Source organism: Athene noctua, chromosome 15 (assembly GCF_965140245.1).
Source record: "Athene noctua chromosome 15, bAthNoc1.hap1.1, whole genome shotgun sequence".
In the NCBI taxonomy this organism is placed as follows: domain Eukaryota; kingdom Metazoa; phylum Chordata; class Aves; order Strigiformes; family Strigidae; genus Athene; species Athene noctua.
Genome location: NC_134051.1, coordinates 11035920 through 11261142, shown reverse-complemented (window position 1 = coordinate 11261142; position 225223 = coordinate 11035920). Strand labels below are relative to the sequence as shown.

The 225223-nt window shown below is 38.5% G+C and overlaps 10 protein-coding genes across 36 annotated transcripts; 5 read left to right on the top strand and 5 right to left on the bottom strand.

Moving 5' to 3' along the window:
• Positions 1-5704: 5704 nt before the first annotated feature.
• On the top strand, positions 5705-14234 carry SMIM10L3 (small integral membrane protein 10 like 3). Its single transcript, XM_074919319.1, has 2 exons — positions 5705-5941; positions 7506-14234. Exons 1-2 carry the CDS (start codon positions 5756-5758, stop codon positions 7524-7526), a joined length of 207 nt encoding a protein of 68 aa, XP_074775420.1. The 5' UTR covers positions 5705-5755; the 3' UTR covers positions 7527-14234.
• A 15937-nt stretch (positions 14235-30171) lies between these two features.
• On the top strand, positions 30172-83754 carry CYTH3 (cytohesin 3). 2 transcript variants are annotated; one of them, XM_074918920.1, is made up of 14 exons: positions 30172-30375; positions 58616-58698; positions 59248-59312; positions 59732-59798; positions 63958-64076; positions 67225-67305; positions 69386-69498; positions 70944-71092; positions 71869-71980; positions 72573-72575; positions 79165-79241; positions 79323-79394; positions 79519-79673; positions 80290-83754. In XM_074918920.1, the coding sequence occupies exons 1-14, from the start codon at positions 30345-30347 to the stop codon at positions 80360-80362; spliced, it is 1200 nt and encodes a 399-aa protein (XP_074775021.1). In that variant the 5' UTR covers positions 30172-30344; the 3' UTR covers positions 80363-83754. The 2 variants fall into 2 exon arrangements, with proteins under 2 accessions (XP_074775021.1, XP_074775020.1); XM_074918919.1 differs by lacking the exon at positions 72573-72575.
• A 3648-nt stretch (positions 83755-87402) lies between these two features.
• USP42 (ubiquitin specific peptidase 42) lies at positions 87403-105495 on the bottom strand. 2 transcript variants are annotated; one of them, XM_074919009.1, is made up of 17 exons: positions 105408-105495; positions 101468-101705; positions 100514-100714; positions 99196-99303; positions 98930-99032; positions 98696-98763; positions 98482-98552; positions 97871-97953; positions 96863-96974; positions 96325-96465; positions 96023-96123; positions 95424-95562; positions 94019-94750; positions 93523-93611; positions 91398-92873; positions 90658-90947; positions 87403-87973 (listed from the first exon to the last, which is right to left on the bottom strand). In XM_074919009.1, exons 2-17 carry the CDS (start codon positions 101694-101696, stop codon positions 87816-87818), a joined length of 4101 nt encoding a protein of 1366 aa, XP_074775110.1. In that variant the 5' UTR covers positions 101697-101705; positions 105408-105495; the 3' UTR covers positions 87403-87815. The 2 variants fall into 2 exon arrangements, with proteins under 2 accessions (XP_074775110.1, XP_074775111.1); XM_074919010.1 differs by having other exon boundaries at positions 90658-90929.
• A 162-nt stretch (positions 105496-105657) lies between these two features.
• On the top strand, positions 105658-124754 carry EIF2AK1 (eukaryotic translation initiation factor 2 alpha kinase 1). Of its 2 annotated transcripts, XM_074919656.1 has the most exons (15): positions 105660-106176; positions 106638-106796; positions 108666-108802; positions 109550-109581; positions 110052-110151; positions 111002-111082; positions 111487-111586; positions 113198-113249; positions 113926-114295; positions 115320-115431; positions 117703-117809; positions 123151-123271; positions 123401-123480; positions 123836-124069; positions 124547-124754. In XM_074919656.1, the coding sequence occupies exons 1-15, from the start codon at positions 106080-106082 to the stop codon at positions 124667-124669; spliced, it is 1905 nt and encodes a 634-aa protein (XP_074775757.1). In that variant the 5' UTR covers positions 105660-106079; the 3' UTR covers positions 124670-124754. The 2 variants fall into 2 exon arrangements, with proteins under 2 accessions (XP_074775759.1, XP_074775757.1); XM_074919658.1 differs by lacking the exon at positions 123401-123480 and having other exon boundaries at positions 105658-106176; positions 123870-124069.
• A 254-nt stretch (positions 124755-125008) lies between these two features.
• Positions 125009-128756, bottom strand: AIMP2 (aminoacyl tRNA synthetase complex interacting multifunctional protein 2). Of its 8 annotated transcripts, XM_074918896.1 has the most exons (5): positions 128609-128751; positions 128467-128492; positions 126735-126946; positions 125995-126226; positions 125009-125518 (listed from the first exon to the last, which is right to left on the bottom strand). In XM_074918896.1, the coding sequence occupies exons 1-5, from the start codon at positions 128713-128715 to the stop codon at positions 125133-125135; spliced, it is 963 nt and encodes a 320-aa protein (XP_074774997.1). In that variant the 5' UTR covers positions 128716-128751; the 3' UTR covers positions 125009-125132. The 8 variants fall into 8 exon arrangements, with proteins under 8 accessions (XP_074774997.1, XP_074774994.1, XP_074774996.1 ...); XM_074918893.1 differs by lacking the exon at positions 128467-128492 and having other exon boundaries at positions 128583-128756; XM_074918895.1 differs by lacking the exon at positions 128467-128492 and having other exon boundaries at positions 126735-126941; positions 128587-128756.
• A 268-nt stretch (positions 128757-129024) lies between these two features.
• PMS2 (PMS1 homolog 2, mismatch repair system component) lies at positions 129025-141799 on the top strand. The gene is made up of 15 exons (XM_074918891.1): positions 129025-129096; positions 129448-129587; positions 130163-130249; positions 131371-131473; positions 132202-132385; positions 132898-133065; positions 134406-134503; positions 135262-135361; positions 135635-135719; positions 136197-136349; positions 137402-138305; positions 139151-139318; positions 139817-139917; positions 140858-141027; positions 141412-141799. The coding sequence occupies exons 1-15, from the start codon at positions 129074-129076 to the stop codon at positions 141553-141555; spliced, it is 2628 nt and encodes an 875-aa protein (XP_074774992.1). The 5' UTR covers positions 129025-129073; the 3' UTR covers positions 141556-141799.
• A 1038-nt stretch (positions 141800-142837) lies between these two features.
• LOC141966290 (radial spoke head 10 homolog B2-like) lies at positions 142838-166236 on the top strand. Of its 10 annotated transcripts, none has more exons than XM_074918760.1 (22): positions 142838-143017; positions 143619-143922; positions 144602-144677; positions 144944-145012; positions 145221-145394; positions 146463-146548; positions 147183-147303; positions 148107-148283; positions 148980-149121; positions 149611-149705; positions 150181-150370; positions 151083-151194; positions 151289-151368; positions 151479-151627; positions 152435-152542; positions 153597-153773; positions 154574-154699; positions 155705-155756; positions 156295-156405; positions 157453-157648; positions 158089-158323; positions 165854-166236. In XM_074918760.1, exons 2-21 carry the CDS (start codon positions 143672-143674, stop codon positions 158291-158293), a joined length of 2697 nt encoding a protein of 898 aa, XP_074774861.1. In that variant the 5' UTR covers positions 142838-143017; positions 143619-143671; the 3' UTR covers positions 158294-158323; positions 165854-166236. The 10 variants fall into 10 exon arrangements, with proteins under 10 accessions (XP_074774861.1, XP_074774860.1, XP_074774859.1 ...); XM_074918759.1 differs by having other exon boundaries at positions 142838-143273; XM_074918758.1 differs by having other exon boundaries at positions 142838-143380.
• Positions 158794-174085, bottom strand: CCZ1 (CCZ1 homolog, vacuolar protein trafficking and biogenesis associated). 4 transcript variants are annotated; one of them, XM_074918769.1, is made up of 15 exons: positions 173880-174085; positions 172003-172100; positions 171787-171880; positions 171615-171689; positions 170588-170635; positions 169877-169960; positions 167407-167582; positions 166717-166798; positions 165996-166057; positions 164971-165082; positions 164357-164390; positions 163882-163999; positions 161490-161648; positions 160283-160410; positions 158794-159135 (listed from the first exon to the last, which is right to left on the bottom strand). In XM_074918769.1, the coding sequence occupies exons 1-15, from the start codon at positions 173982-173984 to the stop codon at positions 159080-159082; spliced, it is 1431 nt and encodes a 476-aa protein (XP_074774870.1). In that variant the 5' UTR covers positions 173985-174085; the 3' UTR covers positions 158794-159079. The 4 variants fall into 4 exon arrangements, with proteins under 4 accessions (XP_074774870.1, XP_074774873.1, XP_074774871.1 ...); XM_074918772.1 differs by having other exon boundaries at positions 167407-167483; XM_074918770.1 differs by having other exon boundaries at positions 170588-170629.
• An 8368-nt stretch (positions 174086-182453) lies between these two features.
• Positions 182454-186013, bottom strand: LOC141966486 (parvalbumin, thymic CPV3). 3 transcript variants are annotated; one of them, XM_074919274.1, is made up of 5 exons: positions 185938-186013; positions 185279-185346; positions 184783-184915; positions 184248-184357; positions 182454-182701 (listed from the first exon to the last, which is right to left on the bottom strand). In XM_074919274.1, exons 2-5 carry the CDS (start codon positions 185337-185339, stop codon positions 182676-182678), a joined length of 330 nt encoding a protein of 109 aa, XP_074775375.1. In that variant the 5' UTR covers positions 185340-185346; positions 185938-186013; the 3' UTR covers positions 182454-182675. The 3 variants fall into 3 exon arrangements, with proteins under 3 accessions (XP_074775375.1, XP_074775376.1, XP_074775377.1); XM_074919275.1 differs by having other exon boundaries at positions 185881-185990; XM_074919276.1 differs by having other exon boundaries at positions 184783-184880; positions 185938-185965.
• A 12070-nt stretch (positions 186014-198083) lies between these two features.
• Positions 198084-207179, bottom strand: LOC141966581 (parvalbumin, thymic). 3 transcript variants are annotated; one of them, XM_074919474.1, is made up of 5 exons: positions 207133-207179; positions 205367-205434; positions 204428-204560; positions 204056-204165; positions 198084-202756 (listed from the first exon to the last, which is right to left on the bottom strand). In XM_074919474.1, the coding sequence occupies exons 2-5, from the start codon at positions 205425-205427 to the stop codon at positions 202731-202733; spliced, it is 330 nt and encodes a 109-aa protein (XP_074775575.1). In that variant the 5' UTR covers positions 205428-205434; positions 207133-207179; the 3' UTR covers positions 198084-202730. The 3 variants fall into 3 exon arrangements, with proteins under 3 accessions (XP_074775575.1, XP_074775574.1, XP_074775573.1); XM_074919473.1 differs by lacking the exon at positions 207133-207179 and adding an exon at positions 206634-206763; XM_074919472.1 differs by lacking the exon at positions 207133-207179 and adding an exon at positions 206459-206554.
• Between the last annotated feature and the right edge of the window lie 18044 nt (positions 207180-225223).

Here is a 225223-nt window from a genome sequence, read left to right as displayed (position 1 = left end):
ATTTCTAGATATTCCAGGCAGATTTTTGGCATGATTAGTTTCCCGAGTGTTGAAAAAAAAACCTGTACTAGCATGTGATATGTATGCTGTACAAATATAGTACTCAGTCTGCTCCAGAGGAACCAAAGCCAGCAATAAAAAAGGAACCACAACTTTTAAATGTCAGCATTTGCTGCATCAGAGAGAACAGATTAAAGGAGCATAAAAATAAAATGCTAGTATATAAATCTCTACATTAATAATAAAGCTCTGTAAAATAAATACATCACAGTCATATGATATTAGCATAGATGATTTAGCTGGTACACGTATACAACAGAAACAAGTCCTGTATTTTCTTTAGGTAGCTTCTGATAAGTATCTCTTCTGTCAATAATTTCAGTTATAAAAACCACATAAGGCTTTGCATTCACTTATGTCTACCCTCAGGTTTAGCAAGCAGTAACAGACAGTGCTTACTACAGTGAGAACTGTTGTTGAAGGCAGCGGGACTATATACAGTAATCCCTGTATATGGCTGGAAGCCTTTTAGAACAGAGACATCATTATGTATTTATAAACAAGGACCTGAGACTTCTCTGTGTCACTTCAGTATTTTATTGGTGTAACTCTCTCAGCAAAAATACAGGAATGAACCTTTTTATAACGGTAAGCATCACATCATGCCAAGATGAGGCATTGCTGAAGTACACAGATGTGTAAGCTGCAAGTTCCCCTCAAGTTCTGCCTCTCTTGATATCAAGCATTTCACAGAAATGAGCCTTAAAATATTAAGAGAAAGGATCAAGGTTTAACCATTACTAAGTCCATTCAGTATTACTAGTTTTACTGCCTTCTACTGCCCATTTTTCACATGAATAAAGACCGAAGGCTACAAACTTTAACCTGGCCACCTGATTTGCTTAGAAAGATTTAGTGTTTCTTTTGCTCCAGGCTTGCAGACATGCTTATGGACTTCACTAGAGCTAGGGCCTAAAAGGGCCAAGTCTTCTGTGGTCAGTTTCCCTGAGGACAAATGGAGTGGTAAGAAGCCTACTTCCCTCAGTCATACTCCACAGCTGTGACTCACATCCCGACTAACAACTTCTCTTGGAGTGGAAAGCAAGACAATAACCAGACAGCTTCAAAAACCACAGTAGATCAAAGCCAGAAGTGAAAATCAGTGGTTCCTCATGTAGCACAGTCAGCATCCAGAACAGAAATGTACATTTATTACAGAAATTAGACAATTGTCAAAAAGTGATATATTGTGGAATCTATTCCTCACTGGAATCATTTGTAGAAATTCTGAAGAACTTTTAGAGGAATAAATATCATAAATAAGTACAAAATAGCTTATTTTAGCATAACTAGAATATAGAAATTGTATGAAAAACTTACAATTTTTTCCCACAATGACTGTATACTGATAAGCTGCTAAGTAACAATTTCTTGAAGAGGAAGACTTCCCAAAATAAGGTGTTTGACTGATTCTCCATTTCCTAAATCTAAACATTACAAAGTTGTCCTGATTGCCAAACAGTCTAGGTTCGTGGTTACGTAGGTCAGTCGCCTTTTTTGGTTTTACCAAGATGTGCAGTTGGGTGACTGGTATTTCTGCTTTCTTTTGGCAGCTAGGTATTTTGATTTAATGTTAGATCCTGCCTTTATTAAACTGATGAAAAATACCTGTTCCAAGGAGGTCTTGTGCCTTTTTAATACTGCCTGTGTTAGAGCACCGATGGTCCTCAGCGCAAGCTATGTTATAACACAACAGCTTCTGCAAGAGTTGTTCATATTGTCAGCAGCCTTCCATGGATCTAACTGTAACTTGCCAAACCGTGTTGTTAGAATCCACTGTGTGTTGTACACTTAATTTTCTGAAAGGTTTTGGAGAGGGGTGTCTTTAAGCTCGACATCATCACAAACCAAAAGAGTAAACTGAACACTTTTGTCACCAGGGACAATAAACTCTCTGAGGGGTGCCTGGGATTCCAGGCAGCCAAGGCAGATCGCTGCTGGGGAAGGAAGGCATGGCGTCAGCAGACAGGCTACCATAGCTGATGACAAGTTTCCTTACAGTCCTAAAAAACCCACTCACAAGAAGGGGTTTGTTAGGAACCATCTGGCTTTTTTTAAACTGAACTTTCAGTCCAAAAAAGTACAGAAGATCATAGGAACTGAAGAGAAAAAAATGTTTTATTGTTTAAAATATTTGACTTTTCCCCCTTTTCAAGTTTCTGTTATGAGCTCAGTCTCTTGCAATCATTTTATCAATAATTTTATCAATAATTTTATCAATCATTTTATGCAATTTTTGCGTACATAGCAATGGATATAAAAAGGCACCAGAAAGAAAGAACTGCAAGCACAAATAAGCCTAAACTCTCTCTCATTTAAATACTAAGTGTTCATAGTTTGTCTATGTTGTTACTGGTTCTGCCAGAGAGCCCTGGAGACCTGATCACAAGCTGAAGGACTGTTCTCCATCACACTCCAGAGCGAAGAGAGGACCCTTCCCAGAAGAGATCTATCCCAAGCAGAGGGCAGACACATACAGTTAAACAGGGAAAGGTGATTAGATAATTGGTCTATGTGGTAGGTACATCAAGGGCCTAATTTTTCATTCTTTTGGAAATACGGTAACTTAGGAGCCCTGAAGGAGAATAGAGGAATCTTGGCATAAACCTACAAGGAACTACTAAATATAATGGATATATGTTAAGAAAGCTTAAGAAGACATTTTGAAACTGTAACAAGTAATGTGGACTAACAACATTTTTTCTTTGAATAGAGGAATATTTGAATACCTGAGAAGAAATTTTAAGTAAAATGAAATAAAACATGCAAAGACTTGAAAAGATAAGGATGTGGTTGTCTGATGCAACAGAGAAAGAGGAGTCAGGGTTAGGAAGCAAAAATGGGATGATGGCATTAAAGTGACAGAAAATGATCTCTGTGGCCATTAGCCACAAACTGCATGTCAATAGTTTTGAACTTCTGCATATTAAAGTAATCAGTGTTCTAGCTAAATTGAAAATTATTTTACCACCATGACAGAGATGAAATCAAAGGAGGAAGTGTGGGATGGTTTTGAGGTTTAGTTTCACTGTCAAACTAATTAGCTAATTTCCAAATCTTCATGTGACGAAATCTGGTGAATCTCTTCAATTGGTATTCGGTTGCATTATCCGCTCCTTTCTTTGTTGGAAAGCTAAAGAGTGTTTTATCAATCTCAGTATTTAAATAATTAGATCCAAATCAATAGCGATGCTAACTTGTTATTATGGACTAATTTATTAATTATATTGTCTATTTTAGTGTGAAAAGTAATTTACAGTTAATCAAGATTTTTAAACTGATACTGTGTCACATCTATTTCAATGTGCGACATGAGCCCAAACTAACGGGAATTTGGCAGATATCTACCAATGAATATAAAAGTAAACCAGCTCCCTGAGTTAACCTTTGTGTATCATATTGCATTCCAATTTAATCATGGAAAGCTGCTAAATGTCCCGTGGCAGCTAAATCATGTTTGTGCTTAGCTGTTGAGAAGATGGTCTCACTACACATCACAGAGAAGGGAACGGAGACAATGGGGAGCTAGAATTACCTCGAAATTCCAGTGTAGGCCTGGACACATCTCAGTTCTTGTGCCTCCAGTACTAACAGGATTATTACAAACTTCAGATGAGGAGGAAAAAAGAGATGCCACGGTCTTCACAAACCAGACATGCTGAGTTGACACAGAAAGAAGGCTGGGGACACCAGCCAGTGGTAAAACCACTGTGTACATTACTTCCCTGCTTGCAGAAGCACTATACCTGTCTTTGGAAAACTGACAGAAGTTAAGACACTGCGAAATCGGAAGCTGTTGCATGAACTTTATGGATAATATACATAACTTCTGGCTGCTGCTTTTGTTTTGTTTTGTTTTGTTTTTTGCATAACTTGCTGTAATAATAATCTGAAGGACACTTTCTGAATGAACTCATGAAGTTATTTCAAGTTTTCCAAAATTAAAACAGTACAAATGACAAGTCCTTTGAAATTTTTCCTCTTTGGATTAGTACGGGCAGGGTCAAGACAACCAGGCACACGGAAGATATGAAATTATAAAGAGATCAATCCTGGCCTCAGAGGGAATCAGTCATCTTTGATGAAAGAACTGACAGAAGTCTGTGACTAAAGAGGGATCTGAAGAGTTTTGAATCTGCTAGGATACCCTGTGGAAGATGAACAAATTCGTGAGAAAGTAGGCTTTAAGAGACATTTTCTTTGAGACCTCTTTAATCTGAGTGAGTGGTGCTTTGCTTTGTAAGAGTCAATAGGATAATCTCAACTCTGAGCCATTTAACTCCACAGCAATGACCTGCGGCTGTCTGAAGTTGGAGAACTGCGACTGAAGGAAGTAGATCAGGGATTTTCACGCTAAGAAGGAGCTATCTAGAGGCCTGAGATCCAAATGGGCTCCTTCGAGTCTGGTCAGAGGCTGGATGGAGTTAAGAATTGTGAGAAGGACTGCTCTGCTCCCTGGTTCTGCCATTTATAACTTGCTCCACTTCTGACCCCAGGGCAACACAGGTCAGGCCAGAGGGGCTTCCTCACCCTAACACCACAAGCTCTGGAAACACTCTATCTGTAAAATGGTCCCATTCCTAAGAGCGCAAGATCGTGCCTGTAGTTTCCTTAATTGAACTATTTACAGTTTCCAGCTGCACAGTGTTTGTTTTCCACTCTGTTATGTAACTAATGGATTACAGACAAAGGGATTGGAGATAAACTTGGAAAAGTGTCCAGTTTTGTTCTGGAATTCTTTCTTTGTGCAACAGTATAATTCTGTGGCAATAAAATAGTGTATTACAAGGAGTTCAGATGAAGACATTGATTTTTCTGTTTCGTTTTAGAGTTATTAAAGTTGATTGAATGGAAATTGTATAGAACAGTTCTGGGGGGGAAAAAAAAAAAAAAAAGGGCATCTTCACAAATGGTATTGGTCATCTATTAATCTTTTGGGGCATTTTCCCCTACCTGCAAAGCAAGTGTCACGATAATTTATGTCAAAGAGCTTCCTAGGAAGCGCTTGCAAAATGTTTTGGAAATCTTAGGTGCAACCTGTACTTGAACGCTCTATTTAAAATTCGGAGTAACTTAAGTGTTGGCTTAAAAAGCATAGAAAGTATATCCTTGAGGAAGTAGCTGGCTCGCAGAATTTTTTAAAATGTCGTTCTGCATGAACAACAAAACGACAAGCCCTCCCGCCCAAACTCCGAGAGCACGATCAATACCGAAGCCCCGTGAGCTGTTTATTGAGAAGGTTAGAGCGCACACCTGGGCCAAGCCCTCAGGCTTCCCCGCCTCAGCCGAGCAGAACGAGCTCCCCAGGAGACGGGTTTTCGGCAGCAGGCCTCTCCGCGGGCTCCCGCCGCGGTTTCAACTCCCGAGCGCCGAGCCCGCGGCTCCGGGGGCTGCCGGCGCCCGCCCCGCCCCGCGCCCCGCCCCGCGCCCCGCCCCGCGCCCCGCCCCGCGCCCCGCCCCGCGCCCCGCCCTCCGGCCGGCCCTGCCGCGCGCCCCAGCGCGCATGCGCGGCGGGAAGAGGCGGGCGGGGCGGTCCCGCGCCTCAGCACCGCCCCCGGCGCACGGCGCGAGGGTTACGCACGTCCGCACGTCGGCGGCGCAGGGCCCCGCCCCGCTGGCGACACCCACCGCCGGGCGCGGGGAGGGGGCGGCCGCGGGGCCCGGGCGGCGCGGCGGGGGCCGCGGGCGGGGGTATATGGCGGCGGTTCTGTCCGCCCTGGCTGCCAGGCTCTCCCAGTCGGCCGCGGCCAGGTCCTACGGGGTGTTCTGCAAGGGGCTGACTCGGACCCTCCTCATCTTCTTCGACCTGGCCTGGAAGCTCCGCATCAACTTCCCCTACCTCTACATCGTCGCCTCCATGATGCTGAACGTGCGGCTGCAGGTGGGCGGCGGCAGGGGGCGGGGAGGACTCGCGTCCCGGCTCTCCGCCCGGCGGTGCCGCCGCTGGGCGCGGGGGAGCGGCGGCCGCCCGTTCCCGGGGGTGGCGGCTCGGCAGCCCCTGTCGCCTCCCTCCGAGTAGCGGTAAAGCGCCGCCGGACGCGTCCCCTGGGCTGGGCTGGGGCGGGGGGAGGCCGCGGCGCTCCCCCGTGTCGCTGGGATGCGGCTCTGGAGACTCGCCTTTGCCTGCCTCCAGGGGTAAGGACCCCGGTACGCTGCTCGCTCCGGGCGTCAGCAGCACACGTGCCGCCGCCTCACCTCGAGTTCCTCCGTGTTACTGAGCCATCGTTAACTTAAAGACAGGCGATACATTGTGAATATGTCCACCTTGGTAGCACACCCCTGACACCCTCTAAGGAGCTAAGAAAATAATTTCTTTCATAAGGTGTTGTGTTTGTTTTTTTTTTTTAAGTCAAGAACGATTGTAGGAGGGAAAACAGTGGAGATAGTTTTAAATAGTGTCACTGCATGAAAATGACAGTTCAAATTTAATTTCCATATCTCCTGTCTTAAGCCTGTTTCTTGAAAACATGGAACTCCCTAAAACAGCTTTGACCTAAAGACATGTGAGGCTCTCACTCTTTGTCAGGTTGAAGTTTCATTGGGTTTGTGATGAAATAAAAGCTTTACTTTTAACTTAACTGGCAACAGAAGCAGGCCATGGACTATCACAACAAACATCTTTTCTGGCCACAGATTGGACGCTTTCTTTGTGCTCATAAACGTAACTGTAATGAAAGCTTTGGCAGCTGGCTAGTGTCCAGGTGCTGAAAGACAAGTCTGGCTGCAGTTTGTGACTTGTTAAAGGTAAGTTGAAATGGGAGGAGATCGTGTCTCATATTTTTATTTTTGGGACTCATCCTACAGTTCTGAAGCTTGAAATTGAGCCACGCTGCCAGGAGTTGTACACGTAGCTTAGTAGCCATGGTGGCTGAAAATGCTTTGCCTTTTGCTTGTTATCTGTGCTGGTACATAATAGTTCTCTTGTATCAACATCAGCTTGTCATTTGATTACAATACAGCCAATACCCTGTAACTGTGCCAGTGCAGCCAGTCTGACCAGTTCCCTTTGGGAAGCTGTGCATGGCACACTGCTGGTTTCCAGCACTGTGTATCTGATTTCAGAATATTATTTTAATATTTGTTTTTAATGTTAAGCCTCTAATCAGTTACGGTCTGCATTTCTACTGGTTGAGGAAAACAGTACTGTTACCCAGCAAATCTCTAGCTTCTCATTTGCTGACTCACATTGATGCCTGTTACCAAAAGAGAGTTTGTAGCAGATTAAACTGAAACTACAGGAGAAGGTTTAAATGTGGGTATACTTCCTACCTCCTTGGATGTGCTCAAGCAACCTATAGGGAGACTTGTGTGTTTGGACTACTCTTACTTTCTGCAGTTGGGTTGTTCTTTATGTTAAAGATTTTTAAATTTTTTTTTTTTTATATGCCAGACACCAAGAAACTGGGATATTAGTGTAATACATTTCTGCTTTTTTTTCTGTTTAGGTCCATATTGAGATCCACTGACTTGGGACTTCCTGTGCTGCTTGCACTGTATGCTGCAACTAGAGTCAATCACAGACGTCTTCAAATTCAGCCTGTTGTGAAACAGCAAAGTTATGCTCGTCTTCTCTAGGACTATGAAGAAAGATTTAAACAAGAAACAAGTATGTGATGGTGGCCCATATCATCACAAGGCAACAGCTCACCTGACGCATGTGCATTCCATGTTGAACATTTCTCAAAATCATAGAAGTTTACAAGAATTATTTTATTTTAAGACCAGGAATTGTTCTCTCATTAATACTATACCTCTGCCTTCTGCTGGCAAGGAAATGACTCTGAGTTTGAGTGAATCAGCAGGGAGGAACTCAAGTGCAGCTGCTCCTTGGAAGGATTCATTTCATTTGCATTTTTCTTCTGGGAAAGACAGTCTTGACAGGGTTTCTCACTGCATTAACAGAATTTCAGTAATGGGCTGGCTGGAGAAAGCTTGCAGTTTTGCTGAAGACTTTAGCTCATGCAGTCCAGGAGACAACTTTGTATGTTTTGCACACTTCTGGCTGGGAAATTTGCAGTGTAATAAAACCCTACAGTTTCTGGAGTTAGAAATGAGCAGTAGCAAAGAGAATGAATCGCAGCTTGCATTTTGTAAAGAGATGGAGCTTGGTGGGCTTCCTGATCTCTGTTCTATTCCAGTTGCCTCACTGAACGAGTATGCTATGGAACTCTTGAACAATCAGAAACCCTGTTTTTTGATTTGTTACTTAAACCTTGTATCTTCAGAGCCAGCACTTGGATACAATCAAATGCTTTCAAATATAGATTATGTGATTAATAATTTTCACATCATACAGCTAGTAACTTCTGTGCTAGCTTTTGCACTTAGCAGGTGTCTCATATGCAGTAGTGAAGGTAAAAAAGTACTAAGATTTTAATAATTATTTTTAACATTAATAGACACTTAACTAAATAGCAGAGACAAGGTTACAGTTCAGGTTTTAGTGAGAAGTAGACAGCTAAAGTAAAAATTATACTTCTGTAATTGCCAGTAAAACTGGCTGCTGGAAGCATAGGGACTTTTTTTGGAAGGAATACCTGCATCTGCGTGGAAAGAACTTCTTAATCTCAAAAATCTTTGGGACTTCTGGAGGTCTGCTGTTAACACTAGACTAGAACCCAGTGTGATTGTTTAGCACATATCCTTTGTTTACTTAAGGGTTTGTATAAGCAGAGTGTACTGGCTATTATTTACAACCACTTCCAATGAAACTGTTTCTTGTAGAACCGAATTCCTGCTCTGAATCCAACAGTAACTAATGTATCAGTCCTTAAACACTTTGAACTGGAAAGGTGTTGGGAGGGTGATCTTCAATACAGCATAATTCTCAGCAGTGTTCCTTTTCACAGTACTGCTCTAATTTAAACAATATCTCATGAGCTTTATTGTGCTACAATAGATGCTATAAACAATTCTCTAAAAGAATGTTTTCTTTCCTTGAAAAAGTGATCGTTATCACTGAAGCATAGTAATTATTTCTTGGCCTGTTGACTTTGGCTTTGGGACAGACTTCTGACAACAGGGTTTGGCAAAAACTGGAGCAGTAATGTTGGAATCAGTAGAGCTGCTTGTGAATAAGAATTTGCAGGAATAGGCTCCCATGGGCATTTAGATGAAGAAATTAATTGTGCAGTAGGTCAAAATTTGAACAGTGTCCAAAATTCTCTACAAGGGACTTGGTATAGGTGGGCTTAGTGTGCTCCAGGGGCTTGCCTGAAGAGGGAAGTATTGATAAGTGAGTTAGGATGCATCATCAGCTCACCCTGAGTTAGAAGTGAGGACTTAATGCAGAGTAAAGTCATGCCAGTGATTCACACACCCAAGTATCCTTTTTGCTAGCTAGCTGCATTTTGGAAAGAGAGTGAGTGATGTTGCATTTAGTTTGAACTGAATTCACCTGGAAAGCCAGTAGAGTTTCTAATGTGGTGGTTGGTTGGGTGTTGGCACACTTCTGTAGAAAACACCTTGATCATGAAGGTGAGATGCTGGTTATCAGTTTTATGAGGAAATATGTTGGATTTTTTTACTGCTATTTGAGTCCTGAAACTAAGATATACTACTTGTTATGTTAAATGATATGTTGTGGTTTTATTATCCCTATTGGTTGGCTATTTCTTCTGGATGTTAGAAGAGAGAAAAAGCCATTTACTTTAATTTAGAAAATAACTTTTTACCTGGTGTGTACTTTTATTAATTATTTAACTTTTAGACTTTTGATGACATGATTACCTGTCACAAAATTACCAAATCCTGCAAAATAATAGGTTATTATATACTGTAAGTAATTGTTTTGACAGCAACAATTTCCTCTTAGTCAAGCCATTCATGCTATTCACTCCCACCTCCACTGCTGCAATTTATCACCATTGCAGTGGTATTAACACGAGATTAACAACAGATTGCTGAAGCAATGTGGATCTGAAACCCCAAAACATCAGAAACAAATATACTTCTCCAAAAGTCTGTGGCTTATTTGAGTTATGGTGTTAAGCTGTTGTGTGCATACAGCTTGACCCAAAACAGGCACTTGGCAGAACTGAGGATAGAGGAATGAAGGTGGGGAGGTGTTGGAGCCTGTTTAAGATGGCTTGACTGCTAAAGAAAACATTGTGCAACTGCATCTTAATCTCTATAACTATATAGGTAAAGAAATGTGCTCTTCTGTACAGTGAGCTTTTTTTTTAAGTTGCACATAAACACAGTCCTGCATCTACAGCTGCATTTACTTCCTATATGAAGACTCAGTTGGCACAGTTGTACCTGTAGCTGGTACTTGAGACCTTGTCAGTTCAGCTGAACGGTTTGGCCTGGAAGATTTTTCTACTCTGCTGTTCCCAAATTATGTAATTTGGGAACCACATATTTAGGGAACCATAGTCATATACAACAACTTGTAGGTGATATTGTCAGGTTAATAGGCAAGAGGAGTAGCTAAAGGCATAAAAGTATTAATCCAGTTTTTAACAGAGCTATTTTACAGGGGAGGGGGAAAAAAAGGGAGGGGAAATGAAGCATGAGAGAAACCACCTGTAAATTAGAATTTAAATGTGGGTACACTGGGGTACTAAGGGTTGTCTATCTACAAGTCTGTGCAGAAAGGGATCTTGGAACTTTGAATCACATTATGTATCACAGTCCTGTTTTAAGCAAAATTTTCTTTGAGTAGCCTTTAATCACTTATTACAGGATCACTTTAAATACAGATACAATGCAGCAAAGCAAAATGATGGATTTTTTTGTGTATATGTATATTGAACATAAGATATAAAGAATATGTCTTAAGTGAGTGGATTTAATCCATTTTAAGATAGTGTATGTACTTTGCCTTGGATTTTATTACTTAAAACGTAAAAGGTAGCTTTCTAACTTGAACATTCCTTCTGAAATTCAAATAAAGGATAGTTTGGTATGTTAAAATGTCATGTAATATACTGCACTTTAAGCTTGGGGAGGCCATTAATTGAAAGCACTGTTCTTGCACTAATAGAACTGTTTGACTGGCAGTGACAATGCTCAAATGGCTTTTACTGTCTGGGGGGAGAATAGTGAACCAGAAGGATGGCAATCCTTTGATAAGGTACGTAAATCAAACACTATATGGTTTAGACTACTGTTCTCTTCCTACAAACGTTTTGATATCTAAAAAGATGGAAGGTGTCTCAGCTAAGAAACAGTTTTCACAGCGTTTTGTGGCTTCAGTAAGTTAGCTGTGGAAAGGTTTTCTGAGTAAATATGCCATTAGGGCTGAGACTGGCTTGGATGATTATTATAGTACAGAAGAATAACATTTTTAGTAGGGGTAAAGGACCTTTATACTGAACCAGAAGTTGCCTTCTTATTTCCAGTTCCTCTCATCTTGCTCTTCTCTTGGTGTTGGAAAGAGGTATTTCTAAGCAAAATGTCAGGGTTCTACTAAACAACTCATGCTTTCTGAAGTTTCATTGATTAGTGTCCAGATTCGTCCTGCACTACATAGCACAGAGTTCTATTTCTGCCATTAGAAAACAAATTAAGTAAGAAAATATTCAGTATTTAGAGAATTGCCTAGTAGTTTCCCATAAATGTACATCTGAGTGGAAATTTACTATATGGTGTATTGCTTTGAAAAAAAAAAACCAACAAATGTATGCACACAGAGCTCTGCATGTAGATAAAGTGTTTTATCACTGATGTTGGAATGCTTATGCAAATGCTTATTTACTTTCTGACACTACAACGCAAAATGCAGTAGAGATGGTGTTGTACTTCTCAGTGTGATATTAGCTAGTGCAATCTTTAAACTGTCTCATGGTGTATGACAATGCACACATAATTTCTATCCATAGACCTTATTTAGCCTTTTGCTTTTTCAGTGTTGGGTTGTTTGTTTTTTTTGTTTGGGGCTTGGTGTTTTGTTGTTTTGGGGTTTTTTTGGTGGTGGTGTTTTTTAGGACTGTGAAGACTGCACTTTCTTACACTTTGCCAAAGTTTGCTTGCTTTCTGCTTTTCTCCTCCCTTGCCCCTCCTTATAGGTATACACACTTGTAATTTTTGGAAGAAGGTCTGTATGTACTCTCCTAATTTATCATCTTATTGTCTACCTGTTCCTTTTGGTTTTGTGGCTTGGTCTTACCTGTATTTGCCTTCTCTTCTCTCCCTGTCACTTCTCAGCATAAGCATATGTTGATATTCTGTTTCAGAAACACTCCCCTGTAATTAATTATGCATAAAAACCTGACAGAAACCATGTAGAGATGTGAGTGAGCATCCATAGTCTGTCACTAGGGTGTGTGACAAGTGGTATATCTGACAGAGCAATAGGTATTCAATGTGACATATTTCTGCTTTTTCTCTTCAAAACAGCTGTTTTGCTTAAAATATAATATTTAATTTAAATTTGTAGTACCTCTGTCAGCTGAGAATTGCAGCTAGAATTTGTATCAAATACACCGAGGTAAGAACTTAAACACACTAGCTTCAATATTCTTCAGGTTTTTAGGTTAATAGTGTAACTTTCTGAAAAAATCACATTAATGTACTCTTAAGGTTTTGAAACTTTTTTTTTTCCAGGAGTGCATAGAATAAAACATGTTCTGACACTTGTTTCTGTGGTACAGTCAATAACTGGGGGGAAAAAAACCCCCAAAACTTTTTAGGATTTTTAAAAAATATTTGTGATGAATCCACTTTCAATATCTCGGACTACAAAGCCTGTAATCCTCAAGGAAGAGTTGCATTTGGTAGAACTTTCAAATAAACAACTTTGCCTATGAAAATACTAGTATTTATGATCAGCTCAATTAAATACAAGGACGTAGATATCGATCTGCTGATGGTGTGAAAAGAATAATATAGAAGTGCTAGAATAATGCTATCCTTTACCACTCTGCATTAAGTAAATCCTGTTGGTGTGCACTTGAAATTAATCCTGTGTTGCACTCCAAAATCTCAATTATCCTAGTCTTTTTGGAATTGGTGATAAAAGAGTCAGACCAAGTAGATGGTTCATTTGTTGTTAATGATGAAATAAATTTAAAAGCTAAAACATTTTAGAAAATGGCCTGAGAGACTTCCAGAAAGAATATTTGCCTTGAAGAGGTCCAGTTTATTTCTGTGATCTCAATATATTTATAGCCTGTTTTGCAACTCTCTTTTCTTCCTTCTTTGTGGAAGATTGTATAAACCTGATGGCAAAAACTGTTAAAACCCAAATTTGTAAAATTAAAGCACACTGATACTTTTCTGTTTTGTAGTCAGTTTTATCTAGTATCAAAAATAAAAATAACTAGATGTAATTTAAGCTTTCTTAAAAGTAAGTAAATCTAATGCTTAGTGCCTGATGTATTACTTGAAGTTGAGTGTTCCATGAACTTCCTTGAAAATGGGGCCTGCTACCTGCTGGTGACTAACACTAACTTTAAATGCTGACACTTAATACTTCCTGTGAACTGTGATGTTATCCCTGCAGAACAATTTTACTTTATGGCCTTGGTCTTTGGCCCTAATTATTTTTTTTTTTTTTATTGCAATGTGGGAGATGGAGAAGGCTGCCACAAACCATTTTTGTTTGTTCCAGAGAAAGATGTTTACAAATTTGTATGTATTTTTAGAAATTTATTGTAACACTTTTTAACTTGAGAGGAGTTTCCACAGTAAACTTGAAACCTGTTGTCCTAATGAGGTGAATACAGACTTTTGAATAATATGGAGTGCTATCTAAGCTTCCAGAAGCTGTTGATTGTGATGCTGCTCACTTATACCACAGGAGGGAGTTAAACATCAGTCTTTTAAGTATTTTCAGTTAGGGCATCGTTTTTTTCTTAGTACAGTGCATTTCAGGTTATAAGTATGCCGACTTTGTCTTATGGATTGTCACTGCAAATAGGTTAATGTACAAAATCAATACACGGCAGTAATGTATTGTAACTGTTTACAATTGAATTCTGAGTACCAATTGGTGGGTTTTATCAAGCTATTTAAAAACAGAAATAAAAATCTTTTTCAAAATTATGTTTTGTCTGTGCTCTACAAAAGAGCTAGTTTTGGTGCTTCTCATTGCAATTTTTCACTGTATAAATTGTACAGATGTAGTTAAAGAGATCTTTCTGACTATATTCAGATAGTGAGTGGTTTTTTTCAGACATAGTTTGAGAGCTGTCTGTTTACTGAAAGAAATTCAAAACCTGTCTGAGAATAAAAAGGCTAAATACCTTATGCTTGCCTTTGGAAACTTGGTATTTGAGCTCTAGGCTAGCTTAATCATGTTAGCCACCAATATTCATTCATAGGCATTTTCTTTACATGCTTTTTTTTGTGCCACGCCTTAACAAACCAGTTACCTTGGAATTGCATTGAATGTATTTCCTAACCAACTAGCTCTAATCTTGCATCAGAGTTTCATTTTACAAGGGAAAAGGAAACCATGCTAAATATGTAGAAAGGCCACAGGAACTCTCTTGCATATGTCAGGATAACATTAATGGAGGTTTCTCTTCAGAGTTAGAATCACTACAGTATTAACAGATGTGTCAGACCTCTTGTTTTTGCTGAACAAAGTATTTACATTAAAGGAGTGGAATAAACCTGTATCTTCTGCTTAATGTTGAGCATTAAAAAACATTAAAAAACCCCCAGAAAACCCTCACTTTTTAGATCTCTCTTCTGAAAGCTGCTATCGTGACTTTTTGATTTTTGACTCAAAAGACATAATTCATTTACAGTTTCTGTTTGATCTCAGGATCCCTTGATGCCGCAAGTGATACACTTTGAGAAAGTATGTTATTGTTATGTGCTGTGTTTATTCTGAAAAGAAATAGTATTGACAACCCTGAAGAAAAGGCTGATACCTTCGGTACAAAATTAGTGTGTACTGTTTTTCTTAATGATGAATGCTGAGTATCTTTCCCCTCAAAACATGGGGTTTTTTTTTTTTTTTCTGTTACCAAAAAAAAAAGTGAATGTGAAGGAGAATGAATGTAATCATTTAATAAGTTCTGTGAAGTTTTGGCATGAGGTTAGGCATCCACAGTTAAAGTGCTATCAAGATGCTCTCTGCACTTCACTGAAGATTGCTCATTGCTTCTGCAATTCACATGGTACATACTGAAGTAATAGTTTCTAACCTGTTTGGATGCCATTGATTTTCCAGCCACCCCACTGTGACACTAGTGTGACCTAGCCTTAATTACTCAAGCTGTCATCACTTTCAGATGGTTTATCAATAATTTTTAATATATTTATATAAAAGGGTATGATACCCGCAGTACATGAGGATCTTCAAGGAACTTCGAATAGTTTTGCAAATAAACTCAGGAATAGACATGTTACCACATGCATATCCAAATCTCTTCCTATTGGGATTTGAATTCAGATTCAAGTTGGGGACATACGACTTTGTCTTTGTCCATCTTGTACTATAGAGTTTTATGAGAGCAGCTAATAGGTACAGGAACAAAAGTTCCTCTATGCAAATCTGAGACTGCCAGAGGGCCTTTTAGCAATTTAGACCAACCACAACATGTAGCTCTTCAGTACATTTCTCAGCTCTTGCCTTTCTGGCAGATATGATAGAAACTTAAAATTAATAAAAACCACCCTTGAACCAAACACAGATAACAAAGATTCTGCTGAAGATACATTTCTTAAGGAGATAATTTTTTAAAAGTGGATGGAGTGCTTTACCTTTCATTAAAAAAATATTGGATGGGGGTCTTGTAATCAAGAACTATGGTGTGTTTGTAAAAATCACGTTACAAGATGCAAGTATTAGGAAGTGCTATATCTATTTGTTACCACAAATATTTTCTGGACATGTCAAAATACTCCTTTACTTATCTTTAACCTCATAGTTCAAAGAAAAGAAAAAAAAAAAAAAACAAACACATTTTGGAATTCTTTCAAGTATTATGCATTGTTAAAAGTATCCCTAAGGGCAAAGGACCAAAATCAACACAGAAGTTAAATGCTCACCTCTTGCTCATTGAACAAAAATGACAAGCAGGATGTTTTTGATGCTCCTTTCTTGGGGGGCTAGCGGCTGGAGCTCTTAATCACTTCAGATGGAAGTTATTCACAAATGACCCTTCTCAGCTCAGTAATCCTGTCTTGCCTTGTATAATAAAAAAAAAAAAAAAATCTTTTCTACAGCAGAAATTCCTAAATTGCCTTTCAGATCATCGCTTTGCATTCCAAGTACTGCACACAGAATGCAAGCATGTATGACCTGCTCCACAGTTAGAATAGTTACATTTCCCATTTCTGGTCTTTGCTCCCCTCCTTAGATATAAAAACATTTAAGATTAGAAAACCAAAAATATTTTTAGGATACTGTATAGCACCTTTCTAAGTGCTTGCTTGTACAACTTTAGGTGTCTGTCACTTTAGGTCAGGTTTGTAGATGTTGAATTTTCTATCAGGCTGAAAATCAGGGACTACAAAAACTAGATTCACTTGTCAAGACAGAATGAAAATTCAAACCATTTTCAGAGTTGGACAGCCTTCTTTTATCTTCTGTTCCCTCTGGCTGCTTTCTGAGTGAGAACATCTGTACAGACTATAGCAGGTTTCAAGTCCTTCACTTTGATATACAGTGTGTGTTCCCAACAATCTGTTGTTAAAATAAAAGCTGTCTAGTGTTGTTACTGTCAAACATCATTTTCAGAGCTCTTCCTCACAGTTTCTTTCTGGTTTATAATCATTCATTCGTAGTTGATAACAGTATCTTCTGATTTCTTTCTATTCAGCTAAACTACTTACTTGCCAATGCCAGCAAGCTAGAAGTCTGTGGAGATTTTCATCACTGGATGTTTTGTTATGGTCAGTTTGTCAAGCTTCTTCACTACTTGCTCAGTTTACACTGAATGCTAATATATTTTCATAAAGTATCCATAAGGCATTGTAGCTATTCCTGAATGGATTATTTAGCAGTTTCTCTTTCCTCACATCGGAAGTGTTTTTTCTGAAGGCCTCTATTGAAACAGCATTGTCCAAAGGTTTGATTCTATTTTGTATATTGCTATTTTTACTATAAAAGAATGCTTTTAACAGTGAAGTACCTCTGGTAAATCTTCCTTACTCACATGTGGTTGTTAAATCCATCAGCTGATCTGCCTGGGAGGGAACTGCACTTCTGCCTTGTAGCAGATGACATACACAAGATGACCCTTCTCAACCTCACATATAAAACCTGAGAGGTAAGGAATGAACTCAGGGGGGGAAATAAAAGACCAAGGAAAAAAAGTGTTTTGAACATATTCTTGGTTTAATTTTGATAGGTCATTTTGCCAGAAATGTGGAGTGAGAAGAAGTAAATTACAACTTGAGACAAGAGGCAACATAGATACGATCTGATTTTTCCCTCTAACAGGAACTCTTGTCAAATAGTTCAGATTCCATGTAGGGGGCGGGGTTAAATAAGGACTGGAAATGCGCTCAGAGGAAATAAAAAAGCACAAGTATTTTACATCCGTTTTATGGAAAAGGAAAATGACACTTCTACTGTTTTCCCCTGAGTTATTTCTGTTGTCCTTCCAGTCCTACATATACCTTATAATAATGCAGAACTAGAAGGTGAAGCAGCCAATTAAAAATGTGAGGAAAGCAAGCAAGGTTTGGGGTTTTTTTTTGCATTTCAGAAAGTGTAATCAATAAGAAGAGAAATCTGATAGTAGGATTTATCTGTTTAAGTAACTTAGAGTGGTTTTAGTAAGACAAATCACAGCTTCAATCCTGTAATCCAATCACAGAAGATCAGTACTGATGTCTAGCCTTGTTGACTTAATCAGAGCTCTGTAGGCATGAGAGGTCCCTACGTGAACCAAACTACAAGGTCTGGACTTGTGTGTTTTATGGGATTATCCTTAAATTTAGGACAGGTTAAAAGTCCAGGCCTACTGACAGTATAGTCAATGTGAATCTTCCCACCAATTCAAATGGAGACAATACCATGTTCCTGAAGTGCTTTGAAATTTATTGCATACTTTCCAAATACTGTACTCCTCATAGAAAAACAATCTTAAAATAGAAGTGTATTTATTCTGAAACAAAGAATCAGCATTTAGTAACTGAGAACTATCAAAATAAAATACACAATGTCCAAAGTTACAGCATACTGGATGGTCTTCTAAAACAGAGAAAACTCCCAGGAATTCCATTTGTAAAGTGGTATAATATTCTACTTCATTTGAATGAATACATTTATAACAGCTTTTGCTATGAATTTTTACATAGCTTTAGTCACTCTTGTTTTCTAATTTTAGACATTCTCACATGAACTGCACAAAGTCATTGTTAACAAGGTTATTCCAGCTTTTTATGCAAAGTAAGTGTAACTTCGTTGTTTTCCTGGAGTATTAAATTTTAATTTTTTTTGTTTCTCAACTACACATTGTTTACTTGTGATATGCTGGGTTTTTCATTACTTTGTTTAAATTCAGCTGCTTGATGGTGGTGCTGCAATAAACGAAATAGAAGTTTCATATTTTTATCTACTACTAATGATCAAGAAAATATATTGGACTATCTTCTTGAAATGGTGAGTTAATGAAGTCACACCAAATTCCATTAATTAGAAAGTCCTTACAAGAAATTAAGGCTGTTAGAAGAAATGTGTATGAAAAAATATTTTCAGAGCAATTTTTCTTTTCACAGTTTAAATCACAACAAATCCTGCTTTCAAATTACTTTGACAAACATTGTTATGTTGTAATAATTTCTTGTTATTGTACAGAAGAATCCGCAGTCAGTTTCTCTCAGTTATTCTAAGGGGTGTTGTGACTGACACACACATCAGCAGAGTAGTGATAGAGTGTCCCCTTGTAATTTCTGCTTAGCATAGCATAAGGCACCCCAACTAATAGTACCTTCAATAATTCAGGGAGAATTTTACATGACATTTTTAAAAGGTGCTGTTATTACTGTTGGCTTTATTAAAGAAGTACTACAGAAGTGTTAAATAATTGCTGACTGTTAGCAGAAGGAGAGGATAAATTGTTTTAATCGGGCAGATTCCAAACTCACAGGTGGAGTCTCCATCTAAACTTTTGCTAATGAGCTTTTTAAGGAAATCAAAAAAGAATTCCCGTTATTCAACTGATTATTGAACACGAGTGGACATGCCTCTGTTCCAAACTGGACTGAAACCAATGCAGTATATCCACAGCAGCTTTGCAGCAGCCTTCAGAGTCTTTTGCTCATCGTACTCCCAGCATACCTCTAATCTTGTGATCTAGAGATAAAAGACCATTTCAATAACATATGTAGTTTTTCTGACTGCATATATATAACCATATATAAATATTTACATATAAACATACACATGCATGAATATCTTTGCTTGTTTACCTCACGAATAAATTTCTGCTTATGTGCTTTCCATAAATGGTAAAAGGTCCAGCAGCAAAGAATGGAAACACATCCCTAAGTGCTACATTAAGCATAGTAAAAGCATACAATTTTCTGTTGAATTATTCTGGAATTAATATAGATAATCCAAAATTCCAGTGTGATAAAGATACTGCTTTACTTATTGCCTATGGTCAGCATTCTGGAATAACTTCATTTGGTTAGCAGTTCAGATTTCTGAGAAGACTCCTTTATCTGCATTTATCTGTCATTACTTGCAGTTTCATAATTAATAAATTATCTCCTTTCTAATAGTTTCAAGACAGCTTTTTATGATTTTAGCTGAAGAATATGAAGATTTTATCTCTTTTTAACTCATAACTTATATCTCAGCTATACTAAACTAGAATGAAATACAAAAAGGGGACCTTAGTACAAATCATGCAGAAAGTCCAGACCATTTCAGGAAAAAGCAGCAGCTAGAAAAAGCACTGTCAGGCTACTGTTCTTCATAAAGAGTAAATCTGGAAATTCTGTAGAAGCAATCAGGACACCAAAGATTCAAATATATGACATGCCTAAAAGTACTTCATGGAAACATTTAACTTATGGAGGAGATAACCATTCTTGTCAACAAGTTAAAAAAGGTTTTCACTGTGAGAGAACGAGACATTATTAAGAATATAAATAGTACTCAGATAACAGTCTATTTATTTTGCAAATCTGATGAGGATGTTGAAAAAATGATGTTTGTTTTAATTGTAGTTATCTGCTATCTTGTTTTTCAGGTTTGGAGTCTTCCATACATTTCGAGTTCCAGAAAAGCCTTATAGATGGGAATAAAGAACAAGGGCTTGATTTTCTTAGTCATGAGAATTCAGCTCTGCTCATTATCCATCTTCTACTGAAATGGTTTCTCTTCTAGCAGGAATACCGGAATGCAGGCCTTACACAGGCCAGAGAGGAGAAAATATCCTTGCAGAAAATAATTCATTTGTTCTTAGCTGGTACAATAACTAAACTGAACATCCTAGATTCTCCTGCTTTTGAAGTGTTCTCAGTCAACAGTAGATTTCAAAAACTTTTGTGTGAAAAGTCTTTGTACTGTTACTTTGTATTGTTATTTCCTAAAGATTCCAGTTTTTCCTCACAAACATAGAAGAAAATGGAGAAGATACTCTGTTTAAAAAAAAATTTCTTTACCCAGTGTGAAAATGTTGAGAAATACACATTTACTTGAGTAAATTATCAATTAAAATTGTGCAGTAAATATTTTAAATATGTAAATTATTTTTCTATAAAATATGCTTTAATAGTTCTGCTGTTTTGAAAGCAAAAGATTTGCTTTCAAAATAGGTCTCCACCATCTTTGTTTAATTTTAGATATCTGGAAATTTTCTGCATCCTGCTGAATGGCACACCTGATGCAGGCATCCTTAGAAGAGAGCTTGCATCTGTACAACTGAGATTTCTGGTATTTGAAAATATAATGAAGCTTTTAAAGATACCCATAAAAAAAAAAAAAGGAAACAAAAAAATGTTTAATTGAATTACTTTGTAGGACATTAGTTTTTCAAATGTACCTACTGTATTTTGTACACTAAGTCAATTTTTTTTTTTTTACATTACATTGCCTGTTTTATCTGAAGCATGGCAATTTGCCAATCTTAGCTTTCAGTGATAAATTGTGCTATACAAAGCAAAAGTTTTTATATCTGAGGCCACTTCCTTCTGCTATTTTATCATCTTCCTGGTTTTGTCTGTTTTCAATAAATGCCTTTGTATTTTCACATCTTTTATATGCATGTATACACAGAACCTTTCCTCTGTATTAAAACTGATAGTTCCAAGTTGGTAAGGATAAAAAAGACAGTCTGTTCACTTCAATTTCATTGCACTAATATACTATATGGATGCTTTTATAGTACAGTGTTAAAAGATCTTAACATATATTAAAAATATTTCCTGAATCTGGGAGTGGGGTGGGGAAGCAGGGGTTGATGTTTCATAACAAGGTTTTAAAATGGAAATAATCTCTGGGTACAGCTATATTTGAGTACTACAGATTGACACATGAAGGCTGGGTTCTCACAGTGAAAATGCGTTATTTTAATGCATCTCAAATTTAAGCATACTGAAATATAAAATCTCAAAAGAAATTACAGTGGAGGCCAAACATCTCTCCTTCATCTGTCCCAAGAGGTTGAATATTTCTGCCCGAGGAGAAAAATCTAGAAAAGTCAGCAGTATGGAGAAGCCACAGATATCCCTGCACACACAGTGGAACCCAGAGAAATTTGAGTGAAGAGAGAACTGAATTAGGGATAGTCTGGGGAGAAGAACGAGATCAGAGGAAAAAAGTTGAAGTTGCAATGCAGCAAACTGGAGAAAAGCTTTTGGAACTTAGAAGAAAGAGAAGCTGTCCCTGACGTCACTGCCCATTGTAGCAGTCTGTCATTAATTCCTCTTTCCCACAAAAAACTGTTACTAAGGATGTAAGCTGCAAATCATCATGTACTAATCTTTTTATAAAGTCATTTTTTTGTTGTTCTGTAGACCTATTGTTCTTTTATAATTGTATTAATGGACTAAAAATAACAAGGGCAATTCCATCATACATAATTTACAATTTTGTTTCTTGAGAATAATTATTTTATACTGTTCTGATTGAGATCACAGAAATCCTTTTCTGACCACAGAGGTATAAGGTACCAAATTCATCCTTCATGTAACTGCACTGAGGTAAATGGAGTTACATAAGGAATTAATTTGACCTGTCTCCTCCATTTCCTTGGAAAAATTCTTTGTTTTAGTGCCTGCCAAGTTTTAACTTTGACTCTCCCTTGCTTCACATCTTCTTGTACTCAGAGACAGTTTTTCCTTCTTTAAGACTATGAAGAGAAATACAGCAGGAGAAAGACAATTAGGGTGAAGACCTGCTTTTTAAATTGAAAGTACGCTTTGATTATGGTAAGAAAATACCAAAGCATTTTTGCTTTGGTATAGAAGTGTAGGGATTATTCTTACATCCATGAGGATATGAAAGGAATAGAATAGTATGTATAGCCATGAGAGGGAAAGGATTTAAGTGACGTTTTTCTGCCCCAGACCCCGTGTGCTTCTTTTTAACTGCAGCAGCTGGAATAAAGACAGACATTTCTTGGTTAGAGACAGTAAGAATTTAAAATATTATATTATACATCACCTTTTAACAAAGAATCACCTCCCCTTTTCACCTGGACTCAACAGGAGATATGTATTAAAAAATAGCCTGTAAGAAAAGCTGAAGGCATACTCTCATGGGTATAAAACTGCAATTTCATGATACAATAAAATGTATCATGGATGTATTTTGGATGGCAACATGGCACAAAATTTTTTGTACAAATCCAACACAGCAATACAGAGTTATTTAGAAAACAAAACCCTCACAAAACAAGGAGTGAAGAGTGGTTTTACTCGTGATGATTTTACGTTAGAGTTGGTATCATCTGTCTTCCTGCTGCCTGTATAAAGCCAGGCTAAAGCTTGGTCTAAACAATGTAACTCATAGCTGGTAAATCTTGACAGCAATGCAATTATGCGGTCATATTTGATCTTGATCAATTTATTACCATCAGATGATCTAGTACTGCACAGATCAGATATTAACAAGCACGTAAGTCTGACTACAAGCACAGTCTGAGAAGGGCTGAGCATGAGGGATCAGGAAGTGAAATTGATGGAGAGTCTGTGGTTCGGAATAATGTTAGAATTATGCAGGGATATTGTCCCTACTGACAAAATAACTATCCAGCAGCCTGCCTGCTTGCTTTCCACACCATCTGTGTGTCAGTCTACCAATGCTGCAATTGTGCCAGTGCAACTGTTTGTGGGAGCTGAGTATGAACTTAATTGATGGAGTAATTCTGGATAAGAATTATTAGTTTAGACAGAACTTTTAAAATCTGGATTGATTGATCCGATTTACAGCATGGCTTCACAAACAGTTGCATGAACAGCTGAGAGGGCTCTAAAAGTCACAGTCATTAGCTGCCAGTTCCTGCTCCTGTCTAAATTTATGGTTCCATATTTATTAAATCCAGATTTGTGCACTGCTGACTAGCCAGCAGCAAGATTTGAGCCAGCTCATGTAGAGATATGCAATTGCATTTCAGAAGCTCACTGGTGAATCAACAAGAGCACCTGGTACTAACCCTTCTAACACGCTATGTCATGAGCGAGTCCAGCTTGTCACTTGGCTGCCATACGTACCATGGGATGCCAGCCCTGTGACACCGTGGAGGTGTTTAAGAAGGTTTCTCCAGGCAGGGAGGAGGAAGGAACTGCAGGGCCTTCCCTGTTATCAGCACTATTACAATAAATCCCTCCACTTCTGCCGTATGCATGCAGCTAGAGCACGACTCACGTACGGTCTGCAGCCCAGTGTAGGATGGATCAGGAATTTCAAATTCCCAGGCCTTGGTGAGACTCCAGAGTGGTATGTGATAATACATTTAACCATCCCAAGCTGGAGCTAGCTAGCAGAGGTGAATTCACAGACTGCTGCTACTGCTCAGGGTGTGAACAGAGTCTGGCCTTAATCAGTGCACTCTCCTTTTGAGATTTACTTTACATCAAGCTCTTCCATTTTCCTGATAGAAAAACCCTCTCAAGCTTCATGCAAAATTCCACTCATGATCTGTTTCAGCCCATGTCCTTTGAACCTCTTTCTGTTATTTTAGGCAGAGTTTTCATGCTAGAAAGCATCCTGTTTGTGTCTAGTACTATGCATAATTAATACAGGTAGAACAAGTTCTAATGCAAAGTATATTTCAGATAATAAGCATTACAGAGTTGGTGGATCTCCACAATTTTTACTGTGTTTGGTTTTCCTCACTGGGACATTCTGGTGTCCTTTACTCCATGAGTCACCAGTGGGCCTATCAGTGTTATACAATGGAAACAAACACTGACTTCCAAAGACAGTAATATTTGATGCTAGGAGTAGATTAAGCTCATTTAAAAGTCTTAAAAAACCCCAACAACCTCAAAATATGTCAAGAATTGGAATTTTAAATAAGCTGCAAATAAAATTCAAGATATGATTTAAAAGTTCATCTGGAGAAAAACCCATGCAAAATTCTTAGGAGAGAGGCATCTTTAAATTTGGGGATTTTTTACTATTTTAAGGGAAGGAGCTCCCTATCCGTTCAAAAAAAAAGAACCATCATAAAAGGTGTTTGACTTGCTAAACTTCAGCTTTGATGTTCTGCAAAGCAATAGAAAATACTTGCATGTAAAATTTTTTGCACTAAATGAAAGGTGCAAGCACTTCTGAGACCGTTAAGAAAACCAGCAAACAGGATTTTCTATAAATGTGTTTTTCCAGCTGAGACAAATATGATATGTGTGACAGCCTAAACATTTTAAGAAACAATAGATGGCTAAAACCCCTTAGTGGAAGTCAAAGAGTTTGCCTTAGGGGTTTAAGAATACTAGATTATTCAAGTACTGATAAATAAAACATAGGAGAAAAAAGAGACATGATGATGGACTAAGACCTTCCTGTCTGGAAACTGTTAGGCAATGCTTCTTAAAAAATAAAAATTGTTTGATCGTCTTGATTTGAAACAGAAGTATTCTTTAATACAATAGCTGACTATCAATGACAGTGATTCTGACTATCAACAAGATATTGTCCTGGGAAATTTAATGCTTGCACCATTTTTCTAGAATTGTCAGCGTTTAAGTGAGCAAGTAGTAAAATCAAAGAATTCTGGTTTACAAAATGTCACACAACATCTGTATTCTTTAAGATGTATCTATGTTCTTTAAGATATATCTATATTCTTTGAGAATGTACATTATTATTCTTAAGACTGTACAGATGTTTATGTCTTTAAGATTAACTGTTCTCCTCAAGGGTAACTATAAAATCCTTCTTACCAAATCTAATAGAAGTCACAACAAGCCAGACTTACAAATTAGCAATGTCTTGACTGAATGCATGAAATGAGAATACCTGCATGCCGGATGACTACCTCATTAAATAAGCTTTCAAAGATTCTTTCTTCTTTCCAGCAGTAAGGTACATTATTCCATCTCCCCATGTCTGACACTGATGTTTAGTCTGATGGCACAATGGCAGCTACTTTATTTCTTTCTGCATTGAGAAAAATCAGAATTCTTCTCTTTGAATATAATGTTACTATCTACTTTCCAATTACTATCCATGTAATAAACATCATCATAGCTCATGCTTTTTAGAAATAAGTATACGAAATCTATCATCATAAAATCTTTACATCACTGAAACATTTCCAGTACTGAAAGAAGAATCTTACCAAAGTAAGATTAAGCCTGTTTCTTTCTACAAGTAAACGGAAGATGAATGATGATCTTTTTTAAGAATTTCCATTAACCAGTAAAGAGCAATCCAGAAAAAGGGAATCCACTCTTGCTGAGGAAAGAATGTGGTAACCAACAGGGCTTTCCTACTCTTGAATTCTTTGATTATTAAAAAAAAAGAAAAAAAAGAAGAAGGGGTAAAGAGTCATTTTCATTCACTGCTGCTTGGAATCTGGTTCAAATTGAAATCCACAGAAATGGCTTAATATTTAATGAGCCTCTTAGACCACAAAAATGTGATGTAAGGGATTCAGTTGTCTTCACTGACTCTCTGTGTAGGGACGAATGTCATAACAGATGTGCTCCTGACCCCTTAAAATGAAAAATGACATGATAAATGACTACTTAGTAGAAACTGAATCAGAACAGGTACTAAACTATCCAACGAGAAAAAAAGGATAAAGTGTATTACCTGAAAACTCAGCAACCAACCACATTTATCATTAAGGAATCAACCCTGCCAACAGCAGTTTTGGAGAAAGCCCAATTTTCCCCTAAAAATAATTTCAACAGAGCAGCTATTAGACTATTATTTACATGAATGACAGACTATGAAGTTCTTTCAACACAGAAGGTTAGACTTGTGGATATAAAACTGGCAAAACATACTTGTGGTAAAAATAGAGCTACAACTACAGAAGGGACTGCAAGAAAGAAAAAAAAAAAGATCAAGCAATCTTTAGAAAACTGTTGATTGAAACCCTTATTAATATGGAGAGAAAAATAAAATTCATACGTATTTCAAAACAGATGATCAAAGTTCCAGAAGACAAAGTAGATGTGAGAGAATTATTCACATGAGTAGGAAATAGTTTATTGGAGTGTATCCTAAAACTTGCTGAGATTTAACCTCTCTTGCTACTCGACATCTTTGCTGGTAAGGAACTACCCAGTATTTAATGATAATGGCATTGTTACTGTCAAATTACCAAAAACTACAGAGTATTTCTGCTACATTAGAACTACTATAGCTACAACGTAGAACTAGGACTGTAATTCTTTAGTTGATTTTGTACATTTTCAGAAAATCTATTCCTGACCTAGTTAGGTTTGTACCCAGACATGAGACTGACTTTATACACAGGAAAATGAGACAACGTAAAAGGTTTGATCTTAAGAGTTTCTTTCACACATCTCACCTGAAGACTAAACAGCTTTGTCGAGTAAGCACCTTGTATGCAGAACCAGTTTTATGCCTACACCACTTGTAGGATCAGGCCCATGCAACACTAAGTCTATTTATAATAGTGCTGTTTGTGTGGTGGGGTTTTTGGTAGTGGCAGAGGGGGCTACAGTGGTGGCCCTCTGTGAGAAGCCTCTCAAAGCTTCCCCTGCTCGGAGTCAGACCTACCTCTGGCCAAGGCCAAGCCAATTAGCAATGGTGGCCACACCTCTCTGATAACATATTTAAGAAAGGAAACCTGAGAGGTGATGGGGCACTCTGAGGAGGAGTTATGAGGACAGCTATGTGAACACTGAGGTCAGTGGAAAGAAGGGCAGGAGGTGTGCCAGAGCAGAGAGCCCCCCTCTATCCCATGATGAGATGTCAGGCCCCCCTGACACGCCTGGGGTCACCGGAGGAGCAGAGACCCACCTGTGGAGGATCCCTGGGAAGAAGCAGCCCTCGTGTTTGTAGTTTGGTGCTGAGACAACTGCAGCACGTGGGGGTGACCCGTGCCAGAGCATCTCAAGAAGAATGCATCCTGTGGGGAGGACTCACACGGACAGTGTGGGGAGGACTGTCTCCCATGAGAGGGACACCCCGCGGAGCAGGGGGAAGAATGCAGAGGAGTGCTTCCCCCACCCTGGAGGAGGCACTGGCAGACTGACTGCACCCCCACCCCTGACCCTGCACGGGAACAGAACTGGGCCTGGGAAGAAGGGAGGGGTGGAGGGAGGTGTTTTAAGATACGGTCATGCTTCTCCCTGCCTCATTCTCTCTGATAAATGGTGGTGTTAGTGTGTGAATTAAAGTGATGTTCTTGTTTTTCTTCCCCTAACAAGTCTGTCTTTAGCCTGTGACCATTTAATGGGTGAGCCACCCCTCCCTGTCCTTATCACCATTCCTGAGCCTTTTGATTAATTTTCTCCTTCCCAGCACTGGGGGGGTGGGGGAAAGGAGCGAGTGAATGGCTGCATGGTGCTCAGTTGCCCTCTGGGCCTAAACCACAATAATATACACAGTATGTATGAAAATTTCAAGTTTTAAGGAATATCTGCCATTATTTCAGAGACAGCCTTGAAGAAGACATCATTTCAATATTTTTTTGTACTATGTATCATGAATAAGTTATTCTACTAAAATAGGACTGGAAAGAGATTTTCCTTGGGACATTATTGAATGACATATATTTCAAAGTTACGACAGAGTAAGCTATGTATTCAATAACGCAAAATACTGAAAATTTAACTGTTTGCTCAAGTTAATAATGAAGTTATAATAAAGAACATTTTGCTTATCTCACAAGTGTGACATTGTCTGATTTAATCATAAAGTTTATATAAAATATCTCAACTGGTCACATAACTAGGACAGTCTTTTTTCATATCTCACTTGCATCACAAAATAATTCTTATTTTTGCTATTAATTTGAAGAATTTAGAAACCCAGTATTGTTTCCATGAATTCAGCAGGAATTTTGCACTGAATGGGTGGGAGGAGGACTGTTCTCCGTGGCTCACTCTTCTCTGCTATTAGAATTAGTGATTGGGCTATCTTTTATTTTGCACTAGAATTTTCCTTATAACTAAAGTATATTAAGCTGGACTGAAACATAGGAAGGAAGGAACCAAATCATACTGACAAAAACAACAAAGGAATATATTTTATATAAAGATGTAAAACACAAATTAAATGAAAGCAAACAATCTGTGATAAATTATAAAATTAGAATTTTTCTTATGAGCCAGATTCCCCTCTAATGTAAGTTAACAGTTTGCTCAGTGTGCAAAAATATTCAAAGCCCACTGTCAGTATCTGCATTCAGACTTATTTTAAAATCATCCTGCAATTGCACTTTATAGACACACATTTCAAAATTTATCTCTTCCCAAGGTAATGCTTCTGTTTTATGTAACCAAACCCTTTTTACACACTAACTTACTAAAATTATGACAATGTTTAATCTAAAATATGAAATACACAGGAGTATTTTAAAGGTTTGTATTGTTCATGATTTCTAGATGAGGTAAAAGGCTTTATCACCGTCGCAGCTGCCAGAGCCAAACCTCAGCTCTCAGCAAAACGGGCTGTAATAAGCACCTATTAGCAGCGGTGTCAAGAGGTGAGCGCTCCCGACACAGCTTCCTAGACGGTGCTCTGTCCCGTGCCAGCCTACAAGAGGAAAATGAAACCCCCAATATCTTCCTGTTGGCTGACCCTTTCCTCCCACAGCTTCCTTTCTGAGTAAAATTTTGACACCAAAGGTTTTAAAAAAATAAAGAGGGGTGGTGCCTGAGAAGAAAGGAAGGAAGGAAGAGTGGTCTGTGCCAGCACACACTCCTGCTTACCTTTACAGACTCGGGAGGCTGCCGATACCCGGACTCCCGTGGTATCTCACTGAAGATCTTTACTGAGGACTTAAGAAATCCCACAGATACTCTGACTCCTAGGGCAGTGAGCAGCTAAATCCTTTCTGTTACCAGCACAGACAATAGGCGCAAACCCTGCTCTGCGTAGGGAAACCGTCCCACTTACACACAAGGCTCCTGATGACTCCGGTGCCAGGGGAAGCAGCCAGCACCGGACTCAAGAACAAGGAGCAAGCAAGAATCAGCTGAAAACATGCAGACACGTCGTATGCCTCGGGCTCCTTTTCGGAGACTGCAACCCACCTCGTTCCCCTTCTCGACGACGCGGCTTCAAGCTAGATTGGCCCTTGCCTCCCTGTCACCTCCTGCTCGCTCTTCCCCCCTTTAGACCTCTCCAGGAGTGGGCGGCCCTGCGGACGTTCTCTGGCTACCGCAGACCCCCAGAGAGAGTCCCTGCCGACATGAAACCCGAGTGACTCGACGGCTCCCCTCCGCCCTTCCCGCCGTGGCCGGCAAGCTGCTCGCCAGCGGGCGCCCCGCAGACCCGGCTCCTCCCGCTCCCCGCCGCGGCCGCCCCTCGCCCCACGGCGAAGCCCTTTTGGGGGCCTCAGCGCTGCCCAGGCCGCGCCGCGCGAAGCCCGCCGGGGAGCGAACACGGACGAGGAGAGGCGGGAGGGACGCTCCCCGCCCCGGGCCCGCTCCGCCGCAGGGCACGGCCCGGGCGCCGCCGCCCCCGAGGGGAGGAGGCAGCACGGCGCTGGCCGGCGACCCTGTGGCGGCGGGGGTGGCGGCGCGGGGCCGGCCGGGCCTGCCTTCCCCCCTCCGCCCCTCGCGGGTCACATGAGAGGGGCGGGCGGCTGGGCCGAGGCGGCGGCTGCCGCCGGGGCAGGGCTGGGCGGAGAGGGACGGGGCAGAGGAGCGCGGCGGCGGCAGAGCGCCGAGGCGGAGGCGGTGAAGGGGCCGCGAGGCGCCGAGCGAGTGGAGCGAGCCCCGGGCCTCCCTCAGCCGCGGCCGCCGCGGAGCGCCCTGCCTGCGGCCCCAACATGGACGAAGAGGGCGGCGGAGGTGGCGGCGGTGAGTGGCGGCGCTGCTGCGGGCGCGGCGCGGGGGGGACGCGGCCCCGGGGGGACGCGGCCCCTCACCTGGCCGCCGCGGGCCTGAGGAAAGCGCGTTCCCGGCCGGGGAGTCCCGCTCCCGGGGGGGCGGCCCGCGGCTCGTCCGCCTCCCAGTCCGTGACAGTTGCTGCCGCCGCCGCGGCCCCTCCGCGCCCTTCCCCTCCGCGCGGAGCTGCCCGCCGGTGCTGTGCCCCCGTCCCGCCCGGAGCTCCCCCCGGGCGCTGAGGGGCCGACTCGAGCGGAGCGACCGAGCAGGTCCCGGGAGCGGGGGAGAGTGGCGGCGGGGGGCGGCCCTTCCGCCGGCGGCCACAATGGGGGCTCTGTGCCCCGCGGCGGGCGCCCCCGCGCCCGGGAGGAGCCGGCTGGGGGGGTGAGGCGGGGTCGGGCCGGCTCGGCGGGGCTCGGGCACAATAGGGGCGGCGGGGCGGGGCGGGCGGGTCCCGGCCCCCCGCCGCGGTGACAGCCCGGCGACATCGCTGCGCTCCCTGCGTGCAGCTGCTCGTCTGCTGGGAGAGGGGGGAAAGAAGAAAAAAAAAAAAGTGTGTGTCTGGCAGTGTACGAGCGAGCGAAAAGAATAATTAAGCTCTGCGAGGGCTCTGTTTGTGTGTGTCATCTTAATGGAGGCTCGGTGATAATCACGGAGTGGTTCATCCAGTTTAAACAGGGTGAACTGTTTCCAAAGGCAGCGGCGTTAACGTTGCCAGATACTACTTTTAGAAAATCCGCACTCGCATCTTGGGGGAGCTTTTATTCTTAATTTTTATCTTTCGGAGACCGGCTTGCGCACCGTCCCAGTTGAAGGCTCTGCAGACTTGCAACACGCTTCCCTCCTTGAATTTATAATGCGTTTTGTGAGTGCGTGTGTAAAGCTGCTGCCTGAAATAACCAGTTCTTGTGTATCATCAGCGATAATGGTGGTTGCGGTGGCTGAGGAGTAGCTGATCCTGCCTTGGGGCAGAGGGGTTGACTGAATGGACGCCCTATATTCTCCGTGTCTGTCAGCGTCTGTGTCGGTGGTGGTGGTACAGAATGATGAGGATATATCTTAAAATAAAATGCTAAACAGGCTGCATTTGAATGAATGCATTGGCTGCTTTCTAAATAGGTAAAGTAAGGGCTAAACCTTGTATGATTAATAGTTGTGCGGTGCTTGCTAATTCCAAGTATAATTACCCAGAACTCGGAAATCAAGTGGGTGTGGTGTTTGTTTTGACAACTTGAAAAAAAAAAAATGCTGTGATGATTCAGAAAAATAACTCTTAAAGCAGTTGTCTGGAAATGTGGCCGTTTCTCAGCAGGCATTTTCTGCTCATTTTGTCAGTGATAGACTTAAAAAAATCTGAAAAAAAGAAAACAAAAGGCAAAACAAGCCAGTCTGAAAAGTTATTATTCAAAACAGTTGAACACTAATTGAAAAGAGCAGAAAACTCATTCAGCTCAAAATATGTTATTTTCACAGTATTATGGACTTGCATCTGTACTTAAGGGAACTGAACATGCTCGTTACTGGCATTAACCTTGTGTATTATAGTACTTAATCGCATGCAAGATGTAAACTAGAAAGTGATGTATTGCTGAATCAATCTTTCATAAGGTGTTAAGCATTTCAGAGTTTGATTTTCATGGGAGGAAGAATACTCAGGACCTCGGGAGGAGAGAGTCTGTATTTAGCTAAAGGCTGGCTTGTAGGTGAAGTCAGATTTTCACCTAGCATGCAAGTGAAACTATTATTTATAACTTCATATGACATTAATAAACATGTTGCCTTTTTTTGGTCAAATTACAGTATAGTTTATGTTCCTCCTTACTTGGCTTCATTGTAAACCAGTTGCAGGCTAACAAGACTGGAAATATTTTGCCTTCAGTGTATTTGACATTTTACACTGTCTTCTTGTGAGTACTGCACTTTTTTCTTGAAGAGAGATCCAGCCTGGCTCTTTCTTATGGACCACTGTCAGATTGGAACACCAGGATTAGTTAGGTCATTTCCAGCAAATCAATAGGTGTTTTGAAATGAAAGCAATTTAAAAAATTTTTCTTTTTAAACAATAGAAAGCACATGGAAGGTGTGGATTTCACAGCCAATTTAAAAATCCTTTATTGACTCTGATTAGTGAGACGCGTGGAGTACCAAGGGAGTCTGACCAGGGCAGTCCAGTGTTTTGAGCCTCAGCAGGACATTTGCAATCCTCAAAAAATGGACATTATTGAGTGGGAAACTCATAGAGATAAGCATATCTCTGTGCACAGGTACTTCAGGAAGCATGCAAATTTTTTTGAGGACTGCACAGAATCACCCTAATTAGAGACTTGAACTAGATAAGCATCTAAATATCTAGGACATTAAACTGTGATTCAGAAGGTAAACTGCTATTCCCAGTTTAGTTCTGCCTGCTGCCTTGCTCTTCGGTGTAATTTGCATCCTATGCTTCAGTTCCCTTATTTGTCAAATGGGGGTCACTTGTTTTACCACCTCTGATCAAAACTGTGAATGAAAACAGAGCTGTGTAAAGTTAGGATTTGTTATTTTAGAAGCACTTGATGGAAGAGAAGTGTTAATTAAGGGAATTGTTCTTAGTACCGTTTTCTCTTTTGTATGTGGAGCCCTAAATAGGGGCATGCGTTTATATTATACAATCCACTTAGACACAAGCCTCCCATTGATTTCAGCGGAGGCTCTGTTCATGGATTATTGATGCGATATGATCCGAGTCAGTTGGTGTTTGTCTCAACCTTCTTTTGTGTTCTGATTAAAATATCTCTGTGGTTCACTTAATCCAGGAAATTTCTCCTCCTCCCTGTTCTTGCTTGATTTCAAACCACATCTTTTGTGATTTGACTGAGGCTTTTTCTTACATGCTTACTGTTACATGGTGCTGGTGGTACCAGTGAACTGAGATCCTCATGTTGAATAATGCTGTTGGCAGCAGATGATATGGTTGTGTACTGCTAAACACTGAGTAATCTTCTGTATAATGTTGAAATATATAAACAGTCAGTGCTGGAGGTGCAGAGTAGTACTTCTCTTTGTTTTTCTGAATTTGAGTCTAGTCATGCAGCGGCTTTGTAGACCCCAGAGTCAACTCTGTGCCATTCCTCTTGGAAAAGGCCATAAGATTGACTACTTACCAACTTCTGTATGTATGTTTGTTTTAAGCTGTCTCTACAAAGGGCTCTAAACAGACATGCCAAAAGGTTAAAATCCTGCTTCTTGACAAATAGGCAAAATTATAGTGCTAACTATGGCATTAAGGTTTCCCTACTGTTCCCCTGAACTCTGTACTTTATTTCTGAATTTTGAAGCTTTTTTGAGGGAGAGAGCCGTTCAGTTGCCAAGCTCTGTTAGTTGCTGGCTGTATTTGCCAGTGATGGTGCCAGGTAGCATGTTGATTCTGTTATGTAGACAGCCGTTCATGAGGAACTAGACCGAGAGACCAGATCGTCTCGCAGAGGACTCAGAAGAATGGATTTGCTGCCAAACCAGATTTATCAAGATGACTTCTGTTCTTCTGCAGGGCAAAGCAGTTACCCATTTATAGGTAAAGGCTGCTAAATATAGCAAAACCCCCTGATTTTTCTTAAAAAAAAAAAAAAAAAAAAAAAGGTTTTAAAATTGATTAAATATATCTATCTACCTATCTGTCTTGTGCTTTTAGACGTGAGCAGCCTGATCTCTTCTGTTCTTTTCACGTTGTAGTATCTTTCACAGGTGTTGAAGAGGAGCCCGTGTGGCCTCGTGGTTATAGACATACTCTGAAATTTAGACTAAATCTGAATGTTTTGTTTATAATAAACTCATAAGAAATGTATTTTAACACAATGTTAAATATGGTTCACTCCCTACTCATCAAAGTGGACAACTTGTACTGGTAGTTTTAAAAAGTTGTCCCAAAAGATGTTTAGAGGAGAGCTTGTAGTTTTAAATAGCACTCTAGGGAAATGCCAAGACTATAAAAATGCACCTGAGTGTTAGACTAACCACAGCAATTGACTCTAGGAAGAGAAAAGAACAGCTAGAGAGATAGAACACGAAAACCTAAATGACATAAATATGACTTTTATCAGCCAGCAGACCTTTGTGATGTCTCTTTTTGCTAAACAAATACTAATGCTAATCTCATATTTGTACAGATTACCTGTCAGATCAGTAGTATCTTAATTTTTAGCCCAAAAAACATTTAATCTGTTATCATTCCAAAAAAAGCCATTGTAAAATATTAATAATTATGTTGTAAATATTAGTTATTTCTGGTGGTATCCAAAAATGGGCTTGTTAATTGCAGTAACACATGAATAAGTTTTTTCTTAGCCTGATGTTCAGTATTTTTAGCTGTGATTTGGAAGAAAACATGAAATTTTTGCTGATACAATTTCCAGAGGATAGTTGGTTGCCAAAATTTATGTATTGTTATATAATGGTATTTGATGACTTGTGCTCAGCAATGTAAGGATGCCATGGATTTAGGGGAACAGTATGCCTATCACATAACATCTGTGTGTGCTGAAACATCTAGGAGAGAAAGCTGTAGGATTTACTTACAGGAACAGAGTGTACTCTGCAGAACAATGTCTGGGAATCATAGTAATAGCCACCTGAAAGTGGGCTCCTGATGTCTACTGTTACTGAATGGATGTTGCGATCTCTTAATATCACTGGAGTTATGAGAATTTTTATCAGTTGAGGGACTGCAGATCTTGAGGCAACACACTGTTTTCCAAGATATATTTTGTGGTTCACATCAAATTTCTCAATCCCATCATATTTATTGTCTCCCCTTCTTTCTTCATAGGATTTTGAACACTTTTTCAAGGGAAAAATGAATTAAATACACTGTGCCTTTCCTCCGGGTTTCTTCTGCTTGCCATCTTTTTGTCTTAGAAGTCTCTCCTTTCCTACTACAACAGAAAAGTTTTAAAAGCTTTGAACTGTTTTGCTTATACTGTAGCTCCATCTTATCTGCTGCTATCTCTTGCTCCCTTCCTTTCCCTCCCAATGCAAACATACTTTAGTCTTTTTTCTTTTTACATCCCATCTTTGGCCCCATTTACTTTTTGAACTACCACCCCATCTCCTTTTCATGTTGAAAGTCATTGAATGAGCTGTTTGCAGTCACTGTCCAAAGAGTATCCCCTCCAGGTTCATCCTAGGGTATTTCCACACTTGTCCTGACCCCTTGTACTCGGTACATTCCCTTCCTCCTCTTTGTCCTGCCAGCTGCTTCTAGTACTGTTTACTATACTTCTCTTTTTGAAATCATGCTTTTTTTTGGCTTGACTGTTTTCTCCTTGTTTCCCTCCTGTTTTGTTAATCGCTTTTTCATTTGGAAGATAGTCTTTCTGCTTCCAACTTTTTTGTGAAGATTTACAGGACCCTGCACTTGGTTTAATGTTCTCTTCCTCTCTATATCTTGTTTCTGGATAATCAATTTTGCAAATAAAAATGGAACGATCATATTTAAACTGATGACTCACAGCGTATACTGTGTGTTCTGGATCTAGTACCATCTGTTGGCTTGTTTGACATCTGAAGAACACGTAATTGTCATCTTAAGCTTAATGAGTCTCAAAACAGAGCTCTTAATGTTGTTTCCACCCACTTCCTTTTTTTGATGTCTGTGGATGCATGCTGACATCCCGCATGGTTATTGACAAGTAAATAACAAGTGAGTTGTTATAATGTATTAGTTCTTAAAAAATAGTCTGTAGAAAAGATGTAATAAAAATGGCTGTAAAAGGGCAATGCATAAGTATTGGAACACTTCTTCAATCTCAGGGTTAGGAAGGAAGTTACATTCTCCTATGCAGTATTAATTTTCGTGTTTGAACACACAAATAAACTTAATCTGGTTATAAGTCACATGTGACATTTTCTGTAGACTTCTGCATGGGACTAGCCACCATGTGGGATAGTGTTTTGTGATGATTGAAGGAATCCATACAAATTTTTTCCTTCGTCTTAAAGTGAAAGTTAATGTCCGCTTCACTTTTGTCTCATTGTAGTTCATGAATACTTAAGCACGTACAGAAGGATTGCACTTATTTTAGTGAAGAGTTTGGACACGTTGACCATGTGCTTCATTCAAGAGGATTAAAAGTACTTAGCAGTTGGTTTATTAGAAAAACCTGACAATTTACAGAACTGTAAGGCAGGAATCCCATGAAAGTGAAGACCACATGATATCTAAAATTTACAGAAGCAAAGGAAAAATCATGTGAAGACCAGTAATGTTGGTGTTTTTGACTTCTTCGCTGTGCATTCTTTTAAAGCAGTAAGTTGTATAGGAAAGGTATGTGATTTAGGTAGTAAAAGTGTATTTAATTATGCCATTTGTATAACTTTTAACATCTAGTAAATTGTTTTTAATTGCATATGACTTCCTTCTTTTAATTCCAACAATTTCATGGGAAAACTTAGTATTGCAAATTTTTTGGATAGCAGTGTTTCCTCTTAGTGGGATAGACACACAGAATCCACTAGAAAACCATGTGTTTTGTGGTCCTCAGAGATTTGCCTGAAGACGGAAATGGCTTGACCTATTTGGTTGCTATGAAGTAAAAACATTCTTGTTCTTTTTTTTTTTTTTTTTTGTGAACATCTGTGTCACATTTATTTCATTAGTTTCTGAGGTTCTTTAAACCCATTACTTGGTAATATGAAGTTTTATTTAAGGAAAATAAAGTGATGCCTAGCTGCTTCTACAATCTGATACCTATTTATACATAGGTATGATATAAGCAGGTAGGTTTTCCAATAAAAGTTGACATGTTAAAAGGCAAACACAAACATTATCTAATATTTCCTTGGAAAAAAATATTTGACAAGTTCAATAGGATCTTATGGTGTTAAGAGGAAATGTTACATGCTAGAAGCTTGTGAAATCTAAATCAGAATCTCATCTAGGATATGGAGTACTGAAGGTCTTTGATCTAATTTTTCAACAGATCAGGCTTTTTGGCTTGGTTTTACTAATTAGCCTCGTTTTCAGATGTTCTGTTTATTATAAAAAGAAATGGTTACCTTATGCCAGGTATATGCAAGAACTGTGAGGCTGATACTGTTATTTAGCAATGCAATGGAAATTGTGCCAACAAGCATTAGGTTTTACTGCAAGGCGATTATCTAATAAGTCTTCTGAATTCCATAAGAAAATTCTTCAACAATAATTGAGGATCAGTTCATTTGTGAAAGTTGAATCTGAATTCAGGTCTGGCTTTCACTATCATGTCCAAGGGCTCAGATGGATTTTGAGGAGCTGCTGCTGTTCTTTGCAGATGTGGGTCCTTGATACAAAAGGAGAAACCGAGGTTGATTTTTGGGTGAAATACCTTGAGTTTCTTAACAAAGCAAAAAAATTGTGGGAAGACGATGAAACACAAGTCTGCTGACTTGCAGGGTATGGAAGAGGCTGAATAACAACTGTGGGAATTAATTGTAGTGGCTTTTCTCCCTAGCTACCGGCTCGCATACAGCTTGTAGGAATATCTACTCCTCAGTCAAATTAGATTGAAATTGAGTTCTGTGCTAGGCATGCTTTGGCAGGAGTTGATGGGTAGGAAAACAAATGTGTCCAATCTCTCTTGTGCTCACTCTCATTCTCACACACATGTGCATGCAAAAAAAAAAAGGCATGCGCAGTAAAGAACTGCCTCTTAATGTTTACTCTAAGAGGAACTGAGAGATGTAATCATTTCATGAGTCACCTCTACGTTTTTATACAACTGCCCCATTAATAGTCAGTGTAACTTAATTCTAGCATAGAGATGTGGTGGGTTTTTTTTCCACTATCTGATTCATATTGCAAAATACCGTGCAGGTTGTTTCCATGTTTAATTCCAAGTATTCAAGAGTCTTTATTTGCTGTTATGTTTTTGCTTTCATGTACTGTAGATACCATGTTCTTTAATAAGATCCTTGTTTAGCTCATAAGCAGTGTTGTCTGTAGGGTCAAATTGTGACATAAAATGATCCTGTTGCCTTAATGGAAGAAATTGTCAGAAGGAGCATTTGTAATTGCATTGGATATTACAGAATACGGAGTTATGGTTGCTTGAAGCAGTATTTCTTATATTCAGTAGTCAAATTCCAAGTAAGTGTTTTTTCTTTCTTGCTCATGTAAGTTTGGACTAATGAACTTCCTGCCTAGTCATTCTAATACACCAAGGAGGAATTTTCCCACCAGACTGAGTACTCTGTCTGAGTACAACTGTGACCACTTGCAAATGCAATTTTTGAAATTGTAAAGTTGCTGCATGTTTTGTTTCAGTATCTCATAGCTGGCCAGCTAGGGGATGTTGAGGAAAGTTTTCCCAAGAAGTTGAGGTTAAACCAAGTGGCTATAAGAAGAGATGGTGGCTTTGATATGGAGAAACTGTTCCTTGGGAAGAACCTTCCGAGTTAAATGCATTCTCTGATCACGTATACAGGACAGGGGCTTGGCCCTGCATAGGATCATTTTGAGTCCTTCTTGAGAAGACCAAATGAACCTGACCCCTTGTATGTATAAAGTGCTCAGCTGTTACTGATTGCCCACACAGGAGCTACTGTGTACAGATTGTGCAGACCGATGATCCACTGTAACTGATCTGTGGACTTCATTGCGTGGCGTAGGTGTATGTGCATTTATATGCTGTTTTGTGGTTTCCCTTTTTTTCCTTATTGTTGGTTCCAATTTTTTACATTTGTTTTTTCTTTGGACTGAAAGAGATCTGCTTGGGACCCACCCAAGACAAACACTTAATATTTCAGGAGTATACCTGCAAGAGCTTCTATCAGGCTGAAGTAATCCTTGGTTTAGTCATGCATTTTGTAACCCCAGGACATACTAAATGGGGAAAACTCATTTTTCATGTGGTATCCACCATGTAAATGCCTAAATGGGTAGTCTGTATTATGGAAGTATACGTTTATTGTCTCAAAAGTAACATTTTTATTTTATAGAACTTTATTATTTAACTTGCTCTTCTGCAAGTCAGGTTTGACCTACAGTACCACCCTTTTAGTTACTAAAATTATCATATCACGTACTTTCAACGTTTTAAAGCGGCATCCAACATTCATCTGGGGACAAGGAGAATATCTGTGCTTTTTTTCCCACCATCTCTTACCATTTGTGCTGCTATTCCTGAATTGCCATTTGTACACAAACTATCCTAAGTGAAAGTTGAAACTGGTAGCTGAGGTTAGTCAGAGGCAAAGTTTAGAGAAATGGCTGTTGTGTCTATGAAAACTTTTGCAGTCACAGAATGGAGAGACTAAAAGGTTTCAGGTCCTTGTAGGTGTTGGTGATTAATACGGAATTTTCGACTGTGCCTTAAGCCTATCTTCTATGTATTATGTGAGGTGAACTTCTTTAGGCAGCGTGTGGCATTTCATTTTGTTGTAGATGTTTTAGCAAGGACAGATAAATGGACCATATGGAGTTGATTATTTATTTGGCTATAGGAAGTGGATTTTTGTGCATTAAATATAGTAACTTTCTTTTTTTAAATATCTGAGAGGAAACTTCCCCCCAGTGATTTATTTTTTTAAAAAAAATCAGAATACATGTAATTTCACTCTCATTTTGTGCAATGTAAGTTGCAAAGACTGCAATGTTTAGTCTTGGTCTTGTACCAGTAAATGACATACTATCACATGAATGTTTTAAAAGATTAGGTGATACTTTATAAGAGCAAACATAAAAAGATGACTGGTTTAAGTCTTTCCGCTGTGAGTTCACTGATATCCAAAGTAAAGAGAGTCTACATTATGTTACTGTTCTTATTTTGCTGAAAAATTATTTTCCTTTTTTATCTAATACCTGTGTTGTAAGCCTGAAAATGTAACATGTGTTATGAAGGGGAAAGGTTGGGTGAAATTGGTAATCCAAATTAAATACAAATAATACTCTAAAGTTTATGGAGCCTGTGGGTGGGTGGACTTGGCAGATATATCCATTGTGGTATGTTAGACTTGAAAGACCATATGGAGATGATTATTTTCTGGCATTTTGTAGTAAAGGTTTTTGAAGAAGGAATTGTTTTTTATTTTTGTAGAAGAGGGGTGAAAAATGAGAAGAATAACTTCAGTTTGCATTGAGTAGTAAAATAGCTTGTTGTAGTAGCATATGGAAAAACAATTTATTCAAAGGTAAGCTGCTAAAAGTTCTCCTACTGTTTTCCTATTGGCTCTCTTGTCTTCTGAAGGCAGCCAAAGATCCTGTGCAGCTGGGAATAATACAGGATCCAGCTGTAACTTTTTTTATTGTTGTTCAGATGTCCGGTGATGGTCAAATCTAAGTTATTGTGTGGAAATTCAGTAAAGGAAAAGGGTAGGGTGGGAAAAAAGTGACTCTCTATAAAAATATTCCAGTAAAAGCAACAGGAACTAGGAGTATCCATTTCAGAACTCTGCCATAAATCCCATCCTGAAATACTTAAACGCCTTCAGATTTTGCTGTGGACTTTAAGTCATCTAAGAGTTCTTGGTTTATTTTTTAAACAGAAATGAAGTTAGCTGATTGGAGTGGGAAAGTGGCTGTTCTTCTAGATTACTTATGGAAGAAGGTACCATTTTCTCATTCATACTAAAAGGTTTTAGTTACTTTACTGTCTTTAAAGTATTGGTACAATATGTAATGTTACAACATGGAGTATATCAGACAGTTTTTGATTTACTAATTTCAGTTATGCCATGTTTTGCTAGTCTCTGTTTTACAGAGTCAAAGTATGTAAGGAGGGGAGAAGCCTAATATTTTTCTGTAGAGTTTGGTTTACCTTTGGTATATTTGGTGCTTCCAACTCTGTAGATGATGCCTTGGATTGAATTTAGACAAAATAAGTGAGCAATGCAGCAGGTAAATGGAATGGTGAGAACACTTGATGATGATAAAAATAACGCATCCTTTTTTCTTTCAAAACAGTTTGGGTTTTTTTCCTGTTAAAAAGGTCGTATTTCTCAAGTTTCTTCATAACTATAGCCAGTGATACTTTTCCTTAGTTACTTGAGACTAGTGATGCCAGTGTAGAAATGCACTGTCCTTTAGGTATCTTCTTCCTTTCCAAATCTTCCTTCCAAACTTGAACTTGCCAATGGAGTCCATCAGATGGTACCTACATTTCAGAATTCTTTTACTGTTCCACTGAGTCTTTAGTTTTGAATGTCGTTACTTAGTTTGTAATTATGCTAGTCTAATTTAGTAAGTTTAATAACACTAGTATACAAATTGTAAGTCCTAATTAACTGGAAGAGCTATCTTGAAATTAAGTTATTTACATTACTAGTGACAGTGAAAGGAATTTTAAAACATTAACTACTGTCTCAAGCATGATCCTGGACAGTGTTAGTGCATTCCTTTCCATGAGCCTTAATTGGTTGTTGATATTAATTCTTTTATCGAGGAGGGGGGAAAAAAAAGGAGAAACATTTGTGGTCGGTTTGTTGGCTGTCAGGCAGCCTGGCATTTAGCCCCACAGTGCTAGAACATAACAGCAACAACAATTTATTTTCCTTCCTGAGCTAGTAGGAGCTGATCTGTGACTTCAAAGTGGAAGTGAAATGTGGACAAAACACTGTGCTGGGAAGGCAAAACACTTCTAACACAAATCAATTGCAATGCAAAAATCTCTATGATGTCCATATAGTGATGTAAAATGTAATAATTTTTGGAGTTCTTGAATGTGGTTACCAATACCGGTTTGTACAAATGGGGAAGTTTTGTCTCGGTGGTAGGAGTGCTGCAGTCTATGGGTAAGTGACAATAAGAGTAGATATTCTTTGCGTGGCGACTGAATTAATTCACTGTCAGTGTGTTTCGAAAACCTGTAATCAAATTTTTTTTTTTTTTTTTCATTGGCATGTGTTTCTTCTTTTTAGTTAAGCAAATGATGACACTTACTTTGCTCTCTTACTGCACTGGGTGATGTATGTTTTGTATTTATGTTTGGGCTTTGGTCAGATTGTTTCCTCTCCCAAACTCTCTTGTATTTTATCTTTATATTTTATCTTCTTCTTTAATACAGTATTATAAATTAATACAAGGCAAATAATTTGCTTTTCCTCTTTTTCTTTTTTGACATTGTAGTGATTAAATAAGCAATACTACTACATTTTATCTTTGTTTTACAAGAATGGTAGTCAAAGTTATTTTCTCCCCATTTTTAAGGGTTATGATCTTTATTTGAATTGTGAGGAGCCTAAAGGAATCTCTTTCAGTTTAATTGTTTTCTTGAAGTGCAGGTCAACTCTCAGTGCTTTTTGCAAAATTGATTGCACGTAAGGTCTGCCAGTGTCAATTAAAATGCAACTAGAATGAGAAACTTTGCTTATAGATTTGCTATGAGATGCTTTGGCTGTATTAGTGATGTATTATAAGGAAAATTCAGAAAATATTCATGGCTTGAGAATAAAATTTGCCAGTTAAATTGAAGAATGTAGTATGGTAACACGTTGCATCTTTGAGAGGGCAAATACTGTATTTCACCTGTCACTTCATTGTATTTTTCTCTGGAGCTTATATGGATTTAGGAGATGATTTTCTAATGTGATGGGAGAACATCAAAAGGTCCTTTTCACATTTGAGAAATAATAGTATGACAATTCTAGTAAAGTTTTTGGCTTTTCACTAGCTCATTTTACATTTTGAAGAAAGGATTTCCTGCTGAACAAACACGTGTTAGCCTGATAGCACTTTCCTGTATTTGAATTGTGAACGGTTAAATGACTCAAAAAAAAATTTGTTATAGTAGATACAGGATTTTAACATAGAGTATGTGCATACAATAAATCTATTCAACTAATCAGTCTGCTTCCTTTCCCTCCCACCCCCTTGCAGCTGGAAGTTCATCAGCTTCTGCTACTATATCTAGCTTCCTCTTGAGACTTTCTGGAATAGAGTTAACAGTGGTGGCAGGCATTAATGAACAATGTCATGATTATATTCTCTGTGTCTGTATAAGTTGTCATTTTCCATTGCTAATAATTCTTATGGAAACTATGTCATCTATTTAGTATGAGCACATTATGTGTGCCATGCAAAGTTGCATGCTACGGTATTTAGTGAAAGCATGTACATCATCATCAAATCAGTAGAAAATATTTTAAAATTTCATTAGTGCCCAATCTGGCTTTGAAAATGGAAAATTTATGATAAGATTTAATTTTCATAAGTTCTTAGCTAGTGCAGTGCAGGATGGCTAGACTTCCTTTGATAGTTTGTAATCAATTATGTTTTGAGGTTCGTTGGTGTATAGTTAAGCTTTTTTAAGGTACAACTGTACAAGAATTCAGGAAAAAGAAAAATTAGATGTTTCCATTTGTCTTAGCAGTTGTAAACTTTCATGATAAAATACTTGCAGTCAGATCTAATGGAATCTAACAGCCTGGTTAAAAAGTTGTAGAACAGTGATTTTTGCTTACCTTTTTTCTTTAAAGACTTAAATGTGATCTTTCAGAACTAGCTTCTGGACATTTAGAGGTACTGGCTAAACATCTGCAGCTTCGATTGGGTGTGGCACTCAGGTGTTCTGATTGAGCTTCAAATACTTCAACAAAGTTTTAAGGTCTAATTTATTAAGACATTGAAAAGATGGTAGGACAGATGACGTACTTGAAGAATCTTTTAGAACTAGTTTTGTACATTTTTGAAGTGGACTGTAGACAGCTGCCTGTCTAGATGTATGCTGTCAGGATTAGATGATGGTTGGTGGCAAAAATCAGCACTTGATAGTGCCACCACTTTTATTACCAACCAGTTTTCTCAGTGGTTGAGAAATACTTTAAAACAATGAAAAGCTTGTATGTGAATGGTATTCTCCAGGTGTTTGGTATTCACTGCTGTATTGTCTGTGAAATATGGAAGAATCTCTAAACTGCATTAACAAGTTTTCTCACTACCTATAGCATGAGCTGTGTCGGCAGAGTTGCAGACACTCTTGCTGCAGACTGCTTAACAGAAGTTACAAGTTGGTATTTCTGGTTGCCCTAAGGCAAATTTGGGATGATTGCAAGTATGTTAATAAGAGTCAGATTTTTTCAGCCTTATACAAAGTTTGTATAGTGAAAGCTCATGCCAGGTAGAGCACTGCTCTGAAGAAGAGACTACCTCTTTGGAAATGTGCTTACCAAAGCTACATATAACTGCATTGTCAATGAAGCTGGTATCTGCAGGTAAAAAAAATAATGATTTGCTGTAGGTTTTAATCATTTAAGAAGTGATATCTTTTATTGTTACCTTTTGTCTCATGTTGAGGGGTAGCAGAACTAAAGCATTTGGTCCCACTCCATTGTTTCCTAGTCACCAAAAATGTTTCCTATTTGAGCATGGCAGGATGAAGTGGAAATCTGAGAAAGAATGTTTATTAATAGGAGCAGCGGGAGCTGGTGGATTTAAAAAGAGGTTGAGGGTTGAATGCCAGTTAGTTGCTTAAAGTTTTTAAATCTCTATGCGTTTTCAGGGAAAATGCTGAATTTTATATGCTGTAAGTTGGAGACATTGAGAGTAATAAAACTAAATTGCTTAGATCTTTGAAGTTGTAGGGATATTTTTTCTTAAGTACTTAGCTGAGAAAAAATGATTGAATTATTTGAAAATAAAGCACAAAAGATTATATGTTCAGATTATTTTTCACTGATCTCTGGAAGGAATGCAGTGATTTTTGCCAGCTTCAGTCAGAAAAAACAGCTTAGAAAGGGCAATCTAATATTTTAGCAGATTTGGCTGAGACTGTTAGGGAAAGTTTAAATAGGAAGAATGTATTTATTCAAATGAGTTTTTGATCAGAATGCCAGAAGGTCTGCTTGGAGTATGAAAAATCTTTCTTTTTGTAACATGGAACTTATGTCTGCATTTACAAGGATTCAAGCATATGCTGAATGTGCTATATTTTGGAAGTATGGCGAGCCAGATTTGGTATGAACTGCTGATGGTCTTTTGCCAAGCAAAGAAAGAGATACCAGGGGTTTGACCTCACGGTAAGTGGATCCATCCAGCAAATTTCTTATCACTAGACCAGATAAAAAGCTCTGTTATATCTGGATTAGTGACCTGTCAAGCTAATTGTTTCATGGTGTGATGGCAGCCAATAATTCACAAAAGCTAAATATACTCTTTTCTGAGGAATCTGAAAATACTTTACAGTCCTAAACTAAGCCTTACTATTCCTTCACTAACAAATCTATGAATAAATTCCTGACCTCTCTTAGTGCCTCCTTTAGGCTACAGGACACTTGACAGTGGGCCTATTGGTGTAATAGCAAGAAGCTGGAGCAATTGAAGTCTAAGGTGATCAAGAAACATAATACTGTATTACCTGTAGTTTGTTTCATTCCAAGTACTGCAGCTCAGTGGGTTCCATAGCAGGTATCAGGGTGTCTTTTTTGGAAGAGACTGCAGGAATGTTGAAGCAACATCAGGCATCACCTTGTGCATCCATGAATTTGTCTTGTTTTGGGGGAAGGTAAATGTTATCAAATAACTGCTCGAGTAAGTGAGCAGTCCTGTATGGGACTCTGTAGCTGCCTTTTGGAGACATTCTTCAGAGGATGAAGATTGGTTTCAAATCCAGCAGTTGCTCTACCTCCTCCAACGTGCAACTGATCTAGGAAAATGAATGGATAGAAAGCTTCTGTAATAAATACTGCTTCTGAAATCTAACTCCAGAGCTGTGGCAGGCAGGGAGGGGGGAAGGGGAGAGATGAACTTTGCCTTGCTTTTTCTGCAAATTGGATTTGTGTGCTTTAGAAGCAGCCAGGAATCCTAAGTAACTCACTAATGCTCTCCACTAATGAGTGAAGTATAGTGAGCAGCTCCCTTATTGCCAAGAGCAAATATTACTGGAAATTTGTGACAGAAAGACTGTCTGAGCCCCAAATGTTTTGCTGGGACCATGGTAGGTCTGATGAGCTGTTCCTGAATCTCTAGCAGGATTCGAGGGTGGCTGCTGATGGGTGGTTGCAGGGGCTGGGCTTTGGGACCCCCCTGCAGCTGCTCATAGACATTCCTGTCAATTTTCCATGCTGCTACTTGAAATGGATCTGACAGGAATGTCTGCTACTACCCTGGTGTGTTTGCTTTTCAAGTCTTCTTTTTCCAGGGTCTATCCTAGGAAAAAATGTAGGTGCATGCCAGCCAACCATTTCCTCTTCACAGTAACTGGGGGTGCTGTGGGAAACACAGCCGTTCTGTGAGCGCAAAGCTGAAACATACTGCTACAATTTTTATTTTTTTTCTCATAACATTTCAAATGCTGAAGGGATCAGTATGTTCTTGTTTGGCTCTTCCTCGCCCAGGAGATTATAGAATCATAGAAAGGTTTGAGTTGGAAGGGACCTTAAAGACCATCTAATTTCAACCCCCCCTGCCATGGGCAGGGACACCTTCCACTAGCCCAGGCTGCTCACAGCCCCGTCCAACCTGGCCTTGAACACTGCCAGGGAGGGTCAGGCACAGCCTCTCTGGGCAACCTGTGCCAGTGTCTCACCAACCTCACAGGGAAGAATTTCTTCCTTATGTCTAATCTGAATCTACTCTCTTTCAGTTAAAAAACATTGCCCCTTGTTCTATCACTACATGCCCTTGTAAAAAGTTCCTCTCCAGCTTTCTTGTAAGCCCCCTTTAAGTACTGGAAGACCATGATAAAGTGTCTCCAGAGCCTTCTTCAGGCTGAACACCCCCAACTCTCTCAGCCTGTCCTCACAGGGAGGTGCTCCAGCCTCTGATCATCTTTGTGGCCTCCCCTGGACCCGCTCAAGCAGGTCGATGTCCTTAGGTTTGTGCCCCCAGAGCTGGACACAGGGGGTCTCACGAGAGTGGAGTGGACGATCCCCTCCCTCGACCTGCTGGTCACGCTTCTTTTGATGCAGCCCAGGATACGGTTGGCTTTTTCGGCTGCAAATGCATATTGCTGGATCATGTTGAGCTTCTCTTCAACCAGCATCCCCAAGTCCTTCTCCTTGGGGCTGCTCTCAATCCACTCCTCGCCCAGCCTGTGTCTGTGCTTGGGATTGCCCTGACCCATGGGCAGGACCTTGCCCTTGGCCTTGTTGAACTCCCCGAGGTTTGCTCAGGCCACCTCTGCAGCCTGTCCAGTCCCTCTGGATGGCACATCCCTTCCCTCCAGCATGTCCCCGCACCACACAGCTCGGTGTGTTGGTGAACTTGCTGAGGGTGCCTCCATCCCACTGTCCATGTCATTAACAAAGATGTTAAACAGCGCCGGTCCCAACCCCGACCCCTGAGGACGCCCCTTGTCGCTGCTCTGCACTTGGACATGGAGCCATTGGCCACAACTCTTTGAGTGCGACCACCCAGCCAATTCCTTACCCACCGAGTGGTCCATCCATCAAATCCCTGTCTCTCCAGTTTAGAGATAAGGATGTTGTGTGGGACAGTGTCAGATGCTTTGCACAAGTCCAGGTAGATGATGTCAGTTCCTCTTCCCTTATCCACCAGTGCTTAACCTCATTGTAGAAGGCCACCAAATTTGATTTACCCTTAGTGAAGACATATTGGCTGTCACCAATCACCTCCTTACTTTCCATAGCATATGTTTATTTTTCTAGCATACTTTCCAGAGATTCTGCTCCATGATCTTTCCAGGCACAGAGGTGAAACTGACTGGCCTGTAGTTTCCCAGGTCGTCTTTATTTCCTTTTTAAAAAATGGGTGTTATGTTTTCCCTTTTCCAGCTAGCAGGAACTTCACTGGACTGCCAGGACTTCTCAAATATGATGGCTAGTGGCTTAGTCACTTCATCTGCCAGTTCCCTCAGGACCCATGGTCTTGTGCACCCTCGGGTTCCTTAGATGGTCTTGGATCTGATCTTCTACAGTGGGCAGTTCTTCGTTCTCCCTGTCCCTGCCTTCACCTTCTGTGACTTAGGTGGTGTGGCTGGAGCCCTTGCTGGCAAAGACTGAGGCAAAAAAGTCATTGAGTACCTCGGCCATCTCCATGTCCTGGGTAACCAAGTCTCCTTTTTCCTTCCTCGGAGGACACACGTTTTCCCTAGTCTTCCTTTTTTTCACCAATGTACCTGTCGAAGCTTTTACTGTTGCTCTTGATGTCCCTGGCCAGATCTAATTCTATCAGGACTTCGGCCTTTCTCACCTGTGCCCTGACTGCTCAGACAGTTTCTGTGTATTCCTCCCAGGCTACCTGTCCTTGCTTCTACTCTCTGTAGGCTTCCTTTTTGATGATGACATGATCTCTGTTTTCAGAAGGAGTTGTCCTGTCCTTGGTCCGTGGTGCTTGGATCCTGGAGCTGGAAGCAGTCTAGATTGGCTGCAGGACATCTGTGGTTAGTCCAGTTGTTTGCAGGGACTAGTGGGAGTTGTGTGCCAGCAGGAGATGGACTATCCCTGATTTCTTTTTCATCCACATGTACTCTTTGAGATTGTTGGGAGAGAGAGAGTCCAGTTCTGGTTGACAAGGAAAAGGAGTTGACAGAGGGGGATTTGCTCTTCTGTCAGTAATTTAAACTTTGCCTCACACTCCGCAGAGTTGCTAGGAATCATCCCAAACCCTCCGAAATGAACACGGAGCCAAATTCTGGTCAGTGGCAGCAGTATTAAGCAATCCTGTTTCCCAATCTGTACTGGATTCCACTTGTTCACCTGTTTTCCATCAGCAGTCTGTGCTGATCACTCTCCCATGCTGGCGAGTTGAAGATTATGTACAGGACCACCTTTGTTCTGTTAGAGGAGAGTGACTTTGGTGGTTGGAATGGAGGTAGTCCAGTGCTAACCACTTCCCGTTTTACATGAAAAGGGAACGTAGTGCAACTCACAAAAGTGGATATTCTTTGCCAATTTTCTGATCTGGATTTGAACTAGGAAACATCTTCATATTATATAGCGTAATGTCAGTCTGCTGAAAACTTAGTGGAAATCTGTTAAAGCTTATCTGAAGTTTTGTCATCTCGCAGTTGTTTAATGCGATATTAATTAATGTCAGTATGGCTTGTATGCTTGGCTCAATCAGAAGTCAAGTGTGCTGTTGTAGAAATTAGTCGTGGGACCATCCAGTCCCTTTCCATCCCATTCTTCATATAATTCTGTTTAGTAATACACTACACTTTTATTGGGCAAAATCATAAATGCCGAAGGTTAAAACGTACATGCTGTTTCTGTTCTGTGGCTTGAAAGATATTACTCTGGGAAAGCTATTGCATCTACACTTTTTAATTTCAGAATTTTCTTATCCTTCTTGCAGGCAGTCCAAATCCACTGCTCTTTTGCTGCCCATTCTTTGCACTGTAATGAATGAAGGGTTTCAATTAAATATGGAGTATCTTTAATGAATCACTTAACTATGCTGTGCATATTTGGCATGGTGATCTGTTTCTGTCACCTCCTAGGTAATGCTGAGGGGGATCCTGCATTTCCTTTCCCAAGACTCCCACTTAAAACGTGGCTGTTCTGCATTGCAAGTGGATACATTATGTGCTATCAGCTCTTACCCCTGGTCTCTCCTGACATTGCTGAATCATTCTCTTACTCTGGGGTGCTAAAATTTCTTGTGACCTGCATCTTGCTATGAAAGTGAACAAAAGGAATTCAGAATTTGCAGACTTTTACTCTATAAAGACTAAATCTTGTGTTAATACTTACTGTAATGTAATATACTGTAAGCAAAGGCTTTCAGATGCAAATATTGGAGAGAATTTATTTGATTTCAGCTGTAGCACTATGTAACCTACCTATTTGTTCTCTGTTTTTTCACATGTGGGTGCTCCGTAGGAGGAAAATTATTACTGAGTTCTTCCAAAATTATTTATCTGTGAGACTCTGCCTTGCAGCACACGTATTGCAGGGGGAGGGGGGGGGGAATTGATTCTGTTTGACAGTGTTTTGTCGATCTGATGTGGTGTAAAGAAAAGGCTTGAGACATCTTATGTTTGGATGGGTAATTTCTGTATTTGTACTGGTGGTTTTGCTCACAAAGCTGATTCTGATCACCCCTCCCCATTATTTGCTGTGGGGGAAAGAAATCAGATGCAGTCATTTGGTAAAAAAGCGTAAGCCAACTAAGAAAATTTTAAGGCAGTATAAATGCACCACTGTCCCTAAAACAACAAAACAATGCAGGACTGTGCATTTTTATTTGGGATGCTTGGCACTGCAGAGTATTACATTTGTCCTATATTACTTCGATGTTACTGTTTTCCCTGTTGAAAGAGGACTGTAATATTAAGATGATAGTATGAGTGCCAGTGTATAGCTGTAACACTGTTATCAGAATGGTGATTCACCAGATTTCTTGAACAGTAATTGGTAACTGATGCTAATGAAGGCACATGTTATCTTGGATAATTTCCTGTATCTGTGCTAATCTGTTCGTAACCCTCTCCAAAATACGTGCCACTACAGTATGGCCAACATGTCCTTTTATAATTTGCACATTAGCTAGCATAAAATTTTTCTTCAGTTCTTAAATATGCATGGTCATGCATATTTTAACACTTTCTATTATTAATGTGAGTATTAATGTGTTTAGGTAAGGGACTTAGAATGTTAAGTTAAACTCAATTTTCATATTCAGTAATTTGTATTTACATATTTTAGAAAGAAAAGTTGGCCTAGAAGCATCTTCTGATCTTGAAGCAAGAGTGGAATGACTTCAAAAGAAAAATGCTTCTAAAAGGAAATCCACACTTATCTATTTTTAATATCAGATTGAACTACTTTTAGGATTTATAGAATACAACGTTGTAAGGGTGGGGTTTCAGGTCTGAGCTGAGCTGATCTTAGGGCTGGCTGATATCGAGCGAGTTGCTGTCCCCTGTTCCTCCCTGTTACCAGGGGTTTCTATTGCGTCTGTTGCATTGGCTTGGGCAATTCCACGGTCCCTCCGTGAAACCATTTGGCCTGCTAACCTGGCAAAAAACAAACCCAGAAAAAAACAGGATCCAGACGGGATCATATATGCAGGAGCACAAGTGGCAAAGCGATGCAGGAACATACAAGAGCTGGTACCACCTCGCTCCCTGGGAAATCTCGCTCAGAGCTGGTCCCTATGTGGTTTTTCTTCTTTCTCCCCAGGTGATGCTCCTTTATTTGCTTGAACGTGGTTCTTTTATTTTGTTGTTGCAAAACCACTTGGCTTCCTAACGGAAATACATCAAAATTAGGAAATAAGATACCTTATTGAATATAAGATGCAAAGGAAGTAAATATAATGTGATCGTGGCCTTCACTGCTGCCTGTTCATAAAAGTACCAGATCATGAACAGAAAAAAAGAAATACTTATTAACTTAATACTGCTTTCAAAAGGCAAATATGTGTGTCAATGGCATAATTAGGAACTAAAAAGCAAGGTAGATGTCTCCAGTTCTTTCTGTGGGGAGTGTGTGTGTATATATAGTGCAAGGTGAAGATCTGAAAGCTGTTATAAAGCACCTATTTGTGCTTCAGTGCCTTTAAAAAGGGCAACTAATAGCTAGCAGCAACGGTTAGCAGCTCATGCGAGAGCTATGAAAAGCCTTTATGCTCTTCCACTTCACAGCTGTTGTTTCTCATGTTATCTACATACACAGTTTGTGAAGATATATATGCTGCAGCTGCAAACTCCTGTCAGGTTCAAGAAATGCATTTACTGTGTATTATGCTTTATAGACAGAAGCATATTTGCAGGCACCATGGCAAGGCAGCACTCTTCTGTGTGTGACAGCTGAAACCAAAGGCTTTTTGGAAGGCAGGTAAAATGGGTGGATTGGATCCCCCCCGCCCCGCTCCAAATCAGTGTTATCTGGACTCTTGATTTTGAGCAATTTTGGAACTGCCTACTTTCTGCTTGACTAGAGATGCTAATTAAATTATATAGGGCTATTTCTGACCAGGACAAAAACATAATCTTGCCTTATTTGAAGTAATTCTTATGGATAATAATAAATACTGTTTGTTTTTCAAAAGAAATTATTTCATAATTGGCAGTGCAGTTACCCTGCTGTCTCTTTTCTCTGTAGAGGAAAAATGTATTTCATGTTTCCAATTTTTTATCCTTTTGTTTGGCCTTTCAAAAAAAAAAAAATTGAATCACAGGTATAGTAATGGTATGGAAGTAAGAAAAAATCTTACAGATTTAGTGGGTCATGTCAGAGGGAAACCATGTCCTCTAAATTTCTCAAAACATATTTTCATGTGGTAATAGGATTAATATTGTTTTTCTACCATGTATTATTAGAAGCCCAAAAGGACAGTATCTTAACTATAACTTGCCTGTAAAGTATCTCCTTATCCTAGAGTGAAAAATATTTTCAGGAACATCTTGTAATGGTATAATTTTCAGCAGCTAAACAGTGAGAACGATGGATGTGAGTTTGAGGTTCTTTTCTGGGTTTGGCCACTGATGTACTTTCTGGCCACAGTGTCCCTCGTGACTGAAAACTCTCAAAATAACTTTGCAAGCCATGGACTTGGTCCTAAATTCCTCATACCACCAACGGGTAACTTTTGTATGTGAAAGGATACTGTATACAGGATTAGTTCCCCTCTTAATGGAAGTGTGATCGCCTCTATGCTAGAACATGTTCAGCAGGGACTAAATAGAAAAGGTTGATGCAGTAAGGTAGTTAAAAGAAGGAAACAACCAAATCCAGCTAGTTTTACTGATTGAATTTAATGTAGATATAGTTTGGTTTTGCACTGTGAAATGAATCTATTCAGAAGGATGTCCTCCTACAAAAACTTCTATGGAATTTTTAATAGCCACAAGTGGTCACAGCTTTGTTTATACATCTTGTCTGAAAGCTGGAAAATGTTCCTATAATTAAGTTGAAAAAAAAAAAAAGAGCGTGTAGGGGGAAAGTAAGAGAGAATAGCCTGAGAATATCCGTTGAGACAAATGTCCTGAAACAATCAGATTTGTTCTCAGGGATGAATGTGTATTATTTTAAAGGCCAGAAGAAGCATGTCTACATTCTGTGTATGGGTGAGGATAGGTTTGTTTAGTTTTAAGCCTTGCATTGTGTAAATATCTTTACACTCACAAGATGTTTCAATTGCAGCAAAATTAAATTCCCTCTAATTGTTCTTTGCTTGGAATGGAAATACTTTAAGACCACCAATTTGAGGCTGACATGGAAGAAGGAAAATATTTATCTTTATGAAACCAAGTTAGTTGAGCAATGAGAGTCAGGGAGTTGTATTGCTTCATAAGTGGGGTTATAGAATTAGTGTTTTATCTGTTGTTAGATATTGTTAGATGTTTGCTTTCTGCTGGCTATGGATTATTTTACTGTGTCCTCTTGAGAGATTGAACTCTGAAGCCAGCTGAAGTGGTGGAGTGAGGTTGCTTTACACCTTGGCCAGCGACTGCTGATCAAAAAGCTAGTAAGTATAAAAAATTTAAACACATGAGTTGTGGTTCATACGATACCACTGGAGAACGGGAGAGGGCTTGCTTTTTGCTACTGAGAAAGATTAAGGTATCAGGGGTATGAACTTGGGAAGTACTAGATTGTTATCTCATATTATGTGATTTGCTTCTACTTTCCAGTAACCTGTGGGACTTTCTTTGCAAGTTGATTTGTTGTAGTTCTTTCTCAATCTGGAAAAGACTTGATTGTTTGTTTGTTTGTTTGTTTTTGTGCCTGCTTGCTCAAAAATGCTTCTTATGTCTTCATAAATTTTCAAGTTCTGGGCTAATGCCCTTGTTTGGATACTGTAGTGGAAAATAATGTAACAAAGTGATACAACTGCTGGACTATACACTGATTTCTGTGGCAGAAACAGTTGGGGTTTTGTTTGGTTTATTTTCCTGACACTATCCTGACACATAGTAAAGAAACCTATATTAAAAGTGTGTATTCCAGTGTTTGTTTACAGGAAATTCATTTAAGTGCATTTAAATCAGTTACAGTAATTGAACAGAGATAGACCAATTTGGAATATATTAAATTTTTCTTTTTTCTTTTTTTTTCCTGTTGATAGTCAGAGGAGTAGTTATAGTAGCAGCAGCAGCATATATGGTGTTGTGTTATGTTTTCTTCTCTTGCTACTTTGCCAAGAATATAATTTGTACTTTCAACAACTTTGTTCCTCTTAAATAAAATACCAGTAAGTATAATGACTTCCTACTTAGTAGTAGCTGAAACTCTGAAGCTTTAGAAAAAGGAAACGCTCTCCCTGTAAGCTGAAAGGTTTTCATACAAATGTCTTACATTCAAACATTGACTTTATATAAAGAATAGAAGATAGCATGAAAGCATGCTGCAGCTGCAGTTTGTTCACTATGCTGAAATACTTCATTTTTAGTATTTAAATGTTCATGCTAACTCCTCCCATCCTGTCTACTTTGTGTTTAGATTGGTGAGAGACAAAAAACTTGGAAATGACTCAGAAAGGAGAGCTAGAAAATTTGTCTTACAGAACAAATATGTAATACGTGCTCTATGAGCTCTTCTGTGTGGAGTATTATGTGAACACAAGGTTAGAAAAACCAGAAGTGTTCTAGCTGCTGAAGTCAAAAAGGAGGCTTACGGAAGGGGTGTTGCCAGGGCAGATCATCACTGGTCAAGTATCTGCAATATTTGCTTAGGACTGTAAGGTGTGTTAATGCACCACTGTTACTTGGCCATTTATGACCTCCTGTTTGCTTGACATGAGTCAACACCAGCCTTGACACCCAACATCTCAAGTGTGGTTTTCAAATTTTTTTGAATAAATAAAAGTAATGTTTTTCTTTTCAAATGGGAAATATTTAAAGTGCTTATTCCATTTACTAAGAACACCTGTGCACCACAGCTCTACAGGTTTGCTTTCCCAAGAAAATTATTTTCAGTTTCTCACAGTGGTTCCTGCATTGTGGGTTGCATAAGGCAGTTTGTTCTCAAGTTAGAAGGACTGATTGCCATCTGAGCCTACCACTGAGGAAACATTTTACCTCTTTAGAAGTAGGATGTAGAGTTTTGAATGTTTTCTAGGTGGTTTTGAATCATTAGGGATCAAGGAAAAGCATAGAATAATTGATGTAGAAAACACAGATTTTTACTTTTCCTTACTTGTAAGGAAGAGTAAAGTTTAACTAATGGTGGGTGCACTTTTGTATTAGTGTGTTTTTTTTGTTTCGTTTTTGTTTGGTTTTATTTATTTCTTTTATAAATTACATTTATTTATATCTTCCATTCTTTCCTTTCCGGTAAGGTAGGCACATCTTCCAAGGTTAATATTTCAAAAAGCTTCATTGAAATACAGAAATACGGTTAGATTTTGTTTTAAGACAGAGAATTGAAACAACAGGGACAATAGACATGAAGTCATGTAGCCTCCTGGAGTTGCAGGCTGTAATGCCACATATAGTCTCTTAAGAACCTTTTTTTGATGAGTTCATTTTCCTATCGATAAGTTTTCTCTTTGATGTGAACAGCAGCACTGGAGAAGGGAGGCAGTGATGATAGACTACTTGGAGAAGGATGAGAATAAGGCAAACATTTTCAGTATCTCACACACATGTTACTTTATGGCAACGATAGGACAGTGCACTTAGGAGGCATCCTGACAAGTCAGTCATCCCTTCTCTGTGCTGGTAGTGTGAGTGGAAGTAGAATACTGACTATACCAATAGTTTCTGGAAGCTGGCAGTACTGTAACCCCTGCTCAGTTGTATCCTGGTTCTTTATTCTCAAAAGATACTGGAATCTTTTAGCTCTGATATTAATACTGTTATTTAAAGATGTTGCATTAACGTGCAGTTTTCTTTAAGTGCTGTCTTCTAAGTGCTCTCCAAGTGCAGAATCTTCTTTTCCAGCAGACTTTTCTTGTCTTGCATCTGGCAGATAGATACTTGATGTTATTTCCTAATGCAAAAGGCAGTCTGACTCCATTTAGTTTATTTCCTTTTTGTCTAACAGCACCATTAATTATACTGTGAGGATTGTCTCTCTGCTGTGGCTGTGATCAGAGGAAAGGAAAAAACAGCAGTAAGTCTTTGGGTGCTGTAGGAATTGAGGTGTTAGATTTCTTTTCTTCAGTGGGTTGCTTGAGTGTAGAAAACTGTTGCAATTTTTGTTGATTCCAAATGTCACTTGTTCTAGATATTCCAGACCTGTCCCAAGGAGCTTTCACTGTGTGGTAATGTAAGGGAGAACCTGCAGTACCACTCACTGATGTTCTGCTTTGGGAAGAGTGTGTGATAGCAGCTAATCCAGAGATTTTGTAACTCAGCTTGAAGAAAAATCAAGCACCATCTATGAATTCTAAATATTTAATGCTTTAAGTATTATTTTCTGTTTGGGTTCTGATTAGTATTTCCAGTTGCCAACCAAGGTTAGAGTTAACAGTATTTGCTGTGGCAGAGTTAGAAAATTAAGAACTCTTACTAATACTGGTACTGTAAAATTTTAATCTCATTTCATCTACCAATTTAATATGTCAAAAATGCTTTAAGGATACTTCAGCATACTTTCTACCTAAGAGAGTGATTGATTATACACAGTTTGGCTTTTTAATAATCAACATTGGGTAACAGTCTTAATTTTTTTTAATTGTCAGTACTCAGTTAACTGATTGGAATATTTATGGTATGGGTATGTATATAGGGTTTGTATAGTCATAAAGTCTCTTTGAGTTTTGATGGTTTAAGATCTCTGAGCACACATGTAAGACAAAGATGTGATGTAGGCACATGTGTTTATAAGGTTTGATGTGAAAAGAATCTTACCGGTATTTGCATGTAAGGAATTTTTAGGAGTGAGTGAGTTTCTGATGAGATGAAGGGAAAAAAACAGGTAAACATTTTGAAGTCTGATATTAGTTCAACAGAAGACTGTCATTTCCTAAACTGGAAGTAATTGAATTATGTGTGTATCTGGAGTAGTTAAATGAGATCATTTGCCATAATTACTTTATATCTAACAAGGTCTGTTGCCATTTGGATTTTATGTTATGATTTGAATCTTAAAAAGAAAGGAGCTTAACCACTGGATGTTGAAAATAACCAATATATTATTAAGATTGGAACAGAGGCTGTGTTTCAAGTGTGTCTTTAAAAATCTGCTGTCAAGGTGAACCTTCGCTTGTGATCTGTTTGCCACAGTCTGTTAACATGTGTATGTGACATGAAGAAACAGCTTTGGCCACCCCAAATGACAGCATTTGTTGTTTGTTGCTCTTGGGACTGAACCATTTAAATATCTTAATTATTTTTCTTATTCCATTTTACTGAGCTAGAAGGAGAAGCTGTTCTATAAATAAGGAGCTATTTCCAAGAAAGTGTGTAGCATTAAAACTGTTTTTTATAGGATCATTGCAGAGGAGGTGAATATTTGTGGTTGATGTCTAGTGCTGTAAAGTGAGTGAGAGTAATCTCTGTCCGAAGAAGTTTCTTGCTAGGGAAAAATCTAATTGCTCAAGAAAAGCAGAGGTTTTGTGTGAATAACTTTTAATGTTTCCTGGTTGTCAGAGATTACAGGGTAAGGTGCTGCTGCTAGAGTGATGGACAGCCATGTTTACATCTTCGGTAGCAAGTAATTCTTATCAACAGGGTAATGTATTTGTTTTAGCGTGGCCAAGGAGAGACCTAAAATTGACTTAAAACTTAAATTGACTTAAATGCTTCAGACTCACTTAAATGATTTTATACAAAAACATAGGTTTGTGATACACTGCATTAAATAACTGATTTTGACTGTGTATTTATTTGTATATCCTACTGATGGAAAGTATTTGCTGTTAAGGATGTTAGTATTGTACTTAACCTGCATCTCTGCTCTACAAAGCAACCAGATCAAGGGATGTTATCTGAAATTAGCACCAGGATATGCATCTTGGTAACAAGTTGTATATAGCTTTGGCTTTTTTTTTGGCTTTTTTCCCTGAAAGATAGTCATGTCTTTTGAATCATAATTAATTAAATGAAAAATTTTGGTCTGTTACTGAAATAATTGGAATGATATCAGACTTGAATTTGGCAAATAAGCTGTAGAGCAAATCTTACCACATACTATATGATAATAAGTTCCCTTTGATCGTCTAGCTTTCTTTTGAAAGATAGTTTTTATCCATAGTCATTCATTCAATTAACTTACTATTTTATAAAGTAGAATTCCAGTAAATTCAGTTGGTGGTTTTTGGTTGTATGTTTGGGTTTGAGGTTTTTTTTTCTGAAAACGATTCCAGCTGAAACAAAACGCCCTGATGTTTCATGTAAGCTTATTTTTCTTAATCCGGTTTTTGTGATGAGGGATGCTTGGAAATGCTAAGACTGTATATTTTGCTCTATTCCAGTGCCTGATGACCTCTCCATAGAAGAAAGAGAAGAGCTTCTAAATATTCGTCGCAGGAAAAAAGAACTGATTGATGATATTGAGGTAATTGATTTATCTGTAAAGGTCCTTAGAAGACCTATTCAGTAAATTAAGTAACAGTAAACTGCATACCTAGGTATGTATTCCAGGCAATGTTTTTAAAAGCATATAAATGGCTTAAACTAAATCTTACTAATATTGAATAGGATTTATGCATCATTTGTGTGCTTTTAAAAATGCTAACTTCTGTATTTACATAATGCAATATGTGCATATGTACACATTTGTCGAATCAATTCATTAAACAGCAGATTTGCATACAGGATAGGTGTGAGTGAGAAATCTGGGTAAAGAAATTCTATGCTGCAGTTGGTAATGGCAATTTGGTCTTGATACTCTGACATGGGAGTTTAGATCCCATGTGTGTTTAACATTCAGTTGTGGTAAAATATTTAAGCTAAATATCTAAGGAAGCCATAAGATTCATCATTTTTCTTCAGGTGACAGCAAATATTAGAAAATAAAACCTAATGGATCATATTAATATATGATAGATAATTTCAAAAAGTATTATAATATGGTTTAACATATTGTCCTTCCTTTTTTTGGCAGAGATTAAAATTTGAAATTGCTGAGGTTATGACAGAAATTGATAATCTGACTAGTGTAGAGGAAAGGTAAGTAATTCTAACATACGGACTTGATTCAGTAAGACCTTGAACAGGTCTTGCAGAATAGCAAATTAAAACAGCTTTAGCATGCTAAACAAATACTGGATCACCTTTATTCAGTCTGTTATAAAGTCTCTAAAGCCTGACTTTATCCTGTTCAGGTGTGTCATTTGTTTGGATAGAGAATATGCTGGATAGAATGTAGTATTTTAGACTGTCCAATTGGTAATGATATAGTTCTCTGAAACTGTAATCACTTGAAAGAATTGAAAATAGTAACATAATTTCCCCCCTTATAAAATGAATGTCTTGTTTTTGTAATAGAAAATACGAAGTAGCCAAAATACAAATTAAAAGAAGCTCATCAGAAGTTGTTGTTTTTGTAAAAGATAACTGCTTGTTTTTATTTTTTTCTCCATGTGTAGCAAAACCACACAAAGAAATAAGCAAATAGCCATGGGAAGGAAGAAGTTCAACATGGACCCTAAGAAGGTAGAGGATTTTTTTTTCCCCACTTCTCAGTAATCACGTTCCTGCTTGTAATATGATCTATGACAAATACAGTCGTGTTTTCTTAAGAAAACATTTCTGATAAGTTCACATGCCTTATCTGTATATCCTGTAACACACTGAGCAGAGAGTTAAATCAGAAGCAGTCACCTAGATATTTGCTAGTCATGTGTGCTTTTTTCACCTAAGCGAACCCTTTTTGATAATGGAGGCTATTTATCAACAATCAAATATGACAGGTATTGATTGAGTTGGCTTGCAGAAAGATTATATGGACCTGATAGAGGTGTTCTATGTTGATATATCAGACATAATTTTAAAAATATTTTGATGTTTGGTTATTAGTGAGGCCATATGGGGTTTTTTTTATGCCCTGTTGTTTTTTGTTTCTTCTAGAATACTTTTAACATGTTTTTTTAATTTGTTCTATAGACTTTTATATTTGCATATCTAAATTCTGTTTGTGAAAAAGGCATGTGTGAACATTTGTGTGTTTGTATGCATATATACCTATATATGTGTACCTATATGGCTTGTACAAACACCTACAGGTAGAAACTTGCTTACTCATTTCACGAAGTCTACTGTGCATTCTGCCAAGAAGTAGTTAATTTCTCTGCAGTGCCTTTACTTTTTAAAAATAATTGTTAATTTTCTGGAAAATTCAGGGACCTCCACATGTTCTTACGGACCTCCTCCAATATATTTTAAAGAGCTGCTTTGACGTATTTGACCTTTAGCCTTTATTTCTCATTTTACATCTTCCTTGCTTTGTTTTACTGCCTTCTGTTATTTGTAATTGAGATTACATTTCGAATTTGTGGAGAGTCTTCTTTAAGGTCCTTTTGGAAATTGTTTAGCATTTGTTTTTCTGGGTTAATTCTTGACATGTTTTCTTTCCAGTTTTGTTGAATTCAGTTACAGTTTGTGGCTTTTCTGTGATGTTCCAAGTACAGTGCTGGCTGCTATTCTTCAGGCTGTTTTCAGTCTACTAGAAACACTCAAATACTTTGAGATACAGAACCCTTTTAAAGCTACTGACCATGTCTTTTATTTTTATTTTGGTGACTGTCTAACTTTATGTTGGAGGCAGAATATCCCCAGATATCCTGATAGTTTGCTGCTGTCCTCCAGCTTTTTCACATCCTAGAAGTTTGTGGCAAAGTCACAGGGTGATGTCAGATGCTTTCATTCCCATGTTAACTATTTTTTGTTGCTGTTCTTGCTGGGTGAAATTTTTTCTATAAATAGATGCCATGGCTGCATTGCTACTGTAACAATTTAAATGTGGTAAACAGACTTACAATAGTAATTTCTTAATAATGTCTATGAATCAGTGGTGGCCTGCAGTAGCTGGCTGCTCTAAAGCTAGATCATCATGCTGTTTGCAGCTGCTACTTTAAATTACAGGCAGTTAAAACATATGTCCTTCTAATGTTGAGAGAATTAACTTGGAGTCATAGCAGAAAGGATGTTTTTCATTCATAAATGGGAGGGAAGATGGTCTCTGGAGTTAGGAATGTGAAAGAACTGGGATAGTATGACAGGTGCTGAATCCCCCAAGTTTTCTTCTCTAAAACCAAGTAAGAGATCTAATGCTTTCATATGAGCAGGAACAGAGTGAGGTAATTTTCTTTTACCGCTTTTATTTGAAGACCTTTACATGTTCTAGTACATACGTAGAGCAGTTCTCCCTACCTCCACCCAGAAAATCCTCATTCAAAATGGCTGTGTTTAAGGCAGTTACATGATGTAATATCACGTCCCCTGCTGTTTGGGTTTGGTTAACTAGTGTGGGAAGGGCTGTAATGGTAAAGTTTGTAAAACAGTTCAAGAATCTCTGTGCAGAGGACATAAAGCCATGCTGGACATTCACAGCACTGGGAGTCAGTACTGCCTGTGTCAGGCCCAGAAAATGAATTCTCTCTGACAAAGGCAGGGTTTCAGTAACTGCAAAATTTGTAATTAAGTTACTGTAAAAGCTATGAAATTCAAAGCAGATTTAATTGCACTGACTTTAAAAAAAAAATCTATGGAATATTTATAGTGAATATTGACTATTTCTGTAGCCATGAATTTTGTGTGGTGAGGTGAAACTAGTACAGCTGTCTTCCTTAAGAAAATTTGCATAGAGACAAAAGATAGCGTAGGAGTTGATGAGGGTTTGGTAGGCCTGTTTTACCATTTATTCCAGACGCAGGAGATGATGTCCCAGACAAATTCCTTTTCCTGTCTATTTAATTTGTGGCTCTTTAACAGCTTAAGAGTTTAAAAAAAAAAATCCAGAAAAAGGAAATATAAATTGATTTTAGTGGTGTGTTATAGTATCTGCTTCTGTGCACAGAAATTTGTTTTCTGTGCTTCTAGTCATGTCCATTATATTTTTCAGGAACTTGTACAACTTTTTAAAAAGTATTATGGTCAGTCTGTTTACACTAAGTGTGAATAATATGGTTCAGGTGTTGAACAAGAGAATCTGCAACTGCTATTTCTGATGTCTTTTAGAAGGAAGGTTCTCTGTTGGTTGACAGAGCTGGGGGCTTTTTAAAGAACTTGGTATGGGAAAAAACATTGTGTTTCATACTCAAATTATTTTTTTGTACAAATATTTAGTTATCAAGTAAGCTTTGAAGGGATCATTTTTGAGGAACACTCAGCTATTTCTGCTTCAAGATAAAATGGATATATTCTTGCAATGAAATCATGTCTGTTCTGAAATGACTTATCAAAATATTAAGTTGTCAGAATATCAGCCTGTCATTGAAATTAAGCTTTCAGGTGATGATAAAATTGTGTTGAGAGAATTGCATTCCAGACTTTTTGAAAAAAGCTTCAAGCCTTATAACATCACAGTTCATTTTCTTTGTTAAATTAGGTCAGAAGATTGACTTTTTTTTGTCAGTCAGGTAATAATTTCATTATAAAAAACCCAGAATCAACCAAACAGAAGGATAATTACTTTTCTGAATGTTACTGCAGGGTCTCCTGTGCTATATCAAAAAATAATGGGAAGTTTTCCCAGTTGCAATGAAATAAATATATTCCATTTGCAGAAATTGAAAAAGTTCTGTTATTTCTGAAATTCTGAAATATTCTAGTAGAAAAGATTTGGAATAATTCATTAAGCTCTTCTCTACATATTTGGAATCCAAGACATTAAGGTTACTTATAGTTGCTACTTTTCACTAGCATGCTGTTAACAGCTTTATGAAAACAGCAGAAATAGCAACATCTTTGTTGGGATGTGTGGTGGGAAAAAAAAGAGTGCTATCTTTTCATGACCTGCTGAGTGTTGGAGTAACATTCCTTCCATCCTTTATGTAATCTTTACATAACTCTTAGTCTCCTTTCTTTACCGCTTTGCAGAAAGTTCTCTGGGCATCCCTAGAGTGTGCCAGTTATAGGGCCAGTAATTTATGGAGGCATAGGAGACCAGGGGCTTGATCAAGCACCCACTGAGGGACAGGGTAAGACTCTCCTCCTGGTTTTGATAGAAGCTCCATGGTAGAAGCTTGACTGGTTCATGAACAGTCCTTTGTGAATAGTTTAGTTTCAGCACAACCAGAAGTCACTGATAATCCCAGTGTCAGTGTAAACTCTTTTAAACTGGTTTCAGTATCCTCAGCTGCGACTTCTACTGCTAGTAGTGGCTTGATGTATTGGGTTGCAGTTTGTAGATTATAACAGATGCTTTATTTTGTGTCATGATGGTAATTAAGTTATTCCTATGTACCTCTTCATTATATGATTTTACAGATTATGTCTCTGCAGATATTTATGCAATATTGTGACCAGGTCAACTCACACATTAACTCCAAAGAGCAACATGGAATCATTATTCAAATAATATTTGATATTTCTATTGTTGAGGGATTCAAACTGCCACCTAGTACTTCTAGCCTTAAAAATGTGTTCTCAGTCTTTAAACCAGTACTAAATATTGCTTATCTAACTGGAAAACATTTGTTCACCATTTCATTATATATATATATAAAATAAATCTGTAGGCTAATGTAATACTTAATGTGCTGTATATGTGTCTGTGTCGGTATATTAATAACAAATGTTATGAGCAGTACTTACATAAATGCTTGTAGAAGAAAACATAACATTCCTTTTCCTCTGGAATTGCTCTTCCCAGGGAATACAGTTTCTGATAGAAAATGACCTCCTGCAGAACACTGCAGAAGACATTGCACAGTTCCTTTATAAAGGAGAAGGATTAAATAAAACAGTAATTGGAGATTACCTCGGTGAAAGGTAAAACAAAAATACTGAAACTTTGTTCTTGAGTTTACATAGCATACTTATGGGTTTTGGTAGTTACCTTCCCCTTCACATGCTGGATGAGAGAGCGACTCTACCATGAGATCTGTAAAAGCTACAGTGGGAAGTAAAACTACCATGGTATTGTGATAGGGTTTTTTTCTGTTAAGGTGTTGTTCTTTTTAAATGGGTACATTGTAGAATGTTATTTAATTCATTGTAACTTGCTGTTTTGAGAAAATACCCTTAAATTTGGCTATAGTGCAGAATTTAATACCATAAGCTTTGGAATGTCTGAGAGTTGTATTACAACAGTTCCGGTAACTCTTGATACTGTGCCCAGACAAGGAGTGATTGCAGTTGCTAATAATTGGAATGTAAAGAAATTACTTATGAACAGAGGTAGTTCCTGGGACAGTAGTTATAAGCAGGTTTTAGCGTTGTCGTCTTCCTGCTTGCAAACTTTCCAGAACTAGTAAGGAGATGTCTCAGAGGGCAACTGCACCATATCTTTATCAATCTTAGTACAATAAAGATGCAACATGCATATTTATGCATACTGTTGCAAAACACAATCAAAATGCAAATTATTCCATTGCTGTGCAACCCAGGAATTGATTTTGAAAAAGGCAGCAGAAAGACAGAAGTGAAGAGTGGATTGGAGTACGTGTATCTACATGCTTGTGCATGTTCTAGTTCAGATGCCATTATGGAGGTTTTAAACATTGACTCATTTAGGATATACTCCTGTAGTGATACGTTCTGGCAGATCCCTTTTGAAGCACCCGTAATCTGTTTACAGTACAAATGGTTTAGTTTGTGCTCAGCAATTTCCTCCTGACTCTAATAGGTTTAATGAAAGTTTTTACTGTAATATTTATATCTTGAAAATAGATCTTCACTGTGAAATTTCTGTACAGTATATGTAGACATTTCAACAATTTTTATACAACAGCATTATGTGTCGCTTGAATATGTGAGCAATCAGTATTATGAAATCACTTATATGTTAATGTCCATAATTGCAAAGCTTGTTTAAATCAGTCTGTGTTCGTTTTTGAGAGCTGCATTCTACCTTGGTATTGTCTTCTGAAATACTTCCAGTTTTTCTGTGAAGAGTGTAATATTAATATGGTAATGGCAATATGGCAAGTGGTATTTCTGTCCTTTTTTTTTTTTTGTTCACTTACATGAATTTATAAGGGAGGTGGAGATGAAGAGATGACAATCAGAATTTTCAGGAAATATGTATGGAAATTTCAAAGTAGTCAGGTCTGGAATGGGGAGCTGATTCGTCATATTCCTTTGACTGCATCATTAATTTCTTAGAATCCTTAATTTTCTAGAATTAATTATTTTTATTCATGTTTTTCTGAAAACAATGTATTGGGCCTTTTGGTCCTGGGGTAAAATAAATACCCTGGAATAAAATAAAATGTGACCATTGAGGTGATCTTAAACAGGCCATGAAGTGATTTGTGCTATGCAAATAGCAGTGCATATTATAGATGAGTGTTTGTTGAGTTACATGCTATCATTTTATCAAGGCATTTGGAGTCAGGACGTTCTCTTTTGTTTTGCCACTCCCTCTGGGGAAACCATCATGAATTACTACTTCATTCTAGCTAAACATAGCTGAAGACAGGGCCAGGATAGTCAATGGAATTAAATATTTGTGTAACATTTTGACATAAAGAGTTGTATTTTAAATTATTGACTCTTATAGCATTATAGCACTCATCAAACTGGAAAAAAGTGAATGCTAAAATGGAAAAAGATAATACCTAAAAATGTACAATAAATAAGGGATTAATTACATCCTATAAAAGATTTAAGATTTCTTTATATGTTGGTAAGTTTTCATTTACTTTAAGTGGCTCTGTAGACGTTTCATGATGTTTGGCTTGTGTCTTTGGAGCTGTACTCAGCACAAGTATCACTATTAATCCAGTCTGCATTAAAACCTAGAAGAACAGAGATTGGAGTATTAGACTAATACTTAATAGAGTATAAGACTAATACTTATTCTGAATTACTGCAGCTTTACGTACATATAAGCAAAATCAATGTTTGGCTTAGAGTAACAACGTACCCCTATTCAGCCCTACAGTTGAATTGTGCAATACTAAATTCTATGAGAATTGCTTCGTTTTCCTTGACAGAGCTGATACCGTAAACAATATGGGGACTTCCTAATGAATAAATAGTTTTAAGGTATTTACTTATGAGTGTTACAGGTTAGTCTGACTATGCAGTTAGTAACACAACAGGTAATTCTTGGTGGATGCACACCTTTCTGTCTTCGGGTGGAGGCTGATATGCAACATTCTGTCTTGGTGATGTATTGAAAGCACACCCTGAGGTTTATAAACCTTTACACTTCTGGTGTATGAACTCAGTGATGGTGTAGACTAAATACTGTCTGCACCCAAATAGTTTTGTGTTCATTAATGTTTAAATGTTCTTTTGCATTTAGATACTTTTGTATCAAACAAAGCATAATTTGGCTCATGGTTTACATAGAAATATAAAAGATAGGTGAGAGGAAGCCCAATCAAAATCTATTCTGATTTTAGTAAACTTTCATTATAACGATTTTTCAGACTGGAGTAAGAATATAGTATGTACTAAGTAGCTCTTTTAAAAAGCTGGGGTTTTTTTTAAGGAACATTTCTGTTCCTCTTTGTACATAAATTAATATACTGCTTTAATATTTTATGTTCTTAGAGGAAAAAATGGGATAGGGCTTTTTCCATGTGTTTGCATGGCTAAAGAAAAAGTCTTTTGCAGAAGTTGTGTCATGAGTTCTTCGGTGGATAAGTTTATCAGATATCATCCCATATCAAGGCAGCTGCACTAGAAATAAATGTGACATGAAGAAGGCCAGGCCATTTTCAGGTCATTTAAATAAGCAGTGCTAAAATCAGTTCAACTGTACTGGCTCTTGATAACCTACCTTTTTAATGCCACCAATAATGGCTAAAATACTAGTGTTAAATATAAAAATACCTGTCAAATAAATGTGTAAACTATTTCTGATTACTTGACTTGATCAGTATGAACATTTATTTCCTTGCTTATTATTGGAAGCAAATAGAGATAACTAACTGTAATTCTCTATTTCCATTTTTGTCTTTCACAGAGATGAATTTAATATTAAAGTTCTTCAGGCTTTTGTTGAACTCCATGAGTTCGCTGATCTCAATCTTGTACAAGCCTTAAGGTGAGTAAATTCCTCCTCTTTTTTTTTTTTTTTTGACCTGAGCTTCCTTGATTGAATTGCATGTTCATATGAGTCACTGTGTTGATTTATTTGCCAGAAAGCTGATCTACAGCTCAGCATGGTTATACACATTACTGTGCAAGTTAGCAGAGACAGCTCTGTTTTAACTCTTCCAGTTGCTTGTGTGTGTGCTGCCTTTGAAAGGTGAAAACTTTTAACTATTTCAGACAAATACAAACAACTGAAACGTAGCTGTAACTCTGGTGTTCCTGCCGTATGTGGACATTTGAATATCTGTTTTTATATCTTAGCACAGAGATAGGTAAAAACCAGTCAAACCCCTAACCCAAGCAAAGACACTTTATTTGCTGCCGTCTTCTTTCTCCTTTCCTTCCACCTCAATTTGTTCCTCTGGGTGGGGAGGCGGGGAAATCCCACTGACCATAGTCAGTGATTATGTTCTGTTTACAAAGATGTAAACTTTGAATCAAGTAATTTCCTTTTACGTTCATCAGTTTCCCAAGTTGTCATATGAAAGAAAGTGTAATATCTTTGTGTAGTTCTTTTCCCTTGCTGAGTGATCCGTTTACTTGATTTCTCTAGCATGCCAGCATACAGTGACCTTGTGCAGTCCCTTCTTGTCTTGGTGGAAATCTATAATAGATCTAGCAAATTAAGTTGATTCAGACAGTTCTGCCAATTCCATTGCCACAAGTGACTCCCTCCTGACACCAGATAAATTGAAATGTCCATGTGATCTTTGTCTCTGGTGCAGTGCCTCGTGATGTGGAGTCAGAACAGCTTTGCTATGGTTGAGTGATATGGTGGTGATGATAACTTGAGCTGCCTGAGGCTTGAGCTAAGCAAGCCATTTCTCTGGCTGCTGAGGCTTGTCAGGGAGGCTTCATATTCCTGTCTCTTTTACCCAATTTAATGTTAGGTTTGATTTTATTCTTCCTTAGCAGCCGCTACTATTAAATGTTTGTATTTTGGTAGCTTACAAAATTCGTGATCTGGGTTGGAACCTTGCATGAGGTGAGTAAAAGACAGTATATAGAGCTGACAAACTAAAGATGGCCTGTGACACTTTAATATAATGTCCTAAAATGAAAACTGATGAAGACAGGAATAAATGGTTATTCTGTTGACACCCAGTGTACAGGGAATATTGAGAACTTGTTTTGCATGGCAGAGCATGTAACTTTGCTGGTTTAGATCCTGTTTTAATCCAGATAATTCTTTTGCTGAGAAAGAAAAAGAATAAGTTATTAAATTAATTGGAGCTTTTTAGCGCCACAGTGTGCCAAAAGTGAATTTGTGAAGACTTCTGTCCTGTATGCATTCCAGTGTACCTATATATAGAAATAGTAAGTTATGAAAGTAAAAACTGTATTCCAGTTCATGCTGCTAAACAGGAGCACAGATCTCCTGCATGTATTACAAAATTACTGGATGATATCATGTATCTTTCTTTTTTACCATCTGGGTCTGATTCTTGTAGGGTGAACTTAGACTAGACAGGCAGCACCTCTCTAAGCAGTGGGATTTTTTGTGGTAGTGTTACTATTTTTTCAGTGGTTGAGGAGTTCAAGATGTTGTGTTGGTTTTTTTTTTTTTTTTTTTCCTCCTTGCTTCTCTTCCCCACCAGAAATACTTTATGTAATGTGTCTCTTTACATTGTAAGTATAGACTAGCTGAGTGTTTATTGCTTTTAGTAGCCAGGAAACCCAGGGAGGATTGAACTGATTGTTTCTCCATAGCATTCTCATGGCAAAAATGGGATGCATACAGAAAATTGTTTACTAGTCTGGAAAAAAGAGAGTCTCAGAAAATGAACTGCCATATTATCTTGCCTGATAGCATGCAGTGTTGCTGGCTGAATAACTGGGCTAGCCATCTGTGCATGTTGCTTTATAATAGCTCCTGACTTGTGTGTTGAGAGATTGAGAATATATTTCTAGGACATTTTATATAGACGTTCCTGGGTTTTTTTTTGTTGTTGTTGTTTCTGATTATTAGTAGTGTATGTTTAACATATAAATATTGGAATGAGCCTAACAACTATTCTTCCCTTCTATAGGCAGTTTCTGTGGAGCTTCAGACTCCCAGGAGAGGCTCAAAAAATTGATCGTATGATGGAAGCTTTTGCTTCACGCTATTGCCTTTGTAACCCAGGAGTCTTCCAGTCTACAGGTTAGTCGGAGGAAACAATAGGATTTCTTAAGTGTATATGTTTTTGGGTTTGTTTGTTTTGTTTTTTTAATCATATGTATTCTTCCACATCTGATGCAAGGAGACAATGGCCAGTTAGGAAGTTCAGGATAAAATAATATGTGAAATGAGAACTTTCTGAGAACTGAGAAAACACAACTCTCTACTCCTACACTTTGTTTCCAGGAGTGCAAGCTTATGGTCAGAATGCATTTCCATTTATAAAACTTCAGCATTAATAGATATCTAAGCCAATTAAAATATAAAACACACTTTAAAAATGTCACCAAAGATTTTGGTTAGGAATTGGAAAAGTAAGATTTTCAGGGGCTTAAAGGCAGTAGAGACCAGTAGGTTGAGTAGTCTTGCCTGTCAGTTATAAGGACTTTACACCTGATAAGCTCTGTATCAAGTTGACCTGTATGTGGGTATAGTATATTATCTAGAAAGTCATACATTTTTATGAGGACTGTAGCCTTTCTCTTTAGCAGTCTGTTCAACAATAATTAGTTAGAAATGCACCTCATTTTTCTGTTGAATTACTTGATTTAGAATTACTCAAGTCATAAAAGCTAAGAAAACTTCGTGATACTGCACAGAATGCCCTAGCATTGGTCTGTTTAGTTCAATACACACATAGCTTGCTGTTGATCACTTAGTTTGAGGAACAAATAGGCTAGGATAAGGTTAAAGCAGGACTGCAAGAGCTGGAGAGGAAAATACTTATTGAAAACAAAATGCTGAAGATGCAAAAACATTTTTCCTTTATGTAGCAGAGAGGTTTTCAGCCTGCTCTTTCTTACACAGGATCTTGTACTTGAATTCTGGGAGAATTTACTATAATCATAACTGTGTCAAGAGGCATGATAAGATCTCCTTTGTAATCTTGTGATATTATTCAGTGGTACTAGCCACCTCATGTGTGCTAAGAAAGTGAGTCAATGTCATTTCCAGTCTGTTTAAATGCAGTTCAAATATTACTTTGAAGAAACTGTTCTTTCTCTTTAGAGAAAGCTTTAGAAGTACTTTGAGTAGGAGTCTGATAAAGTTTATTATAAGATCTACCAATATGATCGAGGCAAAATCTGTGTGCAGGAAACATTTTGCCCAACAACAGTTCAGTGTTTCAAGGGAAATGTTAATTTAAGGTGAAGGCAATGATTTCAAAGAGCTTAAATTTTTTTTTTAATTCTCTTGTACTATTTTCCTCATTTGCATTTAATTTGAATTGTTATATATTTTGTCTTTTTAAGCTTACTTCAACAATTTTAAAGAAAGATTTGATACTTTGCTTTTGTGTATAGTGCTCAGGATTTTTTGACTACTTGTTTTGTTTTCTTTATCAGTCAGAATAAGCTATGTATTCATTTTACAGGTTTGTGCCACAATGCATAGTAAGATAAATAATTTTTCAAATCTTATTTCAGATACATGCTATGTGCTTTCATTTGCCATCATTATGCTAAACACCAGTCTGCACAACCACAATGTAAGAGATAAACCAACAGTTGAGAGGTTTATTTCTATGAATCGTGGAATTAATGAAGGTGGAGACCTTCCAGAAGAATTACTACGGGTAAGTTAGATTGGGTAAGACAAGGCATTGCTTTCTGTTTTTAATAGGAAACATAAAAGTGTGTATGACAGGCAAATTTGCAGAGGGACAATAAGAACATTTTCTAGCATGTGAGCAGCTGAAAGAAGCATTTTCTGATGTTCACAGCTGCTTTGAGCTTGTTCTCCCTGTATTGAGTCTTTTGTTGAGGAGAGGAGATTCCAGAGAAGACAGTCTGTATATCTCTCAGTAGTTTGCTGTTTACAAAATTCTTGTGGAATTGGTGGCTTATGAAAAAAAAGTAGTATTTCTGGATAAGTCAGAGAAAGCTGGAAAAAATAGTAAAAATTGTTGTTTTGTTATTGCCTCTCATTTCTTCCCATGTGTCTTGTGGAGCTTCCTCCTGTCCCTTGAGATATCAGTAAAAATACTTGTTTCTCTAAGACAGTATAATGGTCTAAACCATTTTCTGCAAAGCCAGATTCATTTGGCAAAACTTGTACTAAATGAGACCTTTTAAATACCGAATGCTGCAGTTAAAGAAAAAATGTCTTTGCTAGGAGTGCTTATAAAATCTGTAAAAAGAGACACTTGTTTACAGATGAAGTAGTTTAAAATCAAACTATCAAAGTAGTAAATAAAGATTTAGAAGAGATGGTTCAGAATTTTATGGACAGTATTTCATATGCTTTCTATACAAATAGTTTGAGAAGCAGTAAGTATCGTCGTTGCATTTTCTGTTAGACATTTATTAACGAGGTCTTTTTCCTCTTTTTTTTTTTTTTTTATTTTTCTAGAATTTATATGAAAGTATTAAGAATGAGCCATTTAAAATTCCAGAGGATGATGGAAATGATCTAACACATACATTTTTTAATCCGGATAGAGAAGGTTGGCTGCTGAAATTAGGTTAGTTATAAGGGCAGTTTTGCTGCTGTATGTTTGTTTGTTGTTAGCATGTTTGCCGCTTCCATGTCTATCAGCTTTCTTGTGAAGGTAGTAGGATTAACTTTGTAATTTGTATTTAAAAATGTATGAATCAAAGTAACTCCTTTACATCTGAAGGTTGTTACTTCCTATTTTACATATCCAAATTAGCAATCGTTTCAAACTTCGAAGTTTTATTTCTATGAGAAATAAAAACTCAGTGACAAAGAGGAAACACTGTATGATGTTTACCACATGCTGTGACTGATAAATAACAACTAAGTCTCCATAAGGTCATTTCAGAAAACTTTGTGATATTTCAGCTCAGTTTTCTGTGTATTAAAAAAACAAAACAAAACAAACAAACCAAAAAACCAAACAAAAAAGGATTTATCTTCAAACAGTTATTTTTGTATGTCTTTATTTTTCCATATTATTTGTGAGTTTCTCTTGGTTTGGTTTTGGCTATGATTTTTTAATGAGTGGTTTAAATGTGCCTTCTTGTTTTCCTTATGGCCTATGACCTATCACCTTTCTGTTCTGTGACTGGCTGTCTCTGCTTATTCTGCATTAGGAGGTACGTATCTGATTGCTTTCCAGTCTCCTCTTCTTCAGTTGCTCATTCTTTTATTTTCTTCCTCCTTCCTCCTTTTTTTCTTTTATTTTTTTTTTAAAATCAGATTTTTTGTAGCATTTTGCTTTTTCACTCAGTGTCACTAACAGTATCATCAGTGGTACTCTGAAAGACTGGCATGTCAGTGTCTAGCTCACATGCGAGTGTGTTCTGCAAAAGAAAGTGTGTACGTGTAAAGCAGAAGAATAAAGATGACTATTCAGCATGTTCTTCTTGTTCACTGAAGAACATAACAAGGGAAGAATTACTTCTGCTGAGAGAAAACAATGTATCTTACTCTTGTAATGAAGTTCCAGAGTGATTTTTTTTCTTGCTTGTACATCAATTATATTAGATTATTGAAAGACTGATTACATTTGAACTATGCATTTATAAAAGCTGTTCTTTTTCTTACTTATTTTCCTTTTTAAATAACATACTTAGTTTACTTAACAGAATCTTAAATGAGCATCACATCTAGGGTTGCAGAAACCTCTGGTAATTTGCAGTCTCCTGGCACTGCAGGGTGGCCTCATTTACAGACTCAAAGTTGATGGGATTCACTTTCTTTCTTGGGCTTCAGGATTTATTTTTTTTTTCTATATGAAGGAGACTGAAATTTTATTTTAACATTTATTTTTCAATGAAATAAACCTCTTTTCTATAAAACACCAGTACATGCTCCAGTAGAGCCAGTTGTTGGCCACTTTAATGTATAACTGTTAAAGCAGAAGGAACTTTGTGCTTGGAGAATGGTGACTAAAGTGCTGGGGGGTGCACAGGGGGGTGAGTATGGTGCAAGTAGAGCCTGGTTAGAGCCATGGGCCTGCTTGACCAATTGCACCTGCTAGTGTTGGGAGGAAATAGATGTGAGAAGAAGTATTTGGAATTCATTCACATGCTCTCCAATGTCTTATTTTGACCTCTGCGCTACAGACGGTATAGAACTCTTTGTCTTTCTAACTACAAAAAAAGCAAAGCCCTTGCTCTTTCATGTTTGTTGGCTCAGCTGGCACAGTTTCAAAGGTGACTTTGCAGCTTTTCTCCATTTAGTGTAAGGTGATAGTTATCTCAACAGAAAAGGTTTTCAAGATGATGTAGATAAAATGTGCTTTCTGGAGAAGAGGTTGGGTATAAGCCCCTGCTGTGCATATTTCTGTTGCCACTGTGCTCTCATCTACTTAAGCACATACTGAGAGTCCAAGCAAGGGTGTGGGTATGTGTAGAGTAGTGACAACATCCCTTGTGGAAGAGTCTGTCAGTAAAAGACACAAGAGATCTGATAAAAAATAGAGGAACAAAGAAATTTGAGAAAAAAAAAGATGACTGAAAGCCAGTGAGAGCTGCCAGGTATTTCTGCACTATCCATCTCTGGCTCTGGCACAAGGTCAATAAATCCAACGTTTCATGATGTATGATGTAGATGAGAGAGAGTGCACAGAAAGCCCAATAGTAAAAGCATGTGTGAAACGGAAGGGTGTTGCACATAACACTCCCATGGCATGACGGTTATTTGAATAAAGAAATGTAACATGCCCAGGAGCCTCTGGTGAATCAGCCTGTAAATGCGTGAAGCTGTGCTTCCGTGAAAGACTCTGCGTTTTTTTTCAGCAGACATGGACTGGTGCAGACAAATACATTTTGCTAGTTTAGATGCATTGACCAGAAATAAACCTGTCAATCTTTTTTTTTTTTTTTTTTTTCTTTCTTTCCCCTTCCTTGAGTTTCCTATTTGCTAGGAGGCTTCCAACCGTATGTTGAGAGTGCTCTCTTGATCCACATTGTTTGCATTTTTGCAGCCCTTTCTGTTGAGAAACACTTCTTGTGAAATGGGTAGGGTTTCCCTCAGTTTTGGAAGATGCTGATATTAAAAGTTTCAGTATTGTTGAAATGCTAAGGAGACTGTATTTCTATGTGAGAATTTTAAGGGCTCAGTTGTAATAATACTCAAAAGTTGAAATAGAAAGTTTTCTATAAAACTATAAATATGACTAAGACAACTTGCAGACCCTGAGTATATCAAGAGAGTATTTTGTATTTGGTGTTTCTTATAGTCAACTCTTACCATTTCTCTACTTGTGCCTCTTTTTTAATATTCCAGGTCACTGTATTGATTATCTGCTGGGCAGGAGATGGGTATTGTGAAACTTTCATATACTGTAAAATTGGTCTGTCCCAAAGACCACTCTAGCTCTTTAGCCTGGCATTGGGTTTTAGAAAGCTGGGAGGGTGCAAAATGCTTTTGGAGTGTTTGCTGGTCTGAATTGTTCAGAGGTGACTTTGTGTAAGTCTGAGTGCCAAACCTGGCAGCCAGACAGCAATTCTGGTTTTATCTATCTAGACTCAGCTGGTGCCTTTATACAGATGTCTTTATCTTGGTAAACCTAAATTACCATTCTGTTCTACATTGTTTGAAGCATGGTGTAGTGAAAATAAATGCTACAAGTAAAAAAAAAATGAAAGGTGCTGAGTGCTAGTGAATCCTCGGATAGAGCAGCTTGAGACATTATGAGCTTTTTAGGTTTTTCTGCATCATAATTGTTAGTGGTGTATTTTTTGCTGTCTGTGCTGTCTGTCCCGATGCCCAAGGTACAAGCGTTTTGCAAAGGGAGGCGTTTCTTTGCCTAAAACAGCTTTTCTTGGCAAATAGCTTGGTTTGCGTAATATTTTATTCTGTTTAGAGGGAAACTGTGACATTATTTCACCAAACTGGAGAGGAAATGATTCGAGCCAGACACATAATGGTGTTAATTTTTTCTGCCAGTCAGACAGTTACTGAGAGCTTGGAGGCTGTCCAAAAGCTTTGCATCTGGGCCCATCCTGGCAGTGGCATTTATCCCGGTGCCTCTCTCCCTAAGAGGATGTCGTTTCTCTTCCCTAATCTGGGGCAAGAGAAGAGTGGTGGTAGATCAGGAAACTGGTGCCTTCTGGTATCTGCCTGGCTCTCGTAGTAACTGATGCTCTTCTAGGTTGAGGCAGTTAGCGTTGCAGTCGAGGGAAACTTCTTTTTCAAAGAAACCCAATCTTTGATCCAGTCACCTGTATAACTGCACAGTTCCTGAGTCCATTCCACCTAGTGGCATCTAAGTGAACTGGGAAGAAAAAAACGTTTTTGATACATGCACCCCTCTCTCTCTTTCCCCTTTAAAACTTATGTGCTGAAGATTTGGGTAGAATTTTTAAACTCTAGATCCAGTGCTCCCTATAGTCTTAAGGCCTTTTTAAATTTTGAAATTGGTGTTTCCTAAGTCATCGCCAGTTGTTTTTCCCTTTAGTATAGGTGGTTTCTTTCACCTTTGTTTTCTAGTTTATACTTCACTCAGAGCTGAAAGAAAATAATCCTGTGTTGGGTTACATAGGCTAAGAGGGTTTCCGTTTCTCTTTCTGTACATTTTGCCTCGTTGTGGACTTTTCTTGTAGTTGCCTTAGATTTCTATCTACAAAATACTGTGCTGCTTTGTTTTGTTGTTTGAGATGTCTTTGCATTTTAGTTAATCAGCTAGATCTTTCACAAGTACATCACTTATCTCTCCATTTCTGTAAATGTGTATGGGTTCATATGCTGATTTTATTGATCCTCTTTTACTAAATTAATTCCTTCCATTTTAATCTTGAAAAGGCTGGGAGCTGGAATAAGGTACAAAGTATGGTACTAAACCCTTTGTTGTTGTTTTGTGAGCCTACAGCAATCTCTGCCAAGGAAAAGAATGTTTTGTTATCACGAGTTCTTTACCCATTAATCTTGCATGCAGTGTTTGCAGGCCACAAAGCCTTATCATCCGGCTTCTTGGGTTTTAGCCCATTGTAAAGGCATATTAAATGCATGTTATATGGTGACCCCTGCAAACTTGATGAGTACAGATTAGATTGCCTTTCAAGCTTCATTAGAGTTTCTGTGGAGTTGGCAGCTGCAACTAAGTAATTGGGTGGGGAGACAAGAGGCTTGTATGTGAAAATAGTTCCTTGTCCCGCCTAAAAATCCTGGCTTGCTGCTTTTTTCTGGAAGAGAAGAGTAATTCATAGCTTGGTGGAGCAGCGACTTAGGGTGTATTTCCATGACTCACATGAGCATTGTACCCTGGTGAGCTACTGGCTGTTTTAGGGAGAAAGGAGCAGTAAGAGGGATGCTGTTGGAGATACTTAAACTTCTTTCTGGCTTCAGCATCAGTACTATCCTGGAGCTGGGAAATGTTTCATGACAAAAGCTTCATCAGAATTGCAGCATGATTATTAAAAGTTTTGGGTTTGAGAAATCTGTCTTTTCTGAAGAGAGGGGATGTTGTCAGGAAAAACTTCAGCAAATTCAACTGTCATTTACTACTTGGCACTTCATATTGTTGTAGGAGGTATGTGTTTTAAGTCCCTTGTTTCTGCCTTAAATTATAAGCAGGCCTTCTTTTAAATACATGGGTATTACCTGATTTTTTTTAATTTTCTGATGTGTTACTACAGTTTATAAGAAACACCTTTGTTCAGTTTAAGCTGCCTCTGTGATAGTAACCTGTTTGCCTCTTTGGTTCATCCTCTCTCCTGCTGAATTGTTTATCTACTAGAACTGGGCAAGCCATGACTTGCTGATGTTACCTATTAGCCTGAAAAACGTGGTGACATTTCTGTGCCATAAAAATGTTAAATGTTAGCCTTGTTAACCTTAGAGCAGAACATGACTTAAAGTCACGGCAATGAACACTGGGTTATATGAAAAATTGTCATGTTATGGTGATAGCATGGACTGCCCTGGCAGTTGTCTTGACTCAGCTGCTGCTTATTCATTGATCTGGAAGTGAGTCTAAAGTTCACTGGCTTTCCATTCCTAGCCCAAATACTTCCTGATACTTGAACTAGCTCTCAGTCAAGGTGATGGGATTTTTTCTAGTAACTTACGTATCAGTTTGAATGCTTCTACAGTGCTTTATTTAAGGGTCTGTCACGGTGGTTGTACTAAAATGGCACCAGTTCTTCACTCACTGTCTCCAGTTCACTCAACCATTCATTCTGTCACGGCTTCTGCATCTTGCACTATTTTGGCTTCTCTTATTTCACCGCACCTGCTTGCAGATTAAAATTTTTTTAAGATATGTGTGCGTGCAGTAGAAACATGAAGTTTATTGAGTACATTGAATGTGGGGAGTGTGTTGGCACTGGGTTATCGTGTAGGTCATGAAACCAAGCGGAAGATACAACATGCAACGTACTCAGTCTGCAATGCAAACATGTAGTAGGCTGGTATCAAGAAATTTCATTATATTCCTAGAAGTGTTCTTTAATATGATTTGGATTTCTGTATTAAACAAACACCCAGCTATCTCAAGTAGAACAAAAAGATTGCACATCTTAGATGCAGTTATATGACTTGGATTAAATTGGGGGTCTTGTGTGTACTAATGGTGTGCTCTTTTATGCACGGGTGTTCAGTAGCAAGATCAACTATTTTGAAATGTTGGGTTAATGAGATTAAATCACTGCTGAATGGATGATGCACAGGTGGTGACATAATCCTGAAGTCAGATAACTATGGTGGAACTAAGCCTGTATATTAATAACACATGAATGCTTTATCTACAATCATCTTTCCTGGAAATGAGGTTTAAAAATAAAGTAACTGTGGAATGCTAGACATGTTCTGAAGTAGCCAATGGCAGAAAACCAGCTGAAAGGGACGAGACAATAATGTGTGATTCTAAAAGGAACTGTTCCCTACAGTGTAGGGATGCTGACATTAGCAGGTGTAAGAAAGAGGAGCTCTGTGGTTGCTGTTGTCTAAACTGTTAATGCAGGAAAAATTGGCATTTTTAGAGCAGTAGCTATTCCTTCTGTCAGGTGTACTCAGAGAGATATTAACACAGGAAGAGAACATAATTTTAAAATACTAAATTATGAAAAGTAACTAAGTGGTATGTTTTGGCATAGGATTTGCTCCTTATTAATGACACATCATATTTGTTCTGCTAATGTTTATAAGTATCTTAAAACAGTTGATGTTCAATCTGAAAGTAGAGATGGGTTTTTAATTACGTGTCTGCTTATGAGACAAGTGAGAAGGTGACAAAATGCCCTTAATTTTATTGATGGGACCCTTTTCTTGTACAAGACAGGCTGTGGAGAGGGTCAGTCCTGTTGCTGGAACCCAGTTACTGGTTTCGCTGGTGATTTGCCTCCCTTTGCCCTGGCAGCACTGAATGCATTTCTGAGGGCCAGATAATATTAATATTTTTGATGTGGTAAACAAGTGTGATGGCATGGATGGAGGGAGCAGGTCTGACTGCTAAACTATTACATTCTCTGTAAGAGAGGAGACATCTGCAACTTAAGAGCATACAGTTGTTGTGGCTGGTCAGCAACACCATAGTTAAGGCTGTCTCAGGAGTTTGATCTTAGTATGAGAGTTACAGTAACGTGTTCCTTTAACCTCAGCTCGTCTGTGCCTGATCCATTTATGATTAAGCGGTTAAGCCATATTTTGAAAAACAGGCGAAAGTAGATTACTTTCTTACTCATTGTTGAAGCCTTGACAGCAACACATGTTTAATTCAGCCATACCTTTTGATTGTAGGGGGAAGAGTAAAAACGTGGAAGCGGAGATGGTTTATTCTGACTGATAATTGCCTGTATTACTTTGAATACACCACAGTGAGTATATATTACAGTGAACTTCATTAGTAATCAAGATATTTAAATGGCTAATCATGTGATATTTTCCTAATTTTTTAGGACAAAGAACCTCGAGGAATTATTCCGTTAGAAAATCTTAGCATAAGAGAAGTTGAAGACCCTAGAAAACCAGTAAGATATCTTAATTTTTTTTTAAGCTAAGTAAACCATATAGAATTTGGAAGTAGTGTTAAATTAAGATGTTTGTCAGTTTTGTTTTGTTTTTTTAATTTATTTCTTCATTTCTGTCCTCCAGAACTGCTTTGAGCTCTATAACCCCAGTCATAAAGGTCAAGTAATTAAAGCGTGTAAAACTGAAGCTGATGGTAGAGTGGTGGAAGGCAACCATGTAGTGTATAGAATATCTGCTCCCACTCCAGAAGAAAAGGAAGAGTGGATTAAATCTATCAAGTGAGTTTAAAGTCTTAAATGTCTTTCAGAAATTAAGTGTAAACTCTTTTCAGAGTAAGATACTAAGAGAATTTGTATTCTGACTTGTTTGAAGAATTCTGATGTCACAGTGTCCTCTAGGATTAATCACAAGCTATGTGGGGTTGATGGATCAAGACACAAGTCTCCTTGTTACTGTCTGGTCCTAAGGAAGTAGTGCTACTAACTTAAATGTGGAAAACATGAATTTTTCTTTTAAGCAGATGTAAAGCCTTGTGTGAATTGTCTTGAACCTAATTTTATTAGATTCTTACTTCACCTAATAATTAACTTCAGTGACATGTATCTTAAGCATGTTCACAGTGCAGCTTTAAACTTTCACAGTTTGACTTTTATCTTGGAAGGTTTATAAAGCAGACCTGCAACTAAAGAAATAAACAGTGGTCAAGATGAAGGTCTTAACAAATCACAGCTAAATAACATATTTTTCTGAAGAAATATTTGTGATGCTTGGAAGTCAACCATCCATTATCTTATTAAGAGTGTGGAGTCATCCACAGGGAAGAGAACAAAATAGTTTCAGTTTTCAAAAACAGATATTTCTAACCGAATTGATGGTTCCTCTTTTCTCTTCTAGAGCAAGTATCAGCAGGGATCCCTTTTATGATATGCTGGCAACAAGGAAACGAAGAATTGCAAATAAGAAATAGAACGTGATCAGCAACTTGTATATCTGCATCAGCCTATAAATGAACGTATGGTTGAGTGATAATGTAAAAATTGGACAAACTAAATGAAGACAAGAACTGTAAATTTTATATATAAACACTTTATTATGATGTAAAAACTTGGCAAGACCTTTCAGGGTAAATAGTTATTGGCATGTAATTTGAAGTAAGCTTCAAATCCCAGAGGATAACTATAATGAACTTAATTCAACTGAAAACATGGAAGCCTTGTTTTACTTACATTAGTCACAACTCCAGCTTACTTGGGTTGGGAAGGAAGGAATTCAAGGCTAATAGCAAAATGTCCTATACCTGTTATTTGAGTGCATTTCCCATAAAAGGAGGACTGATTATAAGACTTTCATCTCTCACTAAAATGCAATACCAAAAGTGGAGTACAGCGTGATCTAGCACTTAATTTTTCTTTAAGCAGAAAACCCACAATCTGTTTTCACATCTTGTGTGTTTCACAGTAAATGAACAACTGAATGCAGCTTTCATTTAGGATTTGCTCTCCTTCCTTTATGGAAATAGCTTTTCTTCTTCAGAAATGCAGCTCGGTGGTAGACTGGCACCTACGTGGTTAGCTAGTTGTGCCAAAGGGTTTGGTCAATATGCACTGAAGTATACACAGGTCCCAATGGCAAAGGTTTGAGTCTGTAGCCATGACACTAATTACAGATGTGGTTTGATGTTTGCCAGTAGGCTAAAACTCATTCCTGTCTGCTCATACACTCACAATAAGCAGTAAGATTTAATGACTGGTTTAATCTAATTTTTATATAGTAAGATCCTTCTTACATTTTAGATATGTTGTAGTTTAATTAACACTAAGTTACTACTAAAAGAGTAAGATGACAGGGCTTGCATGAATTTTTAAAGAGGAAAACCAGGAAGGTGAAATTTTTCTGCAGGATACAGCCCTAGAGAGTTAAGCAAGCAGGATTCATTCCTTTGCTTGATAACAAACTTTGGACATACCGAAAAGTTCAGTATTTTTATTGCATTCTTAAAGGCGATTTTTCAGATCTGTGCTTCAGCAGTTGAAATTGAAAAAATGAATAGACAGCCTTATTTTTACTTTAGAAATTTTACACATTGATTACCTAGAGTAACTAAACTCCCCCACAGACATGTGTCTTTTGTAATTTGTGGAAGATCTTTCTGTGGTCCTACTGATAGTCTTTCAGTAACATGCAAACTGCTGGGGCAGATTTTACTACAATGCTTTTCTATTGATGGTGCACTTAAAATTCTTTAGTTAAAGCCCCTAATTCCACAGTGGGGGCAAAATCCGGGGGCTTTGGACCCTACTGCTTCTGTTAGTACTCAGTTTTTCACAAACTTGTTGAACCTGAGCCATGCCTACTGTGCCAATGAATGCTTTGGAGACCCAATACATTGTCAAAGCAATTTTGCTTGTTGAAGTTGCAGAAGCATCTCTGGATACATGTTAGGGAGATGTGCTGCACTGATGAAACCAGAGACTTAGTAAGTTCTATTTCAAATCTCCTTTTAACTGTAAGGGAGAGTGTGTTTCATTGTTCCTGTCTTACTGATTTGCCTGGTTTTGCATGGGTTGTCAGCTTGTGAATGTTTTGCTTTATTGTATGTTTGCAAAAAAGGCCGAGAGAAAAAGAACAAAGTAAACTATTTTTACACCTTAGATTTTCCCCAGAGAGTGTGGAATTGCAGTCTACTTGGATGGCTGTTCAAATCTGAGTACTTTCAAGGGATTGAAACTCAACCAAAGGAGGTAGAATCCTTGAATAAGTATCAGTGTGGGGACATGTCTGCTTAATGGAACACATTTAAACTCTTTATTAGAAACAAATTAAGTTGCATGTCCTATGTTTGCAAAGCAGAGTGATTATAGAGCTGCTGACATCACTTGTTTTGAGTCTTCTGTTCCACAACTCCCAAGCTTTGTTTTCAACCAATGCATACATCAGTTTTAGCTTTGGACAAGTAGATTTGTAATGCAAATAGTGCTAAGCCAGAACCAGTGGTACTAATGAGTGTAAAGGTGAAAAGCAGCAAATAAATTATTTCTGGAGAAATGTGAGATTACAAAAGCATTTAAAAGTAATGAAGCACTTTTGTATCAATTCTTATCTTCTGAAATATCACCTTCAAGAAAATCTATTTATTTAGCCAGGTGAGGATGTCTGCCTGTAAGCATGAAGGAAATGCCTTGAGAGTTCATTTGCTGTATTTAGTTTGAAGTTCTTATATCCGGCAGAAATACTTATTTAGAGTAACATGTAACTGAGGATATTATAGCAGGAAATATATTATTTCTTAGCATTAAAATGCAACATCTTAAACAGCTCTTTGTGGTGCTCAATATATCTGTTTAATTTACCAAAACTAATGGAATAACATTCTTGTGTGTGATAATATTTGATTTCAAATGTTCTTTGTAACAGTATTAACAGGGAGTGAAACTGGCCCAAGATTTCCACTGGCCACGAGGCCAGTAAAACAAAGTGGCTTGTGAAAGTTTTGGCCAAATTAGGTACTATGCATGAGGGTGAAGAAAAATCTCTCAACCCTTCCCTTTTTTTAATGGGCTTAAAGTCCAGGGGTGGCTACTAAGTCTAGCTGCTCGGTGGCCTAAAGCAATGTCTGTTATGGTTTGGCCATGCTGAGGAAAAGTCCTCTGGGGACAACAGACTTCTCCCTTCCTGTTGCACTGAAACTTGCATTAATTCAACTCATTTTTTTTTTTTTAACATTGCCCTCTACAACTACAGGGGCCAGCAAGAGCCACTACTGCTTCTGCCATGTGCGTGGCTTCTCTAAACCATTTGGCCACTAACATCAGCCACGCTGCCAGTGCAATCTAGGGAGAGAACTGTATATAATACTTAAGCTCAGCTGGACTGACTTAAATTTTACAATATCTGATAAAATAAGCTCTACATCACTTAACATTTTGAACTGTTTTAAACTGGTACAAAACTGAACCTTTGTAAACTGAGCAGCATTTATAATGCTTCATATATAAAAACAATGCATATTTTTAAGATTTATTACATATCTATGTAGATATGCTTGCTGGAAAAGCTAGGTCTGTTGTAGACCAAATGCTACAAATTAAGACTTGTGGCTTACCAGTTTCATTTCTATATTTTCTTGGAAAATGTTTCTAGCTAGAGTTTAAATATAAAATGTAAATACTGTACAGATATGTATTGATATAAGTATTTACTTGGTGTACACAAGTGATTTGCATGACAAATACTCTGTATCAATCATTGTTAAAAATGTGATGTTCTATGTAAATCCACTGCAATATTAATGTTTTCATTATCATTAAGACCTGTTGCTTAAATCTGGAGATTTTCTCAAAAATAAAGTGTGAAACTATACTATTGTGTAACTCTTCATTTACCAATAATACATGGGAGGCAATTTTTTTCTGAGAGCTTAAGTTTCAATTTTACGTCATGTGTTATAACTGCTTTTGTAAGTAAAAGGCCTCTTTTCCCTACATCTAGGCACACTGATTTAAATTATCAGGTTTAAGTTTTCAGAGAGAAAAACCTTCAACTGCAAAATAGATTGTTTCAGTAAAGTATGCTACAACTATGAGTGCTGTTCCATTAAGAGCTGGTTTCCCTTGAGAGCCACCCTAAATTAAGGAGGTATTTTGTGAGTTCCCTTCCATGGGTTTGTCAGATCTAAGTGGGGGGCAGTAATCAGATCTCTGCTCCTCGAGTAGATTAATTACACCTCCCCAAATTAGAAATAGCTAACGCTGCTGCAGTTGCCCAGTCTGCTTTCTCCATAGCGCTCTCTGAAGCTGTCAGGACCTGCCCTCCCTCCAGGTACTGCTTGTTAGCTAGTTCAGGCAGTTGTTGCTTCTGAGGTACAACAGTCAACACTTCAACTCCTTTTATACGTTTATGTCGGACTTGGTCATTAGACAAAAGACAAGACACAAAATCTTGGACCTAGAGGACAAAAGAGGAAAAAAAAGCCAGATACAGGAAAGGTATGTGGTTTCTTTGTCATGTTACTTTATGTAACTTCACATAACTGTTGCCATAGGAACATTATGCAGGGTACACTTATGGTTTGGCTTTATGGTGTTCTCCATGTACCAAAATATTACTTTATTTAGTAAAACATTAACTTTGCTCCTTTCTTTTTTTAGTGTCACACACAGTAAAAAAGCTACTGCTGAGCTTTCAACCTGTTGCCTGGTTTTGGAAGCTTTTAACTTCAAAGGAGAAAGCCTTCTGCATTCTTGTCTAGGCAGCTGAAGTCCCAAGTTACTTATCTTCTCTGGGTCACACCGACAGCATCTTCTCACCTACCACTGAAAGGAAGATCTGATTTCTTGAGTATCAAACACACTCTGAAAGCTGTCAATTCACATGACATATTGCATGTTAAATAACCCAAGTAAAACTCAAGTAAAAATCCATTTTAACTTTGCTGTATTTATATACTATATAAATTTTACATGCTATATATTTACAGTGGGGCAAGTGCTTTTTATCTTTAAAAAAACAAAGATCAAACTTCAGACATCTCTGAACAACACAGCTTGTATAAACCAGACAGATTATTCAGATGAACTGTATTTAATACAGGTTCCCCACTCATCTCCTGATGCAGGACCAGTGAATAATAAGTGCATCACAGTTTGATAGCATTTAATAATAAAAATAAAAATCACAGTATGAATTTGTTTGTAACTAGACACTTTAGAGAGACAAAACAGACAACTGAGACTTAAGACAGTATATTAAGAAAATGTAATAAAAACATGGAAGAGTTTACAAATAGTCTTGAGAGATACATTCAGAACTGCATATTCGTTGTTTCACAATGTTGAAAACCAGATGTTCTTCAGATCTTGAATATAAGTCAAATGTGAAGTAAATTAGTTTCTAGTGTCAGACAGCACAGAAAAAAGATGGTCTTGCAAAGCTCTATAGTTATTCGAGAGCTTGTGAAATTTTAAATAAGTCTTTAAATTAAATATACAGACTGTCAGTTGCAATTTTTATAATTCCTGGTAGCTCTTGCACCAGATGTCTAACTTGGAGTAACATTACATGAATAACATAAAGTCAACCTGAGTCTGTAATTAAGCAGCATTTGAGATGGTCTATTCCAGGGCATTATCTCACATGAGTGAGATATTTATGTGGTAATTTACAATGTTCAGCAGTTGTAAAAAGTTTCACCCTTTTGGATTAGAAGTATATTTTAAAAAAGAAAGTCTCAAGTTAAAAACTAAAAAAAAGTTCTTTCATGGTAAAATTCCGTACAGAAATGTTAAGCACCACTTACGACAATTTTATTTTCATAGTAACTGTTTTAATAATAAGTTTTGATGGTCAATATTGGTAATGTCAGGCTTGGTCAGTATTGGTAATGTCGGGCTTGGTGGTCAGTATTGGTAACGTCAGATTTGGTGGTCAGTATTGGTAATGTCAGGTTAATGGCCAATATTGGTAATGTCAGGTTTATGGTCAATATTGGTAATGTCAGGTTTGGTGGTCAATATCGGTAATAGGTTTGGTGGTCATTATCGGTAATGTCACATTTGGTGGTCAATATTGGTAATGTCAGGTTTCGTGGTCAATATCGGTAATAGGTTTGGTGGTCAGTATCGGTAATGTCACATTTGGTGGTCAATATCAGTAATGTCACATTTGGTGGTCATTATCAGTAATGTCACATTTGGTGGTCATTATCGGTAATGTCACATTTGGTGGTCAATATCGGTAATAGGTTTGGTGGTCAATATCGGTAATAGGTTTGGTGGTCAATATCGGTAATGTCACATTTGGTGGTCATTATCGGTAATGTCACATTTGGTGGTCAATATCAGTAATGCCACATTTGGTGGTCAATATCAGTAATGCCACATTTGGTGGTCATTATCGGTAATGTCACATTTGGTGGTCAATATCGGTAATGTCACATTTGGTGGTCAATATCGGTAATAGGTTTGGTGGTCATTATCGGTAATGTCACATTTGGTGGTCAATATCGGTAATGTCACATTTGGTGGTCAATATCGGTAATAGGTTTGGTGGTCAATATCGGTAATGTCACATTTGGTGGTCATTATCGGTAATGTCACATTTGGTGGTCAATATCAGTAATGCCACATTTGGTGGTCAATATCAGTAATGCCACATTTGGTGGTCATTATCTTTAATGTCACATTTGGTGGTCAATATCGGTAATGTCACATTTGGTGGTCATTATCGGTAATGTCACGTTTGGTGGTCATTATCGGTAATGTCACATTTGGTGGTCAATATCGGTAATAGGTTTGGTGGTCAATATCGGTAATGTCACATTTGGTGGTCAATATCGGTAATGTCACATTTGGTGGTCAATATCGGTAATAGGTTTGGTGGTCAATATCGGTAATGTCACATTTGGTGGTCAATATCGGTAATGTCACATTTGGTGGTCATTATCGGTAATGTCACGTTTGGTGGTCAATATCGGTAATGTCAGGTTTGGTGGTCAATATCGGTAATAGGTTTGGTGGTCAATATCGGTAATGTCACATTTGGTGGTCATTATCGGTAATGTCACATTTGGTGGTCAATATCGGTAATAGGTTTGGTGGTCAATATCGGTAATGTCACATTTGGTGGTCAATATCGGTAATAGGTTTGGTGGTCATTATCGGTAATGTCACGTTTGGTGGTCAATATCGGTAATGTCAGGTTTGGTGGTCAATATCGGTAATGTCAGGTTTGGTGGTCAATATCGGTAATGTCACATTTGGTGGTCATTATCGGTAATGTCACATTTGGTGGTCAATATCGGTAATAGGTTTGGTGGTCAATATCGGTAATGTCACATTTGGTGGTCATTATCGGTAATGTCACATTTGGTGGTCAATATCGGTAATAGGTTTGGTGGTCAATATCGGTAATGTCACATTTGGTGGTCAATATCGGTAATGTCACATTTGGTGGTCAATATCGGTAATAGGTTTGGTGGTCAATATCGGTAATGTCACATTTGGTGGTCAATATCGGTAATAGGTTTGGTGGTCAATATCGGTAATGTCACATTTGGTGGTCAATATCGGTAATGTCACATTTGGTGGTCAATATCGGTAATGTCACATTTGGTGGTCAATATCGGTAATAGGTTTGGTGGTCAATATCGGTAATGTCACATTTGGTGGTCAATATCGGTAATAGGTTTGGTGGTCAATATCGGTAATGTCACATTTGGTGGTCAATATCGGTAATAGGTTTGGTGGTCAATATCGGTAATAGGTTTGGTGGTCAATATTGGTAATGTCAGATTTGGTGGTCAGTATTGGTAATGTCAGGTTAATGGTCAATATTGGTAATGTCAGGTTTGGTGGTCAATATTGGTAATGTCAGGTTAATGGTCAATATCGGTAATGTCAGGTTAATGGTCAATATCGGTAATATCAGGTTTGGTGGTCAGTCTTGGTAATGTCAGGTTTAGTGGTCAGTATTGATAATGTCAGGTTTGGTGTCGAGTTGTCAGGTCTGGTGGTAAAAAGTTGTCGGGTTTGATGGTCGGTGTAGTTTGAGTAATGAAGCATTCCACCAGTAAGCTCCACAGCTGAAAGACAAAAGGAAACAATGTCACTCCCTGTCATGCCACTCAACATAAAACTATGTCTTGTGGTTTGATTTCTGAAAGACAAGTCTCAAGCCTGCCCACAACTCCATCTGCTCTGTCACTACAGGATCCAGCCGACTCGAGAAGGTGGCTTCCTCACAATTAAACTGACTGCATTTCAGTTCTACGCTAACATTGGTGAACTCTACAGACTATTAGGACAAAGCTACCTGCTTTAATAGCAAATGGTAGACCTGAGGTAAATTAAATTTTGTTGAAGTTTTGCCTAGACAGCATCCTTGTTTTACTAACAATCTTGTGGTCAAGCTGACCAAATCTTACAAACACAAGCCTTCAGAAACTTGCTGGAGAGAACATATAGGAGTATAGAAAATTAACTGCTTTAAAGCTGCTCTTTCTCCCATTTTCATCCTTATGGATTTATTCAAAGTAACATGAGTCCTGGTGAATCGGCACAACCTAACAATTCTCTCTCAGTTGTTCCTAGTCTGCCCCATGCTTTGAGAGGTTCAACAATCTAAACAGACACTGTTGAAGTGGCCTTTTTTAAGATTAGATTCCATCATTCAGAAAAGCCTACTTGAGACCAAATTTTTTTTAAAAAAGATTGACCTTCCACAAGGTGAAGCTAATTAACATCCATGGACTTGATGAAATACTAAAATTCTTGAGACTTAAAAAACTGCCTTTCACAGCCCCTCACATCCCACTTGTGTTGCAATTGGTGTATCAAAGTGGGGTACTGTCATCATATTTAACAAAGAAACATCTTTCACCCACATAGACTAGTAATCTTAATGCCCCTGACCTGTGTAATAAGATGCAAGACATTTACTTTCTTACAATACTTTTGACTGGTTTAGAAAAAAAACAAGTTTGCCATCTGCTGGCCGGAGAATTCACTAAAGCCAAAGTTGTATTAGAGCAGATGCATTTTCTTCTGTTTGATTCCTGATTTATCAGCTAGAATAGACACAATTTTAGTGCAGTAAGGATTATTTTTACATTAGTATCATACAAAAAAGTGTATTTTTACAACAGTAATATTTGAAAGACCTCAATTCAGTCCTCCTTCTTAAATTCTCCTTGTTAAAGAGATAAATATATTAAATTTTACAAGAAGAATGTGTGAACCTTCAGCTTTCCCTCTATACTGTATTTTCAGAATAAAACTTTTGGTTGTCTATGTCCTAAATACAATAATTGTTTTTCCACAAATGCACTTCCCTCTTTGCCTTAAGCAAACTTTTCAGTGCAAGAATCTACTGACTGGCAATTAAGTTCAATGGGGAAACCACATGAAATTTTTGAAAATTAAAATCTATTCTAAGATTAAACTTCTCCAAATTGTGAAATGCATTCAGCTGTAATGCAAGAAGATTCATTCTTTTGGATTTTATGCCAGAATGACATTGTCAACACCAGGCTGTTAATGAACAAGTTTGTCACTATTAACCCAATTCTTAAAATTGTGGGTACATATAAAATGTAGAGAATTTGGAAAAAAGCCCTTGCTTTTGGATAGGGAGCTCTCTTCTTCAGAGATTACTGCAGTTATCTATAAGAGTAAAATAGATGACTGAGGGTGTTGTTTGTTTATGAAAACATCTGAGTAACCTGGACCGTCTTTATGTTAGATAATGGGCATTTATGAAGGTTTTATTTTAATAATAAACACTTCTGTTCAGAAAAATTAAATGGGAAATGTCAAATTTTATTTTAGATGTTGAATTTGGTCCAGTGTGCAAGCTTCACTGCATAATTCTAGAGCTAGTTAACTTAAAACATAGTATCTACTGAGAGCCCAAGTCAGGACTATGACAAGCAACAGCAGAGTTGTGTAAATTCAGTCAAGCACTCAAGTTTGTATTTAGTTTTTATAAACAGCACCAAACTGACTTTTTAATATTAAAAACTGGAAAAGAGCTGTTTCATCATCCCACTTCTCTGTATTTTTGAGCCTATGCTAACAGAAAAACACCAGAGGTAAATAAAACAATAGCAGGTATCGAACATACTCTCCAGGTATTAAATTGCAAAGTGTCCTCTGGAGGATTAACAACTGTGCTTTGAAGGCAGATCTACATCTGAAACCACAATATTTCAGTACTGTCACCAACTTATGTTACTTTGAATAAGCAGTCAGCACTGTTTGTATGTTATGCAATAGCTGAACACAGTATGTTATTTAAATCAGCTACTCTAGCAGTCTTTTATGGGAAGATGGTGTTTCACTACAATATTACTAACAACCTGGAAGGCTCATGTCACCATGTTCCATCCTGGCTACTGAACTTCCTGTCTACCTACTAGATGCTTTTTCAAAATATAGCTGCCCAAGTGTTTTTTTCCCAGTTGGCTGGACTGAATTTAACAAGGCATCTTGCATTTCTCCCACTTGTTCACCACTTAACCATCAGGCCAAATTAAAATCACTTGCCCTTCAACCCTTTGCAGTTTTATTTCAGACTTTCTTTCCTATCAGTCATTCAAAAATAGGGAAAAAAAATAAAGCCTATCAACTTTTTTTTGTATTAATGCAGGCTGTTCAGGAGCCATGATAGAAAGCAGAGATTTCATCACACAAGCATTTAAAGATTGTTTTAAATAATAACGTCTATGTGAATAAAAAGGAGTCCTGCCAACGTCCTGTGGTCCCTTACCTTTAACATACTCGGAAGTGATGCAGCTGCATTTCTTGCCGTCACCTGCGCCTTTTTTGTATGGTTCCTCACCGTCCTGGTTTCCGTATTGCTCACTTAAAGAGCCACCGGGAGGACAGGGTTCTTTCCCCTTCTCCAGTGCTTTCTCCTGGGAACGATCATCTAAACATTCCAAGACGCCTTCCAGTTTCCTAGTGTGTTTCCTCTTTTTCTTCTTTTTCTTATGTCTGCGATCGTCGAAGTGGAGCATACAGAAATCCAAATCACAAGATCTGACGGAAAAGCTTAAGCTAAAAATAGAAAAACAGATGTGGCACTTAATGCATATATGAAATGTTATTTATTTTACCACAGGTGATGACTTGCAGCATGTCAGCTATTTTGTGGGAACTTCTGCACATCTAACTTACTTTAGATGCAGCAAACTTAAGGCCTCAGAATGAAGGACAATAGGTCCTGGTTTGTACACAAATCATTAACAGGGGCTAGTTGTGGAATGTGTGGAATTAAAAAAAAATAATTGTTGAAATCTAATCAAGAATGGTGTGCAGATGCAATTCTAACTATGTGATCCAGATCTAGTGTTCTAAAACAATTCAGCCTTATCTTTCCTATGACCTGACCCCCAGCCAGATTATGCTATATAAATAACTTAGAAACAATGAAAAAGAGGCAGACATGAGAAACACCCAGAAAAGAATTAGGAAAAAATTGCTGATTATGCAGGAATCCTCACTTACGTGCAAGCCTTCTCTTGATGTTTATCTTTGGACTTCTTTTTCTTCTTGTCCTTCTTATATTTTTTCATTCTTTGGTCATCTATCTTTCGGCGTTTCCTTTCTATTTCGCTTTCGCTTCCACTTTCACTTCCACTTCCTTCTGTGTGGGTATGTTTTATTTTGACACTTCTTATTTTATTGTTCCGGGAAGAGTCCTCAAAATTTGAACGAGCTGACACAGATGGAAGTGTGTGCCTTTCATGAGAATATTTTTCAGATGGCTGCTGAGGTACTGAATAATGATGCAGACTTGCTCTATGGCTGCTAAAGTGATGTCCATCTTCCTCTCTAGAGAGTGCACTGTGAGACCATCTGCTTTTGCAATGATAAGGATTATGTGACCTGTTACTGTAAGCTTGGCTTGATTTGTCAAAGTCTTTATCATAATGAGAGGACCTTCTCTCTCTACCATCTCTTGTTCCATGAGCAGAATAATAATCATTGTAGTATCTGCACTTGTCCCATCTCCGTGGTTCATCTTGATAGTATCTTTCTCTGCTCCAAGTTCTCTCTCCTTTGGAGTAATAATATCTATTTCTGTCTTGTTCTGCTCTTTCTCTGCTTCGGGATCTATAACGAGAATATTTTCCTGAGCTTTTGCCATTATTTGGACTGTTTCCATCATTATGGGAAGATCTGTACTTGCTTTCACTGCAATATTCCTGCCTATGGCGATATTGCTTATTTGATTCCACACTGCGAGAGCGTCTTCTCTTGTGGGGATAACCATCTGGTTTGCTTCTGGTTTGCCTCTCCTTCTCTTCAGTGTCTGAGTATTCTCTCTTCCTTCGGTAGTGCTCTTTGTCAGGCTTTTTAGAGTCATATATTTTTTTCTTATGTTTTTTCCTATGTTTATCTTCTTCAAATTTTTTATTATTCAGTCCCTCATTTTCTCTACAAAATTGACTCTCCAAAACTTTATCCAGTTTTGTAATAGAACAGTCATTAACAGGTGGTACCACTACAAAGTCATTAAAAGTGTTCATTGCTTCTCGGCGTTCATCAGTAATATCAAGAGATGAAAGTCTACATTCAATTTCACACTTTAAAGAGGAAGTTTGTCTTAATTTCTTTCCGCTCTCACAAGAGACCTTGACATACAAAGGATTTTCTCTTGAAATGTGTTCAGGTTCTTTTGATCTTCTTGGTTTGTCTTTACCATCTTCATACTCACACCGCCCAGGGAATTCACCTTCAGTGTCCAAGGATTTTTTCCTGACCTTGTGCTGACCATTGATATCGGGATGTGCATTATCAGCTTTTGTTATAATACTTTCAGTAACTTCTTCTTTGGTAGAAGTGGTTTCAGAATTTGACTGAGTAAAAAGCTTCTCAGCCTCACAGCCAAATTTGAAAGGAAGCTTCCTAGATTCCTTATAGGCAAACAGTGCATTTTCCTTAAGAGCATCATTCTCAGATTTCTGAGGTCCAGGGTCACTGCACAAAATAAAACCACATTTTTCACTTGAAAAAGTCCATCTAAAAGATGAATGTTAGGAGTAAAATCCCCTTAATTAAAAAATTTCGTGGCTACTGCAAAACTCTGAAAGACATTCTCTTTAGAAACCTATTCTTACACCTTCCTCAGCTCCAAGAGGAGGTTTTTCTTCTCTTGGTTCTGCAAGTACTGCATTAAAAACCCCACATCCAATACATCTGTCTCCCTGTACTTGCTGCTCTGAATCACATCAATAGCCAAAACCACTATATTTGCTCTCCCCTCAACTAGAAAAACAGTAAACACATGGATTTCCCTCTCTCCCCCCCAAATGGGAGAGCAGATGGTGGGAATTTACATTCACACATCCTAGGATGGAAAAAAAAGGAAGGAGGAATAGAAAATTACTCCAGACAATGGTAAAAATAGAAAAACATTCTATGAAGAAACCAAAGTTTTCCAAAAGGCATCTGCCTGCATTTAATAGCAGAATAATTTATGCTCAAGTGCTGATGTTTGCAACACTAGATTACATTATGGAATTCTCTGTACTAATTTAAATCTTTCTATTAAATAGTATTAGCAGACAGGTAAAACAATTATAAACTTGTATGAAATCTGGTTTTAATCTGAGTGCACTCATTTTACCTTCTTTTCTCTGACAAACTGTTCATCTGGCTGGATGCGATAGATTCTAAGATTATTTCTTGAGGAATCGTCGACAAAGCTACAGGCATCTACAATTAAAACGTAGAAGTTAACAGAAAGTTAACAGAAAAATAGAAATAACAGGAAAAAATACTATATTTAGTAGAAAACTAGTTTGCAAAACTTCTACATTAGATGCTCAACATGGTCACTTTAAATTCTATGTGCTATCCCTATTTTACACATCACCCCACTCACCACCCCCAAACATATTTACAAAACTTATGAATACTATCACAGCTCAACTTCTCTTAAATTGACATGTTCTCATATGTCAGCTCAGCCCTGCAAATTCTAATGGGATAACAGCACAAAGTGTTATGATGAAATTTGTGCTGTTTTCTCGGTATTTCACATGAATTAGGTACATTACAATGCTTCTGAATACCAAATACACCATAGGTGAGAAATTCAAGATGGAACAAACATAACTCACTGATTGAAACAATCCATTTGTTACAGAAAAGCAAAACTCAGAAGGTTTAATAGGTTGGAATTGGCAAGTGGAATCGTCAAGTTTCTGTCCATTTTCTTTAGATGCATTATCTAAACTATTAGCACCATTTAGTGAATCATTTTTTGGCAGCTCATGTTGGGATCTTTCTTCTTCAGCATTCTGACAGGAAGAACGGGAATTCTGCAATGTATGGGCCACCTTTCCAAGCAAAATTCCATTAGTAGATGTTATGTTGCAATTCTTTTTAAACAAGCCCTTTGACTCCTCAGATCTTCCTGAAGATTCTGCGCTGTAAGTGACAGAGTTATCAGAGCTGAGTTTAAGATTTCCACTCACTGCTGGCTCAACAAAAGTTTCATCAGGAACTTCCTGTTTGGAAACATTAATAGCAAATGACATTGTAGGTGCATTTGAGGTAGACTCTGCTGCAGTAGAATTTGTAATTGTGGATGAAGGAACAGGCTTGCTTAGATCCTCATCCTCCGCAGCACTAGGACAGGGAGATTGTGACACAGTCTGACGTGCAGGCAATTTGTTGTGAATACTGATAGTGATCTTCTGGTTTTTTGATGAGTCTGTAATTGAAGGCCTGGTAGTTGCCCAGTTTTGAACACAAGCTGTTGGCGGAGCTGAAGATGGCCTTTTTAGAGTGACACCAACGGTATTTGAATCCTCTTTTAGGGGTCCATTTCCATTTAAATGAGTTGAGTTCTGTATTTAAAAAGAAGAGATGGCAAGATGGATATGTGCAAACACGCGGTATCTGAAGTTTTAAAACATTAATTTCTCCTACTAAATATTTCTATAAATTACCTCAACACCTAAGAAGAAAACACACCCCCCTTCAAAGACAAATCTAAGTCCAGTAAGTGTTCAATTCCTACTTTTGGGTTACTGCATATTGGTATCAAATGAACATTATTTCTGAAACCCATCCAAACATCTTAACATTGACTAAAGCTATTCCCAAATAGATTTATTTTCCCCTTTAAAGATTCCCTGAAAACACTGGAATAATTGTCCTTGTACTCATGAACAAGACAGTTTGTTTTCACTGTCTCATCTAAAGTGACACTGATGCGGGGGGTGGGGAAAGCTTTCTGTTTTTAAAAAAATTATTCAAGCATTAATTGACTACTTATATGGTCTCCAAAGAGTAGTTCTCAGTACTTTAGAGAGCTGAGCTGGAAGTATAAAGTAATGAAGTAGCATGGCTGCACAATTTAGGATTAGCCACTGTTTGAATGATTCTGGCTGTAGCATGAGGGCTGTGAAGAAAGCTGCAGTGTGGGAGGGAAAATAAAACTAAAAATGCTAAAAAACAACAACAAAACCCATACCAAAACAAAAAACCAGTATCAGTGTAGTGCCCCCCTCAAGTTACCTTAGTCATATGAGGAGGAAGTCGTGGTCCCATAACTCCAGTCTGCTTACTATTAGCCCCCGGCTGACCAAGGAATGAAGGGGAGTAAGATGGTGATGGTACGTAAAAAGCACGTTCTCCGAGTGTCAAATCATAGCGCCTTGGGAAAAGAGCAGTGATCTTAGTTTAGAGCTTTTCTTTCACTCTATTATTGGATTAAACCCCATACTATAATTTTATAGGAACAGTTTATATGACACAGAAGACATGTACAGAAGACTTAACCAAGACTACAAACTGAAAATTAGATAATGGTCTTTCTACAATGACTATCCTTTTCAGAGCAATAACTCATCCTTACACCTTCTGTGGCATTAATTTCTCCTTTTTCTAAATTAGCCAGCTAGAGAGAGCAGATATATAGCAACGTACACAAGTGCAGCAATTTAAGGCCAAGCAGTGAAAGATAAAAATGACATGGGGAATTGCAGGTTAGACAGAACTGAATTATACAAACAGTAATCTTTTCCAAGGATAGAAAGAAAAACACTTTAAAAGACGAAAAATATCAATAACAAGAAAGTAAATATATTCTGAACATATTTAGTATTTGTTATTACCTGATATAAAAAAGTACGTAAGCTTGCTGAGTGAGAACTGTTTTCATATTAACAACCTCTACTGAAGCGTCATTCATTCGATACCAACGTCCATCACTGGCCTGCAAATAAAGACAGTGATATCTTTAGATGAATTGCATGTTTTCCAGATGACATCACAGGTAGAACACTACAGAAAAAACATACCAGAACAAATCAAACAAAACATACAAGGCAACCTTTTCCCCTAAACACAGTGGTTACCAGTAACATTTTAACTTGTCAGCAGATTTTACCCTGTTAGAAAATAAGCTGATACCTACCTTTATTACACAGAGATAGTGTCCAGCATTAGAGCCGAAACCATTATGTACAAGAACTGCATATAAAGTATAGATGAGTGGTTCTCCTATTGACTGGGACATATATGCTCGAAGATCCAAATATTCAGGATATTTTACATCCTAAACACAAACGAAGAAGATTCAAAAATTATCCTGAAATACTTCAGGGAATAGCTCAAGAAAAACACCTCTAAAAACACAGCCTAGGATGACCTTAATATATTTAAATGAAATATATAATTTTAAAGTACCTATTTTCATAAACAACATTTAATAACTTAAGTTTTCGACAGAATTAGATCTTTTAAGAGTAAGGTATATTCTTATGGTCAAATGGGAACTTTATTGTTATTAAAAAAGAAAGAAGAAGCCATAGTTGTTATATTGGCTTTTCTCAGACTATAGTTAATAGTCTATACTTATCGCCTCCAAACATTAACAACATTTAAATGAGTATTCATCTTTGGAAAATCTCCTGTTCCAAGAAGATAAAGGTGCATTACAGCTGTAAATATACCTTGTTGATCTTTCCACCTGTATAATTTGCAAATCTTTTCAGTGTTATTGTGAGAACGTTGGAAGAACGATGTATCGTATACCTCTTTGATGCAGGAACCATCTTTTTACACCTTAAAAACAAGCAGACAAATGTTTTTCCCCTCCAAAAGTCAAACAAGTTTCCATCTCTCACACATGATCTTTACTTGCATAATGTTTTTTCTTTTCATAAATCCATTTTACATTTAGGAGGATCAGATAGGAATGTTACAGAACCGAGCCTGGTGGTTTTTGCTTTTCTCAGTTTATGTTTGAATTAACACCTTGTTCTGCCAAAATCTCTCATACAAATGTTACATACGTAGAAACATTTTACATATTGATCAGCATATAGGACATCATACCTTCATATGCTTTCACTAAGCATAGAATAGGTTTAGGGTGACTCATTTCGGACAAAGGTAGTCCACAGGTTTTAAAATTCAAGAACTGTGCAAGACATTGTTCAATGAGCCAGGCAGAGGTTGTGAATATTAATTATCACTTAGTTTGTTCACATTTACTGAGAACCAGTCTCACTTTGTTTCACAGTGAACGCTAGGACCTTCAAGAAGCTGATGTTGCTTCCCACCCCAAACCATTTTCCATAGCTCCGTGCTTCAGCTCACTGCTAGTTATGGCCATTGGAATATTTCAGTGGGCAGGTTCACACTTACAAAGGCTGACAAGCCCCCATGTAGACAGGACTAGGCATAAAAGTCTAACGTGAGATAATGGCTACAATTCTTACATTTCTAAATATTCAAAGAGAAACACAAAAATTACTCACTACAATACAAATGTATTATTTTCTAAGCTTTGAATAATTTCAGTGTATTAGTTTTGTAAACAAAACTAAATGAAAGAACAACAGAGCTGTGTCTCATTGTATTATTTCTAAATGAAGTCAAAACATAATTTATGCTCTAAGTCATGCAATACATTAAACTCGTATCTTGTATTAAGATGTAACTAGTAATAATCTTACTTGCTGCACTTATAGCTGTTTTCACCATCAAGTTGTTCGGGCTTCACAAACTCCTCTAAGGCTTTAGTAAGAGTTGTAATTCCCTGAATGAGTAAGAAAGTAGAGCACTAAGTCACTGGAAATGCAAAATTTCAAACACTTACTAGTAGTTACAAGAGAACCTTGCTATTTCATACTTAGGTGACCTGCTGTGAACTAGCAAACACTGTGAAAAAGGAGGCAGACACAGAGTTACCTCATTTGAAAATTATTCTACTTTGAAATAATAAATTTTGCAATGCCACAGAAAACACCTGTGATATGCTTTGGCAGCAGTAATGACAACAATCAAACCCATCAGTCTAACAACAGATGTATATTGAAGTAGAATAACCAAACAGTATGATAGTATCACTGTTTGTGTAGATACAATTATTATTATTCCAGCTTAAATATAATGCAAACCTGGAGACCATTCACATGGCTTCCACAGAAGAACAAAGTCCAACCCACTCCCATTCACCACCAAACTCTTTTGTTTTAACAGTATATGTTTTCACGTAAAATGACTTAATTTTAGAAAGCTCTACAAGTCTTTACACATCTTGACCCATATTCACAAAACATCTTACCTTTATAGTCAAAGTAATATCAAGGAATGGCTCATAGGTATCTGAAACCGCTTTGCAGTTCAAGCACTTGACTGGAATCAAAATACAAATGCTTAGCAATATATGAAATTTAAATTATTAATACATATTACTTTAGTCAAAATACAAACTCTTACTACAGACAGACAAAAAGACACAGACCAGTTCAAAGCACAGTAAGATTTTTGAAAAGTACCTCGGGATCTTAGATAGCCTCCAAATATCTGATGAATAAGTGTAGTGGATTGAGATGATACGTCCAGTCTGGAAATAAATTATAATCAGATTTCAGATGATTTAAGGCACCAAGTTAGCTCTTCAAACAGTTTTGCTTTTTATGAAAACCAAGGACATAGGTTTTAATTTATGATAGCAAATAAAGGTGGAAGAGGGGCTAGAGAACATTGAAAGTTAATTTGTTTATGCTTACTTGGTGCTTCCATTCAAACATGACTTCTGCAAAGCGTCAAAGACGAAATTTAAGAATTCATGGGCATCCTCTTGACTACCGTAATGCAAATTTTTTCCTATTCCTAATAAATAAGAAGGTTATTATATTTATCTCATATAATATGAAAGAAACCTCATATTTCTAAAATATCTCTTCTTTAAAATATCAAAATCATTTATACACATCAAATAATTATTTGAAAAATTTAAAAATATCAAAAAATAAAACCATCTGAAATGACTTACTTTTAAGGCCCTTAATAACAGATATCGGGCTGATGGCATTGCTAGCACAGAGGACCTGGTTAATGTGAGTCTGCAGGATACACATCATGCAAAATCCTCGTACATGACCTGAAGAGTGAAAAAGGAAAGCATCCCAGTCTAGTCAAATATACATTGCTACAAATAAAAAAACTAAAAACATAATAATCTTTAAATAATAGGTACAATGTCCACTCTCCACACTACATTGTCTTCTCCTAAGGTGTCAATATGCCAACACTGTTGTGACATTTTATTATGCAGAACTGTATAGAATAAAAATGTCAATTAAGTCTGTATTAAATTGCATTTTCTGATGAGAAACCTAAGTAACTATTGCAATATCTTTTTTTTTTTTTTTTCAGGCTGACAAGAACGTGAACTCCACAGACTGCAGAATACATGAGGAAACAATATTGACATTGATGATACAGCACTAAGAGAGAATGTGTGTTATTTTCAGCACACTGCTGTTAGGTGAGCTGCATGACAGAGAGCTAAGAATCCTCTGGGAGAAAGGAAAGATTAAAGTAATGCATGTATTAGTATCTCTGCCCTCCTTTATCAACAGGATTCTTAACTGAAATAATTTTTATATATGGTAAGAAAACACAATTAAATTTCTAGGGACAAATACTAAGGCATCAGACTAGAAAACATACAGGTGCCTTTGTAAAAATACACATATATGGATATGAAAAGAGGCTCCTAGGCTTAAATAAAGTATAAAAACAAAATTCAAAGAACACAAATTCAAGGGTTTAAAAAATACAAACTTTTATTTTTAATAAGTCTAAATTTTAATACAGTCCCACACAAATTTCAATTTGAATTCATAAGAGTTAGCTCGTAGTGCTTTCTCGGATGTTGGGGGTTTTTTAATGGGTCAACAGTGAATGTATCATTCATCACAGTATTAGTGCATTACAATATCTAGGCTGAGAAGACTAAGAATCTATGATGCTAACATCTTAAATTTTACCACATTTCTACCAGCAGGAAACCCAAATGCCAAATGTTCTTTGAATGCCTGACTTTACAAGGCACTTCACTATTCAAATGAAGCAAGAAATTATCTTTTTTTTTAAGTTTTACATGAACAAATGCACTTTATATGCAATTCTGAGCCTCCTGTTAATATAATCATGGAATCATGTAGGTTGGAAAACACCTTTAAGATCACATTCAAAGCCAGCTTCTACAGATAAAATAAGACAACTAAGTTTTCTTCACAGAATCACTTGTTCCTTCACCTTCAGAGCTGTCCAACAGATTTATAATAATGTTAGAATGTACTCACATGACCGGGTGTGTTCGAGGGAAAGCATATAATTGGCAAGAGGTGGAGTATAGGTCAAACACTGCAGGGTCGAATTGAGGAAACATGTGTTGCCAAGATTCTGTAGGCCCACTCCAACACTTTGAGTCTTCTGCCAATCCATGCAAATTTTTTCCGGTGGAAAGAGTATACTTTGCGGGGGGGCAATTCCGTCATTAACAACTGCAAGAAAATTTTATTTTAGAAGAGATGTATTGTTTCTGTTTTAAAAAGGATATTTAAAAAGTAACATTCTGCAGGAGCACCTGGAAGAACAGCTATACTCCAAACACATAAGATGCAGTTTTAACACTGTCACTTAAATTTGCTGGTCAACACACTGTTGTGGATAATAGTTTATTCATCTATTTTAATTCTTCTAATGCAAGACAAACTACCACTCTGATTTTAGTAACTTTTGCCATCTATAGCCTTTAATCTGATTATTAATTCAATTATTTCTTTCTTATCAAAACTTAAACCATAAACTTACAATTATACACTAATAAATATGAGACCTAAGACAGAAAAGTAAGCAAGTAGCTAGCACAGAAGGTAACCCTATAGACATCAGATCTCTTCCTGAGCACTGTTATCATTCAAAGACTTGTGAATAATGGAAGCCATGAATAGCAATGGTAAAATGTACTTTTCTCTGCATAACAGAATAGACTTGTGTAAGTCTGTGTATTATAAAAAGCTCCCCATAATTGATTGCAAATAGATCAAAACTAAGTTACAAATAGATTGTAAATAGATAAAATTATGTTTTGCAACACTGGTCCCTTCAGTTGCCTTAGGGGATTCACAAAATTGAAGCCTACCACTGAAGTCCTTATTTGTTGTAGTCCCATTTTATTGCAGAGCAACAAACAAGAACTGCATTTTCTACTTTTGTTTTTAAGAAAAAGGGGGGAGGACAAAAGACACACTTACCTAGGTCTCTTCGGCCAAAAGGTTTAGATTTCTGAGATGATCTGCAATAGATAGCACCCCCAGGTCCTTTGTCTACAGAGACATTGTTGGTATCTTCTGGAGGTGCTACCCGGCCTAGATTTGCAGAGTGTGATGACATCTTTTTTGAGCGGGGTGCCTTGGATTTGTCTGGTCTCCCTGATGATGACTTTTTGGAGCTTGAAGATTTCTGTTTATTAACTATTGTCATTGTTCATATCTGTAACAGAAGCAAAAGTTCTGGTTGACATAAGAACGTCAAGAAGCATTCCAGAAAGAAAAGGAGAAATCCTGTCACTTAGTTGATAAGACTGATTAAAAAACAAAACCAAACTAACCCAAAACTAAATACACAAAGCAGAATTTTCCATCAAAACTGTATCAATGTTACTTTTATTATTTATTATTTAATTCATTAACTTCCGCAGAGCTGGTGACTGGTGGCATTCTTACACTTTCATGGGATTTTAATCCATGACAGTTATGGAGACTTTTTTTTTTTCTTTTTTTTTTTTTTTTTAAGGAGCTGTAAGCAGTGGCACATTCAAGTGCTGGCCTGTTAAGATCCAGGAGGAGCTGTTTGACCCATCTTTTCACTCCTGGGACTCACACACCTCTGAGACACAGAGGATGGGAGATAACTCTCAGAAATCTTGGGAAAGAAAAGCAAGAAAATATTTGTAAATTTATTTCCACCTGGGTTTCTTCTGCCCTTCCAAGAAATATTTGTTTGGATACAATTTTGGCAGCAGTACTTGTGATATTCCGCACCTATTGCATTTACAACTCTTATTATCAACCAAAAAGCATCTTTTTCAGTTCTACTTATATAAAGGTGTACGTTTTCCACCGGCAAAACCGCAGAGGAACGTAAGCTACAAAAAGGAAATGCCAAACATAAGAGAAAGCAAACCAAACCCTCAACCCTCAAGGACAAAGGCAATAACGGACATTAAGTCCTTTTTAACATCCTGATTAGGTTTCAAGATGATACCTCTTTAAATATGTGTAATTGTGTGTGCATAGTAAGCTGCTGGATAACTACATGACCAATTGTCAATTTCTATATTTAAATTTTTGCTACTATCCTACTATAGCACTTAGGGTCTTTTTAAGTTTAGAAAAACTGTAAACTTAACTGAAGGTTTAAAGCACAAGCTGCTTTGTTATACTGAAATAAATGAGAGAACAAAGCATAAAGCAGTTTCAGATTTATGTCACAACTTGCTTGCCACTGATAAAACTTAAGGCAGATTAAACAGGTCACAGTAAACTAAGACTAAAACTTTAGTCCCACAAAAGAAATGTGCAAAGCCTTTAATTAGATCCTTTCCCCTCTAAATTTTCAATTTAAAATCCACTCAACACACATTTTCCAGTTCTGAGAATACACAAAAGTGGAAAATTCTTTCTCATTTCACTGAGAAATGAAGACACCCTTGTCCATTTGGAAGACTAAGATGACAGTTCTTGGGCTCAGTGATTTTCAGGTAAGATCCTGTCTTCAAACTGCAGAAACCAGTGGCATCTCCTTTTTCCAATTAAAAGGGAAAATGTTTCAACAATGTATTTAAAACATATTTGTGGCACAAAAGCCAGAATCAAGACTTTAGTGAAAGGCAAACTGAAGTATACTATCACAAAAAAAGCTTTAGCGTTATATTGACCAACGTAAGCCTTAAGTTTTTTCTTTTTTTGACAACCAAGTGATACATTACCAGATATCAAGCACTACACAACAGCAAATATCAACACTAGTAAGAATGCACTACTTCTTCAAAATATGTCAATAAAAGTCCTAATCTGAACATAACATCTCTTTGACAAGGAAGTACAAAAACTATAAACTGTTATTTTTTTCCTCTTTCATTGTTCAACATACATACAGATTCTGTTCCTATACCACTGCTGAACATAAATTTACATTGTCATGTGTCTTGAGTGTCATTTCCCTATGCAGATGTCATAACAGACTTTTCCCAGTGTAATACTGAAAACAGATAAAATAGTTACTTTCCTCCCATCTGGAGTTTTGCGTGAGCATTGTTTAGCTTTTTCTCATCAGTCTCATCGCAAAACACATCAGTTAAGACTTGGATCTAAATATTTATATTTGGTCTCCACTTTGCATGCAAAGCCACAGCTCAGGAAGATTTTATACAAGATCCCATTCACAAAACCGCGTTTAACCAAGGAATAGCGATAATGCATTTATCTCATTACAAAACAAACGTTTTCAGCAGCGATTGTAAAACAACTACACACACAAAAATACCTAGGTAGAAATAAGGAGCGATAGAGAACTACTACAGCGTAGATACGCAGATGAGGCACGTCTGAATCTTTAAATTACAAACTACACTTCCACCCTGCAACGCTACGGTAAGCAAAAATAAATAAAGGAAATGAAGAAACACTCCAAACACACACACGCCCCGCTAGTTTTACCTTCATCAAAAAATAAGCCACGCAGGAATCACGAAAACACCGCGAGGCGGACCGTTGCCCGGCCGGTGCCTCGCGGAGCGACCGTTACAGCCGTTTATCGTGGGGGTTTCCCGTTCGGGGGCCAACGGCAGCCCCAGGGGCCGCTCCAGTGTCTCATCCCGGGCTGCCCCGGGTTTTAGGACCAGTGCTAAGCTTGAGGGGCCGAACCGGCCACCCCCCGACCCTCCTTTCTGAAGGGGTTCGGTTCCTGAAGACGTTTTGACACCGACAGATGAAAGGCTGCTTTCACGGACAGGCACAGCCCGCCTGCACGCAACATGTCCGCACTCGGGAGCGGCAGAGCCCAAACACACGCCCAAAAAAAACCGACCCCGACTACAGCGGGCGAGGGAGGACTGAGGAAGGGCTCTGAGAGAGCCTCCGCTTCGCCTCAGCCCACAGCTGACACCGCGCCCCAGCCCCGCCGGCAAGCCCCGCGGCCCCGCCTGCGCGCCCCGCGCCACCCCGCCCGGCTGGGGGCAGGCCCGGGGCCGTGCCACGCCGCCTTAGCGCCCGCCCTCTTCGCTCCGGATTCACCTCTTCGGGCCCGAGCCCGACACCGCGCCAGCGACCTGCTACCCGTCCGGAGGCTGGAGCCCAACTGGCATCACCCAGGCAGCGACTCCGTGACCATGGCAACGCAGCTGGGACAGCGCGTGCAGGGGGCGGGGACAGCGCGAGGAGGGGGCGTGGACAGCGCGTGGAGGGGGCGTGGACAGCGCGTGGAGGGGGCGTGGACAGCGCGTGGAGGGGGGCGTGGACAGCGCGTGGAGGGGGCGTGGACAGCGCCGGGGGGCGGGGACAGAGGGGCGCGAGGAGGGGGCGGCGGCAAGGGGAGACGAATCGCACCCGGACCCTCGGAGCGGGAGGCCCGGCGCGGAGACGCCGCCGCGCCCAGCGGGGAAACTCGGAGCGAGGGGCTCCCGGGCGCCCTCCCGCCGGCACCGGGACGCGGGGAGGCAACGCCGAGTCCTCGCACCGGCAGGAGGAGGAAGGAAGGAGAGAGAGGCGGGCACCGGCGGGACCCCGACGGAGGCGGCTGGCGCGGAGCGGAGGCATCGCGCCGGGCACCGCCACCCCCCCGTCGCGCCGGGAAGGGGCCGGTCCCGCCGGCCCAGGGGGTGGTGGCGGCGGCGGCGGGGCTGGGTCCCTCCGCCGCGTGCTGGGGACGGCGCCCCGCCCCGCCCGGGGTCCCACCCCCTCCGGCTGCCCGCCAGCCAGGAGGACAGCGGCCGAGCGCCCGGCCGGCGCCCCGGCGGGGCGGGCTGGGATGGGCTGGGCCGGCTGCTCCCGCCGGCCGCTTTCCCTTCCCTTTCCCGGGCCGGCCCCTCCTCCCCGGCCCATTGATTTCCCGGCGGGGAGACACACGCGGTGCTGCCGGGGTCTGCCAGGCCGCCGCCAGGCCCGGCGCTCCCCCCCCCCGCGGCCCCATTACCTGGCTCGGCCCCGCTTGACTCGGCGCTGCCGGGTCCCCCTCGCCGCAGCCCCCGCCTCAGCCCGGCCCGCTCCGCCTACTGTTACAGCCCGTCGGGGAACAATGACGTCCCTCCGCCGGCCTCTTGCATCCGGGGCCCGGCGCCGGCCGGGCAAGCGGGCGGGGGGAGGGAAGGAGGCGGCGGCGGCGGCGGAGGGGGGGGCGGGGGGGGGGGGAGAAGCGAGCTCCTCCGGGTCACACGGGGACCAGCACCGCCCCTGTGCCGCTGCCGGGAGCCGCTAGAGGGGGCTCGGCGACCCCCGGTCGGGGCGAGGGGCAGAGGACGCTGCGGCGAAGGGGCTCCCGCGGGGCTGAGAGGGCGACGCGGGTCCCTCCGGGCGCTTCGCGGGCGATGCGGGGAGCCGCAGCCCCGCGCGGCGATCGGGGGGCCCCGCCAGCCCCGCTGCGTGAGGGGACGCCTCGGTACGAGCCCCTGCCTCGGCCGTAGCTGTCCCGCCCGTCTCTGTCTTCCGGGCCGCGGTTGTCCGTCTGCCATTTATTCCCCCAGTTAATATTTTATTGCTCTGCGCTCAACGAGCGGCCGTAAACGCTGGCCCGGCCCCCGGGGCCGCCTACAGGGAGGCGGCGAGGCCCCGCCGGCCGCAGTGAAGGCCCCGGACCCCAGCGCCCGGCATGTGGCGGGGCGGGTTCCCGCCGAGGGCCGCGGCCCCCCGCGCTGCGCCGCCCGCCATCGAGTTTCCTGAGGAGAGCCCGGAGCCGCGCTTTGACGGTAAGCGGGGCCCGCGGGGGCGGCGCCGTCCTCTGCCCTGGGCGAGCAGGGGGGTGCCCCCCTTCCCGCGGGTGGCGGCGGGGGAGCAGGCTGGCAGGGAGGGTAGACCCGCCGCCTTCCTCCTTCCCTCCCGTCCCCACCGCCTTGGGGCCGCGGGGGAGCGGATCGGCCTTCGACAGCGCGCCCGGCCCGGCCCGGCCCGGCTCTGCGGCCGCTGAGCGAGCGCCCCCCCCCCCGGGGCCTGGTCCCCTCCGCTTAAACTTGTTTCCCCGCACGCCTCTAAAAAAATCATTAGGTTCTAAATTAGTGTCTTAAGCTTCTCGCTCAGCGGCAGCTCGTGTGGTGCCTTTTTGTGAGCCAGGGTGGTGCTGAAGCTGTGTGGGTAGGGATATGGTTTTGATGTCTTGGTAAATAGGCACAAACCGAGACTTAAATTAATTCGTCTGACTGTTCTTTTCCAGACTCGGATGTGCCGGCGGAGCTCAGAGTTGCAAATGGGTCGCAAAAGTTTGTGAATTTCACTTCGACCATCCAAAACCAGCTGCTGCTCGTGTCGCTGCTGGAGCATCTCTGCCACATGTACACGCACAACCCGGTTCATTCGAGGTGTTTGTTCCGAAGTTAGTACAATTAGTTCTTTCCTGTCTCTTAAACTGCCTTACAGCAATATATACCAGGTTCTTCTGTGCAGAGTTACAGTACAATATCAATGCAAAACTGTAGGTCTCGTGCCTTTGGGACAGGAGTAGTTCTGAGAAGAGGATGAGTACCCAGATTTGTGCTAATTGGGAATGAGGACCTGGCTTGTTTTTGAAAACAGTAACATAATGTTGTTGTAGATGTGAGGATCGGACAGCTAAATCACGTGAGTTCCACACATTTAGTTCCATCTAAATCACGTGAGTAGCATCATGAGAAGGGTGGCAGGGTAAATTATCTAACTGTTAAATCTGATCTAAAAACACAGAATAGGAATTTAACAACAGTATTTATCAAGGAATAGCTGTAGCATAGTCTTCACTAAATCTTTCAAAATTATGGTCTGTGAAAATCAGAGCAAATACCTTTAAGTCCTTTATTTTCCCATACAGTCGTTTGATGTAATTCAGGGAGCCCACATTTTTAAAGTCTGAAATCTGTCTTTTTGGTAAGTGACTTATCTTAGGTATTTTGTTCATTTAGGCACATACTTAATGCATTTGAGAAACAATCTCCAAGGTTTTTCTCCTTACCATACGACTGTAGAAAATAATTATATATTTAGAACTATATAAATAACTATATTGCTTGCACTTAAAATGGAAGACATAGCATCCAGTAACAACAGTGCAGACAGCTGTCATTTTTTCATTCTTGAAGTCTGATGTAGATGTTTGGCCCTGGGTCTTACTATTATCTCCATCAAAATAAAAAATATCGGGGGGGGGGGGGGAAATCCAACCAAATTGTCTCCTTTTGTGGGAGGAACAAAAAAACCCCCAAAACCTGGTAATCTGCCAAAGTATGTAGCTGCTTGGCTTCCTAGTATACTTCGGTGGAAAATGATGTTCCTCCATTGATACAGTTTAAACCAGTTTCCCAAGTGGAATAAGCCTGGTGAATAAAAAAAAATACATATTGCAGTAATTGTGTCTGGTTTTTGGCTTTGTCTGGTATATTCACGTTGGCAAGGGTGGGTTTTTCCCACTTTTCCAGTGTGCATAACTGTATCCCTAAGGCTTGTGTAGCGAAATTCCTGATTTCTTAGAGGTTCCCTTTCAATAAATTTCATTTCCTTCAAAAGATAAAGTAATAGGCTGGGTTTTTAAATGTCGGTACCAGAGAAACGTCTTAACAAAACTTATTACGAGCAGGTTTGGTTTAAGACCTTGGAACTCCTAAAACTTTTAAGTGCATTTTTGTAGCATCTTTGCAGTTGCTCCCATCTCCAGTATTGGTTAGGTTTTTCTCTGTGACAGTGTTGTTTTACTCCAGCTGAGACATGGTGCTTGGGGGTGGGGTGTGGAAGAGAGTGACTTCATTCTTTACTATGAGTATGTGCACAAGTGTGTGAGTTTGTACGTGAATTCATGTGAAATAATGTAAAAATCTTGATATTGCTACTTTTTATATGCGTCCTCGTAACTGTGAACGTGCTCTGAATTTCTCTCTTCGCTGATCAAAATTAGTCCAAGGGTAACAAGTGAATGGGTGGATGTTTGTATAATTCATCTGCTGAGATAAGGAATAAGAGGAGATGCAGTTGTGACTGTGAAGGGCATGGTAAATAACTGTATTATGCAAAGAGATTCCCACAGAGCAGCCCTAGCTTAGATTTAAATAGTTTTTATTGCTAAGAGTATGGGAAACTGCATTAGGGTAGGAGTGACCGTTCAGTTTTTCAGATGTTCTATCTTTCAAATAAAGTTTCTCATTTAAAGAACAACAACTGTTTACATGGTCTTATTGGCAGGTTTTATTTAATGTGACCTTTCTCTTCCTTTGTACAGTACTTCGTCAGGCTTTCACAAGAACAGGGTTGCTCTCCCCTTTTGCCTTCTGTGATGAATTTAGTACTGTAAGACTGCAGCATAATAGAGCCATTACTGAACTAATGAAAGCAGCTAATCAACAAATACTTAATGGGGTAAGCTTTGTTAAATTTCTTTGGCAACCTCTGCATTAAGGAATTAACACATCATTGCATCCAAAGAAGCTTTTGTTTGGGGGTTCTTTTAATACTGGATTGGGTCTTTTTAATAATTATACAAAATGGTATTCCTGTTCTTAGCTGTTTGGGATGGCATGTTCTGTCTCTATAGGTGCACACCAAAGCTTTTGAAACCAGCAATATTTTCTTCCTTATTAAATAACTTTTTAAAAAAAGTTTTTAAAAAATCATGATAAACATAGGCAAGGTGTTTTAAGTATTGCTACAGCTTTTTTCAACAGTGGACAGACATCCGTTTTCAACTTTTAACTGTTCCAGTTGATGAGGTTAACACCTTTGTATTCATATTAGTGGAGGGCATAATTTGTATACTGCATAATGTGCTTCAGGCTGAATCAGACCAGTTTGCTTATCTCACTGCTTGAACTAAGCTAGTTAATTTTGTCTTAAGCACATTTTAGAGCCCTCATTCTATCCTGCTTGCCAGCAGAACTCTAAAAGAGCAGTAATCCCTCCAGCAGAGAGATGTTAGATTACTGGTGGGATAATAATACTTTAATTTGCTGAAGCTCTCTGGAGAATGTGAATGGCTATCAGTAACCTCTTTTTCTTCTAAGAACATGGTTGCAGTTTCTGTTTTGATTTAAACTGTGCATGCTGATGACGTGGTAGACCTGTTATTCTGTATGGCATGTTTTTATGTTGGATTTTGTTGTTTCATAGGAAATTGATAACGGAGATTCTCATGCAATTGGGTATGTATTCAAAACATTTACAAGTATTAAACTTAACTCCCTCCCTAAAGTTCTGTGCTCCACTCTGAATTTCATGAGTACTGCATTTCATATTTTGTCTCTGAAACAGAAAAAAAAAAAGTGAGTTTTTTCCAAACTCTCAAAATGATCTAGTGAAAATTCTTGCTTCAGCACAACTCTCAGGGTTAGTACCACCATTCAGGAAAACAAGATTTATCAGGCATAAACTTAAATCATCTTAATACTCCTGTTGACACAGAGTGTGAGTTTGTAGCATGTGTGCATGCTGTTGCAGTCTGCTGGTTTTCAGAATTCACCGAAACAGTGAATGGTACAGTGTGGTAATATCAAAGTACTTTATTCTTTTCATAATGTAAATAGTATTTCTAGATTGTGTACACCTGCAGCCCATATAATACCTTACTTGTAAGTTGTAATTTAGTTTAATGCAGCCTGACTTTTTTGATTAGGGAAAAAGAAGTTCTCTTTGAAGCACAGACGTCTCGATACTTGAATGAATTTGATGAGGTTGCAATACTAGGAAAAGGAGGATATGGTAAAGTATACAAGGTATTCTTTACCTTCCATTTATAACTGATCAGTTTTTATCTAGTATTTTCTTTTAAATTTAGTGGTACCGTTTCAGCTGTTTCTTTCATTTTTCTAATGGAAACCCAAAAATACTCATTTTCCAATAGAACAGGTGCAAACCTGCACACATGAAGCATGTTGGCATTTCATTTCAAAAGATGCTCAGTTGCGATTTCTGTGTTTGTCAGAAGCAGGATATGTCAGGTGGTTTACTTTGTACATTTCAACACTTTTAAACTGAATGAAAACTCCTCATTGTGTGAAATATTGTGATATATTGACTTTAAAGAGCCACAGGAACTGATTAGTCTGCATACCCCAATGTTCCAGTTGTGGCTGCTTGAAAAAAAGCAGCCTTAATATGAATGTAAACTGTCCAACCCAGTGTTGAATTGTATTAAATATTTGTAGCGTATGGCTACATATGTGCCATATGTAAATGACAGCTGTGGTCTCACGGATTTATTGAGAACCTGTTCAAGCAGTTATGAGGACCTTTCAGCATTTTTTTGTTCACAGAATCATTGAGGATAGAAAAGACCTTGAATATCATCTAGTCCGACCATTGTTGATGGAAAGATAGCTGTAAAGCTATGTATTTCACAAAGACTGGGTTAGATGTTTGCAGTCCTGAAAGAAGGCAAAAGTAGAGTATTCTTATCTTAGACAGCTGGGGCCTAATTCCAGTTTCATTCTCTGATGCAGTTGAGAGGTTATGTGAATGGAATGCAGAAATTAATTTTTGGAAAATAATTGTTTCTAAGGTATTAGTAATTCATCAATCTAAACACATTAACATCTAATTGTGTCCTGTTGCAATTGGTTTCAGGTCAGAAACAAGTTAGATGGTCAGTTCTATGCTATTAAAAAAATTAACATCAAGAAGGCTACAAGAAGAGATTGCATGAAGGTATTTTTTTTCCTGTGTTTCATCTGTGTTTAACTCCCTGTCTGCTCTAGCTGATTCTGATTTAATTTAGTAATGCAGTTAATATTTCCCAAAACATCAAAAGTGTTAATAATGATTTTTATGCATTCTGAGTTTCTAAAGATTTGACTGTATCAACAGCTAGCAGAAAAAAACAAATGAGAGGTGTTTAAGTCTATTAAAAGAAGAGTATTATTAACTTGAATTTGCTCATCTCTGCAACTATGGAAATCATAATTTGTTTTAAAGCATCCAAATTTTCTCCATTACTGTGATAATTTTATCTGGTTTTTGACTGTCAGAAACTGTTATTTTTTTTAATCTTTTGCGTTTACTAAGTGTTCAGAATAAAGGACAGTCATACTGTTTCTTTTTGGTCTTTTTAGGTGCTACGAGAAGTTAAAGTGCTGGCTGGGCTGCAGCATCCTAATATTGTAGGCTATCACACTGCTTGGATGGAACAAGTTCAAACATTACACCCAAAAGGAAAGTACAGCATACTGTGTAATTCTTGCCTGCATCCTGCTTATAATCTTTGCACTGTTATTTGCAGGAGAGCATTACTTCTCTGATAAAATAATTTTTTTTTCTCCTTAAAACAGTGAAATAAAAGCAAACTACAGGTGCCCACCAGCTCTTCATGTCCCTCTGTGCACTTCAATTTCTTGTCTAGTAACTCATCTGTTACTTAATTTTGAATTTATAGCTGTGGGAGTATTCAGTTCTGGTAATACAGGAGGAGGATTTTAAGGTTGTGTGAAGTTCAGTGGAATGCAATGAAAACCTTTTAATGCAAAAAGTAGAGAGTTGACAAGGAGAAGAATGAATACTAGGGAATGAGCCACTTTTCCCCAAAAAGTGATGAATAGGAGAAAAAAGCCCACAAATTTGTTACTTACCATGTTTTGAAATCTCAGAGTTGTAGCAAAACTAAAATAAGTCTGTCACTATGCTTCTCTTCCTGTCTGGAAAAGAGTTTAGGAAAACTGAAAGAACCTAGAAATAAATACTTTAATGGGGGGGAAAAAAAAGTTTCCCTTTTTTGCTTTCCACAGGAGAGTTTTTTAATTTGATGAATTAAATAATTTCATAGTTTCGTAGTTCTGCAGTGGCACAGCAATCTGGGGTTTTGTGTATCAGCTACCGTCTGTAACTGTTGAGAATTTATCTACTCTCATGTTAATTCTACACCTTCTTCCCTGCCCACTTTTTTTTCCTCTTCAGTTTTTCTGTTCCCTGCTCTTCCCACACTTGGTCCTTTGGTCCCTTTGTAACCCTAATCCGTTGGTCCCTTTCTTTCTTGTCCTTTTCAGGAATGCCTTTAGCAGTTAAATCTTTTGATCCTCTCTTAGTGGGAGGTTTGCTTATGCCCTATATGACTTTATTGCTTTCCAAGTCAGTGACTTGATGCCCAGTCAGCTATAAGCACAAAAGAAAATGCATAGGAAGTTGACAGTATAGTAAAACAGACTGGACTTTTTAACTGATGAAACAGAATCTCAAAGGATGCAACTTTTTAGTGTTAGGTGTAGTTCATAAGTATTTAATGGTGATAATGTAAGTACATAACTAGATCTGTAGGTAGGTCCTGTGCTACTTAATGGTTTTCCTTGGCTTACAAGATCAGTACATCATATTTGCTTCTGTGTGTTAAAACAAACTGTTTTTTCACATACGTATGCAATTTAATGAAAATTATTTCCAAAATACTGAGTGTCTTCAAAACAGCAATAGGTTGATACAAAGGATGTTGCTTCTTTAACTGTGTATTATCCTATACATTATAAGCCCTAATTTTGAACAGGCTAACTTCTTAAAGGTGATACCTAGGTGAATATCGAAGAGAGCCCAGTACAACCCTTTCAGTGACCTTGTACAACATGTATTTTCTTTCCATTTAAAGAAAAATGAAAAACATACTAGGGTATGTTTTCTTCTTCTTTGTAGACTTAAGCACCTTTTGCAGCAGTAGAAATAAAGATAGGGACAGATAATGAAGTAAATTCAGTAAGATGCTGTAGCTTAAATGTTAATTTATAGTAAATATATGCATGCTTTGTTTTGTAAAATAACTATATCTATCTTTTCATCCAATAGATAAAACAATAATGCAGTTGCAGCCATTATCTTTGGAGCAAGAGAGCAGCAAGTAAGTATTATAAATCTTAATGATAACATTTATTTGGCTTTAACATCAGACTTTTTTTAAAGTAACATTAAAAGAGCACAGAATCCAGCATATATTGCATATTGCTTCCAAATTATCACCAAAAAAGTCTTAATTATCGTCATTGTTTCTCTTGTTGTGTAAGCTGAAGAATATTACCGGATGTTTCTACCTTTGGATCTCTTGGTTTCTGAGTGCCTGAATGTAGTACTGGGCTTCAAGTTTACTTCAGAAGTTCTGTGCCAGTCAGTGACACTGATTAGTACTGTGGAGTGTTATTGGAGTTGATGGGGTGTTCCGTTTCTCAGGAGTGTTGATTAGCCCTTTTGATAAGGAGATGGAGCCCTGTGCGAAATACAGTTTAAAGAAAGGGTGATGCATCATACTTCTGTCCAGTGAATGTGGTGACCTGGGACTGTATGTACCTATGAGCTGTCTGGGTCAGCTATCAGAAATCCCTGCAGGGGAAAGGTATTAAAAAGGCTGGATTGATACATACTGCCAAGTATGTAATCCTAAAGTTTTATATGGAGAAGCAGCTGAACTCTTACTCTGGAATGCAGCTTGCAATAAAAGTTTTCAGAATGATATATCACAAATAGATGGTATAAAACTCTGGACATATTTTGATTTCTCTCCCTTACTTTATTATTTTCAGCCATCGCTGTCACATTCAGAGTGTGGAAAGTGGTAGTTCAATTATCTTTGCTGACCTTACTTCACAAGGAAAGAAGTCCTGTGATGATACCAGTCTTAGAAATCTGAGTAGTGAATCAGCGCAGAATATGAATGTAAGGAATGATTTTACAAACAGCAATAGTAAAGAGTGTATGAAACCAAACAAATGTGAATTATCCATAGAACTGCAAGAAGACTCTGTAAGTAGGGTTAGCAGTAGATCAGCTGATGTGAAAAATCATTCATCATGGGGACCTCATTCTAGTCTGGATGAAGATTCTAGCACTGGGAGTAAGTCCTGCGTTGAAGTGTGCTCCAAGAACGATGTGGCTCTCTGTGAAGAGTTTGAGGTAAATACAGTTCTCTTCAAATAACTGCTGTCTAATTCAGTTATGTTTGTAAAGTGGAGTTTGGTAATGCTTTATAATGATCAATTTTTTAAAAATGAAATGACTGTGATTAGAGTCAAAAACACAGACAATTTTTACCTTAGTGGGTAACACCATTACAAAGAAGCTGAGGAGATGAGCTGGCAAAACTCAGCATACAAGAAAGTTTCCATGTGTTAATCATCTTGGGTCCTTTCAGAGTACCTACATGAACAAAAAGTACTACCCCCACATAACAAAAACCAACCATCAAACTTGAAAATCTTCAGCATTCAGTAAAGATGGCTAATTCAGGTATTATCGATTCAAGTGTCTGGGTCTGTAATGTGGACCCTATACAGTGTAGGATTACATGTGGAAAAGAGAGAAGCGTATTTAGGCAGGAAATCACCACTCTGCCTGTGCTTCTAAAACTTTGTTTGCATTCATACCACTGAAAGGTTTTGTGTAACAGCAAGCTCTGGAATGCTGGAAGCTTTTGCTGTCATTTGGAGTTCCCTCTTGCAAGAAATCCAAGATTTTAAAGGTGTTTGAGTTGTCTGGGTTATCAAATGAACTAGTGCATTATCAGAAACTGAATATGAAGTTACATATTCGTGTTAATAAATCATGAAATCCCATATCAAGAAATTGGGGTTTTTTCTTCTATATTAATTTACATAATTTTCTTAAGCCAGAATGGACCTCTGTTCACTATGTCTAGAAGTTTTTAAACTCTAATTTGAATATTAAGGTATGTAGCTTTTTATCATATAACTGTTAAAATTTGAGGAACAGTCAAAAAAAAAAAACCAAAACCAGACAGTGGTGTTATATCTGCTTCTTGAATGCAGTAGATTAGTAATGCGATATTTGATGTCATTTTGGTATCTAACTTTTTCTAGTTTAATAAAAAATTTTGGTTTTATTAGCTTTAAAGGAAATAACTAAGGAAATACTGTTCATATACAGTGGCAAAATCATGGACGATTATTTTTTCCATTAGGTGGAGTATCGTTTGATGCTTCATATACAAATGCAACTCTGTGAATTATCCTTGTGGGATTGGATTGTTGACCGTAATAAAAGATGCAATGAGAGAACAGAGGAAACTTCCAGTAAGATTCATCACTGTCTTAAAAATTTATTTACTCAATATTTCTTTTTTCCTAATTGGAAGTCCACTTGCTTGATTTTATGTTTTACTTCAGCAGTTTATAATATGGTTCTTCTTCATTAGATTCTTTATTCACTTAATCAAATAACTAATATCAAATCTTTGTATGAGAGATATTGGTAAAAGAGATTTAAGCTTATGAGTTGTAGATGTCTCTTCAAAAAAGAAAGAATGTATGCCTGAGGCATAGTTGTTACCTGGAGAGATCTGTGCATGGGCAATACTACTTATTTGGAAGAGTTTTTTATTGACAGAATCTGCCTTTTCTCAGTAATCTGTTTAAATAATTTAAGTTTTGCTTTATTAGTAGTCTTGCTGCTACAAAATAGAGCTCTTCACGGGCTGATTTATCTGCTGTGGAAAACGTTTTGTTCCAGACAAGTTACAACGGACTTAACAGCTTTTATTCTTAACAATCAAAGCTCCTACACAGGCTGATTTGTCATTGGTCTAAAGAATCTAGTATTTACTTTGCTTGAGTGGCCAGTGGAGTTCTCATGCCCTGATACCAAGCGATCTTCAGTAACTGCTGACATTTGGAAGAACAAGTCTAATGCTCTTAAACCATTAGAGACATGTTCCTTTCTCTGGGGTGGTTTTATAAAAAAAGCATATGCTTAACGGAGTGTAAGACCTAAACTGTATGATTAATGTATAATCTTAGTTTTAATCACTGTTAAGATAAAACTGTTGTTCTCTTCAGTCATGGAGTCAGGTTTACCAGCTATCAGCTGATTTTTCACTAATCTCTCCTGTAATCATAGTCTTTTAGCTGTCATAAGCTAAAAGATGACATTCTTTGTCAGGGAATGACAGAATTACTAGGGCATTTGACTTTGGAAAATGTCATTTTTACAGGTAACAGGAAGGGAAGGGTGAATGCTATCATAGGTTAGACATTAAGAAACAGAAACCCAAGTAGGACTAAATGGTGAGTGTTCAAAGTGGCAACAGACATGTTAGATCTGGGTCATTAGAGATTTGGGAATTCAGAAGGTAGCACAATAGCAGAAGGATTAGGATCCAGAAAGGAAGGGTGCAAATCAATACAGAAAACATGTCATTATGTATATTAGTATAATTTTAATTCAGCCCTTACATGCAAGTGAAGAGTTTGCTGAGTTCATAATCAAAGAAATATCTGATGGGGTTTGGAGGAATCTTTTCAAGCAGACATATGTTCACGTCCTCTGAACTTTCCTTTTTGAAATTTTGGGATTAGTGACTTTTTGCTGTTTCAAAAATACTGTCTTCACAGAATCATCTAGGTTGGAAAAGACCTTGAAGATCACCTAGTCCAGCCATTAACCTAACACTGACACCTAACACCAGATCCCTCAGTGCTATGTCAACCCCACTCTTAAACCCCTCCAGGGATGGGGACTCCTCCACCTCCCTGGGCAGCCCATTCCAACACCCAACAACCTGTTCTGGAAAGAAATGCTTCCTAATATCCAGTCTAACCCTTCCCTGGTGCAACTTGAGGCCATTCCCTCTTGTCCTACTGCTTGTTACTTGGTTAGAGACTCATCCCCAGCTCTCTGCACCCTCCTGTCAGGGAGCTGTAGAGGGCGATGAGGTCTCCCCTCAGCCTCCTCTTCTCCAGACTAAACACCCCCAGTTCCCTCAGCCGCTCCCCAGCAGACCTGTGCTTCAGACCCTGCACCAGCTCCGCTGCCCTTCTCTGGACACGCTCGAGTCATTCAATGGCCTTTTTGGGGTGAGGGGCCCAAAACTGAACACAGGAATCGAGGGGCGGCCTCACCAGTGCCGAGCACAGGGGTCAGATCCCTTCCCTGTCCCTGCTGGCCATGCTGTTTCTGACACAAGCCAGGATGCCATTGGCCTTCTTGGCCACCTGGGCATACTGCTGGCTCCTGTTCATCCGGCTGTCAGTCACCCCCCCAGGTCCCTCTCTGACTGGCAGCTCTCCAGCCGCTCCTCCCCAAGCCTGCAGCGCTGCTGCCAAAGTGCAGCACCCGGCATTTGGCCTTATTGAAACTCATGCAGTTGGCCTCAGCCCATCGCTCCAGCCTGTCCAGATCAAAGGAGATCTTAGGAGAAGCATGGGAAATTCCATTTTAAAACTGTTCATGCTATTAAAAATTTCTTCCACATCGTAAATAAACAGAATTCAACAAGACATACCACCATAAACTTAAATAACTCGGTAAAATTAGCTGAAATAATTTAGATTTTATATTGTTTTAAGGTCCATACCATATTGTGGATGCCCGCTGGACAATGAAAATTTTTCAAGAGTTATTAGAAGGAGTATGCTATATACACAGCATGGGAGTGATGCATCGAGATATTAAAGTAAGTTCATTGAATTATTATTTGAGGTTGAAGAAAACAAAGGTAATGTACATTGTGGGAGAATTAAAGCAACTTCATATTTAAATTTGAGATGGTCTGGACTCTTAAGAAATTATCTATGTTACATATGAAAAAATACATTTTTTTCCTCTATACCAATACCATGCTTTCTTTACTACAAACATAGTACTCAGTTACATTGACTTACAAGCGAATTATGATTAAGTTCTGAAAATGTTTTCTCCTTTGTGGAGCCATTTTATTATCCTAAACAGAGGTGGTCAGATTAGTTTTGTTTTGTCTTGGTCTTTCCTTAACCAGGGTAGGACCGAAGTTACCTAATTACCTAAAAAAAATTTTTCTTTTAGTTAATTATGAAAATAACAAAGCCCCTTAGCTACACCTCAGTTTACTAACAGCATATCAGTGAACTTTTGAAAATATCTTCAAGTTATAGTTACTTGCTTTTTTAAAAAATAATAAATTCCCTCAGTCACAAACAATTGCTGTCTTTTAGAATGGTTGCAGTCTCTTCTAAGGGACTGAACTTGTAGGTGATGTTAATGACTGAATGAAAAGTTGTGGTTTCATTCCTATTAAAAGTAACAAAGAGCAGACTTAAAATAAAGATTTGAATGATTAGAGTAGGATGCCCTTTATATGTTTCTGTGAAGTTTTTTTGAAACTCTAATTATAAGAATAGTTTTGACTTACTGGCTGGCTTAAATGTGAAGCATAGGTAGACAGATCTTGCTTCCCACCCCCTGCAACTGATAGACTTACATAGCAAGAAAGTGAATTTTCCTACTCTGCTTCCTACAGAGGTTGTCTGCATTTGATACAGTAGGTATATGAGGAAATTGGTGTAAAAATCATCTTGATTATTAAAATTTCACATGTGGAAACTTGGAACTGTGGAAAAAAAACCCCAGAGTCTTGGTTCTAGATTAATTTTTCTGCCAACTGTTTTGGAATCAACAGTTTTTCAGTTTGCTTAGCAGCTTCATGGCCTTACTCTCCAAAGTCCTGGTAGTTGTGTAAAGAATTTGATATAGTTACTGGGAACCAGTGCTCCTTGTTTTCACCATATATTCCTCTAATGGAGATTTTTTGAATATACCTTGCAGAGACAGTAATTTATGTGATAATATTATAAGAAAGTCTTTCAGTGTTTGAAATTCTGAGAACAGAAGTCCAGTGGGTGGGTGTCCTTGATTATCTCTTCAGTGGATATGAGAAGCCTAGCAACTTCTCCAACAGTGCTGTATCTCTTAAATTTGGTCAGTGTTGAAGAAATTAAAAGTGTGGAGATTGCCCATTTCTTTTTAAACTGTTCATATTTGCTTTATACTCTTTAACAGAAGATCAGCTATTCCTTTCTTCCACCTGAGCAGGCCTCATAAATAGCTGTTTGTCCTTCATCATCTTGGCTATTTACATTGCCTCTGTTTCTTAATAATGGATCTGTATTGACACCTAAAATGGATTGCTTTAGACGATGTTGTGCACACTGCAACATGAAGGGCAGTTCTTCCACAGGTTGGACTGGCAAAGTTAGTGTTTGCTCTAGAGGCAGTTAAAGTGTGCTGGTACCTCTGTGTTCAGTGACCCTGCAGTTACATGAATAGGTGTCCAGCCAGACTTGTTGGTGTCCTTTAAGTTAATAAAAAGAATGGGTATACGTGGAAAGGCATCATCAGACTGTTGGCCTAAACATAGAAGACATATTTGTAGTTACTGATTTTAGGATTTATCCAGTGATTCACATTTTGCAAGATACAGAGACACTTTTCTGTGTTATGCTGTGAAGTTGGTTGATTTCTCTGAAATGGATGTCTCAGCTGTAAGTACTAGGCAAATTTAGTAGGAGAAGGTAAAGTGCTATGTAGGCTCTTGTTATTTCTGTAACATAAAACATTGTTTTAAGTTAATTTCTTTTTATTAAGATAAAATTATATAGACTAAAACTTCTGGGCTGGTAGGGTGTAACATAGTAACAGGTCCCAAAACTTCAGTTGTGAGAACAAATATTATGAGTTGTCACGACCTAACAGAAGCTTGGTCATTAACTTATATTTGTTAACCACAGCTTCTTTATGCCCAGCAGGAATGCATAAGGTGGTGTTAATGCCTTCAGTTCCTCTATTGCCTAGTTTTATAGCATGAGAAATGAGTCATCATAGTTCAGCTTCAGGCCAGTGAGGCTCACAGAAGTTTAGGGAAACAGAAGTTTCATCTCAGCTGTACATACAGACCTAATCTGGCAGAGTTTGGGCTTGTAGATTACAAAATCATAGGATGGTTTGGATTGGAAGGGATCTTTAAAGACCATCTAATTCCAACCCCCCTGCCATGGGCAGGGACACCTTCCACTAGCCCAGGCTGCTCAAAGCCCCGTCCAACCTGGCCTTGAACACTGCCAGGGGGGGACAGCCACAGCTTCTCTGGGCATCCTGCTCCTGTGTCTCACCACCCTTATGTCTTTACATTCAATCTAAATCTACCCCCTTTCAAGTTTAAAACTGTTGCCCCTTGTCTTGTTACTGCTGGCACTAGTAGAAAGTCTCTTTTTCAATAAGCTCCCATTACATATCAAAAAGCCACAGTAAGGTCTCCGCAGAGCTTCTGTTTACCAGATTGAACAACTTTCAGCCTTTTTTCATGGGAGAGGTGTTCCAGCCCTTGGATCATTTTTGTGGCTGCCTCTGGACCCACTCTAACAGGTCCACGTCTGGCATCACCAGCACAAGACAGAGCTGGACACAGCACTTCAGGTGCAGGTCTCAAGAGTGGAATGGAGAAGGAGGATCCCCTCCCTCGCCTTGCTGGCCACACCTCGTGTTGCAGCCCAGGGTACGGTTGGCTTTCTGGGCTGTGAGCACACGTTGCCAGGTCGTACGCAATTTTTCATCTACCCGTATCCCCAAGCCCTCTCTGCAGGGCTGTTTGCAGCCTAAGAAGTATATTCAGCAGTAGTGTTGCATGTCTGAGTTGCGAGATGCTACTTCTGGTTACATTTTCTGTTTATACTGAGTAAAGCAAAATCCATATTCAAAATGATCAATCGATGTGATTCTGCCATATGTTGTATTGTCAGGTGTACTGTCATTTGAGAGAAACAAATGTATGTGGTTGCTTGAACTATATGTAGCATCTTCCGTGACAGCCATTTATGGATATTTGTCCTTTTTTTTTTTTTTAAACTTATCCAAGTGTTAATTAGCAGTCTTGCAGCAGTGTCTCTGCAGAGTTCAACTCTGCTGTGAGTGCAGACGAATGGTCCTAGTTTTGAGTTGCCACCAGTAATTTAATTTGGTATCACTTACTTCGCTTATTGGAAGAAATACTGAATAGTGTTTCATACTCTTTCGCCATTCCATGTGTGATTTAATAGAGCTGTTTTAAACTTAACAGTTTGTCTTGTGTTTTATATTTAGTGATTCCTTGAATAGAAGCCATTCCAAATTTTCAGCATTCATGTCACCCCTCTATGCACAGTCTTCCAGTTCTGTTATTTGCTTTTTGAGACAGGAGACCCAGAACTGCAGACAGTACTGAAGATGGCAGTGTATTAATTCATATGGTATCACAGTGTTTTCTTCTTTACCTCCCTCTCCCCCCAGTAACTGGCAGTGTACAGTTTGGTTTATGGACTGCTATTGAGCATTTTTAGAGCTGCCTGTTACCATGCTTAAGCCATAAGTCAACTCGGAGGTGGTTGTTACAGATCTAAAATTGGGGTTGTTTTTCCCTTCATTTACATTTTCATGTTTATTTGCAGAATTCCTTTTGTCACTACACTTCCTGCAAGAGCCTTCCACAGTTCTCTGCATTCAGATCTCATCTTGATATCTCTGAATAATGTAGTTCTGCCAGCAAACTTTTTCATCTCACCTTTCGCTCTCCCTTTTCTAACCACTTACAAATACGTTGTTCAGCATAGTTCTCAGCACAGATATGTGCAAGAGTCAGTTGATGATACCTTCCACTGTGAAAACTGTCCATTTATCCTGTTCTTTCTTTTATATCTTTAAGCTAGCTATCCATGTGGGGACCTTCCCTGTTTTGTTCAATTTTTTAAAAATGCAATTTCCTAATCTAAAATTATTTTTAATCACAAGTTATAATCCCGATCAAATGGTTACCTGGAGGGAGAGCAGGTCTATGAGGTGTAAGGGTCCTTCCCAGCATCACTGTTTCTCTGACTGGGTGATCAGCTAGTAAAGCTTGAACACTGCTATTGTCATCTCCTGTTATTACTTCATGTAGCTCTTCATGGTGTGAATTTTATTTTCTCTGCCCACAGGAAAACACAGTGGCAGGCCTACTGGCTCCTTTGATTATGTTACTCATAGACAAGGGAATTGTTATTTTTGTAATGAAAATCCATAATCAGAAATAGAGGATTTGGAATGGCACTTAAACAGTGTCATTCCTTGACATGTTGCAGGATGTCTGGTTCTAGAACAGCTTTGAAGTAACTGCATTATTCAGTGCAACATTTTAAACAGTACTACAAAACCAGCAAAAGTTTAAGAATAAAAAAAAAAAAAAGGCTTAAGTTGACTTTGCTTTCTTGCTAGTGCTAATTTCTACTTAATAGGAAAAAACTCTGTACTAAGCAATAGTTCTTTCACTTCTCAATCAAACATACCTAAGCTCAGAAACCTTGTGATACAGATGAAGTAAACCCCATGATTTCATATTACATTTTCTTTTGTCCAGCACGTATGTGGTTTTATTTCTAGATACATAATGCTAGCATTTTTCCTTCTTCGTGGTCCTAAAGCCAAAATATATGGATAAGACTATTTCAGTTTTTCCAGTCAGTGCTCTCAAGTCTCTCATAATTTTGTTTTGCTTCTGTAACAACTTCCAGAACCAAGTAGCATGTTGAAGCTGTGCTTATTGTATAGAAAAGTATTTTGTTTTACATTACGTCTAGCCCAAAGATGGTATCTAGTCCTCCATCCTGCTTACATCAGTTAGTCTAATTTGCTGTCTGCTCTTGCCTGTTCCTGTTAACATTACTGTTCTGAAAACTTCCCATTTTCTGCTGGACAAAAGAAAGTACTTTATCTTTCCACTAAATCTGGTTTTCCTGTTTTGTTTTTCTTCCTTTTTTTCTAGATCCTTCATGGTCTTTCTGCCTAAATGGTGTTGCTAACACATAATTTGGTTATCAACTATGATTATTTTTTTCTCTCTAATGAAAGTGTTAAATAATTATTGTCTTGTACCTGTGAAATGCTGGATTTTATATTATAGACTTTAAAGCTGCTGAAGTTTTGTAATTCCTTATATAGATACATTTTAGATTTTATACTGTCTTGGTTTGTAGCCCAGAAATATCTTTCTACATGGATCAGATCATCATGTAAAAATAGGAGACTTTGGATTAGCCTGCAAAGACCTTCTTTGGGATGATGCAGACAAGTGGTTTAAGACAGAAAGGATAAATGGTAAGAGAAAAAAACTTCATAAGTTTGTGTTCAAGCTTCTATGATATTAAAACCATTAAATACTAAATTTGAGGGTGAAATGGTAACAATGTAACACTAGCTGAGTAAGTCTAAATTGCCTCTTTAAAGGACTAACACACACTTCAGGAGTGGGGACTTGCCTCTATGCCTCACCAGAACAATTGCAAGGATCTCACTATGACTTCAAGGTAGGGAGTACTTTTTTTCTATTAACACATGATGGTAGATAATAGGAATAAAACAAACCTTTCAATAGGTAGATACATAATTACTCCTCCTACTGTCACTCCTAATGTTTTTGCTGAAGCATGGATTTCAACTTTGCTACCAATGCAAAAATTACTTGTTCCCAAGATCATCTTGGGGAATGTACATCACTTGAATTTGTGTTCCTTTAGTAGCGTCATGATACTTTCCATATCATTATGAAACTTCATTGTTGTGAAACTTTTTCATATTGTGAATTTTTAATGAGAAAAAGGAATCTAGTGAGTATGTAAGAATAGCAGTTATCCTGGAACTTTTTCTTCACCCCCTTACCAGTCTGACATGTACAGCATGGGTGTTATCCTGCTAGAACTCTTCCAACCATTTGGAACAGAAATGGAAAGAACAGAAGTTCTTACACATTTACGGAATGGCCAGATTCCTCACATGTTCTACAAAGAATGGCCTGTTCAAGCCAAGTACATTAAACTCCTTACCAGTCAGAGATCTACAGAAAGACCAACTGCTGCTCAGCTTCGTGAAAGTGAACTATTTCATACCCCAGAACATGTAAGTTATGCCAGTAACCTCAACCTTTACAGGATAAAGAAATATGGAAAGAAAATGCCTTTTGTTTCCCTGCATTATGAGGTTTTTGTTTGTTTTGAACTTAATCACACAATCCTCTTGACACTTTTTTTCCGATTACAATATTTAGGCTACTGTCTTAATGACAATTTCTCCAGATAGCAGAAACATTAAGTGGAGGTAGCTTTTTGAAGACTGGACAGTTGATTACCATACAGCTTGAGGTATTTTTTATAGGTCCGAAAAGCTTCTGAAGCTTTTTACCAGCTCCGCAGAATCTTTTTCTCATTTTCCTTGCCACAGTTTTTTGTTTGTGGATTAAGTTCTAGTATCAAATATGCAGAATAGCTCTGTGGTGCTGCAGAATGTCTGTAGTGGATTGCAAACACAATTGGAAGAGGTTTATAAGGCTTTATGCTTGCCTGTCTATAAATGAAGTAAACAGGCTCTCATTTTCAGGTTATTTCTAACCTACAACAGAAAGTGAGACAGCAAGAGGAAGAAATAAAGAAGCTGAGAGAGAGAATAAGACTGCTTTCTGATGAACAAGACGAATGTATGGAACTAGGTTCTCCTGTTTAAGTACAGGAAGAACTAACCTCTATTGTATTCTAAGTTATATAAAACATCTCATTTTTACATAAAAATATTTGAATGCATTTTGATTTTCCTGTCTGTTCTTTAAAGGTATTTATCTTTTTGTCTTAATTCAGAAGTCTCTAAGCAACAGAAAGGATTCTTGTTGCATTTGCTTCAGTACAATTGAACTTGTGTAAATAAGCATTTGGGTTACAGGGAAAAATAAGGAAAACTTAGAAGTGAAGCTTGTATTTACAGAGGACTACTTTAGATACTTTATAAACATTAAAAAACATGAATGTTATGCATCAGTTACAAAAACAGAAAGATCAAACTCAAAAGGCAGCTGTAATGTTTTTATTGATTTTAGAATTCTGTCTAGCTGTAGTACTTTACACCTTAGGATGCAAAACCACTGCAGGAGGGGGAATGAGATTAAAAGTACACTATTATGAGGAGTACAGGCTTACTTTAGTAGCTTCATAACAGAGCTGAAAGGTGCCAAGTTCTCACATGACTTCATCCATTTTTGCACGTTGGCTGGGGCAGCATTTGCACTACCTGTCTGCTGAAGCGCACACCACGCAACAATGTCTGCTACGGTGAGCTCATTTCCCACCAACCACGATGTCTTGCCCAGGGCAGCATTCATAGAGCGCAGGACTGCTCCTTTTTCCTTACTGCTACCTTCTTTTAGCTGGAAAATGGCAGTATCAACCCAGCTGTCAATTAGAGTTGAAGTAACTGCATTGTACTTCTGGCCAAACAGGGAAAAGAGAAATCTAGCGATGTTCCCCTCTCCTTCAATAGGGCACATTGTTTGAATGCTGAACTTCATCTGGGGTTTGGGAACTGAAATTAAGAAAAAAGAGTGAATACCACACAGTAGAAGTTAGATGTAATGGTAATTCTATGTTGGAGGTTTTTTTTGCGATACCAGCAACACCATTAGCTTCATTAACCTGATGAACAATTTTCAGTTTTCTTAGTCTAAATACTTAAGCTGAGGCAGGAACCCAGGGTAAAGAGATTACTTTTGGCAACTTTAGCTCAATCACCCACCTAATTTCTATTCTAGCAAATTTATTTGTAGAAATTGAAAAGCACTTCTATAAAAAAAATCCTATTTGTGTATTTTAATAGCAGTAACGACAAACAAGAATCTTCCTCCTCTGTCCCCATCATTGTTCATAGCTATAAAGAGAGCAAAAATGTTACCAGCAGTACCTATCATGTATCAGCATAAAGACAGCATAGCACTTGTTGTCAAGGTTTTATAGCGCAAATTTAATTCTCATCTGTTGTAAGAAAGATAACTTCATTCTTACCATCCTTCCAAATAAGAGTAAAGCCCAACTGATACTCGTGACGTGGTTGCTTCTTAGTCTGCTCTCCGAAGCATTTCAAGAGGTTTTCTGGCACACTTTTCACTGATGAATGTGTGTGAACAGCTGATAATATTTTATAGTGTTCACAAAGCAGACTGTGTAGTACTAACAGTGACAGCGGAGGTAGAGAAGGATTTGCATTGATTACAATATCTTTCAGGGCACCATAATCCTGAATGGAAAGTAAAACATTCAGCAGGTAAGATTTCCAGATCAGACTTTGAAGTAGTGATCATTTGACACCAAAAAGTACACAGCTATTCACATGTGTATCTGACATTCTAATTTTATTCAAATGAATCAATTCAAGTTTGGACATTTCAAGCTTGTTTAAACATCTTCCTTTGTCAACATACAATTCAAGAGCATGACAGGTAAATTCTAGTCCAATATGAAGTCAAATTTTCCATTAATAACAAACAGGAAACCAACTGTAGTAATTTCAAAATTAACCATTCTAGCTCAGAATTATATGCAAATGAGAATACATAGGATTTAGTATTTATAAATGTTAGTATCTGTAACCTAAAATTATTTCATTTTGGGCATTTAGATTATTTGTAAGGATATAAGACATGTATATTGAGTTCTGAGTGCCCCAGATTTTAATGCCACACTTCCAACCCTGGAAATCAGAGCAAAGAAAGTATCTATCAATGTATGTGCTCAAGTAAACTTACCTTTCCAAGCATCAAATCCAAATCTGCTCCATTTGTTGTTAAAAGGGAACATTCGTCACTTTGAATGATATTAGTTACATCAAAGTCAGCATCTGGGGTTTGTATCATCTTTGAGAGACCATCAACAGCACTCTTCAGTTCGTACAAGCGTTTCAGAATCTCTTCCTGGCGGGATTCAAGTGCTTGAAGTGACGGGTCAGCCTCTTCCTGTAGGGGAGTCAAAAACAAGGTCACATACATGTTCGCTCAGCTCAGTGTCAAAACAGTGCACAGCTACTTGACAGTAAGTTTTGAAAAACTTTAAATACATTCAAATAACCAGAACATCATGGAACGTCATGGTCTTATGTCTGTTAACTGTCTCTCTTCTTTTGTTTCTATGATAATGTGGTGAGAGATGGGTTATTTAATCAAATCTGAAATCTTCCTGCTTAACATACATTTTTTAAACCGCTCACTACAGCAAACTCCATAACAGAGTGAAAATCAGATCACAACCACAGAAACTTAAAAAGTTGGCAGTGAAATGCTGAATTAAAACCTGAAAAAACAGAGTTAGCTTGTCAGGATTCTTTTCAGCCCAGAAGTGCTAACTGATAAAGAGTTTGTGTTGAGGCTGCCAAACAAGGCAACTTTTTGTTAATCCCAACGCATCTTTTTGTTATCTCAGCTATCTTAGAAGTCTTTTATCTTACATTGCCACCTCTTTTAAAGGATGAAAAGTATATTCCCGTGGAAGGTTTTAAGTCTACAAACTTACAGTAATGTTAAAGAAAAATCCATATATAATCCATTTCTAATCGTTCTGAATAAAAAACCCAACCTATGGAGCAAGCTTCCTTCTTTCAGTCTAATGGATAAAGAGATAACAAGCAAGGTATCCAGGTGAAATCTTGAAACCCACTTACACAATATTCTCAAAGACAAGACACAGAAACATCTCTAAGTGACCATTCTTTGTCTAGTACACAATGCAGTGAAAGGAAAACCACTCTCAAAGGAGACTGGTATTTAATACTTTGTTGTTGCAATGGGAGGGTTTAGTAAGCATTCCTGTGAAGTTCTGCCCCAATCTGCTCCTGCTCAGTATCTCCATCAGCAACCTGGGCGAGGGGACAAGCAAGTACTCACTGAAAAACTGTAAGAGCGTCAAGCTAAAAACGGCCACAAGCAGCCTGGAAGAATTCAAAGCATTCCTGACGCTGGAGAGAGGCCGAGTCAACTAAATTAATGTAACATGTTATTTTGCATTTTTGCCTTGTTTACGAAAGAAGTAACTGAGACTAGAAATCGAGAGTGTGCAGCTGGCCAGCTCCTCAACAGCAGAAAAGAAAACAGACTTGAGCTAACAAAGCGATGATGCAGCAGGAAGGGGCAAAGCCTGCTGGGACACAGTCACCGACCGAGGGGCTCGCACGGCCCCAGCTCGGCACGGCGCTCCAAGGGCGGCCGCTTAAAAATAGAAACTGAAAGACACACAGACCAGAGAAGCCAAGTTAAGAATTACCGAAGGCCTTAAAAATAAACCAGAGAAATTCCTGGAAATGCTGAGCTTCCTAACGCCCGACCGAGCCGCTGATAAGCACGGAGGAACCAGCACTGTCCGCGCTACCGCACTCCTGCGGGCTAAGGCGGGGGATCGCGGGGACCCGGCCCCCGGGACTTCTCCCAGTGCCCGTCCGGAGCAAGCGCCGGCCCAGAGCGGCCGGAGCCAGCCCCGCCAGGCTCCCCGCCAGCGCGGCGCCAGGCGCCGGCCCGCTGCCCACGGCCGAGTCCGCCGTGGCGAGCACTGCGGGCCGCGGCCCGGCCAGGCCCTTCCGCCCGGCCCGGCGTCCCTCCCGCCCCCCCCCGCTCCTACCTGCGGCGCGGCGGGCGCGGCGCGGCGGTGCAGGTTGGGCAGGCGGTACATGCAGGAGGGCAGCTGCTCCGCCAGCACCTCCCCGCCGGCCCTGGGGAACGGCCTCACCTTGTACATGGGCATGGCGGCACCCGCCCGCACCGCGCTCCCGCTCCCCGCCGCGCCAATTGGGCCAGGCGGGAGCACAGCGCCTTAACTGGCTCTCGCGCCATCCAATGCGCGCTGGCGGCTGCCGCACCGCCTCCTTGCCTGCCTTCTATCGGCTAGCAAGAGCAATCGATCCGTTACGTGAGTCCCCATAGGGCAAAAGGTGCAGCTTCCAGCTCCGATTGGGTGGTTCTACTGACCAATTGATGTCAAGGGACCTGAAAAAGCCCATGCGGGAGGGGTGGGCCCTCTTCTTCAGCAGCCAATGACTGGCAGGGGCGGGGCCTGCGGGAAGGGGATCCTGAGGAGGGGACGGCGCGATCCGCGGGTCCCGATGGAGGCGGCGTCGCCGCCCTGGTGAGCGCCTGTCCTGGAGCGGCCCCGCGCTCGCCTTCCCTGCTCGCCTTCCCTGCTCGCCTTCCCTGCTCGGGCCGCCTCTCCTCGCGGCAGGCTCGGGGCCGCGCTCCCCCACAGTGGGCCGTGCCCTGGCCGCTGGCGCGGTCGCGGCCTTCTCGGTTCCCGCCTCCTCTCCCGACTCGCTCGGGCGCTCCGCATTGGGGTGCGGCCCCCCGGGGTATCGGTGTTTTGGCCCCCGCCTCACCTTTGGGTGGCGGTTGCCCTCACTTGCGAGGAACGAACGAGCGGGGTGCGGCGAGCCTTTACCGCTGCTTCACGCTACCGTGTTTTTTCCTGTCTCTCCCCTCTCAGCCTGCAGCCTGCCAGAGCCATCAAGCCCATCGACCGCAAGTCCGTTCATCGGATCTGTTCGGGACAGGTTGTGCTGAATCTTGGCACTGCCGTGAAAGAGTTGGTGGAAAACAGCCTGGATGCTGGAGCTACCAACATCGGTAACTTTCTTTCCATCATAATTTCATAAACTGCTAAAGTACTTCTTTTTCCTCAAAACAGAGTGCATGGTAACAAATCAGTGCAAATACTTTTTGTTTGGGCCAAGCACGTTTGCCCTGATTTTAAACCTCAGATAAATAAACCATTTTGATTCCCAGGCTCTAGCTGGGCTCCTAGAACTATGTGATTTTGTCCTTGTTACTTTTATTTGTAGCCCTTTTTGCCACTGAATAAGGTGTGTGGCCTATACAGCAGTGGTGATTAGACTCTGCTGGCTGCTGGTTTCAAGCTAGCAGATGGTTAAGGCAGGGTTGCAGTTTCAGAGCTGCCAGGATGATGATAGGTGTTGTAATTGGGAAAACTTATGTTCAGGCAGAAGTGCAGTGAAGCTGGACTGTTTGTGAGTACAGGCTGGTTTGCATTAGCTTGCTCTAACTTTTGACGGCTATGAGGATTTTTTTGTTCAAACTTGACATGGAAAACGGTTATCTGATAAGATTCCTTCAAGTACACAATTAATACTGAACATTGTGTGTGAACATACGGAATTAAAAGACTTTACTCAATTTTGTAGATATAAAACTTAAAGATCATGGAGCAGAACTGATAGAGGTTTCGGATAATGGAGGCGGAGTGGAAGAGGAAAACTTTGAAGGCTTAAGTAAGTTGAACCTTTTTCATAATTTATATTTGGACATTTTGAAAGCATGTTTTCAGTGAGAAAGCTCTTTTTTTAAAAAACAAATTTCCTAAGTTTAATAGTTTTAAGTAGATATTCAGCTTTAATATAATGTGTGCATGACCTGGAAGACTTGGGCAAAACTAGACTGGACTTCTGTAGTGCTGTTGTGGTTACAGTTCTTGTAGCTCAGAAATAGACTTTGATTTGATTGCCTGTTTAAGTGGAATGAATAATAGAAATATTTATAGAAGAGAAAGTCTTATAAATATTGATTTAGATTCACTCATGTTGAATCATCAGTCACTGTTGAAGGAGTCAAGCTTTGTCAAAGTGATTGGTTTTGAGAGGTGAATTATAAACTTGAATATTTCCTGCAAGTGAACTGACATTTCATGCCTGACTCAAATTTTCCATTTGCTAGTTTCAAATTGCACAAAATGGGAGCAGAAACAATATTATATGATAAATGTAACTAGCCATTGCAACAAATACCCATGTTTCTTTTTTCATATAATGACTAGGGATCTCTTTCACCGTGAGTTATTCCTCAGTAACTGTGTGTTCACAGTATGTACGTGGTACATCAGAAACTCCTTCTCCTGTTCCGGGACAGTGAAAGTTCAGGGGTGCTGCTGCTAACTCAGTTTGTTAGCTGGTGGCTAGTGCTAGTGCTGCAGTGACTCTGTAGGCTGAGGCCTCCTCAGCCGTAGCCATGGTGGAGTAGGCTTACGCCTGTCCACTATATACCATGCACAGGACAGCACTGCAGTTGTTTTCTTCCAGGGCAAAATCTGTGACAGGTACATCAGTAGCAGAGGCAGGTGCTGTGTACTGCTCCGAGATATCTTATAATGCACATACCAATAATGCTGTATGAATTCGGGGTGTAAGTATGGAATAACAGGTGTATCTGAGGATTTTAAAGTGATCTTGCTTATAGGGAAAAGGGAAAGGAGACAAGTGTTAAATTATTTTGTCTCTAATAATTATGTAAAATATACTGAATAATACAGAAGTTCTTTTGCTTCTTGATATGCATGCAAAATCTACTTGCATAGTCTCTTTGAAGTGAAATACGTATGTTAAATATCTTTTTCCAGCTCTGAAGCATTATACATCAAAGATACAAGACTTTTCTGATCTAATACATGTTGAAACATTTGGGTTTCGAGGTGAAGCTCTGAGTTCACTGTGTGCATTAAGGTATTAATATTAACTTCATATTAGTAGAAAGTCACTATATGCATAAAATTAACTGAAGTTTACTACTATTGATAAAATAAGGCTTTGGAAACTTCCAGTTCCTTAATGTTAGGTTGATTTTGAGCAATAGGTGGTGTGAAATCCTAAGTCCTTTCCAACCAAAATTTTTCTGATTCTAAGTATTTAAAATTACTCTGTGATTCTGAGCACTTGATTGGTCCTTTTCTGTACAAAATTTAGTGTTACTTAAGTATGAAAATTCTTACAGGATGGATCTGTGTGCTTGCGTAAGTGTTTAATCCTCTAATGTAAAGCAGTGTAATATCTAAGTGCTGTTTGCTAGGTTGTAATTCATTAAAACTGTACTTAAACTCCTCCCAGACAAATTATACATTTGAAGTAGCACACCTTTTGTACACAGCTCTGTGTGTCAAGAATATTCTGCTGTTATGTATTAGTATGAGGAATGTAGTCCAACAAAACCTGACTTCAACGTTGCATTTTATAGGAGAAGAATGAAAGGGGTACAAATAAAAATGTTTGCATTCTAGCTAGGAAAATGTTACACCACTCTCTTTGGGTATGGCTTTAGTTGTTTGTGGTGAAGAGTTAGTTTTAATTAAATCAGTAGTATTGATGTAGTTTCTATGCCTCATGAGGAATGGATAAGAAAATACAGTAAATACAGTGCTCAGTGAGTAATTCTGTTGCCTCTTCCCTTCCATTAGTGATGTTACCATTTTTACCTGTCATAAGTCTGCAAAGGTTGGGACTCGTTTGGTATTCGATCACAATGGTAAAATTACTCAGAAAACTCCTTTTCCACGACAACAAGGAACAACAGTTAACATACAGCAGTTATTTTATACTTTACCAGTGCGGCATAAGGAATTTCAAAGAAACATTAAAAAGGTAGGTTAGATCAGAAATTATTAATTCAAAGGAGTTTCATACTTCAGAATTTATTCTGCTGCATGAATATATTCATGCTGCTGAATATATTCAGTCCTCTGTAGAATACATTGGTTAGACTATTTTATGCCTGTCTTATATCTTCATCAAATAAGAAATTAGTTGTCCTGTATTCTTTACTCTTCTGTTTTGCCACGATCAGTTTTATAGGTACGTTCTCAAATTTTCAGATTTTGAAAAGAATCAATATCATGATCGCTTTTGTGTATTTTAAAATTGGGAACTGCTGGTTTATGGCTAAATATCAATCTTGGAAATATGCTGTTTGTTTTTAAAGCACTATTTTTCACTCTTTTTAAACTTTAGTTTGTAAAGGTTTAAAAAAAAAATAATAAAATCACTCCCCCACCCCCTTTTTGCATTACCTGCGAATGTTGAATGTTTTGTTTATACATTTTTGTTTTAAAAAGAGACATTTCATATAAATGTGAACTTTCCTTTTTCTTTAATAGGAATATGCAAAAATGGTCCAGGTATTGCAGGCATACTGTATTGTTTCAAAAGGAGTGCGGATTAACTGCACTAATCAAGTTGGCCAAGGGAAAAAAACCTCTGTGATATCCACTACTGGAAGTCCTACTTTAAAGGAAAACATTGGAGCAGTATTTGGGCAAAAACAGGTATTGCTTTTATTACTGAAAAGAGAGATAATATAGCTGTATAGAGATATTTTTAATATCTAATAAATAGAGGGGATGTAGGAAACCCATAAAAACTGTAAGGGGTTGGAGCATGTGTGGGCTTCTAGCACACCCTAGAGGTTGAAAAAAGAAAAACAGGACAGCCTCCACGAATTCCCTTGAAGTTTCTAAATGTGCTTAGAGATGTTTTGATGGAAGAGAAATTATTTAGGAGATAGCGTTACTGCTTAATATCTCTCTGAAGCCAGGTTTAAGAGCTGTTGTGCCAGCAAGCCTCTGAAGGTTTGTGCTTTTGAAAAACAGTACAGGCACTAAGGTCTGTATGTCACAAGAACAAGCAATTAAGAAAATTCTAATAATGGTATGATGTGAGAGCCTTAGTTGGGGAATAGAAAAATTAGGTGTTTCATCTTTTGCAACCTCTTCCTGTGTTCTGGTTAACCTCTAAATGGGATTGCAGTCAGCCCCTGTAGAGGTGTGGACTGCAATGCTTTCTAGATATTAGCTATAAAAAAATGTTTCTGAAGAAAGCAAAGATGAAAAAAAGCATAAAACCATCATTCCTACAACTGCATATTACAACCATCAGGAATATTGAGTGGTTGATAGTTGCTGGTTGTTGATAAGCACTTCTTTCCTTCACAGTGCCCGTGTAGAGATTTCAAAGCCTGTTCATGCTGTGACTGAAAGGCGAGATGAAAGGTGTAACTTTGTCTTGCCACATAGCAACAAGCATAGCTGAAAATGCAGTGTTACCAGAATAGAATGTTTAGCTTATAGCCTGCTTATATAATATCAAATACTTAAATGTAAAATCAGTAGAAGATGCTGTAAGGACAGAAAAATAATCATGGCGTGACTGGGAAAATGTTTGTGGTAGATCTGTCTGTACTTAGGCAGCTCATGATTCAAATAACTTTTCTAATAGTTTTATTGTCCTTTCAGAAGAAACATCTGTTACTCTTTTTGCCTTTTGTTTTTGCATAAAACTTGATTAGGTCATATGTACATCCTGGAGAGTCCAAACTGTCAATCATTTTGTTGATCTATGTACATTTAACAATAAGGGTCTGTGAAATAACTAACACGGAAGAAGTGGTATCAAAGGATGAGAACAGCCACTCATGAAGGCATTGTTTCTGTTTCTCAGTAAGCAGTGCTACTGTTTTCTGGTAGGTTTGGGTATTTTAAGTGTTTGACTTGGTCAGGCAACTTGAAAAAACTCACCATTTTAACAAATAGATTTTAAGGCTAATAATAAAACAGAAGGGAAAAAAATCTATATGTTTAATGTTTCACTATTTTATTTTTTTTTTTAGTTGCAGAGCCTCATTCCCTTTGTTCAGTTATCTCCTAATGAAGCTGTTTGTGAAGAATATGGACTCAATTTTACTGATATACCACAAAATCTTTATAGGTAATTAGAAAAGTACAAACCACTGTTGCCAGTGGCGTTTTACCATAACCCAAAATTTAAAAAAAAAAGAAAAGGTATTTTTAATACTATTAACTACCACACTAAGATAAGCATAGTCGGTATTAGTATACAGTTTGGGAAAGGCCATTACTGGATTAAAAAATTAATTCAGGACTAAGATGTTGCTAGTCAGATGAGTGGGAAGAGCAGAACTACTATTCCTTGTGTCCTAGTTATAGTTATATATTACTGTAATCTGCTGAATGTCACCTTTGTCAGTGCTCTGAGTAATCGCATGGATGAATTTTTCTGTTGGATTTCTGTATTTGTTCAATAGCATTACTGAGAAATGGTATGAGCTGAGTGTGAATCAGTTCGTCTAAGTGAATTATTCTTAAAGATTTTTTTTTTTTTATCTCTCACTATACATGAGATCAGCAAATAATATGCATCAGCATTTGATCAGTGACAGTTCGCAGTTGACCTCTTCTGCTTTCAGAGCAGAAAACTCATAAATGCCACTTCTTTTGTAATCGGAAAGAGCTCTTTTTCAATTGTCTGATGCCTTTTTGGACCTGAACATCTAGCCTTTGTCAGATAAGGAACTGGGAGAAGGAAGTATGTATATGTACTTACTGATACTGTATAATGGTGTTTCTTTTAGTCCTTTATACTCTTCCATTAAATATGCTCGGAGTCAGAAAAATTCCTTTTGCTTTGCTGCTCTATTTTACCTTACTGTTGTTGTTCTTCAACAGTATTGCAGGCTTCATTTCTCGTTGTGATCATGGTGTTGGAAGGAGTACAACAGACAGACAGTTTTTCTTTATCAACCAACGTCCATGTGATCAAGCAAAGGTGAGGTTTTGATTTTATTATGATCACCAACACTAACCTGTTCAATATTCTCTGAAAACCACTGGATTTGTAGCTGGTAAGTATATTTGTGGCTTGATGCTGCAAGTTCCTGTGTCTGAAGTTTTTGTCTTCATTGTGTCTATTTGAACAAAAAGCTCAATCATACAAGGTATGATTTAGTACACTAATGTTTTGAAGGGGGTTAAATGTCATACTGGTGGGAAACAGAAGATAATAGTATTGGCAGTTACTGTTTTTTCACCTTCTCTGCAGGTTGTCAAGCTTGTGAATGAAGTTTATCACTTATACAATAAACACCAGTATCCATTTGTTGTCCTTAACATTTGTGTAGATTCTGGTAAGTTATAAAAAAATCTTTGGTAACCTTCAGTAAAGGCTATAACTTCATTGGAGAAGAAATTATATTTATTTAGAGAATACTGTAACTTCTGTCTGTATGACTTCTTGCGCTGTAGCGATTCTTTGACCTACAGTTAGAGAGAGACAGACTGAGTCTAACTGTAGTTTCACTTCCTTCATTCCCCCTACTTTTTCTATCCTCAAAAGTAACTTCTTGTCTCAAGTAATGAAAAAAAGGCGGCCTTGTGGTTAGCTTAGATACAGGAAAACTTGTATCATATTAGGTTCTGTTTTGTTTGCTAGGATGTTGAGAAAGTTAAGTTTAATTTGCAGACATACTGTGAATGTTAACTGTGGCTTTGGTTTTAATCCTTTGAAATGAAAATGGAAAGAGAAACAGCAGAAAACTTTGATCCAAGAGTTAATTTTTTAAATCTTTCATTTAGAATGTGGTGGTTTTTCTTTTTTTCTTTAGAGTGTGTCGACATCAATGTAACTCCAGACAAAAGGCAAATTTTACTTCAGGAAGAAAAGCTTTTATTAGCAATCTTAAAAACTTCTCTGATGGAGATGTTTGGTAGTGATGTTAATAAACTGAATGTCAATCAGAAACTCCTGGACATTGCAGGTAGGACACAAACTGTGAAAGTTTTGTATATGATATATGGTAGAGAATTGAAAATGGAGAACTGTGTTTTTAAAAACCCAAAGAAGACATGAAAAAAATGTCTGGCTGTTAATTGATACACCTTTTTCATGTATGACTTACACTGAAAGATTGTTATTGAAATCAAATAACAAAAGGAGGCCTTTAAGTTATTAAGTGACTGTTAAGAAAATTATGCATGCCAGCACAACATGATTTACAGTCAATGGGGAAAAAATTAACACAAAATTAACTGATAATGCTTGAAAAAGATCTCTTCCACTATCTTGGGAGAAATCTCTGTTTCTTTTATTTAAATGTCCTTGAGAAAGAATAGTTAAAGTCTCATAAATAAAATCTGAAATTTGAGTTATTGATTTTTGAACTTTCTTTTATGATAACTACAGAAATTGCTGATTCTCTTGTGTCAGTATAATCTTTCAAAATTGCTTTTCTGTGTTAACACCACCTCATCCTCCTCATTCGTTCAAAAGAATTCCTTCTAATTTCCTTTTTAGTGACATACAGAATCAGTTATAGCCTGATTCTTATTTTAAATTAATCTTTAGTAAAATACATGTCGGACCAACAATTTGTGAGGTTGAAGTCCTCTCATTATCCACAAATCACATACACTACAAGTATCTATTGTGCCAGCTCCTAAACACCTTGCCAGCAGACTTTTATAGTGTACCGTTTTATAGTGGACCATTAAAGTGTAAGAGCAATTCACTTTTCATTGTCACTCTGTCATTAAACTCTTTTGCTAATAGCTGGTTGCTGTTCCAGTTTAAAGAGAGATTAAAAATTCATTCACACAAGTACCATTAAGTTTCTTAAAGTTGTAACTGCTTGTCTGTTACATATTAATGCATTTCAGCCCCATACTCGGTCATTGTCTGAAGCTTAAAGGCTCCTTTGAGGAGTTTGCTATTTTTCTACCTTTCTTTTCATTTCCTTTACTAAAGCACATAATTTAATGCATGTTTCCGGGTAACTTAGTCTTGAAATAGTCTTTATTCTGGTTTTAATAGGCAACTTGAAGATGCTTCCTGAAGAGAAAGAAAAGCCTCATGTAGAAAGACTGCCTGACTCTGAAACTGAAAATTCAGGTGGTGAAGAAAAAAGAATAATGACTCTTGCCAGATTAAGAGAGTCGTTCTCTCTTCATCAAACAACAGAGAGTAATTTTCATAGCCCTAAAAAGGTAAAACAGCAGCACAGCTCACCCAGACAAATGTCACTTGATACCACTTTGAGTACTGTAAGGACTCAAAAGGCTGTCTTGACTAAGGAGTCTGAGAGTCATCGTAAGATGGACTCAAAGATGTCAGTTCCAAGCAGGTATCTAAGAAAATTAGAAGATAATACAGATTCTGGATTCTGTAGCACCTCTGAGTCAGATGCTGGATGTAGTACACCAGAAGCTGGGAGCTGCGTCAGTAGTCAAAGTGTAATTAATCCTCCTGAAGAATTCTATAGCTCAGAAGAACCACTTGAAAATGAATGTCTTAAAACTGTTGGATGTAGTGGGAAGTCACTGGAATGTGATGTTCAGGTCTTGGGTCCTGAACATAAGTTAAATGAAGTGAATGACTGGACTAATCAAAATAAGTTATCTCAAGAAGCTAATAGTTCTTCCCCAAGAGTAAAATGTTCTAAAAGCAGACGCCTTAAAAGTGAAACAGATGACTTCAAGGCAGGTAAATGTCCTGAAGTGAAGAGCAATAGGAACTACACAAGTGTTGATGTACTGGTGGAAGTTAAAAAGAAAACTGTGCCGCTTGAATTCTCTATGAAGGTTTTAGCAGAAAAGGTAAAAAAGGTAATACAGCAACAACAGCAAAGTACAGAAACACAAAATTACAGAAGATTTAAAGCAAAAATTAGTCCTGGAGAAAATAAAGTAGCAGAAGATGAATTAAGAAAAGAGATCAGGTATTACCACCTTCTTAACATATTGTATTCATTAATTAATAAAAATAGTTAAGGAAAAATACAAGAACTGGTTTGGGGGATGGGCAGAAGACTTTACATCTACCTGTTAGTTTTGGTATATCTTTTATTCAACTTACACCATTAAAATATCCATTTGACAAGTTATTTTACCTGACAGCAGCTGTTTGAACTAAGTGCAAATGGAACGTGGAAAAAGACACTAAAGAGAAAGCTACAAACATCATAAATTTGGTTTAGTTCAGACTAACAATTTGCAATGTAGTCAGAGAAACACCAGATTTCATGAGATAAGAATACTGTGAAAAAACTGCATAACTCATTTCTTTCTCATGTGAATTTGAAATATGGTGAGACATGGCTGTGAAAATAAGCTACATTCAGATGGTCACTGGACAGTACAAGTGTATGATTTGTTAATTTTGGACTGGAAAAAAAAAAAGTGTTAGGAAAGCCTTCTAATTGCAAAAAGAAGGCAAATGTGTCAACTACCATTCTTCAAAACTCTGATGCTGTCTTCAGTGTTACTCACTTGGACTATTGCCATGCTGCCTGTTTCTTATTTTATCATCACTGGTGGCTGTATTGAAAATGGGAGAATCCTGAATGAGTCCTGTCTTAACGCTGGATTGTGTTGTGTCTCATCAGCCTGGGGCAGATTCCAGATAGCTGTACTTTTCCCATTCATATTCTGCTCAAACGAGATTTTTTTTTTTTTAATGTAAAGTCTGTTCTGCAAGGGAGAAAAAGATGTTTTTAAGTTTTATAGTCTAACATGATAACTGATGAAGTGTAATTTATAATCTGTTTATATCTTCTATATACAGTAAAGAAATGTTTGCAAAAATGGAAATCATTGGCCAGTTCAATTTAGGGTTTATAATAGCAAAATTGAATTCTGATCTTTTCATAATTGACCAACATGCTACTGATGAGAAATACAACTTTGAGATGTTACAACAACACACTGTTCTTCAAGGTCAGAAGCTGATAGCGTAAGTATTTTCAGTGTTTTATCCTTCTGAAACATTGAATTAAACATTATTCTTGTTATCTATGTTTATATTTATGTAGCATTTCACACATTCAAAACACTTAAGACAAAAGTCGGTTTTATATTCTGTGTTTCAAAGAGTCAATCTTCACATGAAAAATACATTCCACAGATACAGTCGTAGCTATGTAGAAGGTCAGTGGTCAAAAAAAATCCACAGTGGGCTTACATGGCAACTTCCAGCTTGGTAAGAGTGGTCATCCAGCGAGGAGACATATACAGACAGTGAGGTACAGACACTCACACACTGGGAGTGCTGCCCAACCAACCTCACTGCTGAGTAACGCTTGGAAGTGATCTGTTCAGTAGTGAGACTTTTTTAACAAAGTGAAGTGTTTTAATAGAGCTCTGTATTAGTATCTCTAGATTGCTTCTGAAACCCATCTTAAGTGGTCTGCACTATGTACCTATGCAATACCATATTTTCTGTCTCTTTCAGGCCTCAAAATCTCAATTTAACAGCTGTAAATGAAACTGTGTTGATTGAAAATCTGGAAATATTCAGAAAAAATGGGTTTGATTTTGTCATAAATGAAAACGGTGAGTTTGGGCCAGAATTAATAGAAGTAACAAATGGTCAACTGTTTCATCTCATTTATCATGTAAAAGTCTCTTCTGGTAGTTATCAGAAACTTCAAAATAATATGCGTTACAGTATATTATTTTTGGTTTTTAAGACTTAGGATTCTGTGTTTTGTTTGCACTGTTTAACAGAACATTGTGGAGTATTTATCTTGCCAGCTTTTTACAGAAGTTTCTGAAGATTCTTTGGGGTCACTGTTTGACTATGTGGCTGGTGTTTATTTTCCGGATGTTACATAAAAATCCTTTTTTTTTTTTTTTTTATACTGGTACACTTGCAGGTCCCGGGAGGGTTAGATGCAGGCAAATGATAAATCTAGTGACTTTAGAATTCATAGATAACATTGATAAATAATATTCTTTGGTTTTCTTTATGGCTTTAGCATTGACTTGCTGTGTAGTTTGGAGCAAACTGCGTAACCTGCGAGCTCCTTATTGTTTTCTTTATACAGCAAGAATAATGCAAGTGCAGTGTGTTACCACTTTGGTATTTAGGAAGTCGCTACAGACTTTCATCATATTCTTTATTGCAGAATCTCCAATTTTTGCCTAAAATGCTCTTGATTATCAATCACTTACCAACAAAAATCCTTAATTATTTTGTAGTCACATAACATCAAAATAGCTTCATAAACCATTTGTTTTTTGAAATTGAAGGGTTTGTCAGAAATTAGATCTATCTGCTTTTAAGTTTACCCTTCTAAACTTTAACAAAACAATTGCTTGTATCTGCCATAGTTACCATCATGGTTAGTTAGTGACACCTATCAAAAGACTAAATTTAAATCTTTGCATATATGCAGGTCACATCATATTAACATATCAAAGCCACTTCTTCTCTTGGGAAGATGTAATTTCCTGTAATGCTCTGTTTTATTAATTACTGCAAATCTTTCAGCTCCTGTAACTCAAAGAGTTAAATTAATATCGTTGCCAACAAGCAAAAACTGGACTTTTGGTCCACAAGACATAGATGAGCTGATCTTCATGTTAAGTGACTGCCCTGGAGTCATGTGTAGGCCCTCCAGGGTCAGACAGATGTTTGCTTCCCGAGCTTGCAGAAAGTCTGTAAGTACAGCACTTAATGCTTGTTTTCAAATAAATACTGTATTTTCTGTTGTGTTACAGGTATCTGTATATATATATATTGCAGAGGAAGTTTATTTACTATTGAGGGTCAACAGCTGATATCCGTCATTTAGTGCTTTGTGTTTTTGTCTAGTGTAACTTGGGGAAAAATTTCTGGTAGTTTTATTTTGTTTCAAGCTAGTGTGCTTACGAACATACTTAACTGTATGTTGTCTTCTGGTCATCTTGTAGGTCTTTCTGCTTTTAATGTCTTGCACAGTATTTATTTGCTATGGTAGCTGAAGTACTGCTTTTACCTGTGTCAGTTGTCAATATGGAAAAAGAAAATAACAACTTTTTTTTTTTTTTCTCCTTTACTTGCAGGTGATGATTGGAACTGCACTGAATGTGCAGGAAATGAGAAAACTGGTCACCCATATGGGCGAGATTGAGCATCCCTGGAATTGCCCCCATGGAAGGCCTACTATGAGACACATACTCAGTTTAGACTTGATTTCAACAGAATAAGTCAGTTTCTGTTTATTAACATTCTTGATTTTAATTCTTGGTGATACTTGAACTTTCATCATGACTCTTCATTTTGAGTAAAAATTTTAGCCAGTCTTCAAGTTTGAAGACAATTACACTTAAAGGCACTCTGCAGGGTTACATTGTAGTTCCTATCAAATCAACAATATCAACATACTGGAATTTATGTGTAAATAACATTTATCACTATTACACTGTGTGTATTTGCAACTAAGGCTTTTAAATAATAAATGTTTATATATAAAGATCAAGAGTAGGTGAACCTCATTTGTAGCAAATACGGAGTCTTAAAATTAAGTGGAATGTCAATTTAAGTCTCTAGTAATGCCAGAAAACAAACATTATCATATACAGCATGTATAAACATAGAATTTTAAAGATTATGTAAATGATGTACAAGTGAAAAGACTTTTTTTACTTACCTAATGAAACACAGATTTAGTATATCTGCTTCAAGCATTAATACTGCATTTAATGCTTAACTTACTGGTATCTGTGTTTAAGGCTTAAATAGGGTCATTCATCTGGTGTACTGCTATTAATTAGCATTGTTCCCATGCCTGTTCCAAGTTTTTTCAAGAACAGGAATTCCTTTTCTGAGAATGAATGGAAAAAAGCCGTCTCATCAGGCACTGCTGATCAGGTCAGTCCAAATTCCAACTGGATAGAATCCAAATAGTTAGAAAACTGACTTTTAAAATCAGAAGTCTATTAAAACAAAGAGCTAGGCTCTTCCACTTCTGTAGGACCACGATTTGACCTAAGAGTCTTTGTGTTTGTTAATGGCTTTCCCTCAGCACCTCCACTTGGCGCTGTCAGGGCGCAGGGGCTGTGGTGCTGCGGCCCTGCTCCTCCTCCCCGCTCTGCGGCTGTTCCGGCGGGCCGAGGCCTAACGCCGTGAGACCGTCACGCCCGTGGGCCCCGCAACGGCCCGTGTGCTGTGGGGGACATGTGCCACGCAGCGGGCCGCCGTCCTCCATCCCTGGCGGCTCTGCATTACCCTGAGCCCAGCCAGGGCCCTTCCCCGCGGTCCTGAGTAACGCGGGATTAATCCGACCCCAGGCAAGCGCGAGGAGAGGCTGCGCTCGGCGGCGGGGCCGCCCTGGCCCGGGCCGCGCTGCCCAAGGCCCCGCTGAGGGGTCCGGCGGCGGCGCCCCCTTTACCGCCGCAGGGCTGCGGGCGGCGGGTCCGCGCTCGCTCGCTGTGGGCACGGCAGCCACGGCCGCACTGCGGCTGCGCGCCCGGCGGCGGCGGTCGCGGGCCGGGGGCAGCGGGCGGCGGCGGCTCTGGCGGCGGCGGCCTGCGGGCGGGAAGGGCGGCCGGCCCCGCGCTGCCGGCCCCGCGCTGCCCTCGCCGTCCCTCGCTCTGCCGCTCGGGCCCTTCGCGCTGCTGATCTGGTACTGCCCGAGGGGAACGGGGCGCTGGCTGGAACCGGGCGGTGGTGAGAACATGGCGGTTGCTTGAGGCTGTCCCTGCCAGCCCTCGCCACGGCAGCACGGAGTTTGATTCTTGTGTTATAAAGCAGCGATGGTCGGTCTGTGAAATGAGCGGGAAATGTGATTACAGCTGTTCAAGCAGGCCTGTAACCTTCAAGCAATTCTTAACTGGCTAAAGAGCTTTATAAGCTCTAGTGGTTACTCTATGTTGTGGTTCAGTTTGCAGCTTATAACTATGAAAGCAGCCGTAGCTTTCATCAGGTAACTCACCAAACTCATATCTTTGAGAAACGGTTTTCAAATCTTCCACAGGATTAGACAGCTAAAATTCTCCATCTAGTAAAGATGGAGACTGCCATGTAGCAAAGGTAAGTCTACTATTGGCAACACTCCTGTCGTAGTGGTTCTGATTAACTTCTTAAAGGTAATTCCCAGGCATGGCTTCCTGTTAGCCCTGCAGCCTGCCCACCATAAGCTGAAACCACTGCTTTGAGGAGCTGTTAGTACAGAAATAACTTAACATACATGCATGTATAATAACTAAGGAAAATGGTGGTTTTTTTATGTAGTTAGGTATTTTGTCTTTTCTGTTTTTTTATCAAACAGGTTATAGGGGGAAAAAATCTTTACATAATACATGTTGAGGCAATTCAGTAGTTATGGCAAAGGATAAAAAGAAAGATGGCAAGAAGGCAGAAAAATCTGTACATTCTCCTATTCCTGCACAAGATACTACAGCTGAGGGTAGTTTGACAAAGCTGTCAGATTTGCAGACCTTAGTGAATGAAGTGGAAGAAACACAGTCAAATCCAGTGACACCAGATAAAGAACCAGCAGAGGCAGAGGAACCTCCAGTCCAAGATGTTCCTCAATACTATGAGGAGCCTATTCTTCAAGTTATTGTGAAAAGGTATGCTTCTTACAAATACACCAGTAAAATTAAGAATTCTCATTTAATTGTATGGTGTACCCAGTGTCATACAAACACATGCAAAGACTCTTGACTCGAAGCAGTGAATCAGGTTATTCAGACCTAGTAGTCGTGACACTTAACACAACCGATACATGTGGAATTCTGTTGTGTTCTTGCATTCTAGAGTGTTGCTAGTGATCTCAACCTGCCAAAAGCCTCAGTTGTTTAGCCCTTTCACCTGTGATGTTTTGTCTAAGTATACAGATGGTGAAGAAAATGCATCTGTGTCATGTAGTATTCAGTTGTTGATGCCTTACAATGTTTAGAGCTGCTCATATCCCTAAAATGAGGAAGCAGGTGAATAGCAGTGTTAACCAAATCCTTTGGTAGTTCAAGGGGACTATATATGTTTCACATGCTGACCAGGTAGCCTGGTTGTGAGTAAATGCTACTGATGTGATTTGTTGTCTGAGGCAACACAACAATTGCATGAACTACTACAAGGAAGGTGCAAACAATTGTAAATTTTGTTGTAGCTCATTTTTCTACACAAGATGCAACAACTGGCCTGTGTGTAGATCATGGTAAATCAAAGGTCATTTACTTTATGTCTGTTGTGATTTAGGTCTACTGGCAGTGACTTGAAATCTTCACCTTTAGTTTGTTTTCCTTGTAGCTATGAAGGTGAAAAAGTCCGTGGATTGTATGAGGGTGAAGGATTTGCATATTTTGAGGGGGGAAATACATACAAGGTGAGTCTATAAACTAAAAAAGAAATAGTAGTAGTGGATCAAGTTCTTTCTCTAGAACAGGCAGGCTATTTCTTTTAATGTAGGTGAAGGTTGAGCACCCGATGTGTGAGCATTGAAAGCTCTCTTGGTTTCTGGCAATAAAACTTCATTTGAAACTAGTAGCTGGAGGGGTAATATGTCATTATTTTGAAATCTTACAGTCACTGTAGGCTTCAGTTGTGGTTAAGAATAAGTTTGCAAATAATGCCACTCTCTTCATTTTGAAGGGCATGTTTTCTCAAGGGTTTATGCATGGACATGGGACTTACACGTGGGCTGATGGAGTGAAGTATGAGGTAAAGTGCAATTTAACTTTTAACTGAACAGAATTATAGGCAATTAGATGTGCAAATTCAAGGAGAGTAGATAAGCTGCAGTAATTGGTACAGTATGGGTGGCAACTGCAGAACTATGGCAGTGACTTCAATCACAAGCCTGACTTCTCCCAGATACTTGTAGAAGAGCCAGTCTTGGTTTTTTAGATGTTGTAATTTAATCTTCTAGGGAACGTTTGTTAAGAACGTGCAGATGTTTAATGGTCGTTATACATGGAATGATGGCAGCATTTATGAAGGTGCAATTGAAAATGGAGTTAGGCATGGATTTGGATTTTTCAGGAGCGGTACTCGTCCTGTTTCTTACATTGGCTACTGGTATAAAGGCAAAAGGCATGGAAAGGTGAGTAAGAGCACCACATGAGAGCATGGTCTTGAGTCTCTACCTTCTAGACCAGCAGGCACTCTTGTGCAAAGATTTTGCAAAAATGTTTTGTGTTGTCTCATGGTCTTGTGCTATGTAGAGATTAGTTTTTTTCCTAAGGATCTTCTCTGAAGTCGTAAATACTAATTAAAACAGTTGGGGTGGGATCTTGTTTGTAGTAGAAGGGGTGAATGAAATCCTAAAGGAGTAATTGGCCTGTTATGTGGTTTGTACCTCATACTGCTCCGAGTAGATGATGACAAAGTCAAAGCTGATGACTGCATCAGTAGCCATATAACAGTGGGAAACAATTAGCTTCCCAGTAATGACAAAGTGATCCTACATCCCAAATGTGTTAAGAAGACCAAGTATGATAATTACAATTAAGACTGCCTTATCTAGTGTAAGTAACGTCTAGTTCCAACTTTGTAAAGACAAGTAGTGCTTTTATCTGGCTCCGTCTCGTGCACTCAGATTGGGACACTCTTCTGGGCCCAACATTTTGAAACCAATGCTCAGGATGTGAAGAAAACCCATTCCAATCACATTTTTTTGTTTTTCTGTGTCACTAAGGAGACACTAAAATCACACAGGCTGCTGTGGATGGTCAGCAGTGCAATGGTCTGACCAGCTTGTTCTGAGAGGAAGCTATCAGATAGAGAAAGACAGAAGAATTAACGCTGTAGACCTTCTGTTGGTAGTTGAATACTGAATAAGTCAGAAAACTGATCTGTCTCAGAGTGACTACTGTGATTAAGTTGGCAAAGTTAGCTCTCTGAAAGTATTTCCAAGTGGTTTGAAAAACATGTAGACTTTGACATAGTGTAATATAATTTTTTTTGAACACTTGGTCTTTTTTAAGGTGTTAACTAATACTCATCAAAAGAGGTTGCTTTTTTAATTTAACTTTATCACTTCAGTTGCTTTCAGTACAGTGTCTCAAAATTACTATAAGAAAGAATGTAATTACATGTGTCATAATTTGTATGTGGTGTTTTATTAATGTAGATGAATAGGTATTTAAATTGACTATACTGTTTGTTTCAGGGTACCATTTATTATGATCAGGAACACACCTCTTGGTATTCAGGTGACTGGGTAAATAATGTCAAAGAAGGATGGGGAATGAGATGGTAAACATAATAGCACTCATTCTTATCTTCATTTTTTTTTTTTAATTTTACATGTATTATTTTATAGTTCCTCCTATTGTTTAATGTGGATGCAAATGCTACCATTTCATGGTAGTGTGTACTTTCTGCAGTGGAATAAATGTACAAAACACTTAATAAAATATACCTTCTCTATAACTTACATTTTTATGTTGGTATATTTCTAGTGATCATTCCCACAAAAGAATGGCTAAAGACAAAATCCAGAATGAGCTTTGGTAAACAACAAATCAACATTTAAAAACAAATAAACTTGACTGATTTGAAGAGACAGAGCTGCTTTCGTGAATAAATGAATTATATGTGGTATTACATATAAAAGAATATTTTGATTAGCTATGGCAAAGACTCTTTGGGAAAAAAAGAGCTGCTTAATATTTTTACAGTGATTTGTAAGTTAAAATAGGTGGTAAACTGGGTACAATCAAACCTTTATATCCATGTGACAGTGAGCCAACTTTCAAAGTAATATTAATATTTAGCATTAATAAATGTTAACTTTACTAGCAATGAGGTTTTGCATAAACCTTGCTTTCATAAGATCTACTAAAAATTTCCTATGAATGAGTCATTAACTTTTATTGTTTTCTTGCAGCTATAAATCTGGAAATATCTATGAAGGTCAGTGGGAGAAAAATGTACGTCATGGAAAAGGAAGAATGAGATGGTTGACAGATAATCAAGAGTATATGGGACAGTGGGTATATGGCATACAGGTATTAATATCTTCCTCAGCAACCTCTTTAGTTCAGCATCTGTCTGTTACTCTAGTAAAACTAGATAGGAAGTTTTGTACAATATCAAAGGAGCTTTGTATGATTTTATTTTTTTTTTTGCCAATTGACATAGCAGAAATACGCTGTTGGTTCTCATGTTGAGTCTCATGGAATATATTCTCATGGAAAATATAAAGCTTTTTAACTAAAAAAAGTTTTAAAAGTTAAATGTTTGTGACTACACTTAGCTTGAGATACGACTTCAGCAGTGCATATATGTGGCAATTTGCTTCTGTGTCACCTGTAAAATATTAGAACACACTGTTGTCTCTTGTAAAAGTTTTATGATGGAAGGAGAAGATTTCTAGCATTTTCTGTTCCTTCCATTTCTTCTGTAAAAAGAATGCGAGCTACTTTCCCTGTCTTTTCACTCTGCATAAAATTGTCAAGGAGTCCAGCTTCTGGGACACTGTGGTGCTCTGTCTGTCATGGTGTTCTTCACCTGACTGTTGAGCATTACAGTCAAAAAGGTTGAGGCAGGAAGGATGTCTTCAGGAGTCCTGTTGGTAGAGCTTGTGCAAGTATGTGTTGATGTATCTGCATGGTTCTCCCATGCACTTTTGTAGAATATAGTTCTGTGGATGGTTTGAAGTACTGCAGCTGTCAACTGGGTGCTTTTATTGGAGAGATTTTCCAACAGTGACTCTTAAAGATGCCTCGGTGGTTCTCCTTTTTAATGGATCTGTAGCAATTCTAGCTCTTCTGGAGACTTTTTTTTTTCTAAACATACAAATTTTTTTCAGCATGGATATGGCACCCACATATGGTTTTTGAAGAGAAAGCCTGCATCTCAGTATCCTTTCAGGAATGAGTACATAGGTGATTTTGTAAATGGGGAACGACATGGGCATGGGAAGTTCATATATGCCGGTGGAGCAGTGTACGATGGTGAATGGGTTTGTAATAAGAAGCATGGCAAGGTGAGTATTGACACATAGTAAGACAAAACTACAGATACCACCAGAGGGGAGGCTATTCTGCTTTGTATAGTGGATCTCTAGATTTTTGTATGGAAAACTACATTCAATCCAAATCCACATTGTGGATGGAATCCCAACATAAAGGGCAGAGTGCACTGAAAGCAGTAGGAGTCCTTCCAAGGACCTTGCCAGGCCACGGATTTGATTCTCTGGTTAGATGTGTGTTGTGCATATGAAGAACTACTTCTTACTGTGGAGATTTTCAGTGCAGTAGGTGCATCTTGATTTTTGCAGTGGTTGGTCAGTACTTTCACTCTTACACTATGAGCTAATGGATTTCAAGCTATCCTTGTGCATTAACAGACTGTTTTAAAAAGCCCTGTGAGCAAAGTGCCACATGTGCAAAATAAAGATTCTAAACAAGTCTTTCTATTTGGGGGGGTATTGCTTTTTCCTCAAAATACTTTTCAAAATCAAACATACATAGGCAATTCTTCATCCCAGCAGTGTACTTTAATTAATAGATGACAAAGTAATTTTTAAGAGAGTAGAAAAAAATTATTTTGCATTATTTTATCTCTTATATTGCATTTTCACCAAGATTCTTAACAGAAAATGTGATTTAGAGAATTAGTGCTACTTTTTGTCTGATCTTTGATTTATATTTATATTGAAATGAATCAAATCTGTCCATAGGGCAAGTTTGTCTTCAAGAAAGGTTATGTTTATGAAGGAGAGTTCATAGATGATCATATAATAGACTATCCTGCTTTTCAAGTGGATGCAGTGAATGCAGAAGAGCTGAATGCCATTTGCACAGGAAGTCATTTTGGCACTAGTAAGCAGCCTAAAACAAATTCAAATTCTACTCAGTTCACACTTTGTTGTTCTTTTTTTCTGTGAAGTAGAGTAAGTATATGAAGCTGTTCATACTTACTCAAGAGCTGCACATATTTCTTCAAAGAACTTTGATAAAGATAGAAGTTATCTTAATAATTAATGACTTTTGGTCTCATGCTTCTTGTTTCCTGTACATGACGCTTTGAGTTGAGTGACACATCTTGTAATGCTTTTGGAACACTGTTGTCTGAAAGTTTCGTAACATATGTGGTATCTATATTTCCTTTTAGCTAGGAGTTGAATTTGACAAAATTACTCTTCCACTGTTATGCTGTTGATTATTAAGTCTACTCCTCATTATAAAGGAGTCTATTCTCAGTTTGAAGTCAGTAAAAGAAGAAGGAATAATACCTTTTTGTGTGTGTGTGTACATATTTAACTTCGTTTTAGTGTGTTCTAATTTATTTTATTTGCATTAATGGCTCAGAAAATACTTTTGTTCTGGGATCAAATACTGAGTTGGATATATCTTCACTGCTTGACTTCTTGCCAGAGGAAGAGAGACATGAAGAACTGAAACAAGTAAGAGTCTACTGTTTGATCTTTTCAATTTTCCCTCGCAGTGTGTGTCATATTATTTAATTTCTAGTTTATTTGTATTAAAGTAACTCTTACCATTACAGAATTATTTGAAAACCTGAAGGCCATGAAAACAGAAAAGCAAAACCAATGAATAGACAGTATTGCCTCTTCCTGAGCTTTCACTAGAAGACAAAAAATGTTAACATTTTCTGGAAGGGCATTTGGCAACTGTCTTTAGCTACTGTGAGGTTTATCTGCTGACGGAGACTAATTTATTTTTTCAGTCACCAAAAAATATGTATTATAACTACAGTTGAGTAATGTTCTCATGAACACTTAACCAGGGATTTGCTCTTGGAACTTAGAAGATCAAAAGCATATATTGATTGGCATTATATGCCCAGTTACAGGATCAATACAAACCGATCTCTACTTGCTGTGAGACGATGCTGAAACCATACCCTGTTTTATTTAGGTAGAATTTGCTGTGTTGAGGCATATTACAGAACTGAGAAGAGTTTACACCTTCTACAGTGGCTTAGGCTGTGATCATTCTCTTGATAACACCTTCCTCATGACTAAACTCCAATTTTGGAGATTTCTGAAGGACTGCAAGTTTCATCACTCCAACATAACTCTTGCCGAAATGGATCGGATATTGAGTGGTTTGTATTTCTGTTGACTGGGATCTGGAATCTGGAAATTTTAATAGTAAGCTGTACAGAGTTGGAGTGGCAAGTTCTACAGATAGATCAACTCTGGTAGTTAAGTGGTCCCGAGTGAGTACCTCTGCTTGTGATTTCTCAGTGGATGCATTAACACTTCTCCAGGTGCTTCAGGTGCTTAAGTGAAAATGCAAAATTAAAATATCACTTTAAAAATTGTTCTAAAGAGCCATCTGTTCAAAAGTTGTATTTAGCCCTGGTCTTGCCATTACTGTTGCATGTTAGTTTTAAGAGATCTGAGAAAGAGAAGAAACAGATCGATCTTTTTTTTCTTTCCAATGCTCTTACCTTTAGTTTGCATCTTGTTTTTCTTCCATAGAGCCTGTTAATCAGTCAGTTCCATTTATACACTCAGTGTCCCTAGTATGTGAAGGGTTTAACACCAACTTCACTTCCCTTTTCAATCCTACATGCTGAGTGGATGCATTTCTAGGAAGAAGGATTTTGATAAGATTCAGCTATAGGTGGATGGTTCTCCCTTGATGTGCTTGTTTGAAAGGGGTGCTGTGTCTGGTCTGATTCTTCTGGGAGTGTTGTTACAATGTGATAGGTAGAGATGGAGAGGATAAGAAAGGCTGACAAGTCAGTAGGCCTATAAGCATTTTAATGTACGTTATAGCAATCAAGATTTATTTTTTCAATTTTTTTTTAGGCGATAAAACACAACTTGAGGAGATACATTGTCCACATGAGACTTTACTGTTCAGAACATTTTTATCTTACCTTATTCATCTAGCATTTCATATCTATCATGAAGAGCAAAAGTAAGTTTCATCTTTTAATGAAATTTCTTTCAGTGTAATCAGTTTGAGTCTTTCCAGACAAGAGGGTTGTTTTGTTTTTTTTTTTCAACTGTAGAGAGAAAGGTCCTTATCTGCATAAGTGTTTCTCAGAAATGATGTCCAGGAATGTTATTCCCGCTGCCTGCCATATCCAAGGTGAGTAATGGTATTTCTTCTGTGCTGTGCAGAATTAATTAATTAGTACCACATACATCACAGTTTTTTATTGTAATGGTGTGGGGTTTTTTTCCAATCAATTTTTAAAGGTATCTTATTTTCTGAAGAACGATGTACAGTTTTTGCCATGAGCTACATTGACAAATGCTGGGAAATATACAGAGCTTTTCGTAGACCGAGTAGCAGACCTCCATTTGAACCCACAATGACTATGAGGCACTTCCTTTGGATGTTGAACGTAATAATTTTATTTTTTAAAATTTTGTGTGATTAGATGTGCTTTATTTGTTCAGTTTATATGAGCATTTTAAAATACTCCCTGTGGCTTCTGCACAGTTGAAAAGGTAGCAGCGATGTTATTTGTAGAAACTGTCCAATGAACATTAAAGGGACAGTTGTTCTACAGAAATTATTTATGTACTTTTGCATGATTGAATTCTGATTTCATATTTGATAATTTCAGATATTCAAATCTTAGACAAATATGTTTTAAGGGAATATAAATATTTTTGCTGGCTTTGCAGGCCCTACCCTGCAAAATGTATATATGAAAATGTTTCACTGGTAGAACTCAAAGACTGGCAGCTTTTGAAATAACATGGTAAACCACTTTAATAAAGTATTAATATATTGCAAGATGAACATGAGATTCTTTACTAAAATTCAGTAATTCAGGCACAGATCAAGATTACACTGAAGCTAAGGAACAATTCCCACTGATATGCCTGGGTTTTGTGTCACTGTTTAAATTCAAACCTTTTATTCATGAAAAAAATGAATTAAAATATCACAGGGCAAAATTGTAATTTTTTATATTTTTAGTTATGAGCTTTCACAAGTTCTTTCTTAACACTGTTTTTTGCAGTCTAGGAAAAATTCCCATTGACATCAGTAGGGCCAGAATTTCACTGTGCCATTAATTACATATTTGGAAGTACCATTTGAAACCACTAGAAATTTTGACACAGACTTTAAAGGGAGTTAGAATAGATCCATGTGGGGATGCCTCAAGTGTTTTTAATATGTAACATTTACTCTTATGCAGGATTTTAAACTTCTCAGCAAACAATTAACTGCTTCCAGACTTGTGGAAATACTTGTCAAAGATGGTCCGTCCCTACAAGATAGCAGTAGTATCAACCTGGAGCCGGAGGTGTGTAAGCAAAAAAAAAAAAAAAAAATTCATTGCTACATGAACAGTTAAAATTACTTTTAAAAAATGCTGTAAATACTGTCCTATCTGCTAGAACAGGAGGAAAATTAATTTATTCCAAAAAAGTAAAGAGTACAAACTTGAGCCTCTATATTTGTGTTCCTTTTGTTCTGCCTGTATCTTCTAATTTAGGTCACATGCTTCTATCTTTTGCTTATTATCTTTCCCTTTTTAATATAGTCTCAGCATACCTGACCATACAGAACTCCTTAAGAGTGCTGTAACCCAGAGGGTGAAATACCATTTTCTAGGAGATTGCTGCTAGTACTAGTTCTGTCTGTGGGGCAGTTGCCTGACAATATGTGTGTGCAGTGATTACACAGAGATGAATCTTGGCACTTCCAGCTGTTGAGGCATGCACTGGAAATGTTAAGATGTGAACTCATTGATCCTGAAAATCTGGTGACCCAAGAAACCTGATTAGTGAAGTGCTGCCACCTCAATGAGGTTGAGTAGTGACTGTAGAAGACTCTTGTGCTACCTGACAGCTGGCCTGCTATAGAGGGCCTTCACCCGTAAAGAAGGGCCTTCACACTTGCTCCGTGATGGTCTATTGTAAATTAAGTAATTGATTTACTGTTTCAAACAGTATCTGATAAACTGAACACCCAGTGTAAGTCTTACTAAGGGATTCATTATATACCCATTCCTGGGGTTTCTGGAAACATCGTATGCAGTGAAATGTTTTAGGAAGAGCAATAGTTGTGTGTTATTTGTTAGAGAAATTTCTTGTAGCTCCAGATACAGCAAAAATCTATGCAGTGTCTTCTTTCAGTATTACTTCTATAGGGTGTAACACAATATATCACCTCCTGAATTTTCTGAGCTTTGGCAGTTTTCACTTTTTCTTCAGAAGAAGGGATGTTTGACTAGATAAATGAGGCCAGCAAGGCTTTACAATCACTTTTGAGTTTTTTGCTCAGGTACATATACCCATTAATGAGGGGATTTTGCAAAAATTAATTAATTAATCACCATGTTTGTTTTACTCTAGTTGGTTTTTCTTGAATTTGTTGAAGCTCTTCTTGATTGTGCATTGGTGTATGTTACCAGTGATATGATTAAGGAACAAGTAGCTTGTGATAATCGGAAACGAAGTAGCTTTAGAATTGAAGGTCTCTCCGAGGGAACCACAACTGTTTCTCTGTATCCGGAACATTCTTTGTCCCAGGTAAAGCTGATGAAGACTTGCTAAATATTATACGACCACTTAGAGGGCAAAGTCAGGCCCTGCAAATGTTCTCTGTTTCCTGAACATAGAAAACAATTTACTTCTATTGCATAAACAGTCATTTGATTGGGTCCTTCCTGCTTTTTCTGTCTGTTGCTACCTTAGATTGTGACATCAGTATAGACATATTTGCACATTTTCCTAGGTAACTATACAGACACATAAAATACAGGCAAGTCTTCTGGTATTCGAAGGGGAATTGAGGAATTGGTTGACTGGTGGAAGATATGCTGCTCCTGCTTTAAGAGACATGTCTAAAACTGCTCTGTAAAAATGGCATCGATGTTGTATGTAGCAAGACTTGCTGCTTCCCAGCAATTAAGCTACGTTCTTTTTGTTTTGCTAAACTTTTGAATAAGTATTTTGTTGATTGTAAGATGCTGCCTGTGACACTAGTACAATTTAGATGCACAGGGTAGTTGAAGGCATGAATTAGAATTGTTATTGTTTGGAAATATGTACAAGATTAAAGTATTTTTATTAATTCAAAGAGCATTCCCCAAAACCTAATTTCATCACAGTGTCTGTAAGCCAGTAGTGCCACTGAACACCACCACTTCCCATTCTCTGGCCAGTTGTTCCCATCCTATGGAACCCATTCCTTTGCATTGCTGCAAGTATTAATGCTGTTGCACAGTGAAATGGCCTAGTTAAAATAGTCAGATTTTCCAAGACCAAAAGAAAATCTTAATTTAAAATATACTGAACATAAAGTTCCTCCTGTGTTTACTTTTTATTAGTACAGCAGAAGTACAATTGGTACAGACTTAAATGATGATATTTCTGAGTCAACTGAGCTTTATACTTGCTCATGGTTGTCTTCAAGCAAAAGTGTCATATCACAAGATGAAATAAAGAAACATGAGGTATGTAAAAAAACCCACACTGAAAGATGGAGCAGAGGGTTTGCAATTCATGGGTGAGAGAGTAGCCAAAGTAGCTTTAAGTTTGGAAAGGGACTAGAATTTCATCTAATATTAAATACAGTGTGTTGCCATGCCTGGATGCATGTATAAGCCTAGAAGTGGTACATTTCCATTGATAATAAAAGCATTTGCTCCCACACGTACTCAGCTGTTGTTATTTAGACTATTTGATAGTGTCTTCTATGTTAACTAAAACAGTGGTGAATAAAGCTACAGTTTTATTTTATGCACAAGGTGGGGAGTGAGAGGCTGAGAAGTGGGCAGAGATTTAGAAGCACTAGGGAAGGTAACTAATATAATTACTAAAACATTTTTCAGAGTTCTTTTAGCAGACTTCACCATCAGTGCCTTTACAGTTTTGTACCCAGTGTATGACTATAATGAGACTCTTGATATTCCACAACCAGAATTGTGTTTGACCTGAGAGACTTTTAGTGTCACTTTGCTGGAAAGAGTGGCATCAGGCTGCAGAAGATGCTTGGGTTGTCAGTTTGAAAGATTTCAAACCATCCTTTGCAGATATACTCTCCTTTTCACTCAGTGTATTTCACTTGGGGTATATTCCTATAGTCAGGAGTAGAAATTCATCATTGTTTCCTCAGGAGCAGATAAATACTATGTAGAGCAACATGTAAGAACAGAGGGACATGTCTAAGAACAGGAGCTTTCATTCTCTGTACTTCTCTTTCCATAATGAAATAGGATAAATCCTACTTCCCTGGCTGATATGGAGGGTGAAGTGTTATGACCAATTTGCAAATACTTGAAAGTATGAAACATTATTGCAATTTAAATGTTTTGAAATAGGCATAATTGCAGAATGCATTAGATTGGCAGAATGTTTTGGAGCTAGGGATTTGCATGACTCACAGGGACATGTGATTTCACTTTTTAATTTGAACACAAGTCCAGGCATTAGTAACTGAATTTAAAAATTCTTGCCAGTCACTGAGACCTTCTGAAGACAGAGGGCAGCCTCTTCAAGGATTTCTACTGGGTGAGTACTGTAGTTAGTATAAGCATCTATAAGCAGTGGTGCTAGAGGAGATTCACTCTTTCTACAACTTTAAAGATGATTAAAACAGTAACTGGTCATTGGAATAGCCAATGAATTGCAGTTACAGAGGGTAGATGCCTTCAGTTTGGCAATTGTGACAAGGTTTACATTCAGCTTTCCATACCTGCTATACACAGATACCTGGGCAAGTTTGAATCTCTGAACTTTTTTGTGATTTTTTTTTTTTTTTTTTAATTAGAAGCTATCACATTTTCCTTAAAAATAGCTTAAAGGCTTTTTAAAACTAAATTTTTCCTGTTATGTCCCACTCATTTTGGGCATGGAAACAGGAGATCAAACTCTGCACTGTGCTTTCATTCTAAACAAATTTTTCATCAGTACAGAAGTGTTTGAATCACAGGTCTAGCTGTAAGGTCAGATGACAATTTATATTTGTTTGTGCTGAAGATCAAACCTGATATTTAAGACACAGAATTACAGAATGACTAATTTTAATTTTCTTTCTTTGCGGTATCAGATACTTCTCTCTCATTTCACACAACTCATGGAGATATCAAAGATGTTCCGTCGTTGTTCAGGTGGGATGCAGCAAAAGAACAAGATTTCTCGCCAGCAAAGGAATTGACAGGTAAAGCAGTCCTACTGTTTTAAGACTTAACACAAAAAAAAATCCCTCATAGCTCTTGAATTGCAAAATCTTGTTGTATATGCAGATTTGTCACAAGAGGGCAGTAAATGAACATTAATTCTGGAGGAAGATTTTTTTTTTTAATTTCTTTTAGAAATTTTCTTTAAGAAAATGAAACAGTAAATGAGACTTTTAAGTACTGACTTAAATAGTTTCCCCAATTTTAAAATGCTACATTTTATTTGTAGGGCATCTATAAGCTGTAATTTTGTATTTCCTCTGAGAGAAGCTCAATCGGCAAGCCTGTCCATTTTTAAATTTTTTTTTTTAATATGTTGGACAAATAAAACATATTACTGCTATGTCTGGCTTCTTTTACTTATTATTATTAATGGTGTGCCACCAGCAGTTGGGATGTCATATGACAGGCCAGCAGTCATGCAGAAATCAGTGAGAGCATTTTCATTTTTATATCATCTCCCTTCTGGCTGATTAGCAGATCTTATCTGGGTTGGTTTTTGTAGTTGTTAAATGTTTTCCACAGATAAAGAACCCAAATCCAAGAACATAGGTAGACAAGGATCTCTGTATAGTCATCAGCTCTTCCACTGAAATCCAATGACTGAAAACTTACAGATCTGAAAAAAGATTGCTTCTGAAAGAAACAGCATGGCCCCTAGCCTGTTTTTTGACAGTCCTGACAATTGGATGTTTGCATGCAATTCTGTTTTTTCAGGTAGTCATGTTTGTTCCTTCATTTCCCCATGCACGGGAGTAATGGATACTGAACTGCAGAAGATATTTATTATAGGATTAAAGGGGAAAGGTTCTTTCGATGCCATTCCTAGGGACGGGTCACTCTGAAGACCCACAAAAGGGTCATCCCCTTTCACATGCATCAGTTACAAGTTTCTCACAGTTGTCATCTTGGGTGTCATGCAGAAGCCACTTTCCCATTGCAGGGTATCAAATCTGAAATATTGTAGTCCAAAACACATTTGAAATAGAAGTGCCCTGCCAAATAAACATTTAATTTACATGTTGCAGATGAACCAAAAGAAGGCAAAACTGAACAAGATGAGGAATTTAGTCTGTGGATGTGTCAGGTGCAGATCTTTTTTACAACTAAGCTCTTGCCTGCCTACCAGCATGAAAAAGTGCTGAGGGAAAAAATAAAAGAAAATCGAATAAGAGATGCTGAATTAGCTGAGCTGAGAAAGATCAAGGATGAAGAGCTGGCAGAGTGAGTTGTTTTATCTTGAAGCACTGTTATCTCTTATCTTCAACTAACAGAATTATTTTAAAAAGGAAGTGTGTTTTATTAAAAGTAGTGTAGCATATTGTAACTGGGAAAACATCCAGGTATAATAAGCAACATAATATCATGTGACTTCTATTAGTGTCAGGAGTAACAAATACAGGCTGCTTTCAGGTTACAGAACTCTTAACTGTCTGCTACTTCCTGGCATTTGAGCCTTGCTTTGGATAAAGGCAGTTAAGACATTTTTTTTTTATATAGCATAAGTCAGTCAGACTTGAAGTGGTAACTGGACAGATTTTCTGCTTCTCTACAATATGACAGTTTATACTGCTCATCCTGTGAATATAGCTGTAGTTGCTTAGCCAGTATAAATCTGTCTCCCCCCTCTTGCAGTACATTAAATTTAAACTTTGTTCACTCAGACTTATTGCTGGAAGAGAAGCAGAAGAGGCAAAAAGCCAAGAAGCAGCTGCAACAGAAAAAGCATTTGATTCCAAGAATGCATATTTTAAGGAGTTAGAGGAGCCTGTCACACAGTTAGTAACAACGAGGAGTGCTACGAGGGGCCCCTCTTCCTTCCAAGGGGGCACTAAGGTGCCTGCTGGCAAAAAGAGAAAGAAGAAATAAATCTTCTGATGAGCACTGCTAAAGCTTCAAGTAAGTATGCTTCGAATAAGAAAAAAACAAAACAACCAACCACACGCAGTAAGGTCTAAAATACAAGTATGACAAAATTGTATGCACAAGACTTGCTTATTTCAGAAGGGAACTGTCTGCTTTTACACTAAGGGGCTTGGGAAGGAGAACAGTCATTTACATGAGTGTAACCCTTTAAACAAAACTACTCTAGAAGTCAGTATTTGACTTGTACCTAAAACTTCCCTCAGTGTTGATATCAGTTCTTCTATCTTGTTGTGATCCTATGTTCCAATGAAATGGTTTCTACTTAAAACATGGTTCATTTGACTGAAATACTGCATATAAACAAGTATGTAAATCAGGCTGAAGCAGGAGCTGCAAAGAATCAGGGGTCTTCTGTAACCAGTCTAGTTTTACAGTGTTAGAAAACTAGCAGAAAGTCTCACAATGATGCAAATGAACACAGGAAAACAAGAAGATGCCCTTAAAAGTGTAACAATTACTAGTTTTATTTTACTGGAAAATATTCACATAACAATATCAGAATGGAATGGTACAGATGAACTCAGCCTTGTTTAATTAGTTTGCACATAACATTTTTAAAATCTAAAAATTTTATGATCAGAGTTTACAGATTTTAGTAGAAATTTTGATTCTTACAAAGCAAGTATTGCTTTACTATTGTCATTATTCCAGTCAATAATATGACTAATAACTTTTCATGTTGAACAAGTGTCTGACATTGACATCTTCAATAAATCAGCCCTTTGCAGATCAATCCAGGAAGAAAATATTATTAAACTGTGTTGCACAAAGTTTCTTCACTTCTTCTGTTAAAAAAAAAAAAAATTAAATTCAGCATGATATTTACTGAAACCTCTGCAAGAAAAACCCTGGGGATCATCAAAGTGAATTTAATAATATTCTAATAGAAAAAACCCCTAGAAATTTCTAATGTAGAAATACACTTAATGTTACACTGTTTACAGTATGAGAAAGTTGAGTCAAGTCAGACATGTTTCAGTGTCTGAAAGATGAGTTGTATTTGGAGTAGCTTAAGTGTAAATGATGGTTTGAGAACTTGCTGCTGGGCCATTTGTCTTGTCGAACTTTTACACTGCAACAGCAGAAGACTTAACTTCAACACAAGGAAGTATATTGTAACCCCCTTTTCAGGGGAAGGAGGGATTAGGGTAGCCTGTTACAATAAATAAACTTAGGAAGTGGTGTCTGCCAGACAGCACAAAGCAAATGTTTTGCTGTCTTTATCAGGCATAGAAACACTGATTTACTGTTTCTGTATGGCAGATTTGATCCTGAAAGACAATTAGAAGTCATTCTGTAAGTCATGCAACTCATTCTTTTCAAAATTTATGTTGCTAAGCTTTAGTCTTGGAGAATTAGTAATTCTTTCCCATCATCCAAGTGAGCACATTACCTCCTGTTAAAACAGAGAGCCCTAAAATTGCTGCAACTAAAGACTCAAACTGCCTTTTCTCTTGGTTTATTTAAAAGCCTATTTGCATCTTAATGTTAATTTGCACTCTTAGTCAGAGCAAGTAATTTTCAAAACAGCATTAGAAACAAGACAAGAATGGGATGAGGATCACTGACAGGATAGACATTATGTCTAAGTAACCTACCCATGGATCATTGACAAATAAAACCTAACGCAGATGTAAATATGTTAATCTCTCACCTGTAATACCCTTCATTACTCCTAAACTAAGCTCATAGAGGTCTCCTCTATTATTTGAAGGAGGAAGAATGACTGATTAATAATTAAGAATGTCTGCTGAATATTTATACTGTTCTCTCACAGCTGGTAGAAGGCAGACTAAAACCTTATGCAAACTTACCTGGTCTATCATAGAAAAATCCCTGTCTAGATTTCTTGTGAGATGGATTTTATTACTTCTTCAGGGACATACATTTTAGTAGTAACTGTATTTAAAGGTAATAAGAAACAATCCTTACCATTAACTTCAATCAGATTTGCATTTTTTTGATTCAAAATAACATACAGTTCTCGCTGGTCAGACTTTTTCCCCACTACCCAGTAATCACTCATTGCCTTCACAATAATTTCCTCATCTTCATCAACTCTGAAAGAAGTTTTAGAAAGTAAAGAAGGTGGCAGCAAGTTCATCTTCAGTAACTTTATTTGTAAGCTGTCCTAATGATTAATGTCATAAATTGTTGTGGTTGTGCAGCATTGAAGAGAGACTACCAATACTAACTTAGACATAGTTTGGCAATTCAGGATGAAGGCTTCATAAATGGCTGCTTAGGACGATTACATCCCCAGATGAGTAAATTGTTAAATTTGCCCATCAGCCAAACACTCCAGTGCTCTGAAAAAAACCCTTATCCTCCATGCTGTTAAGAAAACCTTCACAGAATTATATGCTACACAGTGACCAAATAATGAAAGCTGGAGATGCTATGGTAATACTAAGCTTTCATGTATCTAATTGTTAAACCTAGAACTAAACCATGCTTAACAACAATTACATAAAGCTGTCACTAGCCCAAGTACTTCCACAATATGATGAAACATTCTTTTTTCATTTACAGAAAAATGAAAACCTTGTCCTTAAACAGAGTGGGAAAATTGCTAGTCATAATTATAGACATCGCAATCATTCAGCATTTTCATGTTCATTAATTTTTACAGTGACAGTCTCTCCCACCTTGAAGCACCCATTGACGAGAAGCCAGTTATCTTCTTTAACAGTAGTAACTGCAAGGTTTGCATTTCATCTATTGTCTAATCCCTAAAAGCAGCCAGCTCTTTCAGAGGAGGGTATAATATAGGCGGAAGCAGGTTTGTTTCCCTGTCCTTTATACTACTTATCCAGAGACTAGACAGACTTAAGTGCAAAAGCATTTCACATTCCTTTTAAGTTTGTTATGGTTACTCTGAAGCTTCAGATAGACTAGATGTTTTCTTGGATAGAGGCCCTGGCCCTTCTTTAAATTATATTTTTTAAATGACAATGGAAGTTTTGTTTAAGATTAACTACTTACAAACCAACACAAATGACCCATGTTACTCCCATTTATCTCGCAGAGCTATGAATAGCCATCCATGAACAAAAAAGACACGAAAGCCTCATTCATTTGAAAAAAAAATCTACTTGACAGAGAAGGAACTACAGACTATTTAATAGTTAAGCATTACCTGGAGAAGTCACTGTTGATGTCACCGAGAATCTTCATGAGGTCAGGGTGAACAGATGCAAGTGATACACTGGGTGTTTTCCTCATGTGAATGGTACTTTTCTCTGCCAGGTTCATGTGATTGAAATAGATAAACTTAAACTGAGGCTCCTTCTCAGCCCTAAGAAGATTAAAAAAAAAAAAAAAAAAAAGACTTGTGAATACCGACATGTTCTATAAGCACAGGCTTCACAGAGAACATGTAACTAGCCTGTGCAAAGCTTCCTCAGACATCCTGAAGTTTTATCTTCCCATTGAAGAGATCTAAGTACATTAAGACTTGTGGCATAATCAAACTTCATTTTAACACATTTATAAAAACAACAGTAACCCTGCAAAACCAACCAGTTTTTCCCCTTCTGCTGCTTAGGTTACTAGTAAATAGTCAGTAGACTGCTAGTAAAGAGGGGAGTCTAAAGGCCTTGTCTCACTTGCCAGTAGTAGTTCTGTTTGCATTTTTCTAATGAGCTGTTGTTTCTGTCCCCATTTTGTTTCCTTGCTACTCTCCCCTATGCCCCTAGTTTGAATGGATGCTAGATCTTTAATCTGATCAATAAGTAATCTTTCACTTCTTATTTGTTACAATCAAAAAGAAAGAACTCTTCCTTGATCCAGGCGATTTCCCCCCATCATCGGTGTGGGCCAAGCAAGAGACTATTTTCGAACTCCTGCCTTGGCAGTCTTCCTCTATTTCTTCTTTTATTGTTATATAAAATCTGTCACTTCGAACTCTGTTTTTGGTAGAAGTCACAACAAATTCAGACTGGCAAAAACTGGCTACAGCAATTGGTACTTCAGGGTATGTATTATTTAGAATCAGGGAGATACTGTGATGACACCACTCACCTTAGCAAACAACTAGATACCCTTGCTCTCTGTCACCCAGATGCATTAGTGTCAAGAAACTGTATCATGTTTTCAGGACACCGTGGCATTAAACTTTTAAAAGAGTTAAAGTTGCCAAAGACAGTCCCAGATGACATTAAAAAACCCCAAGTTTAATAATTTAGTAGATTGGCACAGTTTCAAGTGCATCCTATTCTATACCCTGCGGTTTTGCTGATTTGGCATGCTACGACTAAATGAGTTCAGTCATACACCTATCTTTGCTTTAATTCCTCTTTTGCTGTCATAGGTGATGCTGTTCTTGCTTCCCCAACTAACAGATCTATCTACAAATAAATATAGTTTTATGGAAAGTCAGCTGCAGTTGAAAAAAAGGGTATTTTCCAAAACATTAACATCCTTTTTCATTTGACACTTTTTTTGCCCCTTAAGTGGTTACCTTAGTCTTACAATATAGAAAAAATAAGACAGTTCTTCCTCACCTACCATACACAGCAACAGTTCAAGAAGCAGCAATTCTAGCAAAAAGTATAAACTGTAAAGCTTGCACTGTAATCAAATAATCCATTCACTAAAATTCCCATTTCAAACTGTTAAACAAAAGTTGCTCTAGAATCTAGACCTTCATTTTCCTTTTGGATTTGTAACAGAGTTAAGAGTTACATACACTCCCGTAAGTACTTGTGTTTAAGGCAATACTCAGGTAGTGGTGTCAGTGTCCACTTGATATGAAAAATACAGTTCTTTTAAAATTATACAAAACAGCAGCCTAGAAAAGCAGAAGTCAAAGGAAATCAGCACAAATAAGGTCATGGGCACAAAGACAGTTGTTTTGGTTTTTTTTTTTATAAACTGAAATGTTCTACTAGCCCAGGGGCTATTTGTGAACATTATGAAATTCTGGTTTCCTCAAGAAAAGTTAGAAAGTATAGACTGAAGTTAAGGTTTTGCAGGAACTGCTACTTCTGTACTTCAACATGGGGGACAGTGACAGAAGACTACCACTTCAGTTGGCATTTTTGCCATCTTGTATATATTGCTGCAAGCACGGTAATCTGCAGAACTCATCACCTCTGCACCTAGTTTCAGTTCACATATCAAAGCAGCAAAATTTAGAAGTTCCACCTCTGTATCTGAATAATCTGCTAACAGCTTGGGGATGGAGGCAGAAATCTCAATTGATAATGGTGAGATTTATCTTAACATTTACATGATTTTTTCTGCAACAGTTATGCATGTAGAAGAAAAAGGTTTCAGCCACACAATAAACACTCATTACTAAATTAATAACATGTATGTTGTTACTTGAAGGAAACCTAATTATGCAACACCACACATTTTATAAATGCTTAAGATGCAGAAAGGTAGATAAACATCATTTAAAGGACGCAGTTAACTCAACACTTTGAACATTTGGGCTCACGTTACCATTATTCAAGGAGTTCATTAAACCTAGTTTTTAACCAACTAATGAGGGACTGCAACAGGAACAGAAATATGGTACAAACCCCGATATTCTTTTGTTGATGTTGTACTGTTCACATATGTCCGATGCTAACACAGTGAGTTGAGGCCCAACAATGCTGTCCAGTTTACGGCAAAACTCCAGCGTAGGTGGAATTGAAGCTAGGTGACGGGCAAAGAAAAGGGAGAGATGAGATTCTCTTTCCACAGTTGAAGGTACAGTTTCTGTAGTTGTTTTCTTTAAACAGTGAGAGTCCTGGGACAAGTTTCTCTCTTAATTATAACCTTACAGATAATTTTGAAAGTGCATGGCTAACTGAAGCAATATTTCGTCTTTTTTTTGTGTAAACTGAGTTACCTAGACCACTGGAACAAATATCAAAAGACCAATAAAAGCACTCATGAAGAAGTGACTCCAGTAACAAATTAACGTATTTTTAAAGAGTAAAACAAGTTGCATGTAATAGCATTTTGTACTAACTATGTCTTGGCAAATAAGTGATGCTAATAGGTACTTACCATCAATCATAAAGCAGACAGCTGCACTCATGGCCTGGAACAAAAAAGTTAAGCAAAAAAACCATTTACAACAGGTTACCTCAACTACCTCAAATAAATGACAATACTTCAAGTGAGGTCACACACAGGTAAACCAGTTTAAAAAAATGTGTAAGTAACACTTTGATAGGATAATCTCTTTGCAATCCTGCACAACACAGGATAGTTATGAGTTTTAAATTCAGCCCAGTTAACAGTTTAAGTTGTAGGGGAAAGGTAAAATTTGCTAAAAAAGCATTTTACACAAGGATATATTTCTGCAAGAAACTTGCATCTCATTTAAAAAATTAGGGGGTTGTTTTATTAATGCTACATAAAGCTACATAAACTACTTAAAGTAACTGAAGGCTGGTATTTTGTTTTAATAAAACAACTGTTTGTTTTGAGGAGGGTACAGGAGAGGGGAAAAGAGAATTCAGGCTTTAAAGCTTCTTGCTAGAAACACCAAAGAGTTTTCTGTCTCTTTGCTTTAACCTGGGCACATCAATACATCTTTCTATATAATTCATAAGTACTTCACATCATTGTATATAGATTCCTAATTAATTGGAATAATAGAAGAAAAAATGTAATACCTTATAAACAATTAAATGAAGCTCTTCATAAGTGTCATCAGTGTTAACAAATATTTTTGGGAAACGGCATTTTGCTTCTGGATCATTAAGATTTAAAGGTCCAGTAAGAAACCTAGAAAATAATTCAATAGGTCAGATGTGATGAATTCTTGTATTTTGTTTTTTCCTATTTAACGGATGTTCTTGAAACTAGTAATTACTTGCATATGAATATATTTGAATACAATGAGTTTAACTATCCAGATAGTTGTAGGGCTCTTTATAGACTATCTCAGCACTCTTACGTTTTTGAAATAATATTTGCATATATGCTGCAGAGAGTTACAAGAAACAGGATCAGAAAGCCAGAATAACGCTACAGACGTAAACTGCGCAGATCAAAGGAACGACAAAACTTTTTCCACATTCAAGTTGTGATTATCTTTAAACCCCCTTTTTTTTGCTGCTACTGGGAAAGCAGTCTTCCTTTGCCCTCCAACAGCACATACAAATTAGTTTTATGCAGAACAGTGGTGTATGGAAGCACCTAAACTTGGGGGGAGGGCAGGGCAGAACAGGGAGTGTGTGCTAATGCATGATCTCAAAAGAATACAGTCAATCAGGCAAGAGGAATTATCCTGATTAAAGAAGGTGTCCAAAGCCACAATTATTCAAAATAACATTGCCCAGCTGCTTAAGTATGGAATTCCCCACTCTGACAGGCTGAGTACACAGGTAAAATAGATAAATCCCTAGATTAAATCTACACCCTTGTCTGAAGAGCCTGACTGAAAACAAATGATCAGAGCAGTTCTAGATTTTATTATGCAGTATATTAAGAAGAGTGGGAAAGAAAAAGAAATATGCAGTAATGTTAATTGAAGCCTTTTCTCTTTTTTTCCAGAGGTCAGGTTTTACAATGCACCAACTACTGTGTGACCCTCTGGAATGAACTGTGTGTGGAATACGTACTCAAAATACATGTACTCCTCCCAAATATTTTGCCCTTGAGGAAGCAGCAGATGGTAACAGTAAACAAGAGCTACCTTCCATAGTGTTGTAGATTTCCTGGCATTTCAGCACGTATTGGAGAATCTCTTCCTGCTAACTGAAGCAAAAAAGAACAAACACAAGAAAAAAAACAGCTTAGAGGTATTTTTTGTTACATTTTGTGGACTGTCTTTACATCAAATGAAAGCAAACCATTTACAGAAATTGTCACTCATGAAGATACATACTCTTTGTGTAACATAAAGGAAGTAAAGCTAAAGTATAAGATGCTGATATAACCGGGCATTCTGATTTTGCACTTATTAATTTTAAAACTTAATTATCCCTCCTGCCATCAAAAAGCTCCGTAAGCTAACTCCATGTGGTCTCATGGCACTCTGTGCTGCATTTAGCCATTAAGCTGAAGTGATTCATCTGCAGTCCTGAGCAGTCATCAGGTATCAACATTCAGTAAACTCCCTATCACCATCCTATGTTCAAATTATCAGCATAATTCATATGGTAAGCTTTACTAAATTTGGTAGTACTTGTACCTAAAGTGCCCCCAAAGCAATGTATCTCAGAATTCCTAAACTACAATTTAAGGAGGGGGAGGGTGAGGTCGAGAGAAATATTCCTTTTTGGTATTTGAGCCCTTAGTGGTACCAGGTAAACAGAAAGCAAAGAAGGAAAAAAAAAAAAAAAAAACAACCACCACACAAAAAATAAAACCACCAACAACCACCTCCAACCCCAACAATACCCCAGCTACCATACCTCAGGCTCCATGTGCCTTGGAAACAGAGATGTTGTGAGATATTTGTACAAAATCCTCATGTCATCTTGTTCCAGTCCACTCCTAGACAGGGAGAAAAGGAAATGCAAGCAGTGTTTGTGCTGCAGTTCATATCACATGTTTTCCTCTAACCAGAACTCAGGCAAAGCACATACCAAAGCAGGATAGCAACATTTTGGTGTCTCAGTAGATGAAATCCATTAATTTCTCATAAAATGTTGGTTTATATGCTAAATACACAACACATCAATGTTAGCCATAAACCAGAAGATAAATAGAAACAATATTTAAACAAAGATCAAGTTTGATATTCTTAAGCAGAACTCTTCACAAGCATTGCAGCATTCTGGTTCAGACCCATATAAAGAACAATCCTTTAACCTTCTCTACTAAAAGGTCCTACAGAGGAATTTGTGTTCATACACAGAGGCTCTTGCGATGGAAATGACAAGGACACTTTAGCTACTCCTCAGACCAACTGGGAAGTAATGATTTGGTACAGGTTAGAGATTTTAAAGCTAAAGACCAATGCCCTTCTTACCTATCACTCATCCTACCATTCAGTTGTCTCTTTCATGCAACTCTTTCACTGCTACAGAAGCTTTGCTATTATGGCACTTATTTATAGGATGAGAAATTGAAGACACACAAAAAAATATTGAAGTACCCACCAGATAAGCTGGTCATTGTAGAGAAATGCAGTATACTTGACTATGTTCAGGCTTTCTTCCATCCTATTAATAAACGACTGAATTTTCAAGTAAGTCATTTTATCCAGTGGAAAGAAGCTGATTCCACAAAACACATCCAGCAGATCACAAGACTGTAAATGCAGCGTCTGCAAATACTAAGAGTAAGAGAATAATTACAGTTGTTTTTTAGAATTCAGAAAACTTCCAATGTGTAGATTTAAACGACAAATTTGAGTCTAATCCCTAGTAATCTAAACCAATGATCAAAAAAACCCCAAACCTCCAAACCCCTTCCAGTTCTGCTTGTATGACAGACTCCATGTGGGGACAGACTTTTTAGTAGGGTCTGTAGTGACAGGACAAGGGGTAATGGTTTTAAACTAAAAGAAAATAGATTCAGACTAGATATAAGGAAGAATTTTTTGATATTGAGGGTGGTGGAACACTGGCACAGGTTAGCCAGAGAGGTGGTAGATGCCCATCCCTGGAAAGATTCAAGGTCAGGCTGGATGGGGCTTTGAGCAACCTGATCTAGGTGAAGATGTCTCTGCTCACTGCAGGGGGGTTGGACTACATGACCTTTAAAGGTCCCTTCCAACCCAAACTATTCCATGATTCTATGTGAGTGTGTGAATGTGATTCCAGGTATCAGCTTGCAATTATTTAATCATAGTGACAACAGCTTTTAAGGCTAGCTCAAGATCTTTTGAGAGTGTAAGCAAGTACAGCCTATCTTACTATTATTTAATTTCAGAAGTAACTCCATAGAAATATTAGCAGATAAATCCATTAGCTTTCAGTGTGCAAAGGAAAAGATAATTTCTATTACTCTCTTTCTTCATACTGTAACTTCTACCAAGAGATTTCAAATGCACTACCAAATGGTCTGCTCCATGAAAGATGAGTTATCCAATGGCTCCCTCTACAGTCATTCCACATTACCAAAAAACCCAAGAAGTTAAATACAAATAGTATGACAGATGTGTCAGTTTATAATCTCTCGTTTCCTTTCAGCATTTCAGTGTGGTCCAAGCCTGCCAGCAACACATAGCAAATTTGTTCAATAGAGTTATAACAGAACAACTTACATGACCAAATTTTTTAAGCATTTTAATTCCCCAGCAAAAAAGAGAAACAACTTTTCTTTGGACGTCTGTTATACAAATCTATAGCGGTTAGTGTTTTATCTCAGTAGGAACTTCAAAGAACAGCAGTGTTTTAAAGATAAAAATCTATTACTTCCCTTTTTGCCATGCTCTATTTTTTAATTGAGTCTAGACAGAAGTATACACCAGCTAATCAAACAAGTACTCCTCGTGCCAACAGCATTCATTCTAAAGTCTATGACAGTCTTACAAAAAACAATCAAAAAACCTCCCAAAGCTCACATGAAGGCTGTCCTAAAATCAGGCTGAACTGTACTTTTGTTTACACTGTCACAACATTGTGCTATTTTAAAAATCTGTTAAGAGAACGAAATTTTAAACACCAGCATACAGTATCTGCACTCCATCATTATCAGAGATAGCAATACTCAAAATCTCTACCACAAGAGAATTAACTGCTGACAGCAGTCTTCTGTTTCCTTCTGTGCAAACAAGAAAAATGAGGGCAGAGACATTTATTTGGTTGCCATCTTTTAAAGCTAGCTTGATAAAACTTTTCATGTAGGAACTCTAAAATTCTGCCAGACATGACCACTCTGTCAGTTACTTTGTAAGAAGTACCTGAATAATATTTGATGGATTTCTTGCTCAGAAGTAAGTTTTGCTTTCCATCCTTTCACTGAAACATTTGCTTTTAAAGACTGAAATTAAATTCTGAAGACTAGCTATAACAAAGGCAGTATTTCCTGAAATCTTATCAGACATGACTACTAAAGCCACATGGGGGTTGGGGTGAAAAGTTAGAAATTACAACTATTGCTACTTCACAGTACTATGGGACTTCCAAGTCTGTATATGCAGGCTGTGGAATCTCCATCTCTGGATATTTTCAAGGCTGAATGAGCCAAAGGCCTGGTTTCAATTCAGTATTACCCTACTTTGAATAGGAGGCTGAACTGCATGACCTCACCAGATTCCTTCCAACAGGAATGATTCTGCAAGTTACTCAAATAGGTCTGCAGAGATGGTTATCACACTAACCAATTCAAACATTACAACAGAATTTCCAGAGAGTGAACATGGTTCCATCAGAAAAAATATCCAACAGCTAAGCTGTTTCACCAAGCCATAACCCTGCTTGTTGTTCAACTCCATTTAAAGAACCTACCACATTAGTAGGAAGCAGGAAGTATTTGAAAAAATGAGTAACCAGACTTCCTGTGTTGCCACTACACCTTTTCCACTGCCTATGTTTTATAGTCACAGTCAGCCTCTTGGAGAAGTTTTTTTCCATTTTATTTCCAATGCAGAATCACACTGTATATGACTGAAAAATGCCTTACCCGATGGAAGAATTTCTCTAGTCTCTCCTTTAGAACTTTTACACCTCCATCTTCCATGGCTTTCAGGAATGTGCCATTGAACAGCTAATAGTTAAAAGAAAAAAAATAAATCAGTCCGTTGGGTAATCATTTACAATAATTTCTTACATTCATGGCTGAGTTATAGCTAGATTACAATACAGCTCCTGTTTCTCAATATTTGGACTCCACATAGATCCAAATGTATCCCCTTTTTATTGAAAAAACATCTCTGAGATTTGCAGAGTCCAGGTATATATGGCAGCAGAAGCAGAATTAGAAAAGGAAACTAAATTCTTTAATGGTAGAGAAATTATTTATCTGCGTTGCTTAAGTATCTTATGATCTTGTTTTGTAAAAACCAGATTGAGGGCCTTTATGAGTATCATTTCTCCAGCAGGTAATACCTAACACCATCAAAATCAAATGCTTAGTAGTGTAACTGCCCATGAAAGAAGAAATATGGACTCCACAGAAATTAGAAGACCCTTATTTTTACAATAAGCTAATGAACCAGCACAGGCAACTGCAAAAGCTTTACTTTTCTCTTCCATCAACACCATTACACCTTCAGGAAGAGAGCAGACAATAATAATGAGACAAGAACATCAAAGCGACGATGAGCTTGCCCATCCAAATGGTACCAGGAGGATCCCTTCCTCTGCCCAGAAGAGCCTCTCGTATTAACTCTACCTTGTACATACTGTAGCACTGCTGTAGGACCGAACTATAAACCTTGTCCTGCAGAAAAGAGAGCAGGACATTAGTGTAAGCAGAGGCAGATTTTCAGACATTTTGGCTGAGCTACACATACGTTTTCAAAGAGCCAGCAAACACACAAATTAGAGATACCAATCTCAGAAAAATTAAAATGCACTTTCAGTCAGCATCTAGAAATTTCTTTGTACTTATAAAGTACTATTTCAATAAAGGGAGTCCCTTTCCCCTTTACATTTAATACCAAAAGCACCTCATAAACTCATGCACAAGATACCAGTTAGAAATAGTGCCCTTCCCTATGGCCAGTGGTGAGTGAAAATGAACTTATTTTCTCTTCATCCAGGTCAAAGGCTAAAGGAGGTGGGACACCATAGCAGATTTTTAAACACAGTGCCTATGACACCAATCCTTTTCTTTGAACACAGTGAAGAACGGAACTAGTGCACACTGTAATGAACAGAGGCAGCATAAGCAACCAGCCTGTAAAATATTATCCCACCTGGACAAATACCCTTCCTGTATACATTTAAACTTACCTAGTGATACTGCAGTTTGGACAAGAAATCCCATGATAGTTGTTTGTTTTTCCAGATTGTTAGTAAAGATTAGTAATAGTCTTAAGAAAGTAGTAACATATATATTTAAACTTTATAAAAATACATAGACTTAAAGTCTTGCAAGAATTTTATTAAACAAACAGATGCTAAGAAATATTTGTCTATTCCAAGCTAAAAGTCTCACAGCTGTATATTTCACTGATGTGTATCAGGTGATCTTGAACTTCTATCTGGATAATTCTCTGTCTTGCTCTCTTCTTTAACCTTTATTGAAAAGTACTTTGCCCTTTTTCCATTTATGGAGGGATATATAGAGATATCGATCAAAAATCAAATTGGCAGCAGTTCAGGAAGAATCAAACTAAGATATTTCTGGAGGTACTCTTAAAATACAAAATAACCCATTAAAAAAAAAAAAAAAAAAGGAAAAATTTCAGTATTACCAGTAATTCTTCTTCCTGATATTCATAGACTGGCTTTCCATCTTTGTGTTTTTCTATTATGGGATTCCGTACAACCTAGGAAGTGGAACAGGCTGGTATTAGACAATGCAGAATGCATTGAGAACATTGCGATACGATGTTTTAGAAATATGCATATCACATGCATAAGTACCATGACCATCCAGAAGTTTTCTTCAGGTTCATGGAAAAATTGTCTGTTCTTTTGCGTATGTAGGGATTTTGCAGGTTTTGTTGGACTAAAGGTCCTGGAAAGAAAACATATATGTAGACATATATATTTATACAGTCACAAAAAGAAAACATATGATTAGGAAATTTAAAATATAATGCTTGTGCTAATAGTGAGCCATGCAATCAGACTTCCTACCTTGTGAACTGTACTATAGCTTCACATAGTCCCACATTTCTAATTTTTTCGTTCTTTTCTACTTCATTTGGGTGATAGAAGAGAATCTTCTTTTCTTCCTATCATTTGAAAAAAGAATCAAAGCAAATGCATCAGAATTAAAGAACACTGAATTCATTATTTGCTTGGTTTTTAACTTTCATCCCTTAATTTCCCAGGCAGAATTTTATCTTGTACCTAAATGGGCTTCTGTAATAATGGATAAAAGGCATATTTAAGCACACTGAAGCAGTCAGTCATCACAAGATATCTCAAAATGCCTTATAAACTGAAGGGTATTGAAACCATAGGCCCTAGTCACTTCATAGCTAGTTCAAAGCAAGGCTAGTTTCAAAGCCAGATCAAAGCATGGCTAGCTTCAAAGCTAGCTCAGATTGCTCAAGGCCTTGTCCAGTCAAGTTCTGAATATTTCTAAAGATGGGGATTCCACAACTTTCCAGGCCCTGCTCTGCTGTTTGACCACTTCACTGTGAATAATTTTTTCTTCCATCTCATCAGAATATTCCTTGGTGGAACTTCTTCCATTACCTGTCATCCCTTCAAGAACCCGACTCGATCCTCTATACCCACCCTCGAGGCAGATGAAGACAGCCATCAGACCCCCTTCCACATTGTCTCTTCTTCAGGCTGCACAAATCCAGTTGTCTAAGCTCTGCTGGTACATCATGGGATGCAGCCTCCTGACTAACTCAGGGGCCCTCCACTGGGCCTACTTCAGTTTGACAGGATTTCTCCTCCTCTGGGAAGCCGCCGAGGAACACAGGGCCCACCAGCAGTCTCACAAGTGCTGAGCAGAGGGGAAGCAGCAATCCCTTCACCGGACCTGCTAAGGCACGCTCGCTCAGGCAGCCTGGTACACTGTTAGTTCTCACTGCCACAAGGCCACACTGCTGATTCACGTACAACCTGTTAATCACTACAACGCCCCAGTCCTGTTTTTGCAAAGCTGCTTTCTAACCAGTTGGCGCCTGGCCGTGTCACGGCACACGAGATTATTTCTCTCACATGCAGGACTTTGCTTTTGCCTTCCTTGAGCTCCACGAGGTTTCTGTGAGCCCATTTCCCCAGCTCGCTGAGGGTCGCTCTGAATAGCAGCCCTGCCCTCCATGTATCAGCAGCGTCCCCGGGTTTGGAGTCACCCAGGGACTTGTTGAGGGGGCACTGTTTCATCACCCTGGTCACTAGTAAGTACGTAAGCACGCTATGTACAAAAACTGTTAAAGCTGAAGATTATCGCATGAACCATACAATATGCTGTTATCTAAAAATAGAGACTATAGCTTCTTGAACGTGCTTACTAAAGATCATAATGGCAAGAAAATGGTAGCAATAACTTGAATTTAACTAAGTTAAACATTAAGCTTTCTACCATGTTGTATCTACCCGGAGAAAATTATGCGTCCAAGAAGTTACTGCATCAGTAAAACATTGGTACTAATAGACCAGCCCCCCTCCCCCCCAGCATTGAAAACACCCCCGGTTACCGTTCCTTTTTAGCCTGAAGGAGAGACAGATCCAGGCGTGCGAGGCTCCCGTCCCCGGCCCGCCTGCAGGCCGCCGGGACACAAGCCCAAGGGCGGCCGCGGGCAGGGAAAGCCGCAGCTCCCTCCTCCCCAGCGAGGCTGCGCCGAGGCCGCCTTTGTTCGGGGATGCTCCGCGGGGGGAAGCGCTAATCCCGCGGGCACATGCTGCAGCCCAGGCCTCGGAGAGCGACAGCAGAGCTGAGACAGCTGCCCCGGGAGCCCCTGCGGCAACCGTGGCCGGGACAGCGCCGGGCCGGGAGCCTGCCCCCCTCTCCCCACAGCCCCGGGACGCGACGCGACGCCCCGCTCCGGTACCTCTCCCTCTTTGGGCCCCAGCTTGGGGTTGTAGATGAAGAAACTGAGCAGGGTCGGAGCGAGCTGTTTCTCCTGGCCGGCTCCCCCCGCCGCCGCCGTCGCCATACCGAGCCTGAAGCGAGCGCGCCTGGGGCCGGCAGCCGCCACACACCATCGGGGAGCAGCCCGGGGCCGCCCGCCGGCCCCGCAGCACTTCCGCCTTCCCCCGCCCCGGAAGGGCTCGGCGCGGGCCCGGAAGCGCTCCCGGGGCGGGCGGGGGCGACGCTCCGCTGCGCCCCCGCCGGCGGGGCGAGGAAAGGCGGGTGGCGGGCCGGGGCACTGCCTGGCGAGCGCGGGAGCCGCGGGGTCCGGTCTTCCCGCAGCAAGAGGCTGTGCCTGGCCAGCGACCCGTGAGCCCTGCGGCGCGTCCCGGCACCGCCCGTCTGCGGGCGGGGAGTCACGGCCGGCGGGACCGCCCGGCTGTAACACCCCTTCTCTGAGCAGCCAGCAGCGCAGTTCCCTTCCCCTCTGATGCGTTCAAAGCTGCCCGGCAGCTGAAAAAAGTAGAATCGCTTTAGATTTAGAGGTAAAATCCGAGATTGGAAAGATGAGATCTATAAGTTTGCATATGTTGAAGGAAATGTCATCGAGCATCACTTAGTGCAGGTAATTCTTTTTCCGTAAATAAATACATTACGTTTATTCTGATTATTTTTTGGGGTTTTGTCTGGCACACTTAAGATGATGTCAGTTAACTAATAAAACACTCAAGAAGCTTTTCTATTACTTTTCAATGCCCGTTTTAATCCAACTTCAACCTGAACTAAATTGTGAGTAAAACCAGTAACCTGGTAAGAGATGTACCACTTTGCTTCTCTAGTTTAGGAATCTGATGCACTAAAGTTACATAATTGCTTAAATAAACACCAAGGTAAGTTATAAAAGATACAATTGAACATCTCATTCCAGCAAGTAATTTAGAAAAGCGTACTGGTAAGCTTTCTTAAAGTTGCGTCAGATTAACAGAAAACAGTATTTCTTGAGATTTTAATTTTTCACTTCAGTTCCTATCATCGCTCTGAGTTTGTATTTACTTTCAGTGCTAGTAGTGTCATTCTGGGTAGTCCTCATCAGCTTCAGCAGTTGATGGTTTACTTGAGAACCCAATTCAGTGCTGTAGGAGCACTGTGTGGAGTAACGATGCTGTAACGCTCAGTACTTTAACATCTGTACTCAAAGAGTGATGTAAGCAAGAGAGAGAGAGACAACCATTATTTCGCCCTGGGCTGGTAGAGTCGGCATGCAGCTGTCTCACATCCTACTGCCATGCCGGGGCTGCAAACCCTCCTGGTACCTGGCCTGAGGGAGGGGAGGCACAAACTGGAGGGGGCTCTTTCTTGTGAGGGAGGGGAATTACACAATGGTGGAAACTGCCCTCCTATGAAGGAGGGGAGGCACTAAATGAAGGGTGCTGCTTCTTGTGAGGGACAGAGGCACAAACTGGGAGGTTTGCTTCTTGCAAGGGAAGGGAGGCACGAAATGGAGCAGGCTGCCTCTTGTGAGGCATGAAATGGAGGTGCTGGCTGGCTGGGCTGGTAAGCCAGGCAGGCAGCCATACTGAGGCCCTCTGAGGCTGGTTCAACATGGAGTTTGAATATGTAAACTCATGTGAATGTGGTGTGTGTGCAGACTCGCTTTCCACGAGTGCAGAGCTTATCACCAGCTTGGGTGTCTCCTTTCCTGCCTGCACACATGGCATTTAACCAAACTAATCAGGAGCTGAGCAGGTCCTCATGGGTGGACCGGGCAGGCAGGAGTGACACAACAGTCTGAGCCATAGCAGCAGACAGGTCTCGAACAGCTGTAGGAAATGTTTCCAAAGCTGCAGAGAGAATCTGATTTATAATTTAATGCAGGTGTTTTCAGAGAGGCCATGGTGGGAGGTGACCCTTGCCAGAACAAGAAGGCACGATGGGGGGAGGCCCTGCTGTGCTGAGCTCCATGGGGTTTCCCTGAGCAGAGGCTGCGTAAGGGTCAGACCAAATGTGTTAGGATGAGGCATCCAAATACAGAAATTCTCACTTCCTACTCTACAGCTGTGAGTTAGAATTCAGTAGTGTACGCAGATCAGCCCTTTAGCATTATGGTCTGTCCACTTGAAGGCTGTAACACAGATGAGACAATTTCTGGGAACATCCAGTCAGGATTGAATATATAAAATGAGAAAAGCAAAGCCCTCCTCCTTTCTTGTGCTATACTGGGGCAGGGGGGGGCAGAGTTGGGTGATGGTGATCAGGACTGCAGGCCACAGGGGAAGTTGATTTCTTTATACTACTCACCTAAAGCAGAACATGGAAATTCTTACAGTTAGGGATACTGATAGTCAAGTTAATTAATTTCTTACCAAAGAAATTATAAAATTGCAGTGACTGTGGGTTTGGCCTTGTGTTGGGTTAAATCTTTGGATGTGTGTTTGTTTGGGACTTAACACAATGGAGATCCTGGTCTATGACTAGGGTGCCTGTTTACTGCTGTAATACAAATACTGTTTGTTGCAAGGGATATATTGTAGAGGCATGCATGGTTGGACAGCGGATACTTATTGTAATTAGTGATTGCTAAGGAAGGTGTTTCCATGCCAAACTTTCCCCAGGAAGGGAATTAATGTATGTGTAGTGATTGCTAAAATATAATTCTGCTCAGCGCAACCTCATCTGTAACTTGACATTGCTTTTTGCGGAAGTATTTGTGAGAATGGACAAAGAGTAAGTGATAACAGATTCAATTAAATTATTACATTTCTAATGTACAAATTAACAGGGCAGGAAGAAACTTCGATTGTGGTTCCAATTTCATCCCATCTTCTTAATTGTATGTGCAGTAACACCACACCTTGACATTTGCAAAGTGGCATCAGATCACCCTGAGTTTGAAATGTGATTCCTAGCCCATGATTATGTAAAATTAAACTGCTGCATAAGTACGTTGGGAATTTGACAGGACAACCCCTGCATCAAGAGACAAATATTTAAAAACTTCATGACTGCTTTCAATTTATTAAAAAATCATTACATAGGAGTAAGAAATAGTATTGTATAGTAATATGTTTTGGTTTGTTGAACCTATTTCTAGGTACTATTTGAAGCAGTTCTGTCAGCTGTGTAGTAGCAGACTTAACAAAAAGGTACACTATAAATCACTCTGGGTATTAGAGCTGACAGCTGTAAATAAATACAGCTGACAGCTCAAATAGCTGTTCCATTGACAGTATGTGGTCTAAATGTGTTAACAAATGTGTAGACTCAGCAGTTTGGGATTAGTTTAGCAAATAAATTACAAAATAGCGCTGTGATCCAGCAAAAAGCACAATGCCTGTGTATCCTTGGGCTGCACACTGTGTTAATGCTGTAACAGGCCTTTGTAGCTCTATGTGAAAATACAACACTGCAGCTGGATGCAGGGGTCCTGCTAAGAGTATCGTTCTTCTCCCTCAGATTTCTTTGATGTCAAGGAATGTGAGCAACTATCTGAGTGTCGTGGTGAGTAGAGATGGGTTAATAATGGATGTATTTGCTTTGCAGGATCAGAGATTTTCATAAAGATAGTAACTTTACACTAGCTTTGGTTATGATTAAGGATGCAAAGTTACTGAATAGCAAAAAAACCTCTTTCATGCAAAACTTGAGATAATTAAATACTTTTGACTTAACATGTTTAACAGGCATATTTAACAGGAATGCCTTGAGTGTTGTTACTAGCCTGGATCCATAGTACATGGGAAAGAAAAGCTGGGAAAAGAAGATGAGGAAGGGTCTAGACAGTTAAAAGAATATCAGCTCTGAAGATGAATTATAGTAATATGTTAGTTATTTCCTCACTGATCACAGCAAGAAATTAGAGAGAGAATTACATGAAGAATTGTGCCATAGTTTGACATATTTAAGGCACAGTATTTTTTATGCTTAGACGTTGAATAAAGCCACTCTTTATTCCTTTATATTTTAATTTTAACTATTCACAAACAGGGTAATATGGTACAAGGTATTATGAGGTAAATAATGTGGACATGAAATGGAACTCTGGAGACCTGTAATTTAATGAAATCACAAGTATTCTGGTATTTTCTAACAATGATTTTTTATAGTTGCTGTGTCTAGTGAATAATTTGAGCATACAATGTACAAGTGGTAATTCTGATAACTAGTTGCAACTTCTGTTGGAGTCTGTAAGCATGAGGGTCAGTAGCTGATTTCTGAAAGCTGTCTCATGTCAAATCTTTCTAGCCAATGCAGTTGATGAATGCAGTCCTTATTTCTACCCCATTCATTAAATACATAGTTATAGAAAGTGCCTGCTCATTCACTTTAGTGAGAACCCATATCCATATGTTAAATGGTGGTTAAATATGATAAACAGGGCAAATTGTGCCTGACAAATCTGGTGGCCCTCTACAGCATTGATGGATAAGGGAAGAGGAACTGACATCATCTACCTGGACTTGTGCAAAGCATCTGACACTGTCCCACACAACATCCTTGTCTCTAAACTGGAGAGACAGGGATTTGATGGATGGACCACTCGGTGGGTAAGGAATTGGCTGGGTGGTCGCACTCAAAGAGTTGTGGCCAATGGCTCCATGTCCAAGTGCAGAGCAGCGACAAGGGGCGTCCTCAGGGGTCGGGGTTGGGACCGGCGCTGTTTAACATCTTTGTTAATGACATGGACAGTGGGATGGAGGCACCCTCAGCAAGTTCACCAACACACCGAGCTGTGTGGTGCGGGGACACGCTGGAGGGAAGGGATGTGCCATCCAGAGGGACTGGACAGGCTGCAGAGGTGGCCTGAGCAAACCTCAGGGAGTTCAACAAGGCCAAGGGCAAGGTCCTGCCCATGGGTCGGGGCAATCCCAAGCACAGACACAGGCTGGGCGAGGAGTGGATTGAGAGCAGCACTGTGGAGAAGGACTTGGGGATGTCAGTGGATGGAAAACTGACTGTGAGCCAGCAATGTGTGCTCACAGCCCAGAAAGCCAACCCTGCCCTGGGCTGCACCCAGAGCAGTGTGGGCAGCAGGGTGAGGGGGGGGATTCTCCCCCTCTGCTCTGCTTTTGTGAGACCCCCCCTGCAGTGCTGTGTCCAGCTCTGGGGCCACTAGTATAAGAAGGACACAGACCTGCTCGAGCAGGTCCAGGGGAGGCCACAAAGATGATCAGGGGCTGGAGCACCTCCCTGTGAGGACAGGCTGAGAGAGTTGGGGGTGTTCAGCCTGGAGAAGAGAAGGCTCCACGGAGACTTTCTAGTGGCCTTCCAGTGCTTAAAGGGGCTACTTAAAGGAAAAATGGGGAGGGACTCTTGCTCGGGGAGTGTAGGGGTAGGACCAGGAGTAATGGCTTTAAACTGAAAGAGGGTAGATTTAGATTAGATCTAAAGAAGAGATTCTTCCCTGTGAGGGTGGCACTGGCACAGGTTGCCCAGAGAAGCTGTGGCTGCCCCCTCCCTGGCAGTGTTCAAGGCCAGGTTGGACGGGGCTTTGGGCAGCCTGGGCTAGTGGAAGGTGTCCCTGCCCGTGGCAGGGGGGTTGGGACTGGATGATCTTTAAGGTCCTTTCCAACCCAAACCACATGATTCTGTGATTCTAAATATCTTTAGTTTTTCCTTCCTTGTTGGTCCATAAAGCCCTGCCCAGGAGCTTTCTGAATTACAAGTGCCTACTTGAAACAATTGGAATTCTACATACCATGTCTCTAGAAGGAGGCATTTTGTCTTAGGCCATGGAACATACAGCTATTACTGTTAGTGAGTAAATCCAGTTTGAGTTATCACTCTCATGCATTTTACAAGAACATTCAAAAGTATAATTTAGCGTTTCAGGGATTCCAGTGAAGTGATAAGTTATTTTAACTTTAAAAGTTTCTCCCACTTCAAAAATCCTACAAGCCACCAAGTTTTCCTTTACTTAAAATGTTCTCCCACAGAGAACAGTAATCTGCTGGAGTAGCTGTTGTACTATTAAGGTGTTTTAAGGTACTTTTTTCCTAATGGAAATGCATGGAAAGATTCCTTTAACTAAATACTTCAGATGTTAGAGAGATCTCAGAATATCTTGAGTAAGTGGGTTGTATTCTTTCTGTTTTCATGCTGTAGTGCACAACTTGTATACAGTAATAAATTGTATATAAGAATAATCTATAAACAAACAATTGAGACAAGTTTTGAATTAGTAACGGTGAACAAGATTTTTCTGAAGCCTTTACACACAAACTAGTTGAAAGGATATGTGTCAGGCTAACAACCGCTTCCCTAGTCTTTTTGCTCCTTGCCTCTTGATTGGGCCTATGTACATTTTGTGTAGTTGTTTTACAGGAACTCTAGGTGCAGACAGCTGTGATATAGTCTTCTTTCTGGGAAATGAAGAAAGTTCTAATTTCACTCACAGATTTTTTGTGGGCCATGGCACTGTATGAATCTTCTGTCCACCTCTGTCCAGTGACCTGCCCCAGTAATGTATTGCATCTTAACTGAGAATAACAGAATTTGGAATTTGCCTCTGGGTTTCTTTGTCTAGGTCCGTGGTGCAAAGGCTGAGCCATTGAGAGGAGCTGGAGTTCAGAGTGCAACAGCAAATGGAAGATTCTTTATTTCACATGTATTTGCCTGTCTGACATAATGTGATTAGTCAAGGTCAGGACACTTAATTGTCAGTGAAATGGAGGGCAATTCGGTTGTTACTTACATGTGAACTACTCCAAGACCCTTTTGTCATCAGACTGTTTTTCATTGCATTTCACACAGTTTATTTTTTGTGAATATACTGCAACATCCATCTTACGCTTTGAGAATCTCCATGACTCAGATACTCATGGGTCAGATCCTCAGCTTGAGTAGCTCTGTTTAAGTTGCTGATACTCTAGTGATTTATGCCAAGGGAGCTTATTTCATAACATTAAGAAATATTGTTAAAATTCAATGATCATTTTTTATCAGTTTGTGTTAATTTTGCACAGTAAGAGGAAAAAATGTGGTGACTGTGTTAAATTCTCATGTGTACTGAGTATACCAGCTTACAGACAGCTTGTACACCAAATTAAGCTGCTTACAAACATTTTGAAATGGGACAAAAATTATGGTTTTACTAGTCAACTGCTTAGAATTGTGGATTAATATATACACGGTTTTTTAAAAGGTAGTAGATTTTTCTTGGCTGGCTCTCCAGTACTTGGCTTCCAAAAGAGTATATGGCTGCAGGGAAGACATAGAGGTGAGTACCTGGGGATGAATCATTATAGAATTTGTACTGGGGCAGCTGCCTAGGGTGACTTGGAGGATGGCACTCCATGAACTTTTCTTCACATTGAGTAAAGGGGAATTTTATTTAACTGCTTTTGCTTCAACAATGAACATGTTTGAGGCCAACAGGAATTTTTCTATTACTGCTTTGTTAGGTTTGCAAAATACAGACTGCGAGAGAGAAAAGGGCCAAGCATATTGAAGCATTAGCCATATGGACTTTGTGACTTTTTTTGCTGTGAAAGATACATATTCCTTCTTGCAAGTGCATTCAGATTCTTTAGTCTCTTTCCCAGCAATAGCTGGTTATCTCATAAACAGTTCAGCTCTGGTTTGGGTGTTTTTCTGCACAATTACCAGTATTTGTAGAGATGTTTGAAAAGAAAAAAATGCAGTTAATTTTGAAAGTAGTCATCTGCAGTAAAAGAAGAAATGCAGTGACTAAACCATTCACTTTGCTGAAAAGATTTCTATTGTGTTCTAGTGACTCCTGCAAGCTGCATGTGTGTGAACTGCAGTATATAGCACGTTAATGTTGAGAAAACAATATATATAAAACGTTAATGTTGAGAAAACAAATACTCCATAAGAGCATCTGAACACCTCTCTTTTCTAATGACTGAATTGTTCATAAAAAGACATTTCTTCAGCAACCCCAGCGATGGATGTTTTTATGAAGGACATTTTTAGTACAGCAGACATAGCCCAGAAATACCAGGTAGAGTATGCTGGAGCTTCCTCAACACGCATTTCTACAAATTCCACACTTCCTCCACACTTTTAGTCCTCTCTATTGATAAAGCTAGAAAATACCACAAAGATATCCTTTTCTTCCCCTCTGCTTTTAAAACCTTACAGTTATCTGAAACCTCAAGTCCACATAGACTTTCCTTTCAATTCTTTCTGCAGGAAAGCATGTGGTTTTTACTTTCTTGTTCTCTTAATTGGCTAATGTAAAAAGAGTGAAACTCTCATGCAGGAAGAGTGAAATCTCATGCAGAAACCACTTCTTAAACAAAATGTATGACTGCTTTTCACTTGGAATTCAGTGAGAGATTTTATCCTCACTTACCTTACAACTACATAGGAGCTCCTAATCTTTGATGGAGATCTGACTGTTTTGAGAACTTCAAGCTTAATCCAGAAGGCCTATTGTAAACAGAACTCCCACTGATTTCAAAAGATATTCCATATATGAAGGTCTGATAAGATGAAGATCTTGGAGGGATTAACACTTTTAGTTTAAGAATTCACATATTTCAGCTTAGCAGTCATAAAAAGACACAAGCAACAGTATATGATTAATTTTTATTGGATTTTTTAAGGGAAGTGTCTGCTAAAGGAGAGTTTAGAACATGGTAAATAGTCCACACAATGAAAAAAATAATTAATCGGTGTTTCATTATGTTGCTAAGGCAATGAACAAATAACAGACACTGTCAAGATAAATAAGGGACTCCTGATTTTCAAGGTTTTGGAGTGTCTTGTGCAGATTCATCCCAATTCTATATTATTTGGTCCTTTTGAGCCTCTAAGACTGCACCATTTCCTGGAATTCTGCAAAAGATAAGAGAATATTTACAGTAGAAATATTAAAATGAAAGGATTAGGAGTAAAAGATTATGGTTTATCAAGAGATTTAGAATAGGAATGAACAGAAAACAGTTACCTGATAGATAACCAGAGGAGAAGAAACATGTATGGAAGAGAGACGTTGCCTAAACTTCCTCTTCTAAACAACAGATGGAAGAGCAGTGTTTTGTTGACATTTTTGAGGAATAATAAAATGTTCAGGGTAGGTTTAGCTTCTCTCTGAATAATACTGATCTTAGGCAAAAATAATGGAATGGCTAATACGGAATTTGAATAAGAAGAAGTTAAGAGCTGAAGTAAAGGAATGAAAAGTCCATGTGTCTTATTAGCTGTTTGCAGCGCTTCAGCAGTTGGGGATTATTGATTTGGAGCACCGTCTAAAGCTGAAAACATTGTGCAGTTCCATGTAGTATGATACTGAACTCCTGTGTTGTACAGTAAGATATTGTTATTTGGAAGATCTTTCAAATGTTTGGTTTCTGTGAGTATATGATCAGTCCCATCCCTGAACAACTGTATTAGCATGTAGATTGCTTCATAAATCATGTGTGTTTATTCTGGCACATTTCCTAAGGAACTGGATTTGATTCCTTCTGAAGAAAGAAACAGAAGTGTGCTGTCCTCCTAGTGCAGGGAGCTAGGGAATCTGCACACCAGCACATTCCCTGCGTGCTATTCCCTAAGCCCCTTTCATGCTTGTCTAGGCAGCTTGCTTCTCTCATGGAGCAATCTGCCACTGGCTGCAAGCCTTTTGTGTGAGTGTGAGCTTCCTGCTCAAAATGGGACACAGAAATACAGAATTATGAGCTCAGGAGGTTTCTGCACTGAGCAGCCATTAAATCACACTGGCATTTTCACGGGGTGAGTGCAATATGCTGCTTGCTAAAACAGCTGCTCCTTCCTATCTGGTCGTTAACCTGCCACTGAAGATAAATAGCAGCCATGCCCATGCACAAAGCCTGTTGTGGGATCTCGTGTCGGGTAGTGACACTTGATCATTCTGTTCTTATTATGCAAAACAAATACTGAACTACGGGCTGCTAGCTCTTGCATATTGTGAATGATTTCACTGACTAGTGGAATTTCTGTTGGGAGATAACTGCTGTAAATGAGCTGATGTATGTGCTGTTTATTCTCCTGTGTAGAGCTGCTTCTTTTGTCCTTGATTTTACATTTGTGTATTACAAGTGATGCTAGTGCTGCCTTACATCAGAGCAAGTGGGAGGAGAAATAAGGGGCAGTTCCTTTCAAAACAACTGGAAATTTGTGAGTGAGTGGCAATGAGAAAGTTCCTTAGGGGAGCCTAGGTGGGTTTTTTTGACTTGCTCGTGCAAAAGGAGTTGCAGAGATGAACCTGTGAGATCAGGGACAGCCCTTAAACAGGTTGCTACTCCAAGGGTTTCAGTAAAATCACTGCGGGTACATTAAGGTACCATCAACATAAAAGAGAATGACACATCATTACAATACATCCTGAGAAGCCTTATTCTGTATATAAATAAGTTAATACCTTCAGCCCCAATTTTACCATCCCCATCATGGTCTGCAGTTGCCAAGAAGGTCTTGGTTTCTGAGGTGGTTAACACTCTGGCTCCACACTCAAACCTCTGAAGGAAATACCTAGGAGGAAAGCAACTTTGTGATTTTCACAGAATATTATTCTTTGATGCTGGTTGTATAATCAAGCTGATAGCTATCTATAAATAAATTATTTACCGCAATAGCCAAGTCCTCCAAACAGCGCTTTGTTTGACAAGTTAAATGTTAGTCATACACATTTCTGCTTTGTAAATCCATCCCTGATACAACTGATACTGCCCACTACCAAAATCCAGCCCTGGCAGTTATCTTTTTTCTATACTGTGCATTAAAGGCAGGTATTTACTAATTTTTTTTTTCTCTGGAGGGATTATCTACTTAAATACAACTTCCACAATCTGCTGAAGGTCTTATCAATGTTTAGCATAACTTGTGCTTTACAGAACAATTCTAGAAAGAAAAAAGTGCTGATTTTTGGATAGCCTCTAAATAGTTAAAATTCTTACTTGAGTTCATCTTCCTCAATAAAGCCACTTTGATCATTGTCGAGAATCCGGAAGATCTCCTTGAGCTGGCTGCTACTCTTTTTAGACATCCCACTGATCTGAAAGAATTTTTTGGGACTAAAGGAATCTGGAGCTGAAAATAAATTAACAAATAAATTAACCCCAGACCACTGCATTCACTGTTCCTAAAGGATCTGAGGATGCTGCTTTTTTACATTCTATTTGTTCTAAAAATGAAGGATAGAGAAAGCCTGTCAAAGAATGAGCTTTGCCATACTGCACCATACCCTCCTAAACATCAAAAAAACCTCACATGGGGATAAGTTACAAACTGACAATATAAACCAGTCATGAACAAATATACTGTGACAGCTAAGTAAAGAGATTACAGAAATCTGTTTACAGTATGTGCTTCTTCAGTATTCCTTGGGGCCTGAATTAAACTTGCCATGTGTTACACAAAATAATAGATTTTTAGTTTTAATTGTTTTCTCACCTTGGCAGTCCCGCAGAGCAGCAGCAATATCAGAAGGGCTTAGAATGTCTGTAAGGCTCATTTTAAACCTGTGCAAAATAGTATATTGCAAACAGATTTGTGAAAAGCAATATGAAGAATACTGTGTAGAATATGTAGAATACTATATGGCTAACAAGACTTCTCAGGGTAAATGAATCTAATCAATCAAACCAACATCGCTCCTATTCCTAAACAAATCAGAAGATTTAGTACATTACTTCCTTAAAAATAGCAGTGCTGAAATAATACTTTTTAATGAGATGGATTACGTGAATGATGTTGTGAGTTGATGGTCAATTTTGTATCATTTACCTGCTTTTATCCTGTTTAAGTACAACACATTTTTAAACTCTATGTAACTGTTAATCTAATAATTAATCTTACTAGAATGCATGGCATCTGGCAATATAAATAACAGTATATGCAGTGGAAAACAGAAAGTCAAGAAGGTTTGCTTCTGTTTTCTCCCCCAACAGCTCTGAAGAATAAAAAGAAAACTGATACTTATCTATATAATGTCCATCCATATGTAATACCAGCAATTAAAAGAAAAATCTTAGAACAATGGTTATTGTACTTACTACTGGTGCAGCTCTGCACAGGAATTTCATTTAATTAATCTCAAGTCAGCTGCTCACCTTTATAGTTTTCTCAGCTCGGTAAAGGAAAAATAGCTGAGGAGATACCAGGCAAAATAGTAATGTTGGATCTGGCTTGCCACTCTGGCTTATAAAGGATTCAAAAGGTGACAATAACCACTACTTAGGTTACTGTTTCATGGATCAAATGTTTGATTTGAGACCTGGCTCAAATTTCTTCCTTAACTAATTAAACTTTTCTTTCTATTTATATCCTAAGATAATATGGACAAGAAGAACAGGTTTTTTTATTAAATCCGCTTGCGCTTAATTAAGTACAACTCTGTCATCAAAACATAGCCTTTCAATCCCCAAGTATGCTAAAGATTTTCAGTTAACCTCTGGACCTTAAAGTCACTCACTGGAAGATGATTCCAGTAGTCAAATCCTTATGAAAAGAAACTAGTTTGGTTTCCCTAAGTCTTATAATCCTTTGGAATGTATAAAGGAAGTTGGAGAGGAAAGCTCAGAGGTGACAATGTGTCATTCTGGTAACTTGTCACTAGGATAGAGGAAAGCATGCTACACTTTGGGGTGAGCTTTCTATAGTAAGCTTCATTTCATATTTCCTGACCGTTTTCTAAATTACAGCGCCGTCCGTGATCAGGGGTAGAACAGAAACCAATGCCTTCAGTGTCAGCAAAGCTGAATAAGATAATCCTGTTGTCTGTATTCCTTGGGAGATGATGTATAATCAGATGGCCTACTTAATAATCTCTTTTGAAAATTTTAAATTACATGAAATCAATAATAGACTTACCTGAAGTTGTAGGAATCAGACTTTGTTAGTGTGGAGATAGATTTATATACATTTTACAACACACACTCTTACAGTCTATTCCCTTAATATGAAAATCTATTTCCTTAATATGAACTAAGTGGGGGTTCATTATATATTTCAAGTGCATTAATTTTTTAAAAAATACTTAAGAAAATTTGCAACAGTAGATATGAGGTTTTCCTTCTCAGAAAAAAAAATATTTCCATCTTTAAGGGCGTTTATGTAGACAGAATTCTAGGATGAACACCAATAAAAACCACATGTATTTTGGTTAGAGTTTATTGTATAACAGTCTATTAAGGTACCTAAAGTAATGTTCTCCTAATACATGCGCATTGTTTTATTTTTTAGTGAATGGAAATAGCATGGTACACTGAACAAGTAATATTTTTTATATTAGCAAAAGTTACAAATTGTGCTGTGGAGTAGAGTAGCGATATAACTAAGCCTTGGTGTAAGTTAATGGACTACAGTGGGTTTACTCCTGATTGGTTTAATGACAGTGAGAATAGTATCAAACATGACAATTGTTCCATAGCACCTGTTGGTCTGAATTTGGATAGAGAAATATAGGGTATAATTAACATGAAAATGCAGACATCATTTAGTGGTACTTTTACCTTTTTTGCGATCTCTTTTGAATGCAAAAGAAGGTGGCATAAATCACAAATAATCAGATTTAAGTTAAATTCCAAATATCAGCTGTCTAGTAATGAAAGAATCCTCTCTTTGTCTCTTTCAGTAGGAAAACTGTTTATGGTAGTCTGGAAGAACACTTTTCTGTTAAACCTAAGAACCATGGGCTGTTCTAAATTAGTATTGTCTGATTAAAACAAATTGAACGATGCTGATTCGTATAAGTTTAAGATCTGGTCTCTGGTCTTTTGGTGTTCTTTCTGTTTATCTTCTTTATTCAGTACTATATATTCATATTGATTTCTCTCTGAGGTTTGCACGATATTATGATCTATCAGATAGTGGCAGTGGGAAGGAAGCGCGTACTGTGCTTTCTACAGAATCATCCTGAAATAGTTTTCATCCTTGAAGATACCTTTTTGAACTCTTGTGATTTTTCTCCTTTATGATGAGCTCAAGTTGATATGAATTTGAACAGAAGGAGGTTTTTACTGATTCCTCTTGACACTTCTATTGCCAAGATGTTTCTAGAGAAAAGGTTTTTTTAGACATCTGCGATAGTGCCATAGATGTTACTTTATAGGAGGCTTCCTTTATTTCTGCTTGCTCCTACACACTGCTCATTGAACTGCTTGCTTTGTTTAAATTTTTGACTTGCCATACAACACTAATTATCAAAAGTTAATGAGAATAAGGAAAATGAAATGAAGTAGAGGAAAAATATGAGATCAAGGCAAGCATATAACACTCAAGCTCAAAATATATCTGCAACTAATTCAGGCGTTATATTCATATAAGCACCAAATGCTCAACGAATGACATCTGGTTACCTCATACACTCTGCCATGGCACACAGGGTGCTGAACTGGTTTTGTGTGTATTCAACAGTAGTAAAGTAGCCAGAATTAGTATTATATTAAAATATGATCTCAAATAAAAGTGAGCTAATTGCTACAGTAAGTTCACTATTATTGCTTATGAAGGGATCTTTTAATGTTTGAAATTCAACACTTGACAACAAAAGTGATGCGAATCCTGGCTGAAAGATGGTTTACAAAAGCCTAAAAGAGCTGAATTTCAGAATCAAGTTGATGTCACTGTATATTGATACAGGTGGGAATCTAGGGTTACTGGGTTTTATTTATTTATTAATGACACTTCATCTGAAGTACAGGTTTCCCTCTGCTACAATTAGAATGAAATAATCAGGGATGAGTATATTATATAAAGGGATATTTTAAGTAGATAATGTATTTTACAGTTAAATTATCTGCCTGTTTTCCTTACTTCTGTGGGTATGTGTTAGCTTTGGTGATTGTAATCACTTTAGGGCTTCAAAAACCGAGATCTATAAAAGAAATGTTCTAAAAGTTATTATATAAGCAATGTAATGCTATAAAGAGAATACATAATAATTCAATCATAACAATAGCTTCTAGGTAATGGACAGTTAACAATAGTGCAAAATCTGGTACAGAATCTGAGTATTGCAGTTTCCAGAAATGTTTAGCACTTGTTCCTATCAAATTCAAGAAAAACTATTAATTTTTGTTTGTTTATTTGTTTTCAGTTCTTGCTCTACTAGGGGCATTTGAAAATGCCTATGAATTGTTCATGTGAAGTTTCATGTACTTCTATAACTCCTTGTTTTGCCCCAAGGTGTTTTCATGTGCAGTATATACAGGAATAGTAAAGCCTTTCTTTGTTCTTGTGGTTTCAGACTTCCAGAACTGACTGTGAAGGTGTAGTTCTGAGAAACACAGAACATTCATATTGAGGAATTCTTGCTAGGAATCTAAACATATATACCCACTGTTTTCAAATCAAGTACCATTCACTTCTCTAATAAACAAAAGAAAATTGTGTTTTGGTAAATCATTGACAGGTTGTGGACTAGTCTTGTACTCTTTGTGTTCTGTTTGGTATAAAGTACAGAGTTAATTAGCAGTGGCAATCAACCAAAGACATGACTTCAAGCAGATGCAAAAGAAACATCAGCAGTTGTCTCAGATGAGATCAGAGGAGAGGTGTTAACCTGAGACCAACTACAATAGTGTAAAGAGATGCTGTAGCAGCTGTTGTAAAACCCACACAACTCCGTCTTTCAGCCCTGGTTGTGTTAGGGCCAGAACAATTGTGTCATGATCCTGGGTAACAGATTCTGTCTTTGTAATGAGTTTGGAAATAACTAAAATAGATACCCAGTAATCTATGTGTTTGATCATTAATGCTGACGTCTCAATGGTGATGTCAGAGAACCTTCGTGTGAATATAGCTATAATCACTGGAAAGGGCCTTTATAACAAAATTAGTTATATCCTGCCACTTCAGATGTCTCTTAAGGCACATGCTTTAATCACATGGGAATAATTACAGCATCTGATTTGAATGGCTGCTTGGGCCGTAGTGTTTTACTATGTTTAACAGAGAAGTTTAAGAACATGGTTTAGTATTTGACTTTTTTGGTACTGTGCATTATTACAATAAAGGATGAAATCCAGGCCTTGGAAGCCTCAGTGACAAAACTTTCTTTCCTTGCAGCAAGTAGAAGGTATTACCCAGAGCACTGAGGAGAGATCCGGACTGTAGACTCCAAGATACAAGATACATCCTGTGGCACTGTGGGTCTGGAGCTAGACTAAGACAGGTACTTCTCTCACCGTTAGGAGAAATGTCTTGTGTACTTTCCTCAGTTTAAATTATATCCTTATCATTCTGTGTAAATGAGATTGATTCCTGTTTGTAAATGATAGCAGAATAGACTAATATAACTGGTTAATAGTGTAACTAATTCATAGAGATTGGTCTGATCAGGATATTTTTTCACTTAAAGAGCTGTCCTGGAAGATCTCTGCCAGCATTTGATATGCTGTGTGTTTGCTTTTAAATGCATTTGCAAGTGCTTCTGTGACTCAGTACACAATTTCCTGTCTCTGACCCTAAATATAATTGTCTAAGATGTTTCTGCTGTCAGAATTATAGACAGTGTCAGATCTTCAAAAGTAATCTTTAAAAAGTAATCTTTAAAAGCCTAAATTATTCAGGTATTTTGTGTATTTTAAAAACTGCCCTAAGGTTGGAGTCTGTGGAATAATCTGCATGCTGCCTTTTGTGACATGTAAAAGATATGTACAGTGGTACTATACTGTTACAAAAGGTTTTTTGCACATGGCTGTATTTCACTATGACCCACAGTGTAAGAAACCGTGGTAAAATAAAACAAATAGCACTGAAGTGGTTCCAACTATTTCTGTAGTCACTGCTTGTCCTCATGGGTGTGAGTGGGATTTCTGCCATTAATTGCTGCAGTAGGAGGATGTATAACCCTTAGTGAGGTATAAAGTAAAAATACCCTATAATTAGAGTTAACCTTATAAATAATCATCAGAAGTCACTTGTTTTACAGAAATGGCCTTCTGAATACAGGAGATGCAGGTGTCTAGATTCAGACAAGTGCTTAAAACACATGTGTAAAGCATGTGACAAAATTCTGTTTATAAAAGGCAACCACATATTTAGGGACTCTGGTGGAAAGAGCTGGATAGAAACACTTGCAGAATGCAGGCCATGGTCTCAGACCTCCAGATCTACGATTCTAGAATAGTGTCCTTTACTTTAAGGGAGCTGTGTGGCAATGTATGTTTATGATCATGCAGCACTCTTTCCAGCTGTGGCCTTACAAGCACAATTTGAAGTGCTTTCTTCAAGCACATGATAAGCAGTTACAGAAATTTCCCAGTACCTGACAGCCTGTGTGAGTGAGAGACAGAGAGGACGAGAAAGAAAGTAAGTGTGTTATTGTAGACAGAAAACAGCATTTCCTCCACCAGTCTGCTTAGTGGTAATACTGCAGGAAGGAAAGGTCTAAAAAAGTCTCTAGTCACAAGCTCTTCTTAACTTTCTGGTCTGATCACTGAAGCTGATATCAGACTTGCCCTGTCATTAATTTTTTACTGTTCTTAATGGAATGGTAAGTGGTGAAATTGTCTTAGATTTGTAGACCTAGCAGGCTAATCAGTGTGGAAATAAGTGTGGTTAAATAAAGGACCTGCCTGCTAACTCAAAACTTATCTGAGCTCTCTGTGCCTTTCTCTCTCATTTAGCCATTAATATGGGTATGATGCTTGAAGATCTTCAGGTGACGCCTATTAAATAGTGCAAATATAAAAGATAGTATCAGCTGAGATACCATTTTCTGACAATAGTGAGAGTTTTTGGCCCTGCAGTCAGACTGCAGTTACTAATCCTTCAGAATTTCCTTTTTTTATTGCTCTCCTGAGATGACACTGAAATCATAAATGTGAATTTGTTTGATGGACAATTATTTTCTCACTGTTAAGGAAAATTCTACAATATTCATTAGTTAATGGAAATTGATTTTTTGCCATCAAATATAAGTCATGAACACATTATTGAGTATTCATTAACATCCTGTAGATTGCTTTAATTTTGTGTGATATGATGATTTCCCCAACATTGTGTTGATGTTTCCTTCCTTCTCCATAATGTTTTATCATAAATGTGTTATGCATCAGAACCACTATCGCTTTAGCAGGTAATTTTGAAATGAAGATTTCTGATTTGCAAACACTGAAACGTCTTAAATAGCTCTCACAAATACAGTGTGAGGCAATCATCATACAGGTTTTCCCAAGATTAATACCCAAGAACAGACTTTTCAAAAGTTGCAAATTTTTCAAGAAGAGCACACAGGAGTAACTATCATGTAGGAAATATAATGTTCTGGAGGATTAAAGCCATCTAGATTTTTTTAAAGGCTGTTTGGATATATGTTTATTTCTATCACATATATAAGCCTATAAAACCCCATACACTATAGTGTCTAGTTAGGTATTATTTTATTTATTAATTATTTTGAAATAATTAGCAATTATTTCATTTTTGTAACCTGATTTGATTGCTGTGTGTGTTTCTATTATGGCAAAATCACAATGACATCACACTCTTACTTTCCAACCAGAACCCTGACTTAGTGCACAAGCTGCATGAACAACTATGAGCAACTGTTCAGAATTTTGCATTCTCCTCATTCCTATTTCCAGCTTGCTATTTCAATGTGTCTGTGAAGAAAAAAGATCAATTTCTTAGCAATTTTTTTGCAGGGCTCTTCATTTTATGATACTTTCCTCACAAACATTTATGCATTTGTTTTTACAGCCCTGGGAGATGTGGGCTTTATGTTATCCTCAGTTTTAAGATGGAGAAAAGCAGTAAAACACTAATTATTGGGGCAACATGCCCCAGTTTTCCATTATGGAGCACCAGGGACTTGATTTTTCAAAGTGCTTTTCACCTAGCTATATCCAAAATACATCTTCCTTTGCCTTCAGTTACATTTGTGAGGGTTGTAAAAACACATCTTCTCTAATTAGACTTCCATGCAAAATAAACAGCTTAGAATTGTGGTAACAATTAATACTCTTTACATTGATCTTGCAAGAATTCATTTTAGCATAGATCACATTGGTATGAGTAAAGGGTACCGAATCTCTGTTCTGGCTGTCTGTGTGCAGACCTTCAAGTATGATACTGACAGAGAGAGGAACTCTGGGCTCCTGACTCCTACCCCTGTGCAGGTAGACCCATGTCTTGCTCCCTTGTATCTCTGTGTCATGGTGTGCAACTTGCCAAGTACAGCCTGGTGTGCCGCATTATTTAGTGCCATATGGATGGCACTAAAGGGCATTCAGTGTGCAAAGTGGATCCAGCAAAAGGTATTTATCCCCTGGCTGCAAACTAGCACCACAGACCTTTCCTAAGATCTCTGTCCTGCTCCCAAGATCTGAGGCACAGGGAAACTTTCTCCTTTGGAAAACCAAATGTTAGCATTCTTTGTTCAGAGATGATTTAATCAGGCAAAACTGAGTCATCATCAGAAGTGGGCATATGGGAGACTAGAAGTGTTCTGACTTGAATTAATTCAAGCAGATAGAAAACTGTTTTAACTTCTTGTGAGTGGAACAATAGTGCCATCAGGTGGGCAAAGAAGGTGAGTGATTCCTTGGAGAATTTTGAACGTATTGCTATTTCAGTAATCTAGATTAATCTTGGATCCGGTTGTTCTTATATTAAAATTAGTGCTAGGTCCTGCCATTTAATTAGTATATGTATCATAATCAGCTGCATAAAGAATGATGTAAAAACATATGAAGGATTAAATACACCTTTTGATTAAATACCACCTCTACCAGTTACCATAACCAGTTTTACACATGGACATTTTATTAATTCTAGTTTTTTACAACAGGTGCTAGCTATTTATGCAAATATTGAAAATTAAATGCCCCACAGAGATGCTTTATTTTCTCCTGCTCTTAATATTTTTACTAGTATCTTTAATGCCCAAAACACAGATGAGCAGAGTGGATTCCACTTCAGTGTCCCCATGGTATAAAGACCTTCTGCTTACATCACTGGGGAAAGTGGTTTAAGTAGTGCTTGCACTACTTCAGATGTTTTCCAGCAATATGAAATCACTTGCCAGCAAATGTTCAAAATGTGTAAATACATAGTAGGCTTGCAACAGGAGAGATTGTTTATGGCACAGATACCTTGGACTTTATTTTGACTGCTTGTTAAGATTTGACCAGAGCTTGAAACTCTGAAAAAGAAATAAAAGAATAATAAAATGGGACCACATTTTGTAATTGCACACTCAAAAAAGTACTTTATTAATTTGAAGAGTTAAAATGGGAAACTAATGATACTTCCTCTGATAATCATTCCTTAAAGGTAGCACATTGTCTACTCATAATAATATAGATACTTAAGACAGAGGAACTGTGCATTTAAATGTCACATTGTACCATAGTTCAATGGTAAAAAGTAGTTAAATTATATACTGAAATTTTATAAACATATCAATTTAAGTTCCAGTCTTGCAAAAATCTCTGTATATATAAAAAGGGACTGACCACCTCTAGCCAAGGGCAGAATATAGACCAGCTCCTGTGTGAGATTCTCTCTACAATACAGAGCAGATCTGAGCCCCACAGAATCAGATCCATAACATCCAGTGTATGGAGCAGGGCAGTTGCCTACACTGAGTCATTAGAAAGTCTTAAAGGCAGATGTTATTCTGTTTAATAAAGGCACTCTTACCCTCCACTCCAGTTTTACTGTCTCCATCACTGTCACCTGCTGCCAGCAATGCCTTAGTCTCAGCATCAGTCAAAGCTCTGACACTGACTGAGAAATTCTGCAGGAAAAGTGTTAAAGGTGAGAGGACAAATGAGTGAGACATACAAAGTACTGAAAGCATGTAGAGTTTGGTATTGGTAATAGCTATAAAATTCTAAGCCTGATTCGATTCTTGAGATTATTTCAAAAGCTCTTTGTAAATAATTTTGAATTCAAGGGCAAAACTTCATCTAACTTCAGTGAGAGTAAGGGTAAGAAAGTAAGGGAATGTTGCATTACAACATGTAAAAATCCTTGATGACATTTTGGTTTCATTAGATTAAGAAGGCAAAATTAAAACTGACTCCATAGTGGCAGGATTCATCTTCCCTCGTGTGTTATCTTTCTTCTTTTCTTCTAAGATGTAGACTCTTTAAGAGTGGAAAGAATTTTTCTAACTTTACTTTTTAACTTCAAAGCCAGATGAATATGATCTGGAAGGTATAATTCATGTGATAGAAAGATGAGAGAAAAATAGCCCTTTGAATTCAGTCTAGTAAAAAATCTTGCAATAATAAAAAGCAAACTCTAGCAGAACTGCTATTTTTATCTTCACAGTCTGCCAGTTATCCCTACGTGAAACAAGTCTTTTCAGGGCTATCAGAGTGTTTTGTCGTTGTGATCCAGCCTTTCCTTTGTTATTTGTCTTGCAGCTCCTTCAGCACAAGCACACACACACACGTGCATGCACATGTACACACACTCACACGTTTGTCTCTCATCCAAAGAGACAGAAGGAAAGGGAGTATTTATGATCTTATCCTCCATTTTTAGACAATGAAACACAAGCCTGCTGGTTACTCATTTATTTATTTACTTACTTCTGTTCATCTTCTTCAGTAAAGTCATTCCTGTCCTGATTAAGAATTCCAAAGGCTTTGGTGAGCTGGTCTTTGGGCTTGGAGTTGAGACCCACTTTGACAAAAATGGTTTTGTAATCGAATGAATGAGCAGCTGAAATAAGCAGGGTGAGATGAAAAAAAGTAGTTCAAGATCTGGAACAAAAAAAATAGCTTTTTGCTCAAAAAGCAGGAAATCATTCTGCAATACAGTGAGGGTCGTTACAAGCCCCAATCAACAATCTTTGATTTTCCTAAGTTTATTTCAGATTAACAGGATTTTTCCATCAATGATCTCTCAAACCTAGGAAGATAAATATTGACTCTGGTCTTCATCATGCAAGAACTTACATTTGTAAGTAGATAATTCACTCAAAAATAAATTCACAGAACTTGAGGATAAATATTGTGCTTGTATTAAAATTAGCAGTTTTGTTATTATTCTCTGAAAAAAAAAACAGGCTTACAGCCTCTGGATTTTTTCATATGTAAAATTGCTACAATGCACAAGTGATGATGGGTGCCTGTACCTTGGCTGGCAAAGATTAAAATTTGCATCTCTTCCATTACCTTGTCTCCTTTTCCTCTTTTTGATAAAACAAATAAAGCTGTAATTAGCAACCAGACATAACAAAAACATCTTACCATGTACCCTAAAGAGGAAATCAATATTTTACTGTCTAGTTCGTCCTTTCAGCCTTTTCTGTTTCCATTGGAATTGGGATGGTGGGGTGGTGGGGTAGTGAGATCAAAGGAATTTGATAGATAAACTGAACCCCCAAATTTAAAATGTAAATGTTACCTTGAGAGCTCTGTAGGCCAGCAGCAATTTCAGCTTCTGTCAGGACAGCAGAAAGAGCCGTATCAAAGCTACTGTAAAATTAAAAATACTATTGGGTAGAGTTCATACTGATCTTGCTCTATCAGCCTTTGGTGCTGCCCCACAAGGAGAGCCACCTTTGACTAGTGGGGCAGTTGCAACCTAGGTCCAGGGCAAACCAGGGGAGCTGCCCTGCAGGAGCCGACTGTTCCATCCGTTAGTTCAGATACATGGAGTGCATCTGGCTTGCTGTTCTCTCTAGTTAAGTTTTCAGGTGCACAAGCTGAGGACAAAACCAAACGTATCTATATGCATGGCATTTGGGGATCTTTGGTTATTTCCATGCATTTTTTTTGTGGATTATTGCGATGCCTTCAAAAGCTCCAGAGGAAAGATTGAACTCACCTTGCCACTTAGTCTTCCCAAAGCCAAGAATAGAAAAAAATGTAGGGTGAAAGTTCTGCAGAGTCCTCTTGACTTAATTATTTTTCAAATGACAGAGGTAATGATTTACATAGACTAAGTTAAGTCCTCTCAACCTTTTACAGAATTCCTAGAGCTACGCAATGGCTCAGATGCCCCAGGGGATAAGTTACTGTGGCTGACAAGACCTGCTAGCTAATCACATTGATATTTATATCCCAAAGGAATGTGTGTGGTGTTTTAGAAAATATATAAGGTTTAGTGCCATACAAAGTAAATCCTCTCAGCTTGCACCTATTTTTAGTCTAGTGAATTATTTTTGATCTGTGAATGAAAAAAAAAATTTTATTGCTTAATGATAGCAACAAATGGACATCTTCATGGTAGACTTTAACTTATAAGGCCCTGATGCTGATAGGAATTACCCATGAAACTTTACTCCCTCAATAGTCTTCAAATAATAATAGTCTTCAAATAATACTAATACTGATAAATTTGTAACAGATATATCTGACATAAAAGTAGAATCTCACAGATAAAAATTTTAATTTTAAATCAGCCTAAAGTATTTTTAATAAACTGCTATATTAGCTTTGATTACCCAGTTACTATGCACTTTAGACTATAAAAGTCTAATATTGAGGACATTTGCTCAGTATTAATTCATTGCATGGTGCACATTTTAAATCATCATAATAAATATATCCACTTTTAGAGCTAAGGTTGTCAGTTGTTCAGCAGCACACAGGAGTATGCATCAACTCATGGCAAGGAGTTAAAATGAGCAGTGAAATATGTGATATTTGGCTCTTTCTGTACTGAAAAAAATAAACTTCTGTAAGGATTCAAACAGTAGCTATGATCAAACTGCAGCTTTTCTCTTACTGGTTATCAGTAGGATCCTCCACTCAACTACCTCATGAAATCTGTTGGAACTTAATGGCCTCAAGAATGGCTGAAATGGGCTGATGGCTAAAAAGCCATTGGGAGAACATTTCACACCCTCACATATGTAAATAAATGTGCACAGAGTACCATTGTAGATTTATGTAATATTTTAATAATGCCATGACATTTAAAATAAAGCCTAGCACTTGGTCAGCATAACATAAAGCTGCTGTCTTTTCTTTCGAAAATTATACACATTAAAACCAGACAAAACCTCATTTTGCACATCTTAGTTTCCCTTGATCATTTCTTCAAGAGAAGAATGCTCAGGAGAAGTGCTAACTAAATTATTCTAAACCCTTGCTGTGTGGTAAATGGAACATTGTGAAAGCAAAGTTTTCCGGACTATAACGATCAACTGAGCAAGTTGCTTTTAAAGGCATTTTAAATCCTGATATTAATATATTAATATCCATTTATAAACTAAATGATCCAGTCTTTCCGACTGGGAATCTAGTTTTGCCTTTCTTTCAGTTTCCTAGAAAATAATTGAGAGTATGGCCAGGGATCAGAGAGGATCTGATAATTGTGTTGGAATTACTGAATATTCAAGAAATAATCCTTGTGAGAAGACCACATAGAGATTACAAAGCATTTATCGATAAAAGTTTTGAGTATTTCTGTGGCAGACCAGAGCTTGCCTGTAGATGGCACCAAAGACAGTCAAGTCCAGACGTGAAATCTCTCCCGGACTACTTCGGGTGTGAGAAAACCGAGGAACTGAAAATACAGGTTAACAGGTGAGCGTTCATGAGCAAGGAAGAGAGGTGGAAGGAGCAGATATTTAAAAGCAAAAAGTCTAGTCTACCAAATCACTCGAAAGACTGGAATATAAACAGACTAAATTAAAAACTCAGAAATAATTCTGGAGAACTTTCCTTTAATGATGATTAGGAAGAACAGGTTATTTTGATGATTAGGAAGAATCAGGTTTTACTGTGTTTGACTAAATATTACAGTCTGTTAGGGAGATCATTGCAAAGATAAGATCAGTTTGTTCTGGAAGCCTGGGAATTAGAGTAGAAAGTTGTATCTAGGAAAGACCAGCTGATTAATATCTAGTTGTGATGAAATTGCTGTGATTCCCTTCGAGTCAAGTATTCACATATTCTACTCTGACATAAGTTCCCCTTTGAACTTGGGGTCAGTAATAGCTTTGTAACTTCAGGGGAAGGCCTTGTCTAGGGGTACCTTCTGTTCATATTGTAACCTGCAGTTTGATACACAGAAACTCTGATTTTCTTGTTTTCGTGGGTGTAGGACATACTCATAAGCAAATCAGAAGTTATGGAGCAGCCACATCCCAGTGCTAGATAGTATGCTCTCTAGGCCTTTGGTACAGAAAGCGTACACGTACCAGAAAGAGCCTAACAATATAATGGTATCTTTCTCTGCTTGCAAGCAAAAGTAGTATGAATATTAAGTTTCATAGAATGTGAACACTTCAAATTAGTTCATATTCCACAGCATCCACTTATTAAAATGTTTTAAAATATATGGACAACTAAGCATGAAAATGTTAGGAACATGTCTGTTCAGGGATTTAATCAAGATATATCTATTTCAGTAACCCATTCCAGGAAATGAATCCAGCCTTGGCCCCCTCTGCCCATACTGTATGTGTGAAGAGCTCCGCGCGCCTCTGATGATGCTGCATCAAAGATTTTCCACATGGGCTGGCTGCTAACTCAGAGAAGAAACTTTACCAGTCTATGTGTGCAATGAATGTTCTGACTTCCCCTTGCCCTTTTCTATGCTCTCTTACTTGTTAGAAGATGACTGTGAGATTTCGAACAGTTGGAGAGCTGAAATTGAATCTGAAGTTTACAAATTACTCTAGGTTGAGATTTCCAAAGGAACATGAAGTTAGGAGGCAGCCAGCTTCCACTAAATACCAGGGGTTTTATCTTATGCATGATTCTGCTCTTTTATCAGGACAACCCAAAATTTCGGTTTAAGGGAGTTGATGGATTCAGTGCTAGAGCGCTAGGGTGGTTTTGGGATATTAGGTTGAACACCCTGGCTCTCTATATCCTTTTTCTAAGAGATTGTGTAGGATAATGAATTTATTTGTGTTTAGTTCCCACTTAAAGGCATCATGGTACAGCTTTATTTCACAAGAAGTGTTGGGAGGATGAAACTGCCCATACAGCATAATGAGGAGACTGAGGTATGTTGAGAACTCCCAGCCTTTGGGCTCAGTGGAACTCAGATCTGCCACTCACATTTTGAGTTGTTCTTTAATTTTCTTAAGTAAAGGTAAAACATATAAACAACTTTTCCTTTGGAACTGTGAAGCAGCATTATACCGAGTAGGATGATCTTACTCTAAACTGGAAAAAAGGTTATTGGTGTGATAACATAGGGTGTAGTTAGATCCTTTCTGATCTGATGTAGCGTAAGCAATTTCTGACAGAACTTTGATTTTTAACTGTCTACTCAGCAGCGTTTTATTTGTGCAAGTCATTTGTAAAAGCTTAATGCAGAGGACATAATCCTTACTTATTAGATTGCCGGAGAGGTTATAGAACCTCCATCCTTGAAGATACTCAAACTCAGCTTAGAGCAGTGTGCCCTAAGCTGGCCTTCTGAGGAAGTGATTGAACCAGAAACCTCCAGAGATCCTTTCCAGCATGAATTACTCTGTGTTTCTATACCTCATTGTGGTAACACTGTGGTATCACCATTTGTCTCTTTGCTACTTCAGATGGCATCCACATAGACATCCTGCAACCAAAGTTTTTCTCTAGGGCAATGACATTGTCATGTTCAGAGAACACTCCATGCTATTCCTTAAGAAAATTGCAGGCTGCCACTGGCTGAACTTAAATTCAGTGAGATGAACCTTACATGAAAACTTAATTTTTGGAATTTGTTTCCTTTAGGTGGGAAATAATATCTTCTTGTTTGGTTAACTCTAAAAATGTGGATCCCAGTGCCAACAGAAGACTTTATAGGGACTAGATGTTGTTTTTGCTGAACAGTCAGTGGTTTTTTTTTTAAATTGGGGACTTTTTTGAATTTATTGTCATTCCTTCCAATGAAATGGCTGGACGGTTTTAATAAGATTTAAAACTCATCTTCTTGCCACGAGTTAGTGTTTAAGAAGAACAGATTTTCTCATAAACAAAATTCTCTGAGTTTTACATAAAGTTGCAATTGGCAAAAGGAATTGACTGATTCTCAGAAGTACTTAATTCCCCGTTGTGGCAACAGAAGGCAGTGATGCGCAGTTGCTTAGCATCTCTGTAATACAGGATAGGCCACTATGTAGTCTTGCATTTCTTGCATTCCACATGAGACTTTCAGATGTGCAAGGAATGCAGTATCAGGTCTGTCACTTATGGTATTGTGTGTGCCATCTGCTTGTGAACTAGTGACCGGATATTTTAGTGATTAGTAGTGTGAAGAGCTAATGTATATATTACATCTGTATATTGCTGCAGATCTGGATTGTCTGGGTTTTTTTCTTCAGCAGATAGGAAAACGAATAAGGTAAAAGGAACCAACAGAGTCTCATCATTATGCAAAATATTTCAGTGCTGCAGTTAACAGCAGCTATAATTTAAGCCCAGATTTAACATCAAAGGCGATGTGGATAGAATTAGGATTTATATTCATTATAACTCTGCCAAGGCTTCAGTGAGTCTGATTGCTAGAATTCCTCTTTTGCATTAGCCATCTTAAATCTGCCAAACAGTTCTCTTACATGCCTGGGTATGAGTGAGCTGTACTTGCCTCACATAATCATCTCACAATTCATGGAAATGCCAACATTGAATGTTACATAAAAGTTCCAGAAGGCTTTGTTTCTGCTCTTCTTCAAAACAGCTGCCAAATTATGTTATAATTATCATCCAGTTTCAGCAGAGCATTAAAATGACAGTCTACTTGTGAGCTGGAAACACGTCATGGTAGATGGGAAAGAAGACAACTAAATGTTGGTGGGGAAATTTCTAACCCACTCAGCTAGAAGTGCACAACATCTACTCAGTCTATTGAGCTCTGGATTTAACCATGAACATTATTTACTTGGTCCAGTAATGAAGACAATGCTATAACTAGCCCTAAATCCTGTAAGACACTTATCAAAGGAAAGACTAGTTCTCAGTAATTTTCAGACTTGAGAAAATTGCTAATATTATGGATTATATAGATGATTATTCATATAATAAATGAAAGAATGGAGCACTAGCCATCAGTTAGCAATGTAACAGAACTTTAAGGTAATCAAGCAGCAAGATTGGCTGGGTTTTTGTCTGTAGGAAAGACAGAAATTTACAAATGTGGCAAAGTATTATTGTTTTGTACATATTAAGAGATAATAAACAACATGTTCATGATTCACAGAAAAACCTCCAGGCCTGTGGCCCATGTTGTCAGGGGACTGTGACTTGTGACAGTGTCAGAGTTGGGATTAGACCCTTCTCCTCTATCTCACAGCTGTCTTAGATTTCATGAAAGATAAATCTTCTTAAGGGAGAGTTACATTTTAGGCCATAAACACTTTCTGATGATACATGCTGTAGCCTAGTACTTCATTTGGTAAAATTACCCACAAACTTATTCTATGTTTTGAGCTATGTGTCAACTCCTCTTAAATTTTTTTTTCTCATATTCTCAGGGTTGGGACATAATATAAATTATTTTTAGGTATCTTGTTAGTATCGCTTTTCCTCAAGGATCAGAGAATTAAGCAGAAATAAAACTTAATGAAATCAATACAATTAAGCCTTAAAAGATGTCATATTGTTTAAGATCATCACCAGATACAGGTCTGGCAAGTCAGCATGGTCAAGTATGAGGATGGAAAACCTAAACAAAATTTAAAAAGCAGTTTTTCCCCCCCAGGTTGTGGTTTTAAATTTTTTCTTTTTCCTCCCCTCTACCAGCCACAATTTCAGCATTATGAGTGGCGGAAAATCACAAAGTCCCTTCTTTACAATGGAAATGTAACAATACCACGTGACCAAAACATCTGTACATTGCAAGATTTCTCAGCAATCCGGTGTCTGAACTTGATGTATGGGGAATTGTTTACTCCTGAAACAATATAACAACGTACAAACACATGCTGAGTGCGGAGTGCTTGTTGGACGAGGTAATTGGAAGAGTCAGTCCAAGATTGCCTTTGGTCTAATGCTGTTTATGCCTTCACCAGAGATTGGAATTCTGTCAAGGAAGAAAATGAGAAAGGCAGGGAATAAAACTAGATGAAAGTGGTTCTTAACATCTTTAGAAAAGACAGATAAAAATTACTTAAACTCCTAGCCATGGAGGGCTCCCGAAGTTATTATAACACTGCACAAGCTTCTGCTAAACTGAGATTCTGGGGGCGTAACAGATTTTTCACTCCTTAAAAAGAGTAAGTGCAGAGAGGAGGAGTGCGTCTGTAAATTCATATTTGTGGGAAATCCTGAGTTAAAGGTAAACTATCTTTAACCCATTACAAACTCTGATAATAGCAAAGGAAGCAGAGAGTGAATTAGGTTGAGCCTGTAGCTTTCAATATGAGGGATTTTTTAGTTTTGTTATTCCAAAGAAAAATATCAGTAGTGATGTAATTTCAAAATGGGAGATTCAATGGTTAAGGGCTAAAATCTGCATAATATAATGCCCTATTTGGGGCTTATAAACAGAAGCTGCAAAAGCTGCTGCTAAAGCAAATTCCTCCAACAGTGTATCTCTCTCTCCTCCCAAACTCTAGCTAAGATTAGCACGTGTGTCTGTTAGAGTTATTGCCACCTGTCCTAGTTCAGCTGAGACAGCCCTGTTTTCAGTGACTTCATCTCTAATATATGATGTATAATGTCCTATTTTCCTTTGCTGCAATTCTAAAAGAAATATCCTGACCAGTTCACATCATCCCTGTGAGGTTTTCTTTAGGAATTTGATTTAGTTTCTCGTAGGACTGCCCAGTGAAATTTGCACTTAGATAATTCTCCAGCACAAAATTCTGTACTGCATTGCAGCAGTTCTAGCCTTGAAAAACAATGCCAGTCTTATTTTACATTACTGAATTAACCACTCAGTAATATTGGCTAATGTCTGATAGTGGTAGATGAAGAAATAAGTTTATGTAGGTGGAAGTGAGTTTAAAAATGAAAGTGACATATGGCCAGAAGTGCAGAGCACCCACTAACAAGATGGAAATTCAGAGAGTGAATAGGTGTTCAGGATGTTTTAAAAATCTGGGACTTTTTGTCTATGGATCAGACATGTGACAAATTAACCCTGAATCTGTTATTATTGATTGGAAGAACAAGCTTTACACTGGGCCTAGACATGCTGTTGCTGCAACGAGATCTAATGGGAATAAAGCTACGACAATAAACGAGTATTCACTAGTATAAAAATTGTGGCAGAAAGCACCAGGCCAAAGTACTTGGATGTACTCTTCATGCCACAGTTGAAATGCAACCCTACATGCATTTTTAAACACAAATTTTATGAAGTTTCCAAAAGTCTGACCTTCCACTCCAATTTTGCCATCACCATCAGTGTCACCTGCAGCCAGAAAAGCCTTGGTCTCCGCAGAGGTGAGGACTCTGGCACTTGAAGAGAAATTCTTGAGAAACAGCCTGAAATAGAACAGGGTGGAGCACTGTGCTTGAGTTTTATTCTCTGAAAAGTCCCTGACATGGGTATTTCTTGTTTTCTTAAACCCACGTCAAAAACCCCATGAGGTAATGCCTGCTCTCAGTATCTGAGAAAATCCAACAGATTCAAGGAAAGATAAGGAATTGTGGTTTATTTCTAAAATAACAAAGTTTCTTCTAGGACACCAAGCAAATTCAAAGGTTTGGATTGTTTAAATAAATACAGCAGCTGAACAGTACTTACTGAAGCTCTTCTTCTTCGATGAAACCACTCTTGTCCTGATCAAGGATTCCAAAAACTTTCTTTATCTGATCAGGAGATTTGCTGGTTAAACCAACCGTGGAGAAGAAAGATTTGTAGTTGAAGGAATCATCAGCTGCAAGAAACAGAAGTTGTTTAAATATTTTCTCTTGAACTTGCTACTACTGTATGTGTCCTTGGGAATATGCGTTTTCTTAATCATCAGCCTGCTCCTCTTTCTTGTGTTCCCCAGTGTAGCAAAAAAGAAGATACAGTGGATAATTTCCCTTTTTAATCACTCTGTGTCTGTGGTCATGTATCCTTTCAGTCAGTTTGAAGTTTTCTGCTACAATGCACATTCTGTTAAATCAGGATTTATGCAACGTGTCAAATGCAATTAATAACAAATATTTAGAGGCTGCTACTGTGGCTTACAGACCAACTCCTATAATTCTTACTTTATTTTCACTTAGTCCTTACTTTGGTGAAGAATTTGGTAGAAAAGTAAGTAACTCACAGTCAAACTACCTCTTTGAGCATTTGGAAAATTGTCTTGATCTTGCCGAGGAACTCTTAAGAGAACTGAGACTGGTCATTGCTTCACAAATGACACTTTGATTCTGCAAGCTGAGGCTTTTTTGACATTTTGAAGGAAAAGTTTAACTATTTAAATGTAAGTCTTTAATAGGTTGAAAAATTGACAGTGTTTAGAGTTAAGCCAGCCCTAACTGAAACTGTGGCCCTTTAATTGCTGCTCTGTGTTTTGGGGAATGTACCCACCAAATAACCACTTGTGAGACTTCCTGAATTCAAGGGGCTATAGTGTAATGTAGCTAGAAAGAGATCTCACGAGGAAGGAATCTAAGGGGAAAATGATAGGCATGTCATCTTAAGACATAAAAATGATACGCATCTTCTGGCTGCAGAGAGACCATTCCTTACCCTGGCAGCTGGAGAGTGCAGATTCAATATCTTTAGCAGAAAGGATGTCAGTGATGGCCATTGTTGAACTGTAAAATAAATTAAATGTGAGCTACTTAGTCATTAAAATGACTTCTCTACCTCTTTCATGGCTCTATTTGAAGTTGCTGCTGTGACAGTATATGATAAGGGAGACATTATTCATCTAATTGTAAGCGGAGCATACTGTAACAGATGTCTGCAGCAGGTGCTTCCACTTAAAGCTGGGTAATGAGGGAGGAATTCTGCATGCAGGAAGATCTGATGCCTGTACTGCACTGGGGGAGCGAATCAAAGGTGTCTAGCACCACAAAGCTTCATGACTTGTTTCTGGTTTCTGGAGGTGGATGATTATTAAATTAAAATAGGCATATATTTACAGCATACATAAAAGATAAGGCTAGTATGTCTCCTGGAATAAATGTAATTGGAATTTTATAAAGCTAGTAGTATTATCAAGAAATGTAGTGATATTTTCAAAGAATGAAAATAATAGTGTAGAATAAGTAATAACAATTTTACTCATTTCAAGGAAACCTAACTATGCTATAAATTTGGCTTGCTGAGCTGCTGCGTCATTAAAAAACTACGTTTCATGATAGCTTTATAAAAAAGTTTTCTTAAGTATGTTGTGTGTGTGGGGTTAAATTCCATGTAGGTGATAATAAACCGTATTTTTATCCAGATTTTGGCATTTCAGTGTATTGATGTGCTTAGGACAGAGGTATTGATACTTAATATTCGTTCCTAGGAGAGTGGAGGAGGCATTTTCTTCTGACACAGCAGCATTTGACAAAAGATACTCTTTGTACCATTCAGCCATGAACAGCTGCAATAGTTTGCCAAGGTAATACATACTGCTCAAGAAAAAGCTACAAGGCCTGAATTTCTAGACAATTTTTTAGTGTGAACATAGCATCAATGCATTTACAGTTTGGAAAACTGCACACACCAGTGCAGACTGGTTACAATTTAAAACTTGCATCATTACTCTAAAGTAGCTCCATGTTAGTGAAGGAAGGGGAACTAAGGCATAGAAGATTATTCCCAAAAGCCCCAAGAGAACAGAAATACCTTTTCATAAATCCTTAACTGATCTTTAGCAACATCATTCCTCCTGTTTAAGCATGGAAAGCAGCATTCATGAGAAGGAAACCAGTGCTGGTAACCATTTATAGTCAGTGCGCTGGTTGGAGATCTACACACAGGTTTAAACTTTGCCTAAAATATGAAATGTCTGCCTCTGTACCTGTTGGTTTGCAGCAGAGGAAATTGTCCATCACTTCAGTCCCTTTCTGAATATCTCAGAGGGTGTAAGGAGACAATGGGAGAAATTCACGCTGATGGCGATGGGTACTTCTCCAGCTAAAGCGGATGAGTTACTTTTTGTTTTGCTAGCGATTATTTTGTCCCAGTCGCTTCTTGTGCAAAGTGCTTCCCCCTCTCAGCACTACGCAAGATAATTTGGAGCTCTGCCATTCACCTAATTCTCACTGCTGACAAGATTAAAAATGGGGAAGAGTTGAAGGAAAAACTAAAAATTGCAGCATTTTTTACAAGGGGCATCATTCCTGTCTTTTTCCATCCTGTGATCTCAATGCTGATTCTATTCTATGTTAGCTTGTAAAGATACGACATACTGGAAGCTGATATAAGAATAGTTACTTTAATTGCGTAGGCTCTTTCCAGTTAGGGAGCATTTTGCTTTGTGTTTCTTTTTCTGAAAGCAGAGGATCTAATCAGCTTACCTTTGTGGTCTTCTTGGCTGGATAAGGAGGCAATCTGGTTGGGAGGAACGTACTTGCTGTGTGTCTCCAGCAGAGCTGATCTTGCATATATATACTTTAAGTTGTATACCATATACAGATTTTAGATTTCAGCGTCACGAAGGGGGAATGGTGTCAAATGAACTTGCCTAACTAATCATCTTGCACTATTTTTATCTCAAGAGAATACATATGATATTTGCAAACGAAACAAGATAAGTGGCTGGATAGGCGAAAAGGACAGAGTCATATTAAATTTCTTCTGATTTAAGCAGAAAATACCAACTCCTCTATATGATGTAGGACAGGAAAAAAACCCCACTATCTGATATGCTTGATCCAAGGAGTCAGATGAAACGAAGCACTACTAACTTCTGAAGAGATGCCTTTAATGAATGTTTAAATGTGATAACTTGTTATCTTATCTGTAGACATTCTGTAGAGCTTCATCATTACAGCACTAAACAAACAAACAAAAAATATCCTGTTCAAATATTGTTCGTGTAGCAAGCCATTTAGGGAAAACAATAGTCATGTTGTCTCCCAGAATGTCTGGTTTGTTGTTTTGAAAAAAACCCCACACAGTCAATTTGTTGCTACAGGAGGTAAAATAATATTATGTCAATCCATAGGAACAGTTGGTTGGGGGAGGGTATTTCGTCTGGTATGTTTCCAGAGAAAATCTTACAATTCTGCAAGGTTCTGACATCCTGTTTAGTCATGTATGTATGAAGCAAAGGGGTTGTGATCTACCCAGCTGTCTCCAAGACAAAAACCCCTGAGCCCTACATGAAGGATCTTTACTTTCAGAACAGAGAGAAAAATTTCAATGACAGCATCACTGCAGGGAACAATATGTGAAGAGTGGTATGGCAATTTTTTAACCTACCTTCTGATCTCTTTTAGAGAAGTGATTATTTTTAAAAATATTTTGTCCAGTGCTGTTTCAAAGTGTTCCTTTGTGCTAGATAATTAAAAAAAAAAAAAAAAAAAGCATAGAAACAATTTGATCATCTCAGTTTTCATTCATGAACGTTGTATCCTAACTGGCTGAGGAGCCTGTCAACTTGGATCTCACTTGTGCCTTGAGGCAGCAGAACAGTGAAAGATAAATCATATGGATGACAGCACAAGATAGCATTATGGCCAGGGTAAGGGTTGGCAAGAGATGACAGTGCAATTGGCACATTGGTGGTGGCACAGTAAGAGGTGACAGTGCAGAGATTGTCTTAATGTCAGAGACAGCATCAAGGCATCTTTTTTCCAAAGCATTTCCCTCTAAGATGGAAGGCAAACCTAGCCAAGGTTTGAAGCCAACCATTAATAAATAAATCATAGTATGAGGCAGAAAGAGTGGCAAATGGGGTACCTATGAGCCCTTAGTGCATCCAACATAGACAGCAGCTGATTAAAAAGCAACAAAAGTCTATTGCAAAAGATACTGTGTGTGGAGGGGGTGTTATTTTGCTTACTGCATATAAACATAAGAAAAACTATTGCTACAAGGTTTTTTTTCTTTTTACAAATTCTGAATGTCTGCCCTTCATGAAAAAAGTTTCAGACACAGATAATTCTTGTGAGGGGAAGAACCATTGGTTAAGAATGGCTGTGGAAGATTTCAGCTTTCCCAGTTTTGTGAATGGGTTGTTGACCAGCTGACGCTGAAAAATTTCAAGAAGAATTTGATGGATAGATATTTAATACTGGCTTTTGTTGCCACTGGTGACATCTGGTAGAAGGGATACAAATATCACTTTCCCCCCTCAAAGTCTTGTAAGAAATGACTTTTATTCTACATGGGAAAAAAATTCCTCCCTTGTGCACACACCACCCTTTTCTCCCTCTCCAATTCGGAAAATTGCCTACATAGTGCCAACAACTGATGTGAAGTAAGTAGGGTGTCCAACATAAAAACTGATGGCATGGTATGACCTAATGAATCTAAGTTAAGAGGAAGGCCAAATTCTGCTGAAACTCTTGGACTGCAGGAGTCTACATGGGAATTTGGTCTCTGGTGTCTATTTCAGAGAATGCATTTGATTTTAGATGCAATGGCTTCTCATTTTGCCCAGAGCTAATTCCACATATGTTAACCCCTCGCCCCCACTCTTCCCTTTAAAAATAGCATTGATTGCTGTTATTTCCCTTAATGCCTGTGGACTGTTGCCATTAGGTTGAACTTCTGTATGTGAATCACATAAAGATGGAGTCTTTAAAAAGTGTGCTTTGTTTTCTAAGAGGCTTCAAGAAGATGATTCCTTTTGTTCTTTGAAATTTTAAGGATAAAGCATGAATGTTAAATGATTTATGGTGGTAGTCTGTTGAGTTGCATTCAGACTCCAACAAATTTTGGAGTCACTTTTGCAGTGAGATTGGAGGCACTAGAGATCCAGAACACATGCACTGGCTGGCGGGGTGAAATGCACAAGGATCATGTAACTATTTACAACCAGCCTCCAACATTTTATTTTCAAGCCCTACATTAGAGATTGCAAAAACATCTGTTTGGTCATTTTTACTTTCTTAAATCAAATACTGTTAGTAACTTTCCAGCTGTCATCCCACTTGGCAGGGAGAGGAACTGGGGAAGTATTAAAAAGTACGGAGAGATATCCCTTTGAGATTGTCAGGTTACCACTAAAAGCAGCTTTAAATCCTGGGACTTGAGCATTTCACTTTGCTTGAGTCTCACTGCCTTCTAGAGGATTCTCTAATGGAACGCCCCTCTCTTGTTTTATTCTTCCCATTTTCAATCTTAACTCTTCTAACACTTGAACTTACCTCCCCAGGTTGAAAAGCTGTATTTTAAGCCAGTGGTTGTTCTATAATATATTCCTATCATTTTTCTTTGAGTGCTGACATGAATTGTGTGTGCAATAGAATAACAAAAGTACACTAAACAGTTGTGAATGCCCACTTTAAATTAAGTGTGATTTGCTGCCCTTCTATATGCCTGAGATCATTTTCCTTGAATGCTTATGACAGGAATATCCACAGTCACCAGTCAAGGAATAGAAATCACTTTATGAAATGTGTTTAACCTATTGTTAAAAGACATGTGAATAGTGAAAGCAGAATATTCATTCAGCTTGTAATTTGCTTTTGGAATACATGAGATGAAAGAAATTGTATGAATGTAATTTAGTGTAATTGTATTAATGCATCATGCTCTGTCATTTGAGGAATGTAACTCTTGGAGTGATCTGGAAATATTTGTGAGTGGTTTTAGGTTTATATTACTTAATCTAACATCTGTAGATAACATGTAACTAACCCCCAGTAAAATGCTGAAAAAAAAAAGCGCGCACAAGCAGTTGCTATGGGGTGAGGAAGCTGTACATGGGAAACATACCCGAGTCACAAAAATTAAATAATTTATTTTTCACCAGTTATCATTCTAGTATCAAGTGGCTTCACTCTTTGAGATAGATTTTTAGAGATTCTAGGAAGGTACAGTGTAACTTTTCAACTTCAAGTGCCCTTCAAAGTGCTAATGTACAAAATTTCTTCAGTCATATTTTTCTTACATGTGTAAAGCTTAATTTTTAAGCCAATTGGATTGTTTACATAAATCAGAAAATTTCCGGTTCTGCATATCTAAGATTTGCAAGAGAGAGTTTCAATTCTGATTGCAAAATTTTAAAGGAATACAGTCCAGATGTAAAATCTATGTGATTTCTCAAGCTGTAGCTTGAGATTTTTGTTTCTGAATTCAAACTTTCCAGTTCACCTCCATTTGTTGCTTTCTGAAAATGTTCGTGCATTGATGCAGAAAGAAAAAGGCCTTTTTTTTAAGAAAGAAATTGACATAGAATGATTTCTGAAATTATAAAGTCGTGGGGATGTTAGATCTGAAATAATCATTCTTAAATGGACAAAATACTTGAACTCTATCCATAGTTTTAAAATTGCATGCAACAAGTGTCAAAAAGCCTATAGAATAAATAATTTTCCTGCTTTAATTCTGAGTGTTTTTCGAAGTATCCTAATAAAATTGACAATAAAAAGGTATGTGTGGGATAATAATTTTTTCTGAGTAGAAAATAAAATCAGTTTTGTCAAGGCAATCTTCTCCAGCTAAGTTGATAGTGAAGAAATGTGCTGAAGACAGAAGTTCTATTCAATATTTGATTACTATATTCTGTTCATGAGCTACGTTTTTCAAGTCCCGTCTGTTAACATCCCTAAGTAGGATCCTTGTTACAGGAATTGTAACATTAGTCTGTGTGTTTACACTGCGTAGCCCAGTGCAGTCCTGCTCCCTGACTGTGGTTTATAAGCGCTATAAATAATCATCAGTTGCAGCAGGCTTTCAAATATAGATATGGTTGAAATTATCTCAGATGTTTTTGAGCCTGTCTGTATGTTTTTGTATAGGCCTTATCACACTGTGTAAACAGTGTATCCCACTATAAACAGAAACAGCTCCTTGTAGTTATATAATTGCAGGAGCGTGAAATAAGAATTAGGTCATTATTCATACATATACTAATCTAGTGCTGATATTGCTGAAGAAAGCAGTACCTTTGATTTTTCTGGCAGAGTTGCTTGTCAAGGCTATATATATTTCAAGGATATATGGGTTTCAAAAAAACCCAAATGCTAGCTGACATAAAATTGACTTTTAAAGATATTTTTCCTGTGCACAAAGCCCATACCCAACCTGATTTATAGGTGCCCCATGAGGTGTGACTTAACTCCCTGCCTTTCCATTTGCTGAGATCAGGAAATGGTAAAAACTTGTCACAGCTCCAGTCCAGCCTGTGTGCTTGGGCTTCTTTTCTATGGAAACTAGAGTGTGATAAGGGGCTGACCTGTGTTTGTCCAAATGTTCATGTCTCTAGGGCATGCACCCAGACTCAGGAACTCAGAAGCATTCCTTCATTCCTCATTAGACACTGCCAACATCGCTGACAATAATTAGAATGAGGAGTTCTCTATGAAAAGTAAGCTGAATTAATATGGAAATTGGTACTAGAGACATAATGGCATCGGATATGAAAGCATTAAGTCTTTACAAACAAGAATTCATTGAGCATTTGAGAGCTAAGCCTGGTTTGATCAAATGGTGCATCAATAAAGTGATTCCACTGTTCAAATATTTAAAGGATCAGTGGGATGAAAAGACAGAAGCGGGCATTGTTCTTAATATACAATGCTGCATTTGTGCTGTAGCTCCTGTATAATACCAGTGTCCAGATAGTCCAGTGATTTCAGGCTTTAATTGTATAGTATAGAACAACACAGACAGAAAATGTAAGTTCTTATTATTCATTTATGGGCAAACTGCTTCATAGTCACTGTGGATCCTATTAGCAAGTTGCTGCAGTCAGGTGTAAAGTAAATCAAATCTGTTGCTCTGAATGAAAAAATAAATTTATTGTATTCTAGTGTTAGATTCACATAACAGTCTTTCCTTGAATTGTCTTGGCCTCCATCTGAGCTGAATTATAGCACTGATTGCACTTTACTAAAATGATACATTTAAAAAGGAATTTTACTAAACTGGAAACTTCAGGAGGAAAGGTCTATGTGAATCTCTGGGGCAGAAGGCCTGTCTCCTCCTTAACAGAAATTCAAATCTGGCTGTGACTGGTTAGCAGTTGTAGCAGAAAATGTCCTTGAACTGCTCAGAAATCAATTATGAGCTCTTGCTCACCCAAGACGAGGCCTGCCAGCAGTAAATGGGGAGATGTCTGATTGCATCTAGTCTCTGAGCCAACTTGCAGAGCAGTAGTATAATCCATAGACAACAAATGGGTGAAGAAAACTTCTGAGATTCCTGGATCAGTCTTGTAATTTTTGAAGGATTTGACTCATTTTTTAACTTTTACATTTGGATATACTATATGGCAACTTCCAGATTTGAAAATCCAGAAGGTTAGAGCAGACGGTATCTTGCTGATTCCTGAATTCTCTATATTGGCTTGTCCTTTTCTGGGTAGAGGTGGATGGAAGCAGGTGTTAAGTAAAATACATGCTTAAGTGCTTTGCTGAATTTGAAAAGTAAGACCATTTTGCAAATGTATTGTATGTCCTACACAATGCTGAGCTGGGCTGTACAAGCTGCAGTTCTGGGCAAAACTTAAACTTGGCACTTAATTTTTTGCTGGAATGTTAATTAGTTCTGTGCACAATGTGATGTTACTGAAATTTGATTATCATATGAAATGTGAAGCTTTTACTAAGCAGTGCTCCAAAGCTCTTATCTCAGAATACCACGGTAAGGTAATTTCAGAATACCAAATCCCAGCTATTTCCTGAAAGATACAGCTATATAAAACTTTACTTAACAGTGATGTTGAAAAATGCATGCTAATCAGGGCAGAAGATCTTCCCCATCACATAATGTTATAATTAATGATGTCATCAACAGCAGAGACAGTCATTTAAATTATGAATGCTTCTGGTTATGAATGATGGAATTTTTGGGCATAGGAATTAAAGTGTATGCATTATTAGAACTAGTAGAAGAATTCAAGTCATGCTTTGGAAAAAAGTAGAAAGTTAGACATGGTTTAATGTTCATGAATATTTGGGTAACCAAGCTTATTTTTCTGTTAAATATGTAGGTATTACAAAACAGATAGAGAACATCCACTGAATAATGTTTGGAAGTTGTTCTAGGCCTTATTGAAGTTGGTATATAAGGCCATCACTATTAAATTAAAATATCTATAAGCAGTTATGTCAGTGCCTTTATGGATGCAGGAAGCTGAAATGATCAGCTTAATCTTTGTCCATCTGTTCTATTTGGACAGAGCTAGTCTAGGGAGCTTTCTGCTGAGCCGTGACTCTGATGGATCTGAGGGAGAGTGACTTCCTACATAGGAGTGACCTGCTGATCTGGAAAATTTACCTGAATATCTTCTATAATCATCTTTATTTGCAGAATACACTTCTATTTAGACCCTGGGTATATTGACAGCATTTAGTTATGTGTTATTAATGAAACAAAGAAAAACATGGGAACTCACCTTCTGCTGATAGGGCCAGCAGGTCACCTGCCAGAAAGAGGATTTCCTTTGGGTGAGTGGAATTGAATTTAAAAACCAGAAGTATGAAAAACACGATCTGATAATCAAGCATCGCTTTCACTGTATCTTGGTGTCCTAATTCTGCCAGTTCTTCAGGAAGCCCCTAGAGTTTTCTAAGGAAAACTGTGTAAACAATGATAAAAATAGCCAGACAGCTATTAGAGAAACAAAACCAGTCAGTAAAATGGAAAATAAAAGTGCAATCTTTAGAGGTTAAAATGCTGTAACTCCCTTTCCACAATTGCTTTTATGCTATTCTATCAAGGGAAACATCCATAAACCTCCTGGAGACTGCACTCTGGAGTATCCCCTGTGTAGGGATACTGCCTAGGAGGTGGGATTTGAGTGTTAGCTCTGGGATGAGGCCATGGTGCTTTGGCCCTTGTTATCCCAGCTTCTCCAGTAAACCCAGTTAGAGCCCATGGCAGCTTGTGGAAATTGCAGCTGGCTCTAGGCAGTGCAGAAGCCATCATTACACAGCCTAACTCAGCTGTGCAGTGTGCCTCTAGGAAGAAAAATAGCCTGAAAATCAGCTTTCTCAAAAGAGCAAAATCTGTTTTGAGATACTCATTATATATAACTGAGGAGAGTTTGAGGGGGGTTTTTTGTTTATATAAAATAATCTGTGTAAGCTCCATTGAAATAGAGCAGTGATTTTTTCTCTAAAGTGAACTTACAGCACATACTTCAAAGTGCAAGCACTGGACTTCAGGCCAGTTGCTACAACAATTTTACAGCCCTGCTATAAGCAGTAGGAGTAAAACTAAATATCCTAACCTACTGACTTGTAATGACATGGGCTTGATGTAAGAAATTCAGAACTGAGCTAATATAGTTACTAAACTGTCTGTCTGTGTCCAGGGAATGCTGAACACATGCGGAGCAGATGGAAGAGATTAAAAAAGCATAGAATTATAGATGAGAAATGTTCACAATTAAAGTGACAAACAGATTTCTATGTATGTCTCTTTTCTGATTATTTTGAAGTGTGTTAGGGTGAAAAAGGCTTAACATATAAAAATTATTGTTAACTCCATATAGAATCAAATTAATTTGACTCAAACAATGCTTTTCAAAATGATCTTTGTAAATTCCTTGCACTTCAGCCTAGCAAAAGCAAATCATTATGTTTAACTCCACCACTTAATTTATGACCATTTTAAGTTGTCTGATGAATTTGATAATTCAGCTTGTCCTCTACTGTTTCAGCTACTAAGGAAATTCCAGTTAGGATCTGCTGGATCAGATATCCTGTATCTCAGCTGACCCAAAATCCCCATGATGGCTTTAGCACCATTCTTAAGACAACCATGCAGACTTAGTGACGAACAGACTTGTTTACCTGATCATGGCAGAAGATTTAATTTAGAAGAGAATGGCATCAGTATTAGAAACCTTAGAATTAAAGGATGGTGTCTTGAATATTCTTATTTTTTGCTGCTATTTAGTGCAATTCATTAATGGCAATGAATTAAGTAGAAAATAGAAGCAGCTTAATGGATCCCTCTTGTTGGGGGGAAATTCCACCAAAATTGTAAGTGAAGAGTAAATCTTTCTAGGAACCTTAGATTTTTTTTCAAAACTCTAATTTCTGAGGATCATGTATCTTACTTCCACTGTGCTTATACTGAGCAAAGCTGAATAATACTGGAGTAAGAACTATCTAGCTTGTGTTGCTGCTCACAACACTAATGGTGTGGTCGTGGTGCAAAAGCAACAGTACCAAAGTGAAAAAGGCCAGTAATTTTATTTCAGCCCCAGGGTTTTCTAAAAGGACAGGCTCTCAGCCAGCTAAACAGACCTAGTTCATGTTAAGACTGTTTTTATGGATCCCTGACAGGGTGTAAAATTACAGAGTGGCCAATGCAGATAAAGCTGACACATACTTTCAAGCCTAGATGGTGTTTAGGGCTATATTTAACAAAAACACAGGGTTCTGTGTTTGGGTGATACACTCTGCCTCTGTACCCAAAACAGTCACTGGAATCCAAACTCTCTCCAGCTTCTCCTGTTGATTACATCCTACATATTGGTTTCAAATTTTATCAGATTGTGCTTGCTTGGGGAAAGAGGTATGGTTTTGAGGTAAACACACGGAAAGGTATTTTCTTTAAATGCATCCCATTTTTAACTCTCAAGGACTTAGTCTATTCTCTCCATAGTGTTGGTAAAAATGCAGCATTGTATTTCCTGTCTTTTCATGCAGGTGAAAAACTACAATCTTGACAGGCTAGGGAGAAGAGACATATTTTCTGATGATGCCTTGAGTATGTCCTTGCAACAGAACTAACAGTCTGTCTCCTGCACAATGTGGACAAAACACCTGGTTTTGCCTTTATCTCATAGTTGATAACATTAGACTGCTAGAGTTAGGTTTTTGAAAGCACTGCGTACTGAATGCTGAGTTTTAAAAATCTGTCTGTAAATATCATAGTAGAAGCTGCTGGTACAGGGGAAAACCTGGGAAAAGTGACTCTTCTTAATACTGAAAATTAGGCCCACTCCCCAAACAAACGTAATGCACTGTCTGCATTGTGTCGACTTTGAAATATATGCAATTACTGTTCTAAACTCCATTTGAATCATATGTGACAGAAGTCATTCCCTGGTGGTAATGGCTATTTCTGTTCTGAGGAATGCTGAGCACTTTCCAGATCTTTCTGAGATAGTTTGCATCATCTGACATTTCTGCAGGCAACATTTGCTTGGTGGTGAATTGGATTGTAAATTCTACAGCTGTGAAGTTATAGGAAACAGGAGTCTTGGCAAATCCCTAAATAGGCTCTGGTAAGGACTGAGTGGGAATTTAATGAATACAGATTGTGGAATCAGTCTCTTAATTTGTTTTGATTAGGGTAAAATGCCTATATAATAGGTTTTTCTGTATTGCATTAGTAAGTATGGCAACACTGAAATTTATTGTGTGCTCCTATTTATATTATTTTTCTTTGCTTTTCATTCTTGGAAAACTTTTGAGTTTCTCAGCATCGGGATTGTGGCCTCTTTTAGCTTAGTATTTGTATTTAACTCCTCCCAGCTGAACAATTTACAAAGAAATGATCTTTTGAAGTCAGTAACACTTGGAAAGGATTTTTCCCTGTGCATGGAAAGGCAGGCTCTTTACGTGTGTGGTAGCTGTGTCAGACTTTTCTTTATGATTTTTTGTATTTACAGCTTTATAAGAAGAGGATGTTTAAAGAATTGCACTTTATAGCAACTGATAGTAATCAGGAGGTTTTATCCTGCATTAAGGAATCCCTCTGACCAGAAACAGTTTTTCTGGTGAATGAATCAAGTTAAGATCTCAGTGTGTCTCACCCTGGGTATCCCTGTAGTCTGTCCAAGACCAGCAATATCCCTGTGTCCTGCCTCTTTACCCTTGCCAGTTCATATAGCACAGTGACAGCCACTTTGGCTGAGGAGGGCTGGACATAGCTCTTCCAGAGGCTGGTGCTGTCAGTTCTGTATTGGCTAGAGAACAGATGATATTGCAGAATGAAATTAACTTTAACTAACAGGAATAAATACAATACACAACCTGCACAGTGTTTCTGGGTCCAGGACAAGGAAATTCCATGGCTTTTTACAGGTACTGGAGTAAGATTCAGTCTTCCAAGCACAGCAATCATTTATAAATTATAGGGACAAACATATGATATTTAGAAATGCCTACTATACAGAGAATTCCTGATTCCATTGAAGTCAATGGCAAAATTCACATTGACTTCAGTGTCAACAGAATCTGGACTGTAATAAGACAAATGTTTCCCATTAAAATGATGATATAATTAGCATTGGGAAGCTGCTTAATGAGGTGGATCTGATAGCTACAGAAGCTGTGGATCATTAGTATGAATTGAATATTTCTTTGTTTCTCTTTAATTTAAAAATTAAATAGTGTCCTTGTTTTTACCAAGCTCTTTAAATTTTTCATCCTGTACCTCATCGTGGTTAATGACATCATAGAATAATAATAATAATAATAATAATAATAATAATAATTATTATTATTATTATTATTATTATTATTGAAACCTACTTTGTGGACTTTGTCAAAACAAGTGGAAGTTTCTGTTAAGGCAATGTGATTATTATCAGTCATATTCTTCAGAATATTAGCTGTATTCTTAAATTGACTTTCCAGTCAAAAGAGGAACATTTCAACATACAGTCAAAGAAAGATGGTAATTTTCAGTATAAAGAGGAAACAGACACTCTTGAGACAGCAGTGGTTGCAGGATCCTCAGGAATGGCAGCAGGTTGGTATTGGGCTGAACAGTTCACATGAGCTGAGTTTAGGAGTAAGGATCTACTCTGTTAGGGATCAAGAGAAAGTACAGGACTGGATCCCACTGCTGTACATTCTGTAGTTCTGCCACCAGGTAGCTTCTGTCTTTATAGTTAAATCGTTTGCACTTATCAGAGAGACATACACAAAACCCAGGATGGAATATCTGAATTCTAATTCCGATGCTGAGCCTCCCTGTGGCCCTGGGCAGCTATCAGTTGTTGTGTGCTTTGTGTCAGTACCGCCCTGTGCAGTCTGCCACACATGCATTTAAGTGATAGGCTTTGTCCCTAAAAGAGGGTCAAAGAAAGAGGTCAGAGCCTAAAGGGCAAATCGTGATATCACCTCAGTGTATGCTGAATAGATTCTTGTGCTACAAAAAGCTTCATGACAAGATAGATGAATCTAGGAATCAGTTCCTACTCAATGTCAGTGTATCACAAAGTTGTTCCTATAGGTTATTAAAGATGCTCTTTCTCTACAAGTAAAACCTGGCTAATCTCTTTAATGACTTCAAAAGGTGTTATATGAACTTGCTAGTTATAATTAGTTAATTCTGGAGATGAAAAATTGTACTTAAATACAGGCTAGTTCTTTTTTTTTTTTTTAAGTTTTTTTTTTGTTTGTTTGGTTTTTTTTAGGTTTTCTCTAAGTTCTCAGTTTTGATAAAATCAGAATTTGGCTTATGTTAGTCCTGCACTCTTGCTTATCCCTTTATTGACAAAGCTTCTACTGGAAGTCAATTGAAATTTTGCCTGATTTAGAGCTGCTTTATGGTGGATTTGGTCCACGCATTAATTTTCCCAGTTATCAACATGTTTTATTTTAAACTGAAGTTTTATTTTAAACTGTAGTTTTATTTTAAACTGAAGTAGTCCCATCTGATCTGCTCTGCAAGACAATAATAAATGACAAAATACTCAATTCAGAAAAATAAAATGAATGATATATTTTTTCTACACTTCATTTTGTGTTGTAGAGTTCATCTTGGGTTGGGGAATGAAACAAATATTGTTACGGAGAGCAAAGAAAGAGTATAAACATATTTATGTATTTCTAATTTTGTCTTTGGGTGTTGAATTGCTCCGGGTTAAGTTGCATAATGATAAGTAAAGCAACTGGACACAATCCAGTGCGAAGTGATGCATGAAACCAGCACTTTTCCCCCCTAGTGTGTGAAAATTTGTATCAGCAAGAAACAGATAGTCTAACTTGTATGTAGTTGGAGATCTGCCTGCATTTTGATACCTACATTCTTTTAAAATGAATCATTCTTCAGTTCAGACACAAGATCCCTAGCTTACTGAAGCTAAGTAGTGAGATGCTGACACGGCTACATTAACCCTCCATCTTCACTAACTTCTGTGAACTAATGTGACCCTCATAAGCAGTGACCAAAGAGGAGCTGTGGTCAAGGCTGTGGTGAAAGTGGTTATTGTACAGTGTTGCAGCACAATACTGTACTTTGCAAATCCATATTGGAGCCAGGGTTAGAGCCAGGGTTACATCTGAAATCTGCTAACATCTTGTCACAAATCCAGTACACTAAGCTCCTCATCACTGGTACCTTAGCGTATGATTGCTTGCAGTGGCCTGGCTGCAAAACTCACCATCCTGTTCAGCCACTTTTTGTCCAGAAGATGGGGCAAGGTGCTTCCTTTTTAAGGAAAGGGCCAGTCATTGCTTTTCTACTGGTAATCAGATATATTAGTCATTATGGGCTCAACAATTATCATAAAAGTAAATGCTTATGATAACGATTTTGTTTCAGTGTCTTTCACCCTGAAAACCTAACACATGGCTTTCTATCAGCTGTGTACCAGGGAACCCTCATGTATAAAAAAAGCCTTTGGTGTTAAAGGAAATTGCGTTTTTTAATAAATAACTTGCTTTTAAAACAACCCTCTGGCATCAGATGGAGAGTAATCAGAGAATATTTTTTCTGTTTTGTCTTTTTTTAAAAGTAAAAAATTTAAAGCTTTCTATTTTTAGATACCTGCCCAACAGCTACTTTTATAAAGCATAGAATAATAGCATTTGTGTGAAAGAAAGAGGGAAAGGTTCAATTCTAGAACAAAGCTCCTATTTGGATTTTTTTTTTTTTTTTAATCCATATTCTCTGGGAGGTAGGTGCTGTACTGGGATTTGGAGCAGTGCAAGAATAAATATGTAAATAAATCAGATTAGTCTCAGGAGTAGGGAATGTTTTAAGTAATGTCACATACTAAGCCAGTGTAAAAAGGTGAGTAAAGATCATGCAGATTTTGACTGTTGCTCAATCACTTAGTCAGCAAATCTGGATTTAGCGTTTTTCTCAGTGTGTCTCCTTTAAATAAGGCACAGACATATAAACACACTGCAGATTTATCTTTCTTTGTCAGGTGAAGATCTGGAGCCTAACTGTAATTAAAACTAGCTGTTTATGGCTGGTTTATAGTCCTCCCAGAGTTGAAACTAGCAATGGGAAAGCAAGCACATCTTTTTCTACTGTGATAGGTACCGCTGTCCTTTGAATGTACAGCAGGACTTTTCAAAACTGCTGGGGTGTATTAAACACTTTGATTGTTCTGACTGATAAAGGGGCAACTGAACAAATGATAAATCATCATGGATATTGTAATGCATCTCTGTGATCTCTGAATGGCATTTAAAGATTCAGAATTTGTTCCTGAGTGAAGCAGTGAGGTGGGAATTAAGGTCTTTCAGATTTTTGTAGCAGAAGTGCAGTACTTTGCTTTTGGAGGAGGTATAACTTAAACTATACTGTTGGAGCTGTCAGCTGTGGAGTATTCTGCTTCTACAACGGTCAAAGGAATGCTGTATGTTGGATAACCATTGCTGGAGCAGTAGAGGGATCAAGCTGGGCAAATTGACTGGTTTAACTAAAACCAAAGTGGAAGGATAAATACTGTCTCCTTTAGCTTAGTTGAGGCATTCAGCAGTGGCCCAAAGCTGTCTCACCAGGGCCAGTGGGCACTGTGCCACTGGAAGCTTTTTAATCACTCTGATGCTGCTGTGTGATGCTCTGGAGGCTGATAGGAAGCAATGGCAGTGGATTTTTATTTATCCCAAACATGCACCTTGCACTCCACTCCACTTTCTAGTTATGTAACAATCAACAGCCATGGAACTAGTCTTTGCAAAGGATGTGGCCACTGTGTGTGGACTCGTTAAATTCTACACACACTTGGCAGTCAATCCTTGCAGATTAGATTATTTTTGGAGTCCTCTGTGATCATGGAGCAGGCAGGATTTGCCTAAGAGGAAATGTCATAAGAATAGGATGGAAAAAAAAGCGTGAATTCTGTTGCTTTAAAGGCTGGTCCTTGAAGAATAGAAGGGATAATGCACTAATCAAATTCTGACAAGGTATTAAGGAGAAAAGAAAGGAAAGCATTTTTGAGCTGCCTGCACTAAAGCTGGATGCCTGAAAAATAAAGCAGCTCTTATGCATAAACATAATTTTGATTTAGTTGGCATTACCCAGGGATAAGTCATACAGCTATAGCAGCCATAGACGTCAATGCAGTTGAGAATGGGCCTTGCACATGCTGGTGATGCCAAGAAATCAGGGAGACCACCTGTTCCGAAATGAAGTACAGTATAAATAAATGCAGCTACCTAATCTTGCCCAGCTAGTATCAACACAGGTAGCACACGTTGCATGTAATGCACATTGACATGATTATGTGAATAAAGCATACATGGCCTGACCTGCTTTTACAGGAGAAATACACGTAACAGAGAGTGTGATCATAATCAAGAACTGTTTAGGGAGAGCTTTCCATTGTGATCGGTGAGGTTTAGTTGTCTTCACTATGATATTTATGTAAGTTCTTCAAACAGAAGCTGCTTTTCAGACTACAGTGAAAGGCGTGTGATCCATCTCTGAGCTGCCCTCTGCAGTCTAGCTCTGCTGCAGCCGTGGTGGCAAAGATGGGGAGATCAAAGCCGTGTACATGTCAATCAGGGGTTGGCTTGCTGAATCTTCTCCCTTTATGTTTTCTGAGACTATACAGGAGAAGCAGAGAATGGAGACTGAAGAGAAGTAAATAGGCAGGGAGCGGGGAATGTCCAAGAGACAGGAAAATAACAAGAGTGAAAATGTGAACAAGATCTTGTGTTGTACTATACATCTTTCTCATTTTTGCTTCCATTGTCCGAGCTTGGCAGGAAGACGAGGACATGTGTGGTAAGCCTGCAAATGCTGAGCGACAAGCTCTGGTAGGATTGACATCAGTATGTCAGGATGTCTCTTGGCTACCCCAATTTTCTTTCATATCTTACCATAATATGTTTGTTACAGTTCGTAAGAGTTCTTAAAATGTAAAGCCTTTAGACGTGGCAGATTTGGAAACACTGATGTAGAAAACAGTTGTTCAAGGACCGAGTGTGTGAAGTGCTCACCCAGCTTGGCTCCCAGCCACTAGGCTGTCTCCGGGCCGCTCAGCACCGAGCTGTTTGGGAGGGCCAGGCCGAGCGCACAGCGAGGTCCATGAGCTCCATCTCGCGGCTGCTGGGCTGCGGCCGAGGGCCCCGGGCCGCGGGGCAGGAGGGGCTGCGAGGGCTCCCCCAGCGCCGGGGGCGGCCGGGGCGGCCGGGGCGGCCGGGGGTTAGCTGCACTCCCGCACAACACAACGTCCTGTCGGCATGCTCTGCGGTGCTACAGTACGCGTGCCAGCTACGCAGACAAGCTGAGGCCTGGAGTGTGTAAAAAAATCAAGCCCGTAAAACACCTGTAATCATATTTTATGAAAAAAAGCTATCCCTCTTACACTGCTGAGTTAGCTGGGAGAATGAGGATTTATAGACAGGTCACTAAGTCCTGCCCTGCATCGCGAAAATTGAGAGACAAAATGCCGGCAGCAAAGTCAAGGAAGTTCTCGGTGCTGCCCCTTCCAGTTGCTCTGTTGTTTTGTGTCCCCTCTGTCTGTGACTCCTCTGGTTCCTGCAGGTGAGCAGAGAGGTGCTCTGAGATAACCCAAACCCCTTTCACCAGGGTATCTTGCCATGAGCCTTCATCCTGCTGCCATCTTATCTAGTGCGTTTCTCCACAGTGGAGGTTCAGTTCTCCAGAAAGATTTTCCCCTATAGTCTTGATTCTCTCATCAAGCTATGAATAGCTCCCATTGGCACTGCTACCTGAATCATATCCACCCATGCTAAACCTTATGTAGATGCCTTCTATTATGTGGAAACCTCAGAAAGTGCATCCCTGGATAAATAAAGGACCCAATTTCAAACAAAGCAGTCCTTTAGGATTTGAAATATCCTGCAGTGCTATATCCACTGGGACACAGAAGTGTCTAAGGGCACAGTCAGAGCCTATTAGAATTACGCTTTTTCTAAGAGAATAAACCACTTTACCCTGAGAGGATACAAATTACAGAGGATTTTGTGATTAAATCAGAATTATTCATACCAATTTTGCATGTTCAAAAATCCAGAAAAATAAGAAAAGATTTCATGTGATGGACAACCTGAGTGGGCTACGTGAGAGCTCTAGAGACAGATTATGATACCATCAGGAAAGAGCTTAAAACGAACATGACAGTGAGTTCAAACCATGGTAAATGTGTTGTTGTTGTTACTGTTATTAATGCTATTCCCACAAATGTTTATTTCTCAGACATACAAGAAAGGATTATATTTGGCCAGGTAGTTCACAGTGGGGTATGAGCTTTTTTTCAGTTTGACATGGAAACAAATAAAATAAACACAATATTGGCAATTACTTTGCTTCCTGTTGAGAACATGTTATGTAACTATTCTGGCTTTCTCTCCTCATAAAATAGGGTGGAGAAGATGATAGCTGTAGAGAAAAGAATAATATGAAGACATTCATCCATCCTCCAGTAGTTCAGGGAATCACCTTTGGCAGGTACAGAAGTGGTGTCCTTGAACTTATATAGCGTCATAGCAAAAGTTCTTTATCGCATACCACACTTCGATAAAAGAGAAGAATCAATAAAGCAGAGGATGTAGACTGAGCAGCTGATGCCGAACAGAATTCTTAGGTGGCAAAGGGTGTTTGAAAAGAATATAATAAGCAATCCAAGTTTCTCAAGTCCTCTATAATAACCCACGTCTAATTTAAATTACTGAGTGGGGGTCTACAGGAGGGTTGCTCCTGATTTATACCAAGATAAGTAAGAATAAAAATAGCAAGCACTTAAGGAATGAAAATTCAGCCATAAAATTGTAGAGGATAAAATGTCAACCAATAATTAGTTTAGGCAGTGGAAGAGAGCGCATTATGTTTGAAATGGGAGAGCACTCTCAGGTGGCTTGTTATTGCACTGGAGCCAGCGCAGCAGAAGGGGACTGGAGAGGAGGAGCTGGTCCAGTGAGGTCCCATCGTGTGTGTCCTTCCACACATCGGTACCCCCAGGTACAAATCACAGCTGTCTGGGATGAGAGGTAGATCATTTAGCTATGTCTCATCCAATGCAACGAGTGCTTCCTAGGCAGATGTCTTCTTTCAGGGGTGAAGCTGAACAATTGGCAAAGCTCCAGTGTTTCATAGCAATGTGAAAAAACCTCAGAAGCTAACTTGTGCAGCAATGGGGATGTTTTGGGAGGAACCCACTGGTTACCTGTTGGTGAAACCTTTTGGCAACCAGAAAGCTCTGTGAAGTATGGGATCCATGCACAAGAAATACAGAGCAAGAGAGATCTAGTCTTGTTTCAAACCTCTTTAGGCATATCCAAAACATTTATTCATCACAGACTCATTTTCTTACTTATA

What these genes read in the sequence shown, in the direction of transcription:
- SMIM10L3 (XM_074919319.1), top strand. Translation starts at nt 5,756, where the DNA reads ATGGCGGCGGTTCTGTCCGCCCTGGCTGCCAGGCTCTCCCAGTCGGCC. An exon ending in TGCTGAACGTGCGGCTGCAG is followed by an intron (nt 5,942 to 7,505) that starts GTGGGCGGCGGC and finishes TTTTCTGTTTAG; the next exon opens with GTCCATATTGAGATCCACTG.
- CYTH3 (XM_074918920.1), top strand. Translation starts at nt 30,345, where the DNA reads ATGGACGAAGAGGGCGGCGGAGGTGGCGGCG. An exon ending in CTGACTAGTGTAGAGGAAAG is followed by an intron (nt 59,313 to 59,731) that starts GTAAGTAATTCT and finishes CTCCATGTGTAG; the next exon opens with CAAAACCACACAAAGAAATA. An exon ending in GGAGATTACCTCGGTGAAAG is followed by an intron (nt 64,077 to 67,224) that starts GTAAAACAAAAA and finishes TGTCTTTCACAG; the next exon opens with AGATGAATTTAATATTAAAG.
- USP42 (XM_074919009.1), bottom strand. Translation starts at nt 101,696, where the DNA reads ATGACAATAGTTAATAAACAGAAATCTTCAAGCTCCAAAAAGTCATCA. An exon ending in CCTCGAACACACCCGGTCAT is followed by an intron (nt 99,304 to 100,513) that starts GTGAGTACATTC and finishes TTCACTCTTCAG; the next exon opens with GTCATGTACGAGGATTTTGC. An exon ending in TGTTATTAAGGGCCTTAAAA is followed by an intron (nt 99,033 to 99,195) that starts GTAAGTCATTTC and finishes CTTATTTATTAG; the next exon opens with GAATAGGAAAAAATTTGCAT.
- EIF2AK1 (XM_074919656.1), top strand. Translation starts at nt 106,080, where the DNA reads ATGTGGCGGGGCGGGTTCCCGCCGAGGGCCGCGGCCCCCCGCGCTGCG. An exon ending in TTCGAGGTGTTTGTTCCGAA is followed by an intron (nt 106,797 to 108,665) that starts GTTAGTACAATT and finishes TCCTTTGTACAG; the next exon opens with TACTTCGTCAGGCTTTCACA. An exon ending in ATCAACAAATACTTAATGGG is followed by an intron (nt 108,803 to 109,549) that starts GTAAGCTTTGTT and finishes GTTGTTTCATAG; the next exon opens with GAAATTGATAACGGAGATTC.
- AIMP2 (XM_074918893.1), bottom strand. Translation starts at nt 128,715, where the DNA reads ATGCCCATGTACAAGGTGAGGCCGTTCCCCAGGGCCGGCGGGGAGGTG. An exon ending in CGCGCCGCAGGTAGGAGCGG is followed by an intron (nt 126,947 to 128,582) that starts GGGGGGGCGGGA and finishes TTTTGACTCCCC; the next exon opens with TACAGGAAGAGGCTGACCCG. An exon ending in TGGATTTGATGCTTGGAAAG is followed by an intron (nt 126,227 to 126,734) that starts GTAAGTTTACTT and finishes CTTTCCATTCAG; the next exon opens with GATTATGGTGCCCTGAAAGA.
- PMS2 (XM_074918891.1), top strand. Translation starts at nt 129,074, where the DNA reads ATGGAGGCGGCGTCGCCGCCCTG. An exon ending in GTCCATGTGATCAAGCAAAG is followed by an intron (nt 135,362 to 135,634) that starts GTGAGGTTTTGA and finishes CCTTCTCTGCAG; the next exon opens with GTTGTCAAGCTTGTGAATGA. An exon ending in CAAGGTCAGAAGCTGATAGC is followed by an intron (nt 139,319 to 139,816) that starts GTAAGTATTTTC and finishes TGTCTCTTTCAG; the next exon opens with GCCTCAAAATCTCAATTTAA.
- LOC141966290 (XM_074918760.1), top strand. Translation starts at nt 143,672, where the DNA reads ATGGCAAAGGATAAAAAGAAAGATGGCAAGAAGGCAGAAAAATCTGTA. An exon ending in GAAGGATGGGGAATGAGATG is followed by an intron (nt 146,549 to 147,182) that starts GTAAACATAATA and finishes GTTTTCTTGCAG; the next exon opens with CTATAAATCTGGAAATATCT. An exon ending in ATGAAATAAAGAAACATGAG is followed by an intron (nt 154,700 to 155,704) that starts GTATGTAAAAAA and finishes AATTCTTGCCAG; the next exon opens with TCACTGAGACCTTCTGAAGA.
- CCZ1 (XM_074918769.1), bottom strand. Translation starts at nt 173,984, where the DNA reads ATGGCGACGGCGGCGGCGGGGGGAGCCGGCCAGGAGAAACAGCTCGCT. An exon ending in AGTGCTACAGTATGTACAAG is followed by an intron (nt 169,961 to 170,587) that starts GTAGAGTTAATA and finishes TTTAACTATTAG; the next exon opens with CTGTTCAATGGCACATTCCT. An exon ending in TTCATTTAATTGTTTATAAG is followed by an intron (nt 164,391 to 164,970) that starts GTATTACATTTT and finishes TTTTTGTTCCAG; the next exon opens with GCCATGAGTGCAGCTGTCTG.
- LOC141966486 (XM_074919274.1), bottom strand. Translation starts at nt 185,339, where the DNA reads ATGAGCCTTACAGACATTCTAAGCCCTTCTGATATTGCTGCTGCTCTG. An exon ending in TGCTCTGCGGGACTGCCAAG is followed by an intron (nt 184,916 to 185,278) that starts GTGAGAAAACAA and finishes ATTTATTTTCAG; the next exon opens with CTCCAGATTCCTTTAGTCCC. An exon ending in TGGTAAAATTGGGGCTGAAG is followed by an intron (nt 182,702 to 184,247) that starts GTATTAACTTAT and finishes TATCTTTTGCAG; the next exon opens with AATTCCAGGAAATGGTGCAG.
- LOC141966581 (XM_074919472.1), bottom strand. An exon ending in ATCGAAGAAGAAGAGCTTCA is followed by an intron (nt 204,166 to 204,427) that starts GTAAGTACTGTT and finishes GTTCTATTTCAG; the next exon opens with GCTGTTTCTCAAGAATTTCT. An exon ending in TGGCAAAATTGGAGTGGAAG is followed by an intron (nt 202,757 to 204,055) that starts GTCAGACTTTTG and finishes CTTCCTTGACAG; the next exon opens with AATTCCAATCTCTGGTGAAG.